This window comes from Tachysurus vachellii, chromosome 1 (genome assembly GCF_030014155.1).
Source record: "Tachysurus vachellii isolate PV-2020 chromosome 1, HZAU_Pvac_v1, whole genome shotgun sequence".
Classification (NCBI taxonomy): domain Eukaryota; kingdom Metazoa; phylum Chordata; class Actinopteri; order Siluriformes; family Bagridae; genus Tachysurus; species Tachysurus vachellii.
The window spans coordinates 24,498,987-24,781,129 of NC_083460.1; the positions used below are offsets into that span (position 1 = coordinate 24,498,987).

The 282,143-nt window shown below is 38.7% G+C and overlaps 22 protein-coding genes across 40 annotated transcripts in view; 13 read left to right on the plus strand and 9 right to left on the minus strand.

The window, feature by feature from the left end:
- Window positions 1–295: 295 nt before the first annotated feature.
- elavl1b (ELAV like RNA binding protein 1b) lies at window positions 296–7,639 on the plus strand. 3 transcript variants are annotated; one of them, XM_060878879.1, is made up of 8 exons: window positions 296–407; window positions 1,870–1,935; window positions 2,825–2,893; window positions 3,153–3,366; window positions 4,052–4,155; window positions 4,994–5,153; window positions 5,239–5,464; window positions 6,033–7,639. In XM_060878879.1, the coding sequence occupies exons 2-8, from the start codon at window positions 1,900–1,902 to the stop codon at window positions 6,355–6,357; spliced, it is 1,134 nt and encodes a 377-aa protein (XP_060734862.1). In that variant the 5' UTR covers window positions 296–407; window positions 1,870–1,899; the 3' UTR covers window positions 6,358–7,639. The 3 variants fall into 3 exon arrangements, with proteins under 3 accessions (XP_060734862.1, XP_060734876.1, XP_060734872.1); XM_060878893.1 differs by having other exon boundaries at window positions 4,994–5,147; XM_060878889.1 differs by having other exon boundaries at window positions 311–394.
- A 1,872-nt stretch (window positions 7,640–9,511) lies between these two features.
- Window positions 9,512–18,509, minus strand: slc1a8a (solute carrier family 1 member 8a). The gene is made up of 11 exons (XM_060878894.1): window positions 18,297–18,509; window positions 17,217–17,296; window positions 16,909–17,124; window positions 15,926–15,968; window positions 15,573–15,780; window positions 15,383–15,482; window positions 14,272–14,505; window positions 13,596–13,790; window positions 11,832–11,966; window positions 9,961–10,057; window positions 9,512–9,767 (listed from the first exon to the last, which is right to left on the minus strand). Exons 1-11 carry the CDS (start codon window positions 18,426–18,428, stop codon window positions 9,603–9,605), a joined length of 1,605 nt encoding a protein of 534 aa, XP_060734877.1. The 5' UTR covers window positions 18,429–18,509; the 3' UTR covers window positions 9,512–9,602.
- A 1,414-nt stretch (window positions 18,510–19,923) lies between these two features.
- On the minus strand, window positions 19,924–36,419 carry LOC132851874 (zinc transporter ZIP3-like). Its single transcript, XM_060878895.1, has 3 exons — window positions 36,336–36,419; window positions 35,654–35,963; window positions 19,924–22,941 (listed from the first exon to the last, which is right to left on the minus strand). Exons 2-3 carry the CDS (start codon window positions 35,858–35,860, stop codon window positions 22,201–22,203), a joined length of 948 nt encoding a protein of 315 aa, XP_060734878.1. The 5' UTR covers window positions 35,861–35,963; window positions 36,336–36,419; the 3' UTR covers window positions 19,924–22,200.
- Window positions 36,420–37,295: 876 nt separating this feature from the next.
- sgta (small glutamine rich tetratricopeptide repeat co-chaperone alpha) lies at window positions 37,296–43,567 on the minus strand. 3 transcript variants are annotated; one of them, XM_060878898.1, is made up of 12 exons: window positions 43,414–43,567; window positions 42,548–42,689; window positions 42,354–42,457; window positions 41,989–42,079; window positions 41,650–41,749; window positions 41,456–41,560; window positions 40,342–40,480; window positions 40,198–40,251; window positions 39,848–39,885; window positions 39,412–39,507; window positions 39,212–39,303; window positions 37,296–37,986 (listed from the first exon to the last, which is right to left on the minus strand). In XM_060878898.1, the coding sequence occupies exons 2-12, from the start codon at window positions 42,645–42,647 to the stop codon at window positions 37,973–37,975; spliced, it is 933 nt and encodes a 310-aa protein (XP_060734881.1). In that variant the 5' UTR covers window positions 42,648–42,689; window positions 43,414–43,567; the 3' UTR covers window positions 37,296–37,972. The 3 variants fall into 3 exon arrangements, with proteins under 3 accessions (XP_060734881.1, XP_060734879.1, XP_060734880.1); XM_060878896.1 differs by having other exon boundaries at window positions 39,184–39,303; XM_060878897.1 differs by having other exon boundaries at window positions 39,184–39,303; window positions 43,325–43,455.
- Window positions 43,568–44,986: 1,419 nt separating this feature from the next.
- thop1 (thimet oligopeptidase 1) lies at window positions 44,987–51,731 on the plus strand. Its single transcript, XM_060878907.1, has 13 exons — window positions 44,987–45,139; window positions 45,947–46,153; window positions 46,972–47,120; window positions 47,291–47,398; window positions 47,518–47,620; window positions 47,739–47,899; window positions 48,381–48,516; window positions 48,904–49,270; window positions 50,157–50,358; window positions 50,457–50,643; window positions 50,761–50,889; window positions 50,999–51,135; window positions 51,223–51,731. Exons 1-13 carry the CDS (start codon window positions 45,127–45,129, stop codon window positions 51,382–51,384), a joined length of 2,061 nt encoding a protein of 686 aa, XP_060734890.1. The 5' UTR covers window positions 44,987–45,126; the 3' UTR covers window positions 51,385–51,731.
- A 1,182-nt stretch (window positions 51,732–52,913) lies between these two features.
- On the plus strand, window positions 52,914–66,036 carry nwd1 (NACHT and WD repeat domain containing 1). Its single transcript, XM_060878915.1, has 19 exons — window positions 52,914–53,500; window positions 53,929–54,014; window positions 54,508–54,624; window positions 54,720–55,074; window positions 55,165–56,422; window positions 56,501–56,704; window positions 56,811–56,970; window positions 57,054–57,171; window positions 57,251–57,415; window positions 58,624–58,821; window positions 59,036–59,158; window positions 59,238–59,440; window positions 59,568–59,828; window positions 60,910–61,000; window positions 61,113–61,261; window positions 61,419–61,692; window positions 63,362–63,915; window positions 64,028–64,133; window positions 65,051–66,036. Exons 1-19 carry the CDS (start codon window positions 53,383–53,385, stop codon window positions 65,353–65,355), a joined length of 4,845 nt encoding a protein of 1,614 aa, XP_060734898.1. The 5' UTR covers window positions 52,914–53,382; the 3' UTR covers window positions 65,356–66,036.
- On the minus strand, window positions 65,454–69,704 carry zgc:113223 (uncharacterized protein LOC541424 homolog). Of its 2 annotated transcripts, none has more exons than XM_060878926.1 (8): window positions 69,532–69,704; window positions 69,300–69,357; window positions 69,092–69,216; window positions 67,931–68,005; window positions 67,751–67,846; window positions 67,454–67,582; window positions 66,268–66,429; window positions 65,454–65,816 (listed from the first exon to the last, which is right to left on the minus strand). In XM_060878926.1, the coding sequence occupies exons 1-8, from the start codon at window positions 69,586–69,588 to the stop codon at window positions 65,640–65,642; spliced, it is 879 nt and encodes a 292-aa protein (XP_060734909.1). In that variant the 5' UTR covers window positions 69,589–69,704; the 3' UTR covers window positions 65,454–65,639. The 2 variants fall into 2 exon arrangements, with proteins under 2 accessions (XP_060734909.1, XP_060734915.1); XM_060878932.1 differs by having other exon boundaries at window positions 65,454–65,838; window positions 69,532–69,701.
- Window positions 69,705–72,783: 3,079 nt separating this feature from the next.
- On the plus strand, window positions 72,784–75,504 carry reep6 (receptor accessory protein 6). The gene is made up of 7 exons (XM_060878945.1): window positions 72,784–73,098; window positions 73,820–73,913; window positions 74,044–74,182; window positions 74,325–74,493; window positions 74,681–74,754; window positions 74,917–74,940; window positions 75,026–75,504. The coding sequence occupies exons 1-6, from the start codon at window positions 72,957–72,959 to the stop codon at window positions 74,935–74,937; spliced, it is 639 nt and encodes a 212-aa protein (XP_060734928.1). The 5' UTR covers window positions 72,784–72,956; the 3' UTR covers window positions 74,938–74,940; window positions 75,026–75,504.
- A 429-nt stretch (window positions 75,505–75,933) lies between these two features.
- Window positions 75,934–78,560, plus strand: c1h19orf25 (chromosome 1 C19orf25 homolog). 2 transcript variants are annotated; one of them, XM_060878957.1, is made up of 2 exons: window positions 75,934–76,196; window positions 77,879–78,560. In XM_060878957.1, the coding sequence occupies exons 1-2, from the start codon at window positions 76,055–76,057 to the stop codon at window positions 78,055–78,057; spliced, it is 321 nt and encodes a 106-aa protein (XP_060734940.1). In that variant the 5' UTR covers window positions 75,934–76,054; the 3' UTR covers window positions 78,058–78,560. The 2 variants fall into 2 exon arrangements, with proteins under 2 accessions (XP_060734940.1, XP_060734948.1); XM_060878965.1 differs by having other exon boundaries at window positions 75,935–76,196; window positions 77,882–78,560.
- Window positions 78,561–79,030: 470 nt separating this feature from the next.
- Window positions 79,031–102,911, minus strand: apc2 (APC regulator of WNT signaling pathway 2). The gene is made up of 15 exons (XM_060878970.1): window positions 102,804–102,911; window positions 94,280–94,438; window positions 91,519–91,609; window positions 91,035–91,311; window positions 90,294–90,402; window positions 90,028–90,141; window positions 89,808–89,903; window positions 88,200–88,292; window positions 87,524–87,905; window positions 87,320–87,418; window positions 86,953–87,092; window positions 86,793–86,870; window positions 86,581–86,697; window positions 86,271–86,485; window positions 79,031–86,180 (listed from the first exon to the last, which is right to left on the minus strand). The coding sequence occupies exons 2-15, from the start codon at window positions 94,421–94,423 to the stop codon at window positions 80,588–80,590; spliced, it is 7,548 nt and encodes a 2,515-aa protein (XP_060734953.1). The 5' UTR covers window positions 94,424–94,438; window positions 102,804–102,911; the 3' UTR covers window positions 79,031–80,587.
- Window positions 102,912–118,718: 15,807 nt separating this feature from the next.
- rbms1a (RNA binding motif, single stranded interacting protein 1a) lies at window positions 118,719–140,074 on the plus strand. Of its 3 annotated transcripts, XM_060878977.1 has the most exons (15): window positions 118,736–118,809; window positions 118,967–119,045; window positions 123,410–123,588; window positions 127,620–127,678; window positions 128,994–129,085; window positions 132,002–132,159; window positions 132,335–132,414; window positions 132,516–132,631; window positions 132,906–132,955; window positions 134,330–134,417; window positions 135,010–135,060; window positions 135,622–135,732; window positions 135,823–135,903; window positions 137,161–137,239; window positions 137,367–140,074. In XM_060878977.1, exons 2-14 carry the CDS (start codon window positions 118,992–118,994, stop codon window positions 137,233–137,235), a joined length of 1,194 nt encoding a protein of 397 aa, XP_060734960.1. In that variant the 5' UTR covers window positions 118,736–118,809; window positions 118,967–118,991; the 3' UTR covers window positions 137,236–137,239; window positions 137,367–140,074. The 3 variants fall into 3 exon arrangements, with proteins under 3 accessions (XP_060734968.1, XP_060734976.1, XP_060734960.1); XM_060878985.1 differs by having other exon boundaries at window positions 118,719–119,045; window positions 132,516–132,622; XM_060878993.1 differs by lacking the exon at window positions 118,967–119,045 and having other exon boundaries at window positions 118,720–118,809.
- A 5,835-nt stretch (window positions 140,075–145,909) lies between these two features.
- On the plus strand, window positions 145,910–162,248 carry itgb6 (integrin, beta 6). Its single transcript, XM_060879007.1, has 17 exons — window positions 145,910–146,198; window positions 148,503–148,572; window positions 149,059–149,138; window positions 150,025–150,223; window positions 150,708–150,954; window positions 151,109–151,274; window positions 151,375–151,536; window positions 151,669–151,764; window positions 152,063–152,152; window positions 152,934–153,068; window positions 153,321–153,586; window positions 153,672–153,823; window positions 155,871–156,093; window positions 156,768–156,862; window positions 159,505–159,618; window positions 160,561–160,727; window positions 160,835–162,248. The coding sequence occupies exons 2-17, from the start codon at window positions 148,518–148,520 to the stop codon at window positions 160,922–160,924; spliced, it is 2,337 nt and encodes a 778-aa protein (XP_060734990.1). The 5' UTR covers window positions 145,910–146,198; window positions 148,503–148,517; the 3' UTR covers window positions 160,925–162,248.
- A 237-nt stretch (window positions 162,249–162,485) lies between these two features.
- Window positions 162,486–186,001, plus strand: pla2r1 (phospholipase A2 receptor 1). Of its 3 annotated transcripts, XM_060879030.1 has the most exons (30): window positions 162,487–162,791; window positions 164,978–165,358; window positions 167,012–167,185; window positions 167,815–167,979; window positions 168,087–168,200; window positions 168,971–169,123; window positions 169,777–169,965; window positions 170,219–170,376; window positions 171,427–171,537; window positions 173,198–173,310; window positions 173,393–173,562; window positions 173,669–173,880; window positions 174,630–174,775; window positions 174,941–175,025; window positions 175,479–175,614; window positions 176,280–176,315; window positions 176,693–176,853; window positions 178,120–178,184; window positions 178,854–178,948; window positions 179,027–179,163; window positions 179,740–179,857; window positions 179,958–180,091; window positions 180,185–180,320; window positions 180,419–180,657; window positions 180,724–180,910; window positions 182,461–182,592; window positions 182,742–182,864; window positions 183,152–183,328; window positions 183,665–183,694; window positions 184,170–186,001. In XM_060879030.1, the coding sequence occupies exons 1-30, from the start codon at window positions 162,659–162,661 to the stop codon at window positions 184,376–184,378; spliced, it is 4,419 nt and encodes a 1,472-aa protein (XP_060735013.1). In that variant the 5' UTR covers window positions 162,487–162,658; the 3' UTR covers window positions 184,379–186,001. The 3 variants fall into 3 exon arrangements, 2 of the variants coding, with proteins under 2 accessions (XP_060735013.1, XP_060735024.1); XR_009649092.1 differs by lacking the exons at window positions 183,665–183,694; window positions 184,170–186,001 and having other exon boundaries at window positions 162,486–162,791; window positions 182,461–182,674; window positions 183,152–183,289; XM_060879041.1 differs by lacking the exons at window positions 162,487–162,791; window positions 164,978–165,358; window positions 167,012–167,185 and having other exon boundaries at window positions 167,848–167,979; window positions 168,091–168,200.
- Window positions 186,002–186,320: 319 nt separating this feature from the next.
- On the plus strand, window positions 186,321–208,807 carry ly75 (lymphocyte antigen 75). The gene is made up of 35 exons (XM_060879018.1): window positions 186,321–186,540; window positions 188,214–188,582; window positions 189,982–190,155; window positions 190,822–190,977; window positions 191,377–191,490; window positions 191,925–192,056; window positions 192,147–192,347; window positions 193,196–193,350; window positions 194,296–194,403; window positions 194,507–194,595; window positions 194,721–194,890; window positions 195,561–195,766; window positions 195,843–195,985; window positions 196,619–196,700; window positions 196,814–196,885; window positions 199,990–200,110; window positions 200,286–200,321; window positions 201,333–201,502; window positions 201,591–201,652; window positions 201,726–201,802; window positions 201,886–202,022; window positions 202,106–202,211; window positions 202,378–202,520; window positions 202,614–202,743; window positions 202,830–203,053; window positions 203,190–203,349; window positions 203,824–203,985; window positions 204,338–204,460; window positions 204,551–204,736; window positions 204,822–205,045; window positions 205,373–205,550; window positions 205,693–205,851; window positions 206,376–206,498; window positions 206,618–206,779; window positions 207,368–208,807. Exons 1-35 carry the CDS (start codon window positions 186,441–186,443, stop codon window positions 207,541–207,543), a joined length of 5,130 nt encoding a protein of 1,709 aa, XP_060735001.1. The 5' UTR covers window positions 186,321–186,440; the 3' UTR covers window positions 207,544–208,807.
- A 1,484-nt stretch (window positions 208,808–210,291) lies between these two features.
- On the plus strand, window positions 210,292–233,898 carry myom2a (myomesin 2a). 6 transcript variants are annotated; one of them, XM_060879052.1, is made up of 39 exons: window positions 210,292–210,429; window positions 212,722–212,829; window positions 213,982–214,074; window positions 214,630–214,765; window positions 214,939–215,093; window positions 215,391–215,483; window positions 217,700–217,788; window positions 217,892–217,933; window positions 218,560–218,724; window positions 218,858–219,019; window positions 219,371–219,512; window positions 219,599–219,792; window positions 221,055–221,111; window positions 222,117–222,244; window positions 222,568–222,751; window positions 223,014–223,031; window positions 224,441–224,615; window positions 224,700–224,821; window positions 225,064–225,081; window positions 225,871–226,058; window positions 226,447–226,573; window positions 227,621–227,799; window positions 228,456–228,570; window positions 228,708–228,867; window positions 228,965–229,071; window positions 229,159–229,203; window positions 229,317–229,453; window positions 229,615–229,759; window positions 229,843–229,902; window positions 230,778–230,845; window positions 231,053–231,166; window positions 231,273–231,360; window positions 231,445–231,483; window positions 231,682–231,787; window positions 232,030–232,193; window positions 232,356–232,392; window positions 232,485–232,507; window positions 232,681–232,736; window positions 232,901–233,898. In XM_060879052.1, exons 2-39 carry the CDS (start codon window positions 212,732–212,734, stop codon window positions 233,420–233,422), a joined length of 4,551 nt encoding a protein of 1,516 aa, XP_060735035.1. In that variant the 5' UTR covers window positions 210,292–210,429; window positions 212,722–212,731; the 3' UTR covers window positions 233,423–233,898. The 6 variants fall into 6 exon arrangements, with proteins under 6 accessions (XP_060735035.1, XP_060735052.1, XP_060735069.1 ...); XM_060879069.1 differs by lacking the exon at window positions 223,014–223,031; XM_060879086.1 differs by lacking the exon at window positions 212,722–212,829.
- Window positions 233,899–234,468: 570 nt separating this feature from the next.
- Window positions 234,469–236,660, minus strand: lgsn (lengsin, lens protein with glutamine synthetase domain). The gene is made up of 3 exons (XM_060864366.1): window positions 236,042–236,660; window positions 235,738–235,907; window positions 234,469–235,653 (listed from the first exon to the last, which is right to left on the minus strand). The coding sequence occupies exons 1-3, from the start codon at window positions 236,658–236,660 to the stop codon at window positions 234,469–234,471; spliced, it is 1,974 nt and encodes a 657-aa protein (XP_060720349.1).
- A 4,725-nt stretch (window positions 236,661–241,385) lies between these two features.
- ptp4a1 (protein tyrosine phosphatase 4A1) lies at window positions 241,386–245,637 on the plus strand. Its single transcript, XM_060879104.1, has 5 exons — window positions 241,386–241,519; window positions 241,762–241,854; window positions 241,944–242,074; window positions 243,863–243,937; window positions 244,729–245,637. The coding sequence occupies exons 1-5, from the start codon at window positions 241,415–241,417 to the stop codon at window positions 244,844–244,846; spliced, it is 522 nt and encodes a 173-aa protein (XP_060735087.1). The 5' UTR covers window positions 241,386–241,414; the 3' UTR covers window positions 244,847–245,637.
- Window positions 245,638–245,820: 183 nt separating this feature from the next.
- col9a1a (collagen, type IX, alpha 1a) lies at window positions 245,821–257,125 on the minus strand. Its single transcript, XM_060879126.1, has 32 exons — window positions 256,853–257,125; window positions 256,283–256,348; window positions 256,015–256,053; window positions 255,856–255,918; window positions 254,158–254,211; window positions 254,010–254,045; window positions 253,816–253,839; window positions 253,642–253,695; window positions 253,503–253,556; window positions 253,377–253,409; window positions 253,130–253,186; window positions 252,965–253,018; window positions 252,689–252,742; window positions 252,525–252,578; window positions 252,383–252,436; window positions 252,039–252,092; window positions 251,774–251,827; window positions 251,622–251,675; window positions 251,424–251,477; window positions 251,112–251,156; window positions 250,866–250,919; window positions 250,702–250,755; window positions 250,541–250,594; window positions 249,648–249,719; window positions 249,272–249,307; window positions 249,128–249,172; window positions 248,999–249,031; window positions 248,743–248,889; window positions 248,469–248,523; window positions 248,170–248,358; window positions 247,907–247,984; window positions 245,821–246,593 (listed from the first exon to the last, which is right to left on the minus strand). The coding sequence occupies exons 1-32, from the start codon at window positions 256,925–256,927 to the stop codon at window positions 246,391–246,393; spliced, it is 2,052 nt and encodes a 683-aa protein (XP_060735109.1). The 5' UTR covers window positions 256,928–257,125; the 3' UTR covers window positions 245,821–246,390.
- A 231-nt stretch (window positions 257,126–257,356) lies between these two features.
- Window positions 257,357–263,641, plus strand: hyls1 (HYLS1 centriolar and ciliogenesis associated). 2 transcript variants are annotated; one of them, XM_060879137.1, is made up of 12 exons: window positions 257,357–257,491; window positions 257,931–258,049; window positions 258,473–258,589; window positions 258,687–258,760; window positions 259,322–259,563; window positions 259,849–259,904; window positions 262,129–262,295; window positions 262,433–262,478; window positions 262,771–262,834; window positions 262,933–263,014; window positions 263,097–263,123; window positions 263,208–263,641. In XM_060879137.1, exons 2-12 carry the CDS (start codon window positions 257,950–257,952, stop codon window positions 263,337–263,339), a joined length of 1,107 nt encoding a protein of 368 aa, XP_060735120.1. In that variant the 5' UTR covers window positions 257,357–257,491; window positions 257,931–257,949; the 3' UTR covers window positions 263,340–263,641. The 2 variants fall into 2 exon arrangements, with proteins under 2 accessions (XP_060735120.1, XP_060735129.1); XM_060879146.1 differs by having other exon boundaries at window positions 257,408–257,491; window positions 257,947–258,049.
- Window positions 263,457–266,676, minus strand: mrpl4 (mitochondrial ribosomal protein L4). The gene is made up of 9 exons (XM_060879157.1): window positions 266,516–266,676; window positions 266,245–266,326; window positions 265,548–265,716; window positions 265,354–265,405; window positions 264,989–265,106; window positions 264,751–264,857; window positions 263,925–264,034; window positions 263,760–263,833; window positions 263,457–263,637 (listed from the first exon to the last, which is right to left on the minus strand). Exons 1-9 carry the CDS (start codon window positions 266,561–266,563, stop codon window positions 263,492–263,494), a joined length of 906 nt encoding a protein of 301 aa, XP_060735140.1. The 5' UTR covers window positions 266,564–266,676; the 3' UTR covers window positions 263,457–263,491.
- Window positions 266,677–267,212: 536 nt separating this feature from the next.
- On the minus strand, window positions 267,213–269,976 carry c1h6orf120 (chromosome 1 C6orf120 homolog). 2 transcript variants are annotated; one of them, XM_060879177.1, is made up of 3 exons: window positions 269,830–269,893; window positions 268,480–268,543; window positions 267,213–268,279 (listed from the first exon to the last, which is right to left on the minus strand). In XM_060879177.1, exon 3 carries the CDS (start codon window positions 268,238–268,240, stop codon window positions 267,680–267,682), a length of 561 nt encoding a protein of 186 aa, XP_060735160.1. In that variant the 5' UTR covers window positions 268,241–268,279; window positions 268,480–268,543; window positions 269,830–269,893; the 3' UTR covers window positions 267,213–267,679. The 2 variants fall into 2 exon arrangements, with proteins under 2 accessions (XP_060735160.1, XP_060735150.1); XM_060879167.1 differs by lacking the exon at window positions 268,480–268,543 and having other exon boundaries at window positions 269,830–269,976.
- Window positions 269,977–279,551: 9,575 nt separating this feature from the next.
- ctdspl3 (CTD (carboxy-terminal domain, RNA polymerase II, polypeptide A) small phosphatase like 3) overlaps window positions 279,552–282,143 on the plus strand; it is a 4,490-nt gene continuing 1,898 nt past the window's right edge. Inside the window, exons 1-5 of one of the 2 annotated variants that reach the window (XM_060864380.1) lie at window positions 279,552–279,854; window positions 281,189–281,306; window positions 281,426–281,542; window positions 281,713–281,821; window positions 281,985–282,102. In XM_060864380.1, the coding sequence (XP_060720363.1) occupies window positions 279,720–279,854; window positions 281,189–281,306; window positions 281,426–281,542; window positions 281,713–281,821; window positions 281,985–282,102 (597 nt within the window). In that variant the 5' untranslated portion in view covers window positions 279,552–279,719. The remainder of the gene's footprint in view (window positions 279,855–281,188; window positions 281,307–281,425; window positions 281,543–281,712; window positions 281,822–281,984; window positions 282,103–282,143) is intronic. The other variant, XM_060864388.1, reaches the window with a different exon arrangement.

Genomic DNA, 282,143 nt, shown 5'->3' on the forward strand with positions numbered 1-282,143 from the left:
AACACTGTTGATTTCTATAGTTTTAGCCCATGCAGTATAATGTATTATACTCTGATATATTGCAGCACTACCATGTTATTTTACATGGCCGAACATGGCGCTGAGATACCATGAGAAATCTACAGCCATGGCAGAGTCCCAAATAACGTTCTAGGTTATATATAGGTTTCCTACATAGCGTTTAAACAAACGGTTCTCTTTCTATATAGTGTGCACTCTGTGTCCAATAGGCAGCTATTTGGGTTGGGCCTATTCGAAGTGGGCGGGGCGAGTCGCACAGACCTCTTCACCACATCCGGTACAGGCGCTTCGGTATTGTTCAGTCAGCGCGAGGACATTCATTCGGTCGTGTTACTGCAATATACGCTTGTTCTAAAGTTAGCAGTGCTTAACGGTGAGGAAATAAGGTATCGTGTTTAGTATTATTATTATTATTATTATTATTATTATTGTTACTATAGATGTATATTTGGTACTTAAGCGAAAACGTTCGAGTCTTTGTCAGGGCGCGCGCAGAGGATGAGCTAGCACGTGAGGCCCGGTGTCTGTTTAGCTAACTGAAGCTAAACGCTAAGGATTTACGTTTAAATGTTAGCTAACGAACGTGAATGAAAGCTGCTGGTGTTGCTCAGGGTTACAGTTTTGAAATCTGTTCTTTTATTTGCTCTCTGTGAATGTTGTTTGTGTGTGTGTGTGTGCGCGCGCGCTTTTGAAGGAGATTAGCATTCGATATGCACGTTGCTCTCGGGGATGCTAGCTGTGGTGGCTAAATGTAGCTAGCCGAATAACATCTAGCTGTCTGAACGTTGCTCACACAAAGTTTTTTTTTTTTAAGTGCTGTATTATTAAAAACTAAAAAGAAAACAAATAGTGCTAGTAGTTGCTAAAGACTAGTTAACGAGCTTTTGTTAGCAAAAAGTGTGCTAGTTTTTTTATGCTAGCTAGCTAACATTTATGTACCAGGCTAACGCCGGGTACGTGCTTATTTATGTTTAATATATATTTGTTTTTACAACTAAATTCAGTTTATAAATTTGTAACTTGTTAAGGCTAGTGTTTATGGTAGCAGTGTTGTTTTTTTTGTTTTTGTTTTTTTTTTATAGATTTTTTTACATTTTAGATTTCCCTCTTATATTGCTTACGTATATCTTACGTTTTCAGAATCAGAAGGATTTTTATTGCAAAGTTTGCGTGAACATTCAGGGAATTTGTCATTTGCAACACGGGCAATAAATAACTAAATAAAAATACACGTGTGTAATTGCAAATAGACAAAAAAAAGTACGAAAAAAAGAAATAATTAATTAAAAAAATAAATAAACTATATGGGATGTAAATTGTATGCAGGTATGTACTAGGATGGAGGTTATATCAATTAAATATAAGATTATTGCACATTTTTATTGCGTAATGTGGGAAATATAACTTTATGAGGTAGATGTGGTAGCCTAGTGGTTAAGGTGGCTGGAAGGTCATGAGTTCGAATCCCAGGTCCACCAGGCTGCCATTGCTGGGCCCCTGAGTAAGGCCCTTAACCGTTAATTGCTCAGTTGTATAAACTGAAATAAACTTTAAGTCACTCTGGATAAAGGTGTCTGATAAATGCTGTAAATGTAGTAGATTGCCAAGGGGAAGAAACTTCCTGTGCCCCATTTTTCTGGTGTTTGGGGCTCGATATCATCCGCTTGGTTTGAGGGAGCCGGAGTGATTTTCTGAGCTCTTTTCCTTACTCTGGATATACACAGTTCTTGAAGGTTGTGCAAGGGGACACCAGTAGTCCTTTCGGGGAAGATTCTTTTCTGTTTCATTGTGTGTATTTACAAGAGTTTATTTGAAATTTTTAATGATTTGGTTTCTCTCTGTTTTCAGGTTCGTGATTTGGTTGTGTTTGGTTTACACATGGCTGTAAGAAGGGGACACATAAGATACCTGAAGGTAAGTAATATCTCACCAGATCCCCAGAAACAATTTTTTGTACACTGAATCTTAATTGTATCTGCATCTCAAATAGCACTGTTATTAGGTGCACTATATAGGCCATCCCTTATGTAGTGAGCATATATAATGATGTGATATTTTTTTTTTCATTAAATGACTTAAAAACATGCAAGCCAATAGCAATGAATGTTTTAAAAAAAAACCATCAGGACAGAGCTGTCTCCTGGCAATAGATAAACATGACACACTTCCTTCAAAAAAATCTACCAGTTAACACGTGATAGACAATGATGAGGACTATTGTTTTTTTTTATTATACACTGAGCATGCTTGCTGTAGTCCCATTCAATGTGTGATTGTTCCTGGAGCCCCTGCAGGTCTAGTTTCATGCTCCCATGATTCTATTGAACCCCTGTGCCTTTGTTCTTCTTGCATCATCACGAATGCATGTAGAGAACACAGCATGATTCAAATTTTTTTGGTTTTGGGTGTTTGTGTTTATTAGTTTGGCACTATAACATGCAGTAAGGTTTTTTGCGCCATGCTCCACAAATGTAAAAGGTAGGTGGTGGCTGATGAATTGTTCTTAGCAAAAGATGGGCTCCAGTCAGCAATTGTTTGTTTATAAAGTGAATCTATATTGTAGGTGACCTGGCTTCGAGTGTAGGCACAAGTTGTTCATAATAAACTGTTAAGTAGCTATGTTTATTATGAATAACTTGTGCCTACACTCAATGCCAGGTAACCTACAATATAGATTTATGTAATAGTGCCAAAATAATAAAAACAAACACCCAGTCTCTTGGTGTGGATCAAGAGGTCTGGGCATATTTATTTATTTAGTGTGCACATGTTTTATTTATTTACATCATTTTTATTACTGTAGGTTTGTGAGGTGCAGAGCCAAGGTAATGACAGAGATTTGCAGCAGCTTGGCAAGGGAGCCAGCATGAAGGTAAGTGCACTGGTGAATAAACTTCAACCACAGTTTAGCTTTCAAGCCCTTTCCCATATGTACACTCATAACACCTGAGGTCACATTAATGTGTCTGTGAGCACACACACGAGAGGGAGAAGTGCTGCCTGTGTATTCTGTGTTCTGGTTGCCCAAGCACAAGTGCTGCAGAACCAACACTTTAATTATTATTTTATACAATACAACAGTGTTGATGTTGATTAAACTGCATTTTGAATGGCTGATTTGTGTCTCCTAGACTCCTGAAGGGCTTTCTCCTTCATTTTTTGAGCAGGACGCCTACAGCCTTCCTAATGGTTTTGAAAGCCACTTAGGAGACGAGCCAAAAGATGCTAAAACTAACCTGATAGTCAATTACTTGCCACAGAACATGTCGCAGGATGAGCTGCGTAGTCTGTTCAGCAGCATCGGTGAGGTGGAGTCTGCCAAACTTATTCGGGACAAAATGGGAGGTAAGGATTGCAAAATGGTCTAGTAGAACTGCTTCTCTTATTGATTTTCTTCCCTCTGCACCAAATGTTTAAGACTAACCTTGCCAATGAGCGTGTTTCTATATTTCATGTTGTAAACAACTTGTTTTAAATGTACTCTTTTCTTTTAACTTTTAAATGAACCAATTTTTCACATTTTGCTTTAACCGAAGGAGTCTGGAAGCATTTAATGTAAAGTTGTCCATTTGGGTCACCTGTATGCCTTTTTGTGTATATGGTATGGTTTCTTAGTATTTTTATTTATTCATTCCTTTCGATGTGTTTTTTTTTTTTTTTTAATTTTTATGGCTAACCATAAATAAGGTAAAATCTGTAATTTAAGATTTTTCTTTTGAGTTGATGTGAATTGATGTGGAATTTTTGTTTTTAATTTGAAAATGTAAAACAACTGGCTTGTGTTTATTTTAACTTATTGAAGCTGTTTCTTATTTTTCTTGTGTGATGCACCTTTTTAATTTTTTTAAACTATAATGTAACCGTTTCATTTGAGGTTTACTAATTATGAAAGTCATGTACATTTTTTTTCTACTGCATTGTAACCTTTGTTTTGTTTTGTGTTTTCCTTTCTGAAAACTGATTCAGTCTGCAGGATGTGGACAATCGTTTGTTGTTTTTATTTTGTTTTTTCCTTTTTTTTTTTCTCTAGGCCACAGTTTAGGGTACGGATTTGTTAACTATATTAACCCTAGTGATGCAGAAAGGGCAATCAGTACTCTCAATGGGCTGAGACTACAGTCTAAAACTATCAAGGTAACGTGCAAAGCGCTGTTCTTGTATCCATGTGTAAACTGATAGATATGACTTGTTCTTCCAGTAGTTTGCTAGGCAGTAAAGGAAAAATCCCAATACTGTCCAGTGTGTTTCTCAGTAAGAAATACACTTTTACAGAGGTATAAGTACTTTTTTTTTGGTTTGTTTGCTTGTTTTGCTTCGTTTATGCTTTCTCTGCCTGCTATGTTTTTACTTGTCAGCTTTTTCAGTTTATCAGGCTTTGACCCCTATGATTTTGACAATTGGCTTTCCTTATCGATCTGGCATAGTTTTCTTTTCGGTACAGGATTATACTGAAGTTTTTTGACTTTATTTTTTCCCCCCTCAGTCTTAAGAATGATGTTTTGCCTCCAACACTTGAATACATGTGGGATTATTTTTTTTAATGATTTTCATTATTTATTTTTAAAAGATTTTGTTTAGGTGAGGGAGGCTGGAGTGGTCATTTGCTTGAGTATGACATTGTGCCGAACCAAAGTCCTGCACATCAATCCCTGTTGACTTTATTTTACTTTTTCGCCCCTTGGAAGGGATTGTTTGATGTGGAAATTGTCCCTTTTTTCAATTTGAATTTTTTTTTTTGTTTTTTATTTATTTATTTATATTTAGACCTAGTATGTAACGCTGTCATCCATGGGAAAATTTGTCATTTTTTTCCTCCTTAATCTTGTAAAAACAACTGTGATTATATTTAATTTATTGGGATGGTTGTTGCCTCTGATTGACTTTTGATGCTTTGTTGCATTTCTATAAGCAGTCAATACTATTGATTTTTGCATGTTTGAGTTTCTTAAATATTTTTTTCTCCCTTTATTAGGTCTCTTATGCCAGGCCAAGCTCTGACTCAATTAAAGATGCCAATCTTTACATTAGTGGCTTGCCCAAGACCATGACCCAGAAAGATGTGGAAGACTTATTTACCCAGTATGGACGCATCATAAACTCAAGGGTGCTGGTAGATCAGGCTTCAGGTAAAGGCATGTGTCTGAATTAGTTAATGCTTCTAACTACTTTTTGCTACTTTCTTTTTTCCTTAACATCATATAACACCTCCCATTCCAGGCTTGTCACGTGGAGTCGCCTTCATTCGCTTTGACAGGAGAATTGAAGCAGAAGATGCCATTAAAGGTCTGAATGGTCAGAAGCCCCCTGGAGCATCTGAGCCCATCACAGTGAAGTTTGCAGCAAATCCCAACCAGGCAAAGAACTCGCAGCTGCTGTCCCAGTTCTATCACACACAGTCTAGGCGCTTTGGAGGCCCTGTTCATCACCAGACCCAGAGGTTCAGGTCAGTGTCCAATCCTGAAGTAGAGGTGTGTGACAATTCCCACAATTCATCTTTTATTGAAGATGAATCTCTCACCTAATACACTGCCATGGTAATTATCCACACTTCTATGTGTGTTACGATTTTAAAAAGTGACAGTTCACACATGCATTTTATTGGCATGTCAAAGGACACTGGTCACAATTTTCTGAACTGATCTGTTGCCCTCTTGTAATAAGTAAAGACATGAGGGACCTGATGACAGCACCGTATTTTATACTTTCGCTTTTATTTCACACCTGTAAATGTGTACATACAATTTTGTTTAGACTGTAGGTCATTCTGTTACACTGTGGAGCTTCTGTCATTAAAAGAAATTCCTCGCTTGTGAAAACATGCCTGGCAATAAAGCTGATTCTGATACCAACAGTCCAGTCACCTTATTAACAATTAACAATTAACATTTGGTAATATAAACTTTGAGACAAGTTAGTGATATGGATGAAAAAAACTAGCTTTTAATTCATGAGTTCTCATGGTACATTAAACACTTTCCCCTCAGTGTTGTCTAACTTTCGTGTTTCTCTAGGTTCTCACCAATGAGTGTAGACCACATGAGTAGTGTCTCTAGCATGAATGTATCCGGGAGCTCGACCCCTGGCTGGTGCATCTTCATTTACAATCTGGGTCAAGATTGCGACGAAGGCCTTCTGTGGCAGATGTTCGGCCCCTTCGGCGCAGTCACCAACGTCAAAGTCATCCGCGACTTCAACACCAACAAATGCAGAGGTTTTGGTTTCGTCACAATGACCAATTACGAAGAGGCGGCCATGGCCATCGCCAGCCTCAACGGATACCGTCTGGGAGACAAGGTCCTCCAGGTCTCCTTCAAGACCAGCAAGTCTCACAAATAAAAGGACAGAAAGTATTGCTTTTGGAACTTGTATACTTGTCTCTTTCCTCCTATGTCCATGTTTGTTTGAGTAAAAATTATTAATGTACCTTTGTTAAAATAAATAGGTTAGTAGTAGTATTGCTGTTTATTAATCTGGAATTGAACGAATTGGCTCAAAAGAGTGGGCTACATGGCCTAAAAGTTTTATCTTCATATGTTTAATATTTTTTGTAGTGTTTCTCACTGTTTGATTTACTATCTGATGCCATAAAGCATCGAACCATAAGTAAATGTTACATAGGGTCATATTACAGTGTCATCGCAGCACTAGTTTTGTCTTATTGTGTAGCATTTACCATGGTTGAATGTTTGTTGTGGGCGGGTTATTTCCTCGAGTCAGTCTGACAATTTTGGCCGATGGAACCAGATGCTGATGGTCAGTGTCACATCTCTGTGGCTCTACGTAAACCTAATTCTACCATTTTCACTTCTGGATTCGATCAATTTGCTTTGCTATATGGCTGGTTTTAGAACCCTACAGAGTGCAGCCCTTATTGTATAGACCTTGTAAATATTCCACCCACATATCCCCCATGTAATCTATCGGATCGGTCGTGATTTAAGTTTAAGGACCAAAGCAGCTGGAGAGTACGCATCATTGTGCTGATTTATGCAATTGTGTTTGAACCCTTTTGCTGTATAAATAAGTTTGTATTCTTTTGCAGCTACTATTTAAGTTTTGCAAGTTTTTTTTTAAACCACAAACAAACTTTTCTGCATCAACCCCTTTTCTCAATTGTTAGGCAACTCTCCTACATCCTACATGGTGGAATTGGTCGTTATTTCGTTTTAATTGTATGACGGGTCGTTGTCCTCACACAAGCTGTCAGAAATTGGCATTTGGTGAAGAAAAAGCTGTTCTTTGATCTGAGTAAAATATTCATTGGTTTGTTTTTGTTTTCCTACGTGGTCTGTAATGTAGTCTTCAATTTCTTTAACTTACACACTGTATATAAATATTTGACATGCTTGGTGTGAGATTTAGTATAATGAATAACTGAATATAAACAGAATATTAAACATTTATTGACTTTTTTTTGATTGGTTTATGCTCACCCTAGAGTCGTGTAAAATTTCTTTTTTTCCCATTATATGCATGTTCATTTGATGTTACTTAGCTGTAGCCTTGACATCATGCAGCGTACGTGTTTCACATTTGTCTACTTCATCAGAAGTATGCTCTGAGCTCTTGTAGTATCTTTTTATGTATTTACCAATAAACACCATTGTTTTCTTGTAAATTCCCTTTTTTTTATGCAATACTTTACAGTATTTAATTCCACTATTGAATGGCTAAAGTGCTAGTGATGTATTTCAGGAAGCTAAACAAGTCTCTCATTATTTAATTAGACATAAACTCATGTTCAGTTTGATTAAATCTGCAGCTAATCTTGTTGACAAAAAACACTTGTTGAGTTGTTAAACTACTGAAAAATGGAATTATTGCACATTATGGAAATAAAGTAATAGATTTCTTTAAATCTAAAAAATTCTCAGAGGATGTTTACATACTGCACATGCAAGCATCTGGAAAGATTATGCTCTTGTTTTAACCATAAAATGACCAGTACATAAAAGAGAACGGTTGTCTTGACCTCTGGACAATCACAAAGGCTCAGTGTGGCCAAAAGCCTGCAGACATACCAGCTCTTTTTGACTGACTTCTAAAAGGACGTGTCTGAGAAGTGACAGTGCTGCCGGTTTTAGGCAAACGAATGCATTCCTAGTACAGATCTAGACTCCTCTGTACACTCACCGTCCACTTTTCTTTTAGGAATACCTAAACATTCATGCAATTATTAAACCAGACAATCATGAGGCATCAATAAGATGCATAAAATCATTCAGAAAAAGGTCAACTTATTTAAAACTGGAAAAAGCTTTCTATCTATTTTCATCTTGAGAATGAAAATTACAGTGCCATTGAACTTCAGTGACGCAATTTTATTCCTGGGATGTTCAGGACCTGGACAAAAATGATGGTACCGTTAACTGATGGTACAGCGACTTCTGTAACAATGAATGAGACTTGTGCGCCTGTCCACAGGTATTTTGGCCCAGGCCTTGTGAGCAAACTGCTCCAGCTCTCTGAGGATGCCTTCCCCAGACTGCATGTTTCAGCTCTTTCCACAGATGTTCAATAGGATTTAGATCAGGCTTATAGAAGGCCACTACAGAATAGTCCAGTGTTTTGTTCTTAGCCATTCTTGGATGTTTTTAACTGTGTGTTTTGGGTCTTTATCCTGTTGGTGGACCCATGACCTGCGACTGAGACCAGACGTTCTGATATTCGGCAGCACATTACGCTCCAGAATGACTTGATAGTCTTGAAATTTGATTGTACAATGCACAGATTCAAGACTCCGTGTGCCAGATGTAGCGAAGCAGCCCCAGAACATAACTGAACCTCCTCCATGTTTCACAGTAGGTCCAGAGTTCTTTTCTTTGTATGCTTCATTTTTGCATCTGTGAACATAGAGCTCCAGTTTTGTCTCATATGTCCAAGTGGAGTCCTACTCAGTCGTCTTCCATTAAGCCCACTTTGGACTTCTCTACTTAGCTTTCTGTGGTCCATGTTCAGTGTGGTTCACGCCACGACACCAACCAGCACAGTGACGACTTTTTACCCTTTAAATAAGCAGACTGACTGTGATCCTAATTACAGGACATGCTTTAGTTGAACATGTCCCTATGGTCAAATTATTTTTTAATTTTTTCTATGGGTACCATTATTTTTGTCCAGACCAGTTTCATTAGTTTGTTTGTCTTGAACCATTCAAAAGCAATGTCTGATATTCATTAGTCAATTTTCAGTACATTTTTATTTTTTTTAGTTATTTCACAGACCATTGTGGGTTTTTCTTTCTGTGATGGAAGGGTACCAACAATTCTGTCCACGTGTGTAGCTCTTAGACTTTACAAAGTGGTAAAAGACAAAATGTAGTCAGACTTTTAGTCTGTTTTAAGGCAATACATCTTTGTCTAACTGCTGATATGAACGACTCTCTCATAACGTGCAATGCCAGCATTTATAGAGTAGGGCCTTTTGTTCTTTTCATGCAACATTACTTTTCTTTCTTTCTTTCTTTTTTAAATCAACACAATCTGGAATAATTCTTGAACATTTGTTCTGTTAACTACCAGCAGAGTCACAAAGGTAGTGACTTGTCTCTAAAATGTTATGGCTGTAAGGCACTTGCGAGGTTAAACTTGACAGATGTTATAGTAGATAGTGGGTCGCTCAATAACCGTGTCTCCAACCACCTCGTACATGCAGTCTTTTCCTGCAAGCAGCGGCACGTCAGCCAAATGAACATCGTCCATGTTTTGGCTGTGATTCCTATTCTGGCGTGATCCACTGGCTGACCCCTGGGAGGGACAGATTAATGTCAAAAGCAGCTATTTGTCTTATGAGTTGTTTTTTTTATATGTAGCATTAATTTGGTAGCAACATAAATATTAAATGTCAATATATGACACTGTTTAAATGTGATTTAATCTAATCTAATCTTATCTGCAGTCCTATATATGATGTATAGACTGCAAGCTGGTTTGTCCTTACCCGTTTATCAGGGGCAAATTTTTTCCGACACAAGTGGCCGATGATTCCAGCTGCCAGGGAGTCTCCTAGTACGTTAATCATTGTCCGAAAACGGTCCCTTCGAAAGGAAAAAGTAAGAACAGATAAGACAGATAAAACACTCCAGTCCATGCCTCAAGCATATACATACTTTTACCGACTCTTGACTGTTTTCTGCATTAGGAATAAAACACAATGGAGAATGCTGTTAGAGGAACATAATCAATCATACAGTTGTTTGATGCCAAAAGGAGTTACTTTTACTTCAACACTGACCACAGCAATTTACTAACACTTCCATTCATCTTCAGTAGTTGCTTTATACTAGTTGGACTCGTGGTGGATCTAAAGCAGTCCATCTCAAATAGTGGGGCGCGCCTATTGTGCTCCTGAGTTAATGTTGCTGATCAATTAGAATTTATTATTATTTATTGATTATATTACATTTTATTTTTCAGTATCAAATGGTCCAAAAATGTTTACAGTTTAAATAAGGATTGCAATTTTTTTTTTATTTCAGGCAAATTGATGCACTTTAAGTCTTTTCTGTTACAGACTAAAATGTTAATCTTTCTAAAAGTTATTCTTTGTTGTAAGTTGATCTATATTTCTTTCATTTTTCTTTTTTGTTTTCTTTAACGTTCATAAGGATACAATGTTATGCAGAGGTGTACTTATAATAATTTTATAGACAAATCATACTATTTACAGTCGCGGTGGAGAGTGTGTGTGTGTGGGGGGGGGTGTTTACTTCTTCCTAGGGGAGGCGTAACAAAAAAACAAACCACACAACCTTTAACACTTTTTCATTGTAACTTTGAACAATGTTTTAAACTCATGGTATCTTAAATGTGTAACCTAGTGAACCAGCATTAATGTATCCAGTGTATCCAGAGATTTAAGCACTTATGTACGTCGCTCTGGATAAGGGCGTGTGCCAAATGCTGTAAATGTAAATGAAACAGAAAATAATTGACGCACTGGTCTACTGTAGAGCCTACTTTATCTAACACTTTCAATCACAGGAAGCTGAAAGTTACCATTTTTATGAATTAATTATTGAACGAAACATGAATCCATTCATCCAGCCTATCCACATATCAATTTACACACTGAGTTCAATTTAGTGATGCTGATAACGCAGCACAAAAGCCATGAAGAACGGGGAGAACATGCAATCTTTATGCACACAGAGTTGAGGCATACCCAGGTGTGTGAGGCAGCTATACTGACTGTTATATTTCCTACTCTGTAACACAAGTTCCAGTTATCGCTTGCTGTATAACAGCTAGAATCAGCCATTTACTAGTTCGTAAGATAAAAAAGCACGTCAATAATTAAAGAAAAAGGAAAACACTCTGTTCCCAAGACTTTAGTGTGGCAGAAAACTTCTGCTGACACTGAAGATTTCTTCCCGAAACACTCCATAAACTCCTGAGAGAAAACTTTATCGCTGATCCCTGGTTTTCAAGATGTTGTTAATATAGAAACAATGAACGTCTTAAAACGAGCATGTTGGTATAAACCTCGTAGCTGGAACTATTTAATAAATTGACTCAATCTTCTTTTGACCAATCAGAGTCAAGCATTTAACAGCTCTGTGGTAGAAATTATACGAGATCGTATTCTGTATACATGATCATTAAACAATGAAGAAAAATATTAAAGTATTAGAAACAATACAATTTACAACAAAAACAATTTGATTTTGTTTCTTATTTTTGTTGTCCATCGTTTAAGGTATATTGCATGTTTAAAGAACTTCCTAAAAAACAGCACTTTTTTTGACATTATTGAAATTTTCATTATATAAATTGACAACACTAGGGATATAGAAGTTATGTTCAACTTGCAGAATCCAGTCGATGGCTACAATCAGCGTGACGTCATCCGGTGGCAATCCTACAGATGTCAGCACTATCACCATGGTTACAAGGCCAGCCTGAGGGATCCCTGCAGCACCGATGCTTGCAGCCGTGGCTGTTATGCTGTCCGGTACAGAGAAGAATGTCAGTAAAAACATCCTGTGCCGAGCTGACAGTTACTTTTAAGGAGAGATTTTTTTAGTGGAAATTTTCATCTAGTGAATGTCTAGTGAATTTGCTTCATATGGTGTGAAGTATGGATTATTTTTACCAGCTAATTTTGTGAACAAGGCACAAGTAGATTCGATCTAATCAAACAGTGTAAATGAAACACCACATGTACAAGGCAGCCGAGAGTAAATTAGACGTGCATAATTTTAATGAGCTTCCTGCTGAAAATTCCAGCATTGTGTCAGCTGCCAAAATACAAGCTGGGCTGAGTAACTGGTAGTCTGTTTTTTTGCCAGCTGGTAAGGGCTGCGAGGAAGGAAATCGCTTCTGAATTACTGCTACGAATGAGACACTGTGGAAAGGTTTTACAGAAAGAAGCACAACAATGAAGCAACTAAAAAATCTCAGACTTTTATTGATCAGTTGATTCAGCTAATTAGGAAGATGGAGAAAATCTTCTCCAGCTGGAAAAAAACACACTAGCAGCTGAAGCAGCTTGTAGCAGATCAGGCCATGAGTTTTAATCACCTACTGTATACACACACACACTCACTCACTCACTCACACACACACACACACACACACACACACACACACACACACACACACACACACACATACACACACACACCTTGCTGAGTAGAAAATTTTTAAATGTTTGACTATGGAAGAATATAAGTTGTCAACCCAATGCTTCAATCGTACTATTTTGATATATGCCTACTATTTAGTGCCGTACCCTAAAAAAATGACATTTTAGCAAATTATATCTTGAATTTGTTAAAAAATTATCTAACTATTAACTATTTCTTTGTTATAAGATTATAATAATCCACATATAAGACTTTTACTGCTATTTCTAGACATACTTAACTATTTCAGATCTTTATGTTTTCTTGTTCTGTTGCTAGATTGTTATGCTTCTTTCTAGAAATTAGTGCTTAAAATTAGCCAACTAATCTGCTAAGAGTAGAAGAAAATTTAAAGCTTAATTCATAATAATCTTACATTTGGTCTATCGCATAATCCTATAATAAAGGCAGTGGATCGTTTGGACGATATTTAAGATAATTTAACTTGCTAAGATTTTTTGCAGTATAGTATGTGCTATTGGATCTAGCAAGATGCAGTATGTGGCTGTCATGGCAACCTGAAAAGTCCCAGCTATGTTTAATCTCCATTCACTTCTAAAGACTTCACATTTACTGGTGGAAAAAGCCCAATCTAAAAGCATAAGAGTTCTTTAGTTGTCTCTCTGGAAGAATTCTTAAACATTTCTGTGCAGCAGTGTTTCGTTAACACGTAAACGTGACTTAAAACGTGTTAAAGTAACGTTTGAGTTCCTGTTTGCTTTATTGGAAATCCGTGTGATGCTATAGGCAAAGGTCACACATGTGCAAGTCACAAGTAAGTCTCAAGTCATGAATGTCAAGTCAAAGTCAAGTCGAGTCTTTTTTTAATATTTGTCAAGCAAGTCTCAAGTCTCAAATTTTCAACTTAAGTCTGACTCGAGTCAAATCATATGACTCAAGTCCCCCATCTCTGGCTATAGGCCACCAAACAATGCGGCAGTATGTTTACCTTATTGTCACCATCTGTCCAAAATCCAGCTCATACTCGTTGACCTGAGCGATGAAGATGGCTGCCACCGCTTCGTAGAGAGCAGTGCCGTCCATGTTGATGGTGGCTCCCACGGGCAAGACAAAGCGTGCAATCTGTCTTTCTACGTGACAGTTCTCCAGTAAGCACTTCATAGTAATGGGCAGCGTGGCAGAACTGGAGAGAATTATATTACACAAAGCCAAGAAATGACATAATTCTCTAAAATTAAACTTCAGGTGGAAAAACAAGCTATTTAAATTGTAAATTTGTTTTTCGATTCACATTAAGGTTGTAATGGTTCTAATATAACTTGAGATTATTTTGATCTAAAAAACTGTATATCCTGCACTTGCTACTATTGCACTCTGGTTAGACCTAAACTGCATTTCATCACCTTGTACTTGTACACGTGTAATGACAATAAAGTTGAATCTAATCTAATCTAATCTAATCTAATCTCTTATACATACACAACTTTCATGAGGGTGATTCCCAAGCATACTAAAAGTATTGTTTCTTTTTTTTTTTCATTTCTATTACTATTATTGCTAATAAACCAGATGATAACCAGATGGTTCTTTAAAATTTGGCTTTTTGAGACATTGATCAATAGTGGATATAATATAACAGGTAATTATTTAATGCTCTTTCTAACCTTGAGGATGTAGCTAAGGCAATGACCATAGCTTGCAGCAATCCTCTGATGTAAATGAAGGGGTTTTTGCGTGTTAAGAGGAAATAAAATAGCGGAAGAAGAATGAAGCCATGGATAAACAATCCAGTCAGAACGGTCACTGCATACCAACCCAGCTTCCTCCCCAGAGTGGAGGGCTCACTCATGTCCAGGATCTTCGCAGCCACCAGAAAGATGATGCCGAAGGGAAAATACCTTCCAAAGAAAATGAGACAAACCAAGAGCAGGGCCTGAGCTAGTGACCAGATGCTCAGCTGGGGAGTTCAAATCTCTGAACACTTCATGATCCATTCATCCATTTCCAGTACACAGGGTCACAGTGAAACCTGGAATCTATCCAAGGAGATCGGGGACACCCTGGACAGGGTGACAACCCATCACAGAGCACAATCACACACACTCGCCCACTCATGCACACACTACGTATAATTGTTCGATGCCAGTCAACCTTTAACACATGTCTTTGGACAGGGGGAGGAAACCAGAGCACCCAGAGGAAAATCCCTGAAGCACAAGGAGAACATACAAACTCTGCACACACAGGGAGAAAGCCGGGAATCAAACCCACAACCTTGAGGAAAACGTGCGAGGAAAACATGCTAAGCACTAAGCCACTTATCGATATGCCTTCTTTTACTCCATCGTCGAATGTTATTTCTTTCAACAAAGGACATGGACATACCTTAGCAGGTTAAAATATCTAGAATGTAGTCAAATTTAAATTTACAGAAAAACAAATATATGATTATTACACCTACTTTTACACATAAATATTTTATTATTTTTTAAGCTTTAAATGTTCTTGTTCTATTGGCAGATTAGTTCGTTCACTTCAAGAATTGATTTCTTAAAAATAATTGTCAATAAAATAAGAAAATTTAAAGCTAAAAAATCAATAAAAAATTATAATAGAAATGTATTCTGTTTTTCATACAATTTTTTATAGATATATAATTTTTTTTCATTATTTACCAATATTTGCAATTATAATAAGTAGTGGATATGATATAATCACATCCTAAGTATCTTTATTAAGTATTTTTTGTGCCATTTTTTGCTGCTTATCTCTTACCACACCGCTGCATTGATGATCTTCATGACACACTCATTGATACACTGGCAGACGTTGACTAAAGGTGCACCACGCTCACCCATTTTGCCAAGCAGGAGTCCTGAAAGCATGCGAGTGTTCGTTTTTCAATCTGCTTCCCTCATAGACACTTGTGTTGACTTAGAATTTTTGTGTCAGTTACATGTCTCACCCATAGTGGCTGAGAAGATGACGATCCCCAGCACGTTCATTTGGTGGCTGCTTCCAGGATACACCTTGTAGTGAATATCAGGAGGTGGTGTCAGGTCAAGTAACACATGGTGACCATCCGGATGATCGTCGTGTGGCATCAAGTAAACCAAGTTGTGCTGCTCGATGCTGTCTTGTGTTTTAAGAAGAGGAATAAGTTCTGTCTTGTACTGCAAAATAACAAAGACGGAAAGGCCTGCAATTGGAGCAATAGTAAAAAGTACTGGCTTTTTTAGAACATTGTAAGGGTGAGCATTACTTCAGCCTAAAAGACTTTGAAATAGATTGTGTAGACAAAAAGGTAGACTCGCTCACCTGCTGAAATGTGGCCTCTATGAGATTTGAAGGAATCATGTTTCTAAAGGAACAGAAATAAACACAAATCAGCTTTTAATGTAAATGGAAAGAACATGTCTTAAAGTTAGTTCAAACCCACAAACACACACACAATTAAAGCAAAGAAGTTATTAACAGCATACTGGCATAAGTTAAGCATCAAGCCTCCAGTGATCATCGTTTATTTAGGTTGCGTCTCATTCAGCTCCCATAGCACATTCATTTCCAATAAGGGAACATAGTGAGCATCGATGGATTTTGCAGTACATGGATTTTTGCAGTGTATTGTGGGATTTTCTTAGTAAGCAAACATTCCAGTGCACTGAAAAGATTTCGCGATCGAAAGAGAGACAACCCTTAAAATGGCCGACTCCCTGATCAGCGCTGAACACTTTACAGATTACTAAAAATAACCCAACTAACCCTCTGCTTTAATCGGATTGTGTAGGAAAGAATGCCATGGACTCCACAGATTTAGATGAACACCAGAAACGAGATGAAAAGACATCAGGAGACAAACTGCTAGAAGATTTTTAACCTAATGTCAACTGAAACCATGTGCAAATCAAATGTTCTCTGAGTTCTGAATTCAGACTTCTCACAGGCTCTACAGAAGGCCCTCCGGAGGAACCCTTAAAGGTTCTATGTGGAAAACTACAACAGAGTGTTTTCCTGGCATGTATGGTCATAGCCTAGAACACTTATTTATCCATTAAATAACCTTTGAAATTGCAGATTTAAGCAGTCAGTGTTGCAGTTAATCTCAAAGGTGTTGACTGGGGATGAGGTCAGGGCACTTTGCAGGACACTCAAGTTCTTGTGCTCCAACCTAGAAAAACAATGTCTTTATCGAGCTTGCTTTGTGCACAAGAGCACTGTCATGCCGGAACAGGTTGTGCTTCATAATTCCAGTGTAATGCTACAACATATAAAGACATTCTAGACAATTTTGTGCTTCAAACCTGACGAGGTCGAGCAGAGCGTCTGCTGAGGTCATCACCGGACCTCCTCCCAGCCTGTTGCTCTCCATGTCTGTCGCAAAGCCCGGTTTGATGATCACCACCAGTACAATGCCAACCACCACGGCAATGAAAGTGGTCCACAGGTAATAGGTCACAGTGAGTAAGCCCATATGACAACACGCCTTGGATTCCATCGATGACAGGCCTGACATTAAACTGAACACAGGATCGGTTTCAAATTCAAATGTACAATGTAAGATGATGATTAGTTTAACAGCAGTTCTGATTTGATATCTTTTGATGGTTACCTTGAGGTGATCAGGGGCAGAATGAGCATTTTTAGCATACGCATCAGCAGTTCACCAGGGAACGAGAGGTAAATCTTTGCCTTAAAAAACAAAGACATTTTGATTTCACATCGATTTCACATCAACAGTGACTGATTGATTGAAATGAATGTATTGCAGATGCATTTTAGAGAAAGTTTACAGATGTTTACTTTACTTCAGAGTTTATATTACAGCTCTGTTAATTACTCAATTCTGATTGGCCAAAGTGTTGATTCATTCATTCAACTAGGACCAGGGTTTATATTAATCCACTCATTATTATTTCTATACTTGTATCGTGGAACATAACATATACAGCTTTTTTTCATCTGTGTGTAATTATTGATGTATTAAAGGGTGGGTTTTTTTGTAAATTATTTAACATTTTTAGATGAAAGAAAGAAGAAAAAAAGAAAGTAATGAGGGAATAGTTGTTTACAATTGCTTCCACATGCAGTAATGACAGAAAATACTTTACAATTTCAGTTTATAGACCGTTTTACAGATGATTCTCTGATACCACAAATCTGTTAAATGCTTGATTCTGATTGGACAGAAGGTTTTGATTGATTTTATTAGGGTTTATTAATATTATTAATGCGTTTATTCTAATACATGACTTTTTTCTACAGCAGCCCATAGTGGAAACAAAACATGTGTAATATATAATGTAGTAAATGTTTCTTAAACATTTTTGGATTGTTGAAGCTGCATTTTTTGTCTTATTAAGTTCAAGAAACCTTTTTTGAGGGAACAAATGTTTCCAGTGTTATATGTAAATGATAACAGGAACAAGAACGTCTTGCATGGACGTTCTATAATATTAATCCTAACTAGAAATGGATCAAATTTATTACTTGTGGATCAAACATCATACATCATATATATATGTATGATAAACAAGTTGCAAAAGCTCCATTCCACAATAAATCAGTCAGCACTGAGTGTAGTATAACTTTTATAACTATAAAGACCTTATTTATCTCATTCATAGTGAACGTCTAGTAAAAATAATAGTTATATGACTGGACGATTAATGAGGTGAATTTCTTGCCGTACCTGTGAGGAGAGTTCACATCCCCTGAGCGTGTAGCCAAGGATGCATCCTGTAAACACACCGAGCACGGATAGAGTCAGCAGTCCATTTCGTTTCATATAGTCCCTGATGTATGTGGTGAAGACACAGCGCATCAAGTTCTTTCCACAGTCCAGTCTGGTTTTCCTCGAGCCGATGGGGGAGAAGAAGCGGTGCTCAGAGCGAGCATCCTCAGGGATCAGGAACTCCTCCATGCTGTAGTGCTGTGATGCTGTAAGAAAGCCTCTCTACTACAGGATTAGACAAACGTAGCTCCATACAGCTGAGAGAACACAGTCTTCTTATGGAGCTAAGAGGATTTCAGCTCACTGATTGTAATCTATCACCTGCCATGCCACGACATTTGCTTGGTAGTCTTGTCAAACCCTAAGAGTCAGCTAGCATTTGATTGTGGGGAAGTCTGAGTGTGCTCAGGAGTCCAGTCTCTCTGAAAATTACTTGAACTTTTCAGTTACTGATTGTTATCATTATTATACGTGCAAACAATTATCATTATGGTGAAATAATGGCATAAGATTTGTACGGCTCGTAAGATTTCTTCACAAATAGGTAACTACTGATCTAGTATTCTTATTTATCATTTTCCAGATTGGTTGAGCATTTTATTGAAACTTTGTTCCACATAGAAGGTATGAAAAAGTTACAATTCATTGACAATTCACAATTATCTCAGTGACCAGGAAAGAAGCTGAGCCTGATGAACCTCTTGGGTGACCTTGGGACCTCAAACCTGGCCAGAGTTAACACACATCTCTGCTGTAAAACACGACTCAAATCACATTTTTAGATGGCACTATTATGGTGAGCCACATCAGCAGCATCCTCAAAATGATGGGGTTCGGCATATTCTGCACTCACCACTAAACTTGTAAATCTTGGTACTGTCAGCGGTGAACCCTGTGAAAGATCTCTAGCCATTGTGATGATGGAAACCAACAATTGTTGTAAGATTGTTGTTTAATTAGAAGCACATTTTCACAGACACTACGCATAACTGAAAATCAGCAACAAATCATTTGTAGGTCAGAGCAACAATTCCAGTGTGTCAAATAATTAAACACAATAGACATGCAGTAAAAGTTTTGTTAGTTGTGTTTCTCCTTATTCCTACATGATCATTCTAGCAACAACAATGGTATATGTGTTCATTTTAAAAAATCTCTGGGATGATCGATCAGCAAAAATGTCTGGGGTAGCTAAACGTCAATCAACGAACCAATCAATAAACCAACCACACAGCCAAGCAATCAATGAACCAACCAATCAATATTTGTCCAGTGATATAGCTTTATAATGTAAGTGATAAGAACTAACCACTTTTACAAATGCTCCTCATTAAACGTAATTACAAACAGATTAATTGATTGTCTTTTTTTTAAATAAATACAAAAGTCTAGTTGGTGGTAAACTGCTAAGAGTGTGTTAGGCTTCATCACACCCCCACATCCTTGATGCTTTTTCTCCAACAGGATGTGACCTGTTTTATTCAGGTCTTTAAAAATTATATGCGTTTTATTCTTTACACAACATTCCCATCTATGCTATTACAAACTAGTAAACTGTTAAAAACAACCACAAACACACACCAACTCATCATCAAATATGTTTTATTACGACAACAAAAACATACAGGAATTCAAACAGATCATTAGATGAAGTGTAGAAAATAGTTGAATTATGATCAAGTGTCTTGTAAAGTAGACATCTTAGAAATAGACTTACGTACATACATTTAATTTCCAGTGACAAACCTACCACCAGCATTCCAGCCATGTGCTTTAGCTACATGAAGCAACTTCGGGCTTTTTGAGAGTTCATAATGTTAATAACACTTCGTTTGTTATGCTGCTGAAACGTCCTTTTTTATTTTCCTTCTTTTGGCTGCTCCCTGTTCTGGGTCGGAAACAGCAGATCGCATGGTCCGCATATTAGAGTTGGCACAGGTTTTACACCGGATGTCCTTCCTGACGTAACCTTCCCATTTTTATCCAGCACTGAGATTTAACTCTTCAGTGGCTCCCTGCCCAGGAAATGAACCGGAGCCTGACCCTGGACCACCTGCAGACTATCAGGAACAATGTACAATCAAAAGTTTGGACAAATGGCAAAATGGCCAACAAATGACCTGTTACAGTATATACCTGCCTAAAATGTAGTACAGAAGTGAAGCCACTAGAGGCAGCAGCAGAACTGCTACAACTGCACCACCTATCGAGCTGTACACAAAACTGTTTTCAGGCCCAAAATTATTTGATTACAGAAAAAGCAGTTTGAATGATTTCAGTGAACAACATACAGGACTCTAGGTTAGCTTAGTGGGACTCTCAGCTCTCAGAGGTAACAACACTGATGAGATGGAACCAAATTCCTTGTGTGTGTGTGTATATGTCAACACACTTGTCAAACCTGATTCTGGGATGCATAAAAACATTAAAAATGAAAGCGACTGAGAAGCTCTTAGCTAGTGTATTATATTTCATGAAAGGGCCATGATGGTTTTTTTAAATGCTTCAACTTTAAGATTTAATTTATCTTTTCTAGACCCGAATCCTCATTTGTAACTTTACATTGGTTATTGTTATATTATTATGGAATCATCATTGGATTGGTCCTAGAGGAGACAGCAGAGTCAGTAGAGTATTTTAAGTTGTTCCTGACAGTTCAGTTGAAATAAACAGAAATGTTCAATAGTTTTGTTACAGCCATTCACATTTACAAGCCTTATATGAAATAATATTTTTAGAGAGGTTTGATTTAAAACCCTTAAATAATTCAGTAAAAAAAAATACAACAGAACATTTCCCTTTAGAAAGGCTCATCATCTAATAAACCGTTTTTTGTGAAGGTACAAGAAAATATTGCATTTATCAAGTGAAATGAAAACAGGAGCAGAAATAAAATCACTTCTAATATTAACTTAAATACACAAATAATCTGCAGGTCGATGGACACGACCTCAAACCGAAACAGTTTCATTTATAAATATAAGACCACAACCACAAAGATGTACAAACAAATCAAATATAAAAATAGCAGGTAACTTGTGCAGCAGTGTGGGGTTTTTTTTCTATAGCATTGTGTCTAGTCTTTAAGGGTGAATGTCAATGGCGCAAATCCAAAAATTCATTATCACAGTTGTTAAATGTATTATTTGTTTCTTACGGTATATATTACTCATGTTATCGTATAGTCAAATACGACAGATGACTGTTTGAATGAGTATAATCAAGCAGATATATACAACATATCAACTTAGACCTAACGTGATTTGTTTAATGAACTGTAAGGAATAAAATCCTTTATGGTTCGAATAAATGCTACAAATTTATTCCAGAATTTTAAATATGAAGTCAAATGTTTCACCAATTTTAAACAAATAGCCTAATACTCGAACAGTGGATCTATTCAGAAACGTCATTGGTCCTGTCAAGACAGATTTAAGTTAAACACGTCCCTGGCTGCAAAACCTTTAAGATCCCTGCTGTAGCCTGTAAGGTTATATGTAGAGCTCAACACCCAGGATGCACAGAGAATAAGTCTCTCCAAAGCTACATTTTAAATCAAGTACAAAAACAAGAAGTATGTGTCGAATATTTATCACAAAGTCGTCCAGCATCGAATAAATCAGTAAGATCTAAACGTTTATGATCTGCAGTAGCACCGGTCCAACAATGCTGACAGTAATAAATCATTTCACTGTAATGAAAATGCTTTTCTGCATCTAATATGCAACTGGATCTGTATAGCCAGTATACGACTTCATGGGCATAGAAACAAGTCAGAGACAAAGTCAGGAAAATCTGGCCCTGTGGTTATGGTAGTCAGTCGAGTTACTGATCATTCACTAGGATTATTCGCTGAGATCTATCACCACTTGATAAAGACTAGACCTGCCAGTACACCATACCCTAAGACGAGGAAAAGCACTTTCAGCAACCGGTCGTGTTTGTCCTCCAGCTCTCGGGAAAGAATTTCAAAGAAAGTAATAAAAAGAAATGTGCCTGCTGCCAGGCCTTGGAGCACCACAGAAATAATACTTCCTGCCAGGTTCTGGGCGCTCTCGATACCCATTCCTAGACCAATGCCTATGGGGATCATGAGGCTGACTGTAATGGCTAGCTTGCTGGCATCCTGAAGCTGTAGTCCTGCTTTAGTCACACTAACCCCTAAAGCTATGGCTGCGAGGGTCTCGTGGATAGCCACCCCGAGAAAAAGGCTTCCTAATTTAGCTCCATCTTCCTGAAGCCCAAGGGCAAGGCCTTCGAAGACCGAGTGAGCAGAGAGGGCGAGGACGAGGCTTGCAAGCCGCAGCGGTCCTGCTCGTGTTAGTTCTGCTGGGTTGAAATGGCTGTGGTGATGAGAGTGGTGATGAGAGTGACGATGCGAGCTCCGTGCTGGAGCAATGAACGGCGTGTCATACTCCGAGTCGCTGCCTGCCTCCGAGCCGCCGGCGTTAAACGTCTCAAGGTCGATGAAGGACGGCTTCTCCTTCCTGAAAGTCAGCACAGCCTGCTCGACGAACACGGTAAGGAAAAAGCCGAGCATCATCACGGTCTCGGCCAGGGGGTAGTCGGTGCTGATATTCATCAGTTTTAGAATCTGATCCATCTGAAAACAGAACATTATTAAGATGGGATAAAGTTTCCAGACACATGGTAATTAAGTGACATTTCACACACAATATGGCCAAATGAAACGTTCTGCTTATTTTTCCTCCCCCTCCTGAAGAAGCCGCACGCACTTTAAATCATTTCAGCTCGCACACGTTCATTTGTATGTTCCTGTTAAAGGTGCTTTCTCTGAAATTTTTGAGCTTCTTAATTTTCTTCTTTTCCTAATGAGCCAAATATTTCTAAAATGTGTCATTTGCCATGTCTGCTGCTGATGTCACTAAAACTACTGAGGTAAGAGTGCAGTAAATATAGTAAATATAAATAACTTTTCAGTGATATTTATAAAGAATAATAGATCATTTTATTTCCAAACTCAAAGACTTATTTGGTGTATATAATTCTATTAATCATCATCCAGGATGAATAATTCAATTCAATTCAAATGTATTTGTATAGCGCTTTTAAAAATGGACATTGTCTCAAAGCAGCTTTACAGAACATGAGAAAACTAATACAAGAAATATTTTATTAATATTAGACTTATATTTAAATGTGTTTGTATTTATCCCCAATGAACAAGCCTGAGGTACCTGAGGTGAGGAAAAACTCCAATAGATGGAAGAGGAAGAAACCTTGAAAGGAACCAGACTCAAAAGTGAACCTCATCCTCATTTGGGTGACACCGGAGGGTGTGATTATAAATACAGTCTGACAAATGTGTATTGATTGGAGTTTTTGTCCTCAAACCACATGTAGTTGGCATCTCCTCTCATAATGTCTGAATGCTTCATGAGTGCAACTGGTACATCTCTACAATACACACCAGCCTTGTACAAAATAATGATAACATGCTTCCTACACGATATTACATTGCTCAGGTATCCAGTTGTAAAAGCACCACGTTAGAGAGCAAAGGGTTAATGTTGTGGATACATTGTGGCTTGTACAGGGTTGGAGCTGTGAGTCACAAAGCGATAACGTTGCTCCCTTATTTTGTGTGTATTTTGTGTGCGAAACACTTATTCGGTTTCCTCTGTGGAAGTAAAACTCGTCACCTTTTAAGAAAAAACACATGAAAATACATGAAAGAGTTCATGGGGTAAAAATGTGACAGAAATTGAGTTTTGTTTTCTGCTTCTGTTTTTTTTTCCCACATAAATATTGAAATTATATAACAACGTACAATTATAACAAGTATCACTGTAATTATGTACTAATTCTATAACAAATTATAGAATTAAGAAAATTATGGTTTGCGTCTCATAATTGACACAGTAGCTAATATTTGTGACATTTTAGAATTATGACTTAACATCTGCATGACCTGACATTTCATCATTCCTACTTAATATCTCGAAAATCTCTCATTTATGACTTTGTATCTCATAATTATGACTTACTATCTCATTCACCGGCTTGGTGTCTCATAATTATGAGACAATGCATGGAATTCTACAGAATCCAGTGATGCACTTTTGGGATGGAGAAGTGGAGATTTAAGGCATGGACCAGAATCTCACAACACCTTGTGGACTCCATGCAATGAAGAGCGGAGTTTGATCTCAGATTACTCTGATGTTGCTAATAAAGTAGCTTGTAAGCATGTGATCCTAGTTAAATCCTAGTCCCAGTTAAATCCCAGTCCCAGGTTGTAATGCATATGTGGACGTTTGTGGGATGCTTGTGGTTAAGGTGTTGGACTACGGACCGGAAGGTCAAGGGTCAAGAGTGTTATCAAAGGGACTGGCACATCTGGATCTTTCAAGCTGACCAAAGTTAAGAAGCAGACCAAAGTTAAGAAGCCCGCAAAGAAATCTGTGCCCAAAGTGAAACAGGCGGCCGCCAAAAAGCCTACTGCGGCTAAGAAGCCCAAGAAGATGAAGAAGCCCGTCGCTGCCACCAAAAGCCCCAAGAAGGCCAAAAAGCCGGCGACCCTGGTTTGGTGCAGCAAAAAAACAGGACAGGAACAGACTGTAACAGTTTTTACGCACAGTAAAAACAGCAGAAAAAATAATCAGTGCCCCCCTGCCCACTCCCCAGAACCAGAAACCGGGCAGGAAAAATCACCACTAACCCTTCGAACCCTGGACATAACCTCTTTCAGCTCCTCCCTTCTCGCAGGCGCTACAGAACTTTTTACTAAAACTGCCAGACACAGGAACAGTTTCTTTCCCCAGGCCCCTTATCACCCTGATCAACAACTCACCATAATTATATTCACTGTTTCTTATCTACTGTATAAGTACTGCATTATCAGGACTATCAGTCATCACATCATCTGTATATATTACACACACACTACTGCTGCTATATATTGTACAAAATTCTGTAAGAAATTACAGAAATTGCACCCAAATTCCACTCCAAGATACACATCTAAAAGAGCTCATTCCTAAAAAGGTTTAAGTATCATAAGGTAATACGTTTAGGACTCTAAACGTATAAAGTTGATTCAATTATAAATATGGGAACGGCAGCAGGACATTAAGCTTCACCACGAACAAAGGGTCTATGTGACTGCGATTACCATTTAAAGTGACCACTTGGTTGATAACAACTGTAACAATACCAAGCCAAGGTCTACGTGGCCGCGATTACCATTTAAAGTGACCACTTGGTTGATAACAACTGTAACAATACCAAGACAAGGTGTACGTGACCATGATTAACATTTAAAGACAATCAGCTAGACAACAAGGTGTAGCCCAGCCATTTGGGAGACATTCAATTCTTACACTCAACACACATTCAAAGCGGAACTTCATTTAAATTACCAAAAGGGAAAACTGTATATAATGCTTGAGCAGGATTTGCTCTGGGTTCTGATTGACTCCGATGAACCCAAAGTACGTCAGGTATTTTGTCACTGCTATGCTGGAATAAACTTCTTGTTCTTCATTAAGATCTTCAACATCATCGTCTTATTTTTACACTACGCATTTTTTATTTCTTACATTGGCGAGCCACCCAGCGAGGATTCCAAAAAAAAAAAAAAAGTGGGGAAAGGTAAGAAAAGCGATATTTTCTTCTTTTACGCTGTTTTTGATTCAGGGAACCCCCTCGTTTAAAAAAACCTAGAAAAGAAATGTTTTAGTGTAGAATTGAACATAGAGTAGAGTTTACTGATCATAAGCAGGAGGAGTTATTATTATTCTTAAGCCTATTCTGTACATTTCTGTGTAAGATTCTAACGGAACTGAATTAACCCGACGCAGTGTGGTGACAGAGTTGTATGTGAATCGTTGTTTCTAAAGTAACTGAAGCAAAGTGCTTAAGCTGATAGGTTTCTAAAGGAACTGAAACTTGTTGTGTGGTTGTTATAATTCTGTTAAGATTCTAAAGTAACTGAATCAGCCCGACGCAGTGTGGCAGTTGAATTATAGCTAAAAGTGTTTCTAAAGTAACTGAAACAGTGATAGTGTAAAGAGCCCGACGCCCTGCGGCTCTGTAGAGTTTAAAGCAATAACCCGAGGTAGTGTGGTGTTGTCTCTCAGACTGTAACAGTGTTTTAAACTTACGTTTTAAGTCCATGTACTGTGGTTAAATAAACGGTTAGGTTTTAACGCAAAGAAACCCGACGTACTGTGGTTTTGTCCGACGTACTGTGACAGTGTTAAACTAACGTTTTAAGTCCAAAAGTGCTGTGGCTAAGACTGTTTTAAAATATAACAAATAAAACCCGACGTACTGTGGTTTTGTCCAACGTACTGTGACTATGTTACATTTTAAACTGTTTGTGAGTTTGTGAGTGTTACTGTTTGCGAGTGAAAGTGTTTGTGAGGGTTATTGTTTGTGAGTGTTAGAGTGAGTGTTTGTGAGTGGTACTGTTTGTGAGTTGTGAGTGTTAAGTGTTACTATAGTTGAACTCAAGGCCAGACGGAGTGTGACTGTGTCCGAAGCAGTGAGACTTTTTGAGTTCAAAAGCCCGAAGTATTGTGGCTGTTTTGTTCATTTGCGTCCGAAGTACTGGAGCTGTGAATAAATAGATTAACGGTTAACTAGACAACCTGTAGTCACAGAAACTGTGTAAAGTTTAAAGACTAAGATTTAAAGAAAGCTGTGAGTTTGTAAAAATGGAACAGCTAATTGTTAAGTACATCGCTAAACACGGTTCTCAGGGAATGTTTGATGGAATAGAGAACATTGTTGATAAACCGTATGAGTGGGCTATTTCTAAGTTTGAAAATGATCCCAAAATGCCCAAGAACAAAAAAGGAAAAATTGCCAATGCACTGCAAGCAGTTCTTGCATCGTATAAGGTCACTAGAAAGGCTTTAAATACATTAAAGGCTGAAAACGAGCAACTGCAATCTAGACTAGATGATGGGATAATCTCTAAAAGAGATTACCAGACTAGTGAGATAATCTGGAAGGAAGACAAGATTAGGATGCAGAGTGAGCTTGCACGTCTTAAAACTAACAACAGCATGCTTAGTTCATCTGTGGAAAAATTGTTCAAAGATTTAGAAGAAGCAAAGTCTGCTTGTCAATTTTTGATAAAAAACGGCACAACTGAACCGATCAGCAGTAAGACATCTGTATGTGGCATGTGGAGTAATCAAGTTCCTGAAATGTTAGACAGTGATGAGAACTCAGAAAGAGATTCTCAGTCAGTCAGGAGTCAATACTCTGGCTGTACAGTTAAGTTCCCCATGGCTCCAGTTCACTTGACTACAACTATGCGTGCTAATGAAGGAGCGGAGGAACCAATGACGTCTACTATGGTCAGAGGGTTTAGTCCCAATGAGCTCGAAGCTGTGATTAAAAGTATTGGTAAATTTGACCCTGCCAAACAAGATCCACTAGATTTTCTTAAAGTCCTGGAGCAATATGCAGACATTTACAAATTCACAGATGGTGATGCGTGTGTGTTGTTGATTATGTGTTTGCCTGACACTTTGTCTGGAGCATTAAATCAGAAAGTCAAAACTAAGACCGCCAATAAGTTAGAGAGGAAACAGGCCCTGCTTGAAGTCCTAGGAGTGACGTCCATTAACTGGGATAAAATATCTGATGTACACATGAGGAAAGGAGAGCATCCAGTGGCATTTTCGGAGCGATTATTGGAGGCATTCAAAACTTTCAGTGGTAATCCTGACATCACTCAGGATGATGCCAGTTTTAAATCTGCTTTGCTGAGCAAATGTGATACACCCACCCGTTCTGCTGTGACAATGTTTGTAACCCACTTATCTGAATTTAAGGATATCATTGAAAAAATGACCCAGTTTTACAACAATAACACAAATGCAAAGAAATCTCATGCTGTATCAGTGGTAGGTGTTAGGAAGCCCTATCAGAATAATGGTCGCAGGGTTTCCTGGAAAAATGAGAACTACTCTGTTGTTGATAAAGAGGAAAGACCACCTCCTTTCAACCCTGATAACCACACAGGGTGTTACTCATGTGGCCAAGAAGGACATACCTCAAGGGAATGTAAATATTCCCTTCAGAGAACAAGCTCCAAAGTTGATCTGCATCAATTACAAGCCACAGTAAACCGGCTAAGCAAAGAGAATGAGGAACTGCGTTTTCGTATGGAAAAACAAAACTCTCAAACCAAATCTTCTTCAGCATAGGATTCCCAGGCCTCCATAACACATGTAGCACCCCTGTTGAGAGACAGACACGGTAGACCAATTGTAAACGTTGCTGTTGGAGGCCGAAGCAATGATTGGTTAGTGGACTCTGGTGCTTCATTAACAATTCTTCATTCAGATAATCCCCCACAGAATGGTAAAAACACACTGACACTAGAAGGTTTTGATGGAACGATCTCTCTAGCATCACAAACGGATAAAATGTCATTTCGAATAGGCAAAGATGAATTTAAACACAAAGCATGGCTAAGTAGAACTGGTGATGGTCACAGTATTTTAGGCTCTGACATTATGACTGAGCGTGGTTATGTTATTGATTATGGCAATAATTGTATCTGGCGTAACCCTCAGAGGGAAGACAAGGTTGTGGAAATTTCAGATGTGCATGCGGTACATGCAATCAGAAAGTCAGAAGATTATGATTTAGAGACGTTGTTATCGGTTGATGATCCTGAGTTATCAGATGTTTTAAATCAAAACAGAGGTGTTTTTGCAAGATCAAAACATGATTGTGGCCGAATTGATACAAGTGTGATGGAAGTGGAGATTCAAGGAAGTGACCCACCCTCCCTTAGGCAGTACAATTATCCTGAGGAGGCGAACCCATGTATACAGCGTACTGTGGATTCTCTACTAGCACAAGGTGTTATTAGACCTTGCTTTTCTCCATCATTAGCCCCAATCTGGCCTGTTCGCAAACCAGATAATTCCTGGAGATTATGTATAGACTACCGGGAGCTGAATAAATGCACTCAGACTTGTGCACCTGTAGTGGCCTCCACGCCGGATGTGTTAGCATCTCTCTTACCAGAGGCTAGTTATTACTCAGCTCTTGATGTGTCTAATGGGTTTTGGTCTATTCCATTACACCCAGAGTGTCAATACAAGTTTGCATTTAAGTTCAAAAACACGCAATACACATGGAATGTTCTCCCCCAAGGTTTTGTAAACTCTCCTACTCTCTTTCACCAGTGCTTGGCTAAGATTCTTGAACGGTTTTCTAAACCTGAATGTTTGGTTCAGTACGTGGATGACATGTTGTTACAGACGGCCACCAGGGAAGAACATCTCACATTGCTGGCAGAATTGCTTCAAATACTGAGAGAGGCAGGACTCAAATTGAATCCAAAAAAAGCTCAGTTACTTAAACCAGAAGTCACTTATCTAGGCATCAAGATAAGCAAAGGGGGGCGTACCCCTGACCCACACAAGGTAGAGACAATTCAGAGACTTCCGGTACCAGTATCAGTGACAGCTTTAAGGTCATTTCTAGGCATAGTAGGATTTTGTCGAGAATTCATTGAGGGCTTTGCGGACATTGCAAGGCCTCTGAACACCCTACTGTCAGGGAATAAGAAGAAGAAGGATTCCTTGACTTGGGGGCCTGAACATCAGACAGCATTTGAAACATTGAAAACAGCATTAATTGATGCTCCAGCTTTACGTAACCCTGATAGAACACAACCGTTTATTTTACAAACTGCTGCAACAGAGGAGGCAATTTCAGCTGTTCTCCTTCAAGAAGTGCAGGGAACATTGCGGCCCATTGCTTATGCGTCTCGAGTACTTTCCCCAGTGGAAAAAACTTTTGATTTGTGTACCCGACACCTTCTGTCTGTTCACTGGGCAATGTCACATTTTGAGTACATATATGGTTTCAATCACGTCACCCTACATACCCCACATACACCACTGCAACTTCTTCTCAATGGAAAGGTTAAGGGAGTGTCTAGTGCTAGACTAGGCAGGTGGACATTAGATTTAGGATCTAAGAATTTGACAACTGTGTACAAACCCCACTCAATGCTACCCCGAACACTCTTGTATGAAGGTACGCCACACACTTGTGAAAATGAACACACTCGGTCTCCTGGGAGTGTTTTTGAAGTAAGGGCTATTGAAGGAGCTGTGGATGTGTATGTTGATGGTTCTAGATACTGGCGAGATGGGCAATACCATACTGGTTTTGCCATTCATTCTGATAGAGGAGATTTCCTGTACAAATGTCCGGCTCAGTTTTCAGCACAGAAAGCAGAAGTAACAGCGGTACTACAGGTATTAAATGTTATCCCTGATTCAGACTTGAATATCTATTCAGATTCGGCATTTGTTGTTAATTCCCTTACAGAGTATTTGCCAATTTGGCAGAAAAGGGGTTTTACTAGTGCGGATGGTCAACCTTTGGTGCATTGTGGCCCTATTCAAGCTTTGTGGTCAGTTGCAAAGAATAGTACCCAAAGGATTGCAGTGTTGAAAGTCAAAGCCCACCAAAAGAAAGGGACAGACAAGCACGGTGATGGAAATTTGTTGGTTGATGAGCTAGCAAAGAAGGCTGCTGTGGAAGGAACAACAGTTTCAGATATCACAGTACAAGACGTAATTGCAACCATTAACATTAGAGACCCAGTTGATCTGAAAAGAGCTCAACAATGTGACCCATTAATAACAGAAGCAATCAGAATCAAGAAAAATGAACAAAGGATTGTGGTTGGCCCATTTGCCCAGTATGATACACATTTGCTGGTACATGATGACATTCTGTTGTATAAATGTAAAGACACTCCAGTGTGGGTTCCACCTACAGGATTGCGGACTGATATTTTGTATCATATCCACAATCAGGGGGGACACTTAGGTGTAACAAAAGTGAACGACAGGATAGGAAATATGTTCTGGTGGCCAGGAATGGATAAGGATGTGAAAGATTACTGTGCAAATTGTTTAACATGTGCTCAAATTAACCCATCATCGGTTAAAAAGAAGGGCTCTTTAAGACCGACATGCCTTGCTGAAGGCCCATGGACAAATCTCCAGATTGATTATATTGGTCCTCTACCTGCAGCAAAAGGTGGATATAGGTATATTCTAGTGGTTATTGACACATTTAGCAAATGGATTGAGGCATTTCCTATCAAGTCTGACACAGCATCTAACACTGCACGAGTACTGTGGGAGCAAATTTACTGTAGATTTGGCCTCCCTCTGAGTCTGGAAAGTGATAGAGGTACCCATTTCACTGGGAAAATTCATACGGATCTTGCCAAACTGCTTGGAATAAAGCATCGGCTTCATATAGCACACCACCCACAATCCTCAGGAGGAGTAGAGAGATCAAACCGAACACTGAAAACAGCTCTGAAGAAAATGGTGTTGGAAAACGGCCCCAATTGGGCTCAGAACCTTCCAAGCATATTAATGTCAGTAAGAGGAGTCGTCCACAAAAGCACAGGTTATAGTCCCCATGAGTTGATGACAGGAAGAAAAATGAGACTACCTGAACACCTTTTCTTTGAAATCCCCAAACCAATGATTGAAGGGTGGACATCCGAGACATTTTTAAAGAATCTGTGTTGCTCTTTACCTGCCATGTGTAACCAAGCTGCACAGCAGATTGGACTCAGTCAAAGATACAACAAGATGTATTATGATCAGGATGTACACAATCATAAATTTGAGCTTGGTGATGTAGTCATGGTAAAGAACTATCATCATGAGGGTCCCTGGACCGCTAACTGGGCAGGACCATACACAGTGATTGACAAATGTGGAGATACCGTCTACAAAGTCTGTCATAAAACTAAAAACCGACAACCAGTGAAGAAATGGTTTCACATTGATCAACTGAAACCATACAAAGGTGCAGATGGCACTCTTACAGAGCCATTGCCAACAAAAAGTTAAAACTGAATATCGTATTAGGACCAAGTTAAGAAAATGTGTCCTATACTGTGAAAAAGGGGGGAGGGGCATTGTTTTTTTGTACATTGTTTTGTGTGTGCTTGGTTTTTCAGAATTTCCTGACTAAAAGGAAAAAATGTGGCGATGGGTCCAAGCAGTGGTCCTTCCGATGATGATAATGACGCAAGAGTGTCCCGACCTGCAACCAGCTCCTACTTCTGGCGTGATGACGAGACCATATCCAGGGGTGCTGATCAACAACCTCCAGTGGATCCACGTTCCAGTACTCGCCAATCTAACTGCGTGGTCTCCAGATTTGGATGAGCGATGCCGGGGAGAGAGTGTAACAGAAATGTACAAAGATCTTCTGACAACGGCCTTCCTGAGATACCACGGCGCTGTAGCTACCAGCTCATCCACAGAGCAGATGCTGGAAGAACATCCAAAAGAACACATGGAGGATAGCTCTTCTAGACGAAAGTTGTTAGGATTTGTTGACAGTATGCTTGGAGCCACTGGAACGGGTTTGGGTATATCCAATTGGATAAGTGCTCAGGAACTTAGACAAAATGAACTCAAACTAAAAGCTCTCATCGGACAGCAGGTTCTGCAAACAGATGCTTACCTGCAAGAGGGACTAAGCGAAGAAAGGGAAACTGTCCAGGAGGTACACACTATTGCATCCGCACTCTCCATCATAGCTCAACATACAAAAAAGGCATTCAATACTATGCAGAAACAGTTATACTGCTCACAGTTTGCCTCCATTAAGCATCAGGAAATCACCCAAATTCTGAATGAAGTATTGGCCGGAAAGGTCCCGCCTACTCTCTTCACTGAGGAAGTCTTTATGAAGTGGTTTGGACTGAAAGACTGTTTTAACTCTACCTCGGATAATTTAAAGACTTTTATGGATAAATTGGGTAAATGCAAATTGCCTATCCCATACAGTTACATCATCCAAATGGCCAGGATTTCTTCTCATCCTATTCCTGCTGGATTTTATAGCCCTTTGGATTATGGTCCTTTAATGGAAGGTATACACTTGCCATTCACTCGCCGTGGAGGTGAACCATCAAAATCCACCAACAGAGTTCCACCCATTCAGATCTTGAGGTGGTGGAATGAGACTGTGATCAATAAACCTAAGGACACTTCTTGGGCCTGCTCGGCTGGTAATAGTTTTGAAAGATTTGGTTGTTTTATGAGACAAATGTATGCTATGCTTTTGACTATTTCTGTCCCAGTTTTTCAAAAAGAGCAAATGTTTGAAAGGATCCTGAGTGTGGACAATCTGGGAATATTACAGGAAAATGTGTTAAAGGAGAGAAGGAATCTACCCAGATTTATCACACAGTTACCATCAGGAGAATGGCGAGGATTGAACACAGAGTGTTGTGACAAAACTCCATTTGGGTTTATTTGTGAATGTGACGCCTTGGAAAAACAACCATTATGTGGGGCACCCCAAACTAATTATGAGACTTGTGAAATCCATCTAACGCATGTTCACAATAATTTTACAAGAGTAATAGTTTCAAACAGGAAAACATGTGTCACCACAACTCTCAATCACTTTTCTGTCTTTGTTAATGATAACCAGACACTTTGTCAGATTAACGACACCTCATTTTGTATAACACCAGATACAGCTTGGTCAATAGGAAAGTATTACTTCCCATATGTGAATATTACCCAACAAACACTATCACTGAATCCAGAGGAACAACTAGGTTTTGTGGAAGATATCCCCGAATTTGATTTTGAGTTACCAAAGTTGGATAATATGCTAATGTCACTAATGCAGAGAAAAGACGACCATATTGTTAAAGCTCAACAAGGTCTTGTGGGAAAAGATAATGTTTTGACTAAACAAATGCATGGTGGTGATTTGGTTATTGCCTATTCTGATCTGATTTGGGATGTAACTTTCAAAACTGCTGTGTGTGTATGCATCTTTCTCATTCTTTGTCAATGCATGATGTTAGGTTGTATGTGTACCATATTGAAACGACAGATTGCAGATAATTCAATGATCAATGTGGGACGTTCCCGTTGGCTGTGATGGTTTCTGAATGTCTCTGCTCCAAACCCAAGTAATATTTTACATAGAACCAAATTTTAAGAAGAAAACCTTGATAAGTTTGCCTTATGGAATGGAGCTAAAACCAGTGTGCGTGAGGTGAAGTTTCTATGACGGGTAAGATTCTCTGAGGGCCGAAGGGGAACAACCTAAGGCAGGGCTTCACCGACACTGGGCACCTGCCCAAAATGGGAGGTGTGATCTGTATTAAGGAAGTGATGTGATGCTTCAGGGCCAAAAGCATCAAAGGGGGGACTGTAAGAAATTACAGAAATTGCACCCAAATTCCACTCCAAGATACACATCTAAAAGAGCTCATTCCTAAAAAGGTTTAAGTATCATAAGGTAATACGTTTAGGACTCTAAACGTATAAAGTTGATTCAATTATAAATATGGGAACGGCAGCAGGACATTAAGCTTCACCACGAACAAAGGGTCTATGTGACTGCGATTACCATTTAAAGTGACCACTTGGTTGATAACAACTGTAACAATACCAAGCCAAGGTCTACGTGGCCGCGATTACCATTTAAAGTGACCACTTGGTTGATAACAACTGTAACAATACCAAGACAAGGTGTACGTGACCATGATTAACATTTAAAGACAATCAGCTAGACAACAAGGTGTAGCCCAGCCATTTGGGAGACATTCAATTCTTACACTCAACACACATTCAAAGCGGAACTTCATTTAAATTACCAAAAGGGAAAACTGTATATAATGCTTGAGCAGGATTTGCTCTGGGTTCTGATTGACTCCGATGAACCCAAAGTACGTCAGGTATTTTGTCACTGCTATGCTGGAATAAACTTCTTGTTCTTCATTAAGATCTTCAACATCATCGTCTTATTTTTACACTACGCATTTTTTATTTCTTACAATTCATAATATTGCACAATATTGTTATTTGCACTCCCAAACTTTATGTACATAACTGATCAGTCATATTCTATATTCATATTTAACACTCATTCTGTCTATATTGTATCTCATCTGCATTGTATTGTATAGTATAGTGTTATTTATGTCTGTACTGAGAGTCACAAACAGCTGTAACCAAATTCCTTGTGTGTGTCAACACAATTGGCCAATAAACCTGATTCTGATTATGATGTGGTAATCTGTTGGACTACCAATTGGAAGGTTGTGAGTTCGATTCCTATGTCCACCAAGCTGCCACTGCTGGGCCCCTGAGCAAGGCCCTTAACCCTCAATTGTATAAAAATGAGATAAAATGTAAGTCGCTCTGGATAAGTGTGTCTACTAAATGTAAAGTAGTTTAGTTAAACGTCTAGCTTGTTAATAAACTAAAGAGTTGTATATGAGGCTCTATAACACTCACCTTGTCTCTGACAGCAGGCAGAAGGGCATTAAAGCAGGTGGCCAGAAACACACCACCTCCAAAAGAGTTGCTGAAGGAAACTGCCCTCCTGTAGCGCACAGCCTTGTCCAGGTCCGACTGCATCACTCTCACAGGGATGAGAATTCCCCCCAGCATCAGGACAAACATGCCCAAAAGGCACAGGATTTTAGCTACAACCATCTCCATGTTTCTGATTCTAATAGTAGGTTTATCAGGAAAACTGCAGCATGGCTTAACCAAAAACAGCCTCCTTTATCTCCATCAGACTCGAACACTATCCCTGATTGATCTGGAATAAACAGGAGTTACAGTTAATTCTGACCGTCATTATTTGTTTTTACTCTCAACTGATACAATGCAGAGCAGGCTAAGCACTGTGCTAGTCAAGAACATTGCTAGCAAAAATCAGTCCTATTTACGTGCTGACTTTAGCATTAATGCTAATTCGGTTTTCAGTTTTGTTGAAATATCTTATGTGCTAATTATTAAACTAAGAATCTGTCAGAATTCCTTGATATTGTTGATACAATCCTGGCTAGCTAGTAAGTGCTAAGAGCTATACGAGCTAACGCATTTTAAGCTGCCTACAAATCTAAAATCTGGTACCAAGATGGATTTAAACCGAATAAGGTTAAGATGATAAACGTCTCCTTGTTGTTACCTGCATTTTCCTGCTTACTTCCGTTTGTACAAGAACCTGTCCGGTTTCTATTCGCTGGTGTGGCTGAATGTCAAATAGCTCCCTGCTCCCTATGTAGGCGCCCTAAACGAGTCTAACCCTATTCTGTAAAGTGGAATAACAATAATACTGTGCTCGTGTCTTCATAAGGGAACATTTGAAGACTTTAGCAGGAAGGAATTAATGTGAAGTCTCTTATGAACTCAGACAGAAAGACTCTAAACTGTTAGATCTTCAGGAGCTCTTGGTTGCACAAAATTACACTTGACTACAAACTGTTGTAGAAAGGACATTATTTAATTTACATTATTTTTTGTCACCCAAATGATGATGGATTCCCTTCTGAACCTTCTTCCTCATATCAGGGAGTTTCTTTCCTTCTTACCGTCACCTCAGGCTTACTCATTGGGGGATACACAATAGAGATAAATAGTAATTTAATTTGAAACTGTTCCATTTTTATTTTGTTTCCTTTCCAAACCTTCTTCCTCATATCATTTCAGGGAGTTTTTCCTTACCGTCAGCTCAGGCTTGCTCGTTTGCGATACATTCATTCATTCATCTTCTACCGCTTATCCGAACTACCTCTGGTCACAGGGAGCCTGTGCCTATCTCAGGCGTCATCGGGCATCAAGGCAGGATACACCCTGGACGGAGTGCCAACCCATCGCAGGGCACACACACACACACTCTCATTCACACACTACGGACAATTTTCCAGAGATGCCAATCAACCTACCATGCATGTCTTTGGACTGGGGGAGGAAACCGGAGTACCCGGAGGAAACCCCCGAGGCACGGGGAGAACATACAAACTCCACACACACACAAGGTGGAGGCGGGAATCGAACCCCGACCCTTGGAGGTGTGAGGCGAACGTGCTAACCACTAAGCCACCGTGCCCCCTTTGTTTGCGATACATGTTAGAGATAAATAGTAAAATAATTGTAAACTTTACCATTTTTATTCTGTTTCTTTGCTTCTGTAAAGATGTTTTGAGACAATGTCAATTGTTAATACAAATAAACTGAATTGAATTAATACTTCCATGTACTCCCTGTCTGTCCCAACATCCCATCCTGTTATAGTAGTTTGCCATGAACAATAAATGGAAAAAAAAAATTACAGCATGACCTTTGGCAAAACCTTCTGCAGCACATTCAACATTCCTTTTGATCACAACAGTCATATCCTACTTGAAATGTGACATTTAATTTCCATATCAATAGTGTACATATCTTTTACAAACTCTTCTTCTCACATAAAGACAGCTTGTTACTGCAGGACGGAAATCGTCGTGTTGATCCGGTCCACGATGCACTGACTCTTTTATGATGACTCCATTAGCATGTATTGGTTACACAGAAATGATAATAATAATCCAGGGTGATGTTTTTTGTACATCTATACAGTTTTCTTTTAGCAACTAGGTGGCCAAATACAACCTAAGAATTTTGGCTACATTGGTTTCTTCAAAGACAGGCAATGCAGGGAGGACAACAGCTGCACACGCATGCTCTCCATGTGATGTCGAATTGGTTTAGTCCCTGGAGTTGTAAATACAATAGATCTTAAAAAGATAGAAAGAAAAAGCGAGCCAGCCTTCTCTGTGTTCCTCATTATGACTCTTCATCTATAGTGGAGAAGAGAAAAAAAAAAGAAGTATAAAATATTATCATGGAGGGTGTTTTTGGACTAAAATTAGAAAGTGTAAAAGTGAATAAACAGTCAAAAGTGAATAATCATATGTATGCTTGTATAACAAATGCATTGTAATAATTATGTAATATTTCTACATCTATTTCCTTTACAAAATATAAGATGTAATACTTTAGTCATTATTTCCTCCTCCACTCTGTCGAGTGCTGTAGTGCAGGAAAATGGCTGACCTGTGGATTATGACTTGAATAGATGTTTCAGATTGGCCAAAAGTTATTAGGAACATTAACCATTTACACTTACCTAGTTACCAATCCATTTTCTATGTTCTGTAAATAATAAACAAACAGAGCCTGAGTCCCATCCCTTATGGTCTTTATAATTTGATAGTATGGTGGAGGTCATATTCTAGCTCTGGGTATTTGTGCTGCTTCAAGCTACAGTGCTGTATTTTCAACAGTCAGGATAGCGATTAGTATTCAGTTTGCTCTTCAAATTAGCAGTCACAGACATGCTCGAAATATTTCACTGATGAGATGTTCTTTTTAGGCTTAAAGGCCTTTCCCTTTTCCTCTGAATACTTTCCTCATTCCAAAACTCTAATGCAAGCTAATCTTTGTCTAATCCGCCAGTTGTTCCAGAGCACTACTTAAACTGCCCTGCCCTAGCCCTGTTTCCTAAATCACCTTGTAAACATTGCTAGGACACACTGCATCAAGCCAAGAAGCTAAATTTGGCTGAATTTTCGAGCAGCACAATGATCCAAAACATACGTCCAAATCCACACAAAAATGATTTGATCACTTAATCAAGCCTGATGTCTGCAAACCTAAACACAAATCAAAACCTGCAGTATAAGCTGAAAAAGTAGGACCATGGAGTATGTGGAGAGATTGTCTATTGAGAAATTTCAGATTCATTGCTCTTTATTTTCCAATATTGCATCATTAAGCATTTTAGAAGACTCAGTGCTGTTGTACTAAAATACTACCTTATTTTATCATTTTTCTTCAAATAAATTTTATTAAATGTTAGTAGCCAGCTAATTAACCACATACAGATTTTTTTTGGTAAAAATTTTCACCAAAAGTGCCAATATTTATGGAGCTGTTTATATGCACTAGTCCCTCAATAAAAAGAGAGCACTTAATCAGAAATGAGAAATTCTAACCGCTTCAAGTGTCATTGTTCTTCATTACTTGCACTAGGGGGGCGGCTCCGGATTTGACTCCTTAACTGCTCAATGAGCTCAGGGTTCTGCTGCTGCATTTGCTGTGCAAACTGCTGGCCACTGTGCAGAAAAAAAAGAAACATTTTTTTTAAATATAAAAGCCCCATCTTACCCTACATGAGCAATAGAATTTGTTAGAAAAATAGAGGCAAGGCATGCAATCCTTACGCTTGAATAAGGCCTGATATGTCGTTTGGTGGTCCGGGGGTTGGAGCTGCAGTGCTACCCATAGGTGCGTAACCTCCAGTCATCATCCCTGACACCCTTGAAGAGATCACCATTGAGCAACATTAGAAAAATCTAAATGTAAATATTATTCTGATGTAAACACACACTATTGTGGTTATGAATGGTGCTATTATTAGTCGAGTCAAGAAGCTTTTATTATCATTTTAACCATATCTAAAACTCACTAAGTACTGTGTCAGCTATATGTAGTAGAAATGAAAAAGGCTTATTGACTTGACATTAATAATATCACCAATCATAACTGCAATATTGTAATCTATTCCAGCTTTACTTAAATGGCTGTTCTGCTATACTGCTAATGATGAGCATGTTTGCTAGTCAGTGGCACACAAACATAAATAAAAATCATACTCACAGTTGTTGTACTTGTGGGTTATTCATCAGATTAGAAGCCTGAAAAACAAAACATCATCAGTAATGCTATCAACTCCCTCTAAAGCTGATATACACTACATGGCCAAATGTTTTGTAGACGCCTGCCCGTCACACTGATATGTGGTCTTGCCCATACTGTTGCCACAATCAACACTTCTGGTATGAACTGGAAAACAATCTGCATCCCATACACACTAACAAGAATTCCAAAAAGATGAGATAATTACACTAGCAACATGGGACTAAATATGGAATATGGTGTTTAAAAGCATACGAGGGTGACTGTCAGGTGTCCACAAACTTTTACCTATATGAGGCAAGAAAACCCACCATGCTCATGAAACCTGGATTACTGAGCAAACCAGCAAGGTCAACACCACCTGTCTGCAACAGAGAAAATGTACAAGACAGTGAATTGAACCGTCCATTCCATTTCCCAGCAAGCGATTGTATTCAGAGGTTATAAGAACTCACTGGGCTTGGAGTTTCTTTCATTTTTTGCTCAGCAATTTTCAAATTTGTTTTGTACATTTCATTCTCAGGGTCCAGTTCCAGGGCTTTCTTGTAGTAGCCCACAGCCTCGTTATGTTTGTTCAAACTGGAAAGTGCCAGCCTGATTATGAGAAGAAAGCGTAACAGATCTTATTACTTTAATATCACATTATACAAGGCTTCAGTTCAGTTGACACACAGCTCCAGAACCATTTAAAAGCGTAGCATAGGTAAAATAAGTAAAAGGTAAAATAGTCCTGTACACAAAGAAATAGAACACTGAAACTACCCTTAAACAATGGGATATTTTGAAAATATTTTTTTACTCTTTAAACACAATTGGCCTCATTTATGCTACAAGACTAGAATAAATGTATGTATAAGGTTGAGCTTTGGTGTTTTTCTCGGTGACATAAAATGTTAATTAGCGGTGAGAGGAACGCAGGAGTGAGCATGGGAAACCTTCCCAACATTATGAGATTTAGCACTCGCGAAACATCTCCAAATACATCAGTTTGAGAAAGATTATCGAGTTTAAGTTTTGTCTCGCTTCTACCATTTTGCTACTAATATATGAAACTAACATTATTATTACAGGAAGGCTGGAGGATAAAACTATTTAGGTTGATGATAACCTCAGAATAGGTGGAAAATGCACATGTATGGCAGAGCTCACAATTTAAATCGTAATTAATTCATCATTACCACAAAATGCTTACTGACTGATGTTGGATTTCTTTCATTATACAAGGAATGACATAAATAAAAGCAGGCAATTAAATAAAATAATTTATGCAGAAAGAGCAAGAACGAGAGAGAGAGAGAGAGAGAGAGAGAGAGAGAGAGAGAGAGAGAGCGCTAACTATCCAGGACATTAAAAATGTTATTATTATTCTAATGCTACTTAAAGGTTAACTGACATAAGTGCATTACAAGCATATCTGAATTGCTTTAATAATGCTCCAGAACATGATGATAAACATGTAGTTTAATAAAGACATGATTTGCATTATCTTTGGCAAGAGCTAAAATGCAAATAAAATTCAAAAATAAAAAAAGTGTGACCTAACAAGCCAGTTATATCTTATTGTCTTACCCCATTCGTCCATATGCTTTACTGTAGTTTGGATCAATTCCGATTGCACGCTCACAATCTTGAACTGCTCCAGCATAGTTACCAAGTTTGCTGTATGCAGCAGCTCTACAGACCGCAAAACAAGCACAAGGCTTTAAATACAGAACATAATTCGAATCCTACTGATACTGGTTTGAAGAAACTTGAGGCATTACCTGTTGCAATAGTAAACTGCATTCTGTGGGTTAATCTGAATGGCTTTTGAGTAGAATTCCACCGCCGCACTGAAGTTTTCCACCTTCATTTGCTCATTACCTATATGAAATGTATTATTTAATTATTAGCAGTAACCAGAATTGTACTAAATAGTGTAGTATAGTTTTTTTTCTTATCTGGTAACTGCTTCTTCCCAAGCACAAGACCTTTATCCAACACACCAGTAAACCTATTCACCTATTACAAAGCCTTTACTACTCTTTAATATTTTTCAGTTAAGTATAGAAATAAACAACACTAAGGAAAATCTAGTAGGACACCAGATGTAATATCCATACCATCACTTTTCAGTTGTTCTGCTTCTGCTAGCTGATCCTCTGTAGGTGAACTGGTGGCTGAAGTGACTTTAACCTGAGGCGTATCTGCTACCTGAAAAATAACATTTAGAAGTGTAAATAAATTAACTATAAATTAACTTCAACAAATTGAATTTCTAAGACGACTCTGTGTAAGCTAAATGGCCAAAGGTTTGTGGATGCCTGATGAAATCACACTCTTGTGTGCTTGCTGAACATCCATTCCAGATGAAGTGCTCAGCTGTGCGGATTTGCCCTTTTTGACCATAAAAGTGGTTGCACTGGCATTAGCTTATGAGTGTAATGGACATGTGTCCACAGGCTTTTAGCCAAATAGCATAAATTACCTTGACATTTGCTGCTGCAAATAATTCTGGCAATGTCTCACAAACTGCTAAACTCTGGTCCTCGGTTGAGACACCAAATGCAGTCTCCAGACACTGTATGGCAACTGGAAAGCAGTTTCAGGAGCAATTACACATCAACGTTACAACCTTAATCTAAAAAAAAAAAATAAACGTAAGCCTCTTCCAAGGTGTACCTTCTAAACTTTCTTGGGCATCTGATGACAAGCCCCCAGACGTTAGCTGGTCGTGGAGGAACTGGATAATGGAGTAAGCAAGACGCTTTGTGTCTGTCATTGTTGGTTGGCTATTAGGACCTATCCAGGTATTTATAGAAAACTGAAAAGCAAAGAAAGAACAAATGAAGACATAATGTAATCAAAAGAAATGTAATAAATCCATTATGGCAATCTTGAACTATAAAACTCAAGCTGCAATTACAAATGATTTTGCCCTGACAGAGCTGTTGACAGCTGCCTGTGATCTACATGACAAAGTCTTCATATCAATAAGTGTAAACATACAGCTACCAAGACGTGGCTCATCTCCTAGATAAATAACAAATGACACAAAGCCTGGATTGCATTTAATGTACGTTTAAATGTACAGGAACGCAAACAACTGCTGCTGCTTATTCGCATGAGCTGACCTCACACATGGAATGTTCTAGTAAACAAAGCTAGTTTCGATTGAGCTGTGGGGCCGAATACAATGCTAGGTTTCTATACGAGCTAAAAGCTACAAGTAGAAGGATTCGTTCATTTATCTAAAAGTCAGCGTACGGAATCAGAAGAACGCTGCTAGCGTTATTTAGCTAGCAAACCTGCTACAGCAGCAGCAGCTCCATGTCAGGTAACTAGCATCGTTGCTAGCCGGCTAGCAGACCTTTATCTCCGTTGCTAGCCACCAAAAAAAACAGAGATTATTAGCATTTATAACAACAGGCGTCATAAGAAAGTGTGAACATAACGTACGCAGAGCTGTTAGCAGTAAATGACACGTCTGAGAGCTTAGTGCGGGTTTATAAACAACTACTTTACACAACAACGACTGCACTACTTACTAACGTCCCACTGCACGAGCGCCTCTCCGCTGGTTCACTGAGTGATTCGCGAGCTGGCCCTGTCGCACGAAGCCCCGCCCACTTTAGTGAAACGTCATCACGCTGACCTGCCTTTCTTCCTCTTCCTTGATCAGCGCCTCAGACAACAGATCGGTGTATAAATCGCCACCTCTTGGTAAGGAGTGTGCATAAGAACGTTTTCTACAAGAAAAATCATGGACATTCATAAGGAGTCGGTTCACCCTTAGGAGAAGGAGTCGGTTCACAAGTCGGTTTTCTCCTAAACCATGTTGGGTTTAGGAGATCAGGGATGAGGTCAGAGTTCCAGCTCGAGTCGGTTCACGAGTCGGTTCTCTCAGGGATGAGGTCAGAGTTCCAGCTCATCACAAAAATGTTCAGTGGGGTTGAGGTCAGGGTTCTGTGCAGAAAATTAAGAACAGGGATACCATGGTCCTTAAACCAGGTACTGGTAACTTTGGCACTGTGTGCAGGTGCCAGGTCCTGTTGGAAAATGAAATCTGCATCTCCATAAAGTTTGTCAGCAGCAGGAAGCATGTGCCAAAGCTACCAGTACTTGGTTTAAGGACCATGGTATCCCTGTTCTTAATTGACCAGCAAACTCGCCTGACCTTAACCCCATAAAAAATCTATGGTGTATTGTGAAGAGGAAGATACAATATGCCAGACCTAACAATGCAGAAGAGCTGAAGGCCACTATCAGAGCAACGTGGGCTCTCATAACACCTGAGCAGTGCCACAGACTGATCGACTCCATGCCACGCCGCATTGCTGCAGTAATTCAGGCAAAAGGAGCCCCAACTAAGTATTGAGTGCTGTACATGCTCATACTTTTCAGTTGGCCCAGATTTCTAAAAATCCTTTCTTTGTATTGGTCTTAAGTAATATTCTAATTTTCTGAGATACTGAATTTGGGATTTTCCTTAGGTTGTCAGTTATAATCATCAAAATTAAAAGAAATAAACATTTGAAATATATCAGTCTGTATGTAATGAATGAGTATAATATACAAGCTTCACTTTTTGAATGAAATTAGTGAAATAAATCAACTTTTTGATGATAATCTAATTATTTGACCAGCACCTGTATATACTGAGAAATAAACAATAGGTCTATACTTTACTTGCAACATTATCAAAGCGATTACTAGCACACCATGCAAACTGTTCACTTTATACAGCAGGCTCCCTACAGAAGGGTCCTTCTCATCCTGGACATCACTTTGGACACTCTGGACATTGCTACTTTACTGCAGTTATGGTTTTGTTTTGTTTTTCACTGCTCAAAATTGTAAGTAAATTGCACTTTAAGGACTGCTTTAATTTTGCTGTACTCAGTATAATAATAATAATAATAATAATAATAATAATAATAATAATAATCTTGAATCTTTACATCTTCGTTGCATTCACACTAGTTGATTCTGATATAAGATCATAGATCTTATAATCTGCAAAGAAAATGACAAATATGTCTTTACGTCCTACGTGAGCACACAATATAAACTGTGAAACATATGATTGCATAATGCTAATAGTGCTCCATGATACACAGACGCTCTATGGGAATATTGACGTATGTTTGGTCCAATCAGAGCGCAGGATGACGGATGGGCGGGGATTGACTCTGTATTGAACTTTAGCACGCTGATAGTGAAGCAACTCGGGGTGTTTTAGCTTATAAACCGTATGAATAATGGCACCTACAGGTGAGTAACTCGGCTGCTGTTTTCATTATACGCCTTGTGTGATGTGAATGATAGAAATAGGTTGGTGAGGTGTGAATCAACACGATAACAACTAGCAAAGTGCTCAGCCGGCGTTACTCAATGCAGTTATTTCACCTGCTACCGAGTTAGCCAGCGGCTAGTTAGCTTAGCATAAGCATCAGCTTGGTGTAGTACATTACTACAGCTGCTGAGGGAACCGGGGATTTGTTCGTACATTTTAAACGTACTTCCAGTAGTTTGTAAAAACATCTCACTCTATCACTTCATAATATCTACCTTCAAGATCTCGAATATGTTAGTATTAATAATAAACGCTGCTGATTGAGTCGTTAGCAAAGGGCCATGTATCAAAGCTAGTCCTTGATATTGTCCATTCAGACTGAATTTCATACTGATATCTATTTAGTATTATTCCATTCTACAGTATCTGCTCCTTATATTATAGTATTTCAAGCATTTAACACAGCAGTTAAAATTTGAATAGTTTTTATTTTCTAAGGTAAATTTTATTAAAATGATTGATTGATGATAGGTTTCAGAGTGAAAATAGTCATTAAATTATCAACAAAAAATTCTCACATGTAGTGATATTTTTGCTATATGTTATTCCTTTGTTATTACAATAGTATTAATTAAATAGAGGAAAAAGTGAACAGCTCCTACCAAGTCCAGTCAACACACAGCAAATAATATCTGCACTGCATTATTGTTAAGTATTATCTAGTTCATTTCTATTGAACGTGATTGTCAGTTTTTACATTAAAATGAAACAATGTTGTTGTTCAGGCCAAGTAGAATTTGGTGACGGTGACCGAGTCTGTGCGGTAAATCGACTACGCTGGGATCTTAAACCAGATCAGATTCATCAGCTTACAGATGAGCTCATTGTCAACACCAAGAAAGTGTACGACATTGTCGGGGCTTTGGACCTGGCCAGTGTCAGTTATGAGAACACGCTGAAGGCCCTTGCTGATGTAGAGGTGGAGTACACAGGTAATCGTTTAGCTTTTATCAGTGTAACCACTACTCTTTTTATACATTTTTGTTTTTGTATATACTGTATATTATATTATGTCTTTATTCTTTTTATATATTTTTTCTGCTGTAACAGAGAAATAAAGGAATATCTTATCTGATCTTTATTACACTTTATTGTCATCATAAAGAGCTTCTGTGCACTTTTACACTCGTGTATAAGCAAAGACAAATGTGCAATGCGTCTAGACATAAACTTCACTAAATCTGTTCGTGACTATGTTCTCAATGAAGCATTCGAACTTGTTTTCAAGACTGAAAGGCCACTTTGAGCTTGATTGAAAACAAAGTTGTATATCGGATTTTTCAGTCACTATTGTAGTAAAAAGGAAAAAAGGCTGATTCATCAGGAGAGCTGAATGCAAAGCTATACACTGTTCAGCACTTTTTACATAAAGACTGGCTAACTGAGCCACTCAGCAATGCTTTGTGACGTCGCTTATTATAAAAGCAGAGGCACAATTTAAAGTGTAAATTGTTCAATTTCAAACAGATTGCAGCATAATTACAATACTTGCTTTTAATTGCAAATTTATAACTAATCACTCAACCACTGTAGAAGTGCAGTGAAGATTTAGAGAAATTAAAACTACTGTTCTAAATAAACTTGTTGGGAAGCTTGACCTGAGCCTTCAGTAGTTTTTCCAAGAGATATATAAAAATGCTTTCTGATCTAATTTGTCTATTTTAATTTCAAACGTTAAACGTCAAAACTTCAAACACGAGACATTAAAACCCACTCGCTCGTTTCTGCATCTTTTTTTTTCCATCCAAAGTCCAGCGGAACATGTTGGATTTCCCTCAGCATGTGTCTTCCTGTAAAGACGTGCGCACGGCCAGCACAGAGGCTGACAAGAAGCTCTCTGATTTTGATGTAGAGATGAGCATGAGGGAGGACGTGTACCAGAGGATTGTAGCTCTTCAGGTTGGTTCTCTGAGACTCTGCTGCTGTACTAATCCAAAAAATTAGAGAAATGTAGAATTTTTTTCCTCCTAGTAAAAAAAAAAACCAACAACTTATCATAGAATACAAATCTTTGCCCTTAAATGATATATTCTTTTCATTTAGTTACACATGAAACCTTATTTTCTCAGGAGAAGCTACAGGGTGAGAGTCTTACCCCCGAGGCTAAGAGATACATGGAAAGACTCATCACACTGGGAAATCGAAATGGACTTCATCTTCCTAAGGAGACACAAGAGGTCTGATTTCACAACAGTCACATCATTCTCTAAATACGTTTCTTAACACTTAATCGAGACGTAAAAGAAACCCGACAGAGCCAATGTATCGCCTGAAGAGCTTCTATTCCGTGTAACAGGAGATCAAGAAGATCAAGAAGAAACTGAGCACCATGTGTATTGATTTCAACAAGCATTTGAACGAGGACACCACTAATCTCTGTTTCACCCGGGAGGAGCTGGGTGAGTATGAAGCTTTGTGACGGTGATGATGACAACTTTCTTGTCTCTGTTTACTCGCCTACTGTTGCACCTGATCCTCGTAACAAGCTTTTAACCTTCTTAACGGTCTTTATCCTAGGTGGCCTTCCTGAAGATTTCCTCAACTCTTTAGAGAAGGATAAGACAGGAAAGCTAAAACTCACCCTCAAATACCCTCACTACTTTCCCACCATGAAGAAATGCTACGTTCCAGAGACACGCAGGAAACTAGAGGAAGCTTTCAATTCTCGGTGTAAAGAGGTTGGAATTCGGTTACTTTGCTACTCATCAGTGGTTCAAAATTATTAACAAAACGTTTCACGTTGAAGAGAGAGCCATAAAATCGATGGCTTATTAAAATTCTTCCTTATTAAAATATTTTTGATGCTACACAAAAACAAAAGTCAAAATGGTGACATGAAAATCCTGTTATATTGTATACACATACTGTGTGTGTGTGTGTGTGTGTGTTTTGGAAATATGTATACATGTAATCTATAAACCTGCCACCACTCCACGCTTTGGAGGACATTAAGTTACTTTCTTGGCAACATACAGAGTTTGCAAGTGATTCAAGCCCCGGAGTTCTATTAAAGCTTTAGAATATTGTGTTGAATTTAAAATTTCTTAAATCATACTTGTGTTTTTTCAGCGGTACACTGATCGCCTAACAGTTTTACAGAAAATGAAAAAAAAAACCCAAAAAGAAACAATTTAGCTTTAATGTGCACTTTGTTCACAGGAGAATTCGTCTATCCTGAAAGAGCTTGTGGAGTTGCGCTCTCAGAAAAGCGCTTTGCTGGGCTTTAGCACTCATGCTGACTTTGTGCTGGAAATGAATATGTCCAAATCTTCCAAGAAGGTCGCTACATTTCTCGGTAGGGAACAAGCACAATTAATTTAATTTGAAACTGTGGTTGTATTTCTGGCTTCCTCAGTTAATGTGCAGGATTTCAACCTTGGCATCACATCCAAAGCACCTGAGTTACATAACACCATGGTGTCAGGATTTTCATCCTCCTTCTTATTACATGCATATTGTGATAGCAAATACCAATACAATGTCCAGGTTTTCCATTTAGTATTTAAAGGATACTTTAAATACTCAAGTGAACAATGAACAGTACATGAACTTATTTACAATCTAAAATAAATTTTACATGTTAATTCTAAAGGACAACTGTGCAATACATTTGTTTTTGTTGCACCGATTCTGAAAGCTTGAATATATTTTGAAGCCTTAACTGTCTCTATCCTCGCTCCAGAGGAGCTGGCCCGTAAGCTGAAGCCGCTGGGCGAGGAAGAGCGTGCAGTCATGGTAAAGCTGAAGGAGAAGGACTGTGAGAAGAGGAAGTTGCCCCACAGCAATGAGCTTCATGCCTGGGACATGCGCTACTACATGACTCAGGTGGAGGAGACTCAATACGCTGTGGACCAGAACCAGCTGAAAGAGTATTTCCCCATGGAGGTGGTGACCCGTGGGCTTCTCGACATCTACCAGGAACTGCTGAACCTCTCCTTCCAGCAGGTCGAGGGCGCCCCCGTGTGGCACGATGATGTCACTCTGTATTGCGTTAAGGATCGCACCACTGGTCAGGTAGTGGGCCAGTTCTACCTAGACCTTTTCCCCAGGTATGAATAAAATGCTAAATCTTGAAATGCTAAAGTGCTTAGATCTGGACTTACAGTATGTTTGTCATGCAGTCTACCTCAGAAAGGGCAGGTCTGGCTTTAATCAGTTTAATTTAGTCTCCACCAATCAACCTGCAGATACGAGTAAAGACCACCTACAATATGTGCAATATATTAAACTTGCTTTAGGCTGTAACTAAACCATTTTTACTTTTTCACAGGGAATAGCTGATACACTGACTAAATCACAAGTATGTGTAGTGGCCTGAAAACTACTATACACTACTATATGATTTTCTGCAGATTGCCATTATCTGATCACAAACTGAACCTATCAGGCTTATGGCCATTTTGCTATGGCACATAGCCAGCCAACCACTTCAGCAAAGCATTATGCCCACTGGATCAGGAAATCACTTAGCTAGCAAGGTTGTAGACATATTTAGCCATTTTTATCTCTTCCTGACTCGTACATTTGATCTACTGCTGGCTTTTTACCCATCATGATCACTGCAGGAATATAGCCAAGCAAAAAAAACTGCATCATTTTGATAAGACAAATTTATGATAATGTAGCGAAAAAGCTTTTTTTTGAAAACCTCAAATCCTTTTTTTGTGTGTGTGTGTTTTGAATATTTGCCAGAATTTAGTTTAAAGCGGTAATAAAAGGCATTTCCCAAAGCATCACACAAACTTATACTGGAATTTTTTGCTTTTAAGAAATGTACATTTTATGTGCGTATTTTATAATAATGCCATTTTTGGCTTTCATTATTAATTCAAATCCAACTGAATTGATGTTGCTGTTTATTTTTATTATTCAGTGTGATAATTGATCCATGGCCGCTTAATTGAATGAATAACCAGTTGTTCCTTCCTTCCTCAGAGAGGGAAAGTATGGGCATGCTGCCTGCTTTGGCTTGCAGCCTGGTTGCCTGCTGCCTGACGGCACGAGGCAGATGGCCGTGGCAGCCATGGTGGCCAATTTCAGCAAACCAACTGCTGATGCTCCCTCCCTTCTGCAGCACGATGAAGTGGAGACCTACTTCCATGAGTTCGGCCATGTCATGCACCAGCTCTGTGCACAGGTTTTATTCAAGTCTAATCTATCCGTTTTATTGCGATTATTCACTCGTGAACATTTAGTTCAAAAACAAAAATCCTGAATGTTCCACTGTGCCTCCAGTCAGAGTTTGCTATGTTCAGCGGAACTCATGTGGAAAGGGATTTTGTGGAGGCTCCTTCTCAGATGCTGGAGAACTGGGTGTGGGAAAAGGAGCCATTACAGCGAATGTCCAAACATTATAAGATGGGAACTCCAATCCCAGAGGAACTTCTCGATAAACTGATGAAGTCCAGGCTTGCCAATGCCGGTAAAATATCATCTCCTGAACTTAGACTGACCTAAAGCCTTCCTTTTGGGCTAGTTTTTTTATTTACAGACATTTACAACCCATCCATACAATCTGAAATTCTCTGTATCTCTTAAGGTCTGTTCAACCTGAGGCAGATAGTGCTAGCAAAAGTTGATCAAGCCCTCCACACAAAAGTGGGACTGGATCCAGCAGAGGAGTATGCAAAGCTGTGTCAGGAAATCCTGGGAATTCCAGCCTCACCAGGTGAACCCTTTAATACCACATGCATTTGTGAAGAAAAGTTATTTTTGTCTTTCAGCTAAATTTTACCACAGTGAGAGACACGTTTAAGACCTGGCCTATTTCTCATCAGGTACAAACATGCCAGCCACATTTGGCCACCTAGCAGGTGGATATGATGCCCAGTATTATGGTTATCTCTGGAGCGAGGTCTTCTCCATGGACATGTTCTACGCTCGCTTTAAGCAGGAAGGCATCATGAACCCTAAGGTCAGTGAAACTCGGTGTAATAGCAACCTAGTAAACAAATAAATCTGGTGCAAATACAAACAATGACACGATTGCTCTGACTTTCAGGTGGGTCTAGACTATAGGAATTGTATTCTGAAGCCTGGAGGTTCAGAGGATGCGACCGACATGCTGAAGAAGTTCTTGGGTAGAGAGCCCAAACAAGATGCATTCCTCTTGAGCAAAGGGCTGTCTGTGGAGCTGGAGCCAGGCACACCTTGTGCTTGTTGACAAGTTCCTACTACAATAGTGCTGGCAGGGCCTCTCAAAAACAATAATAAACACACGGGCAATGCATGTGTGTTTACTGATGTACTCTTGATTTATCAGAATCGCTATCCTGAATTTTTATTTTAATCATCACAGGCACATCTCAAACACCGTTACTGCTTTTTGGATTAAAACTTGTCTATTCTTTCTTGTATTCTGGTGCAAAGGAAGAAAGGAAAAAGTTATTCAAAAAGATCTAACAAACTCTGGTCACAAGTTCCTTCATAATGAAAGATAACACAAAAAATCTGTTTAATTAATATTACTTGCTATCATAAAAAACAAATAAACACCTGTCACCAGTGTAATGTGTTCTCCTGAACGTTATTAGCTAGGGCTGGGAATCTATGCCCACTGGGATTCAATGTGTTTTCATCCAGTGTGCCATGGTGTAATTATTAAAGTAAATCTCAGTATATTTTAAACACAATTGCATATTGTTGGGAGTTTTCATCACCAATGAAGTTATGCAAATGACATTGGGAACAGTGGCTTAGTGGCTGCATATTCCCTTGTGCCTCAGGGATTGGGGGTCTGATTCCTGCCTCTGTCCTGTGTACCCATGCCTCAGGGATACTTCTGGGTACAACCCCATACCGGACTCCAAAAACATGCATTGTATGTTGATTGGCAGCTCAGCAATGTGAATGGTTGAGTGTGTGCGTTTGGGCCCTATGGTATGTTGGCACCCCATCCATGGTGCACCAAATCCGCTGGGATAGACTCTAGGCAGCCTGTGATCCTGTGTAGAATAAACAGTACAGTAAATATCTGAAAGTTTTTCATCAGTAGCTTCCTTTGTATTGGAAAAATATTTTAAGGGTATTTGAGGCACTACACTTCACATCATATTAGAAATTTCTTTAAGAACAATAACGGACATGCGTGTATTGAACAAGTGCAAAGTCAAACAAAAACAATTAGCATCTAAACAGAAGCTGAAATCACGTTAAGACACTGATGTCATAACGGTCAGTTGATCTAACAACAAAATGTTGCAAAAGATTTCACCATAGTTGTGTTAAATATGTGCAATAAAATTTCATGCTCAATTTTTTTAACTTGCTATACGACGCCCTCGAAAACAAACCAAAGTCTCTTGACTGCTTCCCTCGGGATTACAACCTTCTTTGAGTGGGAAACAAACATTGCACATGGTATATGGTCACAGTTAATTGAAGCAATGGGTGTGTTGGTGCATGATGGAGCAGATGGGTGCTTCCTTGATATTTTTTCTTTTGCAGTTAAAGTAATTCAATAAAGTCAATGGATTCAATGGTATGTTATTGGGAAACCAACCAGCGGCGAGTTCCTCAGGAACTTTAGTGAAAAGATGATTGTTCATTGGTAAAGTATAGACCTTTCTATTAGATTCTTTACTTGTTATAAATGAGTTTAACATTTTAATAAGTAATTACTTCAAATTAATGTCACACAGGTGTAAAAGGAAATGGCTGAATGACATTAGGGCAATGCTATTTGTACACTCACACTCAATAATTCTTTAGCACCAAATTATTTTTTAAGACACTGTCTGCATTGTAAATGCAACAGTTTGTGCTAAATTGATGTTTAGCAAATCTAAGCTACAGCAGGTAATTATGTGTGAACACCAGCTGCTACATATCCCCTGTGTGCCATCACCAAGCCAGTGAGACGTGGAAAACAAAAGTTCCTCCTGGCATACCTGATCTCTGTGGATGAAATGACGAAGAGCACAAACACTAGTTGATGAGCAGTACTCATCAGACGGTAATCCAGGTTGCTTGGATTTTCCCTACACGAGGGAACGGAGCTTAACATTTGGACAAGTGCTGCTTTAAATTTAGGTCTCAGGGTTAGACATGCTACAGCAGTGTTGGGACTCACTCAGGACTCAGTTGATGTAGTGGAGTCTTGCTATAAGCAGCTCATGGACTAAAGTTTGGAAGAAGAAGATTGTAGGGTGTGAAGTGAAGGATGGACGTGATGGAGCTGAGGGAGGCTCTGGGAGTCGAGGCGCTGCGTGGACTCGACCCAGACTGTCTGGAGTCTTCATCCAACGTGGTGCGAGTGTTCCTCAGCTCAACGATCTCAGGTTTGGGTTTCAGTGGTGCGATCCTGTTTTAAACAGTGGCTGGTAATTTTATAAAAGTGCCTATAAAAGCTTATTTCTTATCTGTTAAATTTCTTTTGGGTTGTTGAACTACTCATTTTTACTATACAAATGCATACTATACTATAGAAATAAATAAATAATCTTAACTGCATTTTTTTAAGTATCGTTCTTTTGAAACTTTTTAAACTGGTAATTTACCATATGTATGTAATGCCTGTAGATCACAATCATCAACAGAAGATTTTTTCAATCATAAGCTAATATTTTGTTGCAGTCATTTTAGTTTTTGTTATAGATCATGGCTTTAAGTCCACCCTTGCAATTAAAAAAAAAAAGGTCTAAGACAATTTTCATTTGTTATTGTGCTTTACTCTGATTTCTGTGAATATTACACTTCTTTTCCTCAGATCTGAACACTGAACGAAATGCCTTTTGGGAAAAAGCCTATCCTGAGCTACAAAGTTACTGTCACAGTCTTGGCTTGATCTTTGAGGTTTGTACTGAAAATTGAGTGATCTGATGCATGGTGATGTTAGAACATTGCAGGTTTTCTATTGGAAACTATGAACCTATTGTAAACTTTTCTTAGAAGGTAAGAAGATCAAACAAAATTAAATACCAGAATCTTTCTGGTGATTTTCCTTGTGATTTCCTGAATATAAAAATGAACACGATTTAATGACTTAAAAAGATCTGACCTTTTGTACAAACTTGATTGATATCTAAAAATTTGCAAACGGAACATTTCCTTTATTTGTTTTAAAATGTTTGGTATTTTATAACTTTCTGTCTTTTCCAGTTAATAATGATAATAATAAGATTTTTGTACCTTCATTATGGCCTCAGATTTTTGGACCACCTTGTATGTTGTATTGTCCATAATGTAATAAAAAGAGAACTGTTTTATTCGTCATGTCTTTGCATCTCGAGATATCATGAAATTTAATTCCTCAATCTGCTATTTTTACTGTCTGAATCTGAACTAGGTTGTAGATTTCCGGTGGGGTTTGTGTGATGCGATGACCGTTGATCACCTAACCACAGAGCTGTGTCTTCAGGAGATACAATCATGTCAGAAAGTGTCATCTGGACCTAGTTTTATTGTAAGTTTGGTAATTCAACTGTATCTTTACTTATAAATTTCTGGCTTCTAGTTACCAAGCAGCTGAATTGCCGTTTATTTGTTTTCTAATCTCAGGCTTTGGTTGGCAGTCAGTATGGACACAGACCCATTCCACGCCTCATATCAGAGACTGAGTTTGAGTTACTGCTCTCTAAACTTTCCCAGGACCAAGAAGGCTTAACAATAGTTAAGAAATGGTTTGTCAAAGACAATAACTCTGTACCTGCTAAATATGTCCTTCAACCAATCACCACACATTATCATCATTATAATAATACAGCACCTGAGGCTAGACCACAGCATGATGCTGACATTTTGTCTTGGAATCTCACTGAAGCTCGGTTAGTGCAGCTGTTATGTAGTGCAGCGCTGCAAGCCGAGCAGAACGGAGACTTCGGTGCAGAGCAGAAGCACAAATTCTTCAAGTCACGTGAGAAAAGGTTTTGTCAGTTATAAGCAACACTAACACTCATGTTGGTCGCAATACATTTAAATGAATTTGCTTTTGCTATGTCCACAGTGACCGAATGGGAGATGGACCAGAGTGTTCTCTCAACTCAAGAGCAGGGCAAAGCTTCACCTGTCATCTTTGTCAGAGAACTACCTCATTTGAAGAAAAGCGAAAGCCATAAGCATGCAAAGTTTTTGGATGTCACAGCTGATGGGCTCCTAGACACTGAAGCTCAGGAACTTTTGAGCAATCTCAAACAGCGTATCACCAGTGCCGGTTCAAGTCACTTCACCTTAGAGCTTAGTAAAAATGCTATGGAGGTGAATCGTAAGGAACACAAGGAGTATCTGGAGGTATTCTGTAAACAGATTGTATGTCAGATAAAAGAGAGAATTGTCAAGCAATCTGCATTACCAATAAATCCACAGTGGCTGTGGATTCAACAGGAGCTTTTTCATCATGCAAAGCTAAGTAAAGACAAGTGTGCAATTTTTACTGGTAGAGATGGTCTACTGACAAAGCTCTGCCTAATGATGTGGGAGTCAACAAACATACACCATTCACCTCTTGTCATCTATGGGCCTCCAGGAATTGGTAAGACTACTTTGCTTTGTAAACTTGCTCAGGAGATGCGTACTGTTCTAGATCCACAAGCTGTGGTTGTTCTCCGGCTGCTTGGAACATCTCCCATCAGCACAGATGTAGACTCTGTCCTAAAGGGAATTTGCTTACAGGTTTGTGGAGCTTTGGGACTGGCAACTCCCAGACCACAGATTGCAAACACACATGAGAAATTGGTGAGGTTCTTCCATGCCATGCTACAGAAAGTGTCTGAAGATGGAGAAACATTAGTTCTCATTTTGGACTCATTGGATAACCTATCCCGGGCTAATAATGCTCATAAATTGTGCTGGATACCTAAAGAAATTCCTCCTAATGTACATTTAATATTGTCTACAGAGTACGACGGGTTTCCTATGAAGAGATTGAAAGCTCTAATTGGTAATGATAAATGTTTCTTTGATGTAGAACCACTGAATTGTGATCAAGTGCAGGACATCATTAACACCTGTGTCAACGTTGCTGGAAGAAGACTTACGTCCGAGCAAACAGAACAAATCAATGGCAGCTTCCAAAAAAGCGGAAGTCTTTTGCATCTGAAGCTAATGGTGGACATGGCAAAGCAGTGGACATCCTACACCTCTATCTCTGATATTCACCTTGGCAGCTCGGTGCAGGAAGTAATCTCATTGTTTCTTCAGACACTGGAAAAAAAACATGGCGAGAAGCTTGTCTGCCATGCTCTGGGCTATATCACCTTATCAAGGTTGGTTATTAATAAAATTAGAATGCTTTTCAGTACCTTTTGGTAAAATCTTTGATAAATAAAATAATGTCTTTACAGATGTGGCTTGTCGGAAGCGGAACTACGTGGTATCTTATCGGTAGATAATGATGTCCTGGCAGAGGTCTACCGGAACCGGCTTCCCCCGAGCCACACACTCATATGCTTTCCTCCTCTTCTTTGGGCACGTCTCAGACATGACCTAAAAGATCACCTAGTAGAGCGTTGGGAAAACGGCATTATTGTGTTAGAGTTCTCAACAAGGTAAGGTGTCATTTTTATATGGTTATAACTTCCCAGATGAAGTTAACCTGTGATTTCATTGTGAAAGTCATAAAATGTTGAGTATACTAAATGCCATCCTCTATAGACAGTTTACTGACGTTGTGAAGGCAAAGTATCTTTCTGTGGAGCACCGAGTTCAAATGCACAGCGTTCTCAGTGAATACTTCTCAGGTCAGTGGAGCCAGGGCCAGCTCAAACCCATACTTCTGTCATCACTGAGTACTCAACTGAATGCTGACAGAAAGGTACTCATCATTGCATTATAAGTTCATGTAAAGCATGCCAATAAAAACTGCATTAAAGACGGTCAGCACTTTGTTTCTTCAAGGTGCCGCATCAGCCCCTGTGGTATTCTGAAGGAGTTGCCAATCTCAGAATGCTGCATGAACTGCCATATCATCTTATACACGCAGGCAAATGGGAGGAACTGCGTGACTCGCTGCTAGGTTGGCCTTTTTCACAACTTACATTTATGTCATAAGTCATAATTATATATGTATTTCTTATCTGTCATATGTGTTGCAGGCAATTTGGACTGGTTGCATTGTAAGATTGTCAGCTGCGGTGTGGCCAGCGTAATCCAGGACCTGTCACTTTGTGTTGACGTCATAGACTGTCCTGAGATCCAGCTGCTCAGGGACTGCTTTATACTTCTGAAGCCTACCTTAGATTTCATTGATGGACACACAGGTGAGTACTGATCTGGTTTGTAGTGATGGTTCTGTTAATGGAAGGAATGAAACATGATGGTGAAAGATGTGATAATTTAGAAAATATGATGTGATACAAACCCAACACGAAGCAAACCTTAAGCTAATAATTCACTTCTATTTTATTTGTGTAGCATTGTTAGCCAAGTACATTGTCACAAAGCAGATATAGAAAATCAGGATACAAATTGCACATTTTAAATTTATCCCTAATGAGCAAGACAGAGTCAATGGAAAAGTAATACTCAATGAGATGATATTAGGAAGAAACCTTGAGCGGAACCAGACTCAAAAGGGGACCCATCCTCATCTGGGTGACACGGGATAGTTCGATTATATGGCCAAAAACTGCAGTTATGTAACCAGAAAATACGATCTAGTTTTAACAAAGTCTATCTGCTGAAGTTATTAATTGTTCACTGATGGAGATAAGATCTGTAGTAATTGCAGTCCAAAGCCATTTTCATGGTTTCTTCCACAGTGAACACATGTAAGTCCAGGCTGTCCAAGATACTTGAGAAATATCTTGAAAATTCTTAATAAGTATTAACCAATAATAATAAATGTGAATACATTTCAATCATTTCCATTTCAAATTCAAATTTATTTGTATAGCGCTTTTAACAATGGACATTGTCTCAGAGCAGCTTTACAGAACAAAAGAAACATAATACATAATTGGGACACATCTATACCATTTTTAGTACGAATTTTTGGTACTCGCTGGTGCCGATACCGGTACCTTTGTGAATAACTTACTTAGCATTAAGCCTTCAGGGCATTTATAGAACATTTTATTCAGCTTTGTTTATGTTGGTTGGTGTTCTGTGCTACTAGCTATGAAGTCCTGATACTGATTTTAATGTTAAAACTTTTAGCATGTATGTGACTAACCTGAGTCTGGTGTAGACCTGAACTGAACCTGTCTAAATGCACCCTCATTGCTTGCTCCATACTGTTGTCCATCATGGACTCTTTTAGAGATATTACTTAGATGCATAAGATATTACTCAGTGTGGCAAAGTAAACTGGTATATCCAAAAGTATGAGCAAATGAGCATACTAAAAGATTGATACTAATTTCGAAGCTTTTTACTACAATTATATGCTAGTCATTACTGTTCATTTAATATCGAACCTACAAAGATTTATTATGCTACAAACTAACCTAAAATGATCTTTTTAAAGACTCATCACTTTTATTCACTGAGATTACTGCCAGACTTCAGGCTCTGGCTCCACTGTACCCTTCGCTGATTGGATGCTTATGCTCCCAGTGCAACGATTGGTTTGCAACCTGTGCAGATCCTGTGCTTGTGCCCAAGAGTAGCTTCTTACAACCTCCTGGAGGGCCTTTAATACACACCCTCAGTGGTTCTGCACAAGGTATGTAACATACAGTACTTTTTTTTTTTAAATCAGCCAATTTATACTTTGGGTTTGATTGATATATTTGCTATGCACTCTAAATTACTTCTGTAACTATAATCACTGGCTTAAAATGATTCTTAGGACTGACAGAAATGACGTTTGTGAGTATAATTGATAACTCATTGCCTACACCACTCTGATTGCTTTCTTTTCTCTCTCTTTTCCAAAGGAATTACTGTAGTAGACATTTATATGGAGAGAGAGTTACTGATAGCAGGTTCAGTGGATGGAGAGTTGATTGCATGGGATCTAAAGTTTCTTGAGATGCTGTACGCATTTGAAGGACACAAAGGTTAGTTCACTCTCATGTTGTGACCTAAAACAAGTACAAATATGACTTTATGTGGTAATTATACACTTTCTCTGTACAGGTGCAGTGCAGTCAGTGAAGCTTTTAAGTAAAGGTGATCACTGCTTGTCCACTGGTCTTGATGGGTCTCTAAAGAAATGGAGTCTCCTCACTGGGAAACAGCTCTTCTGTATTCCTGCTGTAGTCTCAGTACAGCCTTGGCCTTCTGAACAGATCCTTGTGCTTGAGCCTAAAGCAATGGTGCTGTCCAACACACGGGGACAAGTGCGACATCTTTCCATAAAACTTCTAACCTTTTAAAACAGAGAACCCTAGTTTAGTTGATAGAATAGAATGTTATTTCTTTATAAACACATTTACTCATTCAGACCTCCGTCACTGTTGTGTCTAGGTCAAATCGTGGCATTTGAACACTGGAGAACTTCGTTATGAAGTTGATGTAAAAGGAGAATGTTCGATCCTTGGTGCACTGGGGGAGGATGTAGCAGTCATGTCCAGTGATGGCCAAGTCTGGATCTTTGATTCTGACACTGGTCTAGAAAAATCCTACTATAAGCTCACTTGCCCTCAGGGTCTCACTGTATCCAGTGTGCTTTCACTACACAGACATGGAAAACTTCTCATTGCATCTCAGGAGTGCTCATTGAATATGGTAAAATTCTAACTTGGACTCTTTCTCACAAATTAGTTTGTTTGCCTTGTTGAATTAGTGTCACACTAAATGTTGTAATAATGTACTTCATTATTTGGCTAGAAATATGATGATGATGATGATGATGACGTTGACGATGATGATGGCAAAAATAAACAACAGTAAGGGTGAACAAAGCAAAGCAGTGTATAACACAAGTACAGAGCTGGTCTGAATAAGCAAATTATTACCTGAAAAGTGACGTATTAACTGCTCTGTCTACAGGCAGTCATTTTCCATCTAGTTTAGTAGCATGTATCTCAAGAAATGCAATATGCAGTCAATACACATAATGCATTAAAGCAAAATAATAAATCAAACTTAAATCTAAACAAACTAAACATATCAATGATACATATGACATGAAAAAATTATTCATAGCCTAGGAATAATTCCTTGGGAGGAAAATATTTTTGGAGCTTTTTTACTAAATCAGATTCTCTTAAACAAGATGCATTAAAAATCTCAACACTGGTTCAAAGCCATTTATTAAAATGATATTTTTTAGCTTCCTGTCACAATTCAGCCATAGTGATTTCCAATGTGGGGGCACGGTGGCTTAGTGGTTAGCACGTTCGCCTCACACCTCCAGGGTCGGGGTTCGATTCCCGCCTCCACCTTGTGTGTGTGGAGTTTGCATGTTCTCCCCGTGCCTCGGGGGTTTCCTCCGGGTACTCCGGTTTCCTCCCCCGGTCCAAAGACATGCATGGTAGGTTGATTGGCATCTCTGGAAAATTGTCCCTAGTGTGTGATTGCGTGAGTGAATGAGTGTGTGTGTGTGCCCTGCGATGGGTTGGCACTCCGTCCAGGGTGTATCCTGCCTTGATGCCCGATGACGCCTGAGATAGGCACAGGCTCCCCGTGACCCGAGGTAGTTCGGATAAGCGGTAGAAGATGAATGAATGAATGATTTCCAATGTGGTTTGATTTCCCAAACTGCAGCACACATGCACAATCTCCCTTACTGTGAAGTCCTAATTTTGCAACCTTTTCTCCATTGTACTTCATGCTTTGACACCTCCCTGGTGACATTTATCTCTAGGTCTCAGCCAGTAATTCACTATGTGATGTTGAACTTCCTGCACCTGTTTCATTTATGTGCACTTCAGAAGATGAAAGTGTGCTCTTTGCAGGTATATATATACAGCATAATACCCTAAACACAATCTTTATTGACCCTTGAGATAAAGATAAAAGAGAGAGTGTGTAGACTACTATTCTTAATCCTCATCCTCTTGTACAAAGGCTGTGAGAGAACACTGGTTGTGCTGCATGTCAATCCAGACTCGGTGCACAATTCCCAGGAGCTCCAACATGAAGCCACCGTCTTATCAGCTTTTTCATTCAGCCAAGGAAGTAAAGTCGTTACTGGATCTCAGGATCAAATCATACGGGTCAGTTTTGCGCAGATGGCACAGCTGCAATGATTTTTTTTAAGGTTATCACCATATTTTGTGTTTATTCAGAGCAATAAGACAGAAACAAATAAATGATAGCATTTAATGGATTATTTAAATGAACGCTGTGTTGTTATGCATTTGTCAACTGAAGGTTTGGGGTTTAGTCACTGGACACCTCCTCGACTCCTTCAGTGGTATGGGGTCTTCTGTCACCTTCGTGTCCGTGTACAACAATACAATCATCTCAGCTTCAACCAGGTCTGGCCACCTCAAAATGTGGAAGCTAGACTATGATCCCAAACACAAAGTCCAGACATGTATTCCAGCCAACTGCCCGAGGGTGGTAATATCCAAAGACGGTAACACGGTACATTTCATCAGAGAAGAAGATCGAGCCAAAGTGTTCAAGTGGAACTGTTCTGAAGGTGAACCACCCTGATTTTTCATATTTATAATTGTAGCAGCAGTTTTCGAATAGAAGTATGTAGCAGTCATTCAACGGCATTCATATCAGCACCAAAATACTTGATAATTCTTACCGCTGGGGACATTATTTTTATTTAATAATATAAATGTTACACAGATTATTGCAGAGTTATTGATGAATAATATATACATAATTATAATATACATAATTAGCAAGAGTGTAGCTATAGGCTAACCAGTATTAACATTTTATGCCAAATTAGCTCCTTCCAATACAATTGCTAGATGTAAAATGGACTGTTTATAACAAACATGTTGTTTTTAAACGGCAAGTTGCACATACTCAAGGTGCAACTTGCTTATATGCAACTTGCTCCTGTTTGGCCAGAGTTGAAAAAGGTTGTGTCCAGGGAGTGAGGAGTCCCTAGTGCTTTTTCCTGCCTGTTTCCTTGTTCTTGTGGAGTCTAAGACATGGAGAGTGTGTAAGGGAGCACCAGAATATTTCTGTTTTTTACTGTTTGCTGCAATCTGTACCTGTCCTGTTTTGTGGCTCTTCCAAACCAGACAGTGATGGATATGCACAGGACAGATTCAATGACTGCAGTGTAGAACTGTACAACAGCTCCTGTAGCAGACCATACTTCAGAACATACCATAGCTCAGTTGGCACAGAACGTACATCCTCTGCTGAGCTTTTCAGGTCTTGAGATATAGTAGTTCTCAGAAACTTGAAGGTCTCTACATATGACACAATGTTATTGGATATTATGAGGGGGAGTAGTGTTGAACGGGTTCTTTTAAAGTACACTGTCATCTTCACAGCTTTGAGAGTGTTCAGCACCACATTGTTCTAACTGCACCATTGTACCAGCCGCTCCACCTCCTGCCGATATGCAGACTTATTGCCATCTTGGATGAGTCCAGTGAGTGTAGTGTCATCTGCAAACTTCAGGAGTTTAACAGCTGGGCCATTGGAGGTGTAGTTATTAGTATAAAAATGAATTGCAGTTGGGAGAGAACACATCCCTTGGGAGCACCAGTGTTGACCGTCTGTATATTGGCTGAAATCTGCCCAGCTTCAGCTGTTGTTTCCTACCTGTCAGGAAGCTGGTGATCCACTGACAGATAGCAGGGGTACTATAATATCTGTACTAGATTGAGGAGCACCTGTGCAGTCAAGGGGTTGCAGAATGTAGTGCAGCCCCATGTTGACTGCATCATTAATATGTAATGTGTTAGTCACTAATTGTTAGTCTAGATATTAGTTAACTAGGTAATTAAGGACTAACTTTGAATATTTTAATTACCTCTATAAGCAGAAGCAAGACAGCAGAAAAGCAAACTAAATCCAATCAATTAGCATTAATTTCTTACCAGTATTTTCAGGTCCATTTTTCCTCATCTGCCCCTACCCTAGATAGATATGAACGTTTTTTGATCTGTCAAGAGATCTAATGATTTGTTTTTAAAATTATGGGGCTCTCTGTGGGATGTGGGCCTTAAGCACCTACTTATACCACTTATGTCATATATCCCTGTATACTGTGAAGGTGTCTTTAAGTGTGATGAGTTTTTTTTGGTTGTTGTTTTTTTTAACTTGTCCTCTCCTACAAGAACACACACAAACACGCACACACGTTAAACTGAAACTACTTACTTGCTTCTCAGGTATGTCTTCTGATACACTGGATGCATCTGCAGAGGTGTGTTGCATGGAACTGGCACAACAGAAGCAGCTTCTCTTCTGCGGACTCTGCACTGGTACTGTACTCATCTACCCTTTAGACTTTCCCCAAGAGACCCTGTGCCTTCCTCCTCCAGAGAGCCTGCCTGCTGTGCGCAGCATGGCCATCAGTCCCAGAGAAGATAAGATTGCCGTGGCCTACGAGGACACGGTGGGCTTGTTTGAAATCACGGCAAGGTGCAGCTTCCCATGTATCGAGGGCCCAATCCATAACTATTCTCTCTCCTTACTCCACTCGTCTGTATCAGCCATGGCTTTGCTGCCTGACTGTAGACTCCTGTATGGCACTTTTGGAGGGGAGGTGGCAATCTATGACTTCAAGAGCGGCACTGCAGCAGAGCTGGATCACCATGGGTCCGCTATCACCTGCATAGCACTGAGTAATTGGGACAAACACGCTCTGGTAGGATCTGAGGACTGTGTACAAAAGCTTTGGAATTTGAGTCCTGTGCTGCTGGACCATACCATGGAGTACAAGGTGGTAAAACAATCCCAGATATTCATACTAAAGATTATTCTGTACCTGCTTTCAGGTACATTTGATTTACACATCATTTGTGTATAACTGATAATGTTTGTGTCTTACTCAGGGTTTCTACTTCGAGGGCATTCTGTGTGCGGCTTTCTCTGTAAACGATAAGTACGTGTTCACTGGTTCTCGGGACAAAACCATCAAAGTCTGGGACGTGTTTTCAGGTCAGTATTGTTCATGTGTCATGTTTAGATAGGATACAGTGCATAAAGTTCAGCTGTAAATAGTGCAAGTGTGGGGGTAATCTATAAATGCACATTATAGATCAATAGAAAAGGTAACTGTGTACCGGAGAAGTAAAACATACAAATATATCACTGTACATGAATATATTTTAAGTATTAATCACTCAATGTTTTCATTAATGTACTAAAAATCATTTACTAGCAGCAGAGTGAATTTACTGTAAATATAACTATTATGTAAACTAAAATCTAATCCACTCTCTAAAATGAGTGGACTCTCTAAAATGAGAATCTAATCCACTCTCTTAAATCTAAAATGACTTACAGATGAGACTGTATAAGGGAGCAACTGAAGTGTCTTGCTCATTATTCTGTACTAAAAGATACATTTCTGAGGTTTTCTCTTAACCTAAGCTTTATGGTACAATCTTGTAAAATAATAAAACAGCATATTGCTGTACAACTGAGGCTTTAAATTTACAGCAATTCTGACCTTTTAAATGAATGAGTCACTGAACTTGACAAGTGTATACCGGTCACTTCCATGAGCTGAGTTGTTGTGTTGTGGCAGCGAAAGCCTTTGCAACTCCAAAGCATTACAGACTCAGACATGAGCAAATAGCTTGATTCATCAAGGGATGCTGAGAAATCTGACTAAACCCCCAAAAGTAATCCTGAGATGGAACAGAAGAAACAATGAACAAAAACTTTTAAATCTTGTTCTTCCCCAATTTGACACAATTGACTGACTCACACTTGCATTGAAAGCCGAATTAAAATAGTCAGGGGGTGAATCAAAGTGAATATTTTTGCTGTTTAGTCACAAATGAATGTGATTTTTTTATAGTCTGCACGTGCTCTGCAAAATTTTATAGTCACTTTATTTGTTGTTCCAGGATCTCTTTTATACATTCAGTACGTTTATGCTGCAGTCATCAAAATTACACCCAACAAGGACGGGTTTGTAGCCATTTCACAGCTTGGCTCTTTCATCAAGGAGGGCTTCCATTGTCCAAACACACTGACTCAAGGCTACAACCCGCTCCGTAACTTCAGAGCTCACTATCGTGTTACTTCAAGGGAGAAGAGTCTAGAAGCTCCTCACTCTGTCATTACAGGGATTCACACTTACAATCCGGCTCAGTTCAACTTCGTAAGCATACTCAAGACAAAACAATCCAACACATGTGTCATTCTATGAGAAACCAGAAAAATGGGGTTTTGTTAGTGGAGCAGTTTTCATTTTAGTGGTCAGTAGTCTTTCAGTTCTGTAAAACAAAATATCAAAGACACAAACACTGAGTATTGAAAATGTGTTTAATTGATGTTTAAAAAGCATGTTATAATCTCCAATCTTTTCTTTTCTTACAAAATGAACATTAATCCCAACATTCATATATTAACACTGTATGTTTCACAAGTTTAATCACAGCCTAAATATTTAATAAGCATCTTCTACTTGAAGAGAGTGCACAGTAGAGGTTCTTATATATGTCTGTGCATGCTTGTGTGTGCTATTTCAGATGTACTGCGTATATATAATGAAACGATTATACCAGGAATATGTTTAGGTATTTGGCAAGAGTTGAAATCACGTCTGCTTCGGTACGGAATTTGTGTCCTTTTCCTTTTCCTCTTCCTCGATTTGTCTGAGCTGAACAGCTGCCAATGAGATCATACATATCTAAAAGACAATATATTTATTAGAAACAAGATTTTATTCTGATGATTTATAATAATCAGGATTTTTATGCTGTTTGTTTCTAATTAAATGTACGATACAAATCTTATATTGTATAGCAGGCATCAGACTGAAAAAGCCCACAATGTTGATGTGTTTATGAATTATTTCCTGATCTGATTAAAGCAGTTGTTACAATGACTTATTCGTATACTATTTTTATACAGATGATTATACACATGCTGCTCTTTGCTTTTTGCTCTTGGGCTGCAATGATAAAAGCATACAAGTCACTACAGGTTTTCCCACTGGGAACGAAGTGCCTTAGGGCATTGTACAATAGTCTTTCAGTACGTTTGTTATGTAGATGAGTCAACTTTAATACCATTTTAGTAACATGGAAAATAAAAAATGTTGAAAGACACATCTCACCTCGAGGCAGAGCAAGCCAACGCTGATCCCTCCAACCAACAACAGGTTCTGCTTCCCCCACTGCACTATTATCTTCAGGCAGCCATTGATATAAATGCGTTCCTTTATGTAGGATTCATCCGTTCCCTGAGTTTTGTAACCACACATGGAATTGAACACAGTCTGTAAAGAAAATCATACAGTACCTAATAAACACCAAACTTCAGACATTAACAATGACGCATTTTCTTAAGATTCACTAGAAAAAGTACGTAGATCTTTCTTTGACTGTGATGCACCGAGTAAGACTCTCACCCAAGATATCCATCCATCCAATTTCTCTACCATTTATCTTACACATGGTCAGGGGAAGTCTATCCCAAAGGACACTAGGCACATGGCAGGGGACTTTCTACCAACAGTAGAGCAAGGCAACATTATGCACAACTTAGAAATCAGCATACAGCATATCTATGGACTGGTGTAGAAAACCCCATACCCACAGGAGAGGAATCAAACCCTCAACCCCAGAAACACAAAGTAAACTTGCTAACCACTAGTTGGTGCAGAATGCTGCAGCAAGGCAATTGAAAGGAACGTGTAAGCATGATCATACTTCTCTTATACTAGCCTCTCTTCATAGAAATCTTCCAGTGAGTTTCAGGATTGATTTTAAAGTTTTAGTGTTTGGTTATAAATTCTTGTACGGTCTGTCCCCAACTTATCATTCTGACTTTATTAAACTGTATGTTCCAACAAGGTCCCTTAGGTCTGCAGATAACTTGCTCTTGGTTGTCCCTAGAGCAAGGAGGAAACATAGGGGTGATCGAGCATTTGCAGTTGCTGCTCCTAAGCTCTGGAATTCATTGCCATTGTCAGTGAGGCTGGCCCTAACTTTGTCTGTCTTTAAATCTTGTCTTAAAACATATTTGTATTTGTCATTTAACACAGTTTTGTCATTTAACACAGATGTGTGTGTGTGTGTGTGTGGTCTTTTTCTTTGTGTTGTTTTACTTTTATATGTCTGGATGTACAGCACTTTGGTCAACTTCAGTTGTGTAAATGTGCTTTAGAACTGAACTGGAGTAAACTGGACCGGACCGGACTGAACCATCACGCCTGTAGTTTGCATATATGGCCATGTGAAATATCTATTACTGATGAACTAAGATGGCTAAAAATATCTGATCTGTGTTTGGTGTATTACCTCATTCCGCTGTCGTACACAGCAGGAAAAAGGCACACCACAGGCTTCTAGACTGGGGTTATTCACAGAGCAGTTGAAATATGCGTTCTGAGACCAGTCTGAGTAATAATTCACTCCACAACACAGGAACTGAAGTGGGACAAAGAAAGATATATCAGTTATATTCCAGTACAACATGACAAATTTCATGTGCATCCTGGACACTGTACATTCACATTTCACTCATTTATTTGATCCCAAACTCAAAGCCTTGTTCATATACTTAAATGAAAAAATATTTTAAAAAATTGTTTTTACCTTTTTCTGCACAAAGTCAATTGCATTTTCTAAATCCATGTCCTCTCGATATAATACAGTGGCTTTCTTCATGAACAATTCTGTCCTCTCGAGAACCTTGGAAAGGGTTAGAGACAAACTGGTTAAAGGATCATTTAAATCAGTGGATTAGTGATTAGTCTGTTAGATTGGACTGTGTACCATGTCTGAGAAGAGAAAGCCCAGAACTGCAGCAGTGATTTGCAGGATCAAGATGACCGTTAAAATTCCTAAAAACTGAAAACAAACATTTTTTTTTTAAAAAATCAAACATTACAATTTTTTTATTTTTTTTGCTTTTTAAATTCTTTTTAATTCAGATCAACAAATCAAACTGATTTATGATCTATTTAGTTATAAGCAGGTGAAACACTCCATTAAGGTCAAAGAACAGGACATGCAATCTGGTCCATTAAAAATACACGTTTATGAGCATTCAGGAATTCAGCATTTTTTTATTTTTTTTTTGGCACAATTAAGCAGAAATCACTAAAACCTAAATACACACTACACCGAACAAGTATACAAGAGCATATTAACTCTGTCAGATGCACTTAGACAACGCCCTACTTATACACATCTAGTCCAATACTGCCACCTGCTGGCAAAGTTGTGTAACCTACAGAACTTTGTACATTGGCATCAAAATGATCTATATTTAATTTTTCAGTATTAAAAGCATGAAGATTTTTATGCTGAATGTATGTGTGCAGATTAGAGGTGTAACCCAATGACAAACATCAGTTCCTGTATTTAATTCTATTAATAATTACTATTATGTAATTAGTTCTATTATGAAAATATCTGAAAATATATATAAATTACAGCCTAATTTAAACCACAGAAACCCTGCCCAGGCAGTTACTACAGATGAATAAATGAAAGTTGTAAATGTGTCATGTAGCACTGCCTACATTCCTATGTATGGTCTTTTTTTGTTTCCCATATGTGTGCTGTGTGCTCAACAGTAGTCTCATCATGTTGCCTGGAAAACCTTTCTAGTGAGCTTTCTTCTAAAAGTGCACCTCCTATTTCCATTTCCATTCAGTGTTTGCATTTCTGAGCAATGTATTTATATTCGGGTTGAATACATTAAAGATCACATATTTACATGAAGACACAGCTAAACTTACAATCAAAACCAAAAGAGTACCATAAAAACCAACACCACAAAGATTTTCTATTTGATGATAGTATATTTAATAAGCACCTATGAATTCTTTAAAATATGTCAAAATTAAATACATGAATTGAAATTCAACACATAATAAAAAACATGTGCAGTACATTGCTAATCGATCAAGTATATTGCAACCTTATTACCATTTTCAGCAGTATGGCACTATCTCGCAGTGCTCCGAAACACCCAAAGAATGTTATGATGAATGTGAGGGATCCTACAGAGATCAACAGAAGAGCCGGATCTGTTGCCAAAGTATCCACAACATCTGTAAAAGATGCTATTTTCTGTAAGCTTAGATGCAACAATACCAAATATTCGTAGCAGGTTGAATAAAAGGAAATTCAGTACCGTTTTCCTTGGCTACTTTAGCATAGATGCCAACAGCAATCATAACCCAACTGGCAACCTTGAAGAAAAATTTTGTTTTATTTTACTTAGAATTTCTAGAACATTTTTTTTGTCGAACTATTAGATAGAACACAGAATATCTCATTATTGCTCTTGCTTTCATGACAATTCTGTGAAAGAATTCTGTCCACAGAATATATAACACACCACAGATATTATAATTATGACTTACCCAGAATAGGTAGCAGCATATGAACAAAATGTACTTAGAAGCTTTGCAAGCTGCCATTACTGATAATTACATTTGTCTCCTGGTATTTTTAAAAGAAAAGAAAAGAAAAAGACATTTGTGTGTAGCGTAACATAGCTCTTGAGTTCCTTGTTTTTTCACAACAGGCATGTAATGACTTGTTCCAAATAGCTGGCTGGCTTTATGAATCCACCTGTAACCTGAGCTGTACTTCATAAATATTTTTTCCACATGAATAAAATATCATCTTTCAAAATAAGCTGATATAATTAGCAAAATTACAGGTGGATACATTTATGCAAAGCTTACATGAAATACAGAAGAGTGGACCTACATACACTGCAATCCCACAGCAGACTACATACTGATTCTTTCTGTTCCATATTGTCCACTCCTGCTCAAGTGTGTCCTGGTCCTATCTACAGTACTTGTGGGATCTATCTTCATTCATAATCACTCCAGATGCTTTAAAATGCTGGATGCTTCCCCAGTGAATTATGTTAGAAAACCACTGGAAGCACTGATGCAAAGAATCACCATAAATAAATATTCCAGTAAAAAAAGCTTTGTAATTGGAACAGTGGGCAAAAAAAGCATGCAATAATTAAATAGTAAATAGTTACTAACAGATTTTCCAACATTCTAAATAATTGCATGATGCCAACACCTTTTATACAGACTACTATCTAACATTACCTACTTGGAAAGCTAGTTCATTAGAAAGTCACAACCAAGTTGGTTTAAAGAAAATAGAGTGTACAAATGACCAAGGACTAACTTGAACTCTTAAATCCTCTTAATCATGTTGATTTAAATGAGAGGACCACACCCAAAAGGGAAGCCATCATCTTTAGTGTGAACTGAACATTAATTAGGAGCTAAATTTCAAGTTAAAATAATCACATTGATTTATATAGTTTATGATTAAATGTCTATTTACATAAATGTTTATTTGTTCCTATCTCGTTTGGTTCTGAGGCATTCTGAGAATCAAACTGAATTGTGAGAATATTATTGTATTAGTTATAGTGAAAGTTTTACTTTTAATGGTTTAGGCAGTCTGCTGGTTATTCTGAGATAAAGTAAGACAGAATATGAAATTATTAACTATTGCATGCTTTTTTCCAGTGTTCCAATCACAAAGCTTTGTTCTACTTTTGTTACTAGTTGGTGATTCATTGCTTCTCTAACATAATTTGTAAAGATTGCTTAAATGTATAAATTGTGTGTGTGTGTGTGTGTGTGTGTGTGTGTGTATATATATGTATATATATGCATACATATATATACATATACATATACATATATGCATACATACATACATACATACATACATATATACATATACATATACATACACATACACATACATACACATACATACACATATATATACACACACACACACACACACACACACACACATATATATATATAATGTGTGTGTATGTATAGTGGTGATTAGTATATGACACTTGATTTATGAGCTTGTTTTTGTACAAGGCATCCTCCAAACCCAGCACTATGTTCACCTCCACAGTTGCAACATCTGATTTTTGCATCTTTGTCACATTTCCATATTCATGTTCCCCTCCACATCTAGCACATCTTATCTTTCCTTTGCATTGCCCTGCAGCATGTCCTATTCTTTGGCATTTGAAGCATCGCATTGGGGTTAGGATATACTCCCTAAAATCATAGCTCAAATACCCCCATTTTGATTTTCTTGGACATAAGCTTTTCAAATTCAAGGAGAACTGCTAAGCTATCCATTTTAAGCCCTTTCCTTATGATTTGTAGTCTAGTCGCTTTCATCACTTTCCCACCTTTAACTTCTTGCAAAATTTCTTACATTGACAAAGGTACATCATAAATAACACCTCTACACTTTGCTGCATTTCCTGGGATGTGAACACTGATTCTTTCCTCATTTAATGTTTCTGCATGCAGGATCTTATCTCTTGGTTGTTTGTCTTTTGCAAATACAAGTAACCTCCTGTTGTTTAGATACTAAGCATACCTAATTTTCCCCATTTCTTTTTCAATAGCTTTTGTCAGTTTTACCGGGTGAACGTGAACTCCTTCTCTTTTGAATGTTAACATCACTTTCCATTCCGTTTCTTCATCCTCCTTTCTCACGCTTGTCTTTACAGTCTTAGTTTTATGGTTTGTTTCACTAGTCTCCAAGCCTAATGTAGAGCTTCCAGAACTATTACTCCTATCATTCCTCTTCCGTGATACCTCCTGCCAGTGCATACCTTCACTATCACCATACTCTTGATCAGTTTTTTGTCTACTTCACGCCATCAGTCAGGTCTTATTTAAGTGATTTTTTGATTGCTACCTGGTGTGGCAGTAATCAGGCCTGGGTGTGTCTAAAGAAATTAAACGCAGGTGTGATAAACCACAGTTATGTATTAAGGGGGGGCAAACACTTTTTCACACAGGGCCATGTGGGTTTGGTTTTTGTTTTGCCTTAATAATAAAAACCTTCATTTAAAAACTGCATGTTGTGTTTACTTGTGTTATCTTTGACTAATATTTAAAATTGTTTGATGATCTGAAGGGGGGGCACGGTGGTTTAGTGGTTAGCACGTTCGCCTCACACCTTGTGTGTGTGGAGTTTGCATGTTCTCCCCGTGCCTCAGGGGTTTCCTCCGGGTACTCCGGTTTCCTCCTCCGGTCCAAAGACATGCAAGGTAGGTTGATTGGCATCTCTGGAAAAATTGTCCCGTGCGCGTGCGCCCTGCGATGGGTTGGCACTCCGTCCAGGGTGTATCCTGCCTTGATGCCCGATGACGCCTGAGATAGGCACAGGCTCCCCGTGACCCGAGGTAGTTCGGATAAGTGGTAGAAGATGAATGATGGTCTGAAACTTAGTGTGACAAACGTGCAAAAAAATTTTTTTTAAAATAAATCAGGAAGGGGCCAACACTTCACTGTGTGTTGCAAGTCACTCTGGAAATATATATATATATACAGTGGTGTGAAAAAGTGTTTACCCCTTCCTGATTTTTATTATTTATTTTTTTTTGCACGTTTGTCACATTTATGAAACTAATGTTTCAGATCATCAAATAAAACATATATAAATACTATAACACTTGTAAGTTTTATGATTAAATGCTGTTTGGTTAGAGTGGTTTTCGGCAATGTACATGTGCTTAAAAATATCTTGAAGACTTATTGTCACTGAAATGAAACATGTTCCGCATCAATCTGGCAACCCAGGTGTCAGTCAGGTGTGTCGCATAAAGCGGATTAAGTGGATGAAAGTCAGGTCTTGTCCAGTCAGCAAAGCCCCGCTTGTTACCTGTAGCTTGTTTACATTTAATTCATATTCATACGTTTCACTGTTGACCTAAACAGAGGAAGTCATTATCAATGGTGTTTGACGACACATTTACATGACACAGGTCACTATGTTTACCTGTTTTTCGAAGCTAAAACAGCGCGTCGATACTTTTCTGAACGAGAAGAACTTTGTAACTGATTTCCTCAACAAAGTCGAAGAAAAGACGGGAATTAAGAAGCGTTTACTTGTGATAGGTAAGATGGTGGTTTATCTGAACTCATGTATCACCCTTTAACTATTATATATATAGAGAGAGATAATCCTGTTAAGAGACGGATCTACTAATTAACACGGATCTGCTGTGGCTGTTTGTTTACAGTACAGTGCAAAAGTTTGCATCCCCCGGGACAGAAGGATGATAATATAACTATTTATAGTAAAACAAAAAAGTACACAGATGTTGCTTCATTATTACAAGAGATAAAACTGTGTATGTCATATTCATAGTGGAAAAAAATACACACAAGTTTGTCAAGACAAGGCATCTTGATATCTGTAATATGTATCTGTAATATGTCTGTCTTTACTTCTTCTTACTGCTTGTTTTCTATAAGCCTCTTGTTGCCATCATATATATAAAATACACACACATATGGCAGCCACAAAAAAAAAGGCCGCAAGCAATCATGCATTTATCTTCAGTTTTGAGAAGGATCTGGAGCTTATACTGAGAACAATGGGTGCAAGGCAGGAGAACTCTTGGAGAGTCTTCGTGGAAGGCCGACCCATCAAATGACATCAGCACACACACCCTCGGAAACTGGCATTAAACCGAAATGAAATGTTTGTGTGTGTGTATGTGTGTATATATATAAGGTTATACACTCACTAAGCAGTTTATTACAAACACCTGACCATCTAATTTCAAAATGAACTATAGCTTTGCTTACTGTGCCGTATCCTTTGTGTTCATAGGAACTGCCACTGCAACAGGACTGTATTTACTGTTTGGATATGGAGCTTCTCTGATCTGCAACTTGATTGGCTTTGTTTACCCTGCATACTATTCGTAGGTGTTTTTAACTTTTACGGCCTGTATAGTTTTATTTTACTTAATGATGAAAAATTGAAAATCATTAATAGCTGATTTGGAGCTGATAGCGTCATGCTTTGCTGCTTTATGTTCCTTTGGATTTTAGCATTAAGGCTATTGAGAGTACAAACAAAGACGATGACACACAGTGGCTAACTTACTGGGTGGTGTATGGAGTCTTCGGTGTGGGGGAATTCTTCTCAGACATCTTTCTGTCCTGGTGTCCTTTCTACTATCTGTGCAAAGTAGGTGTATTACACATGCAGGAATGGGTTTCATTCAGTAATGAGAAATCTTTTAAAATGATGTATTATTTAATGTAAATAAATTTTTTTTTTTTTTGTAATTTAAACTTAATCTGTTTATCTTGTCCCTCGTTGTTTTCAGTGTTTGTTCTTGCTATGGTGCATGGCTCCAGTACCCTGGAACGGCTCTCAGGTGTTGTATAGGCGTCTGGTGCGACCACTGTTCCTCAAACATGAAGCCACTGTAGACAGCATGGTTTGTGATCTGAGTGGGAAGGCCATAACAACTGCAGAATCTGTCACGAGAGAGGGTATGAGGAGGATTTTTGCTCTGTTCCTCCTAGAATGACATAGTGTTGAATCTTTTAGAGGTTTTAGTGTGATAGATGGATGGATAGATGCTGATTTTGTGAATATAAACACCCATAATATAGTAATACATTTTATAGCAAATTAACGTTGCTTTTTATCCCCCATTCTATCCTATGCTTATATCAGTTCTGCAGACTCTGGTGAGAAGCAGGACTATTCACCCAGTTGAATCAGCTGCCAAAGAGCTTCCTGGCCCATCTGTATGTAAAACGGCTCCATGCCCCAGTATCATTATTATTGTTCTTACATAAATACAAAGCCTATGTCTAATCAAAATGCCTCACATGTTCTTTTTGCTTTTCTGTATACGTTATTCCTTTTCCCTCTCATTAACCTCTCTTTCCTTTTGCATGCCTGTACAGAATGAACCCAAGGTGGACTGAACTGTAAGTGCTCAAGCATTTTATAACCTTTCTCAGCACTTTCTCAGATGGTTTTGTCTAACTAGTACATCTTGCATTTGTTCTGCAGTCACTCAGGCTTCTACTTCCAAAGTCACAGGACAGCAAGGGATGAAATCAGTTGGACAACGATGCTTGAATCACCTTGAAGTAGTGTCATTTTAATCTTAACTGCTAATCTGATAAAAATGTATAGTCAAATGGCATTGGGTAAACTGCTCACAAGTTTGGTTCTCAGGTCACTGATTGTCCTGTGTGGGTTTCCTGTGGTGTGTTCTGGTTTTCTCAAACCACAACCCTTAATGGTTACGAATGAATGAATGAATGAATGAATGAATGACTGCTAGTAGATGTTTCTTCACCGTTTTTGTTCATTTTAATTCATTGATATGTCAGTTTATTTAGATGTTTTTTAACTAATCTGTTAGCCTTGGTAATACTTGGAAATATTATGTATTATTCTAATCATTTATTGTAATTCTTGATGTTTTGAACAACACAGCATTTATGTGCCGTCTCTAATCAATCAATAAATTTGATCTCTCTCTCTCTCCCTCTCTCATGACTTGACATGAATTAAATTAAACTTTGGACACAGGAATACAGAGTCAAAAAACACCTACTTCCTAAAATCTACATTTTTACATTAGAAATGTGTTGTATAACTTCTATGTAAATAACAACAGAACTATCACCTTTCTCATTTTTTATTTATAAAGATTAAAGAATCACAAGAGTTAATATTAAAGTAGGTGGACAACATTTTAATGTCTGTTTCAACTGACATATTTTGCTTTATACATTTAAAGGGACTAATTTTAAGTCTGAGCAAATGACCAATCACAGCGTGGAGCAGAGCTTGTCTATGATAGTGGACGTGTTCGCTCCCACACACTAGATGGCGTAGCGCTCGATGAACAACTGGCTTGGGAAGTGTGAAGAAGAAGTGCAACACACTGACGCGTCACATGGTTTGTGATCAGATCACGTGGTAAATGATTAAGTATCTTAAATGAGCTGAGCTTTCTCGTGTATTTCCGTTGCTTTTAGTGGAGCCACTGCAGAGTTAGCTGATACTGTATCATTGAAAGTGAGTGACATGAACATGGGATCCAAAGGAAAAAAGAAAATGGTTCTGCCAACTCGACCTGACCTGCCAGCAGTGGAACAGATCATAGAGGACATAAACCGAGCTGAGCCCAATGATCCGGTCTTCAGGTTTTTACAAACACCTACTGAAGGTAAAGTCAGAAGTCTAAAGCACTGGATCCCACCTTAGATCCTGAAGAACCGCATGTCCTGCTCATGTTGGTGTTTGGTTCCCAGGCTGCTAACACAACTGAGTCGACTAATTATAAGCCTTGTGTGTTGGAACAGTGTGGGAAGAAGTGCAGGACAGATAGTTCTCCAGAATCAGAATCAGGATTATTTGCCAAGTGTGTTGACACACACAAGGAATTTGGTTCCAGCTGTTTGTGACTCTCAGTACAGACATAAATAACACTATACTATACAATCTATACAATACAATGCAGACGAGATGCAGATAAGATACAATATAGACAGAATGAGTATTAAATATGAATATAGAATATGACTGATCGGTTATGTACATAAAGTGTGGGAAGTGCAAATAACAATATTGTGCCTTATTTTGTACAATATACAGCAGCAGTACTGTGTGTAATATATACAGATGATGTGATGACTAACAGTCCTGATAATGCAGTACTTATAGATATGAAGCCGTGAATATAATTATGCTGAGTTGTTGATCAGGGTGATAAGGGGCCTGGGGAAAGAAACTGTTCCTGTGTCTGGCAGTTTTAGTAAGTTCTGTAGCGCCTGCCAGAAGGAGCTGAAAGAGATTGGGTCCAGGGTGCGAAGGGTCAGTAGTAATTTTTCCTCCAGGACCAAGGGTTAGGATCCTCAGTAACCCAAGAAGCTTGTGAACTTACTGAAGCTTAGTTGCCATTTCCTCAACAGACTAGATGATGTGTAAGGAATAAAACTGCGCCGATTTTGGGGAAATATTGAATAATAAGCAGGTCTAATTAAATAACAACAGGTTGTACTTTTTAACAGCTTATAGTTACATGTAATAATGTGGAGCACATCATAATTAACAGCTATAAAGAGCCATTCTACAAAAACACTGCAGTTTGTCATGTTACAGAGAATCCAGAAAGACTGTAATAAAGTGCTGAGACTGGAGACTACTTAGGATCACAACATTTTGTTTATGAGCACACACAATATCCTGTGCACAACTATGTGAAAGACCGTGTATGTGATTTATTTATTTTTTTTTTAAAGAGGAACATTGTGTAAAACTAAATGTTATGGTTAGGGCACTTTTAGTGATGGGAGAATCGTTGATATTATATTGTGATCAGTTTGCTCAGACTTACTAGGTCTCTTGGGATACATCTTAAATTGGATTTGTGGATGCTTACGTGATGTTATTTTACAGTTAAGGTTTCTGATGCAGTCTTTCACATGCCAACACAGTCATTAATGCTGCAGTTTCTAGTTTGATTGTCTTATACATGGATCAGATCTGCACCTGTGTAGAAGAGTAGTTTTCTTAATAAAATTAATAAATCATTATATCTTAAGAGAAGCACATTTTAATTTACATTTATCTCCTCTGTTTCACATTGATATATTGTGCTTAGGATGAGATGAGACTATTACTGGACAACTAGCAGTTGAAGCTGGATGATTGTGTTAAAACTGTGATTTCCAACCCAAAGCAAAGTAAAAATATTTTTACTTGGCTGATTTGTAAACCTGTTTACCAAATACAGTGAAAAATGTGAAAGTGCTTTGAAGTCTCCATCGATGAATACATAGATGACTTAATAACTCAGTAACAGTCTTAACTTACATTTCCTCTAATGTAATTTTCCATATTTTAAAGCAGGATCACATAGCAACGAAGAAGTGGAGGTCCACTACTTGCAAAGCCGACACTACCTGGAGCTGAACGAGAGGCTACAGGAGGCTCGTATTGAACTAACACGGAGAAGAGATGAACTCAGGACTGTGGGGGAGTCTTTAGAACAAAGTGTGGCTGCGGTGAAGGGCACAGCACTCTGACTGGTCTTCATGTGCACCTGGGGACTTCGTATTTCTTGGTATTGACTTAGTATATGGAATGGCTAATATGGGGACTTTGGAAGCATTTCAGTGCCTGAATCATTACATGTTATTAATTTGCATGTAAATGCATCCTCCATGGATCATAAGAGATTTCCATTAACTTTACAAGGTCCAAAGGCAACTTTGAAAAGAATAAAGTTGAAGGGAACTGTTCATGTTGTGAGGATTCAATACGGGAAGACCATTGTGTAGGTAAACCAACAAGATGCTCTTTGCTCCTCATTTGCTCTTTGCACCGTCATTTCCCCAATAAATTCCGTTATTCTTTTTGGTATAACTGCTCAGTCATGCCGTGTCTTAACAGTATATTGGTATTATCTTTACTGTATAAACCCTGGCCAACAAAATTAATTGTACCATGCATGTACAATATGATAGATATAACAATATCAAGTCACAAGGTATCAATCAGGAGTAATAAAGTGCATTAATTTTGTTCACATCATGACTTGTACTACAAAGGTTCATAGAAGAATTCATTATATTAGATCTGTATATAAAATATATCTATATAATATCTATATATTTAAAAAAACAACCGTTGACACTTTTTCATTGTAACTTTGAACACTGTTTTAAACTCATGGTATCTTAAGTATGTAACCTAGTGAGCCAGCATTAATGTATCCAATGTTAGAGATTTAGGCACTTATGTACGTCGCTCTGAATAAGGGCGTCTGCCAAATGCTGTAAAGGTAAATATATAAACACATTTACATACATGGGCAATTGAACTGGGTGGATGAAAAGAAAAAGAGAAATGAAAAAAAAAATTCACACTGAAGTTTAATGTGAACATTTATTATGGAAATCAACCATTTGTCACTGTATAATACCGTTGGTCTCAAATACATTCAGAGTTTAAGGTTTGGCAAAGTAGCTGAACAATCCAGTGTACAACAGTGCTTGGTGATGGTTGTAAAGATTTAGCTTCAAATGAGTATAATCAAGAACACCAAATATTACGTTCTGCTGATGCTTACTTAAATGCATTTCCACATGAAAAAGTTTCACTTATGGACCTGTGCTTCATTTCTTTACCTTTACTGAATGAGAAATAAAGGAACATTTATTCATAACAGTTGTTGCAGAATTACAATTAGGATTTACCTTGTTCTTTCTTTCTAACTTGAGTTTACTGGGCACTCAAAACTGAATTTGTGTGAATGACTGCAGTCTAAACAACACTGAAACAGCGTTCCAAGGATTTTGCAGCGATTGGTTATGCGAGGCATATAAATGACTTCAATAGGTTTACGGCTGCAATACTGATTCGACAGCCTGATGTGGTTAAATGTAGAGAAAAAAATACTATATATTTCTGTTCAATTTTTCAAAGCCCATTTTTAGTTGATCAGCCCATCACAGATTTATCTGACTGCTTTCTGTTGCTCTTACACTTGTTTTGCGGTGATTTTAGCAATTGCTTTTGAATTTACTAGCAACATCACTTATACTGTCAGATGATCAGAGAGGTTTTACATTGTTCTTCTTGAGTATTCCCCCAAATCACATTAGATTTTTCTTGCTTTTGATGACAGAAGCATACCTGATCATACAAAAAACTGACATTACCAAAGCACTCAACAAGCAGATACACTGTACAACCACCTAAGTGTATTACATATAATTGCCAAACAGTTTAACATGTATTAGAGATGTGTGATTATTTCCCTCCATAATTTCCTGTGTTTTATTTTACTCAGAGGATAGACTGTTCAACATTAATAACATAGATATGTGCACTAAGCGACTATTAAGCATGCTTGCAGTAGTGCTGCAGGGTACTTTTTGCTTACTGGGAAGCATTAGAGAGACATTGTTTGCAGGTATATACAACAGCATCACTAATTTCCAACATTATGCTCTTGGGCTGCTAAGTTGGGCTGATCTACCACAAATATATTTATCTGCAATAATAAAAGTGAAGGCTGGGGGCTTTTGGTGATATTGTGGAGCAATGACATGCAAGAAATAACTGTACTTGTTATACATGGTTGTGTTTTGTCTCTTGCACTGTAACAGTCTGTTCAGGTTTCATGTGGAACACTTTTTTTTAATGAATGAGTCTCTTGCATTGGATGATTTGCATATTATTCTTCATGAATATGGAGCTGTCTACTGTGGTCCATAAAGTAGAGTATGTATTTTGTGATTAGGATTTCCAAAAGAACAAGCAATGGTTCATATATGTAACTACAAAAATGTCCAAAAAAAAAAACGGTCAGCTTTGTGTCTATGGTAAGTTCCATACATAGCTTAAATCCAGTGTGGTTTGATGAACGTTTCTACTGTTTATGCTAATTTGTCTACTCCCAACTTCCAGTGATAAAAATACAAAACCCATGAATACAATGTTTGTCAAAAGCAACACCCGAGGTAAATAGATAATGTTGCTCAGTAAACCACCTGAGTTTTTGTAGCATCAGGAACAAGTCAATCTTGCAACAGTGACAGAATCTGGGAACTACGATTCAAGTTTTTCACCTGACTTCTCAGAGATTGTTGTTGCTTGGCTCTGTGTTTCTTGAGAGCAGTAGACCATAGGGCTGGGGACATAGTTAAATGGAGTTACTCTAGCAGACTTGCTGGGAGCACTCTGTCGGAAGGGACCTATGACCCCACTATGACTGCTATCCACAGATTGAAAGGTTGAGGTGGAAGCTGTGCTGTAGTTTTTGAGGGATCCGTCAGAATCTCCATCTTGCAGGTTATTCCCAGATGCCAGGCTGATTCTTCTGAGAATCGCCATCTTAGCTACTTCTTCTGAAATCATAGAACCATTTTCAATTGTAGGTGACGTGCTTGAATTGGTTTTGTTGGTTGATAAGTCCTCTGTTTGAACTATTGCATCACTTGTCTTGCGTGAAATAAGGGTAATTGTTGGCAATTTTCCTGGCATTGGCGGTGGCATTGGTTTGTGCCCTTCAGGAGAAGGCACCAGAGGAAGTGCAGTAGGTGGTAGAGTGCTCTTTAATATCTGGGGAATATCTTCATCACGGATTCTCCTCCAGGTGACTTTATTGTTAGTATTCCGTGATACTCTATTCTGCCTCTGTTTTGTATCCTTCTCACTTTTGGCCCTGACACTTGAGTCGGAAGATGACGAGCGCAGTGAGGAGCGGCTGGTCACACGACTTAAGATATTTATACTGGGGGAGGAAGAATACCTTTTGAATGTATCCTCTCTTGTTGCCCTTACAGTCGGCTCACGTACAGGTCTCTGTGGCATCCTGCTGGGACTTTCTGAACTTGTTCTCCTGGCTGGACGTTTCACTATGAAGTTTGTGTCACTGGAGTTTGCTCTTGGTAGAGCCACAGTCTTTTTGAGTAGGCCATGTTCCTGGGCATTTCTTGGCCCTTCGGGTCCCTGCATTCTTCTTGGACCTTGCACGGTTGGCTTCAGTTCTTGGCAGCGAGAAGAACATAAGAAAACTGCTGGGGCTCCTGGACAAGTTCTTCGAGGCGAGACATGACTGGATGTAGGAACAGAACGTGAGCAAGGAGCATTCTGTCTTGATTCTTTGATAAAAGTAAGTTGCCTACGGAAACCATTGTGATCTGATTCCCCACTGCTTGAATGAACAGAGGTCATGCGAACTAAATCCAGTCGATTGGCTGGTGAAATTCTCTTCCCTGACAACTGACTATTTTGTCTACTAATGTTAGTAAGCTGGTTGTTTACTAATGGTGAAATTGATCTTGACTGATTAGATGAATTCTGCATGAATGGTATTCTGACAGGAGATTTCTGTGTTTTGCTGTCAGCAGATCTTGTATTTTGATTGGATATAGAGGGGCCTCTTTTTTTGTCTGGTGGACTGTCTGGATCTGAGTTCACTGTTTTCTGATTTTGTTTAACGGTTTGGGTAGAGGGGGTAATTTTTTTCTGAGGTTGCCTTGAAGGAGTTGAACTTTGAGACGATCCTGATGAGGAACTCTTTGGAATCCTGGCTGGAGGAGTTGAACTTCTCTTGGGTAATGAGAACTGAGTAGAGTCACTAAGGTGCCCCAACCTATGAAGGCTTCTGGACCGGTGTTGAGCTAGGGAAGGGTTTTTTGGGCCATCAGATTTTGGCGTCACCTTCTTTGGTGGTGGCCGCTGTGAAAGTGTTTTCTCTTTCTTGGGAGTGTATATCACAGTTCTGCCTCTGAAAACTACAGGGAAGTTTGGTACTGGTTTACGTGGGGCAAAATCAAGTGGCTTATTTGCCTTTTTGTTTTCTTTGACCACCCTCTTACTGATGTCAGGCTTTGGGGTAAAGCTGGATCCAGATATAAATGAAAGAACAGAGTCTGATTCTGATGATGGTTCCTGGGACTTTGAAGCTTGCAACTTTGTGATTATTGTATTTGCACCCTCCTGTATTGCCCTCCATTCAACACTGTTGAGATCTGAATCTTTATCAGATGCCGTTTCCTCACTGTCCAGATCATCATCAGGATCCCAGTGCCCAGTATCCTTATGAGCAGTTTTCTGTTTTTGTTTAGCCTCTGCTTTCCTTTTTCTGGTGGATTGCTTTTTCTTTTGCTTTGGCATAGCAGACGTTATGCATTTTAACAAAAGATCATCTTCTGAGTCCAGGCTGACAGAACTTGGAGAAGTGTTGTCTTCATAGTTATTTTGGCCTTGCATGGATTTTAGAGTACACTGACCTGTGCTGGACATTGCATTGTATTTATTTCTCATCTTAACATGCTGAGTTTTCCCCTGTTCCTCAAACATCTCTACATCACTCAAAGAGCTGAGAGATGAGCTGAGAGAGTAGCATGGGGGTGCTTCTTCCATAATGAGATTTTGCTTGATTCTCTGAAACCCATGTCTCTGGAAATTGTCCACACGACCTTTTGTATTAGCATAGTGGAGACCTGTGTTATTTTTGTTTAAATTATTAACTTGTTTCTGTCTACTTCTTGTCATCGCCCCATCACTGTTAGTCTTATCGTTATCATGGAAGCAGTACATTGCTTCTTTTTTTGCTGCTGGATGACGCATGGATTGAAATGTTGTATTTTCTTGTGCTTTACTTCTAGAGTATGATTTCTGACTTTGGTAGACCTCTTTACTTTGCTTTCTGTTTGGAAGCGCTATATGGGGCATACTTTGTGATAGACTCTGTCCCTGCTTTTGTATTTGTCTGACTGGGGACTGGCTTTGGAATCTTTGCTGGGTCATCTTTGCTGCCATTTCCTTACTTTGCATAAGCAGTCTCTGGGTAGGGGTCATATGTTTAATGGTTTTGCTCATTTGGTTTGTTACTATTTCAGACTGACTAGCCGTTTTAGATGATTTATGGAAATGAGAAAATAAACGTAGCTCTTCAATTCTTTTTGCTTCTGTGTCAATAAGCTCCTGAGTCTCTTTATTTCTGGTACGCCAATCTCTTGATCCTTTCACTTTGATGGGGTACTGTAGAGTCTCATCACTTAAGGAAGTGGTGCTTGAGAAATAAACAGGAGTACCTTCAGCAGAGTCAGTGTATGAGGAATCATCATGATGAATATCTTTTGATGACATTCCAACCTTCTGCCCAGAACGCAACTGATTGTTATTATTCTGGAGCACCATGTACACTGGTAACTGCACAGATCTTTGAGCTTGGGTGCTAAGTACTTGACTTGAGAGTGTAGACATTAAAGCAGGTCTTACTTTCTTAAACCTTGAAGGCATAGCTGAATTGATGCATTCTTTGAGAATTTCAATGTCATCATCTGAGTTCCCCTCACTGTATTGATCTTGATCCATACAAGATGGATAATCGGCAAGATTCCTCTTACCAGTGTATACTGGCTCACTCTCTTGCTGATTTAATAAAGGAGTAAGTTTAAGCTCTACATCTTTTTGTACATAGTGCTCATGCAGAGGAAGGGCACTAAGACTAGATGCACAAGAAAAGTTCTCTAATGGTTTTTCAACAGTAAAGTAGATCATTGTGTCTAGGTCTTGGGGCAAGTTAAACCTTTCCTTCAGGTCAGCAATTTCCATAAACTTACGCAAGCCATTTTCCCACTGGCCTCCAGTACCAGTGATATTTTGCTGCTCAACCCCATTTGCTTCAGCACAGCATGGAGTCTTACTGCGACTTGGTGGCATGGTTTGCCCTGGGCTGTCTGGGAGATCACTTGGACTCACAGTTCCACTGATCATTTCACTACAGGGATCACTTTGTATAGAACTGGCAATTGATGGAGATTCAAAGCTACCCAGTGAACTTACAGAGCTACAACGACTCATCACAAGTGGAGTTTCATGAAGGTAATTCTCAGAGGAACTGGAAGGAGTCCTGTCCTCATGTATGACTGCTGATGCTTCCCTAAGAAATGTCTGTTCATGTTTCATTGGAATTTCAATTGGATCAGAAGTAATGCTAGTAGTGGAGCAAGTTTTCTGGTCAGTCATAAGCAGTTGACTATCACTCAGATCCTCTAGTGTTTCATCTTCTTCTTCTTCTTCTTCCTTCTTAATTAAATCCCCATCTTCCACCTCTATAATTTCAAGAGATGAGTCACTCTCTAAATCATTTTCACTTTGTCCCTCAAGGTCTCCATCACCAGAAGACAGAGAGGACAGAGAGCTACAACGTGAGAAGCAGATTGGTGTATTTTCCACTGAGTACTTCTGTGGTGTCTCTAGTTGACCTATTGGGCTTCTTGAAGAGCACATAGGAGAGAACTTGCAAATATTTTCTCCATTTGTTGCAGTGGGAACCCATGCTTGTTTTTTCACTGTCTGGGATGCCTGAACATCGAGAGTACCAAGCATGGCATTGTGGGTTAGTGGAACATGTTGATAGGAGGGGGAGAGCTTAATCGTAGGTATACTGGCATCAGAAGATACTCTGGTTGATACAGTTGCTGGTGTCAATATAAGAGTTTCTTGGCCCTTTTCTTCTTCTGTGTTACAGTCAGGCAATTTTAAATCTTTTGCCATATCAGAATCTCTCTCTGGAATCTCATTCTGACATAATAATTTGGATAAAGTTGCACCACTATTCAGCAATTCCTTGTGAGCTATCTTGAGCTCAAGCTTGTTTGGACGTCTTTGTTCTGCTGGCCTTATGAAACTTTGAATCTGATCACTACTACCATAACAGCCATCACTATTGCTTCCACTGTTAAGGCTGTCATTGGACAAACTGGAGTTCACTGTTTTTAGCCGTAACAGAGCATGGGCTTTGCTTAGATGATCTTTGTGTGAGAACGAATTATCAGAAAAATAGCAGGGGGAACACAGCTTAGCTCGGGCCTCATGGAGATCATCAGGCCCATAATTCCAATCTGCAAAATGATCCTCAGAACTGAGACTAAAGCTATCCTCTGAGGATGTGTGCATGGTAATATCTTCCACTAGCTTATCAATTTTAGCCACAGTGTTGGTGATCTTCTTTGCTAATTTGTCAGCTGCCATGGTCATTTCATCATCAGGAGGTTGTGTCTTTTTGTCTTCTGTTTGCAATGACTTCATATCTCTCTCAGGTTCTCCCTCCCTCCTGCACGGCTGAGTCTGAAGGAAGTTTGAGTTATTCAAAAACATTGAGAGCATGGAAAATGTTCCTGTTTCTATGCTACTCGAAACATTTGGGGCCTCATCATCATCAAAACATCCAGAATCTGAAGCATAGTCCTTGGCCAAGCTTTCAATATGTCGGAGGGGCTTGTTAATGTTCATATGCCTAGGGCTTTGCTTCTCGATAGAATCAAATGTTTCTGCCAAGTGCTTTGCATCTAGCTCAGCCTCCAGTGCTTTCTGCTTTCTCATATAGAGAGAAGGCATGCAGGACCCTGGCGATATAACAGCAGTATCTTTATATTTGAGTGGCCGGTTGGTGAGAAGGTTTCTCAGAGCTGCAGCACTTCCCATGGCTATCATCTTGTGTTTGGAATGAATAAGATTACGTAGCATGCTAACAGCTCCTAGGTCCCACAGTAATTCCTGGTCCTTTGGACTTCGGGCAGACAGATTCCAAAGGGTTCCACATGCATTGCTGACGATTGTTAAACTGTGTGATCGCAGGTGCTGTAACAAAGTCTGCAGGCAGTTGTTATCCCTGAGGACTTGTCTTGTTAACAGAAAAAGGAAAACTATTAGTTGCAATTCAAACAGAATATAACATTAGTTTACCAAACAAAACTGCAGTTAAAAGTAGTACCTGTAATCATCACGAGTAGCAATAAGACTGGATACATTACGTAGGATACCGCCACCACTTTCAATAATTGCCAGGGAGTTAGTCTGACACTGGTAGGTAAGTGTACTAACCAAAAATCCTAGAGCACCATCAACAGTGCAAATTGCCATCTTATTTTCAGTGCTATGTGCTGATAAATTCCATAAAGCACTTAACACACTTTTAAGGGTGGATTCCTGTGCAGAGACATAAAGCAGAAACTTTAAGGAACAGTAGCATGCAAACAATGTAACTGTTACTTGTCATTATCCATTAAAACTTGTATTTTTACCTTTGTAGCCTGAAGGGCACAAGACATTAGTGCTGATACACTGCCAACATCACGAAGGGCTCTCTTACTGGTGATATCAGCACGCCATGAAAGGTTCCTAAGAATACTGGAGACCACCTATAGGAAACAAAATACAGCACCTTTCCTAAGCCCAAATGAATAAAACATGCAGACTAAATGAAATTGGAATTTCAAATGAACATTTTATGTACCTGATGTAACTCCTCGCTATCAGATGCCAGTTGGGCAACTATGGCTTGAAGACAGCTTTTCTTAGAGCAAAGTGTGGCCTGAAATTAAATAAAAATATAAGATCAATAAAAAGAGTCATGATATTATATTTGCTTTAATCTCTATAATGTTTTAATTTACCTTATTTACAACATCTCCATAGGTAAGGTTTGTGAGTGCCATTCCAGCATATCTTCTCAGAGCCATATTCATAGGTTCATTTTGCATACCATACAGTTCCTGTTCCAACTGCATAAGCTCTGCAATAGCCTGAAGTCCACCTGAAACAGACAATCTCAATATGAACTTTCTGCAGAGAATACAGTAAGTTCTTTACTCAGACTAGGTACCTGTACACTTGCCAAATTCAAATCCGAACATGCAACACAAATGCTAGTCTATAAAAAGACTATAGATTATAGACTATATAAATTCTTGAATGTTATTAATTGCTAAATTAATATATTGTGATAATAAATATAGATTGATGTTAAATTATTCTAATTACCAAGTTCATTCATGGCCTTTCGATAGTCCTCCTCAAAGGAAAGTTTCATTATGGCACAAACTGCCTGGCAAAGCTGGGGATCTAGGGGCTCTGGGATATCTGCGTAATTCAAATGAAGACATGCATTTGTCAGCATAACAGACATAACAACATCTTGAGTAAACATTATGCCTTAATTAAGTTAGACTAATTAGCTATACTTACCTATGGTCTTTGTACCACTAGGAGACGGAGTTCCTAGGTGGTTCTCAATCCAATCCCAGCCATTCTCGCAGTGTGAGCGTATCTGCTCCAGCACATGCAGTACCCTCATCTCACGCCGTGCTTGGCCCTCATCAGGCTGTGAGTACACAATGTTGTGCAGAGCAGCACTAGCCCGGGATCGAGCCTCTCGGCTGCAGCCCGCTGCTTCAGGAGTCTTTCCGGTGCTTACATCATGCAGTATTTGCACAAGTAAGGGGACACAGCCAGACTTGCGCATAGCAATGCAGCTTTCCTGTGAGCTGGACATGGCTAACAAGACACGCGACATCTCCTCTCGATCTCTAGAGGCTAGCATAGACAACAGCCAGAACATCATCTCCACCTACAGTGTGCAGAACAGCATATTCAGTGCTACAATGCCATATTCTTACTGATATGGCTAAAATTGCTGAGCAAATTTGCATAATTTATATATTTCTCAAACGTCCCGTGGCCACAGTATATGCTCTCTAGCATTTTACAGTGATTAAAGCTATGGGTTTTAGGAATGTAATTGATTCACACTAAATCAGTATGAAGTATTGATTACAACTGATTTATACTGAGACACCATCTCAGTAGTAGTATCAGTATTAATTGAATGATTTATAAACAGTTAAACACATTGTTGTCATACTTTGTTCCCGGCTTCTCCAGATGCCTCCATAGTGCTATTGCTTGCTCCATTTTCCATTTCAGGCACTGATGCTTTGGAAAGACTGTCAACATTCTGAAAAAAATACAAAATAAATAAAGAATAGATTTAAAGCATTGTAGGTACATTGTAGGCATTTAACACTTGTAATTTATACTGTTTGAAATAAAGTCTAAGAATACAAGATACATAAAAACCCATTGCATTCTGTGGCTATATTAAAAGGTTTTAACTGTAAAATTTGCATATGGCAACCATGGCAAGTCCTCCGACAGACAAGGCAGCACATTCACCCTTTCATCCTCAAGCCAATCACTATGGCAACCTTCGCAGTGCCATGGGATGAGGAAGCACGTGATCCTTTGAGGTCTACCCAGATTTATGTGCATTTTACACTGAATACCCTCAAAACAATCAGGTTTTTGTGTAATGAAAGAAAGGAAATATGTACTGGATGTATGTACTGTATTAGGTAGTTTTCTTGTCTTGAAAAAAAAAAAGATGCTTTATTTACCCATATGTTTGATATCTTGATTATTTTTGCATATATTTCTTAATGTCACATGTGGGGGAAGGTAGTCTATTTTTATGCAATATTCTGATTATAAGTGGTGTAAGTAGTAATAATAATAATCAAATATATTGTTAACCATATGGTGGACTTTTCCAAATGGCCACAGGGCTGAGAGCTAATATTTTTTTAGCATGTAGGAAGGATTTCTTTTAGCTAAATCTTTAAATAAATACACACTGTAGCCTTGGGATGTTATTCTCTATGTGACAGAGCTCTAGCAGAGTCCCCTCTTTGAAAGCATGGTTTCACAATAACACAATACTAACACAATCCTCACAGAGCTAAGATATAATTATAATTCTGCTATTTGAATATTTGTGCTGTATTGATTAACCAATGCTGATGGGGTCTGGATTTGGTCTTGCAGCTATAGATTTATTCAGTTACTTCTTTATGAAATGCATCAATCAGTATTTAACAGAAAACTACAAATGAATGTCTTTTGCACAGCTAGGCTACTTGTGCTTTTGTCCTTATGTTTATTATTTTTGCATAGTTTGGTGTTTCGATTGCTTTTTTATCATCTATAGATTTTTTAGAAAATAATATAAAAAAACTGTCTCTTTGTCTGCTTCAGTTTCATGCAATAAATTATTGAATTAATTGATTCATTCATTCATTTTCGGTAATTACTTTTTTTTCCCTTATATATCCTGATCAGGGTCCATGGTGCATCATGGGAATACTGTTTGTAAGGATGAAATACATTCATGATGAGATGGCAGTCATTCAGAGGAACCAAAACATAAACATTAATCCTATAATTTCATTTTTCATTCACTTTATATAAAATCGCTCATCCTTGAGACTGTCTTAATAAAATCATATACTGTATATAGAATTGTTCTCTGGTTTATTAGAAGGCTAAAAAAAACAATGCATTATGCAAACTTGTAAATAAAGTGTATATTTACCAAATACTCCAACAAATAACAGTTATAAAAAGCAGTGATTTTATTACACGCCATACTTAGACAGGTGTTAAATGGATACTCTGCTGGGGTTAAGAAGCTTACTTGAGTCTCTGACTGGCCAATCTTCTCTGAAGAACAGCAAGAGCCTTGTGCCTCCTGTAGCTCCTTATCCAGCTGCTCAAGACGAGTCACACGGATCTGCAGGGACATAGGGATCCATGAAACTTTTTTTTAAACTACTATATCATCCACAGAAGAACATTTTACAAGTCACAGATGCTTCATTTGTTGTAAATAAAATAGATTTTTAAATTCTATTCACCTGTGTTCTCTGGACAATTTCATCACTGGTCCCAAAACGTTCCTCCATGACTGAGCGCAGTTGCTGGACCTCAAATTCTAACTGCTGGCGAATAAGGTCCATTTGTATGGAGAACTGAGACACAGGAAAGGAAATTTAAGATACAATAAGCCTTGTGCATTCTTCATTGCTCTGTATGAATGTTGATGCTGGACAGTCGTTTCATCAAAACACAGATAAACACATTAAAAACAATGGTGTAGAACATATCTTTGCTTGTATCTTACTGTGTCAATTCGAGGCAGCTCTGCCAGCCTCTGTGAAAGCCCCTGCAGCTGAGAATAATACCTTCGGCGCTCTTTCTCCTCTTTCTCAATTTCATTCAGCAGCATGGTCCTTTAAATATGCCATAAAGTTAGACAAATATTAATAAAAGTTAAAATAAATATTCAAATGATACTGAATATTCCATGACCACTTTATTAAAAACACTTGTTTATTAAAAACACTAATTGTTGATCTAATTATCCCAGTTATAACCAATCATGTGGCAGCAGCACAGAAATCAGGCAGATACAGATCAATAGCTTCAGTTAGAGTTTCCAATAAACATTACAACAGTGGTTAAAAAAAACAAAAAAAAAACATTTACCTTTCTAATTTAGAAGCAGGGTTAAGAAACCCTGCATGTTGTGTAAAAAGTAGTTAAAAAGTTCACCATTTCCTCTATTTTAATTGTGACAAGTGTTTTATATGCAAAGAAGAAGAAGGTTAATCCAGGATATAAGAATGTACAGTGTGTAAGGTCAGATTATGAATTGCCAGGATTCATTTATTGGTAAAGAACGAGCAGTGTGAAACGTCAAACAAGATAACCCAGGATATTTGAAAGACCCTGGGTTATTTCAATATTTTACAGAATACGACTACACAGGATAAGAGAATCAGCATTAGAAGTAGCACCATAGAAAATGGAGAACTGATTTGACAGAAGATAAGTATACTAGGGTTTATTATGCAAATATTGCCTCTCTTTGCGTAGCTCCTCCAGATGTTGGGCAGTTACTCGGCCCTCTGCTGCCATGGCTGGGTGGTGGTGTGTGGGGTGCACGGCCGTACCCTCACCAGACACAGCGGAGCACTGGTGAGATGATGAGCCTAGAGAGCTCCTTGACCTGCTGGATGACTGGAGTTGAATTCTGTCATCCCCATCATTCATTTGATTGGTCATGGTCTCTGAGAATGCGCGCAGGTTGTGCGGCTGGTACTTGAGCTCATAATAATTGGTCAGGTCCATATGCAGCTCTGTGAACAGATTTCAAACAACTCATTAATTAATCATATTTATGTTATTTCCTGGCACTGATTCTCTACTGGATCTTCAGTCTACATTCCTATTGGAAAAGGTTTATTGAATCATTGGGTTTCAAAAGTAATTCATCTGCAATTTAATCTTGAAAGCTATACTAATGTTCATATAATGAACCAGAAAATGCTAAAGGTTTCTGTTACCTTTCAGCTGGTCAAGCACATCTGCTCTCCCTGAAGAGGCGAGAGTGCTGGCTTCCTGCTCCAGTTTGCCTTGCAGATGCTTGAGAACCTCCTAAAATGGCAAGAAATTTGCCCAGTTATTATCTGCATTCAATGGTTTATCAAAATAAAAAAAAGCCTGATATGGCTCCATTGTAGTTTGACAATACATTTGATCATCAAAAAATGAAACTACTTCAAATATCCATTGAAGAAGACACTTTCTTCTCTGTAGCCTCTGCATGTGTGATATTCATGTGGCTTCCTGCTTTATCTAAAGATTGAATCAACTGACCTTCACGATAAAAGCTTAGCAGGGATTATCCAGCTGTGCTCAGCATCTGGGCACGTGCCACAGAAAGGAATCATGGGATTGGAAGCCTAATCAAAATATCATGTAAACCCAATATAGTGTTTGCTCTTGATTTAAGGTCTGCTATTTAAACGTTAGTTCATGGTTTCTGTTAAAATATTAGATCCCAAACAGGTCTGGAAATCTTTTCATATTCTGAGAAGCAGAATGTTAATGCATAAGGTTCAGAACAATTTCATAAATAAATACTCCATGTCTGTCAGGTTCAGGTTTAATAGAAAGTAATCAGAATGAAATCTGATAAGTATCCCAAAACAAAGGCAAAGTGTAAGTGCACGCAGTATATCTATGATGCACATAACCGTTTCTGTTACAAAATATATTGCAAAAATTAGGAGATGTAAATGGTTATTATGGGGTTGATTATGTCTGTAGTTTAGAAAAGGTTGAGAAAAAAATGTCCCTTTTCCAATGCATATATTTTATAGGGGTTAGTTTTAGGGCTTTTGTTTGGTTTTTGTAATGGAGTCAGACTGGTAAAACCTGGCAAACACACCTGCTATATTCATCTAGTACATCAAATCTAATATATACATCTAAAACATTTTAAATGGAGCTCTTAGGCTGTATGATAGATAACTGTATGTTGTCAACTTTCAACTGCATTTTACAGGGTTTGACCGTATTTCCTCAATTGTACGTCACTTTTAATAAAATCATCTGGATAATGAATAAACATAAATGTAAATGTACACTAGAAATCACTAGCTAGCAGCCGATATACGGTTTAACATCTATGGTTACTGGCTGCTCCTGCTGTTGTATCCTTTAGCCTGGCTTTTATATATTAGAAAAACAAATCTAGCACATAGCAATATTGCTGAAATAAATTCCACCCTTTTTGCTACAGGTTACCCGAAGACATTTCACATCAAACCAGGATGGTATTACGGCTTCAAAATAAGCATCCACCGAGGCTTTGTGGCTTCGTTTGAATTGCATTTTACTACTTATACTTTTCTTTCTAAATCTAAAATCTAATCATATAATCTGTAAATCTAAATCTAATCTAAAGCCAAAATCTATATGAGTCCAGTATTCTGAAGGTTAGATGTTTTGAGCTTGTGACTGACAAACCTTATATGCGACTACGCACGCCTTCTGGTTTCAACCGGTTTTGAAGTCTGCACTTTCCCATTAACTTCTCGTCATTTTATCATTACGTTCTTCTGGGCCTCAGATTTTGTGTGTAATATGTTTATGAACCGGAGGCCTGAACGTAGAATCATAATGAGTTCTTTAGAAGTGATTTTTATTTTATTTTAATGCAAAGTCTCCCAGCACAGCTTAGAACTGGATGATAGTTAAGCAGGATCCATCTGACTAATGCTTTAGAGTAGACATTTTAATGGACTTCTGAACATTGAAGGCAGGGAGATGTAAGCTGCCTTAATTATTGTATGATGCGATGTTTTACTAAAAAAGGACCAACACTATAAATATGACTTTATGAATTTTATGCACTTGTGTTCATTTCACTAATAACTGTAAAATCTTGTCATTAATATTTTCTTGTAACAAAAGGAAATAACTGAAAGCATCAGAATGACTGATGACAGCTGTTTTCTGTCTAGTTCTTTAAATGTTATGTAGATCGCATAAAATGATGTTAAGATATTGGGTAAAGGTCAGAGGTTGGAGTAAGTCACACATGTGCAAGTCACAAGTAAGTCTCAAGTCATGAATGTCAAGTCAAAGTCAAGTCGAGTCTTTTTTTAATATTTGTCAAGCAAGTCTCAAGTCTCAAATTTGCGACTTAAGTCTGACTCGAGTCAAGTCATATGACTGAAGTCCCCCATCTCTGGTAAAGGGTGTTTAAAATGTATTATTAAATCGAAGAAGATTTATAAAAACAACATGAGGAAGTAGTACGTAATAATGAGTAATAAGAAGTAAAGGTAAAATGGGACTCTTACTGGAATCCAACATGAAGCTTTAGAGTAAAGACGAAAACTTCATGCACCACATTACAACCAAAACCCAGGGTCCATAGTGTGGTTATGTTGGATTATCTAATGCTTTCGGTCTTTTGCTGCCAGCATATATACTGTACAGAAAAATACTAGATATTCTGTGAGTTAAGAATATTTTGTACTCAGGTTGTGAAAATTGGCCACGACCCATTAGTGTCTCCAGACATTTTAGGGAAAGTAGGTCACTGCTAAAGCAATACAGACAATTGTCAATTTCCACTTCTTACTAATCTCTGAAATGTAATCAGTAAGCAACACAAAATTCATTTGGGCCTAATTTGTTCTTCCATCTTGTTCTGTTGACTAGATTGTATTCTTATTTGGGGGGGATTTGGGGATACACATAAATGATTACACATATATTTGGTGAATGGATTCCTCTAAAGTTGCTGCTCACCTTCATATCAGAGGTCTCATTTTCCAGCTTGGACAAGTGGTGTGAGTTGTCCTCCAGCTCGCGGCGCAGGTGCGAGTTCTCCTTGCGGAGATCCTCCACCTGCCGCACCAGCTGGTCATAGGAGGCCACTGAGTTGGACATCATTACAGAATGGGGTCTCTGGAACACGTTAAAGGCAAGTCATTAATAGTGGCACAAGCACTCAAAAACAATTTAGGACATTTAACACTCGGCTCATGGTGGATTTTAGAGCTGTAAAGGCGAAAGTCCAGTTAATGATTACAGACTTTCTATTTTTTGCTCAGTTTTCTCAAAAGTTTAGTATTGGACACTAACAAAAACACAGATACCTCCAAGACCATGATGATATTAAAATAGGTGTTCCATTTATCCAGACTACAATAAAAAAAAAATGTGTGCAGCTTCAACTAGTAAACTACTCATAGTGCCAAACATCATGCTGTAGACAATAATGACAGAAAATCCAGATGTAGATTCAGAAACCAACCCACCATGAGAACTATGAGAGAAACCCATCCTTTTTTTGGCTGACCACCCATAGTAGGGTTATAAATTATTATAGTATAGAATGAATGGTATAACTCGTAAGAGTACTCAGTGTATTGGAAGGCCATTCAGTATGGCCATATAGTGAATGTAAGTCTTTATGATTACAGCAGGTCTTAGAAGGTACAATTATACAGCATCCAGGTGAGCTTACAAATTTGTAGATATAACCTATTAAAAAAGAATGAAATGTATTAAAGTTAACATAGAGCCCATGTTTCAATCTATGAAACTAATTTACATTATTACATTGGCAGGGCCTTGATAAGTGAATTGGACTTTTGAATTGGATAACAGAATTGGAAATGTACATAAAAACGAAATAGAATTTTTCACTTTTCACCTTAAAGCTACTATGATTTGGTGATAAGATTTTACTCATCGCACACTATTTCAGTCCGTATGTTTACCGTATGTTCCACACATAAGATGTGTTGCATTGTTCTCGTTGTACTGAGTTCACTGTTTGTTCAGCTCCTATTTATTGTCTCATACATATGTATTACATATTGTCTGGTGATTCACTGTTGTCACTTTAAATAACACATTGCACCAACACATAAAGTCAGCTTGGTATTGTTTTGGAAAGAATAACAGAATAATGCGTCTGTCCATCGTTTTTTATTGTTTCAGTCATGTTGATCCAAAGCAGTGCCACGGCAGAAAATCAGTGATCGTAGATTAACACATTTCCCTACAAAATTAATATTTATAGTTCATTTGCAGTCCCTGTTCTTTTGTCTTTCTATTATTCTCTCTATTATTGTAGCGCATGCTCGTTTCTCCATGCAGAGCTCAAGAATCGGGCTTTGTTGTGCAGTGTTGTATCTCGGCACTGCCGCGATGGGGGAGGTGGGCTTCAGCCTCACGGAGATTTCTGTAACAGCTTGCACAAATCATCCAGGGGAAGCATCTATGGTACAACAAAACAGCACCATAAAGGCTAGAAAATGAGCACAGTGTTTAGGATGTTTTCAAATCCCAGGATATTTCATTTATATTTTGTTGTAGTGCAATAAATATTTTTAAAGGAATATGTTTTATACAGCAATTTCAAAAGTGAATCAAATCCTTGCAACCAGAATCTATTTAAAAATATCAATAGTTCAATCAGTATTTTCTGAGCCTTTTTTGAGTATATCAACTAAAGAAGGTTGTTCTTGTTCCTTGTGTATCAATGTTGGTAAGAAAATGGCTTACTTATGTAAAGACAATTCATGAAAATGAATCGATGAGTAGCTCAGGCATGCTGATCAATACTACATTCCAGATTGGTGTGAACGGTAAAGTCGGGGGCTTTGTTTCCGTCGCATGAACTCATTTCATGTTATCCAAACAGCCACTATCAACCGCTCACAGTGTGAATTTATCAGAGCTGAACACGTGTTAATACAAATGGCCATTTGGCACATCTTTATAATTGCTATGTATCAAGTCGATCGAGTCATGCGGTATTTCATGGCATCTCTAATAGATAGAAACGGAAAGCAGGAAATAAATATGAGAATCTTAATTAGCTCTTGGCTATGTCTGAATTTGTATTATGCCAAACTGCATACACTGGAAATGGGGGGTTACGCTTTCGTCTTTCTCTTTCTTCCGACTGTGCATCATCTGTGGCAAAGCTGCCTGAATAATCTAACCCAAAATCTTGTCCCTTAGGGGAAATAATTCAGATGAAGCCCAGCATTGGTGAGCTGCCAATGAGGTGTTGCCATTCACAGTGTTTCCATAGTAACACCAAATCCATGTTCTAATTTGCCAAAAAACAGCTGATACGGTTTTCCATCTGTGAGGTACAGATTCTTAGGTGACACCTACAAGGTGTACTGAAAACTAAGCTAAATCTCGGCTACTTTTGATCAAACAACTGACGTTCCTATTCTAATTCTAACATTTCTATTATGAATGAATGACAGATTGGGAAGTTTGTGAAATAGATAACAATGACAGCAATGGTAAAGACACAGGAATTTAATGTCTATAAAAAAATCTATAGTGGTCTGCATATCCACACTACATGCATGCTGATTATACAACGTCTGCCCTTTGGGCTGTTCTGGGTTGATGTGAGTTGCACAACAAGCACTGTTAATGTTGTCCATATAGGACATCACAACTAATCTGAATTAGCGTAGTATTATGGTCTGGATTCTGACTCATGAGAAACTTCATCATACAGAAGATAAAATATATTAAAATTGTAACACGTTATTGTACGGTATGTATAATATCATATACATATATGGGGTGATACGTATATGGGGTTTTAGCATTTGATTTACAATGGCCTCACAAATAAGCAATACATTTCATCAATAAGATTAGGCTTATTATTAATTCATTTTAGTAAACTGAATAAACACGGCACACCCCATTTTTATGTTTTGCTGTTGATATTAGCTCTATTCTTCTTCCTCACCATCTATGAGTCTTCCTCTATAGGCTTCATTGTTTTACACCCAAAGTGAGTCTCTAATAAACCACTCATTTTCGGTCCTATTAGGTCTGAGACTGAGTGGTTAATTATTATTATTATTATTATTATTATTATTATTATTATTATTATTATTATTTGGGCTGTTTAATTTAACAAAGATTAAATTAAAACATATTAGAAAACTCCAAGTCTATAAACACATCCACCTAAATGTCCGGAACACACTGATAACCACTCAGAAAGTCCAATAAACCAAGCAGCTTTATCTCAACCTTGCTTGGAGCAGTAACAAAGATTAAAAATTAAACAATGATTGAATGGAAAGAATTAACACAGAACAATCATTTCTCAAATGCCAAAGCAGGAAAGTAATAAAAACTAAATGGTGACGTGTTTTCAAGAGCCTTATTTCTGATATTGGCTGCTTAACTAGGCCAGAAGCAGCAGGAGGGAGAACAAAGAAGATGGAGGGGAGGATGATCCCTCCATCGCCCCTTCCCTCCCTCCATTACTGCATCTCCCTGAGACCGTCTGGTTACTAAGGAAACGGCACCTATGATGGGGCGGCGCTGAGCCTGAGAATTTCAACTCGAACAGCTTTAACACCAACAATAGCACTCGTGGTACTGTGTTAATGAGAAAAGGCTCAAGGTTAAATCAATTAATTACATTAAATACTGTGATAAAAATATTTCGATTGTATTTTTAGCCGATCCTTTTGGAAATCTGCTAGTAACAATATCCATCCATCAATCCATTTTCTGTAGCACTTATCCTACAGAGTCACAAGGAGGAACCTGGAGAAAGTGGGCGACACCCTAAATGGAGTTTTAACACATTACAAAGCATAATCACACACACACACACACACACACACACACACACACGTACACACACACACGTACACACACACCTACACACACAATTTAGAGATACCAATAAGCCTAGAACACGTGTTTGGACTGTAGGAAACCTCTAAAGCACATGGAGAACATTCAAATTCCACATACACAGGGTGGAGGAAGGAACTGAAACTCTAACCCAAGAGGTGTGAGGCAGACATATAAAAATAACTATATTATGTGTTTCTCTGCTCTATATAAGAAAGTCACATCTTTTCTTATTACTCCAACATTTGAAATAATGTCAAAAATATTCATACATCTTTAAACAACGCACTACATTGATCACAGCTTGATTAATTTGTAATAGGATAATACGGTTTGTTTTGGCAGGATAAGAGACACTGGTTAAATACAAGCAATTCAGAAGAGAAAAATCTTCGCACTATCCCACAGCAGTACAAAGAGCTGAACATTCTGGAACATTATTGAGATGTGTCCTGACTCTGACAGGTTTGCACGGGCAAAGAATTGCTAGTGGACAAGTGCAGCGAGACTGCGTTTTCATCTGAAGCTTGGTTATGGTCATTCTATTACTCAGTGGACCGAGAGCCATGAGTTACGCTGCTATGAGTCATCAAAATTTCATCTCCAATGCATGTTGGAGGCGTTTAGTATTTAATATGCAAGGCTGAATTCTTAATACTTACAAGTTATGACAAATAGATTTAATAAAAGTTTTTTTACGGATTTAACTCTGAGAACGTGGGGGTAGAGTTATAGGTGGCTTTGGGTTCGCACTAAATTCTTTGAGGTAGGAATTGCTTGATAGCAAGGAAACAGGGAGATGGGCTATTTTGGAAAATTTGTCACTAATGGAGAAATTTATTAGGTGGGAATTCATAGGTTGTTATCTATGAAGAAACTGGTACTGTAGTAGGCTTTCTCTCCTAATTCTTTTATTTCATTTAACTCCTGATCCTTTTCTTGCCATCTCACAACAGTGAGCTAACTGACTTTACCTCATCAGTACCTTAGGAAATTAGGGTTGAATGAATAAAGCCAAACGGTTAACTAGGATTCACAGGAAGACAGAAAACAGTCAACATAAAGATATATATGCTAATGTAGATATCAGATTATTGAGTTATCTCTCCCCTGTCAATCACAGCAACACAAACCAATCATGGGTGTCTGTTAGCTTTTGTATGCAGAAGAGGGTAGACAGCACATAAATAAAAGTGCTAAAGTACAGTTATCTTTCTTCACAAATCCCCAAGAACACACATGCTAACCTTCACCCTCCCCAGACAAAATTAATGGAGTTCTACTAAAATGTTACAATACCATACGCTCTGAAAAGCTCTAGACTGATTTCATGACATGCCAAAAACTGGTCTGTTATCTTACTGTGAATTTTCATCTTCATTAGTGATGAACATGTTTTGTTTAGCAAATGTCACAGCTTGGAATGAATCACTGAAGTCCAGTATGTCAGAAAACCAGCATCATGTGGTCATTTCATTTCTTATTTTAAGAATACACGCATATAGGAAAAAAACGAGTTCTTCAATAAGCTACCCCAGGGAATGAAAATAACCAAACGTTTTCTTCCTAACAGATAACTGCAGTATTATATGAGTGACATTAGGCGGCCATAAATCCAAACACCCAGGTAAAAAAAGACTATGTTTATGGTTAAATGAAGTATGCTATTAGATTAAGATACCGTGGGCAATTTCATTTTAAATGAATAAGCAATGTCGGAGCAGTTCTTAGAATCTAGAATTTTTGTTGAGTCATTGGATTGGTTTAGCTACAACCTAAGATGTTCTTATTGTATGTAAAACACATTTTATTTGGATCACACTACATAGCCAAATCGTCCAATTTCAGATTCAGTCCCCACTTTTCTGTTATATTATATCTTTTGGGAAGGATTTCCACTAGATGTTGGAGCAAATCTGTGGGGATTTTATGTTCATTCAGCTACAAGAGTATTAGTGAGATCTGGGGTGCAGTCAGAGTTCCAGTTCATCCCAACGTTTTCATTAGGGTTGAGGTCAGGGCTCTGTGGAATTGGTTTGGACTCCATTTGCAATGAAGGGAAAGTGTAATGCAACAGCACACAAAAACATTCTAGACAATTGTATTTTTCCACCATTGTGGCAACAGTTTGGTGAAGAACCACATATGGCTGGTCAGGTGTCCACATACATTTGGCCATTTTTAAAAAAAAATTCTGTCAGACTACTACTGTAAATAAAAAACGAACTCAAACATCCTAATTACTAATCCTGCATGCCCAGGGTGGATAGGGAATTGATTTGACCACCCCTGACATTACATAAAAGAGAATACTTGTGTGTAGCCTTTTTGAGACTCAGTGTGTGTTTGACTCATGCATGCTGATCTGCCCTCTGTGCACTGGCATACAATTTCAGATGCAATAACATGTAGGAGCATGAATACTGTCTACTGAATGGACCTTGTCTGTATTTTCTCTTCATTCTCTCTAATACAGATAGTCTTCTAAAATATATTATTCGGGATATATTTTAAATATATTGTATGTAGATTGTCTCAAATTTACCCAGATGTCGAGGACAAATGTGACAGATGTTCTAACTCACAATGTCACCTGAGTCACGTTTTTTTTTTTCTGTCCACGATTATATAATTATCGGTTGGGTCATTTCAGAACGATGTCCACTATTCTGGGAGTACATTTGCAACCCTGCCTATTGATTGCTATATTTGGACTTCCAGATGAAGCATCTCAGTTAAAGTCTATGCAAAAAGAAGTTATTAGCTTTACATCATCGTTGGCCAGACGTCGCCTTCTTCTTCAGTGGAAGTCCTCTGTCCTACCATCTCACTCACAATGGCTAAAGGATACAGCGTTTTTTTATAAAGCTTGAGAAAATGTAATATACGATAAGAGATAATACCTCCAGGTTTTTTCATTAATGGCAACCGTATATTTCATATTTCATAGGCCTTCAGGTTTTGCCGGATTAGGTTTTCTTTTCTTTTGTACATTTAAAATGACTTGTATTTGATCATTAAAAAGGGCCAGTACCCTGGGTGGGCGGGTGGGTATAATAAATACTTATAGTGTAATAAATAATTCCTTTCCGTTATTGTTATTATTGTTATTGTTGTAATCCTTTTACTTTACTCCTTTTTCATGTAAAACCAAAATCTAATTCTGTATTGTTATTTGACTTTGTTTTCAAAAAAAAAAAAAATAAATCCATGGATCCATGACAGCATTGAACAAAACCAGAAAAGCAAATAAAAGGGAAATAATAAAACTCGTTGAATTATATATTTTAATTGCTGTAAGTACATCAGCAAACAGACTGACATCTTATTTTGGCAAATGAATTTATATTATCTTCATATTTATGAGGATATAATCATGTAACCTTCTCACCGAACGATGTCTTGGTTGTACTCTCAAGCTGATGTGTTGTTTTTGGGGTTTTTTTAGTTATTGTTGGGGTTTTTTTGTCACTTCACTAAAATTCTTAACAAGTTAAAAGTGCTGAGAACAAAGTGAAAGCTGTTTACTGATTTAAAGATAAACTGATGTTCTGCATAATAAAAAGGTTCTAACATCATAGCCAGGGTGTTATCCAGGGGTGCTGTAATTCAGATTTTCTTGGTTTATCTGGAAAATTCTCAACAAATTTTATTTTCTGCTCACTATTTTACCAATTATCTTACCGCCAGCAAAGCAGACGACACAAGGAATCGGCTAGGGTGAAAAATCAGGTGAAAACAAAACAAATGAACACAACCAGCTGGTTTATAACAACAAAAAACGACTGTTGATAGTGACAAGTGGTCAAGTCTTTTGCTCTTTTCTAGTCCTTGAATATAAAATATATTTATGCAAACAGAACCAAAGGTCATATGTGCATTCTGACAAACTACTATTAAAATTGCGTCAGAGAACCAATCTTGCTCTTTATATCCTTATTTATTAGATAATTATAAATGTATTATAGTGCACTCATTTAAAAACTGTTTGAAAATGATTTTATTGCCACTTTGTCTCTGAGGGGGAAAATGCAGAAATTGTTAATCACAAGCAATCATTTTCTGCCTCGTCCTTTTGTCTTTTAATTTTCTGATACAGTGCTATAGTGCGGTTGCCATTTACTGCAAAATCGAACATTTCAGTCCATGACTGTACTCCTGGCTCATGTTCAACCTTTTTTTTTGTTGAAAACACAACAATCTTACCATAATTCATGTGATTTTGATACATACATATCCCAATACATGGGAATGATCAGGTAGAGAAGCCACATGACTTCCCTGTCGACCTTGCGACGTTAAGAAAAAAGACACCAACGCATCACGTTTAAGATTTTATATCCTAGCTTACTAAATCATGCATTGTACACTACGCAAACCAGTCCAGCTTTTTTATGATTTCTGATATCCGTTGGGTGTATGTTTAGTGAGAATGAGGCACAAATCCCACGAGCGCCTCACGCGCTTTCATCCTCATAAATATTCTCCTCAGGACCGCGCTCCCTTGCATCGACACAAAACGGGCCATTCATGGTCGACAAAGCCTTCCTCTGACCACAAGCATATATATTTACCAGCCTGTACAGCTATCAGATTCAAATAAAATAATATATCCGTCGAATCTTACCTCATTTTGGAGCAGTTAGTGATGACGGGTGTGGACACGCTCGAGCGCGGTTTGTGAGGGGAACGTTGCTGTGCGCGCGCTGCTGCTGCTCTGATGTCACAGTTTCTCTCTGTCTTTCTCCCTCTCCCGCTTTCTCTCTCTCTCTCTCTCTCTCTCTCTCTCTCTCTCTCTCTCTCTCTCTCTCTCTCTCTCTCTCTCTCTCTCATACAGACACGCTCACACATATACACTTTCTCTCTCTCTCTCTCTCTCTCTCTCTCTTCGTGGAGGCATGTTTAGGCCACTAGTCAGTATACTACGCCCTTAATCATTTTTATTATTGAAGCCTATAATAAAACCTTCATAATTATAGAATTATTAATATAATAAATAGCCTGCCTATCTACAATATATTACACCCACTGTTCACTTTATTAGGAATACCTGTACACCTGTACGTTTATGCATTGATGAAATCATGTTGCAGCCCAATGCATAACATCATGCAGATACAGGTCAAAAGCTCCGGATAAGGTTTACCTCAAAGATCAGAAGAAAAACTGTGTTTAACTGACTCTAACTGTGTTGTAAATTTCAAAATTGGAAACTTTACGGGAATTTATGGAAATTTACAGGAATTTATGGGAATTTATGGGAATTATTTGGAAATATAGGGAAATGTATATAAACTATATCATATACAAACATAAATAAACATTTTGTTTGGTCATAAGCAGACATGCATGCAAGGTAATACAAATTTAAAAAATGACATCTTGACTGTAAGATTGAATTGTAAGTAGAGCTTTAACTGATTCTTTCATTGAGTAACACAAAAGCTTGTAGTAGGGGGCACGGTGGCTTAGTGGCTAGCACGTTCGCCTCACACCTCCAGGGTCGGGGTTCGATTCCCCTTGTGTGTGTGTGGAGTTTGCATGTTCTCCCCGTGCCTCGGGGGTTTCCTCCGGGTACTCCGGTTTCCTCCCCCAGTCCAAAGACATGCATGGTAGGTTGATTGGCATCTCTGGAAAATTGTCCCTAGTGTGTGATTGTGTGATTGCGTGAGTGAATGAGTGTGTGTGTGTGTGTGTGTGTGTGTGCGCCCTGCGATGGGTTGGCACTCCGTCCAGGGTGAATCCTGCCTTGATGCCCAATGACGCCTGAGATAGGCACAGGCTCCCTGTGACCCGAAGTAGTTCGGATAAGCTGTAGAAGATGAATGAATGAATGCTTGTAGTAAACATAATAAACTTAATAATTGTAATAAACATATTTCCCTATGATTGCTGTAAAATGAAAGCATCCCCCACCCTTGCCCTTCTAAAAAAAGTCCCAATCAAAATGTAAAATGAAGCATTTTTTCTCAAGCTTATTAGGTCTCTGCTTCTGAAAAATTCTAAAAAAAATTTTTTTTATTTCAGTGAGTGTGTGGGGGAGGGTCATCAAATTAGTTGTTAACACTCCTAATTTACTGCTTAATAAGAGTTAGTAAGGTACAGTAGTTATTAAGTTTAGGTATTGGGTACCATTAAGAATGTAGAATAAGGTAATGCAGAATAAGGCATTAACACGTGCTTAATAAGTACTAATAAATAGCCAATATTATATTAATATTCATGCTAATAAGCAACTAGTTAAATGACCCTAAAATAAAGTGTTACAAGTACATGCAGGGGGTGTGGCCTCAATGGCCCTCCAGTAAGCAGTGTGCTGTGTGCAAGTGACCGAGTAATGCAGGGTACAAATTCAACTTAAATTGCCTTAAATCTTATTGTTTTAAACAAAATTATGCTGCAAGATTTTTTTAACTACATTTAAGTTCCTTGATATAGGCAACTCTGCATTTTTTAAAATTCCCAGTTTATTTCCATATATTCCCGTTAATTCCAATATATATTCCCGTTAATTCCCATGGAAAGTTTCCAGCCTTGAAAATTCCCGGAATTTTACAACCCTAGTTACAGTGCACTGTCTGTGTACCCCGTGTACTATAGTGAGTGTTACAGTGCAGTGTGTTATAGTTTGTGCTATAGTGTGTTACAATGTGGTGTGTGTTATGGTGTGTGTTACAGTGTGTGTTTCAGTGGCGTGTGTGTTGTAGTGTGAGTTGCAGTGTGTGTTACAGCATGGGTTTCAGTGCACTGTCCGTGAATCCTGTGTGCTATAGTGAGTGTTACAGTGCAGAGTTATAGTTTGTGCTATAGTGTGTTACAGTGTGGTGTGTGTTACACTGTGGGATTCAGTGGAGTGTAAGTTATTGTTTGTAATATTGTGTTTAATGGTGTAGTCTGTTATTGTTTGTGTTACAGTGCAGTGTTATGGTGTGTGAAGTAGTGTTAGAGTGTACTGTATGTTACTATGTGTTACAGTGTAGTTTGATATGTACTGTGAGTTACAGTGTAATGTTGTTACAATGCAATGTGTATTGTAGTATGTAGGAGGCCATTTAACATGTATTTTGTTGATTGAGTGTGCGCCCTCTATAGGTGAAAGTGCATAATGTTTATATTATTATAAATAATCATTGTGTAATATATTATTGTTTTTTATTATTATTATTATTATTATTATTATTATTATTATTATTATTATTATTATTATGTTTCTTACAGTGCAGTGTTTGTTGTAGTGTGTGTTATAGTGTGTGTTACAGTGGTTATAGTGTGTGTTACAGTGCACAGTATGTCAAGTCAAGTAAAGTCAAGTCAAGTCAAGAAGCTTTTATTGTCATTTCAACCATATATAGCTGACGCAGTACACAGTGAAATGAGACAACATTTCTCTAGGACTATGCTATATAAAACAACACAGAGCTACAAAAAAACAACACAGAGCTACATAGAACAACACAGAGCAAAGGACTGACAGTAAGTTGTCCTAGACATAAAGTGCAAGTGTGCAACCTGGTGCAAACAGTGCAAGACAAAAGACAGTGCAGACAGACAAGACAATAAGGTACAGTATAGAGTTGTAAATTTTGTTCAAAATAAGGTTCTAAACATATACAGTATACACTTTATTAGAGTAGCAATGGGGTGAGGTATTGAAATTTGCAAAGAACAATTATAACATATAACAGAGAACAAATATGTGCAGTGTTGGTTGCAGTATGTTATCATGTGTGTTACATTGCAGTGTGTGTTACAGCATGTGTAGTGTTGTAGTATGTTATTATGTGTGCTACAGTGCAGTGTGTGTTACAGTATATGCAGTGTTTGTCGTAATATGATATTGTGTGTGCTACAGTGTATTGTGTGTTATAGTGTGTGTTACAGTACGTGCAGTGTGTGTAATAGTGTGTGTAATGGTGTAGTGTGTGTTACAGTGCAGTGTGTGTTACAGTATGTTCAGTGTATATGCAGTGTTTGTCGTTATATGATATCAAGAACACCTAGCTGGTCTTAGTAATAGTAATACTAGTAGATGTCATAGTAGTTATTTATTTAGTCATTTAATTGTTTTAAAAGAGATACACGCCCCTCTTATAAAGTGGGTTGGGAAAAACAAGCTAAAGCACATAGACATTTCGTGGATTCTCTAGATAAGATAGATGGTGGATACATTAGATAGAAAAGAGATGGTGGGCACATTAAATAGACAAAATAGATGGTGGGTAGATTAGATAGATGGTGGGCACATTATATAGATAAGATAGATGGTGGGTAGATTAAATAGATAAGATAGATGGTGGGTAGATTAAATAGATAAGATAGATGGTGGGTAGCTTAGATAGATGGTGGGTAGAGTAGATAGATGGTGGGTAAATTAGATAGATAAGCTAGATGGTAGGCACATTAAGTAGACCAAATAGATGGTGGGTACAGTAGATTAGATAGATAAGATAGATGGTGGGTAGAGTAGATAGATGGTGGGCACATTAGATAGATAAGATAGATGGTGGGTAAATTAGATAGATAAGATAGATGGTTTGTAGATTAGATAGATGGTGGGTAGCTTAGATAGATAAGATAGTTAATATAGTAATAGATAAGATACTGCTCAGACACAAATGTCATTTTTAACTGTTTATTTATCTTTTTTATTATATTATATATGATATTTTTTTATCCTAAAATGTTGCAACAATGCAGTGCTCCTATTTGATATTACAGACACCAGATGGCGCTATTAAAACGCCCGTGACTCAACTCCTGCCCCATGAAAGAGAAAGGGTTTCATTTTAGAAGAAATCACATGGTACAAAAAAACTTTACGAGTTTCTATTAATATCACTGTGAGCAAATTACTCAAAACAACTAAATGTCTGTTCAGGAAATCTGTTTGGAAGCTATTTTGCATTTGTAGTAAAGAGCTACATCCATTTTTATCCTCAAGCACACGTTATCCTGGTTAACTTTATACTGGGTTTAGTTATAACATTTTGTTTTGCAGCATGTTATCTACACAAATATGAAAGTATTAGATAAACATTCCTTTTAGGCCCTCAAAAGGAATTTTTATGGGTGGTGAGGCCCCTGAGCTAATTATCCTCTGTAGGGTTCCAGACCCTTGGAAGGGGTCAGGCGTGACCTGAGGGCAGAGGTGGCCTCCTACCTCCATAAAAAGGATAAGCTTTCTAGAGCCATCAATGACTCTGTGTTTCTTTCTTCTTCATGTAATGGTGTGTATATAGGAAGTCTTCTCTTTAGTTATCATTTCACATATTCTTTACATGTCTGAGCAACAGAGTAGGTTAGATAGATAAAAGCTGGGGAAAAAATGCATCCAGGCCTGCCTATAATTTTTCCAAAACATTTGACAAAATGTGTTACGGTCTGGCAAGATCAACAATTTTGACATAAATCTAAAAGATGTGCTTGGTTTAAAAACAAGACAGCTTAACACCCAGTGAACATGATATCCATGGTGAAGCATGGTGGCGGCAGCATCATGCTATGCTTTGAATCATGGATAGCTTGTAATACATGAAGTAATAAGGCTTTAGCGCAAACAGATTCCTAAATAAGTGACCCACCAAGGAGAACTGGAATAATCCCTATTAACCTAGACTTGATCCATATTTAAATTATGTGTTGATTTGAGGTTTGTGGTGGATTTGGCGCATTTGGTGTAGAAGCACTCCTAGGTTCCCTGGCTAATCTACTCCACAGCTTATATTTTCAAACACTACAAGTAACTAAGCAACTAAGGGATGACTGTTTCTTGGTAGGGTCAGTGAGCCTGCCTCTTACAGTATACGCAGCTCGAATTCTTTCCTCTACTACAGGAAGTGGTAAAGTGGGAGGTGTAGGATGGCTTCCTGTGGAAATAGATCCCACAGCATATTGAATCAGACAGAGCACATCTCACAGGCCTTCTCTCTTCCTGTCAGTAGATAATGAGAAAATTTATCAAGCCATTAAAGGTGCAAGGTGTATATAAAAAACCATAACAAACCATGGTGAGGTCCAGCATTACATACTACTCTAGTTTTCTTGAACAGAAAGCGTAATCAGAATGTCCATGCGTCATGCGTCTGACAAATACTGAGCTGAAATGTTCTGGAAACAGATGGTTTTAGAGCACAAAGTCTTATTCATACTAATGTTAGTAATACAAAAACTAGCATTATGGAAACTGTAGTGTGGAAACTCAAAATGCTGCTGTAATGTCTTTAACAACTTAAAGTCCTGACATATGAACGTTCTAAAAACTAAAACAACTTTTAGAAATATGTTGCCTGAGTTTATACACTTTTATTAAGATGTATAAGGTCGGTTAGTATTTACTATTATTGCTATCAGTAGTAATACAGTTCAGTGTGTTTTATTTTGTATTGATGGAAAGATTTTTTTTTAGAAAGAGCAGCGCTGCTGTCATCACCTCTTTCCATTCTCATTTGTCAGAAACTTAATCTGCTGCAAAACAGAGATACTGTATGCACTGCCAACAGTCTTTCACTGGGGAAAGTAATGCTTCAAGAGTCAAAACTTCATCTGTGGGCCTCCTCTAGTCCTAGGCAAGCTGGACATCAGTGTAGTTAATGTTACCAGTGTTCCTTGGTTCAGATTTCTGCAAGACTACTCCATCTGGTTTTCGATCTAAGGCTGCTCAGATTTTGGCTTGTCACATAGCTGTGATGCAGTGCACAGGGAAATATGCAGCTGTCCTGAGCTGTAAACAAATACTAATTGACAGTGTTTGGAAGGGTGTATAGTGTGAGATAGAGAGGTAATGTAAAGGTTGTGTAAAAACAGACTTCCTTTCTGGTATGTCAGTAATGTGTAATCACCTCCAAACCACCCTCCACCCGATCCCCAACCCCTGCTGTTCCCTGCTCCCTTTCACTCATGCGTAACCCTCTGCTCTTGATTCCCCCTGGAGCGGTTTTAGTGGGTGGAATCCCTGTAGATCCTCACGTCTGCACCCTCTGACCACCCAGTCCACTCCGAGAGCATGGGATCTGATTTCAACTCCTCTAGATAAGCTTAACAATGCTCGGAGCAGCTCTAAACACACTCTGATCCATTCCGCGATCGAGGCCGACTCTCTGCGGCATGCATTAGACGCTCTAGATATCCGATTACACTATTACACTATCCTGAAGGGCCTTCAGCTTACAAATGGCTGGAAGTGTGCTGCATGACACAAATAGACTAAGTGGCCTAGTGGGCTAGTGATGCTGATCAATTAACGACAAGGTCATAAAAAATAAAATTGTGAAAAAAAAAAAGATTTTATATTAAGAAGATGGTATGCTGTCTGGATTGTCAAACATCCAGGAAAACAAATTCAGTCAGTTTCTGAGAATGTCTGTGTGTGTGTGTGTGTGTGTGTGTGTGTGTGTGTGTGTGTGTGTGTGTGTGTGTGTGTGTGTGTGTTTGAGTGTGTGTTTGTGCATGTGTGTGTGTCAGTGTCTGTGTGTGTGTATTAGAGGGCTGTGAGTATTCCAGGAATGCAGTAAGCAAAAAGCATGGCTCAGATTGCAGAAAGGAAACCACAGAAAAAAAAGCCAGTGAGGAAATAGACACAGTGACCTCCCCCTCTCCAATCTCGTTTTCTTCCTAATCTGAACAGCCAGGGAGGAAACCGGTCCTTGTTTACGGCTAAGCCTGTGGTACAAAAGAAAAGAGGGGGCAAAGACCCGAACAGATGTCAGTGAAATTATAAAGCACAATAGCGAAAACACACAAAAAAGAAAATGGACCAACAAGCATCTAAATAAAAATGAATATTTAGATAACATAAATCTAAGACATAAAGTATATAAATAAGAGAGCAATGATGTGTTCACATGAACCAATCTAAAGCAAGGAACACAGGCAACAGGTAGGAATAGCTATTGGAAACAATGTAAAAAAGCATCAAGGCTACAGAAATGTACAAGAAAAAAAACACATTTGAATAAACACATTATATCTTTCTTTGGACACATTTATACTAGCAGAAAATAATGTGAAATGCTGTGGGTGAAGGCTTAAATGCAGACTTAGCACATTTATTTGGGGTGTATTTATGTGGTCTAACAGTCCTCTTTCATTAAATATTTTACTACAGATTGAACATTAAAGTATGTGGTGGTCCGATGTCATTATCCTCCCAAAGTTGCTTTGTTCCCAGGAATGAAAGCAATTGTTGTGGACAAAAATACTTGATTATGTGGCTTGTCTTGAAATTTCAATTGGTATTTTAATTGGTGAAACTGCAAGCAAAGGAGTCTTCTAGCAGTGAAGACAAATAGGTACCTACTTTCTGTTATAGCTGTACTCATGTCTGATACGCATTAATTTAACAGGGCTTTAGCTGAATGCATATTGTGATGATGTTACTTGAGATGCCTGGCCCCAAATCTGCTGAAAAATAATTGACTTTCTGTGATAAGAAAATTGCAAAATTATGCAGGAAACAGAACACATCATAGAAGGAAGTACAGAAGCTATAAACAGTTGTTCCCTCTCCACCTTCTCTTTTTTCTTGGTTAATAAGACAAAAATGCCCTCAGCTGTTACCAAAAAAACAGAAGTTCCCTGGTCTTGGCAGACTCCCATGGCAGAAAACATACTGATTACTTCTTCCTGACATAAAGCATCACCTTGATAACAATTCCGAATTCTGAACTATTACACTATATACTGTCAGAGTCGAGGTGTTACAGGAAATTAAAATCGATTTAAGACACTCATGAGAATATTCTGATTGCATGCATGATCTTATTGGCCAGGTGATTTCAAGTAAGCGTATCTAAATCCCATTGACGGAGCATAACCATTTTGCATGCGACAAGTTTTCATAATGCTTCTATAAAGAAAAACGGTTTCTGGGTCAGGAAAATACCCAGCAGGGATTTTCAGGATTTTCTGTGTAAATAGGATAAGCTGCACACACAATTTGTGGAAATAATACTACCGGATTCAAGCACGTAAAAGTCAGCTTGGGGTTTTTATGCAATTCAGCTGAAGATATAAAATATTCAAGCTCTTTCCTTGCATGCTTTTCCGAGAGTTAATAATGCAATCACCTTCATACTGTCTTTAGAAACAGTAACCGTGTATGCTGTTTTCTTGAGTCTTTGGTTGTCTATCCATCCATGTTTCCTGGGTCCTGGAGTCTATTAAAGGCGACTTGGCGCACAAGGCAGGGGACACCCAAGACTGGGTGTCAATCCGTCAGTCTTTGGACTGGAGGAGGAAACTGAAGAAACACCTGAAGTACGAGGAGCACATGGAAACTCAACACACACACACACACACACACACACACACACACACACACAGGGCGGCATCTGGAATCAAACCCCCAACCGTGGAGGTGCGAGGCAAAGATGCTAACCTCTAAAATCCGCCATATTGAGGATTTATCAAATCTTTTAATACTGTGTTGCTGCCTGATCCACATCCTTTCCAGATTTGCATCATGCCATCGCAGCATTTTATTAATCGGACACTCTACCATATTTGTGCTATTTTATATTACACTGCATTTAAGAAAACGTTACAGATTCAAAGATAACATTTTCAAAATTTAATAATGGTTGAAGAGGCGGTGTCTGAGAGTATCATCTATCAATATTTATAGCTGTAGCAAGTGAGTAATCTGCAAATGATGATGGTGGATTATTGAGTGGTTCGTGGTTGTGAAATGACTCACGAATGGTCCGGGATGGAGGCTGGAGATGTGATGCAATTGCTTTCAATTTCACAAACATGATTCTTAATTTCTGTTCAAACACTGATGTATTTTATATACAAATGCCTCTCCAAAATGGTCCATTTTAGCAAGAAAAGAGATTTGGAATGCTATTTGCTTCACCCACTGATGAATGTTATCATTATAACAAGTAGTAGTAGGAACGCCTACTGGCCACTTCATAGTGACGTGATGTGACGTGACATACGGCTAAGTATGGTGACCCATACTCAGAATTTGTTCTCTGCGTTTAACCCATCCAAAGTGCACACACACAGCAGTGAACACACACACATCGTGAACACACACCCGGAGCAGTGGGCAGCCATTTATGCTGCGGCGCCCGGGGAGCAGTTGGGGGGTTCGGTGCCTTGCTAAAGGGCACCTCAGTCGTGGCCGGCCCGAGACTCGAACCCACAATCTTGGGAGTCAGACTCTCTAACCATTAGGCCACGACTTCCCCCCGTACAGCGACAGAAGATCTGCAGTGATAAAATCAGAGTACTGTAGGGTGATTTGCTCATGTCTGACACCTTCTTTACTGCCACATCTCTGTAATGTTCAGGGTTTTTCTTCCAGCGGAAAAAAAGCCGCCTTTAAATTCAAGGTCCATCCTGAATTGGTGCATAGGCACTGCTTCATGACCCATGCTTGGTTCCACAGTAAGCAAAATACTGATGTTTCCTATGCAGACTTTTTTCTTATTATCATTATTTTAGCACGTAAAACAGGTCAATGATATAAATGCTTCAGAAAAAATGATGGAGAAAAATACATCACCAAGCATCTTTGATATGCATTTATTTTTAGCATAATTTATCGTTCCTGTCTTGCTTTCCTTGTGCCCTCAGAAAGGAAATGAGAAAATGAAAAGAAGAAGTGAAATGAAAGAAATTCAAAGTGCTCTCAAAGTGATCTTGAAATATTAGCTATGTTGCGATGTAGCTATGTAGCTATATTAGCTATATATTGAATGAATGAATAAATGATCATTTTTTGTTTTGTTTCACTTTTCTTTTAAATTTACTTGTCTTGTTCACAGCAGCAATCCCTGGGTATCTCTGAGTATATTTAGTGACATAATACACAATATCTGAGTCACTGCATACCTTACGTTTATAAAGCCATCTTTTCGATGTAATATATGCAGGTCATTTAAAATCCCTTTATTTAAAACATGCATGTTAGCAAAGAAAAGGCTGAGGTGGATGTGTATAAGTCTGAAATCCATAAGTGACCCAATCCCCTTGTGCCTCCTGGGACTGTTACTGAGCATCCCATCTATAATTCAGCAGTGAGATGATGTCTGCATTCAACAGCCCAAGGCTTCCGGTAAAAATATAGCATGACATTCTGGCCCACGATGATGATACAGTCGTATTTCATCTCAACGTGTAGTCAGTCAGCTAATAGTCAAGGCCAGTGCTTTTGGATTTTTTATTAAAAATGACTTCAAACCAATGTGGTTTGAAGTCCACATTTTGGGCAGAGTATTTTTTTTTTTCATTTATTTACTTTATTTATAAGTGCAGTTTGCATTTTCAATATCTCATATAAAGTGTCAGAGTGCAAAGAGTGTAAAAAAAATGTTTGTCATTAGAAATGCTCACTGCTCCTTGTCATCAATAATGAAGTTTAGACTACTGATAGTGGGCACTTTAGAAGGTGAAGCTTGGAGTAGGCTTCAGGGCTGAGATGCCAGGCACTGATCAGTCATTAAGACTAATACATATTTAATGTCATGGCCAAAAAGCAGCCAAGACTTTAAATCAATAGTCTACTAGACTGCCATATCCAGGGTTGAGTATCTCAGAGCTGTTATACACACTGTGACTTTATACTGCTGTATAATATACATATGCTTTATGAATTATATATATTTTTATTTTGTGCAGTATATCGGAATCTGGCTATGCTGAGATTTACCTGACCTGTCATATGGCAAAATTTGCCTGAATGAATAATTAAAGATATATTAAGCACACTATTAAGGTTAGAGAGATCCAGTATACAGTTTTATCTGTCTTTGATAAATGTGTGTACAACTAGACAGTATGGATTGAGCCATTTGATCTGACGTGAAGACGGTTCAGTGCAATGTTCTTCAGTGCAATGCTTTATAGCACACGTGAAACCTGATCCTGACCCCTTCTGCTCTCCAGACCTGCCCGATCTATCATGATGCCCTACTTCTGGTTGGACTTCTCATCAACTGAAGGCCGCTTGCTGCTGCTGAGGATGAACCACATTGACATTCTGGAGATACATGAGATTGCTACGGAAACCATGACGGTGATTTGCAGTTTTTTGCTCAAGTCTCCATCGATGAACAGCTAATAATTTCAACAAGACAAATTTCATGTTAAAACTAGAATGAATTTCCTTGTTACATAATTGCACTTTTTGACCACGGTTATAGAAGGATATGTAAATAAAGTCGGTTCATGATAATCCATCTGTTTAAATTGAATTGAATTAAACTGAATCTGTTTATTAGTAATGACTATACCATGAATAAGAACCAGAATGAATTGTAAATAAGGACACGATTGTCAGGATTCAAGCAAATATACTATATGTACTGATGGTTTACAGTTTATTTTAAAGCCTTTATGATATTTATCTTGAAATATTACAATTTACAACCTATTGGTTAAGCAATGCAAGAAACGTGTTAAGAACAATGATGTCTAAATAGGATATGCACATGTTGTATAGTCGGCGTGTGAATAATAGCTGTGTTTGTACTGGAGGCCTGACCTTTAGCGGTGTGCCATTGATTTTAATTGTGCCCTGGCAGCTCAGATTTGTGGCTCTTTTTTAGTGAGAGAAAGGAAAGCACGTGCTCTGTGGCCCGGTCTATTTGTACGAAGAGCCAGATGCTCTTTCTGCATACAATGTGACCCTAAGAGAACAAGGGTCCTTTAAATAGCCTATTATCAAATGTAGGGTCAGGGAAGAAAAGAGTTTTTTCCCTCTGTGTGTGTGTGTTTGTGTATGAGTGTGTGTGTGAGTGTGAGAACTGTGCAAACATAGCATACATGTTCTCAAAGCATTCCTCTATGGAATGGAACAGGGCTTGAAACCACAGAGCGATTACACAAACACGGCAGCTGAGACTCGGCGGACGTACTGTTTACAGGCAGAGTTTGCAATGTTGCTCAGCAACGGCTTCAGCTCAGACAGACAGACTCTGGACTGCGCTGCTGTTTTCCTCCATTCTATTCTCTTCCCTTCTGTGTGTATGTCTGCAGCTCTCGGAGAAAGTGTGTGTGCGTGTGTGTTCTTTGGGTAGGAGGGAGACTGGAATGAATGCTAAAAGCCGTGACCTTTGCACAGGAAGTGACTGGACACCCACAGGGAGGTGGGTGTGTTTGTGCAACTGCCAATCGTGAATGATGTATGAGATTACACTTTAGATTTTACTCACCTTCTGGATGTCGTGATTTCAGACAATGTGAATCAATCAAAAGGAGAGCAATAATGCATAGTGGTTACAAAGGGGGTGCGATGTGTCTGTATTTAGCATGTTATTCACTCCACTTCATTCACACGTGTTAAAAAAACAAAAGTGGTGCAAGGAAGCATGACCCATAAGTGCAAAGCCAGCAGCTTCATTCAGACCTTTACAAAGAGAAGGCCATCATGCTTTCTGTTCCTGCTGCCTGACTTTCACCAAATGACCTCCCTCTCTGCTGAATCGGATCCCTCGCTCTTTCACCTCGCCCTCCCCTGTCCTCCCTCTCCATCTCTGTTTCTGTGTCCTACACAGCATTCCCGCTTGTTGACCTATTGACGTTGCACCTTTATTTAGATAGACTCAGGGTCTTCATTCCGGATTGACCTCTTGTATTCACTGCAACATCTATAGACCCACCACAGCTAGGAGCTTTATGCTAAGTGGACAGTTGGTTAATGTTGCAGATATTGTAGTAGAAATGATCAAGAGTCACCTTGCTACAAAACCAACCTTGTATTTACAGTATATACCACAAAAGTGCTCTTGAGTCTAATTGGTCAAACACTCACTCACTCACTCTCTCTCTCATTTCCTACCGCTTATCCGAATTGGTCAAACAATGTGGATTAATTTTCTATATCATTAGTGCCAGCTATAATTGAAACTTAATTATAATTTTCCTTCGGCTGTTCCCTGTTCAGGGCCGCTACAGCGGATCCACATATTTGAGTTTGGCACAGGTTTTATTCCGGATGCCCTTCCTGATGCAAACCTCCCATTTTATCCGGGCTTGGGACCGGCACTGAGAGTTAACCCCTCAGCGGCAGGATTTGTTCCCTGCATTATAATAGATATAATTCAAATCGAAGGAAAATGTATAATCTATAAATGATAGGGCAAAGCTTTCTGTTTTGGTTTGTATTATTTAACAGTCTCCAGCGAATCTCCAGCCTCCACTGATACATGTTGGATTTTGTCAGTACCAAGCTACGGTTTTGTGCTATCAACTTTAGGAGAAAGCAAGGACACATATAAGTACAAGAACAAACCCAGTGGATTGAATTTCTCAACATTAAAAATCACCATAGATGTTCCTGTAAATGGCTGCTGTTTTACTGAATCCAATCCAATTATGATGAAATGCCCTCGCTGATACATTGTTATGTTGTGTTTAATAACAGTGCTGTGGTGGTGGTGGTGGTTAATGCCATTTGTAGTTTGTGGTTGACACCAAGATTGCAGGAGCTTTCTGGTTTTAGGGTCTACAGCTTTCTGGGTTTTAGGGTTAACATCTACAGCTTTGATCTGTTCATGGTGAGTTGTAGCGGCTTTACAAAATCATTCAGCACCTAAGCAGTTCTGAAAGCTAAAGAAACCGTAGCTCTGTCTTTCTTGCACACACGTGTATGTTTATGTCCTGACACAAATTCAACCTGCTAACTGTTAAAGACATTACCCACAGTCTATACAGAATGATCAGCGTGTTGAAAAAAGTATGAAATCATGAAAGCCTATACATATTTATATGTTCGTATGAAATTCTCAGGTAACAAAACCCAGATACAGATTTTAATGCGGTACAGTTTAGTTTTAGTTAATCACATAAAAATTATGAATGAATATGGGATAATGTGAGCTCAGTGACTGTAATTGTGACATGGCTATTGGTGCCTGATAGGCTGGTTTAAATATTTCCGTGTAAGAAATATTTGGATACTCCAGTGATTAGCTGTTTTTCCAGTGGAAATGCCTTGTTGATGAGAGAGACAAGAGGAGACTGGCCAGACTGATTTAATCAGACAGGAAGGCTGCAGTAACTCAAATATCCACTCTTTACAACTGTGCTGAGCAGGAAAAAAAACATCTAAGTGCACACAACACATTGAACCTTGTGGTGGATGGGAAACACTAACATAAAGCCACATTGGGTTTCACTTCTGTCAGCCAAGAACATGAATCTGAGGCTATAGTGGGCATGAAACTGGACAGATTGGAAAAGCATTGCCTTGTAGATCAAAGCCCAAACCTGGGGGAGGATAAATACTTTCTAGAGAGCTTTTAATTGGATGAATACAAGACTAGTACATGAGAAAGCTTTAAATATAATTCTTAAACATTTTTCCAGAAGTGACAAGCAATAAAAACTTCAAAAATATCTTCAAAAGCAAGCAGATTATTTTACAGCATTTAGAAGATGGCATAATACAGAATGACTATCATTTATACAACTAAACAGTAGAGGGTTAAGGCCTTTGCTCAAGGGACCAGCATTAGCAGATTGGGGATGCTGAGATTTGAATTCACAACCTTTCACTCAGATGCCCAGTGTCTTAACCACTGAACGACCTTGACCTGACAAGATCATATTGGTGTACTTAACACATTTTCACAGTATTTTGTTTTCCCAGACCAGTGAACTGGATCCCAATATTCTTGAAAATGGAGGTCTGGGGTTTGCTGAGGTGTGCAAGCTATCTAAAAAAAAACCCAAGCACAGAGATCAGCTTAGTTATTAATTTACAGAACAGCGTATACGAAAGTGACGTGAAAGTGACCTGTGCGGTAGATCCACAGTTTGACAATGAATTATTCTGAGACATCAAACCTGCAGTTTCTAGCCCCTTCCCCAAACAAGCCCAGAATCAGTCCTGGAAACTGGAGTATTTAGACCAAGTGTGAAAACACCTTGACACAGGTAAATAAAGTTTAGAGCACAGTGTGTGATGACAAAGTGTTTATTTCAGCCAAGAACGGTTTCTGTTCAAACCTCAAACGCATAGAGAGATAGTTCATGTTCCTCCAGCCTGTATTAGGTGTGACCATGATTACAGCAGTGGATTATCCTATGAATAGGTTGATAAGGCTCATGGCAAGCATGGGTGGTGTCATCTACCTTGTTAAATGTCTACAAGTCATAGACGTATGATCATAGTTACGGGCTCTTTAAAAATAAAACAATACATAAAAGATGTTAAACTTAATCTCATTTCAAGCAACAATTCCCACGTGACGCCTCGGGATAGGACTGTCCCAGTGGCCTAGGGCGCATTTCTATGGCTGCATTGTAGACGGGATCTGATGGTCCGGTTGTGGAATGTGTGGTATGCATGCCGGAGACAACCAAGAGCTCGGCGTAGGGTTGAAGCAACCGATTATCCATTTATAAAAAGCGTGTATGCTGTTTTTAGTAGTCACTCTGTGCTCTGGATGAATTCAATACGTAGTTAATGACGTCTTTCTTCGCAGATAGATATTCTTACTTATAAAACACGGAGGTTAGATGATTTCTAGGCGTTGAAGCAACCCCCGTAGTCTGAGTGACGAATGGATCGTTCCACAGTAGGTGGGTCTTTCCTGCGGGCAACAGAACGAAGATCAATGAACCAGGCGATTTACCGAAACTGGTTGGACGGGCTGAGGTGGGAATAAACCATCGACACGGTAATATTGTTTTTGTTTGAGACGTCAAACCTCTAAATACCGTTTTTTTTTCGGGAGCGACCGACACCAGAAGAGTGCGATGTGGAAAAATTACAGTTGTACTGTAGCCTAATAGACCAGTGATTCGTTTTGTACGGACATATTCTGTTATTCACAGCTGAATCGAGAACGAAGGAATATTAATGATGATCTTTGCAAACACCGCCAATCCAGTGAGGACACCTTATCGAAAGCAGGTTGGTTAAAAAAATAAATAAACTAGATTTAGCAAAAATGATTCACATAATAATAGTACAAAATGAATCGATTCAGGGCGATAAACATGTCCAGAAGACTATTAGGTCACATGTGAAGGCAATTATTAATTAATTCATTACATTTGACTTTTTTTTACGGTAAAAAAAAAAAAATCCGGGTTTTGTTATTTCTCTCCTCTTTTGAATCACGAATGATCAGACTTCAGTTCAGTGAATCGTGAATCGACACCGGAATGAATCTCTATTCGACTCAGCTCTTTTAACCCGTATTGGTTAGTATTAAATTATTCAACACGACTGAGTGAAATAAGCTTCTGATGCAATATGAAATGCGTCAATCCGGTGCTAGTGCTGGGATTAGTCATGAAATTAAGATTATAAAGAGAAACCAGTGTCTAATGAACGATTTATCAAACGATAGCGATGTGTGTTTTTTTTTTCTTCTTCAAACAAATTCTCTCTTACGTGCTTAATGAATGTGACTGACGGTCATTTTAAGGGTTTGATTCGCTAATAGTTTTAACATGAAGCTGTTAATGAGGAGTGAGGCACGAGACGGGGGGGGGGGGTGTAGTGTGGGGGGAGGAGGGGGGCTTTAAGGATGTGACTGGGAGAGTTTCCCATGGCAACTTGTGTCAAGAGAGTCCTGGATGTACTCATGAATATTCATGAGTGTGTACAGTATGTTACAAAAGTTGGGCGTGGTCTGGATAAGGGGAAAGCTATCAGAGGGCAAGAGTTCATACTGAATATGTTTTGTATGAATTGTCTCTTTTGATCTATACTTGTACAACATTATGCCATTTAACCTTCTAGATCTATCAGTCTGTCTATCTGTCTATCTGTCTGTCTATCTCTATATCTATCTGTCTATCTATATCTATCTATCTATCTATCTATCTATCTATCTATCTATCTATCTATCTATCTATCTATCTATCTATCTATGTATCTGTCTGTTTGTCTATGTATCTGTCTGTTTGTCTATTTATCTGTCTGTCTGTCTGTCTGTCTGTCTGTCTGTCTGTCTGTCTATCTATCTATCTTATCTGTCTGTTTGTCCTATCTATCTATCTATCTATCTATCTATCTATCTATCTATCTATCTATCTATCTATATATCTATCTGTCTGCCTGTCTGTCTGTCTGTCTGTCTGTCTGTCTATTTATCAGTTGTTAGTCATGAAATCCCCTTCAGAAATTTTCCGCCATGCTTATGGAGGTTTGACTGGAAGCTTAATGCAGTGTTGTTCTCAAGCTCTAAATGCAATGAGATACACACAAACACAAATGCCTCCACACCTCTACACAGACATTTGCATATGTTCTCACATAGCTCAGCTCAGCTCAGATTAGTGGCAGCAGAGGTTAGCAGGACTCCAAGATTTCACAGTTTATCAGAACCATATGGTGCAGGATGACTGCAGTGCATAGCACGGGACCCAAGGGACACCACCAACGCTTGAAAGATGGCCCGGAAATTGAATCCGATCTTTTGCTCTCTGCTTTCCTACGTGCCTCCTCCCAATAACCCCCTTCCCCTCTCTCTGTCTATTTCTACTTCATTTCACAGACTTTCCTGTATGTACTGTATAATACATCACTTCTCATGAACAGACATTTGAATTGAGGCTTCACATACGATGCATTCGCCTTGGGCCAATATAATTTAAGGGAAAATGAGAACTATTCTGGCACTGTTTAAAACGAGTTCACTGCTGGAGGAGCTTTTCAAAGTAATAGCATTCCCTTTGCAAAATGGTACCTTATGTTAGAGTCCACTCAGTGCCTCACTGTGTTCCTCAGCAGTCTTTGGAGGCCTCCATGTGTTCCCTTGCTCCTTTCATGTCGAGTTGAAACACATAGCTCTACGTGCATACCTTGACCTCTTCAGCTTGATCAAATGACAGGAATAATGAGCTTTGGGCTGCATGTCCAGGCTCACCTGAGCATGCACATGTGTGGGGTTACGAGTGTGTGAGTCACTCAACCAGAAGTGGGTCAGTGTGTCAGGGAACAGGAGGACACACACCCCTGTTGTGATGTTGTAAGGAAGCTGTTTTTTTTTTTTTTTTTTTTTTTTTCTTTTTTCTTTTATGAACTGCGGTCCAACCACACACAACCAAGAGAATGTGTGCAGGCGGAGTTCAACATCACTTCACAACTGTAATTCACACCACTGGGCTTTTCAGTCACTTTATTATGTTTTTGTTCCCTAAACGCCAGTCTTGTGGTGTTTTATAGGCAGCCATTTTATGCGCGCCGAGAGGGACGAGCAGAACGAGAGCTGTTTTAATGAACGAGCTAGAAACAGGAAGTGATTCACTGATGTCAGACGTAGTCACTATACTCTGTGGTGAGGGTGAGGCCCTTGCTTCCTGTATTCCTGTGCTCAGCCTTGCCACGTGACCCTTCCAAAAATATATAATAACAAATAAAAAAATAAACACATTTTAAAAACCTCTTTCCTCATTTTTTTTGTTCACACAAGCTGTTAGTCATCCTGTCTAGTGTCTAGTGTGAATGAATTTACTGGTCAGGGGAGATGTTTCTGTTATGACTCAACTCTGCTGTGAAGTCAGGTTATAAAACTCCTTTGTAGTTTAGATATTTTATCCAGCGGTTTGGGTTGTGGTTTGATCATCAGGCACATACCGACGAAAAGCTGATTCATTTCCTATGATTTTTCCATGCATACCGTATTAAAACATATCCAGAGCTTTTATTGTAGCTTGTTACCTAACTATCCTGATTTTCTCACATGTTACTAGACCAAGAGTCTTGGAATAGATCAAATTGAAACTTCTAATGTATTTTGGTTTGTTTGTGTTTTTAAGAGGTTTCATTTTATTTTAAAACACTTCCTGTAGCTCTCCTCCAGATCGTGCAATACATATTCATTCTAAAAGAAAATGGTGATTTTTATAAAGAACAGAAATCGTCCCTAATCTTCTCGAGTTCACAGAGTTGTTCCAAATGTTACAGCAATTAGAAAGAAAGGAATTATTCATTCATTCATTCATTTTCTACCACTTATCCAAACTATCTCAGGCGTCATCGGGCATCGAGACAGGATACACCCTGGACGGGAGTGCCAACCCATCGCAGGGCACACACACTCTCATTCACTCACGCAATCACACACTACAGAGAATTTTCCATGCATGTCTTTGGACTGGGGGAGGAAACCGGAGTACTTGGAGGAAACCCCCGAGGCACGGGGAGAACATGCAAACTCCACACACACAGGGTGGAGGCAGGAATCGAACCCCCAACCCTGGAGGTGTGAGGCGAACGTGCTAACCACTAAGCCACCGTGCCCCCCAAGAAAGGACCGTGCTCCCTAAAAATACGTCAGAATTCTATGTGTATGTGTAATTCATTTGATTTCATACTAATTATGTTGTAGGCTTTGTAAGATTTTAACCATTTGAACCATCTTGTCATATTATTGAGTTTTATTAAAGTGTGTTATTTAGTGACCGGAGTGAAACGAACGGGAAAAGCATGTAGTTAGGAGTAAGAGAACTGGACCTGTTTAACCTCGGTATCTTCTATAACTGTGTTGTATGTGGATTTTATGAATTTGCAACCACGTGATCATATCGGGAAGGTTCTTTTGGTGATATTGGCACGGATCTGATTGCCATAAAGCTTGGCTGAAGAGATAGCAGTACAGCAGTACAGCGTAAAACAGTAGAAGCTGTGATAAATGATTTGCATCCTTTCATATGCAGCTCAAATAATCTAATATACCATAGAGGGATAAATAGAGGGAAGTCTCCAGAATTCAGTGCAGAGAAATATCATCCCGCGTTCTGCTATGCTGCTTTAAGTGGTAGATTGGACAGATATAGGCGCTCAGGCAGGTACATGTGCTTTTGTGTACAGAGCAGAGGATCTGTGGTTACTGATTAGATGGTAGGGAGCTGTAGATGTGGGTAAACGATGGGTCTACAATCAAACATGCTACCCAGCACCACACAAGCATAAAGGACACCACGGTCATGTGATTTGCCTGTTTCGACAAGCAGCTGCATGGCTGTGATGCCAAGGTGATGCTCATGTACAGTACACTCGTTTCAGACCAGCGCACTTGAGAGATTTTCGGTCGCACAGAGCTGTGTTTGGGTTGCTTTTTTTTTTCTCATCAGGATTGAAGGGATGAGTGAACATTCATAATGTGAGATTTCAAAGAACTTTTCAGAAGATAAACTTGTTATACTATTAGAAATCTCAATATCAAACTTGTATCGGATCCAATTTAATATCTTGGCTGATGATATTTAATAAAAGCATGATCATTTCATTTGCTCTTCAACTGTTTTTATTTGCAACCTTAGCCTCCTGTTGCTCCGCCCACTCTTCCAATGGCTCCGCCCAGCCCAAGCACCAATAGCAGCACGAATAACAGCAGCAACAGCAGCACAACCGGATGGGAGCAGCTCAGCAAAACCAACCTTTATATCCGCGGCCTGCCCCCATCCACCACAGACCACGACCTTGTCAAACTCTGTCAGCCGTGAGTACACACACACACACACACACACACACACATCTGTCTTGTTATCTCTGTGAGGACATTCCATTGAGAGAATTGTTAATACAGCTAGTTAATAATAAGCCTAAACATAAATCCAACCCTAACCTTAATCTCAATAACCAAATTTTTTTTTATTTTTTTGGGATGTAGTAGCCTAGTGGTTAAGGTGTTGGACTACTGACCAGAGGGTCATGAGTTCAAATCCCAGGTCCACCAAGCCGCCGCTGCTGGGCCCCTGAGCAAGGCCCTTAACCACTTAGTTGCTCATTTGTATAAATTGAAGGAAAAAAAAGTCACTCTGTCTGTTAAATGCCAGAAATGTAAATGTAGTAAACCCCTGCACACACAGACACACACTTTCGGGAAGGAATTGTACAGATCACAGCTTATTTTAAGTATTAAATTTCAAGTTTTAAAGTAATGTTATATAAAGACAAACAAAACCGGCAGTAAACCAGTGAGAAACACGTAGCTGCTTCAGGGAGAATCTGTGAAATCACAAGCTTTCATAGTTTTCCTTTTCCTGTGTACTATGGATATGTTGTTCATAAGCAGAAATGTTTGAATTTTTTTCTTTATTATACATTATGTACTACTATGTACTATTATATATTACAGACCTGTTTATAAAGCATATAAACATACGTATATATTAATAGTAATTATATTGTGTGGGTTCCCCTTCTACCCCCCCAAAAAGAGCCTACATGGAACAGACTTGTCTGTCCAGCTTAATCAGATTGTGATCTGGGAAATTTGGAGGCCAAGTCAACACCTTGAACACTGATGTGTATTGTAGGTGCTACACAGCCCCATAAACATGAACTTTTCAGCAATTTGTGCAACACTAGCTCTTCTGTAGGAGCCGTGGGAGCACGTGACCCTGTCGTTAGTTCGCCGGTCGTTCTTCCTTGGACCATTTTGGTAGGTACTAATCCCTGCATACTGGGAACATCCCACAAGACCTACTGTTTTAGAGATGCTCTGATCCAGTCGTCTAGATGTCACAATTTGGCTCTTTTCAAAGTCACTCAGATCCTTAGGCTTGCCCATTTTTCCTGCTTTCTGCACCTCAACTTCCAGAACTGACTGTTCACTTACAGGTGCTGTTGGAACAAAATAATCAGTGTTCTTGACTTCACCTGTCAGTGGTGTTAATGTTATGGCTGATCAGTAGACGGACGGACGGACGGGGAGATAGATAGATAGATAGATAGATGGATAGATAGATAGATAGTTAGAACTTTATTGTCAAGTGCAAATAGTAGAAGAAATTCTCTATCTATCTGTCTGTCTGTCTGTCTGTCTATCTATATCTATATACAGTACATATAACCTTTCCATCTCTCTCTCGCTCTTCCTCTCTTTGTCACTGTTTATAAATCTCTTGCCGACTGTTTCTTCCTCACTCACCATCCTTTCTGTTTCAACTAACCTCTCTCATTCCTTCATTCCATCTCTCTCTCTCTCTCTCTCTCTCTCTCTCTTTCTATCTCTATCTCATCACGAGTGCCTCACATGAGCACAGGCTGAAGCATGTAACCCAAGGCAACATCTATTTGTGTGACAACTTCCCGTCTTCTTCCTTCTCATGCGAAGAACGCAGGCATGAGTCAGCAATTGTTTAACAAAATATTCAAAAAATGAAAGAAAACGGGTCTGTTCCTAGTAAAGAAAAAAGAGAGAGTAGCTCTGTGATTTCTCTACAGGCTGTGCTGAAAAACAGTTTTGCAGAATTCCATGCTGGGATTCCTGCAGCATTAAAAGCCCAGATGTTTTGTGTTTGTCAACGGTTAGTTCAGCCTGGTTACGATTGCACAAGCAGACACACATAAGACCATATTTTTGTTTAATGTGTAACATAAATGTTGTACCCTGACGCAGTATTGATCTGTGTGTGTGTGTGTGTGTGTGTGTGTGCTTGTGTGTGTGTGCTAAATATCATGGTGAAACATCATGTGCGGTGCATTATATAATTATAAAATATAAAACTGGAAACATACAAAAACATGTAAGTACACAAGTAAATATAAAATATAGGCTCTGTTCTTTAATGTTTTTTCTTTGCTGTTAACACCACATTCAGTGGATTCATTTCCACTAACTACACCCCCCCAAGTATGTTATTCCTCATATACTATTATAATATTTTTATTTATTGCTTTTTGATGCTTGAACAAGGACAATTAATGTTAGGTTTACTGAAACTAAAAAAAATAAATAAAAAATTCCAACTGCTCTGTTCATGTTGGTGCTTTTACAAGAGATGGAGTCTGCAATTAGAGGAAATTGATGCCTGGTATTGATATTTAGCATTTTGTTGACCTTTTTACCCCATAAATCCTTGTGCTGCAGCGTGTGTGTGCAGGGGGGGTAGTGGTTGTGGGGTTGATGGGGGGAGAGAGTGAGAGAGAGGGAGAGAGAGAGAGAGAGAGAGAGAGAGAGAGAGAGAGAAAGAGTGTGTGGGGGGGAGGGGGAGAGAGAGAGTGTGTGTGTGTGTGTGTGTGTGTGTGAAGTCCGGACATTCCCGTCATGAGTTAATTTATCTCCGGCTGCTCTCAGGAGTCCAGGCATCGCCATGGTAATTCCAGAAATTGATTTTTAAGTGTCAGCTAGGGAAGACTCATAATCTTCTCGACATGTGTAAGGTTTGGAGCTTTGTTAAGGTCAAAGGTGTGTTTAATGTTTTAAACCGTGTCTTATCACATTACATTAGAGTTGGCCTTGTATGTCGTTTGTTTGTTCATTTTTGTTTGTTAGCTTTTGACGGTGTAGCTATAAGAGAGATGGCCGTATAGCAGAATAAACACTTCTGTCTTTTCTGTTTTTGGCAAATGCCAAAGTTTCTAGCCAGTTTGATTTACTATGACGTGCTCCAGGCAGACACATGCCATCGTAGTGAGCAGGAAATGAGGGCCTTTTCCCCCTACCCCAGAAGGAAGGGGTCAAGGCCAAGGTCGGGTGGGCCTCCATGCTGGAGAATCATGTGATCTACATGTGAAATCCTATTGGTTCCCTCCCCCCATATCTCACATTTCACTTCACAGGGTTTGCCAAGGAATGCTGTTTATGAACGCTGTTTATGCAGCATACCAAATCAGACCTTTATTCAATTTAACCTTACGGAAATTTGACTTGTTCTGCAGTTTCTCGCAGAGATGTGATACGTCTCGAGAAAAACAGACCGGTTTCTGGGTTCTGGATCATTCCTCAAACTCTCAAGGGCATTTGCTTCAATTTCTCAAAAAACTCAAAAAAGTGAAATTGTTGACTCTTTCCACAGGAGTCAAATGAGCAGAATTCCTGTTTAAAAAGCAGACATGATTTCAACCCTTTTTTTTCCCCCAAAAACAAGATTCATGGACAAGAAAGAGCAAGTATGCATCAGATTTTGCAGAAACAAAGACGGAAGTGAAACCTTCTCCATTCTTCGTCCAAACCATAGGCGCTTGTCTCAGGGGTGTTGAGAAACACACTCGGCCATGCCTGCTCTCATTCATCATGCCTCGCTCACTGCCTGATGATGGAGAACACACGCACACACACACACACACACACACACACACACACACATACACACGCAGCCTGAGGCTACGGTCAGCACTGGGACTGTGGAAGGACTTCCTCTGAACTATATGCAGTAATCACAGGCTGTGTTCCATCAGCACCAACATCTCAGTCTCTTTTCGTCACGTAAATGCTGCACGCTCTTCGTTTGAGCTTATGCTCTCTGCATTTCTCACACAAAGCTTTCTTTGTCTCTGCGTCGTACACCTTTTAACAAGCTCAGGGACTCGGCAGTTCCTGTGTGTGAGTGTGTGTGTGTGTGTGTGTGTTTGTGTGCCATTTAGCTTAGCTCACACATTCCTTTTTCTTCATGCCATGTATGACATGTGTAGACAGACTGTCTGTCAGCAGGATGCATTTATCCTCTCTCTCACTCTCTCTCTCTCTCTCTCTCTCTCTCTCTCTCTCTCTCTCTCTCTCAATCTCTCGCTCTGTCTCTGCAGGTATGGAAAGATTGTCTCCACAAAAGCCATCCTGGACAAGACCACAAACAAATGCAAAGGTTTGCCAGATCATATTGTCTTTCCTACTAGGGCTTCATGATAGTGGATATAATGAAAGGATTTCTGTGCTTATGATCATTAGAATTAGGAACAAAACAGTTTTATAGCATGTCATAACACGCTATAAGAAAAACGGCTTTAGGTGCAGGTTTATTTAACCCTTTAAAACATCAGGCAGAAACTAGACAAGTCTAAAGCAGGGGAAAAAAAGAAGGTTGCACAATGTTGGAGCAAGTCTTCACAAAGTGACACTGAGTGTGCCGTGTTTATGCGATCAAATCTGTGGCGTAGCTGAGAATTTATTTTAGGGAATGAGGGTGAGGGGAAAAAAGTTAAATAAGGTCACCATTTAATGCCATATAACAAGTTAGATTAATGAATTTAGTGTGAAACATTTAAGCACTGGGTGGTTAGAACGTTCACCTTGCATCTCCAGGCTTGGGGGTTGAAATCGCGCTTCCAGCCCGTGTGTGTGTTTGGAATTTACATTCTCTTCCTGTGCTTCAGGGCTTTCCTCCAGGTACTCCAGTTTCCTACACCAGTGCAGAGACATCTTTTGTAGGCTGATTGACGTGTCTAAATTTTGAACTGTGTGTGTGTGTTTGAATTGCTGCAGTGGTTTGCCACTCCTGACTTCCTCTGGTATATACTTTATGCATCGTGCGCCCCTGTGTAGGATCAGCGCTACAGGAAATGAATGGATGGATAGATTAAGCGTATTGTTTTGGGGCAATTCTGGTACTCAGAATTTCATAATCCGAGTTTAATGTATATCTTAATTACACTTCTGTATCAAAAATCACACTGATATCCCTAATCACAGAAGAGGGTTAGGTGGAAAGCAGCTTTCGGACAGAAATGGGGGAAAATACATGACGCTTACCTGTCAATCCAGATATCAGTTTCTCAACATAGCAGCTGGTAGCTTATAAAATGTGACTAAAGAAAGGAAGGAATGCATTTATTTATTTATGTATTTGACCTTTGGGGTTTTTTCAATAAGGAGGAATCATAATAATGAGTGAAGATAATGAAGATTATTGTAATGCAGTTACATGTTATTTGAAACCTACAGGATATTATGAGATAAACTATCACAAGGATTTATTCGTCATCCAGAGACGTTAACTGGAGATGATTGGAATAAATTGTTTTTTATTCCCTCAATCGTTTAAATAGGAAAATATAAATGTTAATATGCATATAACATTAGTCTGTTATTCCAGTAAGCTTTGAGTCTTCTTTAGCATGCATTATTTTCTAACATGTTTTAGTTCATTAGTGTGTGAATAATGCGACGTGTCTTTTCTTCAGGTTACGGCTTTGTGGATTTTGATAGTCCAGTGTCAGCTCAGAAAGCTGTGGCAGCGCTAAAGAACAACGGAGTTCAAGCTCAGATGGCCAAGGTAGGATCTCCTTCTTCTAGGCTTGTTTCTGTACCTCTGTGTCCGTGGATTTGCTTGAACGTCAGGGAGTAAACACGCTGACTATTGCGCAGGCGTCTGCGATCGTACGTACATCTTCTACGCTAGGGGGCAGTGTCTCATAAACCTAGCCTGATTTGGACAGAAATGGACAAAGCGAAAAGGATCGAAAGTGTTTTTTTGCTGTAGAAATAGTAAATGAAAGATAGCACAGAGGCAAATTTGTTTTGCAAAGTGCTAAAGGAAAATACGAGCCTTGTGTAATCAATTATTAAACAGGCAAATTTGCACCGAAAGCATTTCACAAGTCCCTGCTGAAGCCATTTCGTCATGAAGTATTGAAGAGCTCAAATCTGAAATTCCACCAAACAAGGAATTGCGGGTCTATCTATCTATCTAGAGAAAGAGGGGGGGAGAGGGAGAGAGCGGGAGGGAGAGGGAAAGAGAGGGAGGGAGGGAGAGGGAAAGAGAGGGAGAGAGGGAGGAGAAGCGGTGCTGCTGTGCGTCAACCAGTCAGGCGATTGCTGATAGGTCGGTGTGGAGGTGTGTTCAGTTGCATAACAAGAAAGAAGTATTTCATTCTGCTGTGGATTTTTTTCTTTCAGCATTTTAGGAGTAACAAAAATTGTAAACATAAATTTCCCAAAATATACCTTATGTGTAAACCAAATTGTATACAATAAAAGAATAAAGAATAGAATTATCTCCTATCTCTCACTTGTCTCGTTGTTTATTTATAGCTGTCTGGATGTGAGAGTTGTATACACAGGAAATACTCTATTTACAAACCACAGGCTAAGTGAAAACAGGACTAGTATTTTTTTTCTCACCATGTTCAATAAGTGCAAGGCAGAAAGTACAGGATACAGCATGAGAAAATTCTTTTACTGCATCCAATTTCTTAATCACATTTAAAATCTATTTTGAACAACGTTACTCTGAAACGCTTTAATTGTTTCATGCTGGAACACCTCCACACCGACCAATCAGCACTGACCTCACTGGTTGATGCACAGCAGCACTGCTTTCTAGAGGACAGTGTGAGTCTGCCTCTCTCTCTCTCTCTCTCCCTCTCTCTCCTTCTCTCACTCACTCGTTCTCTCTCACTCCCTCTCTCTCACTCTCTCTCTTCCTCTCTCTCTCGCCCTCTCTCCCACTCGCTCGCTCCCTCTCTCTCTCTTCCTCTGTCTCTCCCTCTCTCTCCCTCTCCCTCTCTCTCTTGTTCTTCCTCTCTCTCCCCCTCTCTTTCACTCTTTCTCTTCCTCTCTCTCTCTCTCTCGTTCTCTCTCTCTCTTGTTCTCTCTCTCTCTCTCCCTCTCTCTCACTCTCTCTCTTCCTCTCTCTCTCACCCTCTCTCCCACTCGCTCTCTCTCTCTCTCTCTCTCTCTCTCTCTCTCTCTCTCTCTCTCTCTCTCTCTCTCTGCGTGTGTATCACATGTCCTCCTCGCCCGGACGCTCTTATATTTATTTATTTATTAAAACCTAAGATTTAAATGTGAACGTACATGTCCTTCATCTCTTTCCGGCTCTAGCTCTGCTGAGTCTCATTCACTGTCCCCTATGTTAATGGTGGTTGTATGTGCACATATATACGTGTGTATATAGCAAAAGCCTTTTTTTTACTGCATTGACCTCTTCCCACTGCTTCAGCATGTTCAATTATTAATCGCATCTCCTCAACTAGCTTTTATTATCTCTTATAGTGCACTGATCAGCTACTTTCACATCTACTTTTTTTGCTCATGCTCTCATTTGTGACTCAATACATTTGTTTGATTCCCATTACTTTTTTTTGTAATCTACTTGCCTCCAAATGAGGAGGTTCCAGAGTCAGCCAAAGGCCATATGTTAATCCGAGCTCATCACCATGGCTACGACCTCTTACTAACTAGAGGGTTATTGTGGATAATAAATCCAGGGCGCCCTTATAAACCAAATTGCTTCGTGGAGAAAGAATGTCAGATTTGCCTTAGGCACGCTGTAGCTCAAATTATGCCTGACATGTTGTTCTTGGAATGCAGAATGCACCATTTTTCAGACAGTGAAGAAGATTTGAGCGTAACGAAAATGTACGGTGATTCTCTTGAGGGCCTCTTAGCCATGCTAGTCTAATTGTCTCCAAATAATAGAAGTAGAAATAGAAATTATCTCTTGCGGGTTTTGTAACCTCTTAAGCTGTGCGTTAATTCCTTTCTCACGATTGGCTCAGTGGTCAGCGTCCGTTGTGTGCGCTTTGCAATGCTTTTACTGTATACATTCTCTCAGCTCTAGCCAGATTATCCATTCTCTGCTAATTTTTCTCTTCATGTGTCCACCTACTGATTTTCTTTATTATTATTGTTGTTATTGGCACCATTCTCCCCATTTTGTGTAAGTCCACAGTTAAAGTTTGAGGTGAACATAACTCAAGCACTTTATCTTGCTGTCTCAATATTTCATCCATCCATCTGTTTTCTATAATGATTATTTTACACAGGGGCACAGGGAGCCTGTATCATACCCCAGCGGACTCCCCATTTATAGACAGGGTTCCAACAAGTCACAGGGCAAAATTAAGCACATAAAGATTTAGAATTTAGACCCATAATAAACAAAGGAATCACAGGGACAACCTTCAAAGTCTACACACACAGGTTGGTGGTGGGACTCGAATCCCCAACCTTGGGTAATAATATTGTTTTTGTGCACAAAAATGGCCCACAATCAGATCGGCATCTCTTTTTGTTAAAGAATTGAGAAACCGTGATCCTGTTACAACAACAGGGATTTAGTGAGATCATAGCAAGGTATCTTTGTTGAATTCAATAGCATCACAAGTTGCACTTTAACGCTTTGTAAGAAGCATTGTAGCTTTTTAACAGCTTTTGTAATCGTGCTACTCTGATATTTGTGTTACAGCAACAGGAACAGGATCCGACCAACCTGTACCTGTCCAACCTGCCAGTCTCCATGGACGAGCAGGAGCTGGAGAACCTCCTCAAGCCCTTCGGACAGGTCATCTCCACTCGCATCCTCAGAGACGCACACGGCGTGAGCCGAGGCGTAGGCTTCGCAAGGTCAGTGTGCACATGTGTGTACATGTGTTTTTGTTCACCATCTGGATCGTTATGAATCACCGTGTTCAGGTTCAGTCATGTATGTATTTAAACCAGGACACTGCCAGCTGTTTTGTTCATTGTACTCTGTTCATATTTTTTCCTTTTTCTCTTTCTCTCTGTGTGTTTGTCTCAGAATGGAGTCTACGGAGAAGTGCGATGCCGTGATCTCTCACTTTAACGGGAAGTTCATTAAGTCCGCGTCTGGAATGCTGGGTAATTAAAAAAATATCTCTTTGTCGCTGTCGATCTGATCGGTTACCAAGTGTTAGAAACCTCAGGGTAGCTGTTGGTAAGTGTGTGGAATATGTTTTCAGGTGCGTCTGAGCCCCTGCTCTGTAAATTTGCTGATGGAGGACAGAAGAAGCGACTGAGTCAGACTAAATACGTCCCCAACGGACGAAACTGGACACGGGACGCCGAGGTGAGACTAGTAAGTCAGTCTCCTGTGCACTTTAATGTGTGTGTGTGTGTGTGTTTTCATGGATCCTACTAATTAACACATTTGCTTTTTAGATTTAATAAAACCCTTAAGTTGTACTGTCATCTGAGGACTTTGTAACAAACATGATTGCAATTTTAAATCCTATCGAGATTAAAAAAGTCTAAAAACACAAGCGGCTCTGCTCTCTGGAATCTGTGAATTTTGCTTCTACATGCTATCATGCTTCTACAAATCAAATGCATTTGATTTTTTTTTCTTTCAGAGCGGGATAACATTGACCTATGACCCCAATGCTGCTGCGCTCCAAAATGGGTAAGAAGTGACAGATCATATCATTAAAGCTAGAGAAGGTTGAGAAGTCTTTCAGGAAGGAAAACTTCTTCTTTGTTATGTTTAAAATGAGCTTCCTGTTTCCACTGGGCTGCTTTCAGAGTTTAGCTTGCGTAGTAATACTAAAAATAACCGCGGAGTTGCGTATGCGTCAGAGGCGTGTCTCCATTACTACAGGTGATTCTGACCTGAATTTAAGAGCATCTTCTTCTACCACCTGAAGTCAAGAACACTATTAATTCTAGTGCCATCGTCTGACACTTTAATATTGTGTAACCATAATATTTAATATTGAATATTGTTTTTAGTTCAATAGTCTACTTCATTTGAACTTCTATTCGAAGATTTGAAGAATGCTCGCCTTTTTTCACATATATACACGTTAGTATATATTTTTTTGGTTTTTAATTGTCTCGTGTTTTTACACTTGACACAAAAGGAAACCTTTACAAGTCCACATTTTCTCTCCTATCTCAACAGTTATCTCAAGATAATGGAAAAAAAACCCACATATTAAGCGTTTTCTATGACAAGGCTGTCCGACCTTAGCCGGGAAGCGCAGGAGTGGGTGGGGTTTACAATCCGATCACGCAGAAGACACACCTGAGTCTATTAAAGATAGAGATCGACTAATAAAACAGGAAACAGGCGTGGTCTTTGGAATGTAACTTTCATACCAATGCTATGTGTGACGCGATGAATAAAACATACTTTATCCGAACTACCAGAAGTATGTGAATACTTGTAGGAAAGAATCTCTGTTCCGGAAACTTCTCCACTTCTCTGTAAATACGGTCAGGCGGCGTGGGTGGAAAAAACTGATCAGAAATTTTGTCACAAGAAAATTCCGGCCGCCTTACAGGCTACAAACTGTGAGGACATTTGCGTAACCTGAAAGAGGGTACTAGAAAAAAATCATCAGCACACATGCAACCCGATTCTGAATACACTTTACTTTCCACCCATAATAAGTCCCTGACTCTATGCTCACTACATAGGGTGTACTTAGTGGCAGTGTAGATCCTAAATAGTGCACACTTCATGCCCAACAGAATAAAATGTGTGTGCCACAAAGTACCACAGGAGTTTACACCTTTCCTTACATGGAGTTTAGGAAATGTGATTTAAAATGACTTTGTTAGTTTAGCACAGGAATGATCCGTCCAGTTCACTACACACGAAGGTCACAGCTGTGCAAATATTTTCACTCAGGTTTCACTGCTAGTAATAAATTCTTTACTCTGTGTCTGGGTGGTAAATGTGGTTCAGCTTGTTGTACATAATTGAAATTGGATTATGTAATTACTTGGTACACAATGGGGAGTCAATAAGTGTCATAATCTGTAACACATTCAGGTACTACACCCCTCACTACAGCATGGGAAACAGGATAATGACCCAGACTGCTGTGTCTCCCTACATCTCACCTGTCTCCACTTACCAGGTATAACCTCTCTCTCTTTCTATGTCTCTCTTTCTCTCCCTCCTTCTCTCTCTCCTTTCTCTCTGTCTCTCTCTCACTCTCCCCCCACCCTCTCTCCCTGCTTTCTCTGTCTTTCTCTCCCTCTCTCTCTCCCTGCTCTCTCTCTCTCTCACCCTCACTCTCTCCTTTCACTCTCTCTTCTTTCTTTGTCTTTCTCCATGTCTTTCTCTCTCACCCTTGCTCTCCTCTCTCTCTCTCTCTCTCTCTCTCTCTCTCTCTCTCTCTCTCTCTCTCTCTCTCTCTCTCTCTCCATCCCCCCCCTCTCTTTTTCTCTTCATTTTGCACATTTTTGCCATTGTTTGGGAGCCTGGTTAATAACCACTACAGTGTTTTATTTTTATAACTGAGTGGTAGCACCATGATGTGTATGATAATAAATAGACTCAGTAGCCATTGTGTTTACACCTGGAGATTCTCCGGTGATGAGGAGGACAGCAGCTGTGTCAATGTAGTTAAGATAAGTTGTGCTGAGTTGCTAGCTTTCATACAGCACCTGCCCTTAACTTTGTGTGTGTGTGTGTGTGTGTGTGTGTGTGTGGGTGCATACTTACAGGTTCAGAGTCCCTCCTGGATGACACATCAGCCTTATATTATGCAGCATCCGGTAAGAGAGAACACACATTTGTTAATTTCTTTCTCTTCTACCATACAGCTTTTGTCTGCACAAAATGAGTTCTATAAAATGAAATGCTGCTTGTGGGGCGACGTCCTGAGGGTGACATGACAACAAGGTAGTGTTTGTGTCCTGACCACCGTTTAAAAAGATGAAAACAGAAATACTGCTAATGAACATTGTGATCTTGAACAGTACGATCAGTGGTTAATGTGTTCAAAGCCAGAAACAGGTGGAATAACAATTTAAATCTTTTAGAGGTGTTAATTTGAACATTAGGAGAACTCTTTCATCAGTCAGGCCACTTACATGAATTTCATGATTATTATTAAACATGACGTCAATAAATTTCATCTGCAGCACATTATCTGCAATCTCCCACATCTGATTATGTAAAGAAGTGTGTGTGAGAGAGAGATGAGGATGAGATGAGGATCTCGTTCTCTCTGTCTCACACTCTGTCTCACACTCTGTTTCTCTGCTTTCGCTTCCTTTCTCTCCATTTTGAGTTCAGCAAATCGCTCTGATGTGCCGTTTCTTCTCTCTCTTCAGGGAGCTGTTCTGTCGCCCTCTATGGAGCATCCCATGTCTCTGCAGCCGTCCTCCATGTTGACTCCTCTGACCCAGCAGATGGGCCACCTCTCCTTAGGCGGCACTGCCACGGTAATCTCCAAACGAACAACATCAGCTAATACCTGTTTAGAGATGCCTTTTATTCTTATGTAATCATTATTCGCAATTTTTTTTCTTCAGTTTATTCCGGCAAATACACCTATGCAAGGAGCATATATTCCTCAGTATGCTCATATCCAACCCGCTGCCATCGCCACTGAGGTACGTCCTGTTCTACACTACAGTGTACAGGATAAAACACAAAAGAAAATCAGTCTTGACATTTTCCAATAAAGTTTTGTTGGCCATTAAATTCAATTTGAATTTAAATGCATTAATTAATTAAAGAAAATTATTTTTTAAAAATGTTTATAAATCAATATTTTCATGGAGATAGGGAAAGACTTGTGTTTGCTTGTACAGTAGAGTCATTGTTTACTGCTTTGTCCTTGTGTCAAAATCATGGGTTGTCCCAAGAGTCACTGGTGACACGATGCACCATTTTTACATGAGGAAGTTACAGCACTGCAAGTTCATTACAGCACAGTGACATTTTCTTCTTTTTTCCGTATTTCCCATCTTAGGAAGTTGGGGTCAGAGCTCAGGGTCAGGTATGATACAGTGCCACCGGAGCAGAGAGGGTTAAATGCCTTGCTCAGGGGCCTAAGAGTAACAGCTTTGCATTTCTGGGGCTTGAACCCCTGACCTTCCCTTCAGTAGCCAAGACGAGGGTCACATTTACAGTTGTTAGTTTCTAACACGGCATTGAAGATGTTTAGACAGATGTTTTCATAATCCCAGGTAAAAAGGCGTGCTAACCCCACTTGTATATTACAAGTGTGAAATGTTCCTTTGCCCGGAATTACAAGACTGGGTTTAGATCGATGGTAACCTGGGGTGTGAAATGTTCCTCTGCCAGGGATTAAATGGCGATGTATAGAACGCCAGTAAAGGTTTAAGGTCAGTGTGAAAAACACAATTTAATGGTGTGGAGCTTACATGAGACAAGTTAATTTCTGACATTGCCTACATTATAGCGTTATAACAGCTAAAAACTGCATTATCACCATCCTCTCTTTTCCACTCTTCCTTGTAGTTAATACGACAAAACAAATCTGTCATCAAGGAACTCAGAAAGCACAATGTCTTCTGTCCTGTGTGAGGAAACTTACTGACTGTTAGCACAGTGTCAGAGTCGTACTGTTACAGAAAACGAATCAACAGCTTGATATAAGGTTCAGTCTGATTTTAGAACGGTCTGGTAAAAGACATTCAGTTTATCCAGTGCATCCAGAAGATGTTTAGGTCTGTCAGGTTTCATTGTAGCTGAGGCGTGAACATCATGTGTCACAGTAAGCCATCTGTCGACGAGTAACACACGACACGAGTCTCTCGCTATAACACATCCTGTGTATGTTGTATTATGCATTATTCATCAGTGTATTATCTTCTGATTTATGAGACTTGTTTGCGTCTTAGGATCCCAGCGTGCAGCCGCAGGATGTGAACTCCAGTGATCCTTCCACCTACCCATTCCAACCTAACAAGCAATAAAAGGGTAATTCATCTAAAATGCACAGTGCTCTAGTGATATTGTGTGAATTTTGTAATTACGGTGCTTATAGATTTGGGATGTCTTTTACTTGTCATGTAACATCAACGCTGGCTGATTTCTTCTTTTCCAGGTGAGGAGTTTGGAGGCGGAGTCAAAAGAGGGCTGCTATAATTTACAGGCTAATCTTCCTTGTCGAGGAAGTGACACATCACAGAGGAAAAGACACCTTTTTTTGCACAGGTTCCAAAAAGAAAATAAGAAAACAACAAAAAAAAATAAACAGGAAAAGTCCACGGTTTAATCAACTCCGACAACCTCAAAGACCCGCAGCAGGTGCATCAGCAACCAAAACAATGCAACTCATTACAGGAAGACAGACAGACAGACATGGGAGAGAAGTAGACGTTTTATTTTGCTAACGAAATGGAAACAAGACGAACGCTTATTTTTTACCAAGGACTTCGGCACAGACCAAAGTCTGTGGACACTGGACTCCAAAAAAAAAAAAAAATGCAGTGTGCTAGTACCTTTAGATGCATGAGAGGACTTTTTAGTATGGTTTTTAGTGTGTTTTTACTGACCGTTTATCACACACACATATAGACACACACTTAAACACACAAGAAAAGAACATTTGCTGTGGTAGTAGCAACGAGGAGGTTTCTTTTTTTGCTTTTGTCTTCCGCACTTTGCCTTCTTGGTCCGTAGTAACAGTAATTTGCCTTGTAAATACAGTAGAGCGGGGTTTTAGATGAAAACGCTCGACGGCTGTTGTTGCTCTTCTCTCCTGTCTGTCAAAGCGGATAATTCACATGCTTTACTCGAGGCTGTTCTTTACACAATGCAGGTTGTGTAACGTGTGTGTGTGTGTGTGTGGTTCTCACGGGAAAGACGAAATCTGCTGTCCTCTGCCTTCTTTTTTCAGTCAAACTTGATGTGGTAGTTGTAGTTGAAGCTGTTGTTAGTTTGGGAGGGGCGATTACAGTAGGCGGGGTGGGGGGGGAGGGGGGGATGGAATTTAGGGGCTTGGCTCGATGGGCGGAGAACGGAGTATAGATTATAGGGGACGTGCTCGACCTTGGGAAGATACACCGTTCGTTATTAGTAATAGTTTTTCAGAGAGCAGATTATGACGCTTTTTTTTATTTCAATGGCAGTTTTTTCCTTTTATGTTTGAACACAGTGTGTAGAAATTTCTTGTAATGAGAGGCAGAAGTGCAATGTTTCTTTAGCTAGAAAGCAAGAGTTGTACAGAACAAGAGTTAAAAAAAAAAAGAGAGAGAGAGAGAGAGAGAGAGAGAGAGATCCATTTTTATAACAAAATCAATCATTGGGAGGTAAATCCCGGATTTTTTTTTTTTTTTTTTTTTTTTTTTTTTTTTTTGCGATTTTTTTTTTATTCCGCAGTTATCCCTCCAGTTCATGGCAATATTAAGGGCTGCAGCTGTCAATCAGAAACGGATATAATATGCAGTGACTTCAGAATCGAGTTCGAAATGCATTCATTCTGTTTAAAAAAAAAAAAAAAAACAGCGTGTGAGGGTTTCGTAGTGAAAGGGACAAACTTTCGGGGAAGCTTTTAGATGTACAATTTAAAAACGAGTCCTGCAGAGAAAAGAATTAAGGCAATAAAAAATATATAAAGAAAGGCAATTAAGATACTTTCCACCAAAGACCATCAAAATGTTCCCATCAGTATGGACTAAAGCAAAAGGAGCAGGTGTAAGCTAGATCTATGTGGATATTTGGAAATTGTGCCTTTTTTGCCAACTCGGTTTTGATTAAGTTTATATTTACTTATATCCTCAGACATGAAGTATCTGGAAATAAGAAGAAATACACGAAAATAATCAAAGGCTAATGATGCAGATTCAAAAGAGACTTTGGTCTTTAATATTGATAATTCAACAGAGTCACGTTTGTCGTTTTGTTTCGTTTCGTTTTGTTTTGAATTTTTTTTGCAGCTGTTTTCTTTTGATGTCCAGGTCAGCTTGGCCGTCGATCTACCTCAGAGTTGTATCTGTCGTCTGATTGGTCAGGTTTGCAGGTCTATCCTGCCCAATCAGGAGGAAAAACACCAGCTCTGGAGCTGGGATCATACAGGACTTTGCATTTTAACACATCTGTTCATCCACTTCTTCAAAGGAAACATTTGTGGGGTTTTGTTTTTGTTTGTTCTTTTTTTTTTTTCCCTTTTTTTTTGTATTTTGATGTTCTGCATTTAGCCGTCTGGAGAGCTCCTAAAAAAAAAAAAAAAAAAGTAAAAAATTAAAAAAAAAAAAAAAAGTAGGCCTCTTTGTTTTGAAAAAGCTGTGGCGGTTGAGAAAAGCCTATGTGACTGCTTTGAAAAAATATTTTTACGACTGTGTTTGATAAAAAGACGAATCATGTTCTGTATCCAAACAGATCACAAGCTCTACCAGGTCGCTGCAGTCTCGCTCAGTTTACCGAGGCTTAGTTCAAGCAACCAAAGCAACACATTATGAGAAGTATCTAGATGAGGGAAATTTTTTTTCAGTTTCTCCTGGCACAATCTTTCATGTCAATACAGTGGTTAAAGGGAAAAATGTTCATGAAGCAAAGAAATGCTACATAGGTTTCACAGAAACAGTGACACTTTTTTTTTAATATCGCTTCATTGTACACGCCACACTTTTGTCAGTGGTAGCTTGTACATCCAACAATAACAACCACAAAACCTGCTCCTGTGTTTTGTTTCTATTCTACAACCTGTCAATTATTATTATTATTTTTTTTATTTAAACGCTTTTTATCTTTTATTTCTATGATGAATTCCTCTGTGAAAAACTTTTGAATTAAAGACAGAGCTCAAACCTGCCCAGAATTTCTGCTTTTCGCTGTTTTAACTGCCAGACGTGTTTTATGTAAAAGATGAAATCAGAGATGGCTTTGATTTTTTTCTTCCAAAACCTGATACTGATACTGAAACCTTGAGTATCTGGTCTTGTCTTATCAACCTAAAGATCTAAAGGGTGATAAACTCCAACCTTCACAGAAATATCATTTTTAAAAATTCCTGTTTCAAGTATCTTATTGTAATTCTACTTTTATTATAAATAATGGATTGTTATTGGAAAGATAAAAAATTACATATTTTGCTTAAAAATTAAGAGAATTTTTTCTTTTAACCATTTCATTCGTACTTAATAATAATTCCTGGAACAAAAAGTTTTAAACATCAAAATCATTTCTTAAAGATCGAACAACAGCACAAAAATCTTTTTTTTCTTTATTTAAAAAAAAAAAATACATTGGAATATCCAGTTGAATTCCCATATAGACAAGTATATCTTATAGAAATACCTCCAAACTATGAATTTAATTTGAATCCAGTACATTTTTCTCCATTCACGGGAGTTTTTGACGGGGGAAATATTGTTAATACAAAACAATAACAAATCCCAAAAATTCAATCGTCTCATTATATTTAAGCATTTACAGATTCAGAAATCCAAAGAAAATCAGATGAAATTTATACCCGAGTTATTGGATTGTATATTTTCAGCTGTGGTGTTGTTGTGTGTTTGTGTCAATGAGCAATGTAGTTTATTCATGGGAACAGTGTATAATACAAGAAAAACATTCACGTTCCTTGGCTGGGATTAGAGCTCCATGTGAAAAAGTATGGAATGCATATGCGTAGTGCAAGAATAAAAAAAATCCTACATTTGTGCAGAGAGAGAGAGAGAGAATGTGCATGGATAATGTGGGTTTATTAATCCATCACAGCTGCCATCATCGTCTGTGTGCTCTCCATCTTCTCTAAGCATATGGCCACGAGCGCCTACTGCTGTGCAGGACACATTTTTAATAGCTTTCTTCATCACAGTTACTCTCAAGAGCTCATAATCATGAGGAGAAACCAGACTTTTACCAGCAGGTGGTGCTCTATTGTTGGTTTACGAGTCACTGATATTACACAAGGAACAATCTTTTGACCCCCAGCTATAAGGACAATGTTGATACCTGATCTGAGGTTTGTTTTAAGGAGTGTATGTGGTGTAAGATTTTCTCTGCAGCTAGTGGATCCTCGTCTCTGCACCGCAGTGCAGTGTTGTTAAAGCCGCCTTTGTAATAGCAGCCTGCAGGGGTTTAGCTACAAATCCACAAGCTTAAGAAAAGCTGATGCCAGAGACTGGCAGGCACCATGTGTATATACTGTGTGTGTGTATAGATATACATATGTGCCTTGTACAGTGTGTGTGTGTGTGTGTGTGTGCTTGTACAGTATGTGTGTGTGGATATAAATATGTGTGCATGTACAGTGTGTGTGTGTTTGTGTATACAGTAGATATACATATGTATGCATGTACAGTATGTGTGTGTGAGTGTGCGAAATATTCCTAGCTCAAAAATGTGGGCTTGTGCTGTGTGTGTATGTATACAGTGTGTGTGTATGCATGTGTGTGTATAGATATACATATGTGTGCATGTACAGTATGTGTCTGTGTATAGATATACATATTTGTGCATGTGCAGTGTGTGTGTGCGTGTCTGTGTGTGTGTATATATATGTTTGTGCATGTACAGTGTGTGTGTACGTGTGTGTATAGATGTGTATAGATGTATATATACACATGCACACACTGCAGTACAGTGTACAGTGTGTGTATGTATAGATATACATATGTGTGGATGTACAGTGTGTGTGTGTGTGTGTGTATAGATATACATATGTGTGCATGTACTGTATGTGTCTGTGAATGTGTGCGTGTGTATGAGTGTGCGTCCCTCAGAGATATTCCTAGCTCAAAAATGTGGGCTTGTGCTGTGTGTGTGTGTGTATGTGAGTATCTGTGTGTGTCCTCAGGGATCTCACTAATTTCCTACTTGAAAAAAACGGGCTTGTGCATACACGTGTCTCGGTTACTCATTTGTCACAGACCCCAGACACACATATGACAGGAACCTAAATATATCTGAAAATATAATATGCACTGTATAAGTTTTCACAAAATACATTTTATATTTAACCAAACTACTTCAGAATAGATATCTATTTAAAAATTACTAAATAAATAAACAGTAAATAAACCTAGGTATGTTCGGTGACCAATCTTTCAATTTCAATTCAATTCCATTTATTTGTATAGCGCTTTTAACAATTCCCATTATCTCAAAGCAGCTTTACAGAAGTATGGAAACAGAAGAGAGAGAAGAAAGAAAGAAATATATAATAATAATAATAATAATAATAATAAGAAGAAGAAGAAGAAGAAGAAGAAGAAAAACAAGGATAAAAATAAATAAACGAATATATACAATTAAAGTTTAAAATTCATTTAAAATAATTAACTTCAAATTTAAAATACTCTATATCTATCCCTATCCCTAATCAGCAAGCCGGCGGCAAGAAAAATCTCCCTGAATAATCTTTCCTTCCTTGTTTTTTCTTCCTTATCTGTAGCTAACAGGTAACTGCTGTTTGTTTTGTAAAAGAATTTCTCTGTGAATAAATACCAGTTTTCCTTTATGTGATTTCTTTATGTACTGGAATCTACACTACTGCAATCGATATTTACATATCTATATACAGTATATAAATATACAGTATAATGTTATACAGCATCCGACAATATTTGATTGGCTTAGTCGTTTGCACCTTTGCCTCACACCTCTACCTTGAGTGCTTAGAGTTTGCATGTTCTCTCTGGGGGGTTTCCCATCGGGTGTTCCGGTTTTCTCCCCCAGTCCAAATACATGAGCTGATTGGCATTTCTAAATTGTCTGTTAGTGTGTGTATAGTATGTGATTGTGTCTTGTGATGGATTGCCACCCTGTCCAGTGTGTCCCAAGTCCACTGGGATAGACTCCAGGCTCCACATGACCCTACGTGGGGTAATGTACAGTATAGCCTGGAGTTCATCCCAGGGATGGAAAATAAACAGAGATATCTTAGAAAAAACATAAACACAATAAGTGTCACAAAACCTGCAATGTTAACAGGTGTGTGTGTGTGTGTGTGTGTGTGTGCCAGGGGATTTGGGTGTGTGGGTGACATTCTAAGTCTCCTGTCGTAATGGAAAATCTGTCAGTATGAAACTGACTGTTACTTACAGTGGAGATTCTTTATATAAGGCATTAACAATTCACCATCAAATATCACATTATATAAATATTACAATCTATATTGTTTTTTATTTTGTTTATTATTTCATGTAGATATTGTAGAGACTCCCTGTGTAAGTTACCATTATACAAATGATACCATATTAGAAAGAAACTGTATGTTAATATAAATGTCACACTAAACTCATGTCATACCTGCTGTTTTAGGAAAGTAATTAAACCACTCTGAGTCAATCAGATTCAACAGCACCGTAGTAGTAGTAAGCCATTTTGTGCCTCGCAATTTATTTATATGTTTAACACAGCTGGGAATCTTGGAATCTTAATTTACGCTTTATTTGAAACACTATACCAATACTGACCTCACTTTGTTCTTAAAGCAGCCTCATTTCTTGTGGCATCGATTCCACAAAGTTTCTGGTCCATGTTGACATGATTACATCACGTGATTAAATGCTGTAGATTTTTCAGGTGAACTTTCTTGCTGTGAGTCTCCCGTTCTAGCACATCCCAATAGTCCTCTACTGGATTCAGATCACTGAGTGGGAAGAAAACTGAACTTAGTGTCATGTTCAAGAAACCAGTTTGAGACGACTTGATGCACCTGGCACATGATGTGACATGGTGAATTATCATGCATGTCAATCTGCAGGCATTGCAAATTACCGTCACTTTGAGCTAATCGCTTATTTCCTCAAAAAATAACAGTTTCAGATTGCAAACCTTATTGTCTTGTGCCTACAGATGTTTAAATATCTGTATAATGAAATTCTTATTCTACAAGTTATACACTCCTACCTGGATACAGTGGAAAAATGATATAGATAACTCTTACATATTATAAAATGAGCACAACACACAATATGCTGTTTGTTTGTATGTTTGGTTTTTAATGCACACTAAGCAACTGAAAATGCTAGAAAACAATGTATGCCATCAAAAAGTGACATATTGCACATACACCACACTAAATTAGTTTTCTAAAGTTTTCTTAGCAAGTAAAAAATAATCAACTTCTTAAACATTGTAAACATCGCATGCAGTCAAAAAGTGATGTTGTGGGTGATATTGCAAGGACAGTCAAAGTCTGATATCAGTTCTGTCTATGATGCAGCATTGTAAATGTCAGTCATGAGCGAAGCATAAACCTAGACAAAAAAACCCTTCCTTCACTTAATATCATTTCAGGTTTTTTAACAAATGAGTGAACAAAAAGGCATTTTTTTCCTGATGTAGCTGTTACATATCAATATAATTTTCATGTTACTACAATAATATACTAATGTGTAATGAGTTGGAGAATTTACCCTCTTTTACTCCTTTATTTAAATATGTTGATCTGTGAATTATATATATATATTAAATATATTAAATAAAGGTCCGGATAAGTGACTGAAAGGTGATAATGCTTAACTTTCATGCTTCACCTTTAAATATTAGTTGCATATTTTTTTTGTTTAGTCTTTTTATTAATTTTTTTTTTTTTTTTTTTTTTTTGGGGGGGGGGGTGGTGATGAGTGAGTGAGTTGTTGTATTTAAGTAATTGAACTTCATAGATGTTAAACTCAAATCTTTATGTTATAGTTTAAGGTAATCAGTTGCTCATAACTCATAACTGATTGGAGTGAAGGTAATTCATCAGGTTCTACAGTGTGCAGCTTCAGCACACACTGATCTGGAGCTTCTGATTGTTAGATATCAACTTCTCACATCTCTGAAGTTCCATTTCTCTAAAGCTTCACAGCTGATGGGACACATGGTATATTCCCCTGTGGGAGGGTGAAGGTTAGGTATGTGAGATAGATTTCTGCATGTGGTATGTACCAGAGCAAATTTAAACCTTCTCATTACAAGCTCATGTTACAGATGTCCCCAAGACATATAATGATCAAATGTGGCTGAATTCATTTGAGCTAATTTTATTGCACTTTTGTGGTGTTTGAAGGATTTCCAAAGCTTCTGAAACCTGGTTAAATGTGAAAGTGGTTAAGCCAGTCACCTACGTACCATGTTGACATATAGATCACCTGATTGTGCATGTGCGTGTGTGTGGTTAGCTGTGTAGGTGTCACGTCAGACAATCACAGTACCCGAATATATCCTCTTCTCTCTTTAGCATGCATCTTTTCCTCTTTCTCTCTGCATCCATTTCATTCACGTAACATCTATCTGTCTCTTCCTCTCTGGCTCTGTATTTCACATTTCATCCACTGGCGCTGTCAGTCCTGAACAGCATGTTCAAAGGAATCAGTGCGATACACTTAAGCAGACAACTCACAATTGAAACCATGCACACACACATACACACCCATGCATTTTAACCATAAGAGACCAGACATTGGTCTAAAAAAACACCTGACTTGTACGTTCCATTAGAATCAGTTCTGCTTTTACCCAGACAGCCTAAACCACCAGCCTACGTTCCCTGAGAAAGACATACGAGAAAGACACACACACACCTCTCACACACTCACTGTCATTCCAATGACCTCCCTCTCTCAATAATGAAAGTAGCTTTTGAATGTGTGAGTGCATGTAGATAGACAGTTGCTGCTGTCATTTAAGGCTCTGAATTCTGTGTGTGTGTGTGTGTGTGTGAGAGAGAGAGAGAGAGAGTGTGTGTCTGTGTGTGCGCTCATGCTTGTGAGTAGGGGAGAGAGAGAGAAAGAGAGAGAGAAGCGTCATGCTCCATAAAGCTGCTCTGATACTCCAAGTTTAGTGTTACTCCAACACATACTGTTTTCTGGAAGGACATTCACACGCTGCACGTGACGGCTTCTCATTCGTCGATCCAGACTCCACTGTTTTCAGTGCATAATCACGGATCCAGTTTGCAGCCTGGACACTATGGTAGCCGAAGAGGCTCCCAGAGGTACGTAACCCTTAGAGGGATCATGACACTTAATTATATTTGATCAAATTAGAGGCCCATGTCATGCCATTTGTTGGATTTTGAAATGAGTTCATAGAGTATGATTTTTTTTTGAGAAGAAAGGATTGAGGCATGGAGAAGAGAATGGAGGAGAGACTAAAGGGGAGGATAAAAATTTGAAAGAGTAGAGGAAAGATGAAAGGAAAGGAAAAGATGGAAGAAATTAAAAAAATATTATAAATTATTAAAGGCTGCTTATATGTGCAATCTGGTAGCTTTATGATGCGTTTCACACACTGTAGTTCTTTTCCTATTTAATATTTTGTGTCGTAGTCTTTCATAAAATGAAAAATAGCGCATCAGAGGATTCCGGGTCAATCTCTATTAGCACTCGGTGTGTGTTTCCTACTTCTAATGTTAATCATTAAAGTTTTTGTCATTCTTTGGAATTAAAGCAACAATGAGCTGCTATCAAATTCTAGAAACTTGTCATGTTAAATATTAATGTTGCTTTATCTTTATTGGACTGGAGCTCAGTCTCAGACAAGCACGCTGATTCACGGCTGCCCCGGTCAGGTGTGGCTCAGAGTCACACACACCTGTTCTCATCCATACAGAATGGAATGTGCCTTAGTCAGCTTTGGAGAAAAGCCCCTCCAACCAAACTGTATCACATCAGCAAACATTGGAAATGTTGCATAGTTTGCGATAATGCTGTAAATTCCCAGTATATATTTCTGGTAGCGTGCTTTTCCAGACTTCAGTAAACCTTGTATCACCTTGACTAAATTCACTCTTGACCGATGAGGTGAGTTTATACCATGAGATGAACCGACTTTCAGTGAGTTTATACCATGCATTCAAATAATCTGTATGCAATAAGAATGATATCTCAGTCAGATCAAAAAAGGGTTTGCTGTTGATATGAAATAATTCAATAAATAGGAACAAATAGCCTTGTAAACTCTTAAATCTGACTATTTTAATCTGATTAAAAAAACTCACTGTGGTAATCATGTTTATTTACATCTTCCATCTTAGATTCTAGTGTTAAAGGTCATTAGGTCAGTCAGACAACAGGCCGGCCCAATCTCAATACAGATGAACGTTTGAACAAATGGATGGAAATGGTAAACAATTCATTACAATTACACATGTAACCAAAAACTGGACAAATCAATATTCATGAATAATTTTAATAAACATCAACTGACAATAGATAAGGAGTTCTGAGGTTGACATGGGTCTAAAGTAGGCTTTTGAAGGTCATTGCCTGAGGATCATCTGAGCTTCACCTGTGTGCAAAACATCTGTTTGCTGCTTCGGTATATCTTATAGTAGCTCTGCAGGTGAACCTGAACATGTTATGCATTACATCAGCCTTTACTCATCACACTTTCATATACTAGTTGAGACTAGTGTGACAGTAAAACTTTACTATAACCTTAAAACAAATTACTATAACTTTAACTCTTAACTCTTCATAGCATGAGACCAACCACATTCAATTCCTAGGTCTCAGGTTTCTGAAGATAAGGAAGTGAGAATTCATGCAGGTTTCCCAGACGTAAATTCCCAAGCTACTTTGCCAGCTACAGAAATTACAGCTAAATATAAAAAAAAAATAAAAAAAATCATGTAATGAGATAGCAATCATTATTATTACTACTAATGATGTTGTAATCAATGTTCATTGAATAACATGCTACTATAAACATGAGCAAATGTTTATTTCTTTTTATGAATATAAGTTTATTTCAGGGTTTTAAAAAAACACGCACACTATATATGTTTAATTAACAATAAAAACAACAACAATAACAACAACAACAATAATAATTATACCAACAACAGAAACTTCAACAAGAAAAACAATAATAAATACCCCCCCCCCCCCCACACACACACACACACACACACACACGCACAACTACTAATCATTATACTGTTATTACTGATTATTGTTTGTAATCGTTTGTAATCGATTATATTTATTATTATTTATTTTGTTTTATAACCTCATGTAAAATTATTTTACAATTTAATTTTTTTAATTTTGGGGGTTTTTTTTTTTGTCGCGCTCGAGCTTTTTATCTCTTTCTCGCGCTGTCTCACCTGGGCGGAAGTGCGGCCAGGTAACAAACAGATCCTGCCCACATTATACTTCCCTCCAGGTGAGACAGAAGTACCTGCGTATTCCAGCGTCATCCACTTCACCCACTTAGCCTAGCTTTTCCTATAACCTGGTTAATTCCTTCACAAAACGATAAGAACTCGACTTGTCACCATTTCTCACCTATACAGCAACCTTGAGGACTAATGGGGATTGTTTTACTGATCCTTTTTCTTCACTACTGGCTTAGTGCAGTAGAAGGTAAGACACTTTATCTTGTTTGATTAACTGTAAAGTACAAGCTTTGCATTGTAGATGAGCTGTTTTGGTGTTTAACCATTGAATTACCCCTTCATCTTCATCCCATTGCTTTATTATTGCCGGTCTTGCTAATGTTTTGTCATCACACACAGCGCGTGCCAGAGCATAGAAATAAACACAGCCCTGAATTTAAGGGAAAAAACTTTTTATCTTTTTATGTGCAAGATTATAATCTGATTATTATCAATTCTAGATTATGATATCTGAATTATAATTCAGATATCTGTTTTTAAGAATATAATGCTGGATTCGTCCCAGCAGTTTTATTTGTTTTTTTTTTGTCAGTATCAAAGACATTGTATAGTGCATGAATTTGAAGGGCAATGAAAGGGTTCATTTGATCAGTCTGGGTAGAGAAAGTTGAGTTTCGTGACAGAAATGAACCGCAGTGCCACAGTTTTTTGTTTGTGCAACTCTGGTGTTCAGGCAGCTGTGGGGCGGAAGGCGCGCGGACGTGCGGCGAGTGCGTGCAGCTGGGGCCGCAGTGCGCGTGGTGCTCTCTACAGGTACGCGCACTGCACCTCTGGTTTACTGCTATTTCTGTAATAGACTTTAAACACAGCATCATCGATTTAAGGAGTACCACCTCCTTTAGTTTAAAATAAATAAATAAATAAATAATCACCATTGTGAAGTGTCACATAAAGAATTTTGTTCAACTAAAAGCCATTCCTTTAAATAACTTTGTATATATAGATTATTATTATTATTATTATTATTATTATTATTATTATTATTATTATTGTTGTTGTTGTTGTTGTTGTTATTATCGTTGTTGTTATTGTTGTTGTTGTTGCTGTTATTATTATTATTATTATTATTATTATTATTATTATTATTATTATAACATTTATTGTCATATGCACAGTGAGGTTTGAGGTTTCCCTGTACAATGAATTTCTTTCTTTGCTGTGTGCAGTGAATGCAAGACTCATGCAACACAAACATGCATACACACAAACATAATAAATAAACCTAGGCTGCAGGAATAGAAATAAAGACTACTAGAAATATGCACTATGTACATCTATACATGGAAATGTAGATGTATGTGCATAGTAGTAGAGTAACGTGCAAACTGAGTGCAACTGCATGATAAAAGTAGTAATGTTAACAGTTTGATTACAAATAAGCAATGGTGATAATAGCAGCAGTAACATTAACACATATACATTGATAATAATGCTAACAATAACATTAACAAATGTGCAGACTGAGATGAAACAATTCAGTCCATCTATTATATATAGAAGATTATTTAAGATATTTCACACTAATGTTTTAATTTCATGGGTGATATTAAGGCCTGTTTTTGTCAAAAAATGAAAAATGGAATACAATGAACTGATGTTTGTGCAGCAATGCAATTACATAATTTTTACTTGTCAACAGAATTTCACAGATTCTTTAGTGGTGAGCGAGCGCTGCGGTACGCGTGAGGACCTTCTCCTACAGGGATGTCCGCAAGAGTTCATGCAGTTCCCAGTGAACACTATGGAGCTTCTGGCTGACAGGCCGTTAGGGAAAAGTGCAGGCTCCACTAATGTGTCCTACATTTCACCACAGAGGATGACACTCAGACTTCGGCCAGGTGAATTTACAAAAAATGCAGATTTAAACAGTTCTGAACCCATTAAAAGAAAAATATACACATTAATATATAGGCCACCATGTACAAGCATTATGGCTTACCGGCAACTCGTCATAGTAGATACATGCATGTTTTTGCGAGGTGGGTGTAAAGCAAAGATTTCAGAGGAACCCATGCAGACAACAATCCAAGTTTAGGATCAAATTGGCAACCATGGAGCTTTGAGTATAATTTTTCTTCCTTTAGAAGCTAAGAGGAAGTCTAGACTTAGCATTTTATATAATAATAAATACAAAGACATTTAGTAAACACTTTCACTGTTTGGACACAAAATGAGCAGTTATTAAGATAATATGTTTTTAGCATTATCTACTTTATATACTAAATGAAAATCATTATATCTCAGGCTTTGGCAAAAGAAGCATAAGAACCTGCTTTAAGAGTTTTAGTATGTGAAGTTTCCGTTTCTCCCTTTCTACACCAGGAGCCCAAGTGAACTTTCAAGTAAAAGTACAACAATCAGAAGACCATCCAGTTGATATCTATTATCTTATGGACCTCTCAGCTTCGATGACTGATGATCTGCAAAGCATCATAAACCTGGGGTCGACTCTTTCCAAAGAAATGGCAAGCCTCACAAGTAATTTTCGATTGGGATTTGGTTCGTTTGTGGAGAAGCCAGTTCTGCCATACATTAAAATTACTCCAGAGGAGCTGGCGAACCCCTGCAGGTAATTGTTCCTATAGCTTATTAACTGCTTATTAAGCTGATTGTTTCATTTTACAATAACTATGTTTTATAGAACCACCTTGATTCTATGCAATATGCACCCGATGAAGATTAAAAAGAATATTTCATTAGTATGGCATTATTTTGTTCTACAGAAGTGTAGATAATGTCTGCCTGCCCACATTCGGATACAAACATGTCCTTCCTTTGACAAGCAGTACGGACCAGTTTAAAAAAATCGTTTCTGAACAACGCGTCTCAGCAAACAATGACATTCCAGAGTGCGGCTTTGATGCCATCATGCAGGCAGCAGTGTGTGGGGTGAGGCATTTTTTAATCCCACACATGCACTGGACACACTGGGCCTTTGCTCTTCTAAAAGGAATCTTTTTTGTGTCTAATAAAAACATACTTCCGATAGGATAAGATTGGGTGGCGGAATGATTCCATGCGCTTGCTGGTTTTTGCAAGTGATGCAGATTCTCATTTTGGGATGGACAGCAAAATGGCTGGCATCGTCATTCCTAATGATGGACAATGCCACCTTGACAGCAACAATGAGTATTCCATGGCAGACCACTTGGTAAGGTGAAGCCTATATTCACCTAAACTGTCAACGTGAAAATTGATGATGATAATATATAAACACAATAAAATATATAACATTTACTTCTTATTCAGACATTACATGGTTATGATTCTTTGTCCTGCTTAGGAGTATCCAACTTTAGGACAGCTTATAGACAAGCTGGTGGAAAACAACATCCTCCTCCTATTCGCAGTGACAGAAAATCAGAGACAAACCTACGAGGTGAGATCAAGATCAGGTTTTTTGTGTTTACAACGAAGCACACAGCGCAGAGGTAAAAGGTTGTCTATCCTGAGGATAAGTTCCATGTATCACTGAAGATTATATACATGTTGCGTTTGTATGCCTTATTAAGTCTTGTTTTCGACATGCTCAAACAAGATCACATCATTGATGAGAAAAAATTCTTTCTTTCTAAGCTGTCTTATGCTTACTTTAGGTATCTAGATACCTACCTTCTTCATTCCACAATAAAGTGATTGTTTTTATGTGGATTTTTTGTTTGCCCATTTTGAAACAGAGCTATGCAAATCTAATTCCTGGCGCAACTGTGGGTGTGTTGGAAAATGATTCCCGGAACATTCTTGAACTGATCTTGACTGCATATAAGGTACAGTAGCTCTTTGTATTTGGCTAGATACCTTTCTTAACTGTGTTGCAACAGGTTAGGGGTATCAGGGTAAAAGGTTGTAACACTCAGTTAATAAGCAAGGTATTCAAACTCGCAGTCTCAGTCTGGTGTGTTAGAAATCTTAGTAGTCGTGTTGACTTCCAGAACCACAATACTGCAATAGAAAACTTGTTGTTAATACAATGTGCAAAGGGAACTCGAGTCATGAAGCACTTGGACTTGAATGAATATATTTTTTCATATAGGTGAATGTGGGTGCATTCATTATTCAGGTGCTCACTGGTTTTTCCATCTTTCGTGCTTCTTCTCTTTCCTTCTATTTGTCTGAGTCTTAACGTTCACAGAGCATGTCTGCACTTGTCTTCTCTAGGCTGTTTGATCTTAAAATTTTTGTTCCTTCATCCCCCACTCCCTCATTCCTTCTTCCTCTCTAATAACTTGCTTCATCCCATCTGTTAGGACCCTGACTCATTATTGAGACCGGGTGTCCTGTCTTTGTGTCTGTGTCTATAACAGTGTCACACTTTATTGTCACTTGAATAAATAAAGGTCTAGGGGAGAGTGTGGCTTTTCTGCATCTCTTTCCTACTAAGTGGGGCTTTTCAACAGCATTTATTGTGTTTATGTGACTTTTTCATCCTGTACCTGTATATACATATGCATATATACATATAAAGGACAGATTAGCTGTTTTAATTTTTAATTCAAATAATACATTTTGGATTCCTGGTGTGAGGTGTCTGGTGTGTTGGATTTTTAGGAGTTGAGGTCCGAGATTGAGATGGAGGTTCTGGGGGACACTGAAAATCTCCAGATTTCCTTCACAGCTTTCTGTCCAGATGGTACAGTCCATCCTGGGCTTAAACACTGCTCAAATGTCAAAGTTGGAGACACAGTGAGTTCTCAGTTATTTCTATATCAGACTAAATAGAAGTGTAACACAACAGAAAAATAATTCTCCTCCATCTGTCATTAGTGAATGTTAATTTGGGGAAATGAAGACCTTAATTGTCCTTGAGTAGTCAAGGAGTATTAGAATATGCTGTAGTGGGAGAAGCGCAGAAAGTTTTGCTTAACATTTTATATCTAATCAGACAAGCAGGCATTCTGTTTCTGTGAACATAAAGGAAAAATATTCCCCTCTCAGGTGTTTTTTAATGTGACGGTGGAGCTGGACAGCTGCCTGGACGCTCCACATCATTTCTCACTGCGGCCCGTGGGTTTCCAGGACACACTGGAGGTGGAACTGGAGCCACTGTGTTTGTGTGATTGCCAGAGGACCCCTGAGCTGAACAGCACACACTGCAATGCAGGACGAGGAGCTCTGGAGTGTGGTACTTGTATATGTGACCCTGGGTTCGTAGGCCCCAGGTGTGAGTGTGCAGAGGAAAAAGGTCAAGTCATTGACTGCAGGTGAGAAGGGTCACCGATAGATAACCTGTTACTGCTGGTACATTTACCACATACATTCACTTAATGAATTGTGATACTTGTACAGGGCCCACGATGGTGCAGAAGTGTGCAGCGGCCAGGGCGAGTGCTTTTGCGGCCAGTGTGTGTGCAACCCATCCAGCTTCGGGCTCCTGTATGGAAAATATTGCGAGTGCGACAACTTCTCCTGCCTCCGATTCAGAGGGAAGCTGTGTGGAGGTCAGTAACAGGAGCAATGGAAAAAAAAAACAGAGAGATTCAACAGAAAGCACAATATACCAGAGTGTGTAGGGAGGAGTCTATGTGATCTCTCACTCGACAGAACGTTAATGAAACAAAAACACCCTGGTAATTACATGCAGTCTTAACACCCACATTAATGTTTTATGCAGGGAGTTAAGGATACATTTAGCTCAGCGTCCCAGTTCTGCCAAGCAGCTGGCAGAGAGTGTTGATTATTCAGTAGCACAGACTGTATCAGGATCTGTATATTTACAATATAGAAAGAATGCTAGCAGGAAGATTCTTCGTTCTTGAATCTGTCCAGTTGAGTTCACGTCATCACTAAGCATGTATATGAAAGCGTAGAGAGCTGATTAGAGTTTTGAATGTTAGAGATAGAGCGAGGTGCCCTGATACCCCTTTATATAAGGAAGGATCCTTATATAAGGATGGTCACACTCTGCAATAAAAAATTGCCAAAGATCAATTTATAGCAACTTGTAAGACATGTATGTTTGTAACACAGATTTTATTTGGTCACAAAGTGAAGTTTGACATTTCTATTATGATGACTAGCACATAAATAGAATATTATTAAATTGCTTTATTAAATGCATGAAAGTATCATAGTTTATATTATTTAAGTCATTCACAGAGTTTCTTCCTAAGGGTGCATAATACAGGAAAGTGTCAATAAAATATATTCATTCTGCTCAAGTACTTGATACAACACGTCTTTTTTACCTTCTTAATAATTAAGTTTGCACAATAAGAAATTGTCTTAAAACTATGACTGACTTTCTTATTAATACAGATGATCATTTACACCTCTGATGAAAATCTGTACTCTTTTCCTCTTCCTGTTTTATATTCACAGTATATTTTAAACAGCTTAAATGAATGGCTTTAATCTACATTTTCTTTTCGGTTCAGTTTTTGTTACGCTTCCGAGAGTCTCCTAACGACTATCAAGAGAAATAAGCACAAATCTCATTTCCGTATTATTTCCTCCCCCTGATTTGCACATCACGTTTCACACTACTCCTTTTGCCTAAATCACCTTCAACTGTGACTGCACTCTAATAACTGCACACGTAGTTTATCACGTTGTGGACTTAATAGTATTACGTTAAACATTTCCATTTTTATTAAAAATAAGCAACTTTTGACACAATAATCCAAGCAATATTAAGTCATTTGTATAAATTTAATGACCTCATCAAATGGCCTCATATATATATTTCATTATGAGATATATCATGAAATGTATACTGTATATTTAAATGACGTATGGTATACATTTGCCTCAACACATTGTAGTGTCTAACCCCTTCTAACACCTGAAACCTATTATATTCTGCTATTTCAGCTAAAGTGAAATAGTGGTCAGTCCAAATACGAATATAATTATCTGCTGGAAAAAAAGGAAATGATGTAGGAAGTAAAAGACGCACCTGTATCTCATAATGTTTACTTTTACTTTGTGCCAACTTTATCTAGATGGACTTTGACCTGCAAGTACAAAACAAGAAGACAGAGCTAGGGTCAGTTTGTAGTAATACTTATTACTTGTGGCGCTCATGCTAGACTTTTGCCTTGCTGTTTTCTTAATTCTTTTGGTGGTAATTTATTTTCTTCTCTCTCCTTGCTAGACTTTTTTTTTGTAATGCCACACAATGGTAATCGAGGTCAAGAAACATGCAACATAACTTTTTTTTTAAATTTATTTACTTAAACAATTCCTTGTTAGTGAATCTTTGAATTAAATCTCTTCTAAGGTTGTAACCTTAAAAGGATAAGGTGACTCATATAGCAGGTTGTATTATACAGAAGAGGGGCAATGGTTTCAGGATTATATTACAGGAATGCAATTTAAGTGAATCAGACATCCTGTAAAAGCACAAAAAGAATCAGTATGAGTAACTGGACGTAATAACAAACCTGTAGAAGTTACAACCTTGAGTAATTTATAAGTAACAATGTGGATATATTTCAAAACCATAGCAATAAATCTGTACCTGTGTTTGTGTGTGTTTGTGCTCAGGTCATGGAGAGTGCGACTGTGGTGAGTGTGTGTGTCATGAGGGATGGACAGGCGAATATTGCAACTGCAGCACAAGCACACACACCTGTGAGTCAGCGGATGGGACAGTCTGCAGCGGCCGTGGAAAGTGTGTATGTGGGAAGTGCGAGTGTTCTGTTCCCGGAGCTTCAGGGGATAAGTGTGAGAAGTGCGCTACATGTGGAGATGTCTGTAGCTCAACCAGGTATATACACCTATTTTTTTTTTACATAGAAAAACACTGTACTTCAAGAAAGCAAATATATTTGTCTATCTCTCATTATGTGTTTATGAATGTATACATGCATACTGTATACACTCACCAGCCAATTTATTAGGAACAAGCGTTCCTAAAAAACATTCTTTACAATCGTGCTGAGCTAGAGCATCTCAGAGCACATCAGCGAATCTAGCAGATGGGCTACAACAACATAAGGGCACAGGTTCACCTAAATTGGACAGCTGAAGACTGGAAAAATATCATGCAATATTAATGATATACATGGTCAAAGTCACTGAATTTAGTCCTTGTTTCTCACACATGCATTTGATTTGAACATTAACTGAATGTTTTGTCCTGTATATTTTTTGTACTACTGGCTATTAAATACACACAATTGAACAACATACAGTATCTGTGTGTACTGTATGTTTCAGTCTCATGTTCCATTTGATCAGAAACAAGGTGAAAACACATCATACAAAGGGGGGCTCCTTTCCCCTTTCTTAAAGTCCAGCAATGTTAGAAAGGGGCAAAGAATAAGACAGGAAGATGCGTTCACACAAGAAAAGTGTCCGAATGTTTCTTCATTCAACAAACACTAAAACAATCTTTCTCTTGAGATAAATCTGGCGTGCATGTGTGTGTGTCTATCATAGGTCTTGTGTGGAGTGTTACCTGAAAACTGATGAACCCTCCGAAGAGTGTGCCTATAAGTGTAACACTGTTCATACCACTGTCACCAATTCTACAGGTCAGTGTACAACGGCTTTTCGTTTCATCTTTTTATCATTTCATACAACATCTATTCCTACTCCTAAATAGTAATCTTTTTATTCTGTTTTTTAAATTTGTACATATCTTTGAAATATAATTCAAAGGTTTACTTGCACAGGATTTCAGGATTCAAAGGTTTACTTGCACACAATTTCTCACTATAACTGTGCAACGAGCTATTTATAACACATAACACACGTGACAAACTTGACGTAAAACGAACTCCATGAACTGCACTGTTCTTTGTGGAAGTCACAATAGCTAACTTGATATGAATAGAGGTTAAAAAAAAACACTGTGACAGTTTTCTGAGTTTTTCCAGATATCATTTAAGTTACACACAGATACACATGCTATAAATTAGACCTTTTGACACTTAACAAAGATGTACAAGCCACTCATGCTATTGAGCTTTTGTTGGGCCTCAGTGAATACAAGCCCATCAAGTGTCTTGACAAGAACAGGCCGTTATAAGAGCCCTCAGTCTGTAGCAGAAAACACAGTGTGTGAAGCTGTATCAGTAGTTTCCAACTGAGACATATATTGCAGAGACACAAAACACTGCCAGTCATCTGGGGGGGACTTCACTGGAAGTCTGAAAAGTTGAGAACTCTTTCCTCTTACCATGAAACTGATGACCTAATGCATGTCAATAAAGTATTCTATTGTATCTATTTAAATATATTAATGTCCTGAGTGATACTGTATATATATATATATATATATATATATATATATATATATATATATATATATATAACAAATATTAGCGGTTATATAATATAATGGTTTTAAATGGGGGGGGGGGGCACGGTGGCTTAGTGGTTAGCACGTTCGCCTCACACCTCCAGGGTTGGGGGTTCGATTCCCGCCTCCGCCTTGTGTGTGTGGAGTTTGCATGTTCTCCCCGTGCCTCTGGGGTTTCCTCCGGTTACTCCGGTTTCCTCCACCGGTCCAAAGACATGCATGGTAGGTTGATTGGCATCTCTGGAGAAATTGTCCGTAGTGTGTGATTGCGTGAGTGAAGGAGAGTGTGTGTGTGCCCTGTGATGGGTTGGCACTCCATCCAGGGTGTATCCTGCCTTGATGCCTGGTGACGCCAGAGATACGCACAAGGCACAGGCTCCCCGTGATCCGAGGTAGTTCGGATAAGCGGTAGAAAATGAGTGAGAGAGAGTGAGAGGGTTTTAAATGGTTAAAGAGCACAATGTTCATTGATAAATTAAGAATTGTAATTGTTGGAAAATTGCTGTGGTGAAAAATCAAATATAAGTCATCCCTGGAAAATAACTTGCTTGTAAGAGGCACATGCAAATCCCACTGTCCTAACATTGAATATTTTCCTATCATAAAACGTCTGTCACAGTTTATTCCTTACATAAATTACAGCATGTTCCTACAAGTTGATCAGCTGAACTTTGGTGAACTCTGGTCTCTATGTATACATAGTGGAGCTTGCCTCAGTTGTAACATTTGATAATTAACATCAATATTAATATTAGCATCAGAATTTTAATTATGGTCTTAGTTCAAAATGGTCTTATTTGGTTTATTATTACTAAAAGAAAAGTGTTTTTTGTTAGTTATTACTGGTATATAAATGATGCAATACCTTGTTTGTTCATGTAAAATAATGCATTAAATAATGTCATGACTTAATACGCATACCATAATACATTATATTGCCAAATGCTTTTGGAGGTCTGCCTTAATGACAACCCATTCTTAATCCATTGGGTTTAATATGGAGTTGTCCCTCTCTTTGCAGCTATAACAGCTTCAACTCGGGACAACTTGGGAAGGCTTTTCACAAGGTTTAGGAGTGTGTTTTTGGGAATGTTTGACCATTTATCTAGAAGCGCATTTGTGAGGTCAGGCACTGATGTTAGACGAGAAGGCCTGGCTTGCAGTCTCCGCGCTAATTCATCCCAAAGGTGTTCTGTCGGGTTGAGGTCAGGACTCGGTGCAGACCAATTTGCTTCCTCCAAACCAAACTTGCTCATCCATGTCTTTATGGACCTTGCTTTGTGCACTGGTGTGCAGTCATGTTGGAAAAGGAAGGGGCCATCCTCAAACTGTTCCCACATAGTTGGGAGCATGAAATTGTCTAAAATGTCTTGGTAAGCTGAAGCATTAAGAGTTCATTTCACTGGAACTTAGGGGCCAAGCCCAACCCCTGAAAAACAACACCACACCATAATCCTCCCCCCACCAAAGGTTACACGGCACAATGCAGTTAGGCAATACTCTTCTCCTGGCAACCGCCAAACCCAGACGCATCCATCGGTTTGCCAGACAGAGAAGCGTGATTCATCACTCCAGAGGACACCTTTCCACTGCTCTAGAGTCCAGTGGCGGTGTGTTTTACACCACTGCATCTGACGCATTGCATTGAAATTGGTGATGTAAGGCTGGGATGCAGCTGCTCAGCCATGGAATCCCATACCATGAAGCTCTTTACGCACATTGAGCTAATCTGAAAACCACACAAAGTTTGGAGGTGTGTAGCTATTGACTCTGCAGAAAGTTGCAGAGTTAATAGCTATAGCCTGTTTGCTTTGTCTTATGTTTGTCTTTTGTAATTAATAACTCACAAACACAATGTTTTTCTTCTTTTAGACATAGATGAGAGCCACGCAGTGTTGTGTGCTCTCCGAAGTGAGAACGAATGTCTGATCTCCTTCACATTAGTCGGTGGTGAAAAAGGCAGCACTGTGTACAAGCTCAGGCTTGGTAAGCATCCTCTCATCTCATTTGCTCACCCTATCATTACCATTACCATTTCCATTTGGCAGCTGCTTTAAGCCAAGCTTACTAAATAAGAAGCAGAAGTGAATCTGGGCATACAGATTTTAAAGAAGTTGACATTGAAACAAATGTGGCAAAACTTCCCACCAGAAACCAGTGCACTGATATTTGTCGGAAGAACTGAATAAGCCTCACGTAAGCCTCACTGAATAAGCCTCAACTGAACTAACCACACGTGAACACACTAACTCAGAAACACAGAGAAAACTAAGCTTTTGTAACTAAGTGTTGCAGTAGGTGCTAGCAGTAGTCATAAAACTGTCCATACATTAAAGAAGGCAGAGCAAGGAACTTTATTAATGTTATTAACAAATTATAACAACACCAGGATATACACTCACCGTCCACTTTAATCATGTGATCATCATTTAATCATCAGAATAGGGAAAAGAATGCTTTTGGTATCAGATGGGCTAGTTTGAGTATTTGAGAAGCTGCAGATGTCCTGGAAACTTCAAACACAACAGTTTTTAAAGTTTATACAGAATGGTGCAATAAACAAGTTCTGTTGGTGGAAACTCTGGAAATAAAAAAGGTTGTTGATAAGAGAGGTCGATTGGTTCAAGCTGATAGGAAATAATCACTTTTAACCACAGTGGTGAGCAGAAAAGCTGTTTTTGTTTTGCAGCATTCTGTGTAAACTCTTTTTACTAGGAAAAAATCCCAGGAGATGGTTTATGATTGCATAAATGAACAAGTATACAGGAAGTCCTAATAAAGTGACCAGTGAGTGTGCACATCCATAATTGGAGAAACTGCAGAGGGTGTCATTTACAATAAGCCAGTTAAATATAATAAAAATATAATAATAAAAATATGCTCATATGGGTCACTGTTAAAAAGTGTGCTTGTGTGTATGTCTTGCAGATTGCCCTAAGCCTCTAAATATCGCCATGATCGCTCTGGGTGTTTGTATGTCTGTACTCACTATTGGCATTATACTTGCGGTGGTTTGGAAGCTTTTTATATATGTCCACGACCAAAAGGAGGTTGCTAAGTTTGAGGCAGAGAGAACAAAAGCAAAATGGCAATCGGTAAGTAATTCATGATTTATTTTGAAATGTTGGAACGAAAATGTCTTATTTCTAATAAATTGTATTTACTCATTTATTCTTTAACATTTGCATATTTTCCTTTGCAGGGCACAAACCCTCTTTTCCGAAGCTCAACATCGACATTTAAGAATGTAGCATATAAACATACAGTTAGACAGAGAGATGTTATCTGCTGACAAGTCTAAAGGACAAAGTAACATAATCTACTGACTGTAAATTATTTTTCATCGTGTGGTGTGTTCCTATGTGTAAATATATGTGTGACTTTGTTTTTTGTTTTTTTTTGGAGTATTTTTTCAGAGCCATGCTATGGGAAATATTTTATACTGTTAATATATTTGCTGCTAAATGAAGTCAGCAAATGAGAATTGTTAACGAACTTTGATAAAAAAAAAAAATTAAAAAAAAACTGAGTGAAGTAGATGTATAAACAATGTATATTTTCATTTTTGGGGAAAAATATTTAAATTTATTGATTATTACTCAGTGGAATCAGCTGAAATTGCACACTCTAGAGTTCTTTTTAAAAGTTTTTTCTTTTTATTGCTCGAAGCAATACTTTTGCCCTGTGTGTGCAGAGTTTGTGTATTCTCCCTTTGGGGGTTTCCTCTAGGTACTCTGGTTAGGTACCCCATCAGCCCAAAGACATGAGTTATAGGCTGACTGGCATCTCTAAATTGTCCATAGTGTGTGAATTAGTATGTTAGGTTCCCCATGACCCTGTGTAGGATAAGCAGAAATAGAATGGATAGATGGATGGATGGATGGATGGATGGGTGGGTGTATTTTAGAGGCTAGTGTATATTTCATGAGTTTGTGTTATAAACTTATCGAAAGAAATAGGAGACAAGATAAAAAGTGAAAAACAAAAACATTTTTTGATGGGTCGTCTAACTAAAAAACTTTTTTTGTGGTTTTAAGTATTGAAATGTTTAAATGTAGAGGATGTCATGACTACTGCATGTAAATGTTGACTCATTGTTTTAGCTGGAAGTTTACACAAAGTTTAGGTTTGCGTAAATAGTTGTTCAAAGTGGGCTGAATAGTACGCAATCTTGGACGATTACGTTTACCATTTTGGGTTTAAAGTTTAAGGTTTGCAGATATAAACATCTTTGTAACATCATCATCTGTCATTGTAATCAAAGGTGTTGATACTTTGATTATATGCTAATGCTAACTACTGTAAGTCATAACACTGGACATATCGGGTTAGCATTCACCTACAAGACTTTCAGATTGTTATGTTGTGGTTTGTGAGTGTGTGTCTGTGAGTGTGTGTGTCTGTGAGAGTGTGTCAGGGTGTGTGTGTGTCTGTGTGTCTCTGAGTGTGTGTGTCTGTGAGAGTGTTTCTGTGTGTGTCTCTGAGTGTGTGTGTCTTTGTGTGTATGTTGCCTATATGATACACTGAGGCTGATACACTGAGGCAGAACCATGTGCTGTTTTAATGTCCTAAGTTAAATTTTCAACCTCAAATAAAGTTGTATTTTTGCTGGCAAAGCTCTTTTCGCACTCTTATTCATATATATTATATTAACTCTTATCCATATACTTTATATTAACAATAAAAGACAAACGCTTTAATGCATCTTAGACTAGTGTTTAAAAAAACTAGTGTTTTAAAATTCAGTGTCAGATTATTTCTGAGCCACGAGCGCGTGACAGACCGGAACCCGCCCAGAACCGGTCCGAGCCCGCGGGGGAACCTATAGGGCCCCTGTCTGTCTCTCTCTCTGCCTGTCTGTCTGCCTGTCTGTCTGCCTGCCTGCGGAGACACTGACGTAGGGAAACAAAAAAAAAAGTTGCGGAAAATTGCGAAAAAGAGGAGAAAAATCCCAGCTGCATGCAGGAAGACCTGAGCCAGGAATGAGCTCTTATTTCTCGCCGGAACTTTTCATCCAGCTGTGGAAATGCGACGTCTAACTTTTCACACACTAGTTTGCTTGAAGGCTTTTGCTTTGCTTCTTCTCACTAGTTCTAATCGCACTGCTGCTTACACACAACATGAAGTCATGCAGCAAAGTCAACTTTCCGAACAATACAGTAAGTCTGTTCTTCACATTAAACCGAGTTATTGTATGTATACAGATTTATATATCATCCGCGGATTTATACAGATTTATATATCATCCGCGGCTACATTGTTTATGGTCGTTGTTACGTTAAAGTTTTGTCTCTTTTAGCTGTGGTCTGCAAAATATATTAAACAACCTCGTCTTATTACAAACAATTATATATATATATATATATATATATATATATATATATATATATATATATATATATATATATATATATATATACTGAATGGAGCTTAATCATAGATATGATAAGCCTTAATATAAGATCTGTCTGTTTTTAAACACTTCGATGTTAATCCAATCTGATAGGATGTGGCAGATCACGTGACGTTTGAATGATGTTTGCTGCCTATAGGTCAGATCAGTTTTAGCTTTAGCTTGATGACGGCGCTGGATTTGACTGCAGTAAGGAATAAAATGTTTGCAGCCCTTAAAGCAGCGTTTGTTATTTTAAATAACATTAAATTAAGGACAGTTTGCATGTTCTCCCCGTGCCTCGGGGGTTTCCTCCGGGTACTCCGGTTTCCTCCCCCAGTCCAAAGACATGCATGGTAGGTTGATTGGCATCTCTGGAAAATTGTCCCTAGTGTGTGATTGTGTGAGTGAATGAGAGTGTGTGTGTGCCCTGCGATGGGTTGGCACTCCGTCCAGGGTGTATCCTGCCTTGATGCCCAATGACGCCTGAGATGACCCGTGCTGGCTCCCCGTGTAGTTAGGTAGTTCGGATAAGCGGTAGAAAATGAATGAATGAATAAATTAAGGACAGATAAATGAAGTGTGTGAGACACTGGACTCTGGCCTTCAGAAATGAAAGTCTCAGTGGACTTCTGGAGCTCACCCAGTATTTCAACTGCTTTCACATGTGGTCTCTGGTCTCTCAGTGGGAGGCACACACAGAACCTGCTGTCTCTCTCTCTCTCTCTCTCTCTCTCTCTCTCTCTCTCTCTCTCTCTCTCTCTCTGTCTCTGTCTCTCTCTCTCTCTCTACTAGTTCTATTCATTCAGTCCAGTTTACTTCAAAAGAAAAATAAAACTAACAGAGCAGAAAATACACTTTACAAATAGGAACTATCAATGCAAAGTGTGTGTGTGTGTGTGTGTGTGTGTGTGTGTGTGTGTGTGTGTGTTTCTAAGCTTCAGATTCTCAGTACAGATCACACTTTAATGATCTAATGTATAATGAGTGGCAGACACGCGTGCACACACACACACACACACCTTTCTCTAACTATGCTTGTGAAGACCTGATGGACTTCTACTGTTGCAGCTTAACCTTAACCTCAACAACAATAACAAAAAATGAAAAAAAAAAAAAAAGTGAAAACTCTTTAGGTGTGTTTTCACTTGAAACAATTCTGAAAGCTTCCTCAGGGAGACAAACGTCCTCTTAAAGGTTAAAACAGGTCTTGACATGAGCTGCTGTGCTTATTTCCTTCCAGGAATGTGCATGATTTCACTTTTGATGAGTCACCATATACAGAGAACTCAAAACACAGGCTGGAGCTCACTGAGGAAGTAAACATGATTCACATTTATTAGCTGGCTTTGGCTGTTTGAGACACTGAATTCCCCTTCACCCCAAAAACATTTCCTGAATTACATGAATGTAAAGAATGCAATTTAGTGGTCATAAGTAAAGTCAATCCCAAGTATGTTGCCTTTGGGCTTGTCTCAATGACCCAGACTACCAGAAAAAACATTCAACCAGAAACTTTCCTGTGGTCATTTCTGCAGGCTTTTACATTCGGCCAGGGCTCCTGTTTGAAGAAGTTTTTTTTTGTTGCCAGATGAGGTATTCGGTTTCATTTTCATGTCATTGTACGAAACAGACCCTCACCCTCAGATAGATTAGAGAACCCTGAAATATTAGGTGATGTGAAATAGGATCTAGTGGTGCTGTCTTTTTGTCTCTGAAAGATATAATCAGTCCTGTACATTAGCTGTCTTCTACAAATGTCTCTCATTCTCCACTAAGACTTCTCCTTAGGGGCAATGGGATATCAGTGTTACTTGCACTTATGTTGCTACAACTGGCACCCACTGGCTCTTTCTGGATAATATTCAACACCCCTGTACTAGACATTCTCTCATGTTTTTGTCACATTTTTTGTAAGTAACTAATATGTTGTATGTGTATGTTTCATGACAGATAAAGGTGTATTCCTTTTGGAGAGTGTTTTCTTGCATCGCTGTCTCTCTGCCAACTCTTCGGGCATCTCCCTGGTCAGCTGCGATCAGCCAAATGCTGGCTTGCGTTGGAAGTGGGTTTCTCGCCATCGCCTCTTTAACCTGGGGACCAGCAAGTGCCTGGGCATCAACTCTACGAACCAGCAGTCCGAAGTGGGATTGTTTGAATGCGACGTTCTCTTACACCCCATGTGGTGGCGTTGTCACGGCCACGTGTTGTATGGAACCACCCAGAAGAAACTAGTGGTGATGGGTTCGCGGGTGACAGTAAATAGATCCAGCCTGCATGAGTGGAGGATCTATGGGGAGCTTGGAGAGGCACCCTGTACTTACCCTTACGAAGGCAAATTGAGTTATCAATAATTTAATATGGTGATGCGTATACAACTTGCACGAGCTTATATCTCATATATTTATATGAAACAGAATATTAATTAAGCAAAAAGTCTGGGTTTGGACAAAATGATATATTTTCTTGGCCCAAAAAGTTGCATATAGTCGCTGTCAGGTGGAATCCTCGTATCTACAAAACCGTTATTTTTCAGGAAATTAAAAAAAACGCCGTACCTTATCTGCAGTGCACAGGGTTTAGTCCGCGTTGCAGTGGATTGTCTTGCGCTAAATTCCTGTCCTCAGACGAGCACCAGAACTAGCAGGGGTCAAGATTTTTTTTTCTTTTTTTTTGAAGACATTTACCTCAGAAGATGTGTTGATTCATTGCGACTCTTCTTGAGGAGAAATATGCTGCGAAGCTCTCCCGCGGAGTGAGGAAGAGGTGGACAGTTGAAGTGTCCAATTGAGTTATGAGATTTGCGCTCAAGCTATTTTCAAGACTTTATATTGGTTAATAACTTGTAAAAATAACAGACCCACGTGGGGACTGACCAATAGCATCGATATATGAAAAAATATGAAATTGACAAAATTTGGACATACGAGGTTTCCGCCCGACAGCGACGATATATGAACATAAAAGAACATTCATACTTCTGTTGCTCAAATCCATTTCACTACAAGTGTAAAAGTAAACAGACATACACTCACCGGCCAATTTAATAGGAATACCTGTTCACATGCTTATTTATACTGTAATAAACCAAGCCAATCATGTGGAAGCAGCGCAATGCCTAAATTCATGCAGATCCAGATCAAGAGCTTTGGCTAATGTTCACATCAAACATCAGAACAAGGAAATTGTATGATCTCTGGTGTTGGTGCCATATGGGCTATTTTGAGTATTTAACTGACTGCCGATCTTCTGGGATTTTCACACACAACAGTCTAGAGTTTAGACAGAATGGTGCAAAAAAACAAAAACATATTGTGATTGACAGATCTGTGGGTGAAAACACCTTGTTAATGAGAGAGGTCAGAAGAAAATGGCCGAATAGTCACTCTTTACAACTGTGATGAGCAGAAAAGACTCTCATGCATAAACACAATGAACCCTGAGGTGGATGAGCTACAACAGCAGAAGACCTATCCTGTTGGACACGTTTCTGAGGCTATCAAGGGCAGATTAAGAGAGATTAAAGTCACAGAGCACACACCTTTTCCCCATTTTAATGTTTGACATGATTTATTTGTGAACATCATTCTTCGAATGTGTCAAATTTCTATCTTGTAAGAGTAACATAAGCAGTTTCATTTAACAGAACGATTTTATCGCATTTTACAGTGTTGCTTCTTGGCAAAAAAAAAAGGCATAAATTTGGTTTCAAATGGTTCCTTAGTGTTCCCTCAATGGCATACAACATTGCATACTATAACAATGGAGTTATAAAACACTTGAGATTGCAGTATGGTAAGATAAAACAGATCACATGGTTTATATTCATGTGAATTGTTAGATTTCATCTCAAAAAATCCCAAACTGATCAGTGCACTCAGGTAGTGTACAAGTAATATGTATGTTCTTCTGAACAGTGTTCATTAATACAGTATGTTGGAGCCTTTTTTTTTTTTTTTTTTCTCAGTTGTGTTTTTGTGTGTGTAGAAATCCATACTTTGTTCGGGAATGCCCAGGGATCGCCCTGCGCCCTGCCTTTCCAGTACAGTGGGAAGTGGTACTGGGACTGCACCACCGAAGGCAGAGAGGATCAGCATCTCTGGTGTTCCACCACCAGCAGCTATGACCAGGACCAGAAGTGGGGATTCTGCCCAACTGAAGGTACACATCTAGACATGACACATGTTTGTCATCAGTTTGGCGACTTGGATATTAGCATGACCTTAAGAGTTTTTGTAATATCTTCTGTTAAGATGTTCAGTGTTGTATTAAAGACAGTATATATATTTCTTAAAAAATTTTTGTCTCTACATCCACAATATGTATTACATTTTATTTATCATAGCTATATATCATAACAGTTTACTTACACAATCATTGGTGTGATTTCTATACAGAGTGGTACAGTTTTATATTTAATAGACAGTTGTCTTTATATATTTAAAATTAATAAACAAAAAAACATGGCTATTATTGTTATTTTATTAACAGTTAGTATATATAGTGTCTAGCTTTAAGGCTTAATTTTTATGTATTAAGAAAAAATATATGTCATTCACAGGCTTTACTATTTTATATTCTCAAATAATATTTTCTTTAGCATTTCATATTTTAGACCTGAATGCTTTAAACATTAGAAGATTTCTCTTCTTTTCTTGCAATTTTAAGTAAAAAAAAAATTTAAAGAATGGGTTCATTTAATTTAAATAAGGCATTGTTCAGAAAAGACATCATCAAATCATGTTTTTTTTTTTTTTTCATTCATTTTCTGTGCCTTGTCTATTGCACAGCGCCTGGTTGTGATCCGCTGTGGGAGATGAGCGTTGAACTGAAAGCATGTTATCAGTTTAACTTGTACTCTCTCCTCACCTGGAGCCAAGCACTCACCTCCTGTCAATCACAGGGAGCCAGTCTCGTGTCTATCACTCACACTGCAGAGCACAACTACATCCGAGGTGTGTGCACACACAAGCACGCATGCGCACGCACACACCCCTACACTCTTTATGTTTATGAGTTAATGTATCTGCAGCCAGAATGACTACAACAAATCTCTCCACAGAAAGGCTTGCAGACATGGGTGTGATAGTCTGGACTGGGTTAAACCACTTAGCTCACGACGGGGGGTGGCAGTGGTCAGATGGATCTCCTTTTGCTCTGCTTCAGTATACTTCAGGTTTGAGCAAATACAGTAGTACTTCCCTGTTTTTCTGTACATTCCTGTACATCTTTATTGTTGTTATAGTAGCCATGAATTTTGGATGTAGTGATTTGCTTCAAAAACAATTCTGTATTACTATCGAGTCAGCTTTATTTTTTAGTTGAGTTTGACACTTTTTTCCAGCATGACCATTCTTCTTTTAAAAAAGAACCAGTAAATGTTATATCCTTAATGTATGTGCAGTTAAAATGAATGTCAGAATGAATTTTTTAAAGTACGACTGCTTGACAGAGTATTCAGACAGACTACTTAATCCATTACTCTGGCTGAATCTGTTGGATTTTGAGAGCACTTTGAAGCACTATAAATATGTTTTGTTATAGCTTATGTAGTTCACATATATAGTGAATAGGAAGCCATTTGAAACACGGAGTATGTCTGCATTATTTCTGTGTGTAGAGGAGTTATTGTGACCTATTTAACAGAATATAATATAATATGAGGAGCATCATGGACTCCTGGCCACAGATAGCTAAGGATTTGAACTCACAATCCCCTTAAGATAGGTTGAGCATGTTGCACCACACAGGATCCCTGAAAGAAATCCTAGATATCCTGTATTGCTGAAGTGTATCTATTAAAAACATTCGTGCAGCAGTGCATCTAAAAAAATTGCTATTTACCAGTCACTAGCTGTAATTAATTATGTAGATACTGGATGACCTAAATGATTGTCCACACTATAATTCACATCACCCTCTTTCCACTTTTCCTTTTGTGGCCAGACATGACATCACTCGTGGTGGGGCAGAACCATCTGTGTGGAGCGTTTAACTCAGCACTGGAGACAGGGCAATGGCAGAGCTTGTCCTGTAATTCTGCTTTGTCTTACATCTGCAAGAAAACCCCCAATGTCAGCAGGAGAGCTGAACCTATTGGTAACAAAACACATTAATCCATTTATCCATCTATCCATCCATTCATATAACTAAAGACATCAGATACATCTATACATCCAATCAGATTCATCCATCCATCAGTTCATCTAACCATGCTCATCAAATTCCTCAATCAATCTATCCAACCATTCATCCATCCATCCAACCATTCTCATCAGGCCCTTTTATCTATCCATTCAGCAATTCAATTAAACATCTATCAATCCCACATTAGATCTGTCCATCTACATTAGAGCCATACACATCAGATTCATCTAGAAATCCAATAATCCATCTATCTATCTGTCAATTTAAACAGATATGCATTCATCCATTAATTATTCTATCCATCCAAACATCAGATCCATCTATCCATCAATATATCTATCCAATCATTTAGCCATCCATCTACCCATGTGTGTGAACTGTTAGTATGGTTTAATAGTGTAGTTTCAATGATTTATCGCAATTTTTAAAGGAAATTTCCAACAATCCTAAGCATTGCCATAAATGAAAAAAGCTCAGTATGAGTGATAGAATGCATCCTTTTTTCTCCATGGTGATCTGGGTGTGAATATTCTACTGGGTTTAACAGCTGTGGCCCACCTGCAGACAATTTCTGTAAGACAGAAAGGTTTATATTTTAATTTCAGATAACTGGCAGTATAAAAGTACGGTGTGTCCAGATGGTTGGATTGATCACAATGGTTTCTGTTATCGCTATGTGGATGAGAAGGCGAGCTGGGACAACTCCTCTAACACCTGCAAGGCTCTCGGAGCACAACTGACCAGCATCCACACCCTCTCTGAGCAGGAGCTACTGCAAGCGCTGCTTATTAACGGTTATCATGAATGTTTTATATTCTTTTTCTATACAGAATAGAGTTACTATTTCAGCCATTGTTTATGTTTATATGATAATAAAGCTGTAAAGATTACTTTTATCATCTGACTATAAAAGTAATGAAGTAAGAGTTGCTCAAGTGTGCTTGCATATAACTGAAAAGTTAAGTTCACATCACATATATTTTTTAGAGTTCTTAATAAATACACAAGTGTTTAATAACCCGTCTTTATTTTCTGTTCGGGTTCTAGCCTCTTATCCAAAGGTGTGGATTGGTTTATATATGGAGGCTGGTTCTCCAACTGTTGAGTGGTCAGATGGCTCGCCTCTTACTCTTACATCCTGGCAACGTCAGCAGCCTTCCCCTCGCCACAAGGAAAAACACGTGTGTGTTGCTGCAGACAGGAAGGTGAGATCTGCTTTCAAATAATTTCATGTACATTGGATTCATAAACACCAGATTCTATACATCTAGTAATCCACATTAGATCCATTTATTTATTCATCCAGTATACTCACACATATCAGATTCATCTATATATCCAGTAATCCCCATCAGATCCATCTATCCAAACAGTTTCTATCCAACTGTTTATCCATCCGTCCATCCATACACTCATCCATTCATCAATGCATCCAGTAATCTACATAAGATCCTTCCATTTATTTATCCATACATCTATTTATACATCAATTATCCATTCATCCAGCTGTACATTCATACACATCAGAGCCATCTATACAGTATTTTCTAATCCCCATTAGATTCATCTACCCATCCAGCTAAGCATCCATCCATTCAACCTTATATTTATCTTTGTATTCATCCATCCATCAATCCTTCCAAACATATATTTAACTATATATTCAACCATCCATCCATCTATCCATCCATTATTCTTTCCATCCATCCGTGCATTCATCTTTCCATCCATCCAGTTATCAATGGCAGACAAATTAAATGTTTAAATACGATCCATCTGACCATTTAAGTATCTTTATTATTGAATACACGGATAGACAGGTCCTGATGATATCATAAACTAGTGCAAGTGACTCTATGAAGCACTGCCCGGTAATGGTTAAAATGATTACTGGATCTAGTTTAGTTAATACTGAAATCAGTAATTCAGTTAGTTGGTCAAATAATTTTATTCTCATTTTTAAGCATCATATTTTAAAGCATCAGTGACACAGTGGAAACCTGTATCTTTTCAAAAGTGTAGATCTCTGAATCAAAATGAGACTTCCCTTTTTTGTTCACACTACTTGTCTATATTGTATATGATGTAAATGATTCATATTAATACAGTGTTCTTGCCTTGCTAAAATCACACACATTAACATTTATTATTTTTAATGAAGTGATTATGATTATTAGGTGCTATTATAAATTAGGTGCTATTATAACCTTAGCATTTGTCTTTATTTATTTTTTTATTTGCACTGTGTACTATAGAACGGGAACTGGGAGGTAGAGGAGTGTGAGAAGATGTATCCAGCAGTTTGTCGTACTGTTGGCCTTGTACCCCTACACCCAACAGGAGAATGGGAAGAAGGATGCCCAGAGGTAGACAAAAGCAGCTGTATTTTGCATCCTGCATGAGTACATACAGTTTTGTGACACACACTTTCTTGCTCAAAGTTGGATCAAGGAAAAAAGTTATCAGAGCTCTGTTATCTTTGTATCTGTAGTCTGCATTATAGATACCTCAGAACATCATTTAAGCCTTAGCAGCACAATATTCATCACAGTTCTCTTACATTTTAAAGATTTCTGAATGACATCACCGTCTCACACTAGCTCAGGTTACAGCTTTGTGGAGTTATGCATGTTCTCCCCATTTCCTCATGGCAAAAAGAGCCAGGAGATGGCTTGGCTGTGATAAATCGGTCCTGTGTGTGAACAAGAGTATGAATATGTGTGCAGTGTACTCTGTGATAGACTGGCATCCTATTCAGGGAGGTTTCTGTCTCATACACACTGAATTCAGGATGGACTCCAGCTCCACTGCAACCCTGAGCAAAAACACTTCTGAGGATGAATGAATAAATGACTGAAAAAATGACTGCATCCAGATATAGCAACAAAAAAAAAATCAAGCAAGGCATTTACAGAGGCCTCAGTAATCTGGTAATGGAGCAAAAAACAGGAGATCTACATGAACCAATGCATGACTGGATGTAGGTCATATTACATAAAAGCAGCGCTGCTAATGTAATTTTTGTGCATGTTTTTTTAACATGTATTTCTGATGACTTTTATCATTTTGGAAGTTTCTTTCTTTGATATGATGGCAGATTAAACCGAAAGCTGTCATTTTCAAGGTTTAATGTCTAAACACCTCTTGGGCAGCTTTTGTCTGTTTTGCTAATCACATGGACACTTGCAAATGTGGGGTGGGAGTGTCTCCAGATCCAGCATAAAGCAGAAAAACAATAGTCTGATTGAATAGCTGACATGCGTCAGCCTGAACGTTAACTAGGCAAGGATTTGGCCTTGTGACAGAGATTGTTGGAGAATGACAAACTGACATGGGTGCCAACATGCCCTGAGACAAAAGAAGACAGAGTCTGGTTCCAGACAGAAATATACAAAGGCTTACACATATACACTTGCACATATGCTGGCAGAAATTAATTTACATGCAGGCTTGTACAGTGACCAGTGATGTGCACACACTCAAATACACACATGCTAAAATCATCATTTGAGGGGTATAAAAGAATGAAATGGTGGCAGATGGTTTCAGATCATTTCAGGGTAGTTTATGTTACACACCGTATGTTCAAGTGTGTGTGTGTGTGTATGTGTGTGTGTGTGCGTGTGTGTATGCCCTTTGCCTGTAAGAAGTGGGTCAGTGCAATCAGGGCCAAATGAAGAGCAGTTGTGGAAACAAAGTCAGGCAGCTTAATGAAATTTGACCTCTTCTACTAACCGCTAAATCAGAGCTCAGCCCTAAAAGCTACGCATTTCTCATTTTAACTTAGTTGGCTCACACCAGATGGATACTGTCAGGGGCCATCGTGTCATGTGCATGACTAAGATACTAAGAAAATGAACATGTTTCTCAATTTGATTAGATTATTTCAGTATTTTCAGATTAGATTATTAATGCACAAACTATGTCAGATTGTGCACTAGTGATGGGAGTCAACAGATACTGCATCATTCTTATTACTAAAATTATAAAAAGGTCTAAATTGGCACTCTGTCTTTGTAATTAAAGGAATGGAAGCGGAAAGGAAACTCCTGCTACACGATTGTAGATCATGAGCAGACTTTCGTGGATGCAGCAAAGGGATACTACTGTAAATCCTCTCTTGTCACTATCGAGGACAGGTATGTATTCATTCTTTTAGAAAAGCCGTACCTGCACAGCACATCATTTCCCAAAGCGGTGCATCTTTTATCTTTACCACAGGTTCGAGCAAGCATTTCTCAACAGCCTGATCAGTGCAAGGAACACTTCTGCATCCCAGTTTTACTGGACAGCTCTCCAGGACCAGAACAGGACCGGAGATTATCTCTGGTTGTTGCAGAACGGTTCCACAACACCTCTTACTTACACCAACTGGAATCGCCACCAACCCTGTGAGTCAGAGACTTTGTCATTAATCCTGATGCTTAAATTGATTTGCTTAGATTGATGTTAGGGGTAATATTACAATATATTATATAATGTATATATGTTTTGTAGTAGTGACCGGAGGAGGCTGTGTGGCAATGAACGGAGGGCAACGTCTTGGGCACTGGGAGGTGAAGAACTGCAATTCTTTTAAAGCCTTAGCGGTGTGCAAGCAGACTGTGAGCAGTTACCATGATGTCCTCATTCCCTTAACACATGTAGACCACATTGCACCCTGTAATGACGGATGGGAGAGTCATCCCGGCCTGCAGCACTGCTACAAGGTTTGCTTGAATGAATGAATGAATGAATGAATGAATTCTGGGGCATGGAAGCCTTTATTATCGCCACATGTACATTACAGCACAGTGTAATACTTTTCTTCGTATATATCCCAACTGAGGAGGTTTTGGTCGGTACACAGGTAGGGGGGAGGGGGGGGGGGTGGTTAAGGGCCTTGTTCAAGAACCCAACAGTGGCAGCTTGGAACCACGACCTTTCGGTCAACATCCCAAACCTTAACCATTTTAGCCACCACTGCCCCACATGAGATGCTTTCTAGTGTCAGGAAACACATCGCCATACAGGAAACCTGACACAGATGGAAATCTGAATCCTGTAACATAATTAGTAACCATAAAAAGTCCCTCTAGGTTTTCCAGAATGTTTTGTTTGTGATTGTTCCAGTTTTTGTCGAACGTTTTTCAACATTTAGGAGGGTTTTTTTTTTTTTTTTACAAAAAACTACTTTAATTGGTAGTTTTTAATTAAGAATTCTTCCTCTTTCGATGAGAACTGTATTCATTTTCGACACGTGACACAAAGTGGTGCTTTGGACAAACTTGTGTTGTGATGAAATAAACCACTAAAATTTTGTGAAATCCCAACAGAGGAAAACATATGGCTCACGCTGAAAGCCCACAGTATGTGTTTGTGAGTGTGTGTGCGAAGTTAGATGTACTTTCTGGGTTTATGTTGCTGTTGTGTTTGCTGAAACATCTTAACTTTTGTTTGCTCATCTTGGGCCTCTCAGGTCTTCCACAACGAGAAGATCTTGATGCGTCGCTCGTGGTCTGAAGCAGAGTTTTTCTGCCGCGCTCTCGGCGCAGACCTTGCCAGCTTTCACTATTACAACGACCAGGTGTTTGTCAAACAGCTCCTGACTAAGATGTTTGACAGGTTGGTTCACACAGTGATATAAGGCATTTCAGACTGTATCACAGTTTGTTTAGATATTGTTGTGTAATTACTTTTGAAAATAACTCTGTTATAAATCTCTGTTCTTATACAGAGTTTGTTTGAGAAGTTCTGCTTCCTCTCACTCGCTCTTTCTGTCTCCTCCAGTACAGAGGGTCGTTGGTTCTGGGTTGGCTTCACTAAAAGTGATCCACAGTCTGCTGGAGCCTGGGAGTGGTCTGATGGCACACCGGTGAGGAGAGGGAGGGAGGGAGAGAGAGAGAGAGAGAGAGAGAGAGAGAGAGAGAGAGAGATGGATACATGAATGCCTTAGACAGATGAAAGCTGAATTATATATTGTGTTGATTATATTTTTTTTGCCATTTATCGTTTACTCCAACTTATAATTCGTGCATTAGCCTCATATAGGCCAAAAAAAGATTTTTGTAAAATAGTTCTGTTTCTACCTGACCTACTAAGGGGCAATATATTCAAAAAAAGTTTCTATCTCTAAAATAAATGATGATAACAAACCCATTTATGATCTATGAGATGTCCAATGTGATTGTTTATAAGCATGTAAGGAATGTAAGGAATGTAATGTTACACAGAGGGAAAAACAACCGATTGAAAATGCCAGATAAGTCGATTTCAGAACTCCAGTGTGCTAGAAAAAAGATTTAAATATCTAATGTTCGTCTTGCAGGTGGTGAAATCCTTCATAGACGACAAAAACGAGGATTTGAGCACACATAATTGTGCAGTGTACAGCGATCTAACCAACACTCTCACACCCCGACCCTGTAACGCCAAACACGAATGGATCTGCAAGATGCCCAGAGGTGGGTCTCCCTTTGTCCATACATGGCTGTGTGTATACATGCGTGTTTGTATGCATGTTACACAGAGTTTTTCTAGTGAGTTTCTCAGATTTCATTTTTTAATTCTGTCTCACATGAGGCTGGAAACAAATGATTCGCTCTGGCGACCCCTAAAGGGAAAAGCCGAAAGTAGAAGAAGATGGTATAATTGCATGAGGAGTTGCTTTTGGGGCTATGATGGATTACAGTACGATGACTTGCATTAGCTTGCCATGGCGTAGTAGTTTAGTAGCACATTTGCTTCACACTTCCAGGGGTTCGATTCCCACCTACCCTGTGTGTGTGGAGAACTCCCTGTGTTTCATAGGTTTCCTTTGGCTACTCTGGCTTTGTCTCTAAATTATGTTTCTGTGTGTGTGTGTGTGTGTGTGTGTGTGTGTGTGTGTGTATTGTGCTCTGCGATAAAATAGCACTCTGTCATGGTGTCCCCTGCTTTATTCCCAAAGTCCCCTTGGATTAACTACATCCCTGTATAAGATAAGCACTAAAGGAGATGTATGTATGTATGTATGTATGTATGTATGTATGTATGTATGTATGTATGGATGGATGGATGGATGGATGGATGGATGGAAGGATGGAAGGAATTGCATGACTAACATTCCCATGTTTTCTTTTGTTTGTAGGAGTGGAGTTAACAAAGCCTTATTGGTACAACAATCGTAAGTAAACCAGCAGTACAAATGAGCTTTACTCCTCAATATAGGCCGAATAAGGAAACTTTAGCAATACCATTGCCGACTTAAAGAAGATAAAAATCAGAAAAAGGTTAGAAGATAATAAAGTCATTTTCAACTTAGATAAACAACTGGATCACCAATAGACATCACAGCTCTCATACATCTATCTGTGTGTCATAATTGCGTCAAGGTTTGCAACTTGATGTATGGATCTTTTGTGATTTTTCCAAAGAGCATATTGCGAAACTTCAGTATAGATTAAAATATTAATTGAATCTGACCAGTGATTTATTGCCCAGGCCTTTTTGCTAACAATGTGATGGAAAATGAGATTGTTAACACGGTATCTACATCTGTAGAGAACGAGCCGTGGGTTTTCTACCGTGGTGCCGAGTACTACTTGGTCAGCCAGCCATTCCCTTGGGAGTTGGTGTTGTTCGCCTGTAAGATGATGGGAGCAGACTTGCTGTCCTTACACTCCAAAGAGGAAATGGTGTTTGTCAGAGAACGCATGAAGAAAGTAGGTTAACACACTTGCACACACATACTGTACCAGAATGGAATATATTTCTTTTTCCAGGTAGAAAGAATGAAATGAATAGTGTACGGAGTCTCCTAAACGTCTCCATACATATAGCAAAATGGTACATTATTTATAAAATATCCTCTACATAATAGATGTAAATTATATGTAAACACACAAGAGATTTTTTCACACTGCATCTGCACTTAATCTTCATTCTAATGCACGCATGTAACCCCGAGTTGATGTCTCACACTTATAATTTAAAAGCAGGGTAACCATGGCTTTTTACCAAGGGTTCTGAAACGCTGCTCTGAATCTGGGTTTGTTTTATGTAGCGTTAACTTCACATTGTGGTGTCAAACCTGTACAGTGTAAAAGGATGTGGCCTTGTGAAGCCTTGCTACAATGTGAAGACTAGATGATTAGCAACAAACATACAATCAGAAACTGAACAGAACATGCCTTATATCATGAGAAATCCAGTAGCAACACTGCTCAATAGCGTCCGTATGCAAAACACAAAACATTACAGTCTTTGCCTTAACGAGGGGGAAATTGCCAACACTGAAAAATGAGCAGAAATCAACTTGTCATCTACACAACAAACTTAAAAAAAAAATGTAAAATATACCAGTAGATACAATACCTGCTTGGTTCCAGAAAGGCAGACCTGTTCTTTGTTCCCTCACTGATGTGAAAGCAGACGTTATAACGACAAGATGTTAAGACTTTATACGTCAGATTATGAAGAGCCAGGATTCATTGATAACCCCCGGTAAAATATGAGCAGTTGACCTATGAAAGGTCAAACACGATAACCCGGGATTCCATTTACCCACAGTTTACAAACTATGCAAACCTCTATGGCGTCGACTCTCCAAACTTTGGCTTCCAGTTTGGCTGACAGTGTGGTGTGTGTTTGTATTATACTCGCCCCTGGAAAAACACAAGTCTATCACAACCTAGTGGCAGCTTTATGATCCAGCCCTGAGAATGGTCTCAGTACGTTCTTCTTTCAACAGCATTCTTAACAGCAATATATATATAACTTGACCTTGTGCTAATAAGTCCTCATTTCCCCTATGTATGGAGACTTTTGGGACACCATGTAGGATATGGATAGAGAATTTAAAGCGCTCACACCTTCAGGGTGATGTGAAGACAGGACGGTGTTTCTAAGCTGGAACAGAGATGGCTGTGGAAGGGCCATTTCTGTTTCTTCTGCTTCACTCTATTTATTTTTTGCTCTGTCTGTTTTAGGCTGCTTACAATACTACTGAATGGTGGATTGGTCTGTCAGCTAACAGCGCACATGAAGGCTTCAGGTGATTTTTTTGCCTCTTTAAAAAAACATTTTTGCCTTTTTATGGAGAAAGACATCTGTGTTTATTAGAATGTACGGTGTGTACAGTGTTTTTGAAGCTAATCCTTATCCTCCTCCACTTTAGAACGTCTATGGCTATAGGGGAGAGAGGGAAATTCCTTAAATATAGCCATCCTGAGCACTGTTTTATACAGTACACAGTTTAAAACAGTGCTACTTCATACACTGTGCATATAAATAAACTACAATTAAAGAACTAAGCCTAAAAAAGAACCAATCGAAATAAGAAGAAATAAGAAAAATATTGTATATGATGTGCAATATAACATGTAGTAACAGTACAGAAAGCAAACATTACAAAATGTGATGTATGAAATGTGCAGGTGAGTTACATGTAGTAACAGTAAAAGTGCTGTGCGCAGACTGTCAGTCAAGTAAACAAGACTTTATGGAGTCATAAGGGATCTGTATAGTGGACATGTTTGTACTGAGGAGGCTAATGGACTGATGAAAGAAGTTCTTCCTAAGCCTCTTGGTTTTAGCCATCAGACTGCTGAAGCACTCGCCTGATTACAGCTGGTTGAACTGATAGTTACCGGGGTTGGTGGAGACTTTGCTGATTTTAACATGTCTATTTGTATTCTTCTGATCGTGTGTGTGTGTCTTCTAGTTGGACCGATGGAACAGCCCTAGATTATGAGAACTGGAAAAGTGGAATGCCTTCTAGACAACCTGGACAAAACTGCATCTCTATGTCTCTGACTGGTGAGCAGCAGCGAAATCTTCTCAAACACTCTCAGCGCTCCTCACAATCTCACTATAAACAACCGGTATTCTTTGCAGGGGCATGGTCAACAGCTCGGTGTGTGGATCCTCACAGTTACGTGTGTAAGCGCAGGACCGTGTCTGTGGTGGAGACACCAAGGGAGCCTCACTTTATCGGCGCCTGCCCAGAAAACTGGTTCTACTTCGGCCACAAGGTGAAACATACGGATAGACATGCACCGATTACTTAAAGTGCTGTACTAGAGCCATGAGCAGGGCTTAGTTTAACCGTTTTTACCAGTACATTGGTGACGTATTGGACATTTTCGATCAGTATAAACAAGTGACTTATTTTATCACCTCAATTCTGAGATAAAATTTTTCCCTTTTGGATAACCTGGTTGACGATAACGGATTTACATTTTAGATGCTTATGAACAAGCACTTTAGGCATCTCAAGAAGCAGAAATGGGTTTAATTTAACACCAGTGTTTTTGATGCTGATTTTTCAACTGTTTCCTATAACGATATTTAAATCACATCCATATCCAAGATGTAACATTAAGGGCGCTCAGCTCAAGACATAGTGTGTAGGAACATAGTTTTCATTAACAACACAATCAGGAAATGGAATGCAAACACCCCACAAGGTTAGTGAAATTTCACCAAATGTTTCCTTACGCTTCATTCAGTTTGTCTTACTAAACTGTTAACTTTTGCACAGCAGCTGAGATTCTTGTTTATTATTTGCTAGTGAGGTTTCTTATGTACTTCTTTGGTTTGATCTCCAGTGTCTGTTGCTGCATCTCCCATCCCGACCGGAGGAGGGGAAGAGCTGGACGGATGCTCAGTCCATCTGCTCTAGCTTCCAAGGCATGCTGGTTTCAATCGAGGATGAGATCGAGCAAGGTAAAAACTCTTGCAATCACTGAACCTAAACTCACAATGATGCACAACAATGGCATAGAACCTCTTAACTTTCTTATATATTTGTTAATCTTTGTTGAAGCTTACATCACTATGCTGCTTCATGGCCAATCTAATGGAGTTTGGATTGGCTTAAAGGATGGAGACACCATGAAATGGACCAATGGGAAGCCTGTGATGTACACTAACTGGTCACCTGTAGAGCTGGAGCACTCTGTAAGTGCAGATGTGCTGAAGTCACCAAATGAGTTTGTCGAGATTTGTGTCTGCTGATGCATTTAGTTTGTTTATTGTGTGCATCTACAACAGGAAGAGTGGTTGAGTGACGGGATCGAATCACTGTGCACTGTTCTGTCCAACACTCACAACTTTCATTTTACGGGAAAGTGGTACAAAGAGAAGTGCGCCAACAGAGGCTATGGGTTTGTGTGTCAGAAAACACAAGGCGGGTGTTTTTTTTAGTATCTGTTCTCCTAACTGACATGACTGCAAAAATTTTACATAATGAATCAGTAACTAACTGTCACTCTTTTCCCATCTCAGACAAAACCAAACGCCCCTCCCACTCATACCCTGGACCTGCCTCCCTTGAGTTCTCAGAGTACAAGAACCGAAGTTACCATGTTGTAAATGGCAACATGAGCTGGTACAAAGCACTGACTGCTTGTGTGAAGGAAAATGCAGAGCTAGTTAGTATCACTGACCCATTTCATCAGGCCTACCTCACTGTACTGGTCAACCGACTGGGATACCCACACTGGATCGGACTCCTCAGTCAGGACGTAAGTATAATTCAATTTGTATGTCTGTATTTGTGTGTGAAGACTGACCAAGTCCCCTATCCATAGGATGGTGTAAATTATCGCTGGATTGATGGCAGTAATAATATGTTCACACACTGGGACACGGTGGATGATGATGGGGACAATTCATTTGTGTTGGGAAATTGCGTGTATATGGACATCAGCGGTGGCTGGAGAAGAGCCGACTGTAACATGCCTCTTCCAGGAGCACTGTGCTACGTACCTCCACCCAGTGAGTTCCTTTCCACCTCACTCTCCATATTTTCCTTTACTTTCCATTTCCTTCCCTGTTTTCTTTTATTTTTTTCATTTCTCTTCCCCTTTCTTCACTTCTCTTCCCTTTTCTTTTCTTGTCCTCCATACATACTCACACATCCATGTCTATGCCTTACAGGTGCATCTCACTAGATTAGAATGTTGTGGAAAAGTTCATTTACTTCAGTAATTCAACTCAAATAGTGAAACTTGTCTATTATATAAATTCAATACACACAGACTGAAGTAGTTAAGTATTTGGTTCTTTTATTTGTTATGATTTTGGCCCAGATTTAACAAAAACCCACCAATTCACTATCTCAAAAGATTAGAATACTTCATAAGACCAAAAAAAAAACAATTTTAGTGAATTGTTGGCCTTCTGGAAAGTATGTTCATTTACTGTATATATACTCAATACTTGGTAGGGGCTCCATTTGCTTTAATTGCTGCCTCAATTCAGCATGGCATGGAGGTGATAAGTCTGTGGCACTGCTGAGGTGGTAGGCAAGCCCAGGTTTCTTTGACAGTGGCCTTCAGCTCATCTGCATGTTTTGGTCTCTTGTTTCTTATTTTCTTCTTGACAATACACCATAGATTCTCTATGAGGTTCAGGTCTGGTGAGTTTGCTTGCCAGTCAAGCACACCAACACTATGGTGCTTTTGAACACTGGACTTCAAAAAAAATATCAGCTTCTCCACCCTCCCTAAAGACCTTTGGTTTACAAATGAAATACAAAATTGCTCTCATCTGAAAAGCGGACTTTGGACCACTGGGCAACAGTCTAGTTCTTCTCCTTAGCCCAGCTAAGATGCCTCTGACATCGTCTGTGGTTCAGGAGTGGCTTAACAAGAGAAATACGACAACTGAGGCCAAATTCCTTCACATGTGCCTGACCCCTTGATGCCTTGACCCCAGCCTCAGTCCATTCCTTGTGAAGTTCACCCAAATTCTTGAATCAATTTTGCTTGACAATCCTCTCAATGTTGCGGTTCTCTCGGTTGGTTGTGAATCTTTTTCCTTCCATGCTTTTTCTTTTCTGTTAACATGCTTGGATACAGCACTCTGTGAACAGCCAGCTTCTTTGGCAATGAATGTTTGTGGCTTACCCTCCTTGTGAAGGGTGTCAATGATTGTCCTCTGGACAACTGTCAGATCAGTAGTCTTCCCCATGATTGTGTAGCCTAGTGAACCAAATTGAAAGACCATTTTGATGGCTCAGGAAACCTTTGCAGGTGTTTTGAGTTGATTAGCATGTCACCATATTCAAATTTTTTGAGAACTGTTTGGGTTTTTGTTAAATGTGAGCCAAAATCATCACAATTAAAAGTACCAAAGACTTAAACTACTTTAGTCTGTGTGTACTGAATTTATCTAATATACAAGTTTCACTATTTGAGTTAAATTACTGAAATAAACTTTTCCACGACATTCTAATTTATTGAGATGCACCTGTACATTCCCGTATATTATCTTATTAAAATGACCACCCTGAGCATCTACTCGAATATTATACCCCTTTGCAGAAAGCATTGCATTTTCCTCTGAAGTGGTGTGCTCAGACACATGGGTGAAGTTTCGCGGAAGCTGCTACAATTTCCAGCCCGTTGTGTTAAGAGTGCCTCTAGAGGAAGCCAGAGAACACTGCAGGAGAAAAGGTACCGCAGGCCAAGTGCGCCACGTTGTGTCTCTAGAGGGAACAGTTCCTGTACTCTTCCTCACTGCGACAGACTTGAGCAGGTTTGGTTCAGATGTTGGTTTACTTTGGGTGATTGATTCTGTTCACAACTTTGCACTGTCTCTGTAGACAATGTTACTGACATCCTGACCATCCGAGATGAGGAGGAAACCCGCTTCTTCCTGGAGCAGATGAAAAACTTTTATGATGGCTTTGAGACTGTGTGGCTGGGCATTTATTATAACACAGACAGTAAGAAGGATATTTGTATAAACCTAAATTAAAATAGCATTTTTACATCAATACAGTTTAATTGGCAATGGAATCCATTTTACTATTATAAGGGTCAAAGGAATTTTTTTTTATAATATTATACATGTAACTGTTAAAGTGAATGAACCCCAAGAATACCAGAATAAACCTTTTTTTAACTGTGTAATTTTTAACAGATAACATCATAGACACTGAAGCTATGATAAAAGTGACAGAAAAATGACATAATGAAATAGAGAATAACGAAAATGTTTTTTTTTTTTTAGTGGATGCTTTAACCTGGCTGGACGGCTCAACACTGGAATACACCAACTGGCGCCTGAAGGCTCCGGATGCGAGCGTGATGAACGCAGACACGTGCGTGTCGATGCGGGTATCAGATGCCGTGTGGCTCCTGGCCAGCTGCACAGATAGGCTTGGCTACGTATGCAAAACCCATTCAGGTGCAAACACATTCTCTAGACATCAGACCTCTGCATCTTGTTGCCATTATAAATCTGCTGGGAGGATTTACTTATACAGTTCCTACTTTTGTAAATGACTGGCCATGTTTTATAGGCGTCCACAATTTAGATATGATCTCTGACTCAGATGGAAAATTGGGTTATTTTTTATAGGTTTTGAATATAAAAACTCAGCTTCAGCCTCCAGAGTGATTATGTGCCAGGTTCATAAACATTATGAAATATCAGACTGCTGACTTTATATATTTGGCTTACATATAAAGTTGTGTGACTCATGCCATATTGCTTTCTTTCTTTGTTCTATGACACACTCAGTCCAAGACGTGGAGGTGGAGCCACTGACGGGTAAAAATGTTCTCTCATAATTCACTCGCTTGTCTTGCTCCTCTGCTTTGCTCCCCTTCACCACCCTTCCCTTCCTCTTTAAAACTACTGTATTAGTAATGTGATTATATAAGGGAAATTATATCAGTCATAAGTCTCAGCTGCCATCATATTGATTTCCCTGCACTCTGCTGAACTGTATTTCAGCCAGAGAAGGTTTCAGCTAAAGAAGATAGACTTCCGCTGACGAGAGTCAGAGAGACCTAAATTAGTCTTCCTCTCTTCTCTGATAGATAAACAAGTACAATTGTGAGCTCATGTATATGGATAAAAGGTAGTCAGCATCTACTACAGTGTATTCAGCTAACTTGTGATGATTCAGAAACATTTGTAATTGTTTGACTATAAGCTGTAGCAGCTGGGAATTTGCAGTGACTAATTTGTGAGACAAATATAATGAACGAACAAATAAACGGACGCTATTTTCCTCTTGCAGGTCTGCATCACGGAGTCATTCCAGCCGCAGTCTTAGTGGCCATACTGTTCTTTGCGGTGATGGCTGGATTGCTGTGGTTTGTGTATAAGAGGAACACGCTAAGTTTCCGGAGACTTCCGTCAATCGGCAGCGCCTTTTACAGCTCTCAGGCCACAGACTCCGACGGAAACGTGCTCCTGGCGGACCTAGAGACACACGCGGGGGATTAGCGTGTATCGGACATTTGGGTGGGGTGGATATGTCGAGACTTTTTTTTATATCCACAGGGATAGGAGTAGCTGACCGTTTTATTTTTGGATGCTGTGGTTAAGGATAGATTTAGGTATAGCATAGCAATAATTAACCGCATTAATAATTACATCCTCATATGGGTAGTAAGACAATCGTGTGTGTGTATGTGTGTGTGTGTAAGAGAGACAGTGTGTATGGAAAATTGAGAGAGAGAGAGAGAGATAGATAGATAATTTCCATCAGGGATACTGAGGTCAGGAACACACTTAAATCCTGCATCAAAACTGCATCTCATAAGTTTATTATTTCTCTTTGCTGTGATCCACAGCAGCTGCACTATGTACATTGTAATGCTTTTAAACATTATCATGGAAGATTAGGGAAAAAGGAATGGTGAAATATCCAGAGTTAAACAGTAAGGTTTTCTTGTTTTCTCAGTATCATGGAGACTTTGTGAACACCACTATAGACTGTTAGTACTTATCACCACAAACAGCATCTGCTGGGAAACATTATTTATGCAGAAACTACGACACACATTCATGTGAAGCTCGTTCTCAGAAGGCCAATCATGAAGGCCTTCTTCAGCAGGAAGTTTATTCTAGCTCGGGTTATGACAATAAACAATGCATCATGTAGTCTTTAATAGCTTTGAAATTAGCTATGGAAATACCAAAGCAGCAGCAAAAGCAGAGTTGTTTATTTTGGAGAGACACCACAGCCTTTTGTTATCAGTGTTTGAACATGGTTTCAGTGAGCGTTATTCTTTTGAATTGTGAATCCTGTTTTATCGGAACAAACTGTTGTAGTTTTTTTTTTTTTAAACAAGCACTTTATTTTAATTAAACTCCCCATGCTATGAGACTTTAGAAATCCAGCATTGATCCACACACCCTAAACCTGAACTCCAAATCACAAAACAGCTGTACATTAAAGAGTCAGGCATTGTAGCTGACTAATTCAGAATAACTGACTCGTATTAACACATATTATATATGTTTTTGGAAAATAGTCTTTGCTCCCTTTTTTTTTCCATCTGATTTTTTTTAATACTTTGAAAGTAAATTGTAAAAGGCCAGCTGTGCTGAGCTGGATTTAATGTGTATCTTAAAGCTGTAGTCAGTGTTGTTGTTTTAACATTTCCCACTTAGCATCTTTGCTTCTGTGTCTGATAAAGATTCCTGCATCAAATCATGTGTATGAAAATATTTTGTGATCTCTAGAAACCAGCCTTGGTATCGATCTCAAGACGGTCAAGCTTACACTTTGTGCACTGTTAACGGGGTTAATATTATTTTTCTGGTTGATGTGACATGACTTTTTTTGCCACATGGAATAAAACAGCTGTACAGTATTGAATCACGGTTTACAGTTTTACAGCCATGTTTGTTTTTGTTTGTAATGAAGTAATAAGAATAGTTTTGAATAGCTGCATGAAGCTGCCACAAGTTCCCTTCACTCTTATTCTTAATGTATTTTTATCTGTTGAATCTCTTGTGTAAAATCAGAAGCTTGTACATTCAGTTTTAACCTGTGGGATAAAACAGATTTTTTTTTTTGTCTTTTTTTGTCTGTTGAAATAAAGGAAATGTCTTATTTAATTCCTGCCCTCCTTTTTTTATTTGAAGATCTACAAATAGTTTGTGGAGAAAAAGGAACAAGACCAATGTGAGCTTGACTTCAGGCAGATGTTTAATAAACTTATTTTCAACATCAATGATCAGTTACTTTTTATTTCTATTTGTGTGCTTGTTTTAATCTCTTTAGAAAATGAGATATTATTTAGTTTAAAAAAAAAAAAAAAGTAGAAATATAATGGGCGGGGCTTTCTCTGTTTTGTGACGTATTTGACAGTTGTCCAATCGCGATGCGGCATTTCAGAAGCTAATAACACTAAACAGAATGGTTTATAGCTGCAAGTCATTGGGAGGGGAAGTTCGCCTATGTTGACTTTGACATACTCTGTGAACATACCGGTGGAGCTGTCAGTGTTCGGAAAGTAACGAATGACTTCAGGCAGCAGTGTTTTCCTATGTAACCATGGACTGGGTTGGGCACAGGGTGCTTTGTGCGATATTGTGCCTACTTTTTGGAGAAAGCGCGGTTCACTTTGGAAGTTGCGCCCCGACTGTGAGCACTGGTAAGACCGCATTCCTGCTCGAGGCTGGTCAGACTTTCAAGCACAATATCATCACATATGCTCTTTATTTATGGGTCTATTTCATATCAGTGTTAAGTGAGAAACCTGGTGTTTGTTACTATCTGAAAGCGGCGACATAAACACAGTGTTATTGGCTTCATTTGCCTTTAAACGGACGTCCGTCTTGCTAGTTGTTTAGCTGTGTAACTAGGAAGTCTATTAAAATCTATTACATTAGTTTCTTCTTCTATATATATATATAAAACAGATATATAATACAGATGTGTTCAGTACTTTCAGTTGTTTGTATGTTTAGATTAAACACATCAGCCAAAATCACACTGCACACAATAGTAACGTTGCTCTGTACTACAGTGTATATACAGTATGTATGTGTATATACCTATATTTACATATATACAAATATATATATATATATATATATATATATATATATATATATATATATATATATATACTGTAGTACAACTATTTAGTACGTGTTGTATGCAGGCTCTTTTTAAAACCTATGGTGTAATGTATTTTACTGCTTTCCAGCATGTCTCAAAGAGAAAATGTCACAAAAATTGTTTTTACTTTCTGTATTTTATGTGAAAATATATTTGAACAGCTTTAATCCTTAATAAAGGGAAACATAATCTTTACAAACCCTGCCTTTTTATAATGGTGCTTGGTCTCCACCCAAAAGCTACAAGGCCTGTAATACTCACTCCTGTTTTTCTGCAAGGCAAAATTTGCTTTCAAAACGAAAGTGTTTACAAGAAGGTTATTGCCAAGAGGACGCAATCTTGTACATGTGTGTGTTGACTGAGACACGCTTCAGTTAGAGGTAGTCAACCCTATTGTGGCTTTTGAATTAGATTTTCTTTGATTAAATGCAAATTAAATACAGGTTAATTTTAAGATCTTAAGGTGCGATAGTTAAACAGAGCTCTTAGAGACGGAGATTTGGTTACAGATGTAAAATTTTCACTCTCTGAGGTCACAGCTTTGAAGAAAGAAGTAACGTTTCCTTCTTGCTTTGATATGGTATAAAGTAAGTCCTGTCACCGGAGATGGAGCCTTTATTCTTTAAAGCACATTGATTTTTTTTTTCCATTCACATTTTGCAGTCTGTTAAAAAGCTGGGGTCAGAGTGCAGGGTCAGTCATGTGACTGAGCCCCTGAAGAAAAGAGGGTTGAGGGGGTGTTGATCAAGGGTAGTGCTGAGGCTTGACACTTCATCTACCCTAGAGCCCTCTCCATTGAGACATTTCTGCCCTGGAGGGTCACGTGCGACCTCACAGCTCCAGGGTCCCTAGTTATATTTCCAGGCTCAGTGTACTCCCTGTGTCTATGTTTACATTATCCACGTCGTGTCCCTCTGGGTTTTCTCTGCGTTTTCTAATTTCTTCTCCCTTCCAAAAATATTCCACTAGGTAATGACTTTTAAGTAAAGACATGGGAACTAAACATGGGAATGTGTGTGTGATTGACCGGTGTCCCATACAGAGTATATACTCTCAGCCAGCGTTCCAGAGAGCCACTGTAAATTAGCAAATGAAATGTTCAGGCAAATGTATGGAATGGAATCAGCTCTTTAGGATCGTAACAGTATGATAACAATATAGCTTGATGATATTTTCTCTCTCTCTGTCTCTGTTGTTCCACAGATAACAGCATTTTCTCTATCCAGCATGAAGGCACAGGTAAATGCTTCCTGATTCAGGAAGGCTCTCTGACACTGGGAAACTGTTCATCAGTGACGGCCCAGTCATGGATGTGGGGTTTGGGACATCGTCTCTTCCACACCGGTTTATCCGCCTGCCTGGGATTGGACATTCTTACCAAAACGCTGTCTCTCACCAGCTGTTACAACAACACCATGTTGGAATGGCGCTGCTATGAGGGATATATTATCACCACCTTTCAGATGAAGCTAAGTGTCAATGCCAGCGGTTCTGTGACAGCCAAACGGAACACATCTGATTCCTGGATAAGAGGAGGCACTACAGAGAACATCTGTGAACAGCCGTACCGAAGTAAGAGACGCCAATGCCCAAAAAAGCTCAATTTTAATCACAATTATACAATTACACTGTTTAGATACATTCTTACAAAAGACAAACAGTTTTCAAAAAATATTGGCATCCATAAAGTTAATATTTCTGGGGAAAATAACAGCATGGATTTTATTTCTGTAATAAAGGTTGGAGACACTAATTGAGGAAGCTTGGTGCACTTTTCCCTTGTTTCGGTTCTTGTTTTTGTTGTTTGGTGATATGATTTGGCAAGAACAAAGCTCAGAGGTTTTCTGCCAGAGGAGGAAACAGGTTTTGGTCTGAAATATCTTCTGGAAATTAGCTTAAATTAATGAGACTAAAAATCTTTAGCAGCCAAAAAACAGCCCTTTTCAGAGCCCTTTTTTGCACCCAACATGCGGATTGTACGCATGACCATAACATTTGAATTTGTTTTCATCTAACCACAACTCTAATGCCGATTATAAAGTCATGATGAAGTTTCACTGCAGTATTGTGTAAGATGCCGCCAGGAAGGGCGTCTTTCTAGTATCGCTTTTAACAGCAGATTGTTTTTTTTTTTTTAAATTAACCCTCAGCATAACCGTGCAATTCTGAACCTGTGATCTTTCCATCCAGTTCACTTTTCTTTGTTTATATGTATAGCACAATTAACAATTTCACCAAGTTGATTTACACAAATATATACATTTTAAGTTTTTAAATCAGTTTATCAATAATGAGCACGTTAGTGGTGACGGTGGTGAGGAAAAAACTCCCTGAGACGGTATGAAGAGAAACTTTGATGGGAACCAGACTCAAAAGGGAACATCGTCATCTGGGTGACATCTGGGCTCCTATTTTTACACTGTTCTGATAATTACTCATTTAACGTGTAAATGATTTAGTTTTTTTTAATAAATTTAAATTTACTTTAAAATTCTGGTTGTTTTAGATCATGTTTAGATCATGTATGAGGTGTTTATCAGATAATCAAACCACTACAGTCAAAGTGTTATTTACTGCAGTTATGATGTGTCACATAAAGGTTTTTCAGTTTCTGTGGACTTTTTTGGGGGCATTCTTTTTATCTTTCCCATAAGTATATCACGATGTGGTACAAGTGGCAAGGATCTATTTTCACTTTCGCTTCTTTCAAAATTAACAGAAAACTTTACTTTGATCTGCTTGAATTGTTTGATTGTTTTTGTGGGTTTTGCTCACTTCTGGGAATGACAGCTGCTTGTCTTGCGGTGAATGTTTGGTTCTAAATGTAGCCTTGTTGGTGTTTTAGACGATCACCGTGTTTAACAAACAAAAAAAAAGATGGGTTAGAGAACCAGTTTGAACAGTTATTATACATGCGCATAGAGTTCACTTTCTCTTTAGGAGTTAAACCTGTGTGTGTCTGTGTTCCCAGCCATTCACACTAGCGCTGGTAACTCGAACGGTGCCCCCTGCACCTTCCCCTTCTTATACAATAACTCCTGGCACCACAGCTGCCTCCGTCCTGATGCCTTGCACTCTCTCGCCTGGTGTTCCACAACTGAGAACTATGACAAGGATCTTAAGTGGGGAAACTGTCTGCAGTATGGTGAGCATCCATCCTTCCTTCTTTATCTATTGTGTGTGTGTGTGTGTGTGTGTGTAGATTCTGAAGAGTTAATGATGTTATATTTTTATTTATTTATTTTATTGTTCAAAATTATTTTGAAAGCATGCCAGTAAGCAGGAATATTAGTAATCCTACAATGCTCACTGTTGCTCATTTCTCATTGGCTGGTGAGGATGCGTTAATTCCTAAAATCGGGAGACCTCTATAGAAGCTCCTTAAATCAGTGCTCATTGTATGAAGTGTAGTGACATATAAAAATAACAAACCCAGTGAGCTGCATGATGGTGCAGATAATAGATTTCTGCCCCATGCTACACTCACACATACAGTGACGAAGCAACCAGAGAATAATCATTTTCCCTGTGAGCTTTTGGCGATTTTAGTGATGTGAAAAGTTATACTGAAGTTAGACCTTCATTTCGTGTGATACGATGCAGAATTTTATATCCACATAACCTGTGTAATATATTTGAAGAGGTGAGATAATCAAGTAATAGCAGCAGTCCAATTTAAAGCATTAAATCAAAGAAGGAAGCTCTGTACTGTATATAAAACACACTACACAATGAGAAAATACAAGCTCTAACCCCCTCTCTCTTTCTTTTTTTTCCACTCTATGATTTCATGTTACAATGTCTGGCTCAGAGGAGGGCTGTGGTGCATTATGGGATGACCCCTACAACGGTCAGTGTTACCAGGTGGTTTCAACAGCGATGGCTTCTTGGCACGAGGCACGGGATGCCTGCCGTAGTCAGGGCGGAGATTTGCTCAGCGTGTCCAGTTCTCAAGAGCTGCAGAACTGTAAATATGATTATACACAAACAAACCATTGGAAATTTGTCCATTTTTTTTAAGATTTCGTTTTACAATAGTGCAATGTGTCAGGATAAAAAAGGGGGGGTAGTGAAAATAGAATTTCATATCACAATACATGTGTCACTGTGTGGTTGTGTGTGTAACGATTACAATTTGAACTCCATTCAAATTTAGACTTCATTATTTCTAATTTATTTGTAATTTGTATATTTCTCTTAATTTTTCCCATAAAAATGAAGCTAGACTTTATTCTCTTGTAGTGGCAGAAGTAGTTCTCTGATTGACTAACTCATTGACTAGTATAAAGTTACTCAAGGATGCTTTTGTTCATATTAATCCATTCTGATTGCCACCGAAATAACTCATGTATTTCTGCACCCAAAGTAAAAACAAAAGATTTCCCGGAGCAGTTGTGGATCGGGCTGAACCAGCTGGACTGGGCACAGGGGTGGCAGTGGTCAGATGCATCACCTCTAGTTTACTTCCCATGGGAAGAAGGTATGACAACTGGTTATGTTTGAACACACAGTGTAGGGTTAAGCTGTGTAACACAGCAGTCATTCAGATTATGTTTAAAAATATACTCTACAGTATCTGCCATTGTTCTGGCTAGAGATGGGTCAGTCCTACCATCTCTGTGTAGCGCAAGTGCGTTATTCTCTGGCCTAAAGACAATAGTCCTTTGTTGTCAACAGGGTCACAGCTGATTGTGTGTGTATGTGTGTGTGCGCACATCAGTTTGAACAAATATGCAGCTTGAATAGGACATTTATCCAATTATGCCAATGCATTTCGAGAAGTGGTGGGAGGAACATCTGTCTGCCTGAGACATTTTCATTGTCCATGGTTAATAAAGGCTGCATATGTTCTCGTCCTCTGATTAGCTATGATCACAGCTTAGTTTTGTTATGAATAAACTGTCATGTTTTCAGTCCAGCACACTTGGATGACACCAGAGTGTGGGGTGATGCTCGCCAATCTGCACTTTGGTGGGGAGTCATGTGAGAAGAAGCTGCCGTATATCTGTGAGAAAAAAGATAGCAGCAACCAGACAGAGAGTACAGGTGGGGCAAGAAACGATTCAACCACAGTGTTACATTGTCAAAAGATTTGCTATTTATGGAAGATATTTGTGTTTGTATCTCTGTCTGTAGATAAACAGGTATACAAGGTCACACAGTGTGAGACTGGATGGTTCCCATGGCAGGGTTTTTGCTATAATCTTTATGGAACCCAGCTGGGGGAAAAGAGGAACTACTCAGAGGCACAGCAAGTGTGTGTGGAGAACGGAGCTCAGCTTGCCAGCATCCACAGTCTCGAGGAAATGCATGTGCTCACCATGCATTTTACAGGAAGTAGGCATCAATTCTATGAAGATCATTCCCCAATGTGCTGACATGGCAGGCACTAAATTCCAGGGGTTTCGTTACCACAACGTAAAGTTGGCGTGTTTCCGGAGGTCTTGGAAAAACGGCTTCTTTTAAAAAAAAAAAAAAAAAAAACAACAGCATACTACGAAGGACAAAACAGTCATACAGGTTGATTTATTTTAGAAAACAAATAAACAACCAAAAACTACGGTTTAGGTTTAGGGTTAGGTTTAGGGTTAGATTATCAAATAGGCCACGCCTACCCGATAACGCAATATCTGTTACGCTGAAATAAGTGCCTGCCATACTGATATACCAACAAGCTACAGGTTTTATATTTTAGCAGAACAGCAAAAGAAATAATAATAATAATGTGACAATAAAAAGGAACAATTGGTTTAGAAACTGGCTTATTAATCAAAACACATTTAAAAAAAAAACAGGACTTTAGAAATGCAGTTTATTTCAACACCTCTGTGGTAAATGCCAAAAATCCCCCAACCGAGAAAGTCATTTTTTAGTATTTATCACATTGCTGTAATAAGCTCAAAGGGGCTTCAAGTGGGTGCTGAACCAAAAATAAAAATCAAATTAGCACAGCAGTGTGTAATGCAGCGTAGCCCAAACTAGACAGTGAGTTTATCTGTTTATCAGTACATCTGTTCATTTTCTAGCAGTTGTGAACGATCAGACAGACGGTAGTCTGGTGACTATAAAGTACCTGTGAAACCTGAGCAACAAATACATAAGACTCCAAGACTGCAAATCATATCATAATCATATCATAATATGAGAACGAGAAGGAACCTGACTGATGTATTTGTGTTCTCCAGAGGCTCTGAACCCGTGGATAGGTTTAAAAGTCGAGAGCGACACAGAACTCTTTAAGTGGGAAGACGGAACGGAAGCGTCATTTACCTACTGGGCACGTAATCAACCAGCAGTGCTGAAGCCCAACACCACAAACTGTGTGGTCCTCTCCGATTTGGTATGTGGTTCTAGTGTAAATAATATTTAGTGTTTGCATTTCTATAATTGTACATAAGCTACACACACACACACACACACACACACACACACACACTCAATTTTTATGAGAACATAAAGTCCATTTCAGATAAACTACTAGTTGAAATGTCTTGGTGTACCACTACACAGTTTTTCTCCACCATGTTATAGCCTTGCTATAATTAATCATTCAAACTGAAAGTTGACCTAATTTCCCTCTTACTCAGGCACAGAGATAAAATGCAGAGCAATGTTTCTTTTTACTATGAAACTAGGGTTGAAAAAAACAAAAAGCTGCACATCAGTATGTTAGTTGTGAGACCTGGGGTTTTTACACACAACAGTCTTTAGAGTTTACACAAAATAGAGCGAAAGAAACAAAAAACACCCTGAGGGACCTATAGGCTCTTGATCCGATGTATTGTGCATTCTAGGATGCTTTTTAGTGCACCGCAGTTGTAAATAATGATTATATGAGTTACTATATCTTTTCTGGCAGCTTAAATTGATCTGATCATGTGTGTGTGCACAAGTATGTGTGTGCGCGAGTGTGTGTGTGAGTGTTGTAATAAGCTTATAATAAAGCAGATATGTGATTTATTAAACCTATTCATATGCATTTGTCCTGATCTTAAGCTTGTTCTTGTGGTACATTTTTTTAATTTTGTATTATTAATTCTAATTATTAAAAGTATTGTATATGTATAGATATAGTTAAAGACTTTTGTAATGTTTAAATACATTTAAACATTTAGACTGAATAATCTATTTGATTTATAGTGATCTACTTCTAAAAAAAATTTGCCCATATTTATGTTACAAATAAAAGTCCTAATTTTAATACAGGATTTGTTGCAGTCTGTGTTCATAACGTCATATTTTAAAAATACAGTACTAATCATTTTTTCATCTTCCACCCTCTCAGATACATTCTTGGTCTGTAGATTCTTGCACTGCACTGAAGTCCTTTCTGTGTAAGAAAACCGGCAAGGTGAATGAGAGCGCAACAGAAAATAGCTGCCCACAAGACGGGGTAAGGCCTTGTTTTGCACTTTGCTCCTATGTATTGTTTTTGAAGATCTAAGAAGCGTCACCAAAGATAACATGTAAACTCCTTTCTCTGTCATCGTCCACAGGATTGGAGAAGGTATAAAAATTCGTGTTATAAACTTGACACTCGGAAAGTCTCTTATAAGAACAGCTGCAAAATCATCGTTAATGACAGGTAATTGTTCAGCTAGGTGTGAAATAATTTGATGTCATCTCTTAAACAGTTCAATAAAATGTCTGTATATATTTCTCACTCTCTCATGCACATACACATACACACACATTCTCTTCCTTGTTTAGATTTGAGCAGGCTTTCATTAACAGTCTGCTGAAGGAGCATGTAAGCAGTGAGCATCAGTATTTCTGGACTGGGCTTCAGGACACTAAAGGCACAGGAGAGTTCCAGTGGTTCAGTCAGGATGGACAAGCAAGCAAAATCTCATATACTAATTGGAAATGGGGAGAACCAGGTTGAGTACACGTTAAAGGAGCTTTATGTGTTTTGTAGAGCATTTGATGAAATTTTGTGATGAAAGTATTGATAATGACCTACCCTAAAACTGACCCCATCCCCTTCGGTTAAAACTACATATGTAAGCCACTCAGAACCCCGGGGTAAGACGAGACCTTCTAATTTAGACTCAGCACTCAGTAACTTTTCATAATGAAACTTACAAGCTCATCATGTTCTGCTCTGATTAGCATATGCTCACACACACACATTTTTTTAGTTAGTGTTATTTCACACAAATGTTTCTATCTTCAATGTAAATGAGGATATTAAACCACTTTCTTCTCACTGAGATGCCCCAAGTGCTTGTTCATAAGCATCTAAAATTTGAAAGTGTTTATCTTCAACCGCTGAAATTCTGTGTAAAGTTATATACAGAAGAAAAAACACATGCATCCTGACTCATTTTATATCAGACTTGTGTGACGATAAAATCATTCATTTGTTGACACCGATTGAAAAATCGACGGCTTTCAGTTCACAAGCAGAGTGGAACATTAGTGTACCGGCAAAAAGGGTTAAACTGTATACTAACAACTAAAAGCTACTGTATATTGTTTATGGATAATTTGTGTACTTCTGAGCATATAGAGATTGGCAGCTATGATGTGTGTGTGTGTGTGTTACAGTGAAAATAGGCGGCTGTGCGGTGATGTCGACGAGCCCAATGGGTCAGTGGTCGGTTGAAAACTGCACTGAGTTTAAAGCTGGTAGTATCTGTAAGAGTCCCATTGCTTCTGAACCTCCCACCCCAACATCACCAGCAGACCCTAACCCCAATGCCACCTGCCCTCAAGGATGGGTTTCCCGAATTGGAATGAAGTATTGTTACAAGGTGTGTGTCTCTCTCTCTCTCTGCACCTTTGTGAGAATCGCACATCAGTTACGTCATGCTGTTTGTGCACATGTAGGTGTTCAACGAGGAGCGAGTGAGTCGTAAGCGCTCGTGGGAGGAGGCCGAGCAGTTTTGCGAAGCGCTTGGAGCTCATCTACCCAGTTTCACTGAGCATGAGGAGATGAATTTCCTCCATGACATTATGAGAGACTCTGTTAGGTAAATATACAATCACACAAAACACAGACATCTGGGCTTGTGTTCAGTAAGTCTCTCTGATTAGAAAACTAAACATAAATGCTTTTGGTGGTATACATTTGAGTTAAGAAAGTGTGTAGACCTCTTCACTTTTTACACACTTTTTTTAAATTGTGTTATAGACTCTATTCTAGAGAGTGGTGATTAACATGAAAGTACCAGAAATTTTTAGAATTTGTAGTTTTTCAGAAGTATTTGCCTTCCTAGGGCCAATATATTCATAGAAAACTTTAAAAAATAACAAAAATGTTCAGACATATTTTCACACAAACCCAGTTCTGCTCTCTGTAATGCCCCAAGTGTTTGTTCATAATCAGCTAAAATTTCACACTGTTCAACCACATCTTCAACCACTAAAATTCTGTGTACTGTAACAAAGGAAAAAACAAATGTCTCACACTGAAAGCCAGCAGCGCCCTGACACATTTCATATCATATCGTATGGGGATGAGGGATGTGGTAGATCAGTGGTTAAGGTGTTCGAATACTGAAATAAAAATGTAAGTCACTCTGGATAAGAGTGTCTGCTAAATGCTGTAAATGTAAATATCATTTCATATGACATGCCTGATGTAAATGTTTTATGTTGTACAGTGATGATCGCTACTTCTGGGTTGGCTTAAATCGGCGAAATCCCAACAACGACAACCGATGGGAGTGGAGCGACGGGCAGCCTGTGAGTTACTAATAACACTAATAACTGCTTTCTGAATAGAATTTTTAACTAGTAGTCATGTAGTGCTTTCTATTCTGACAGTCTATGACCTGTCTCAACTGCTCTGTTTTCAGGTGTCCATGAAGATCTTTCCAGAAGAGTTCCATGAAGATGATGAGTATAACCGAGACTGCACTGCATTTAAGGTGAATTAAATCTAATAAATCTAAGAAGTATAGTACATCAGAACATTAGTATAGATGAGCAGAGACAACTGAGCTTAACCCCGGGTTATCATCGTTCTGAACTTGTCATTTAGAAGCAAGATTGGCACTGCTCTGTACCTTCGGGTTATAAAATGCAGTGTTAACTCCACGTTTCACTGCCATGGTGAAATGATACGGTGTCAAAAACAGCTCTGTCTCATCAGTAGTCAAAACACTGAACGTCACAGAAGTGCATGCCTTCGTATAGTAAACTTAAACAACTATGTGACAAACTTAAAATGGACCAAAAAAGATTAGAAAGGTGTGAATGGTAACAACCTGATTCTTACTGTATCTGTCTTGACACTGATAACAACAGTCAGCCTCCTATTTTTTCTTTCTTTCTTGAAAGTAAGAAAAACTTGCTTGTCATGTTCTAAAGAAACTGAATAAGCAGAATAGTAGTGTCAGTAATCTTTAATTATCCAGGATAAAAACTCATTGAGATATTCATTTTATTCCTTTATTTATTTTAAACCTTCGGCTGCTTCCTGGTCGGGGTCGCCACAGCGGATCACGTGGGCTTCATATTAGATTTGGCACAGGTTTTATGCCGGATGTCCTTCCTGACTTCCATTTTTATCCAGGCTTGGGACCGGCACTGAACGTTAACTCTTCGGTAGCTGGGTTAGCTCCCTGCCTGGGAATTGAACCCGGGCCACGGCAATGAGAGCGGATGATCCTGCCGCTGGACCAACGGGGCTCTAAAAACTCATCTAGATAAAATCTCTTTTATAAGAGTGACCTGGCCTAGAAGGCAGCAAAATACACAACAAAATGTAAAGCCACAGCAACAATAAATACAACATAAAAATAGCATTAAAATACCTACACACGTGGACAAAATTGTTGGTACCCTTCGGTCAATGAAAGAAGAACTCACAATGGTCACAGAAAAAACTTTAATCTGACAAAAGTAATAATAAATAAAAATTCTATGAATGTTAACCAGTGAAAGTCAGACATTGCTTTTCAACCATGCTTCAACAGAATTATTTAAAAAAATAAACTCATGGAACAGGCCTAGACAAAAATGATGGTACCCCTAGAAAAGACTGAAAATAATGTGACCAAAGGGACATGTTAATTCAAGGTGTGTCCACTAATTAGCATCACAGGTGTCTACAAACTTGTAATCAGTCAGTGGGCCTATATATAGTGCTCCAGGTCGTCACTGTGTTGTCTGGTAACATGGTGTGTACCACACTCAACATGGACCAGAGGAAGCGAAGGAAAGAGTTGTCTCAGGAGATTAGAAAGAAAATTATAGACAAGCATGATAAAGGTAAAGGCTATAAGACCATCTCCAAGCAGCTAGATGTTCCTGAGACTACAGTTGCACATATTATTCAGAAAGTTAAGATCCATGGGACTGTAGCCAACCTCCCTGGACGTGGCCGCAGGAGGAAAATTGATGACAAATCAAAGAGACGGATAATCCGAATGGTAACAAAAGGGCCCAGAAAGACTTCTAAAGAGATCCAAGGTGAACTTCATGCTCAAGGAACATCAGTGTCAGATCACACCATCCGTCGTTGTTTGAGCCAAAGTGGACTACATGGGAGACGACCAAGGAGGACACCATTGTTGAAAACAAATCATAAAAAAGCTAGACTGGAATATGCCAAACTACATGTTGACAAGCCACGAAGCTTCAGGGAGAACGTCCTATGAACAGAGGAGACAAAAATTGAACTTTTTGCCAAGGCACATCATGTTCACAGATGGAAAAATGAAGCATATCAAGAAAAGAACACTGTTCCTACTGTGAAACATGGAGGAGGCTCTGTTATGTTCTGGGGCTGCTTTGCTGCATCTGGCACAGGGTGTCTTGAATCTGTGCAGGGTACAATGTAATCTGAAGACTATCAAGGGATTCTAGAGAGAAATGTGCTGGCCAGTGTCAGAAAGCTTGGTCTCAGTCGCAGGTCATGGGTCTTGCAACAGGACAATGACCCAAAACACTCAAGAATGACTAAGAGGAAAACATTGGACTATTCTAAAGTGGCCTTCTATGAGCCCTGACCTCAATCCTATTGAGCATCTTTGGAAGGAGCTGAAACATGCCGTCTGGAAAAGACACCCTTCAAATCGGAAACAACTGGAGAAGTTTGCTCATGAGGAGTGGGCCAAAATACCTGCTGAGAGGTGCAGAAGTCTCATTGACAGTTACAGGAATCGTCTGATTGCAGTGATTGCCTCAAAAGGTTGTGCAACAAAATATTAAGTTAGGGGTACCATCATTTTTGTCTAGGCCTGTTCAGTTTTTTTTTTTTTTTTTTTTAAATAATTCCATTGAAACATGGTTGAAAAGCAATGTCTGACTTTCATTGGTTAACATTTCATAGGATTTATTTATTCTTTTATTACTTTTGTCAGATTAAAGTTTTTTCTGTGACCATTGTGAGTTTTTCTTTCATTGACCGAAGGGTACCAACAATTTTGTCCACTTGTGTGTATATAATAATATACAATCAAATGTCACAGAAATATCTATTCTTCCAGTGGTACATCCATAAATTCCACCATTGAAGGAAGGCAGTCAGTTTTGAAATGTCCGTGTAAGTTCTTCCACATTGATAAGGCAATGAAGTTAAAATCGTTTTTGCTCAGCTCGGGCCAAAGATCGTAATGCTCATTTTTTGACAGGAATAATAGATGACAAATTAATAAGTAACAATCCACATCTTCATTTATAAATAAAACAGTACCTGTGTAAGAACCATCGTATGTTTGTAGGTGGAAATTTAGCCTTAGTATAAGAGAAGGGTGATGACTTTCATAAACAGACGTCAAAGCTGCTTAATAAACATCTAAATGTCTACTTGCACTTCGTTTATGTGGCGTGTCGACCAATCGTTTGTTACTAGAGAACATTAAGCTTATCAATGCGACCTTGTGATTTCATTTACAGAAAGAAAATGAGTCCAGTCTTTGGACCTATTAGATTAGAGATCTCAGCAGTGCTGGGGGGGAGAAAAAGCACAGTCACTGTCCAGTCCTTGATTATTACACATGCTGTGTGTCTGTGTTTTTCTAACTAGTCACTAAGGAAACGGTACATACTGCTGTTCATATTCCTGACTGCTGAAGGTCCTAATCAGTTTTACCCCCGAGCCTTTCACTGTGATGCTAAGCTGGAGTGGGTGTGTCAGATCCCACGAGGTAAGCCACGCCCAAACATCGAAGGCGTTTACAGTATATTGTACATGTAATTCTGTCACAAGATTCTTGCTCTGTCTAGCAGAGCTGTTTTAAATCTGTTTGGAATCAGATAACAAAATAAACAAACAAATAGCTCGTTCAGATTTAATGAATTGTTTTGTTGTATGTGTTCCAGGACAAACCCCAAAAAATCCTGAATGGTATAATCCAGGTGAAGTTTAACAATTTCTTACTTCTCATGGATCTTGCACTGCTTATGGAAGTATTTTCTGGACAAGTTTTAAAAGTAATTGCAAAGTGTTTTTGTGTATGCATAAATTGTGACCTCTTTCAAATGAAATATAAATCACGTTTTACCAGAACAGGAACGTCTCACTCAATAGAAGTTGCTATATAGCATAGGTTTTGTTTTTCAATGACTTGCACAGAAGGATTCCTGTCAATCAATGCTGGGGGCGGGAGTATACTATGGGGCGTGTTTGTGTTTTAAATTGAAGTCATTCATAGTAGACAACTAAAAGGATCTGTTTCCTCAGTTGGACAATTTCCTCAGTTCCCCTTGAAGTATTTCATGTTAAAATGATCCTTACTTTATTTAAAATTATTTTGTCTGCACTCCAAACTGTACAGTTTACTAATAAAAAATGCATTGCTGATAATTAAGTTAGTTAATAAGTGACCCAGTAAATAATTTTCTTGTTAAACCCCGGAATATTTTTTGAATGTAATATATGGTTTTGTATTTGAAATTTGTTGAGACACTGTTTCATGTATTTTGTCATCACACTCGTGTTAGTAAGTTTTGGACAGATTTGGCTTGATGTATAATTGTTATTATTAGCCCAATAATATTAACCAAAATGTTGTACAAAACAAAATATTATACACAAAACAAAATAATGATATCTTTTTATTTTTATTTTTTATTTTTGTTGAATATCATGTACAGAAAAGTACATATAGCAAAACCAAGGTATATGTATACACTCCTAACATACACTAACCCAAGAAAGTGAATTGCTTTGCCATGTCCAGGTCATAAATCATGGATATTTGTAATGCAATTGAAACAGACTTTCAATTTCAGCTTTTCTGCATATTTTACGTTCATGTAAACAAAAATGCAAATTACTGCTCAATTATCCAGAAAATACTCCCATACATGTTCCTTTGCGGAAGCTGATTTTAGCGTAACGTGTATATTCTTTTCTCTGCACTGCAGACGGACACCATGAGACCTCGGTGTTTATGGATGAACAGGAGTTCTGGTTTGTAAACCAGCCGAGGTTGTCCTTCGAAGAGGCAAGCATGTACTGCAGCAGTAACAATAGCAAACTAGCCACACCTCTGTCTTTCAACACAGCCAGACATCTGCACGAACATCTGTATAAGGTATGGCTACACGTCTCTACAACCTCATGCCCCACACACAGTAAAATATCTGAAGCATCTAGCGTCGGTTGTTTTTCTTGTTTTGAAGCATGCTGGAATGGAGAACTGGTGGGTGGACCTTCGTGAACCTGGTCCTCTTGTTCCCATAAGGTGAATTGTTGAATCCAATGCAGACCAATTTAGAACAGCTGAGATGGTACCGAACTAATCACTGTGTTTTCAGGCTCGCTCGTCTGCACGTCTATCACTCTGTGTTCTTGGGAAGATGCACTTCACTTAGCCCTGGATCCTTCACTCCAGGTACAACAGTAAATATGCCACTTTAGTGTAACCCTTTATTTTTCTCAATTAAAATATCTTCTATTAACACCCATAATGTACAGATTTCCGTATAAGATGTGACACCAGACTGCCTTTTGTGTGCGAGACATTAAACGTCACATCCTCAGAAAATGACACGCCAGAGCACCACCCCTCCGGCAAGCCTTGCGAGCCTGGCACGTTTACCTTCAGAGACAAGGTTTGCCAATGATCTGCTCTGAATCATGGACTCGTTCGACCACTCACAGCTACCGCTTCATATTATGTGTTTGTATTTTACAGTGTTACACAATGACCAAGCCTCAGTTCATGAGTTTCAAATCAGCTAATGAGGTCTGTCAGACTCTGAGGGGAAGTCTCCCGTCCATTCGAGACCAAGCTGAACAGGGTGAGTTTGGAAGAGCAGCTCATCATCATCAAAATAAAATTGGATCAATTTGTTATATGAGCTGGCTATATTGCAAGACACTACAGTACAGTATACAAATCCTGGCAACAAGGTTCTTCCATCATTTTTTTTCTTTTCCATTTTCCATGCTTGATTCTGTCTACAGACTTCATCACCACCCTGCTGCCAGGCAAACCAAAAAAACTTTGGATTGGTTTTAGAGACAGTCAGTGGGTGGACAAGACGCCTGTGAAGTACCACAACTTTAACCCACTGATCCATGGCCAGCTGCGTCTTTTGTATGCCAATGCAAGTGTTGCTCTGTTTCACATTAGATACAATACCAGTAACGGTTACATTAAAAAGAAATGTTGACTATACCCAATTTGTGTTTTTGTGTAGTTGTTTGAGCAGGAAGGCAGGGAGCTGTGTGCCTATATGTTTAATGATCCCCATTCAGACATGCTGGGCACTTGGGACTACACTTCCTGCTCTGATGAACAGAGCGTTGCTATCTGCCAGCATTATGCAGGTCTATATCTATAAATTTGTATGTCTTTTCCCTTTTTATAAACTATGATTCAGTTAGTAAAATGTATTTATTTTTTTATGGTTCAGATAAGCAGGAGGACCCTGTGGTGGAAGAGGGTGAGTTCCAAGCCAACAATAAAACATTTAAGATGGTACTGAAGGAGAGCGTGACCTGGTACGAAGCGCTGGATTTATGTAAGAAGAATGGCATGGACTTGGCTAGCGTGGCTGATGCATACCAACAAGCTGTGCTCACTGTACACGTCAGCAAAGCTCGTTCTCCACTCTGGATCGGACTGTACAGTGAAAATGTAAAAGTCTCCTACTTGTGCATATACACGCATACAAACACTGCACTTCATTGTGGCTGAAAAAGTGGTGAGACATCACTAGGAATGGAAATGGTTCTAATATTTCAGGCTTGTTCTATTGCTGTGTTTTTCCCAGGATGAGCTGTACCAGTGGACAGATCACAGTCACACGGTGTTTAGCCGCTGGGGCCCAGAGGAAGCTGTAGGGCGATGTGTTTATCTGGACATTGATGGTTACTGGAAGGCTACAGAATGTGGGGAAAAGCTAAAAGGGGCTATCTGTCACCTGCCACAAGGTCTGAACATTTCAAATGCTTGCTGTTCTACAGTTAATAGACTTGCAATTGGAGTCAATAAAATGTGCTGAATAATTGGCTTTTGCTAGTTAAGTGGATTTAAGTCAGGAATTGATGCGTTATAGAACGAATCAAATGCGTAAATTATATAGGGGCCATTGTGATTTGGTGGTTAGCATGTTTTTTATCACACCTTCAGGGTTGTGGTTGGATTCCTACCTCAGCCCACTGTGTGGGGTTTCCAGTTGTTCCCATGCTTAGTGGTTTCATGCAGGTACTCTGGTTTCCTCCTCCAGACCAAAGAAATGCATTATAAGATGCTTACCATCATGTCCTGTGATGAGTTGGCACCCCATCCAGGTTTCCCCCATCTTATGTCCCTAGTCCCCTGGGATCAACGCCATGTTTCTAATGACTCTGTGTAGGATAAGCCATATGCATCATCATTTACACTTTTTTTTTTAAATAATCTAGATAACAACAACATGCCTTCAGAAGACACGAAAACATGTCCACACGAGAGCAACGGACCCAACTGGATCCCATTCAAAAACAACTGCTACACGTTTCTGCTGCAGGGAATAAGATGGCAAGACCACGACAACAACAAAGAGCAGCAGACGTGCCGACATCTTGGTACGGGCCAATACTGAGTCAATATTTATTTTCCCAAATGAGCATTTTATTGATATTCACTAACCACTTACACTCAACAACTGACCACCAATACTCTATATTAGATAATGAATCAGCATGTCCATGCTTCTGAGTGGCACAACAGAAAAGCATTTGTCTGTAGTTTGAATCCTGATGATGCCACAGCTATCCGAGGCCAGGAGCCTATAAAGCAAAATTGGCCGTGCTCCCCTAGTGGAAGGGGTATTATTATATTTTCCCCATGTTCTCCATGATCTCTATGGGGAGATTCTGCAGATTGTTTCATTTATGTTAAAGAACTATTAGTGATTTGTGTTTTTTCTGACCTCAGTTGGAAAGGGTGACATTCTGACCATCCGGCATGAGGAGGAGAATGAATTCATTAAGACGCAGCTTCAGCCTTTTAAAGACCTGGCATCGTTTGTGTGGTTGGGGATGTACAGAGACAAAAAAGGTACTTGTCATAATCTTTTCTGCTTTTATCAGGTTCTTAACTCTCAAACAACTTTTATAGATAATTGATTGTACTTTTGTTGTTTTGTAGAGGGGAAACTGAAATGGTATGATGATACCAACATTCAGTATTCCAACTGGAAAAAGGGAAGACCGACAGCCACAAATCCCTTCATGGCTGGTCTCAGTCTGTCTGGAGAATGGTACCTGTTTGAGCAGGAAATCCTTTTTAAACATTTCAAGCAGAGGACCATTGTGGTTTGCAAAATTGAAAATGGTAAGTCATAACTTCAGAACAGTCTGAGTACAAGTCTTCAGACTACCATAGAGCCATTTTCAGAAGCTGTTTATTTCTCTTTAAGATCCCAAAGACGAGTACCGCAAGGAGCCAACTGATGTGACGACTCCAACTGGTTATAGCTTCCGCTTGGTTACGAAGAAGTTAAACTGGTATCAGGCCCTGCAGGAATGCAGCAGTGATGGTGGCCATCTTGTTAGCATTCACAATGAAACATCCAACAGAGATATGGCACTGATTGCTAAACGTGATGGATTTCCTCTCTGGATTGGTCTTTCCAGGTTGGATGTAAGTAAACTGGACTAGTGTTTGCTTTTCATTTTCAGTAGATGGTTGTGTGCGGAGTGTGCTGTGTGAGCTCTCCAAGTGCTTTAGGGGTTTCTTCCCCCAGTCTAATGACATGTACTGTAGGCTGTCTGGAATGTCTAAATAGTCTGTAGTCCAGTGTGAGATTGTACCTTGTGATGGGTTGGTACCCCATACAGTGTGTCTCCTGGAATAGACTCCAGGTTCCCTGTGACTGTGTAGGATAAGCAGTACAGAGGATGATGGATGGATGGATTGAACTTTTCATTTCACATAAGATTTTAACAGTAGTCTTGGATATCCCTTTAGTTCAGTTGGCCTTACGAGTGGTCAGATGGGACGGCGTTGTACTTCCACCCTGAAGGGTTTCTGAGTACAGACTCTGTTTCAGAAGAAAAATGTGTCTACATGGACTCTAAAGGCAGCTGGACTGCAGTCAACTGCTTTGCTGTGATGGAGGGTGCCATTTGCTACAACAGCAAACAAAGTAAAATACACACATACATGCATTATACCGACAGAACTGCTTCTCTTTCTTTAAAATCCATGGCGCTCACTAGATTCTGGTGGCATGAATAAGCAGATGAGTGTATATACCCATATGTATTTTTTTTTATATCTTTTATCAGAGTCTCAGATCGCTGCTCAGTCCAGTGTTAACTGCCCTGAGAGTAATGGAGAGGTTTCATGGATCCAGTATAAAGACAGTTGTTACGCCATTGTCATGACCATGTCCAACTACACGGTTTTCTCCAACGAGCACGCAAAAAATATTTGTAGGGAACTGGGTATGTATTTGCATCTTAAATTCTGGCTTGAAAGGCATTTACAGGAGCTACTCTATGAGTTTTCAGATGAATTGCTAATGTTTGATGCACAGTCACCTGAAAATTTTAGTTCTTCATGATGTTCCTCAGATCCTCATGTGTGGCTCAAACACCCCAAAACTATCATGCCATCTTAATTTTAACAACATATAGTTTGACCAAATTACAAATGCAAATAGCTTCCTGTTCACTATGAGTAACTGTATGTAGTTACTGTGATCATTGGAACGCTATTAATGATTTATAGCTCTTTAACCCTTTTCACCAGTACACTGAGATTCCAGTGAGTCTCAGGTAAAAGATTTTATAAGGGTTAAAGATATATCACTTTTAGGGCACATACTTTTTTGTTTTAAAATATTTTATTGCTCTCGATTGTACTGTCTATATACAATTGTGAATTTCTTCTCATTTAAAATGGAAAAATACTGTCTAAAATGTTACTTTTGTCAGTATCTAATTGTATAACTTTGTGTGATTTCTAGGACCCAACTCTCAGATTTTGACCATTAAGAGTAGGGAAGAGAATGATTTTGTCACACGACACGTTGCTGAAAACCCTCTTGCCACCTCCCGTGTTTGGCTGGGGCTAGGAACAATCTACAAAGGTATACCACCAGTTTAAAAAAGCACTGAAATAGAAAGCACTATTTTATCTATAGTTAATATTGCTTTGAATAAATGTACATTTTCATGTCATTATTTGTTTAAACTGTTAAACTCACAGATAAACCTGCTGAATGGATGGATGGTAGTGAGGTAGACTTCTCCAACTGGGCCCACTTTCAGCCCAACCCTGGCTGTGCTGTCCTGGTGTCCATGAACGGAACATGGAGCACAGTGAGCTGCACCGGAAGCCACAACCGCGTCGTCTGCAAGGCACCTGCCAGTGAGTCGCACGCACTAGGGCTTCTCCCCTTCAGCTGAAAGTTGCATGTTCACATAAACGTTAACAACACTGATTATAATTCATAGAAAGTATCTTATTACAGAACTGGTGAATTCTTAAATCTGAGAAAGGTCCAAAGGTTTTCATTTTTTTTCGGTAACTGTAGCTGTGATCGTGGTAGTGATCAGCATAGATAGTTTCTATGGTGCCCATCCTATGGTGCCGGTGCCCATCCTGTACCAGACCCCATGCCCACCCCGACACCACCCTCCCACTGTCTTCCCACCTCCCCATAGTTGAAACTGTTGATATGATGAATTTGTGAGAAGATAAGAGGCCTTTTTGGGAGGAGACTTCAGTGCTAATACTTTGTAACAGTTAGAGGTGAAGCTGTAGGTTCGCAATAAATAAATAAATGCAATAAATAAAATAAATCTTTTTAACGTACCACTTGTTAGTAATAGATCAGGAACTTGTAAGTATAAGCCATCTTAAACTATTACTACTTAAACATTTTTTATAAAGATTCACCATTATATGCATTATATTTTTTGCCCTGGATTAATCTTCTTTCTTTTCTCATTTCAGAATCACACAGTAGTCCTGTGGCCTTGGTTTTCTTCCTCATCGTGCTGCTTTGTATCTTTGCACTCGTGATCTTCATTGTGTATAAAAGGACACGGCATCGCTACTTCTCTACCGTACGTTACCGGAGGAACTATGATGAAGCAGACAGTGCTAGTATGATTGCAGAGACAGACTGAACATGGTACTGCATGCGGTCAGTGAACAGCAATGAAGCAAAATCAGGTTCCTGTGCCTTTCAGTGTTAGGAGTTGAAAAGTGTATTACACCAATATGAAAACTGATCAGCAGACAACAGCTGCAGGGTTTGTAATTAATATACTAAAGGAATGACAAATGATTTTGTACATATGCGTAAACATGCCGGTTTGTTTTTAGTTAAACTTCCTTAATGACTTTTGTATGTTTGTGTGTTTTAATGAGAAGACTCTCCAACATTCCACATCGATATTCTTTTGTTTGTTTTTGTTTTCTGTGACATCATTGGATTTTAAGCTTGACCTTTCTTTTACGCATTTCTTCTGACCAGTAATTAATTGCACTTTGTGAAAATGCCAAACTGGGATCATTTTAAAGGTTTAATGGCTTTATTATTTCATGTGTTTTTTCTCTTCACTTAAGTAAGCAAGTGTTCTTCCTACAAATTCTTTACACCTGTTCGGTAAAAAATCAAACTACTGTGCCTCCAGTTCAGACGTGCTCTTACTGTTTTAGTGCTGGCTCTGCTTTAATCACTGTTTACTTTAACTCAGTGACTCTGTAAATCTGGCGAACTATTCTATATGACTAAATGTAGGCCACACGTGATTAGGCCCAACTTCAGTTTGCGCATCTAAATACTTATTACAAAAGTGTGTTACATGTGTTTATCATGCACATTGTAACTGTCCACTCACAGCTCACTAGTTGCATGTTACACATAATACAGCTATAATTTTAAATGTCTATTAGGGGTATTTACAGCACCACAAGTCCATAAAATGTCTCATTACACTGTGGAATAAGATGAATGTGTAGGATGCCTTTATATATCTGGCCTAACAGAGTTTACCTCTATTATTCTTTGCACTCAAACTACTGACATGTACTGCACTTTAAATTTGTTTTCTTGTTGAATGCTTACAAATTCAAGCACAACATATGGGTGTTTTTATAAAGATTTTCTTGCGAAAATATGCAGAAATGGCACTCGGACAAGCACAGGGATGGATGTTGTATATGATCTGTAAATATCTTTTAGGCTTTTCGTATCCTTTAATTTCCTTTTAGATGTAATAAACCAAAGAGGCTTCTGAAATCACAAATCTGATGTGATCCTGCTCAGGTGACTTCCAAGTCCAACTGACTTGATTGATATATTAACTAAAATGAATGGCAAATTGTTCTACTTTGAAGTGCTCATTTTGTTAATCAAACTCATTCAATAAAATGCTGTCTCCATGGTCGGATGTGTTGAAGCTTGCTTTCTGTTGTGCTCATACATTTTCAGGATTAGTGGAACAGACAGTGTTTTACCAGATTGCTGAAAATGGTTTTGAATATTTGTGTGCCTATAAACAGGAGAGATTTATTATAGTTCAGCTTTTAACCCCAAGAGGGCGGTACTGACCGATAAATATGACAATGTTAAAAAGTTCTCATTTTAATTTAATTTAGCTTTATAATGAAATTTGTTGCCTTTTTATTATGGGAATAAATCTGATGCCAATGCAACAATAAAAAAAATGTATGTTTAAAAATGAGCATGTACAGTGAACTATTAAATTGCTCGTGCGCATAAATCATTTAATAAACTAAAAGGCAATTATATTGAACTGACGTTTTATAAATTAAGTGATATTTTAAAATTAATTTTGAAATTAAATTTTAATTACCTTTTTATATTTTGATTTATTTAATTAAATTGTTATTAATTTTATAAAAATTTATTTTATAATACAATTTTATTTTATAAAAAAAAATACTTTATAAAAATTACATTTTAACAAAGTTACATTTTCAAATTAATTTTGTTAATCTGCAACAAGTTGTGATGGGTATACCAGGCCTTTTCAGTGAATCAGATTCGGCTCAACTCTATTAGAAGAGTCGACACTTACGGAAAGAGGATATCTAGTAGTTTTTAATCTAAGATAGCTGATAGATTAATAGAATCTTACTGTACCTTACTTTGCATTAAGTTATATAACATCTGCTTAAATAATTGTTAAGGTACAGCTAACTAGTACATTCAGCATCCTTGTATGTTATTGTACCTGCTGTGTCCGAGATTCATTTCCGTTTATACTTATTACTGATAATAAACAAGTTAATAAACAACTCAGATGCTAAGATGTTTCCATGTCGCCGTTGCGATTAAATTAAACTGAAGCACGGGATACAAAAAGTCGGGAATCGGCTCTCAACTAAAAGTGCCGGTTCAATGAGCCGAATCGTTCGCAAGCCGAGCATCACAAATAAATGGTGAAGATATCAGGCGTCGGTTCTGCAACTTCAATCTCGTGGTAAAAATAGTAATTGGCAACTGGTGCAGGAGGGAGGGTGCACAAAAAGAACCCTAAATGGCAAGACGTAGTAAAAAATGCTTTTGGGCAAATTAAACAAGTTCATAAACAAACGATAGACCAATCTGCTAACCGCTATGTCATGTTGATGCCCAAGGTCGAAGCCCACTGACTGAATGTTGGGTAAAAATCAAGAAACACAAATAAAGCTATTTAGTTGAAATGCTTTCAACAAACAGTATAACAGATTCCAGTTTCGGTTTTCTCATTCACAAACACTATTCCATCTAGTATACCTGTATTTTCCACAGTCTCTCTAAGTCTAACATAAACACCTCAGTGACGGTCAGCCATCTTCCAGCGTTTAACCTGCTCCTACATCCTTCTCATCCTTTTGCTAACCGTTACTCAAAGAAACGCTATATATAGTCTGAAGTGTCACCATACATGGGGTGGAAGAGAGAAGCAAAACTTTGTCTGAGTGAGTGGCGGTATTTTGGTCAGCAAGACGCTTCCAAGTCTCTCAGGCCAACCTGACACTCAGCGTTCACTTCTCCAAGGGTGAGTAGACATTTCATCTTATTTTACTATTATTATATCATAAACACTTCACAAACCTTTCACACCTGTTCCGACACCTGTTTCATTCCAATACAAGTGAGAAAAGTGTATTATTTAAAAAATGAACACAGTTACACCAAATGTAACAATGTTTGTATTACGGCAGGCTGTATACCTTAAAAACACACACACACACATTTACCTCCTTGGTATTTAACACGGTATATTATAACACAGATTTATCTGTAAAAATTGTAAATCTTATGTAGCCAAATATAACTTTTTTAGCTACAAAAAGTAAATTAGAGGTGTGTGAGTGAATTTGAAGGTTTGAAGGCATGGAATATTACATGGAATATATATAATTCATATGTTTATATATTTTTAATAATTCTTTACAAATGCTGCTACAATTTTTTTTTAAGCCAAGGACTTTCACATATATATATATATATAATGTTTTTTGTTTTGTTTTAAACTTACTTTGTTCTTGACTTGTTTATATAACTTCATAAGACTAGACTAAACTTTTGCTGATAGAAAACGCTAGCACTTTTAGTACAGAGGAGTTGTCTAATCTGCTGAGACAGCAGTTTTGTTTAATAAAGTTATGCTCAGTGCACAAGCTTTTTAATGAGTTGGAAAATCACTTTTCTTTGGTTCTTTCTGTAGCGTTTAGTTTAGAGGTGTGATGTCTAAATAAGGAATAAAACAAGATGGCACATAAAGCAAAGTTTTTTACTTAAGAAAAACTGCACAAGCAACAATGCGGTTATACTGAACGTTAACACGGCTGTGATTAGCTGCAGCGGTTGTTTATTGAACTTTTCTATACAACTGTTCAAGACATGAATATCGTAATTGACCATATCTGAAAATATATTGTCAAATATACTGTTTAGTTTTGCTCCACACTCACTTAATAGCACTAGCTCACATTACGCTGAAGGGTGCTTCCTATTAAACTTGTCCTCAGTTCATCTGTCCTCGGTTCTTCATCTGATGAGCTTTCAGATTTTAAGTCAAAAATTATATTCCCGAAAAAGTATCTGCTGGTTATGTCACTATCACTGTAGTAACGGCTTCATAAAAGAAAAAGGAATTTTGTTTGGTGAGCACAGATGAATGGAGTAATGCATGCAGTAAAAATCTCAGTGTCTCAAGTGACTGTCATATAGGAAATTATATTACGTCTCAAAGCGCAGCGTATTGTATTTCTCTTATACCTCAACAATTACTTTTCATCATGTTTATAGTTACATTTCTTTTTTGTGGTACATCAATGAAGCAAGTTAGTTCCTGTTATCACTTGCATTATAGCAGCTCTAAACCTATAGCACCAATTAATTTCTCTTAAACTTCATAAACATGTTACAGAGCAGTACTACATACTACTGCTTGATGACTTTCAATGCAGAGCTTTACAGCTGACAGTCACAAATCACTAAAGTCTACCAAATGCTGTGTCCTTACAGAAAGCTTGACCATATAAACAATTACAGATATTTTTTGTGAGTTTATGAGTAGTATCTGCCATCTAATATAATGTGAATTATCTGAAGTACCAAACAGCCAGTTATTTACAGAGCCTCTATTTAAAAAAAAACAAAAAAAAAACAATCAGAATTGGCGTAATTGGTATAAATGTTTTTATAGACTTATAGTGAGGTTACCATTTACTTCCCATAAAATGATTTTCTACAGAAATTCTAAACATCATGATGTACTGGAAAGGTTGGGCGATTTAATATCTATATTGTGATAACTTTTGTCACATTTTGTTTTCATTGAGGATTGCACATATCACTAGTGCTTTTATAGCACAGACTGTTCATCACTGTGGCTTGATTATTGTACCTAATGTTTCATTTTCCCTTCAGTTTGCTGTTAAATAAGTTCTTTAAGAGATTAAGAACATTCTAGTAGACTTTTGTTTGTTCATTTTAAACTTGGCCCAGCTGATTTGCAAGGATGGTGTTAGAAAAAATATCATGCTACATACTTTTCCTTGTGATAAAGCTTTCCATTATCCGGGATAAATATTTTTGTATAATATTTTTGTCATACTACACCATTGTTATACAACATTTTTAGAAACCCAGCTAGAATCTAGAACTACATTTTGCAAATGACTTCTTCTGAGTAACTTGTACTAAGTCTACTGTAAGTTTGGAGCAGGTTGTAGTATACCTTAACTGTACACTTTTAACTTTGTCATTTAACAGCTAATTTTTTAAATCTTGAGCTAATTTTCAGTAGCCTGTGGTATGATTGTTGGGTCTTTGTTTGAAGTTTTCCTGACATGCCTACGAGGGCCATGCCGGTTTATCAGAAAACACAGACACATGTTGGACATCAGTATTCCAGCTCAAAGCATGTTGTCCAGCAGATCTCATCCAGGTATGGGACATCATCTGGATTGGACTGAACGCTGTTATGTGTGCAATCGCAAGTGCACACTTGGTATAGATGGCTTAATAGGCTTACAGCAGTGGCTTTCACTAATGCTGCTTCCCCCTGCACTCTCTTAAGAAGGCTAGAGACTTGCCAAATGACCATAGAGTTGCCAGTTTTTGATGAAAGAATGAAGCTATGAACTATACAGTATAATGCCTGATGCTCTTGAAAAGTTCTTAAAATTAGTGAAAGGAATAATAATGACTTACAACTATTGCTCTTAAAGTGTTTCCAAAAAGTTTCAAATTTGTCTTTGACCAGCTTTATGCTCAAGTTAATTGGTGCCTTGCAAAATCCACGTGCATCACTTTCCAGTAAGAGAATAACATAATGTTAAAACACTTCTAAGAAAATATGACTTATTGATTTCTTAATATAGACTTCAATATCAATTGTGCATAATATTATTCCATTGGCTCAATGTACACTATATGGCCAAATATTTGTAGATACCTGACCATCAATCTCAAATGTGGATCTTCCTCAAACTGTTGCCCCCAAAGAGCCACACAGTTGGTTTTGCATTCTGTAAGCATTTCTCTAGTGGAAGAACTTGAGTGTCCTGCACAGAGCCCTGGAACACAGACTGTACCCCAGACCTCCTACCTGATGCTAATAATTTTCTGGCTAAATGAACCCAAATTCCCACAGCCACAATCCAAAATCTGCTCAAAAGCTTTCCAAGAAGAGTGGGAACCAGCTCCATGTTTGGAATGAGCACATGTGGGTGTGATGTGCCAGGTTTTCCTCACATATTTAGACATATAGTGTATATATGCTTTCAAATCTACTACAATTTAATGTGTTTTTGAGTGTCAGCAGATTATTGTATTTGGGGTTTGGATATATAGGTTAACTGTTCACTTTTTTGACATTGTAGACTTACATTCCACTATATTTAAAAATCCTTTTATAATCCTATCGTCTGTTCAGAAATATATTTCTGTCTGTTCCCAAAACAAAACAAACTTAGTTTCATAAACACATAATGGCAATGAAAAGCTGCTTAAAAGGCCTGCTTATAGCTGTTATTACAGTGCACAGTAAAGTGCATGATTTTCTACTGATTTTTTGATGGTTTGGTTATACGGACAGGAAATCAAGCACCAAGTCAGCGAAGAAGGAGCAGGTTGTGGCCACTGAGGTTATGGCGGAACCAGCCTATACAGTGCCAGCCTTCAGAGAGAGGTGAGACAGTTGGCAGATTACCATTTCCATTCAGGAGGCTATTTTAAGAAGCTTGGAGTGTCAGAAAATACCTGAACCTTAACTGTATGTGTAATTCATTGCTCTTCTGCACTGTAAATTATTTTTTGTATGAATTTGAAAAAAAAACATCCAAATGTTTTATATACTGCAGTTTGTGTTCAGTATGAAAACATATACTGAGTATACTGTATCATTTGTTCAGCTGTGTTCACCTCTTGTACCTAGTCCCCAACTAGTTAATTCTCCCAGTCATATTATGTAGGCCATTGTTCTGTGGATGTTTTTTTCCTCTACAGACCTATGGATTCATTGTATTGTGCTGCAGTATGTGACTTATTATCCTTGAACTTTGTGTCTTTTTGCACTGTTACACATTTCTACAGCTTTTATGTACTCTTGTGTTATATGATGGATCGGATTCTTGTAGAACATCTGTTTGTTCCACTTCATTTGTGCATATGGATAGAATGACAGTAAAAATATATCATACCATCCCAACAGCTCTGTGTGTGTTTGTGTGTGTTTGTCTTATAGGGAACCTGAAGGAATGGAGGAATATCAACGTGTGTCCACTCATCTTGAGAGAAATCTGAAATCCATACAGGAAGACCTACATAAGATTAGGGTGGCCACTCATGAGCAAGTGGTGAATATTGAGATTACAAATGAGGTGAACAGCTTTCCTTTAAAATATAAGATTTAATTAACATAACATTAAGTGTATTTACCAGAGTAGCAGTTCTATGGCACATAAAAACAACATTTTAATTGTGAATGCCCATCCAGGCTTTTGTTAAACTAATGGCAGTTATTTTTAATCAGCTGTTTGTTTTTCTGGAAAAGGTGAGAGCAATGAAGTACATCAGGAAAGAGCTTACTACTGAGATTCCTAAAGCCCCAGAATTCCTGCTGGGACTGAGAGCTCACACCGTGTGGGAGAAGATGCCCGTCAAGCTCTTCTGCACTGTCTCTGGCACCCCCACCCCTATTGTCCAGTGGTGTGTACTTTAATATTGAGCACTGTTTTCTTTTTTGCTTTTTTTTTTGCTTTTTTCATCAGGAAATTTTAAATGATCAGAAAACGTTTCCATTACAGCCCCTTTAAGAGGAAACCTTTTGTCAATGCACTTCTGTATAAATACAATTAAATAAATTCTTTAAAAACATTTATTTATTTTTATTCATTAGGCTCTACTATTCGGATAAGCGGTAGAAAATGAATGAATGAATGAATGAAAGGATCTACTATCTGTGTGGTAGATCTCAGGATCTCAGACTGTCTTGTATATTTGCAGGTATAAGAGTGGTGTTCCCGTTGACCCTCTGAATGCACCTGGAAAATACAAAATCGAAAACAAATACGGAGTTCACAGTCTGATTATTAGCAGGTATGAACTTATCCCAACAATCATATCTTACCAAGTGAAAATATCTTCAAATGTATCCAGTATTTCCTGGTATGCGATTACATTAAACCTATTTAATATTATTAAACCTTTTTACTTAAAATTTACTTCTGCTATTGGCAGACCATTTTGCTTATTTTAGCACAAATTTTTAACGAGAACCCAGACGATCTGGCAATTTGAATAAGTAGTAAGAAATTTATAGCTTGAATTGTGTAAAATGTCTAGAAATTAGTTTCTGTTTAAAACCATGCAAAAGCTTCACAAAACTCACAAACTACAAAAGCCCGGCTAAGAAAAAGGCAGAGCAAGCAAAAACAAGTGAAGTGCATAGATTGTGACTCGCACTTTGCTTTAACCAGAGAGAGTAAATGGCTTCCCTGTCACAGTGAAAGTTTCCTATTTGGTCTCAGATTGGACCTTCCCTCATCTACAAGACACCTCAGCTGTTCGTTCCTTACTGCTGAGCTGTGTGTCATTTAATGCCGGAATGCCTGCCATCTGAGTCCCATCCACTTTAAAGTTACAGTAGTGGGACTCTGCCTGTGTCACCAGTCCAGCCAAAGCCCTTTCAATTTCAAAAAGCTGATTTTTTTCTAAAGAGCCACTGCTCTCAGACTTTTCTTCCGTTTTCAAGTTTCTCAAGTAGTTAGAATTGCTTGGTGACCGATAAAACTTTTCGTTTTTGGTGCTGAGACAGCTGCAAGACTTTAAAATAGGTTTAGCAGACTGAAGGTCACATTTCTTCTTTCTATTCTCACACCCTGGCCTCTCCTTCAAGACCAGCACTGCATTTTTAGATCTCTCTCTCTCTCAAACAGTCCAGTGTGCTCTAGCTATGGGGGGAATCATGTTCTGTACCGTGTTGTATCCTTGCACCTTGGCAACAGTTCATGAACACTGTAGGAGATTATTTAAAAGACGTATAAATTATGGAAGGAATTTCTCCCACCTATTTGATCTTGTACTTTTCAAGGTTGTTGAATAATGGGCTGTGTTGTGTATTGTCAGCTGCCTGTAAAGCAAATAAAACTAGATTTGTAAAGTTTGTCGCGACAAACTTTGATGTTGGCTTTGATGAGGCAAGTATTCGCAAAGGCCGGAGCTTTTTGGAGGCGAGTGGACATAAGGGTCAGTGTTACTTTTGGAGGCAAGTGGACAGAAAGATAGGAGGCAAGTGGAGACGAGCATGTGACATCATTCGAATACTCCTGAGGAAGTTCCCCTCATTGGGCTGAGTGTTTTGATATGTCACATCTTCATGTTGTGCTAATTTTTGATTTTCACGTGACATCACATGACATCATCAGAATACACATGAGGAAGTTCCCCTCATTGTTTTGAGTGTTTTGATGTCACATGTCACAAGTTTTTTGATTTTGCATATATTGGGGGCGGGGCTGCGGCACAACCGGAAGGCCAGTCGGTACACCCATTTAAAACTTTGTTCAGAGTATCACCCTAAAGGAGCTGGCCAAGTTTGGTGTGGATAGTTCAAAAGCTTGCCGAGTTATAAACCTCCAAATTTTATAATGGGAGTCTATGGGAAAAAAGGCCACTTTGAGACCTGGTACCGGAAGTAAATACATTTTTGTCAAAGCTTAAATAGGAAAACAGAATGTTGGCTTCTACAAAGCCAACATAATTAACACTTTGGCATTTTGGAGAATTGTATTTGCTGCCAGCTTTACATTATGTTGTATTGCTGTGGATGCTCCTAAAGATTCCACTTCCCAAAAACTATTGACTGTGGTCAATTCTTTCTCTTACCCTGTTTTCAGCAGATCATTCACCCTTGGTATTTGTGGAAGACTAATGATTTATACAAAATCATCTTCATCTTCATCTATCTTAAAAAGCTGTGGAAATTGGCCATTTATCCGTCTTTGGAGCTCTGTTTCCGCTGCAGAGCTCATCATGATGCAGTTATTCAGATACTGCATATTCAGTGAATTATTTTGTTTACAATTTTTACAATTTAAACCTCTATCTGTAGCCATTTTTGATTTGTTTATTTTGTTACAGACTGATATAAATATGTCTGATTTATAAATATGTCTGATTTCTGATTTTGTGAAAACATCTTTGTCTGACAATCAAAGACTGATATAAAGTTTTGCTCTATATTTGTAATATGATAGCTGTTTGTTTGTAGATTGCTGTGCAATTTTAAAAGGCATGAAATATTTTCCTTTTAGATGCACAATAGCTGATTCTGCTGTGTACAGCGCAGTGGCTACCAACTCCCAGGGCAAGGTTATCTCTAAGGCCACGGTCTGCGTGAGAAGTACGATCTTCTCATCTTTGCCCTCTTTTAACCTCTTGTCCTCATGTCTCTTTTCCTGTGTGTGTATTACTTTTGCCAGCTGGTTTGTTCTTATTTCATGCAGGACCACCTGGGGCTGCAGAGAGCTCTTATCTTCCAGGCCAAGGTGAGAAGCTCTGGCTAACACCCAGATCTTAAGAGCCTGCTTGAGATCATTAGCTACAAATAACATCCTCTGCCATCCTGTGTCCCATTATAAGGTTTAGATAAGTCATGGAAAATATGCTTTGTTTACTATTATAAACAGAACCTGGTAAACAGCTAATGGCTCATCATCTGGGTTTATATCCAATTTATTTAAACGAGGTCCTTTTTAGAAATGCATCAGTACTAATGCTACTATCTGGTATCAATCTGCTTCTGTGCTCATTTACCCATACATATTTAAAAAAAATAATAATAATAATAAATAAACACTCCAATATCAACATACCACACCATGCAATACAATGTGAGGTAAGCCCAGTAAAATGTTACCATACAAAAGTGACCCTTTTGCTGTCCAATTATATAACAGAGTAATGTGTAACATATTTGACTGAAGTAATATAAGCAGGAAATGCAACAAAGATGCAGCACGTGAATTTACTTATGTGCATTAACATGCCTATAGCTAACACCGTGATTATTAACTCATGTTTATGACTTAAACATTTCCTGCATGTTATTTGGCCAGCACTGCACATGAAGAGCTGGAAACTAAATTGGTATTTTATGTTTAATCCACTATAGCACCCTTGACTTCTGATATCCGGCGTAGCAAGCTAGAAGTGACCCTGCTTGATAGGTTTGGAGTGACATTTGGCAGGGAGGGCGAGTCATTGACTCTGGTGGCCAACATGGTGGTGGTGCCTGACCTTCCCAATTTGCCACCAGAGGTTATGTGGTACAGAGATGGTAAGTATGATAAACATGCACAAATATGTTTGTTTTTGTTTTGTTTTTTATTCCTGTGTGCTTGTAAGATAAATACCCCTCGAATTTGTAGTCTGTCTACCTCACGTCACTGGATATGTTTATGCACCTCTAGATACTCTACTGCTGCCATCTAGATGGGCTGAGATGCATGTTGGTGGTGGGGCTGCCAAACTGACTCTTCCTCACCTGAACAAGGATGATGAGGGTCTGTACACTCTGCGCATCTGGACCAAGGATGGAACCACTGAGCACAGCGCCTACCTGTTTGTCAAGGGTTTGTAACAGACATGAGCTTTTTTTGGTCATTTAGCTTAATTAATTTCTAAATAGCACTAGTAGAAGTCCTGTTTTAAAGAGAAAGGGAGCATGTTAAAATTCAAAAAGTCGCTCATACAAAGTAAATCATATCGCTACATGTGCATGATTTAGTCGTCAAAATCTTTTAAAGAAACAGTTATACACTAAGTTGGCTGTTTCTGGGCAAGAAGAATGAAAACATTGTAGGAAAAATAAGAAAATAAAGATCAACTAAGTAGTGATATTGAAAGCATTTGAAGACAGTTTCTTTCTAAACATGTTTTTTGTTTGCGTTTTCATTTGTATATGTGATATTTTGTGTATACAGATGCTGCTCCATCAGTAGCTGGAGCCCCAGGAGCTCCCATGGATGTCACAGTGTCTGATGCCAATAAGGATTATGTCCTCATCTCCTGGAAGCCTCCCAACACCACCAATGAGCCACATATCACCGGATACTTTGTGGACAGGTTAGATTGTGTTTTCATTGGCAGCAAGTTAATATAAGATAATGTATATTATCTCATAATATGGCATTTCTTTTAATTCTCACTAGACGCAAGTCTGGAACTAAGGACTGGACCCAGTGCAACAGCACCCCTGTTAAGTTGTGCAAGTTTCCTGTTCAAGGACTCACTGAGGGTGATTCCTACCACTTTCGGGTCCGGGCTGTGAACAGCGCAGGGATCAGCCTGCCCTCTAGGATGTCCACTGGAGTGACTGCTGCTGATGTGGAAAGTGACGTGGAAGGTAGGGTTTGATGTATTCAGCGGTGCAGCAGGGTTTGGATCATCCCACAATCTACTTGTCAAGTGACATTGTACATTTTTTTTGGATAGGCAAGTAAAGGGGACTTTTATTTGTTTGACCGGACAAGTAGCCTGAAAATGTCAGTAACACAAAAAATAATAATAATAAGTGCCTTTATTTGTGACATAACCTTTGTGATATATTTAGATATAGCAAAGTTAACTGGTTCACTGTATTATACACAGATTATGAACATAGAACAGAGAGGAAAATGACCCCTAGATGGAGTGATGTTTGGTGCTAGCTGTCTACATTCCAATCAGGTTGACAAGTAAATTATCACCTTTTATTTTTAGTTGTATAAACTAACTGATTAACTAGGCTAGACTGTTTCTCAATTCAATTGAGATAGGATAAATGTCATTAATATTGAAACTGTGGCAGTTAGCTACCTACACTGCTTACATACCATTTCTATCCAGTGTAAGTTTACTTTCTTGTTGCTGAGAATTGAGTTTATTGTATGTGTTCTATGTCTTTTAATAATAATAATTTTAGACAACATAGAAACAAAATCTTTGACATGTTGCTTGAGCAGGTAACTCTTACTCGGTTTAAAGCAAATTATCATACAACTAAATAGCTAATATTTTGATATAATTCTATTAATAGCTCACGTTCAGTAGTCAGGGGGATAAGGATCTGTTTTATGACAAATGCAAACACTATCAGCACTGTAGTGCTGCACAAAGGGGGGGGCTAATATAGCACTGGTAGTTGTAGTTTAAGCTCTGGAGCATCCACACCACAATGCACCACAATTGAAATATATAAATAAATAAATCTGGGTAAGTAAACTTTTTAACTTACAAGTGTATGACAATTCATTATACCAAAAGGCAACCACATGACATTGCTTAATGTGAAGCCCTGTATTCATGGTGATAGACAAATACTGGAGCGAAGGAGTGTATGGGCCGCAGACATAAAGTCCATGACAGTTTCCAGCAGAATTGTCTCTAATTAACAGAGGTACGGGTCTTTGGTACCTGTATGCACCGATGATAAAGAGTTAAAAGCACACACAGTTGGATTTTACACTCAAGTGTCACATAACGCTAGTTCACATCATCATTTTATAAGCTGTATTATATTTCTGTGTATATGATTAAATATGTCAGACAATACAAATTTATAGGAATTAGTCTGCTGGACAGATGAAGGTGCAGAAGTGTTACAAGTTATCTTTACTGTCACAACAGTGATTACAATCGAGGGGAAGTATGATATTGCAATTCGACAGGAGGAACTGCAACGAGGTACTTTATGACATGTTAGTGATGTCTACTAACTGATTTCAAAGAAACCCTAATGTCATATTTTCCATACCATATAAAACCTCACTAATATTGTACTTTTTTTCCCCCGACTGAACTGCATGCACATCCATCCATCCCGAGTCTGTTATATCACACCGTCATCTTAATAGCCAGAATCTCATCCATACTGCATAAAGAGCAGTCAGTACCTATGACTCTTCAATCACTGAAGTTAAAAGAATAAAAATACTGCATTATTTTATTAATCATGATCAATTCGACACCATGATGAGGAAATACGTTCTTACTGTCAGATTTAAATTGCAGGCATTGTTTACCTGAAACCATGAGCACTACATGAAGCATTAGAGATAAGAGATTATTCATTCATATCCTGTTTATCAAAGAAGCATTTGAAAAACAGTATTTCATTTATTAAGTAGTCTACTATGTTTCAGATATTGGTAGGTTTTGGCTGGTCTGATGGTTTTGCAATCATTAATTCAGTCCATTGATTCACAATTAACTATTCATTTAAAAAATAAGCCTCAGCTTTACCCGTCATTAACATTCCCCATGAGCCTTGCGTCAGCTAATGGCAAATTTAATCCTCTCGTAAACTGCTTTCCTAAAATTGAGTGCGATCATCTAGCTAATCTCTTTGGTGAGCTTCAAATATTTAAACATCATAAATTATGACACGGTAAATGCTTGGTTGCTTTTGTTTTAATTACCCAATTAGTTATTGATATTTTGAACAGTAAATACCTTTGTATTTATTTAGATGACACAAATTAGGTGACAGTTTCAACAGTGACTAAAATCTCTAGCCCTTCTTTACTTAACATCGTACTTTTATGTATTTAGCAGTTGTTCCCCCGTACAACTGAAAAGTGATCAAAACCAAATATTTACCTTGTCCAATAAGAATTATTGCAACAAAAACAGTAGTAAAAATGTATGACGTTATATTTCCAAATCAATCCCCGATGTGTTCTTATTTAGTGTGTGTTACATTGCCGGAGCCCCCGACAGACGTGCATGCTACTGAAATAAATCAAACATATATTGTTCTGAGTTGGAATCCACCCATTCCTCGTGGACGGGCAACTGTGTGGTACCTCATTGAAAAGGTGTGTGTGTGTGTGAGTAAGTTAGTGTATGAATTTGTGGCTATCTAGATTTCAGTCTGTTGAATGAGGTCTGTAACTTGATTCCTATAAAGTATTAGTCAGTGACATTGAGAAGTGTTCACTTAATGATATGATTCTAGCATTCTCTTTTGAGTAAAGAAATCTTTGACTTCATGTTTGACTTAATAAGTCAGCAGTTCTTGCATATTAATGAACATACTGTACTAATAAGCCTTATAAACCACCAAAACAGCCTGCAGGAATCATTTTCTTTCCCGACCTACTCTTTGCCCACTTTGGCTGACTTTGTACTTGTCCCTCAGTCGGTGGGAGACAGTAACTTGTGGCAGAGAGTCAACACGGGCGTAGAAATACGCTCCCCACGTTGCCCTCTTTACGATCTGGAGGACAGGAAAGCATACCGTTTCCGTGTTATCACAGTCAACAAGTACGGTCCGAGTGAGCCATCAGAGCCCTCAGCTCTCATCCAGAAGGCAGACCTTTATGGTAAGCCGCTTTTCTTTAATCAAAAATGTCGTCCTGGCTAGACATAACAAACCTTTTGAAATTAAAGTCACTTTAATGGGGGATGGTGGAGAAAGCTGTAATATTTGGAAGATATATACTGTACTCTTTCAACATGAAAAAATCCAGGTGTAAAACCCAGCCATGTTTAAACTATTTTCTTTGACCACTGCCAGTCTTTCAGGTGAAATTACACTTCAAAAGCTTCTTTGATAAACTTCTTGTCTCCTGGCATATTTTTCAGGCCACATTCCAAAGATTGGTATGTATGAATCACCATGTTTTTGTTCTGAGTATATAATCTGCACATATTTTCTTTGTTTGTGAAGAGTACAGATGCTCACTATGGTTTTATTATGACTATACCATGTAACCCCCACACCCAATCCCTCCCCCCACCTGAAGCCAGTTTTGCTCTGTGGGAGTTTTGGGCTTTAACGTCACAGATGAAAATCACACGTTGAGACTCAATTTATGTGATTTGCTCATATGCTAATCAACCACTGCTATGACACACATCTAAAAGCCACCCATGATAGAATGGCATAGGATTTTGCAATACTCACTGGACAGCTCCAAATACTGTAGAATAAGGAACAGAAATAGTAAGTTTATTAGTCAGTGCTCATGCTGAAGAACGCTTTTGTTCACAGAATAGATGTGGGCATGTCCAATGACATGACCAAGTTGAGAAAAGTTTAAAAAACTTTATGCAAATGTGGAGTGTCTTTGGTGAAGCGACTACTAACAGGAGTGATGTAGATTCATGGCACAAAACTGCTTCTTGTTCATCTCGTATAATATGATGTAGTTATACACCTGTGAATTTTATATACAAACGCAAAATCTCCCTCCAGAATGTTTTACTTCAGCGGCAAGAAAATGGAATGCTAGTTGATTAATATGGATATAGCAACCAGAAATAGGAAAGCCTACTGACGATATCAGTACAGCGAATTGCCGCGACTAAATCACTCTATGTGTGAACGCAGTGTATTTCTGATCATGCTGATTGATGATGTCAGCAGAATCACTTTATCACAGTTTTATCATTAGCAGAGTTTCATGGTATAATCTGACATGTCTGCTGTAGAGTTTAGCTAACACTTGTTATCATATGGAAAGACAGCTGAAATCATTTACATTTACGGAATTTAGCAGACACCCTTATCCAGCGTGACTTACAATTTCAATTTATTTAACTGAGCAACTGAGGGTTAAGGGCCTTGCTCAGTGGCCCAGCAGTGGCAGCTTGGTGGACCTGGGATTTGAACTCATGACCTTCCAGCACCTTAACCACTAAGCTACCACATCCCTACAAATCCTATGGTCTAAAACTGGCTTAAACTGTAATCTTGTTTGTATTGCTGCTTCACACAAACACAGAGAATGTGCGTTTTTTTCCAAACCGAGAACACCACACAGATATTCACAGTCACAATGTCACAGCTACCTCTACAATCTCCCAAAGTCACCGTGTCAAAGGTTTGCTTTATTATGTTGCTTTTAGCATTTGACTATGTCCAGTATCACTGTTTTCTTTGGAAAGACGGCAAGTCATGTTGCATGGAACAAATAAGAATAGAAATGATAAATGCAGCTTCAGAGACATCCCAATATCAATGCAAAGTGTGTTCTGGGTTTGAATTGTATTTTCTCACTTTTCTACAGGAGTTCCCTCAGCTCCTGGTAAGGTCATAGCTTCAAGAAACACCAAAACATCTGCCTTTGTGCAGTGGGATCCCCCCAAAGAGGGCAGAAACCTCATGGGCTATTATGTGGATTGTTGTGTGGTTGGCTCCAAGGTTTGGGCCCCCTGCAATCACAGGCCCTACAAGCACACCAGGTAATGTCTACATACACCGGTTTGGCTTTCTGTCATGCTTCATTGTTCATTCATGTTAAATGTCTTAAATGTGTTTCTGGACAGGTTCGTGGTCCATGGCCTGACTCCTGGTGATAAGTATATATTCCGTGTCCAGGCAGTAAATGCCTACGGCCTGAGTGATGAGTCTCAGGAGTCCGATCCTCTCTTTATCGATGCTGCCCTTGGTAAGCATACAGTGGCCCATATTCTACTTTTATATTGAAAAGTAAAACAAATTATAGGATTTTTGGTGTCAGTTTGCTATTACATACTATGTGTGTTTTGACACAGATTTTTGCTTAAATCTTATTTAAAAAACACATCAAACTTTACTATGGACTGTAATTATTTGAATGGGAATAGAAGATGAATTTGAATGAGAATTGGAGATGAATGAGCAGAGAATTCTTTCTGTTGTCTCACACAGAGAGAGGAGTGGAATATGGTATGTGAGTTTTATATGCTTTGCTCAGCAGCACAACTAAACTCACTCTCCAGTATATTGTTCACCTTAATAACCACACTTTTTTCTCTCCACTGGCATAATTCAGGATGTTTTTACACTAGGCACGTTTGCTGTGGTCCAAATCTGAGTGCGATTGTTCCTGGTAACTCCGCAGTGTTGGTCTGGTTTCAGAAGCACTTGAGTCTGTTGAACCCCAGGGCATTTGCATTCATCTACCGTCATTATAAATATGCCTGAAAAACCCGAAGCAACTACACCTATATATTTATTATATTTATTAATATTTTGCTGCTATTATGCACAGTAAAGCAACTCACCTCTTCTGTGTCCCACAACGTTCCCCTGCCACTCATGGTACACAGAAACTAACGATGTTATCGGCTAAAGCATATGAGCAGGTTATGTTACTTCCTGAACAGGTGTAGACACGAATCTTGGCAGCATTTCCAGTGCAACTGAACTCACACCACCTTCTACAGGTAGCCCTGGGTTCGATACCATGCTGCGCTTCCCGTTCTGAACCACAGCATTCACATGACAATTTTTTTATGAAAACCATGCTGTTATACTAAACTGCCAGTGTGAAGACCCAACGCACACAGTTTAAGGTGTGGATGTGAATCAAATCCATGCTTGTACCTTGAACTCTATCTGTATAGAAAGATTGAATTAAAATGAAAGAATGAAGCGCATTTGTTCTGGTGCAGGATGTGATCCAGTATTCAGGAAACCGATGCCTGTGCTTAACTAGGTCTGTGTGCTTTTCAGCTGTTCCTTCTGCCCCATACGGCTTCAGTCTGCTCAGCTGTGATGGTGCCTCCATGACCCTGGCCTGGAAACGTCCTAAACACACAGGTGGAAGCAAGATCACATCCTACTACCTGGACAAGCGTGATGCAGACTCTGTGATGTGGAAGGAGGTCAGCTCAAGACCTGTCACTAGCAGGGTTTATAAGGTATGTAGAAAATAAATATGAAAACTATACCCAGTTTGTTTTATTACGATTTTAAGGCAAGCCCAAAAATAAGACGTCACTATAGGAAGATTCTGCAGGAGGTCAACTTGTTATTTATTACCGAGCAGTTTTCAGTATGCTTTGCTTTGATTGGCATCATAAATTGTGAAATACGTTTTGATCGCTGTTTCCTGTCCATTGTTCATTAGTGCACCAACACACACTAGGCTTAGGAGACAAAATATTGCCTTTGTGTCGATACGAACACTCTTTTAACAAATATGAGAAAATAAACATTGCGTAGAAACAATATTCAATACCAGCATGCAATACGATGTGTGATGCATCTCTGAGAACTCAACAAATGCTTCTGTTGACTCAATACAAGGTGGAGAATCTGACCGCTGGAACCTTCTATGAGTTTAAGGTTCAAGCCGCCAATATGGCTGGTGTCGGTCTGCCATCTGACCCCAGTGTGCCATTTGCATGTGAGGCCTGGACCATGCCTGAGCCTGGTGAGTATCTGTGGCCTGTCCAGTCACAATATGTGTGTATGACAGTAATATATTAGTAGATGATTTGAAAATGTATCGTTTTTGTATCAATTGTGTATCGTTATCACTGGTGATGATGAAAAGCAAACATAACATTCTCAGCAGTACACAGCATGGAAAACACAGCAGACCCAAAGTGAGTGCACATAAGCTTTTTATTTGAATTGATGCCCTGAGCGTATGTCAACAACATAAAAGGAAACCTTTTTTTTTTTTTCAAAATACGTAATAGTGCAAATTTCCAACTTGCTTGCTGATTTCTTTTCTCTTCTGCTCTGCTCTGGTGTGTGTGTGATCACATGGTACTGGTGTGCAACAATAGTCAGTATTCTCTTCAGTCATTAGTCTCATCCCCAAACACCTCTTTTCCACCTACAGTGAGTCAGCAACGAGCATCCTACTGAACATAAATTTTTTGAAATAAAAAAAAAATCTTTTCCAATTTTATTTATGGCATTAATTATGTCTGTTATACATTATATATACACTATCCCAATCTTTTTCTATACAGTAAATCACAGTATCTCAGTCTCTGTGTATAACATGGAGAGTTATATACATGCATATTTACTCTTTTTAATTTATGGTATATTGTGAGTTTATTGTGCACCTTTATTCATGTGCTGTTGCTCTAAATATCCCCTTGGATGTTAATAACCTACTCTGTTCTACTCCCAGTGCAGACCCACTTTAAAGCACACTGCATGTTATAATCATTGTTTCTGGCTTTAAGCTCATAGTTTGAAGCAATTCCTCTCTCTCTGAATGTCATCCACATTGCTTCTGATTATATAATTCTAGACATGCATCAATGGCTTCAAGTAAAAAAAATGAAAAGGGTGCATTTAAGTAACATATGTTTTTAAATTTTATGCTTTTTCCTATTTACAGCGTTAACGCTGAGTTTAAGTATAGTTAGCATAATAAAGTTAGCTTTCGCTATGAGAACCCTTGAGAACAGGTTAGTTCCCTCTTTAGATGCTCCTTACACTGTTTCACACCCTTCAGGCCCTGCATACGACATCAGTTTCTGGGAGGTGCGAGATGATTCCATCTTGGTGCAGTGGAAGGCTCCAGTATACACCGGAGCCAGTGCCATCACAGGTTACTTTTTGGAAATGGCCAAGAAAGGATCCTCCAATTTTGTTGCAGTGAATGCTGAGGCTGTGAAACATTGTTACCTGAAGGTACCGTTTGTATATTCTAAGCCATATTCTTAGTTAAGTGCACTTAATAAGAGGATTATAGACTGCAGAATGTCATTTTAGATATACACAATGCCATACAAATAAAAAATTATGTAACTTTAGAGTCAGCGTTTTCATTTGGACGTATATTGGATGGCCTGCTTTTCTGTTATTTTTATTAGTATCTGATATATTAGTATCTGACACATACTAGTGTGGTATCAAAATGCTATTTTATACACTGGCAGCCATTTCATGTAGGTGGATTCCAGCCTCCTGAATTGAGAAATACTTGAGAAAGAATGACTCATGGTTCATTGACTTCACCATATTCCTAATATATGTGCTTAGTTTATTGTAATGCTTATATAAACCTTGCGTTATTCTCCATTGTATGTTATTTGTGTTCTTAGAGCCATAGTTTTGTGAAATTCATGCATTATTCATGCAAATTCAAGCACTAATCTGGCAACCTCACAGGGTGAAGTCTAAACATAGGCCTATATTAACACACTTAAAATGTATTGTTAATTTTAGTGGATATGACCTGTACATGAAACATAAGATGGGATGTATGTTTTTCTTTTTTGGAAAAGTTAGTACTATTGCCTGAATAGTGAAGCTTTTATATTTATGTGCTGCATTTTGTCACGTAGGTGACTGGTCTGGAGACAGGAGCTTCATACGTGTTTAAAGTACTCGCAGTGAATGCCTCGGGTAAAGGAAAGGCCTCAGATGTGTCTGAGGCTGTGTGTGTTAAATCTCTGCCAGGTAACTATGCCTTTAGACTGTTTTAAAGCAAATCCATTCATTCTCTTATTGCTTTTTCTAATAATCAAGATAAAATGTGTCATAATTCATACATGCAGGTAAATGAAATACATTGATTTGTCTTAACTTTTTCTAAGGTACAAAGGAGATTGTATGTGGTGTGGATGAGGAGACTGGAGATGTTTTCTTGTCCTTTGAAGCTTGTGAGACATCTGAGCAGTCCAAGTTTATTTGGTCAAAGTCCTACAAAGAAATCACAGAATCCAAGAGAGTCACTGCCTCGGCCGTCGGAAGAACGTGTGTTGCTTTACACCTTGAATGCTGAAACGTATCATAATAAACATCCAGGTCTTTAAAGATTACTGGATTAACTGTGTAACTGTATTGCCTGCAGCTCCAAACTGACATTTGTAAACCCTGAGAAGGAAGATCTGGGTCTCTATTCTGTGGCTGTGACTGATACAGAAGGAGTGTCTTCCAGTTACACCCTGGAGGAGCAGGGTATGTGAAGGAGGTCTAGTTTAATGCTTTTTCTCATTTCAGATTCCTAAAATGTCCTTATAAACAGATTTATTCTGTCCTTTTTAGAACTCAAAAAAATGCTTGACCTCAGCTACAACATCAGACATCCAAGTTAGTACAGATATGTTTCTGGTTTTCTTTATTAATTTTTTCATTTACACAACCTGTGTAGTTTGTACAGAGGTTTGTTTGAATTGTCTCAACGCTCTCTTTCGGATATTTAGTTGTTCCTCTGAAGACAGAGCTGAGCTATGAAGTTCTTGAGAAGGGTCATGTGCGTTTCTGGATGCAGGCAAAGAAGCTGTCGTCTGCTGCATCCTACAGGTTCATCGTTAATGATAAGGAGATCACTAGTTCTGAGGTACAGAGCATTTCCTGGGCATGACCTCCTCAAGTGTGCTGTTCTCTATAAATGTGTGATGTGTTCAGCCATAAAGGATACTGGGAGTGCCTTCTCAAATGTCGCTATTGTGTGTGTGTGTGTGTGTGTGTGTGTGTGTGTGCGCACGCATGTGAGATCAGGGTCAAAAGATTAGCCACAATGCTTCCACTGGAGTTATTCAGATGGTAATTGAGCACTTCACCAGGGCCAACGAGGGCACATATACTGTTCAGATCACTGACGGAAAAGCCAAGAACCAAAGCTCTCTGGTGCTGGTGGGAGACGGTGAGACATCACATTGTCAAGCTATGGCTGAATTCTTTGTCTCATCAGTTCAAGTGACAATGACTTGGTTTGTTTGGTTTCAGTCTTCAAGGCTGCACTGAAGGAGGCCGATTTTCAGAGAAAAGAACACCTCAGGAAACAAGGTTAGAAATGATGCATACAGTAAACACACTCACTGTGCAATTCATTGTCATGTACCACAACAAACTCCTACTGAGTGTAACTTGATGCAGCATATTTTCACCTTGTATAAGTTCTATAGACAATAGACATATTATAGAAATGGTTCCCCATTAAATGGTTATTTAATCCTGGGTATTACTAATCTGACATTTCACACTGTACAGTATGGGTAACGTACAGTATGGTTAACGATCTTATTTGCATATCAACAACCATAGTTGGATACAACATTATTAAGGACTCTTCACATCACATCACGTCACAAACTGTTTAACCTCCTTCCATCAAGAAGGAGATACAGGAACATACGCACCAGAACCAGCAGGTTCAGGGACAGCTTTTTTCCATCCACCATCACACTACTGAACTCTACACTACACCGTTAGAACACTGTAAACAATACTGTATATAACTTATGTACAATTATACATACAATGTACATATTACATACTGTGTATTTTTTATACTCCTTTAATACACATATTGTGCTTTACATACATCTACACTATTTTATTTATGTGTATCTTATAGCCTTTATATTTATTCACTGTACATATGTTTACATATATATCTATATATAACATGCTGTACATTTGCTACATATTTATACGCACTCATAACGGCTTGTCTCCTGCTTTCGCATTACTGAGAAAACTCGTAAATCCTCCAGTGTCCTTATGCTCCTAGCCATAACAGTGGAAAAGCAGTGGTAACCCTGATTTGGAGCAGGGTTTCATAAACAGGGGTTTAAAAAAAGCAATAAACATCTATTAACCATGGTTAGGCACAGAGTGAGAAGTCCTGCTGAATTTCTGTTTTTATCTCTCTTACTCAGGTCCTCATTTCTCAGAGTACCTGTCTTTCCATGTGGATGATGAGTGCACCGTTATGCTTGTATGCAAGGTAAATAAGATCCCTGATCACTTATCACTTTTATCACAGTATCAGCATATACCAAACTAAAACATTAGCAAACATTATTCACTGTAATATAGCTCTGTTTTTATGTGATTGTTATTTGAAGCCTATAAACACATAAATATATGCCATAAATGTATCCAGTATTCAGAGGATTCGCATCACAAAGATGTTGATGTGATTGTGTTCTAGTTGGCCAATGTAAAGAAAGACACCACGTTCACCTGGTTTAAAGAAGATGAAGAAATCACTCTTGATATCGCACCCAACCCAATGTCTGGATCCTGTGCTCTTCCTATCCCCTTGGTAAAAAAAACAAAAAACATAATTTTTCCCCTAAACGTTATCCAAATATTTGTTGTTTCTAATGTTTTAGCCAAAATATTGAACATAATTTTCATCCATTTTACAGTTTTCCAGAAAAGACCAGGGCATTTACAAAGCTGTATTGAGTGATGATCGTGGAAAAGATACTTCTGTTTATGACATTTCTGGCAAAAGTAACATACGTTAGCCATTTTGATTTACTTATCATTTCTCTCTAATTTTAATTGATAATCTAATCAGCTTTTTTTCCTGTGTAGTATTTGAAGATATCATCAATGCCATTGCCCACATTTCTGGTACGCTGACTGCATTTAAAAGCTTTTTCATTATTTATTTAATTTTTTTTTTAAACAAAGCCATGTGTATTGTGGAAAGTAAAATCAAAAGCCTTTAAGAATGTTTTGTGCTTTATAGAAACAAACTGCTCACTGTATGAGTATGGGGAGTATAAACCTGGGTTTTCTTCTCTTAAATATGGTTCCTGTTTGCTGCAGGCTCGTCTGCCTCTGAAATGATGTTGCAGTGCACACCAGAGGGCATCAGGCTGCAGTGCTATATGAAATACTACACAGAGGAAATGAAGACCAGCTGGTTTCACAAGTACTCACTTTTTTCCTGTTAATCCCTCAGTTTTACCAGGATCCTTTGTACGTGAACATACCTGCATTGAAGTCGCATCTGCATTTATTTTTCTTAACAGATTTAACAGCCAAATTACACTGAGCAAATGAATGATTGTTATTACTTATAAGAGCTATTAAGGCATCGCTCTTATTCACTGCTATCATGCTGCCTGAATTTTAGGATTGTAGTGTTGAGTTTGTCCTTGTTTTGGGTTCTAGGGAAAGTAAAATTGCTTCTTCGGAGAAGATGAGGATCGGAGGCACGTCTGAAATGGCCTGGATGCAGATCTGTGACCCTACTGATAGGGAGAAAGGCCATTACACCATTGAGATTCACGATGGCAAAACTGCCCACACCCGTTCCTTTGACCTCTCTGGACAAGGCAAGACATACATTGTTATTCAGTTACTTTATACCTATTTAAAGGATCCTATTTGCTCGATTTTCATTTCCTCAGTATAAAACCGTTATGGTATTTGATTATCTTTTATTTTGTTCATTTGCCTTGTTATTAATATTGGCTTATTTTTCCTTATCAAAACAGCATACAATGATGCATATGCTGAATTCCAAAGACTCAAGTAAGTGAAAAAGTGATGCACAGCAAAAAGATATATTTTTCTTATCTAATATTTAGTGCTTGTTTTTGCTAACAAGATATGTCTTTTAACAGGGCTGCAGCATTTGCAGAGAAAAGTGAGCAGAACTCAGTGTGACACAACTATTATTATGTAGCAGTTGTACAACTGTACAATATTTCAAATTTATTGCTTTAATATTTTTAGGTTTTACATTTTTATATAACAACTCTGTGAGAAATGCATGTAGCTGAACGCATATGAAAAATAGTCTCCTCTCATCCTCTGTAGACCGTGGCAGAGTCGTGGGTGGACTGCCAGACGTTGTCACCATTATGGAGTATAAGGTAATATGTACTTGAATTTTAATCAGAAGGTAAAACTAATACCAGGTTTAAAGGATTGTCACTTTTGTTATGACTTTGCATTTTATCACTGGCATTATAAAGTACATTTTAAAAAATGTCACACTCAGCACTCACCTTATCCTTTTGACCTCTGAACTTTTCAGACATTGAGTTTGACATGTACAGTGTGGGGTGACCCCAAGCCGGAGGTCACCTGGTTCAAGAACGAACAGGAAGTAGTATCTGATGACCACAACCAGATCAGTTTTGAGAGTGGCAAGTTTGCAAGCCTCACCATTAAATCTGTTACAGTGGATGACTCGGGCAAGTACAGCATTAATGTGCGGAACAAGTATGGCGGTGAGTTTGTGGAGATCACCGTCAGTGTGTACAAGCTGGGTGAGGATATCCCTGAACCCAAGTTGGGACAGATGGCGAAACCTAGCACAGCATCCAAGTCTGTTGCACCACCTTCCTCAAAGCCCCAGACTCCAACATCCATGAAGAGCTCTACCACAGCTCCGTCTGTTAAATCCCCAACCCCAGCTCCACCCCAATCTGTAAAATCCCCCAGCCCAGCTCCAAAATCCCCTGTCCCCACTCCCAAATCCCCCACCCCACCTAGGAGTGCCAAGTCCCCTACTCCACCCAGATTCATGAGGTCCCCAACACCCACCAAGAAGTAAACAAAAGGCTGTTACACAAAAGGCTGCCAGTGGATAATGTAGATGTTGATGTAGCAAAACAAATTTTTGCTATATCAATTAGTGCTTGATAATATTTTAAAATCGCAGATGTGGTATATGAATAAAAAGCCAAAATAAAAGAATATTGACAAGTTAACCTTGTTACTCTTGTCATTTTAATAGAGGTAGTTTATAAATCAGTATAGCCTTTGTTCTGTGTGCATGAGACCCGTCAAACATGGGTTTTGGGTAGATTTTATTAGCTCAAACTAGAACTCAGATATCCAAATCTATCATACCAGAAGTCAAAGAAGTGGTAAAATGTGTTGCATTGAATCCAGAAAGTTAAGCATTATAAAGATAATGAAGTTCAAACCACTGAAATCAGCAAATCTTTCTAAATGGCATCACCAAATAACCATATATTCTTCTGTAGCTGCATTTGTTTTGGCAATAAAATCAGTGATCAACTTCTATCTGTCAGATTTCCAGTTATTTTGCTCTACTTGAGTTTCACAGTTTTGGAACAGAAATCAAGAATCAGCTGTGTTTTATCTCTTATAACAGCAGTGTCTATGACTGTTTGCTTTGCCAATTCAACCTGTCATTTTTCTTTTGTATATATTTTTGTCTTATTGTTCAAGATTAAAAAGGTTAAAGTGTTTAGAAGATTGTCCTTTAAGACAAAACATCTCAAAAACATGTATTTGTAATATCTCATTGAGGGGTGTATTTAACAAAATAAATGCTAGTATAGGTTGTCATTAAGGTAAGAATGTAACTGGGCTTTTTCCCATTTTATATAACATTCACAGTTTTTAAGTAAAATAGATTTTACTACAAGTAATTTATTTTCACCCACTTTTCTAATGTAGGGTAATAAACAGGAAGGCAGTGATAACCCATATACTCTAGGTGGAGATACAAGAGCATCATGACAAAACTACCTTTGCATCACTCCTATACATTTTCATTCCTCAGAGGTGATACATTAAGTTATTATATGCCAGTATAACATTATGGGAAACTGGTTCACCAGAGTAAAATTAGATGAAGTATTCCAGGTTTTTGTCCCTGTCTGTATCAGACTCCTGTGTCTCAATCTCTAAGTGTTTCATAGCAATGAAGTAATGCACAAATGGCTCACCTAAGGCCCCACGAATCACACTATCTTCTTCCAGAGCTACTAAGGCATCCTCCAGTTTAACAGGTATGGCAAAATCTTTTTGCTGTGCTGGGGCTCTGTTAAGAAACTGTTCTGCACAGAGGTTACTCTTGATACCATCCACACCAGCTGCAATGGTAGCTGCCAGGACTATGTAAGGGTTTGCCATTGCTGAGCCAAGCTTATTCTCAATGTGGGGCTCCTGTCCTCTGTGAACCTTCACGTTAAAAGTGCAACTGTTGTCGTTGCAACCACAAGTGGCATAGAACATGCTCTTTGAAATATTGCCTTTGGAAAGCTGAGTGCGGCACCCTAGCCCTGGTGCCATTAGGCAGCTTAAAGCTGGTGAGTGGCGGAGAAGCCCACCAAGCCATTTCTTACCAATATCTGATATCTCACCAGTTCCTGAATGGAAAAGATTTCTTCTGCCATTGGCATCCCAAAGGCTGTGGGCCAGGCAAGCAGAATTATAGATGGTGTCATCAGTAAGAAAGGTAGCAATGTAGTTATACTTCCTAGCCATTTCTTTCACTCCAGTACGAAAGCTGAAGGCATCGTCAGCAGCTTCAATTCCAAATTTAGGCTTGAAGCAGATCTCTGTCTGTCCTGGTCCACTGGCAGATGCAAAGCTATCCACACTGATGCCCATGTGGTACATCCCTCTCACCAGTTGCTGTAAGAAAGGCATGTCATGATTACTCAATAAAGTAGAGGCAGGGAAAAATATGGCCTTGGGGTCCATCCTGTCTGGCACTCTAAAGATGCAGCATTCATAAATGAAAGAAGAATGGATGGAGAGTCCTAAGGCTTGTAGCTGGTCAAGCATCAGTTTAGCAATAAGGCGCGGAGATGTGCGCAGAGGGATCCCAGTGATGGTAAAAGGATCACAAATGATACGAGCAGTCTGCACAGCCCAGGGAAGGGCTTGGAATGTGGGGAGATCAGGGATCAAAAGAATATCACTGTTGAAACTGGCAGCAGTTGGATGATCAACCTCATTTTCCTTGGGGCTCAGTGTCAGTTCCAGGTAGTTTCTAGGCATGGGCACACCATAGACCACTTTTTCCTGTAATGCCAATAAAACATAATAATTAACCCCATACATTTTAAAAAAAGGATCATAGCTGAATAAAATCAGATATGTATTTACGTGAAATAAGGAAGCAGGAACTGTTTTAGATCTAGAGACCCCGTGGAGATCAGTGGCTTCAAAGCGAACAAAGCCTATATTCCCATGGTCTATCTGCCGCTTTATGTGTTCAACCTCTGAATAGAAGCTTTGGGATCCATACTGTTCTGTGTGCGGATTCTCTGTGTAATCTATGGAGCATACAAAAATAAATTCAAAAATCAATTCTAAAACCAAATTCTGTTTGTTTTTGTAATATTCATCCCCATGCAACATGCTGGACAGTATAAAAGTAGAGGTACTGTATTTAATACAGGGCACTGACCTGACTTTGAAATCCCGCTGTTGACCAAGTATGTTCTTTCACTGGTAGGTAACTTAAAACTGGTAGGCCTGGTTGTATGCCCACCAGTGTTCGATGAGCCACCAGATTCCCAGCCAGATGAAACTCTGTTTTTTCCTATTCTGATATTCCCTAGAGTGGGCTTGAAGGTTGTGAAGGACTTAGATGGTACATCATCCGGTTTACAGTCAATTCTCTGTCCTGGCATGTGGCAATGACGACCAACAAATTTGAATTCATCTTTCTCTCTTGTATTTAACATGGGGCGCTCTTTCAATAGGCTTTTTAGTTCTTCCACTGTTTGTTTAGAAACATCTGCTTCTCGAGGGAAGTTTTCTGGCTGGCCTTCTCTATTCAATTCACCAGTATGAGGGAGGACCTCAGATTGGGATTCAATGGAGACCTTGGGCCAGCAATGTGGACCGATCGAAATAATTTTGGAGCTGTCAGTGGAGCTTGGAGCAGATAAGTTAGTCAGGACTATGGGCAGATCAATCCTTTTTCTGTCCCACTCTGAAGAGTCTACATGTTTGCCACTCACCCTTACCACCTTTCTTTTGCCATGGCTCATATTGCTTCCATCTATTTGGTCTGAATCCATTAAGCCTGTTTCCTAAATTAATGAGGAAGATTAATAATTGTATGTAGGATATTTGTTTCAAATCTTAAATCTTTTCTTTATCATTTTTTACAATATATATATATATATATAATCACTCACAAATACAATATCCTAGGTACCCGTGCTACTGCAAATATAGACATATAAAATAAAATCTAAACTATTTTTCCAAAGAAATAATTGTACCTTTTCTGTGGAGCTTTTAAAATTTTTCACTTGGTTTTTCGAGCCTTCAATGCCTACAGATTGAAATTTGAGCACCAAGTTGAAACAAGAGTTATGGCTGAGGACATATTTTATAGACAACAGCTACAATGCTGACTGATAGGAACAATCCCATTCTACTCATCATGTGCTCAAAACAAAGTGCTTTACATAATAAATAATCTGTGACTGAACTATCTTGCATGCTTGGCCAAACCCAGACAAATCCAGGCTGTTCACTGGGCTATTGTATAGGTTAAATCCTGCTGTCCAAAACTGCTGTGCAGCAGCTTTTATAGAGGTTACTAAGCATGCTTTATCAAATTTCTAGAAACATGTTACATAAGAGAGAACGGATACAGAAGCTTTGCCTAGTCCATAATGGAGGCTGTATAATGCGTAGCCAATTTCATTGTCTTGTAATTTTTTAATCTTTGTGTAGGGAGATGCCTTGTGATTAAACAATCATTTTATTGTCAAATATTATTAATTTATTCATCTTCCGTCTTTACTTTTTCCTGGTCAGGTTTGCATTGAGTTCAAGCATTTATTGAAAGGCACCATGCACACATACACTCACACCTTCATTCACACCTAGGTCATCTTTCTGCAAATTTTTTGGTAGAGGGAAGAAACCAGAGAAATTGTAGGAAAACCATGCAGACATGGTGAAGACATGCAAAACACCAGGAACATAAGCTAGTATCAATCAAGGGAGCTAGGAGCATCAGAATAGCTACCCACTGCAACACCTTGTGGTACATGGCATACATAATTACCTGTCACCATCAGACATCTCACTGTATTGTATTGTGATGGTACTCCTTAATCAATGCAAACTAGATTTGTAAAGTTCGTCATGACAAACTATGATGTTGGCTTGTCAGAGCAAGTATTCCCAATGCTGGTATACTATGGGTGCCAATACTTTTTGAGGCGAGCGAATACGAGCATGTGACGTCGCTGAATACCCATGAAGCTATTACCCTCGTTGTGCTGAGTGTTTTGCTTTGATATATCACATGTCCGTTTTGTGGTATATTTTTATTTTGGGGGTGGGGCTGCATGTGACGTCATGTGACGCCATCCGAATACCCATGAGAAGGTTCCCCTCATTGTTCTGATTGTTTTGATATGTCACATGTTGATGTTGTGGAAAGTTTTTTGATTTTGCATATATTGGAGGTGGGGCTGCAGGAAAACCTAAAGGCCAGTCGGTACACCAATTTAAAACTTTGTCCAGAGTATCACCCTAAAGAAGCTGGCCAAGTTTGGTTAAATAGCTCGGAAGCTTGCTGAATTATAAACCTCTAAAATTTATAATGGGTGTCTATGGCAAATAAGGCCAATTTGAGACCTGGTACTGTGAGTACCGAAACCCACGACAAACAAACTTTAGACCAGGGTCTACAACATATCTGATTTTGGTGCATGTGGCTTGAAAGCCCTGGGAGTAGCAATTAATAATTCTTTGTCTAAGAAAAATAAGCAAAACAGAATATTGGCTTCTATAAGCCAACAAAACTAGAACTTCCAACCATCTTCCTGGGGGCATTAGAACCGCTACCCTTACACAATGCTTTGAACTACATTAGCAAACTTATTACCAACTCCTTCAACATTCTGGTTCCTCTTCCCACACATCCTCAGTCCACAGTCTTGGGACATCACCCATCTAAGTAAAGGGAAGTGAGTTATCTATAGAACCAGGACTGAGGGTGGAGCAGCTATGTAAGGAGGTTAAGGGATTTTCGGATTGTCCTTTATCCTGACTGTACAGGGCTTTGAAATTGCCTAATAATTCCTTTTGTATGTTTGGAATTTCTATTAATGTGTAAAGCATCTCTGAATAAATTCATCTTCTGTGACAGGAAAGGTGTAAAAGACAGTAGTGAGAGCAGTGATGCTGTATGGTTCAAATACTGTAGCAGTGAGGAAAAGGAATGAGGCCAAGATGGAGGTAACAGAGATGAGGATGTTGAGGTTCTCTTTAGGAGTGATGAGGATGGACAGGATTAGGAACAAGCACATAAGCTCAGGTTGGCTGCTTTATTGACAAGGACAGAGAGGCTAGATAGAGATGGTTTGGACATGTGCAGTGGAGGGAGATGGTTATATTGGTAGAAGGATGTTGGAGATGAAGCTGCCAGGTACGAGGTCTAGAGAAAGACCAAAGAGGAGATATATGGATGTGTTAAAAAGAGGACCTGAAGTTATTTGGTTCAAGAGTAGAGGATTGAGAGGATAGAGTTAGGTGGGAACAGATGATTCGCTGTGGTGACCCCTAATGGGAAAAGCTAAAAGAAGAAAGATATATATGTATGTATGTATATGTGAAGATATATATACCAAAATATCACTTTGTGTTTGGGGAAAGGCCCACATCTGGATGTGACAGTAAGGTGGCCACATACCTTTGGGCTTTGGATGTATGTCATACATGGGACATGGAATACAGTTTTTTTTAATGCACCAACTTAAAATTATATTTATATTAATTATTTTTATTATATATATATATATATATATATATATATATATATATATATATATATATATATATATATATATATATATGTATAGCCATATTTTTTAACTGCAATGCTGACTTTTTCCATTCCTATGACTTTACATGAATTTTCCTCAGACGTTAAAGGACCCTATTATTTTGTATTCTGTTCGTGGCAACATTCTGATCATTAATGAAGTGTTTCGGACGTGACCAAAAAATCCAAAGAATCCATGAACTGTAATGAAGAAGTGTTTACTGTGTAGTGAAAAGGCACTGATGACTGTTCTGCTGATGACGCTGGCGGTGACCTGCTTTTCTCGTGACGCGCGTTCTGTTGTCAGGGCGCGGTTGCTGCAGGCTGCTTGATCCGCTCACTTCGACACGACGCTGCTGCCGCGACTGTATGGTGGAAACACACTTCAGTCATTTTACCTCTTTCTACGGACCGGCTTTATGGTTAAGCTACAATCTTCAATGAGTAAGCATATTCCAGTAAGTAAAATACATTTTTAAAACTCCAATCACGCCTGTTTGTTTTTAGATTTAATAAAATTGATTCCAAAACGAGGTCATTGTCCTAGCCTCGGTGCTAACTAGCTAGCCCGGCTTATCCTTTGTATTGACATGAACACGCGAATGGTTTTCTACAAATTGTCCATCATGTATACTTTTCTTAACAATTAGGAAGTGTATTTTATCGGGGTGAATATTTTAGATTTAAATTATATTCCTTACCTGCTTGCCTTGTTAGCCTATCTGCTACCTGGTTAGCTTTATGCTTTAGCTAAGTAGCTAGATTGTGATTGTGTCTTAACTTGAGATGTTTGTTAAATGTCAAGAGGACAAGGCGGTTTATCTCTTTATTTAAGGTATTTAAATGCGGTTACAGTTTACGTTAAGGATTTATTTAAGTTTATTAAATCTTATATAAATGCATAGACATTAGCGTTGGGCCCCGGGTTTGTAGGCTAGCCAGCTTTTTTTTTTGCCGCATTCACATTATCTGTCTCAGCTGCTAACCAGCGAATTCTTCACGAGTCTGTTTCTTCGTGCTCTCTAACTAACTAACTAACTAACTAACCGTGGCCTTTGTGAAGTCTTTTGGTTAGCCTAAAGCTGAGCTGACTACATTTTAAAACCTAAAGATAATTTCAGAAACCTCTAGGTAGTTAGAAATGTTACATGTTTGATGTTGGGTAGAAGATCAAGTGAAGAAACAAACCTCAAGATGGATTGGTATAAATATAAATAAATCGATGTGTTAGCAAACATGACAAGCCCACACACAACACTACAGTTTCATGCAGAAAAATCTCAAAAGGAATCTGAATATTTTCTTAAGAATCAACTTGTTTGCAATGTGACAGTATTTCAGAAACTCTATCTTTCCTACTAGCTGAGCAAAAATCCTCTACAAGTTTGGCTTTTGTTTTAGTAGTCACATGTTTTCACAAACGCATATTGTGTTGACTTATAGAGAATATCGGAACAGTTGACATACACCACCACCTTATTTCTTTACCTCTGTCTGATTTATCCGTCTCTCTGCTTTGTGCCATTACAGCAGTTCTGTGGTGTATTGGGTCACACATTTATGGAGTTTCTGAAGGGCAGTGGAGACTACTGCCAGGCCCAGCACGGCGTATATGCAGACAAGTGAACGGCGAGCTTTGCTACCTCACTGGAAGAGAGACTTGTGTGATTGCTTTAACGTTGGCGGGAACAGACACGGAGAGCGGGGCGTCCACAGCAGTCAGACCAGTCTGGATGGGTTAAAAAAATCTCCAGAAGTGCACTGCCCTCGTTGGCCCTCTGTTTCCTTGTTCACCCGAGGACCAGCCCTTTTTTTGTTTTCTTTAATTTATAGATTTTTTTCATCAGTCAGTTATTTTTCTTTCTATTTGATTTTTTCCCCACCCCTTCTCCTGATTTTCTGCAGATTATACTTATTTTAAGGGGGATTGGTGAAGATTCCTTCCATTTTTGTATATTTGTCAGTTTTTTTTCATTGTCAGCAATGGCTCGTATGAATAGACCTGCCCCTGTGGAGATCACATATAAAAACATGAGGTTCCTCATCACCCACAATCCTACCAATGCCACCCTAAACAAATTCATTGAGGTGAGCCTTTTTAAGCACTTTGCAAATTTGATAAATTTTTTTTTTTTAATTTTTTTGGTTTAGGTTACCCTTAACTGCTTAGTCAAAAGCCACAATTTATCATATTCAATTCATATTTAAAGTTACCTGTTAGAAGATTATAGAGAATCGCTGAGTTGTGAGCCTATTTGCTTATTAAATCTGTGTTTATTTTTTCCCCTGCAACTTAATCGTTCTTCATTCACACACTGGTTCTTTTTCAGGAACTAAAGAAGTATGGTGTGACAACAGTTGTTAGAGTGTGCGAGGCGACGTATGATGCCAACTTGGTCGCAAAAGAGGGCATTCAGGTCCTGGTAAGTTATTTTATGTTACTGCTTCAAATGAAATATGAATGCAGCGGAAATATTCCGGCACTTAACTTTTTTCCTTATAATATATGCAGGATTGGCCGTTTGATGATGGAGCTCCTCCTTCTAACCAGATTGTTGACGATTGGTTGAATCTGCTGAGGATTAAGTTTAGGGAGGAGCCAGGCTGCTGCATAGCTGTTCACTGTGTAGCTGGCCTTGGAAGGTAATATTTTGTATTAAATGATATGGTTGTTAGCGTCATTTGACAATCATTGAACAACATGCTGATCTTAAACAGAAACTTACAGGCTAGAATGAAACCAGTGATTGTATAATATATTGGGGACTTGCAATGTTTCTAAGTTGAATGGATTTTTGTTTGGTGTGATGTGTAGGTGAATTACAAGGATGCTGCTAGGTAGGCTGTTTGCTGTTTGCTGTGTTTGTCTATGCAAGGTAAATACAACTGAAATACTGAGACGCTAAACCAAGATAAAATAGTTCTTGTGATCACATTTCTTCTGTCATATTTTTGCTAGGAAGTTAATGAGTGAACATGTTGATCACAGTGAGCATGCTGTCACTGTCACAGACAAGTTGGACTTCTCATTTGAAAAATCCTGATTCATGACAGATCACATAATGGCTGGTGTTTCACAGATTGAATCAAGCTGTCAGTTACAGGAGAAATGTGAAACTTGTTAACAGCAGCGAAGCAGGAAGCTAGGGTTACTGAAATGGCAGATTTTAGTGTTCTAGAAGAGGTAGGTGAAGTTTCTTTTCAGAAGTCAAGTGGGGGCGTAACAAGAAGAGGAACTCGGCATAGTCATCCTGCATGTTACAGGTGTGATGCAAAGTAGACTGAGTTTGTGGGTATGAGCAGATGTGCATAGAAGCAGAATTATTCACACACTCGCTTCCTTTCTGTATATCCAGGAGATTTATAATGGATATTTGCTCAATGACATATCGGAGTCAAAGCATCCAAATCTGTCAAGTTGTCAAATGTTTGTTAAATACACTGAGTTCTGTCTCACTTTAAAACCTCCTGCTTAGGTGTTTGTTGACTTGTTGGGCTCTGTCTCAGATCCAGACATTCTGACTTTACATTCAAAACAATTTAATAATTCAGAAAATCCTGAACACTTTTGATAGGTTTGCTAGGATACATGAAGCTAATAGGAAATCTGGTTAGTAATAACCGTACACAATAGTACAGACGTAAAAGATTTGAGTTAATAAGGGAACAGATTCCTGTTCTTGCCAGGTATGGTAGGGTGATGATGAAATGCACATACATTCATATTGTTACAGCACACCTGGACATTTGTGTAAAATGACTACAAGCCGACTGCAACTCTAGTCTGTACATATGAATTAATGTACATAATACTGCCTTATGAATCACTAAAGAGAAAGTTATTGTTCCACTTGCACAGGTGCCACATAATATTCAGTGGAATGCGCATTGCACATGCAAATGTCCACATTGCCGTATTTAGCGATGGGTGCAGCACCAAATCGAGTTTGAGAGCCCATGGTCAGATGCAAATGTATTTAAACTTTGCTCAGGGAACTTGTCATGCTGCAGCATGCAAACACATTGTAATTGTGTGCTTCCAACTTTGTGGCAACAATTTGCGAAATGCCTACCTTTAGTTGTGGTCAGATGTCCATAGACTTGGCCATGTAGTGTATAACAGGAGTCTAAAAAGGTCAGAAAAGACAAAATAAGCAATAGAACTTTTTATATTCACATCACATCAGCTAATGTTTAGCAAGCGTATGAAGAGCTAAATTACTGAAGTAGCTTTTATTTGCTTGGATTGTTTTGATATAGTTTACCATTTTTGCTGAGTTCTTAAATCACAATTTATTGTTTACAAAGTTAAAGACAGATTTATTCCTTTTTATGTTTAGCTTGGAGTATGTTAATTCTAGCCTCTTCACAAAGCATCAACTGTAACATCTTGTATTGTTCTGTTTTTCTTTCTTTACACCCCACCCTCAGAGCTCCAGTCCTTGTTGCCCTCGCTCTGATTGAGTGTGGTATGAAGTATGAAGATGCTGTCCAGTTCATTCGACAGTAAGTGCTTTTACACTAAAGTACCATGGTACCATGTTGCTCACTGTTTTTTTGTTTAGTTTTTTCTCTCTACCATTTTGTGTAAAACATAGAGACTGTATATGAAAATCCCAGGAGATCAGCAGTTATAAAAATACTCAAATCAGCCCGTCTGGCAACAGCAATCATGCCACATTAACTGACGCTGCTGGTCCGTATGCACGGCTTGGCTTTATGCTTTTCACTGCTGCTACGCAATTGGCTGAATAAATAATTGCATGAATCTGTTCTGTAGGTGTCCAGTTTTTTATTGTATATTTTATATATTTTGTGTACTGCCGAGGGTTTAAATCCTGTACTTTGAGGTGGTGTCTCTATAGGTCAAATTTGATTGTCCGGTACATCACACACCTCATTTTATTGCTCCATGGTCCAGATTCTCACATACCCACAGGAGTGCTTTCAGTGGTGGACACGTGTCAGAGTGGTCCCTCTGTTTCTCAGCAAGCTCTCATTCACTGTGTTTTGACCCCTTTTATAATAGCCAGCATGAACTTGTCCAGCAAATTTTGCTCATCTAGACGTCACTTCCCATGCACGTCAGTGTACAAGGAACTGACTGTTCACTTACTGTCTAATAGATCCCACCCCTTACCAGGAGCCATTGTAACAAGTCAAATCAGTGTTATTCACTTTACCTTGTTTTAATGTTATTTCTTGAATGTGTAAGAGAGAGAGAAATAAAAACTCAGTTTTGATCTTCATGAAGTTTCTGTCATATCAGTTCAATACTGTGTCTGTTTCATTCTCAGAAAGCGTCGGGGAGCATTTAATAGCAAGCAGCTCTTCTACCTGGAGAAATATCGCCCAAAGATGCGTCTCCGCTTCAAAGATTCAAACGGTCACCGCAACAACTGCTGCATCCAGTAGAGCTTTTCCTGCAGCCCTGCTGGAAACCTTTAATCCATATATTTCTGTAATGTGTACAGTTATTACTCAGAATTGATGAACATGTGAAAATACCGAAAAGATTAAAAAAAATAAATAAATCAATTTTACTTGTGATTATCCCCATGTGTGTTGATTTTACAGTGTGGCCTCATTTGACAAGGTGAGTGCTTATTGTATGATCATGTGAAAATTTAACATCTTTTGATTCCAGCCATCAACTTGTATAAACATTTTGTAAAGCTGTTACAGGAGTGCCCTCTGCCAAACAGTATTGTTTTTTTTTTGTTTTGTTTTTTTTTAACAACTATATGACAGCATAGGTATCATTTAATCTTATTGTTTTTGAAGATCTTAAAATGCCTTAGTAAATTGAAAAGGAGGTTGTTTTATGGGCATTTGTGAAAACAGCTACACACAGAAAATCATGAATTACAAAAAAAAATGTAGAATTGTGTGTATGTGGAAGGTATGGGATCTAGTTTGTGTTGTTTATCTAAACTTCGTTTACTAATTACTGCCATGTCGATAGTGTTTTTTGTTTTGTGTTTTGGCTTCAAACTGGACCTCTGCGATATTTTGTATGCCTTTTTATTTGATGTGCGTAACTTAAAAATACTTGGATACTTGATTTATGTACGGTATTTGAAACGTGTACTATTAGATTGGCTATTTATACTATCACTGGGTATGTGTTTTAGTATAGTGAGAAAAGTTGTAACTGTTGACTGATGAGAGAAGACGTAAAATAAAGGAATAAACTGAGGACACGAGAGGTCTGCACGTCGCACGTGAATCTGTCCATTAATATGCATCCTTCATATACAAAAACATGCACAGCTTTATCAAAACCATTTATTTACCCATTTTCACAAATGTAGGTGTGACATTGAACCTTTTCGAAAATAAATAATACCACTGAAAATTTCACACATTGAATGTAACTAGTAAGACTATACTGTCATTGGGTAATAAGATTAACACTTAATTACATGGAATTGAACAAAGTGAATGTTTAAAATGATTTACACTGATTTAGGAATACTTCTTTAATTCTGAAAAAGTGACAAGCCAATTTGAGGTAATGATAAACTGTATTTACATTATGTACTTGTGTATAAACATTTAGCCTTTTTAAATGTGACTATACATAAAGATTTAGTACATTTCACAATTTGTTTGGTTACTCTTTAAAAACTAAAGGAGTGCATTGTATACTTCAGCCAGGAAAACATCTGCCCTGGATGTATTATGTAAGTTTTTCTTTTTCTGATCTTTAAAAAAAGTATTAATTCACGACTTTTACAGGAAGTCCATTTCTGCACGATGGAATACATTTAAACCTTTTAAAAAAAAAAATGTAAAGCTCTTCCAAATATTTCAAGGCTAAAAATCTTTAAGGAAAATGCTCATTGCAATCACACTGTACTTGCAGGAAAAGTACCACACTGGACATCCTTCAAAATAAACTGTTTGGCGAAGGGTCTCCCTATTGTTAGTCTCTGAGCTTCAGTTCTGCAGCCACTTTAAAGGCTGTCTGGTCCCTTCATGCTGTACTCTTTGAGAGGTTCTGGTGGTACTTGGCTGAGGATACACTGTGATGCCTCACAGTATCCGTTCAGACCCGGAGTCCCAGGAGATCCAGGAATGCCGGGAATTCCGGGCACACCTCGCGGCCCTTTCATACCATCACGTCCATTGTTGCCATATGCAGGCTGCCCGGGTTCACCTGTGAAATTACAAAAGCACATACAGGTGTGTGTGTGTGAACACTATTGACAAAAAAACAGATGATGCACCTCAGTGGGTGCATCATGGACAATGTATTGTTGTAGTCCGATTCTAACAACACATCCCTGTTTTTGCCCCAACTGTTTAACAATATAAACAATGTTTAGGAAAATAATAAACAATTCCTTCATTCGCTTTTTAATATTCAGTGTGTGTTCATGTTATTGCATCATGAGGCTCATGTGGCAGGGAATTATATCACTTATGTTTACAGTCAACAAATATTTGAAACACTTTTTAACCAGTCATTTTCTCTGACATAGCTCCGGAGTTCATGCTGGTCAGAATCCAAAATCCCAGGTTTATTTATATATTAACATGTTTGTTGTGAGGTCTTAATGAGCCTTAATCATCTGTGCTTTGTTGCAGCCTGGAAACGTCCAGCTACAGGAATGTCACTGCAGCTTTCATTGCAGAAGACATTGTGCATTATGGTTTTTATCGAGAGGGATGGAGGGAGGGAGTCCAATTCAATAAAGAAAAATACTGTTATGAGATGTTTATATCTTCTATTACGTAACAGCTACTAACTTTTTTCACAGATGTTCCACAACATGAAATTGAACACTAAATGGAATATATATAATGTATCCGTCACTGAATTAATTATTCATTCATTCATCTTCTACCGCTTATCCGAACTACCTCGGGTCACGGGGATCCTGCGGGGATCTCAGGCGTCATCGGGCATCAAGGCAGGATACACCCTGGACGGAGTGCCAACCCATCGCAGGGCACACACACACACACTCTCATTCACTCACACAATCCCACACTAGGGATGATTTTCCAGAGATGCCAATCAACCTACCATGCATGTCTTTGGACCGGGGGAGGAAACCGGAGTACCCGGAGGAAACCCCCGAGGCACGGGGAGAACATGCAAACTCCACACACAAGGTGGAGGCGGGAATCGAACCCCGACCCTGGAGGTGTGAGGCGAACGTGCTAACCATTAAGCCACCGTGCCCCCCACTGAATTAATTAATTAATTAAAAATTAATTAAAAGCACTGCTGTTATACCAAATAAATCCATTATGGACTATTTCTTTATAACAGCATACTCTGTAGTGTTTCATTTTTTGCTTATGTCACCTGATGGCAGCGTGGCAGTAGCACGCAGCGGCCAATTCGGACCCGGACCCTAACCCTAACCCTGGTTAACGTCATGGTTGAAATGACAATAAAAGCTTCTTGACTTTACTTGACTTATAACTACAGTATATTGGCTAAGTAGGTTATTAACTCACCTGGAAGACCTGGTGGCCCAGGAATGCCTTTAGGCCCTTGTAGGGTAGGCCCTCGGTCTCCTCTGTCTCCTGTGTCACCTTTATTACACAATTATACACATAAGGTATCTGTAATTTTTCTATTATTGCTTTTGTTTGAGGTTTGAACATTATAACATGCCACAGATATACTTGTTAGATTAAAACAATCCTATGACAACATTATAGAAAACCACCTCATCATCATCTCCTCGATTCAAAGCCAAAGCAATTTCATCTTGTACCTTTTGGTCCTTTTACTCCAATAAGTCCAGGAGGTCCTTTAAGGCCAGGCAACCCTCTTGCTCCAGTGTGCCCTGGGAAACCGTTCTCTCCAGGTGAGCCAGTGGGACCAGGAAGTCCGGGAGGACCTGGCAACCCGACAATGCCAGACTCTGGCCTTGTCAGGCTTGCTGCAAGCTGAGCGAGCTGCTCTGTGATAGAACAGGTTTGAAGCTTTAGTCAAACTTCAGCTGGAAATATGTTATCTGGCTGATCAAATAAATCACATCATTTGCTTAGATTTTATATATTAAACACGGACCTTGCATAACCCTCATGCAGACCGCCTTGATTTGTTCATCTGTTGGTCCTTTACCCTGAAAGGCAGTACGCCAATAATAATCATTTCATTACAGGGACAAATCTCAGCCTGTTGTGTAACTGCACAACCACTTGATCGGCAAAATGTTGATGGTTAAGAGGATTTAAGAGGAAAAATGCTAGCTCTTATACTTCCCATAATAATCGGGTTTCCAATTAATTAAATTAATTAAGTTAATTAAACTGCCTGGATATGTTAAGAATAAAGAGCATACTGGTCGTCCTTGAGTTCCAGGTAAACCACGTTCTCCTCGATCTCCCTGCATGCCTCTGGGTCCGGGCTGACCTGGTTCACCTTCAACCCCATGCTGCCCACGCATTCCTTCTGGACCTTTGTTTCCTGCATCACCTGTTTTTCCCAGCTGAACATAAGGAAGTGACATGTCATGTACTGATCTAACAACTGATGTTAACACTAAAAGAATTTTAATATTCTGAGATTGGACTTAACACTATTGAGGTCACACTCACCGAACCTTTCTCTCCAGGTTCCCCTTGATCACCCTGCAGGAAAGAGAAGGTTCAAAGGTTACTGTCTGTCTTCTACTGTCTCTATTCTCTAGCCACAAATAATTTAAATAAAAATTCAGAGTTACGCACTAGGTCCCCTTTTTCTCCTGGTGTGCCCTCCTCACCGGGTGCTCCCTAAACACAAACAGTGTTTCAGATTAGGATACTGCATATAAACATAGAAATGATGGGTTTTAAAGCTACATCCTAAACTGACAGATAGTGCAGGTTTACCTGCTCGCCTTTTGGCCCAGTAATACCAACTGCACCCTGATAACAATCAGAAAAAAATTTTAGTCAGTCGTGTCATATGTCCAAAAGATTTTCCAAGATTTCCAAGATACATGTGTCAACGTGCTTGATACGAGGAAATTGTTTTAAAAAAATTATCCTTTATGAATAAATAAAAAATTGGACTATTTTGCAGAAGTTACACTTCAGAACATTACCACCTCAACCCTGATCAGTTTCCTATAACAACCTACCCGGTAGTGATTTATTCCTTATTTTAGTTAGCACAATAAACATAAACATTGTAAAGGTGTATAAAATAAAATTGAAAAAAAAATACTTTTTTATACTGCTACTTTTTTGGAATCCTTTCCATTACCTTGTCACCTTTCTGACCATGAAAACCACTTTCACCTGGAACGCCAGGTAGACCGAGATTCCCTTTAGGACCCTGCATACACACAAGTGTACACACACAGTTTTACACTGAATCATTTATACATGGTGACTTACAAACCACAAAATATAAAAAAAGACATGGCTTTGTAAGCAGTGCTGCTGTACTGTGGGTGTCGCTTGCTGTGTGTGGATGTGGGTCCTGATCGCCTGATGCCCTTAGCCAGGCTGCTTTAAGGAATTCCTGCTGAACAGAGGGTTCTTTCAGACCCCCGTTTTACCCCGAATATCCTCTTACCAAAGAAAATAACTCTGAGCACAGCAGCTTCAATAACATCTCTGTATTCATGGCTCTTTCGCAGCACTGATCGCTGTCACACCGAGTCTTTGTATTAAAAAAATCACATTTGAATTGTAAACTGGACATGACCTCTAAAATCTCGAAAATATGGACAAGGTCTGGGATTGTTAAACACTTCGTCTGTGTAATAAGACAATGCGATGGGCAATGCAGTTTTTTCAGCTTTTTTCATATTTTTTGCATACAACAATTAAAACTACATTTGGACGTATAGAAAATATGTATAAATAATACTTGGGTTCCAGTCCATTCCTTTCCATCTGTATCTTCTCCTTCCTCTCTCGTTCTTATTCTTGTCTTTGTTGCTGTTATGGCTTTTTCATCACTGATAGTCTTTCAATCCTTTCATTCCTTATTCCTATTGGTGCTCCTTGTTATTTCCTCCCTCTTTATTGCTCTTTTATTCCAACATTACAACAGCTTTATCACTACTGAAAGGTGATAATTAATGTATCCATTCCATTGTATTGTGACATTGCTCATTATCTATTTGCCTAGAGATACTAGATACATACCCTTAGACCTGGCTGTCCCTGAGGCCCATCTGGACCCCTCACCCCTCTTTCACCCTAGAGAATCAGAGAGAGGAAGACGACAGGAGCATAGACGTTACATTATTCGAGTAATATTTCTGTGTCTGCTGTTTGCAGTGATATAGAAGTGGAGGCATACTCACTGGCCCACCTCTTGATCCTACAGGTCCTACTTCTCCCTGTTCTCCACGTTCACCCTGAAATCAATCGACCAGGCTTCACTTAGCAGGTGCAGAAACATCTACTAGATCAATAAATCATTTTTCAACCCTTCTGTTCACAGAAATGCACAGCATAAGACTCTTACTTGTTTTCCGTTGTTCCCAATTGGACCTGCCACGCCTGGATTACCAGAGTTTCCCTACAGTACACCAGAGATCATAAAGCTGCTCATTTCAGACATAAAACTTTGGTACAATTTAGTACTCAGATGTATGATGAGCTTGTCCACGATGTATTATTATAGTAAGCTTTATCAATGTCATATCTACATGTATAGTAAATTGTTATTACTCCTATAGATTGAGCCATGGGGACAATTATGAATGCCTACCTTTGGCCCCCTTTCACCATTCGCTCCAGGGATGCCTGGCAAACCCTAAAGGAAATACAGACATCAGCCACTGGTATTGTATTCAAATGAATGCTTGTTATTTTATCATTCTAGTTCTGTTCAAACTGATGTCAGGGTTGTCGAGGATCCAGAGCCTATGGCACCATACTGGCAAGACTTTGAGGTGTGAGGAGAACCTGAAGGAACCACTGGAGTTGTGAAGCAGCAGCACCACCACCCCACTGTGCCACCATGCCGTCTGTTCAAACTGTTCTTAAGCTTTGACATGAAGGTTCAAAAGGTCATACTTACGGGCAGGCCTTGAAGGCCAGCTTCACCAGGAGGGCCTACTTTGCCAGGGATACCCTGAAAACAGCAACAGGGAAATAGTTTATTAACAACTCTGGTAACTAAATACAAACCCACTTACCAAATTTGCAGAGCAAATAAAGTTAATTAGAGTTTATATTTACGATTGTGTTAGAATTTTTTAGTTAGAATTGATTTTACCTTAACTGCTGGTAATCCAGGGATACCGTCACGACCCTCAATTCCAGGCAAACCCTTTGGGAAAGAAACCAGGAACCAACTTCTCACTACACATGTTTTGAGATTTGTTTATTTTATAATTGAAACATTAATATTAATGAATCAGGACTTACAGCTTCTCCTTTAGGTCCAGGTAATCCTAAAATGCCTCGAAATCCCAGAGATCCCTGAGATGATACAAATCACATTGTTTATAATAAACCACATCAAAAGTCTAGCACTGTATTCTTTGATTATGCTATAAAGAAGTGGCATGAGTTAAAAAGGTAATACACTTTACCTAATCCTATATAGATCTTGTTTGTCTTATACTTTGATGCCTCTACAAGACAATGTATTGAATTTAAATTTTGTTCACTGGATTTAAAGTTTACTCACTGGAGCTCCTCTTGGTCCAATCTCACCCACTTTTCCTCTTTGTCCTCGATCACCCTAAAGAGATATTAATTTTTCTGTGAAATTTTCTAAATAAACTCTTTAAACAACACAAGCCTTAAATTAACAGCGGAATCAGATTATGTTCTAAATGACTAAATTATTAATTTTCTGGAACCCTTCACATTACACTTAAGACTTCTGCAGATTTTAATATTTCACTGTCAGTTCCTACAATGACTCAGAAAAGTATGTAGGTTTGGAAACGTGGTTATCATGATGTCATCACAAGCACAGGCAGGGTGGTTAGTACAGAAAAACAACTTGATATGGATTCGGACACTTACAGGAGCTCCTTGAATGCCCTGAGGACCCACATTACCATCTACCCCACGAGAGCCCTGTTTGAGGAAGTTTTGCAGATATTTTAGTGTAAAGCAGCCACCTATTAAAACATTTCATTACAAAGCTTTGAATAGTCATCTTTACCCTGTCACCTTTAGAACCCATTAAACCAGTGATCCCTCTTAGTCCCTGTGGACCCTAAAATTGCAACACACATGACACAAAGTGGTTAAATAAACAAAGATAGTAAATGAGGACAGTAAGTTTAATACTTAATAACATGTTTTCTTAAAAATATGTCATGTTACAATTTTTCCTTGTGTTCCAGTTTCTCCAGAGGGGCCTTGTTCTCCTTCTTCACCCTAAGAGAAAAGATAAGCAATGGTACTTTTAAATTCAAAAACAAATCTACACATAATTTACAAAATGTCTACACTTTTAAACAACTCAAACATTTTCTACACTTTTAGCTTAACACTGGCCCGAATGCAAAACTTCCATTTAAAAATACTGAATTATGGCTAACATCAAACCAGGAATCCTGTCAAATATAAAGGAAACTATTTTATAGTTATAAATACTACCTTATGTCCTTGTCTTCCTGGTTCTCCAGATTCACCTTTGATACCTTTGTGGCCCTGTGCGGCCAAAGAACAATATCAGAATCAAGTGTCTCTATTTAGTAAACAAAACCATTAGCCTAGTTTCAGCATTAAAATGTATCATGTTTTAGTTGAAGTTCAACTCGCCTTCATTCCTGGCTGTCCACTATAGCCGGACAGTCCACGTGTGCAAGAATTTAGACACTGAAAAACAAGTCATTGCCACATGACAAACAGTCCTTTTCCATACAAACACACTTTTCCATTATCGAATCAATCAGTAAAGATGGATATAACTCTAAATATCACTCACATGAACATCATCAAGACAAACATAATGATCTGTAATTTTATAACATCAGTAAGACATAGGTATCAGATAGCAATGTCTTACCAAAGCTTCACCACTCCAAACACCTGGGGGGCCCTAAAAAGTGTCCAACAAAGAAAATCATTCTCATACGTGGGTTCCAGTGCAGTATGAAAATGTATATATACGAACAAATTTAGCCAGACTTACTCTCTGTCCTGCAGGTCCTGGAAAACCAACAGGTCCTCTCAAGCCACGGCTTCCCTGTGATGCATCACACACAGAATTAAAATATCACTCTTTAGTCAGACTTGGTGGTAACATAAGAAATGTTTAATAGGCAACATACTGGAGGTCCAGCTTTGCCCAGTTCTCCTGGCAACCCATCCTCTCCATCTGCACCCTTCCATGGAAACATGCAAATCATGGGAAAGATGATCATTAAAAGCAAAACAAAACAAAAATCATAAGGTGACTGCAAGATATAAATAACGAAAGTCATAAGTCATAAGAATAAACTTACAGCTTCTCCATCCTCCCCAACCCCCTAGAGTATGAAGAGAAACCACAATGCTGAACCAGTACAGACACAACTAAATACACACATACAGTATAAACATTCAAGAAAAGAAAAAAAACATAATTTGCAATTGTGTACAGCTTTTCCACTGATAGGTGAACTCTTTTAAAACATTGTGTTGAATTTCATTTACTTACAGTATTTCCTCTAGGTCCAGGATCACCGGTTTCACCCTAACATCCAATAATTATGACATAATTTAGAATGGGTCCATATTTTCCAAAAAATTGATTTAAATACATTCCATAAGACTTTTTTTTTTTGCTTTCATCACATGCAACTTACTTTTGGTCCAATGAACCCAACTGGTCCAGGATCTCCAACAGGTCCAGCTAAACCCTGATTGAATAATGGAATGTTTAATATGAAATCTATACAAAAAGTATATATTATTCTATATTATAATGCTATTACTTGACAAGCATTACACTACTCAGGATGAAGACAAGATAACTGTTTAATGCTAGAATAGAAAATGTATGTGTTTATATGAAAGAGGAATAAAATCAGGATTCATTCTGGGATTTTAAGAGGTTAAAATAATATTTTCTCATATAAGGCAGTGTTAAGAGTGTAGCTAACAGGAACACAGGAAGTGAGAGTCCAATGCTGCATTCAGACTCCAACAGTTAACCTAGATGCTGCTTGACAGATGTAGGAGGTGTCGTATATCAGTTATTTGCAATTCTGTGTTTTTGTGCTTGTTTTAATGCATCATCTCCACTGCAACAAGGAACTATATTACATCTAATACACTATATTACATATATTACATCTTATTGATCTAACATGATATATACAAACTGCTTGAAATGCCCATCTGCAGACTTGCTCACCCCTCCCACTCCTTTAATATAGTTTATTATTATTATTATTATTATTATTAACTGTTAATTACCATGGAACTAAATTCTATAGGCTGGTACTAAAGGAGGACACATTTGCAAAGATGGCAAATAATGTTATTGTCATGACCGCTCTTTAAAGCTCATATGATTGAAGCTATCCTGTCCTTACATGGCTACAGGGTATGTAAAACAAACATACATAGATAAATGTTAATAAATAAAATAAACCTTAGATCAAATGCAGAATATAGAACAATTTCTAAACATTACTTAGCTAGCTTATTAGCCTAGGTTTCCAATTTAGGTTTCCAAAATCTGAAGTCTGCAAGCAAAATAAATATTTAATATCGAGATGTCAAAGGTCGGATGTCTGAGTGATGCCAAAAAAATTTCTATGATTCTATGCAAAACAGGTTTTGCAACTGCTGTGTATTTAACTCCACCCCACTGCCACTTCAGTATATAATGAACAAAGCAAATTTCAGCACTATAGGAACTGGGCACAAAAACCTAAAATACACTACTTTAAAATGTGTCTCTTTTCCTACACGACAATCAATATAGTGATAGTTTATCTAGTTTGAATAGTTGATCTAGTTTGCTACCTTTGTGACACATCATGCATTAGTATGATTATATCCAAAAAATCTAAAGCAATGTCATTTTTTACATTATTACTCTCAATTTCCTAGTTAATAGTAAGCATCATGGCCAGCATGGACAGCATACAGGAGCCATTTTGTCTCGTCTCATTTAGCATAGGGCACCATTCCATCCGAATCAGTGGCAGTCCAGCCACAGCCTTCTTTCTTACACACAAAAAGGCTTCTGTCTGCGTAAAGCCCATATGGGGTTCACTCACTCACTCCCACTCGCTCTCCCTCTCTCCTAGCTCTTTCCTTTTACTCTCTTCATCTAAATGGGCAAATTGATGTCCACCATGTTTTTTCAACTTTCAAGAGCATTTTCTCCCCCTATTTCCCTTGAGGCTGAGGTAAACTAAAGAAATCTCTGTGCTCTACAGAGCATCTGTGTCCTGCCACTAGAGATATTGCTCAGACATGAAGAGCTTTCATCACCGTTATTACCCAGTGTTAAAAGCAATGCAGAAAAGAATGTGAATAATAAGACCTACGTCTGCTCCTGGATTTCCTGGTAGTCCATTAGATCCGTTTTTTCCATCGTCTCCATCTTGGCCCTACAATATAAAAAGAATAAAGTATTAAATGTTATAATGTAAACATGGCAGCAAGGCAGGCTTTTGACTTCAACTACGACTTGATCGACTACTTACGGGAGGACCATTCGGACCAGGGCCTGTGCCCCTCTCTCCCTAAAAACAGGCAAACAAACAAACAAACAAACAAAAATAAATAAATAAATAAATAAATAAATAAATAAATAAATAAATAAATAAAGTGTTCACATCAATGGCACATCACAGACAAATATGTCTCACTTGTGATGATCTCTTTTGATAATTTCTGAAAATGAACAACTTCATAAATAATGGTTTGAATAAAAGAGGAGATGTTGAAGAAAATGTCCAGAGTAGGACTTACATCAATGCCATCGATACCAGGAAAACCTGGAGGGCCGGGTGGCCCCCTGGGACCAACTGAGGCCCTCTATAACAAAAACACACACACAAACACACACATTACTGATTCATCATTTAGTAGTTAACCTAAAAATATGAAAGTTTTATCTTGTGAGTTTTCGAAAAAATGGTGTCTTCAAAGCATATTTGATCCATAACCATCATGTTTTACACAAATTCTCTTTGATACAACAATCCTAAGTGCAGATCAGGTTATTATTTTAATATTACAGATCTTCACTGCTGTAATAAAACTCTGCTGAAGTCACCTATCAGCCAGACAGTGATATAAAACGAGATAAAGGAGCTAACGAGATAAATTATATAACGAGATAAATGAGATAACGAAATAAAGGAGATTATCTTGTGAATATAATTAAGCTATAGTTAATTGCTTATGAAACACTGTGTTTAGTTCAGTATGGTCCATTAAGTCAATGACAGAAGAACATTATTCAATTTCAGTGAATTAATTTCCATCAGATTAGAGACAACAATAGTTTTCAGTAAGATGACCATGAGTTTAACTTACCTGAGCTGAACAGATGAGAAATATTTGAAGTAAAATCACCAGTAAAGATGTCCACAGAGTCCTGGCGTATGCCATGGTCTCCTTGATGACTGCAAAAAGTCCTTTTTTGGGGGTTCACGCTTTTTCTGTCAATATTTCTCAACTGAATCACCCCACCGTGCGCCGAGATGCTGGAGCCGCTATTAAAAATTCATGTTTATTCATGAGGACGTACTCAGCGACGAAACGCGATTGGTGAACGCTCGAACAGTCTGTGGGAAAGGGGGCGGAGTCAGAGCTTCAGCTGATACCTGTGGCTAAAGACAGCGGTAATCATAATAAAGTTTAGCATGTCGGTACAACTTGTGTTTACAATTAATATTCTTAGCATTTTTCTAAGCATTTTGTATACTGATTAAACGATTGATTTAAAAAAAAAAACAACAATAATAATAACAGTAATCAACTTTCTGTTGTGGTGTAATAGTCCACCTGTGGCGGTGATGCTCGGTGTGTCCCCAGTCCTGTAGGTGACGCTGTTTCCAGAAACTAGTTTTCTATCTTGGCTGTGGTTTGAAAGAAGGGCGTCATTTTCAAAGCTTTTTGTAACTGCCTTGCTGTTGTCTTGACGCTGGAGGAAACAGATTGCTGGACTAAAAGGTAATAATAATGGTCCCGTTTTTGTGTGGTTTTAAATAACAAAAAAAAAGGACAGATTGTTTGTTTTATTAAGAGATGTAAACACCAAAGTAGCTCATCAAAACAAGGTAAAATCTAGCTAATTATGTCGGTGTTGTTGTTAGCTTTAGCATCCGTTCTATATATTATGCAGAATGGAACACTTTGGTAAATAAGGACAAAAACTAATACTTCATTATCACAGCAAAACATTCCAAATATGAATCTTTTTACTGAAATATTGGTAATAATATTTGATTTCCAGAACAGTGGGTATAGACTGGGGACGTTTAACTTGCTATATCATTTGTTAAACCTGTTTGTATAAAGACATACACTATAAGTTAGGTATCTACAACACTGCATTATTCTAATGTTTATTCCTACGATTGTTTCCTTTCTATGATTTTTTTTTTTAAAGTTATATACCTTCATAGGTTATGGAAAATCTGGACTTTTCGGAGGAAGAAATCCAGGAACAATTAGCTGTGCTTGGATTTGGCAACATAACAAAACAAAGGCTGCGTGAATTCAAACGAGGTGAATGTTAATGTTTATTTCTTTAGAATGAAAATATCATGATGTGTGAATCTGGGAATGGTGGAAGCAAAAAGTCACCTTTAACTACTCCCATGTGCCAAGGAGGGGAATTTTCTTTCTTCTGTTTCTGTTTATCTATCTGAAGAGAGACTGGATACTGATTGACATATCGAAAGCTATATTCTTGTATATTCTGAAAGCTCCTATTATTCCATTTTACCTGCTATTACAAAAGAGACTGGTTACGTAATCGTGATCCTTGTGTGTTTAGGTGACATGCACAATTGAGGGCCCTTCTAGCTATGTGATTATATGTCAAAATGGTATCATCTTGAAGTATATGATAATGTTACTCTTATGGGTAAGACTGTGTGATGTGTGTCTATCCTATTCATAGTCCATCTTATCATTACATAATAACAGATCTTGACTTGCTGATTTATCATGAAAAGTCCAAGAGCAGCACTTCGGCTGAGTGGAGTTCCCCAAAGTCTCACAGCAGTTCATGCAAGAGTCCACCAGCATTTATTAAAGAGAAAGGTTGGTGTTTACATCTCTAAAAAAAACTCAGTGAAGTTGATGCCTTTCATGTTGCTGCATATCACAGACTTTTTAATTTTTTTTTTTGTATATTTAGTCCAGGTACCCAGTGCTGCTTCCAAGTACAACTCTATTTACTCTGGTAATGGGACAGCAGATCAGCACAGACAGGTATGTGCTTACTAAAGGGCTGTTTAATGCAAACACTGTCACCATATCCCCTGAAACTCAAAAGCAATGAGCTAATTGGCATATAAATGCTGATGCTGCCTGGAAGCCTCACTATCTTATGTTGTGTTTATATATTAGATTTAGCTAACAGTAGTTGTGCTGATATCCAATTCCTTGGCAGAATCTGACTTCCCTTTGTGTGCTTTTGTGATGTACTATAATATATAGAGTCTCATTTGCAGTGTTAGTAGGCTCATGTCATAATGCATGTGAAGAGCAAATCGCAAAGAAATTCAGAACAAAGCTAAATAGCTATCGGCTCTGGATAATTCAGTTTTATATCTTTTTTTTTTTTTTAGCAGGTTAACACAAAATACAAATAATTTTAAAATCAATTATGCCTCTGAACTTACCCCTAAAAAAATGGTTACTTGTATGTTTTCTGCCAAAAAAGTCTTTATGTGCACATACATAGATGAATTCACAATACCCAGAGTACATGTTGAATACACCAAATGATAAAATATTTCTTAACTCTACTGCTTTATGATTATGTTCTAGGTTCTGACCTCAACATTTCTTGATGAAAACTGTGACATTGTGAACCTGGGGCCTGGTGACTCTTACATAAGGCACTCGGTGGCTCCTAGATGCATCAGACCCACTACAGCTCCTAGCAAGCTTGAGGTCGAGGATGCGTCCTGTGACATTTACCATTCAGTCCTGGGTGCCAGTGAACCCATGAGGCGACAGCAAGACATTCACATGAACATAAAACCAGCTCTGAAGAGAAAAGTGCTTAGGTAAGTCTTCCGGGCTCTGAAGACAATAGAGCGAGAGTGCATTTGAATTTAAATAGTTCAAGTATTATGAATTCTATATCTGGGAGTGTTTATTTACGTGCCAAAAATTCAGCTCTCTTTGTATACTATCCACATGCGTGCAAAAGTTAGCACATCCTTAATATATAAAGTACATTTAATTACAGTGAACACTGTTTCAGATTAGGCCTAGACAGTGAGAGGCATTGTGAAATGTTTTGTGTGAGGGACTTTTAAGCTAAATCATTCAGATCTTTTTCCTTCTAGGAAGCGTAGGGGACATTCTCAGGTGTGTGACGAGTCTACGTACAGTGAAGACTCTGGTAAGTTTAGCAGTGTTTAGAACTACTTGTGGTGTGTGTTTGTGTCTGTATTAGTGTGTACTCTGTGAATGTCATGTAGTCTTGCCACCACCATGTGGTGCCATAGATCTAGAATCTCTTCAATATGGAGATCTTGGGTATCAGCGCTAATCTTCTTACAGTCACTCCACCTCTTTATCAGCAGTCTGCCAGAGCTCAGTGTATGGGCTGATATTCTACTTGAATTCAGTAGAAGGGAAACCTCAGAATGTATAAAGCTTACTTGGAAAGTACATATGAACAGGACAGTGAATCTCTGTCCTCCTCTTTCTGGACTGACCAGGAAAGTGAAGATCTGGGAGAGTGTTGTGTAAACAATGGCAGGATTGAGACAGAGCTTGGAATCGACAAGCCGGACGTTAACAAAGAAGACAACCGGTGTGTGAAAGACGACAGTGTAAATGAGCAGACTGGAGAAAAGCTGAATGACCTCATAAAGAAAGGTGATGCGCAATATTATGTTAAGGAGCAAAGTAAACACCAGGACTCTGGGAAACTGACCGGTGAACAGGTGAGTCAGCATAATGAATGCAGTGTGAAAACCCCAGGAAAAGAAAATGTGGAGAAGAGAAAAATTTGTAAATCAGGAACTAAAGCTGAGAAGAGTGAAGATTATATCAAGGATGGTTGTGCTGGAGAAGAAAGGTCTGACAGTCAACACCTGATGACTGAGAACTTATGTGCTGAATTTGAGGAGGCTGGAAATGAAGAAGCTCAGAGTAAAGAGGAAGAATGTGATGCTGACAAAGAAGTGAATGAAAACAGCAAGGGAGGACAAAGCAAATGTTTTGTTCATGACAAGAACGTGAGTTTGGGGGAGGAGTCTGAAAGCATTGATCTGGAGAGCGATGAGGAAATCGAGTATTTTGTCAGCGAGTTGAGCCAGGGTGTAATAAAGCGTGATGAACTAGAAGGCGAAAAACTTGAGAGAGATGATAAATGGAAAACATTTTTCATGTACCAAGATGACGAGAGCAAACCGGTGAGGAATGACGGACACACATGCTCAGAAGGAGGACGGACGTATAAGATTGAGCAATACCCCAATTTACTCCCATTTATGGCTGAGCAACATTCAGAGAATGCAGTATTGTTAAATGTAGAAAGCACTAATGAAGCTGACCAAAAGTACACCAAGCACAGAGAAAACAGCTCTGCTGAGCAAATTTTGAAGTACAGTCCTGATCCACATGAAACTGGAGGGTATGATGAGGATTACCATGGTAGCATGAGCAGCCTTACAGCAAGCAATTTAACTTCTGGTTATGGAACCTATAAAGCAGACTCACCTAAAGATGACCTGGATGTTAGAAATGATTGCAGTCTGTTTGAATTGGAGTTAGACCCTGAATACCCTCAAGATGACTCCAATCTGTCCTGGTATCAAGACTGGCTTTCTTCAGACGTGGCTGAGCAACAAAGTCCTCCAGTGTCCCTAAACAGAGGTGACTGGACCCCTTTTGATTCCCTTATTCCCAATGATAGCTCTGTGTATAATGGCACTGACATTGTTCAATGCACAACACATGAGAACAAATTGAGATCTATTGCTCTTTGCTCTGAGGATTCCCAAAGAATTCCTCTTTTTGCAGAAAGCATTGATCTTCCTGCTAGCGAAGAGAAAGCCACATCTAACGTTTATCACCAGGTAACTGGCGCAAACAACCAAAATGTGGCATTTAACAGCGAAGACCAGAAAGACCTTGAAACATTTCCTATCTGCAGCAATGATGCATTTGATACAAGATTTAATAAATATATGACAACAATTCAAGATCATAGGACTGAAGATGGACATGCAAAGGAAGGTTTCAGGACAACAAAGCAAGTGAAGTCACAGCTTTTTAGACGTAGGTAACTTTTCTGAACTTAACCGTCAACTTCTTTTAGGATTGGTTGAGCTTCAGTTAATCAAGATCTTCATAAATGTATAACAGTTTCAGTCACAGTCATGCTCTAATAATTTCTTATTGCTGAAGTATCTGCCTTCCACCTTGTGACCAGTTGATGTGGTTATATCAATATTATTCAGGCCTCTGCCCTGTACTGAAGAACCTTCAATTAGAGCGAAATTTTTGGGGGCCATAAAATTAAGTCTGTTCTATTCTAAAGTATTAGGACTGGTTTAATTGCATCTGCGATTAACCCTTTCTCTCTCTCTCACACACACACACACTCACTGTAGAGCCAGTAAGTGAGCTGGAAGAGCGCTTAGCACAACTACATGTGTCTGTTCCGCACCAGCGACATGAACAGTACTCTGAAAGTGAGGAGACAACCAGCTACAGTGACAGACACAGCTCCACATCAGACGAACTCCCCAGTGCTTTTCAGGTCTACCTCAAAGGCATGGTCAGTACAGTTACCCACTATCAAATCATCCTGCAACATCAAGGTTGATTATGCCACGGTTCTGGATTGATGGTGCAATTTTACCAGTTTTGTCACACTGTTGGTGATAAATCCTCTTACTTTGTTGTATTTATTAGACAAGATCGCGCAGTGAGAATGACCTCAGACCTCGTCCCAAATCCTGTAAGTTTTTAATTTACTCTAAAATCCTCTCTAATAAGTTTGAGTCTGTAATTGATTTAAATTGTACAGTAAATCTGAATAAAACATTTCAATAAGTAAACCAATTAAGTGAAGATGGTTGCAAAAATACTTTGTATTTCATGTACTGTTTGTAATGTTTATTTATTTGTAGTATTATATATTTGTGTGTATACTGTGTATATTACACAGTTTATAAGTATTTTAAAACTAATTACCTGTTAAATTCACTTATTGTTTTAGCCTAATATAATTATTAACAATTGTGTCTTAGTTATTCGCCCACTTATGGATCACCCACACACAAGGAACCTGAAAAAAACAGATCCTGTTGCAAAGTACGTTTTTTTTTTTTAAACATCTTTACTATTTATGTTTCCAGGTGTTTTAGCATCTATTGGTCTTATGGTTTTAAAAAAATCCTCTTTCCACTCAGGTATTTCCAGTACAAGCAGGATTGGGAGATGTTTAAGGCCCCTGGAGAGAAACGCAGAAATGAGCTACACTGGGCCATCAGGGTACTCACATTTATATAGCTGTTTATAGTATGTATAAAAATAAATGAGTCTGTGATCATGTGACTTTCTTTCTAATCTCCAGGAACAACTCTCTTATCAGCCTCCACCTGTGAGTTCATATTTCTATGACAGAATTGCTGTTATTATCCACCTCCAAAATGTGGATTTGTAAAAATAACTTTTTGTTTTACAGCCAAAGCCTCAGAGAACATATGTCCCAAATACATACGTGGTGCCTACAGAGAAGAAGCGTTCTGCTTTACGATGGGAAATACGACACGATTTAGCAAACGGCACCATTCCTACAAAAGTAACCTACATGTAGCGTTTCTTAAGCGAATGTCTTTAACGTGCATGCCACATATATTGTGACGGTATTTATTTATTAATGCATGTTTCCTCTGTCCTGTGAGTGGAATGATAAAATTAATGACACACAGTGTTTATGAAATAAATGTGTTTTTAATAGACTGAAGTTCATGGCATGTCACTATAGGGCAGTTTGAAAGGGTAGAGCGGTGTGAAGCGAGAGTCGTGCCACAGCAACTTCTTTTCTAGAAACTTCACAGCCTCCAGCGTGAGGACCAGACTTTCGTGTTTCAACATGCTGTGAATGTTCAGGCCTGTTGGAGAAATTTGAGAAAACTGATTAAAAGTTCATTGTCAAATGACAATAGGAGAACAACAACAACTGAATTTGTAACCTTTTGCAAAAGGAACACAAAAGGAAGCATCCTCAACTTACCTATGGCTGGAATGATATTTATAGTCTTCAAGTTTGCTGTGGCCTGTAGAATGTTGGGAGAGAAGTCCTCTCCTCTGAATAAGGTTTAAAAAAAATCATTTGTGAAAGGGACTGAGAAATGGTGCATAGAATGTTGCATAAATGCATTATGTGAAATATACTCACACATCCACAATCAGGAGCGAATCCCCCCACTGCCTGTGTTTCACCAGTTCCTCTAGATACTGTGGGTCTGGAGTAGGAATCTCCAAAGTGTCAATAACATGAAGGTAATCCTAGGAGGAGGATAATGTTAATGCTAACACGCACACAGCACATTTCTGGCTGTGTATGATTGTCTGGACTATTAAACAATTTTACACTCTGAACTAGTCTGGTTTTTAATTATAGTCTCAGATACTACACACATTATATATATATATATACACACACACACACATATACATACACACACTGTGTGTGTCTAGATAGAGAGAGAGAGATGTATAGATTAACATTGGACATTGTTACAAAGCTTCTTTACAAAACCGAGGATATAAATTTAAACATATTGCTAATTATCAAGCCAAAGGTGATGGTGGTAAGGAAACCTTCCCTGAGATGACACGAGGAAGACACTTAAAGGGGACCCTGATTTAGAGGGAACTAGTCCTCATCTGAGTGACACCAGTCAGTGTGATTACAAATAATTTCCCTTTAATAACTGTGTTATGAACAAAAATGTAATTGGAAAACCTTGAGCTTTTAACCGGTTTCTAACTAATACCATTTAAAAGTATCTTGAGGCATTGGAAATTTAAAATTTTCTCTAAACCACTCTGCATTCATGGCTGTCCTAAATTTCAGTTTTAAACTTTCATTTTTAATATTTAACATTCTATAGTATAGTCTATGTGTCTGTCGTGTGGGTGTGGGGGTTGGGGGTGCATGATATTTCACTGGTTTTCCTCTTAACCAGAAATAATGTAATGATCAGACTATTGTCACTTACCTGTACAAGTTTAGCAGTCAATGCGATTTTCAGTCCTTGTACACGCACCTTCATAGGCAGCATGTAATAAAAACTGGTTGGTCCTCTTGGACCATGAGATACTCCACCTAACAAGAAATGACCCTTTTTTAATTGCATTTCATATTGGTTATAAACAATGAGACAATTATATAACGCTACTAGACTGTATTTATGATTCTGTATCTGTGAAGCCATATCTATTAAAGTTTTTTCTGACCTCCTTTCCATAACGGGGAGCGAATGCTTCCATGCCGAGCTCGTCCGCTTCCCTTCTGTTTCCAGGGCTTTCTGCCTCCTCCTCTGACCTCAGCCCTGCTCTTCACACTGGCAGAGCTCTACAGATTATAATCAGAAACATATGATTGCATTCATTACTGCTGCAATAATGCTACTGCATGATGAACAAATAACAGACTCTGTAAATGTCTTCTGTCTAAAGGAGGACTATAAGATAGTTATCGGTCTGAATGCACATATGGTGTCATATAAAGGCCGATGATTTTATTGACCAGGAAATTCATTCATAGACAGTACAAAACTGGAGAGCTTAATACTAAATGACATACATTTATGGCTACTTACAATTCTTTTGAAATTCCTCTGCCAGACCTCCACTTCATGGAGTATGTCGAGCCTTGCTCATAAAATTAAAGAGAAAACAAAAAGTTTAATCTCCATCTTCCCAATGTTACTATATTATTGGGCCTGTTGTATGCGTTATAACATTAGCTGATGGCTGCATTTTATATTAATATTTTATCAGTGCAGTAAATTACCTGACCGGCACAGAAAACACATCAGGATGAAGATCAACAACCCCCAACGGCTCGCTGTCATAACTTCCTAAAGAGTGCAGCCATGTCTGAACAGGTGCGAGATGAGCTGGAATATCATCATCACATCTTCGCAGGACTTGAAGATCAGAACCGGTGGGGAGGATTGCCTCTAAAATCAGCAGATTCAAGCAGTTATAGTTCCTGATGTGCAGTAAAACTTGCATGAATTGACAATGATTTGTAAAATTTGACTTCACATTTTTTGTACAGATGTGTGAATGTGTTGCACCATATTTATTGCTGCAGCTGTAACAAACGTGTGTGTTGCAAACATGAATTTATTAAGCTGCAGTTTGTAGAATAGGATTTGTTCACCTGCAAACAAAATTTTGTGTACCTCAAACTTGCTGAGGATCCACGTGTGACTTATTTTTACAACTACAAATACCACACTAGCAGGTGCTCGGCTGTTTTGCACGAATAACACCTTCATACTGTAACATCCCTTGTTTCATCAAAACTGATGTCCTGATGTCCTTGTTACACCAGTTAGATATCCCACAAGCTTCATGGGTAAGACTTTATAACCAGTTTTAACCCAATACAAAGCTTTTTACACACGTAAAAAGCGTCAGTTGCACAAGATAGATACTAAAATAACAGAGTACATGTTCGGTGTAATGTCTGAGAATCTTACTTTGTTTCGGAGCCCTTATTAGATTTGATGGGAGACGTAAATTTGACGGAAGAAAACTTTCTCCGGATAAAGAGGAAATCAGCTGGTTTGGGGGGAAAGCAAAGCCGTCAGCTGTAAAGCTAATACAGTGTTGGTGTAGTAATAGTAATAGCATGTTATCCAAGACAAATAGACAAAAGTGAAGTCAGTCAGCTACAATGTTTTGTGCTAGCTTAGCTAACGTTATTAGCTTCATGCTAGGGTAATTAGCGTTATGAACACATTTACTTACCCGTGTAGAGATGCCCCTGGTACACAGTGTCAAAGTAACACGAAACATAATTTCTGGCCAAGTAAAGACGACCAAACAAACTCTAATCAACACCACATTGTACTGTCAAAGCGTCTGTTAGAAGGTCGTACGGCGGGTGACGTCGCAGACATATGACGTAATGGCATGAACACGTCTCTCCATTAGAGGAGCTATTAAAGATTATGCAGAAATCAAACCGTAAAGTTGCACTAAAGTTGTCTCTAATTATATCATTTTATATCTCTTTTTTTTTAATTTCCCTTTTACTAGTATTCTCATTTTTACTGTTTAGTTTTATGTATTAATAAAGTATTTCTTGGTTATTTTTCCATTCTGTTGTGTTTTGGATATAGATTCTATCTGTTCAGTTGAACCTTCCAAGAAAAGTAGGACATTTTTTGTTTCTCACTGATTTATGACCGTATATGCAATTTTGTTGTATTCAGATTTTAGGAATTTATGTTATACATATATGTATAATTGTATTATTATGCATTATATTACATATAACACATCATTAAATGCATACACTGATTATTTATCTGCAAATACAGTGACTACTAATAAATATTCTCACCGTGATGGCCTGGAAAACTAGTCATTTCTGAAATTCTTACATATTATTTACTTTAATTTGCTAGTTACAACAACAGAAACCTGACTTATAAAGAGATAGTGCAGTGTGCACAAGTGACTTACTTTATTTGAAAATGTTACAAACTTTATGGTTGCATCATATCACGCCTCTCCATTTCTGAAGGAAAGGACGAAAGGCACAGTTGTTATTCTTTCCAAAAGCTGATTTGGGTGATTGCATAGGGCTCAGAACCTCAGCAGATTCAAACAATCATTACTACATTAGTAATGCAACTGAAAATGAATTACAGTCAAAAATATGAACCTCATTTCACTTACATTGACAGTAAAACTGCCATTTGCACGTGATCAAGGGGAAAACATGAGTACAGACTGTATGTTCTGTTTGTTATGATAATTAAGACTCCAGGATTTAAGTCTAGGATCAACATTTAACCTGGTACCAAAAGAGAAAAAAAAATCCCTCCAGTGCTTTTTATTTTGGCCACATATATTTCAATGCTCTTTTCTAAGAAGCTAATCCTAATGCCAAAATCACATCAATAATCAAAACAAAATTTCAAGTATTATCTTCAGGATCCCAATGAGAATGGTCCACAGGATGGGCTCTTCTTCCTCAAATTCCTCTCCGTTACCCGGCTGTGGGTATTTGGGCTGTTCGTGATTCTGCTCTGGAGAATAAGAGTCCTTTAGAAACAGGTCTTCGGTTAAAGCGGTCTGATCATAAAACACCCTCATCTCAAACTCGCTCTCCAGGTGAGAGGGATGCCCATAGATCCCGATGCCCACTGGTCTAACAAAGTCGTCTGGAACCACGACCACATCGTGGCCACAGGTGGCCGACTGGAGCTTGTAGGTATCGAAGTCCGGACGCAGAGTCTTGTCGGAGACATAGAGGTCAGCATCACCTTTGAGGCTGAACATGTGAAGGATGATGCGTCCATCATGGTTGAGCCGCAGGTAGCTGTAGTTTCCTGCACCAATGTGGCCTTGAACAACATGAAGCAGAATCCATTCATCAGGCACTAAGAATTCCTCAGAGACCTGGATGGATTCTTGAACCTGATAGAGGAGTACCAACAAAAACGGAATACGGAAACACAGCATGGTCACTGCTGCCAGCCACCAAACATATCTGCAGCTGTCCTGTAAAGACAAGGGAATAAAATTTTTGCACATACAAAAGTGATAAAAGGGCACAAACAGATCTAGTATAGTGATTCAGTATAAAACAACTGTTGTTGCCAACAAGAAGGTTGCAGTAACACAAACAACTACTCTACATTTGTGGTGAGCAGAAAAGCATTTAAAATCACAAAAGGACAACAAATAACAGCAGAACAAACCGGGTTTTACTTATTTCTTGTCAGCCAAGAACAGGAATCTGGGGCATAGGTGAACACCTAAAGACTGGAATAAATAACAGGAGGCTGTTTATTTTTGTTTTGATAGTTTAAGAACATGATTAAAGCCTTTATCCCTAAACACACTCTAGTAACCACAACCTTAAAACTTTGGTAAATTTAGACTTATTTGGTGTCTGGTGTGAAAGAGGCACAGGTTCTTAGGCCAGAGAACGTACCCAACGTAACTCTGTTAATGACATGCTTGTCTAGCAAAAAACTGCAATCAGACTATAAACTGTATGCTGACACTGTTGCAGAGGTTTTGGTCAGGAGGTTTTGGTCAGGAGGTTTAGCCAGACTGTCAAGTTGTCTATCATTAAAAATACAACAGAAGGGCTTTACTGCAAATGCCTTCAATGTCTAAAGCCTATGTTTTTGATTTGTGAAGTAAATGTCCACCCTGAAAAACATTACATATGTTTAAATTAAGATAATTGAGATGTGCTTAGCAAATCTGGTGTTCTGTGAGAAAGTCAAAAGAATCAGTACTATTTAAAAAATAAGAAAAAAAAATCACAAACCAACAATTATGCCAAGTCACTGAAAACGCATTTCCCATGTTTGATGTGAACATTAACTAAAGCTCTTGACTTGTATCTGAGTGATTTTATGCACTGTGCTGCTGTTACCTGACTGAATAACTGCTCACCAGGGCAGTAAAGGTGAACATCATAAAGCGACCACTGAGTGTATATAGTATCATTGTTTCAAGTGTGGGATTTAAAATAATAAATGGAAGAAGATTAACTGTTTTTTATATTATTCTGAGCTTGAGAGATAACAATCCAGTATTCATTTAGGAACTATTATGTGAAGATTAAGTTCACAAAACTTACAGGACTGCTTGCTTACTTATTAAGGGTTTGAATTAAACCCATTACATTCAAAAGACAACTCAAACAGACTAAAAACTATATCAACTCAAAAAAAAAAACTTAGATAACTTTGATAAGAAATTGGTTCCAGTAACATTAGAGCACAAGCTAAATGCACTAACCAGCTTATAACTATGCCACAAAGTCAGAGTACAGAAAATCCTTTACTGTGTTCCAGATAATTCTCCCCAGCATAGTGAACTTAGCTACAAAACAAAACAAAAAGCCTTCCATAGGGCACGCGAAGGCTAGCTATACTGAAGCTAGTTAGCTAGGAGGCTAGCAGTAAGTCTATTCTGACAAGCTCGATATCCGTAAAGAACTGGAATTAGTTTCATAAGCACAACTAGGTTTTACATGAATGAACGTCCTGTTTCAAAATATTGGTTTTGATTACTTAGAACCTAAATCTTACCAGTGCATTGTCAAAAAAATAACCTGCTAACAGCGCTACTGACGTTCTCTCTTCTTCTTCTTCATACCTTTCACAAACCACAGGTGCTTTACTGCCACCTGCCGTCCACCAGGTGTACACCACAATCCTCATCTTAATTAAACAAACCTTTTATCATTTATTATTATTCTCCAAACATGTCTAAGGTGTTTGATATCTAGTGAATAATGCTTATCTTTCTTCGACCTGGTGTTGTCTATAAGAAATGTAAGATGGATGTATTTCCTAGATTGTCCGCTAGAGGGCTGTAGCTCAGAGCAGTGTTGTGTTTAAATGCGCTGCAGCTCTGTACTGCTTTCGCCGGGCGCGGTGGCGCGTGCCTGTAATCCAAGCTGCTGGGAGGCTGAGGCTGGCGGATCGTTTGAGCTCAGGGGTTCTGGGCTGCAGTGCACTATGTCGATCGGGTGTCCGCACTAAGTTCGGTATCGATATGGTGCTCCTGAGGGAACTCGGGCGCACCAGGTCGTCTAAGGAGGGGAGAACCGGCCCAGGTCGGAAACGGAGCAGGTCAAATCCCCCGTGCTGATCAGTAGTGGGATCGCGCCTGTGAATAGACGCTGTAGTGCAGCCTGAGTAATACAGCGGGACTCAGTCTTTTGTTTATTCTACTTTCATCACTACAGCATAATGTCCGTTTAAAATTATACATTCTGTGCACTGCGCCTAAATGCACAAATACCGTCTCATTAACAGAATATAATGATGTTTTCGCTATAGAAAAGTACAACATTCGATTTTATATCATTTTTATTTTCATTTTAAACGATAAAACTCGTTTTTCTCGTCTTAAATTCATTTCATGTATTTTCTGGAAGTGCTGAAACATTGCACTCCACATTGCCTCCTATTGGAGGACGTGAATAATTACAACTTTATATTTCTACAAAAAGAGTCACCACCAGTAGGAGGCGCTGTTTGAACAGAACTTGGCTCTCAACCCAAAAGAGAAAAAAACTACACAATGGAAAATAATTTAGTAATTAAACCACAAGATTAAGTATCTTTGTGATTATTTAGCATTAATGTTGAATGGCTATTTGTAGCATTTACAATAGTGACCAGTTTTTAATTCTCGATAGAGTTGTTTTACACCCCCATAAGACTGTTATTGTCAGTATATATTAAGGTTATAATTACTATTTAGTCAGCAATAAAGCTAGTAGCTACAGACCACATCTGATTGTAGGTTAATGTTGAGTGAGGGAAAGAAGACACGTGGTTAATTATTGTTTGTTTTGCTAAATGAAACTATATAAAGTTTTATAATTGTCTACAGGTTGTGTTATTTGATAATGTGAGTTCTTTCCAGCTTACATGATTTAGTGTGTCAATACAATGTTAATTGTTTTAATACAGTAAACTGGAAGTGTTATAAGTAAGTGTAATACTAAACTACTGCATGCTTTCAAACACAATAATTACTATTACCATTTGCTTTTTTTATTACAAAGGTAATAATGGTGTATAATTCAGAGTTCCATCATTACATAATAATTGGACAGTCAGGACTGGTGACAATTAATGTGATGTTTATATATTAATTTACATTTATTTAAGCCATTATAACTTTATCTGAACAGAGTTTGTTGCAGTGCAGTATATCTCAGCTATGTGGATGTTGTTAGACAATGTGTAAAAGTAAAAATAAACTGAAAACCCTGTACACGACAAAACTAACCTATACATTTATAATGAAGGAAAATATTCAATCTGAAATATAAACGGCATCTCTGTGTTCACGTCATCAAAAAAGAGTCGAGAAGGAACTTGACGTTTTGTGTAGTTCCTAGTTTGTCCGCTAGAGGGCTGTAGCTCAGAGCAGTGTTGTGTTTAAATGCGCTGCAGCTCTGTACTGCTTTCGCCGGGCGCGGTGGCGCGTGCCTGTAATCCAAGCTGCTGGGAGGCTGAGGCTGGCGGATCGTTTGAGCTCAGGGGTTCTGGGCTGCAGTGCACTATGTCGATCGGGTGTCCGCACTAAGTTCGGTATCGATATGGTGCTCCTGAGGGAGCTCGGGCGCACCAGGTCGTCTAAGGAGGGGAGAACCGGCCCAGGTCGGAAACGGAGCAGGTCAAATCCCCCGTGCTGATCAGTAGTGGGATCGCGCCTGTGAATAGACGCTGTAGTGCAGCCTGAGTAATACAGCGGGACTCAGTCTTTTACAATAACCAACTTCAACATATACTGTTCATTCACAGCTATAGATTTCATTACACAAATCTTATATCACTCACACCTCAATCTCTAGAATTGGCTTTGGGGACATTAACCATAAACATAACAAAAAATTATGCATTATTCATCATTTTAAATAATAATCTTGATTTTACCCATAATATTAATCTTATGCCAGTGTTTAACGGTATCTGACGAACACCACTACATTGCCTCCTATCGGAGAATAATTGTAATTGCAACTTTAGATTCCTAAATAAAGCCTTGTACAAACAGGCCAAATACACACTAAATAGGAGATAAGAGTGGCAAAACAATACTACTTTCAAAAGCTGAAAATAAAAATGACAACAACATGGGACCGCACTACATCCTCCAACATCAGGACAAACCAGGGACTTATGAAAGGATCCTGTTTGTGGACTTCAGCTCTGCCTTCAACACCATCATCCCAGGTACCCTCTTGAATAAACTGACACAGCTCTCTGTACCCACCTCCATCTGTCAGTGGATCACCAGCTTCCTGACAGACAGGCAGCAGTGAGTGAGGCTGTAAAAAATCACATCCAACATCCACACCATCAGCACTGGAGCTCCTCAGGGCTGCATTCTCTCCCCACTGCTTTTCTCTCCCTACACAAATGACTGCACCTCTAAACACCCCTCTGTCAAGCTCCTGAAATCTGCAGATGACACTACAGTCGTCAGTCTCAGCCAGGATGAGAAATTTTAAAAATAAAACAGCTTTACATAAAAATAGAGTACATAAGTTAAGAACTAACTGGCTAATCCAATTAATAATAAAAATGTGACGACTAAAAATAAAAGAAAAAACGTGTCTCCATGTGCTAACGTGTATATTCTGAACATGTCTTTCATTTGAGAACGTTTAAATGCTCAGTCAAATCCTACTGAACTGAGAAGGAAAGTGAGGTGTGTGTAGTTCCTAGTTTGTCCGCTAGAGGGCTGTAGCTCAGAGCAGTGTTGTGTTTAAATGCGCTGCAGCTCTGTACTGCTTTCGCCGGGCGCGGTGGCGCGTGCCTGTAATCCAAGCTGCTGGGAGGCTGAGGCTGGCGGATCGTTTGAGCTCAGGGGTTCTGGGCTGCAGTGCACTATGTCGATCGGGTGTCCGCACTAAGTTCGGTATCGATATGGTGCTCCTGAGGGAACTCGGGCGCACCAGGTCGTCTAAGGAGGGGAGAACCGGCCCAGGTCGGAAACGGAGCAGGTCAAATCCCCCGTGCTGGTCAGTAGTGGGATTGCGCCTGTGAATAGACGCTGTAGTGCAGCCTGAGTAATACAGCGGGACTCAATCCTTTATCTCTAGTTTAGAAAAAGTTATTAAACATAGTATACATCACTACTGTCCTTTCAAGTATAAATTTTATTCACGTCACCTTAATATACAAATTACAGCTACAGTGCAGATCACACCTAGTACTCAAGATCATTTAATACATAAATAGGATTGTGTATGGGACATTTCTGCACATGTACTATAGAACATATTTGTGTATTGTCTTTTGTGTGATGCCTTGTATCGTTTATTTGCACTGTCATTTATCCTGCACAGTCTTTTTGTCTTTTCTTGCACTGTCTTCTTGTCTTTTGTCCTGCACTGTTTGCACCAGGTTGCAGATACACTTTATGTGGCTCGGACTAACTTACTTAAGTACCTATAGCGAGGACGTGATGGTCCAGCGGTCAAGGCGCTGGGTTACTGGTCAGAAGGTTAGGGTTCAAGCCCACAAACTGCAAAGGCATCAACATTGGGTAAACCTCACCTGCTTCAGGGGCGCTGCACTATGGCTGACCATGTGCTCTGACCCCAGCCTCATAATAATCTGGAATATTCAAGTGGCTAAAGCTTTGGGTTGTTGATTGAAGGATTGGGGTTCAAGCCCCAGCTGCCACTGCTGGGCCCTTGAGCAAGGCCCTCATCCCTCCCTGCTCCAGGCACTGTATCATAGCTGCCCTCAGTTGGGATATATGAAGAAAAGAATTCCTCTGTGCTGTAATGTACACTGCTCAAAAAAATAAAGGGAACACTTAAACAACACAATGTAACTCCAAGTCAATCACACTTCTGTGAAATCAAACTGCCCACTTAGGAAGCAACACTGATTGACAATCAATTTCACATGCTGTTGTGCAAATGGAATAGACAACAGGTGGAGATTATAGGCAATTAGCAGGACACCCCAATAATTGGTGGTGACCACAGACCACTTCTCAGTTCCTATGCTTTCTGGCTGAAGTTTTTGTCACTTTTGAATGCTGGCGGTGCTTTCACTCTAGTGGTAGCATGAGACCTGTGCTCTTCACAGATGAAAGCAGGTTCACACTGAGCAGATGTGACAGAGTCTGGAGACGCTGTGGAGAACGTTCTGCTGCCTGCAACATCTTTCAGCATGACCGGTTTGGCAGTGGGTCAGTAATGGTGTGGTGTGGTGTGGTGTGGTGTGGCATTTCTTTGGAGGGCTGCACAGCCCTCCATGTGCTCGCCAAAGGTAGCCTGACTGCCATTAGGTACCGAGATGAGATCCTCAGACCCCTTGTGAGACCATATGCCGGTGCGGTTGGCCCTGGGTTCCTCCTAATGCAAGACTATGCTAGACTTCATGTGGCTGGAGTGTGTCAGCAGTTCCTGCAAGACGAAGGCATTGATGCTATGGACTGGCCTGCCTGTTCCCCAGACCTGAATCCAATTGAGCACATCTGGGACATCATGTCTTGCTCCATCCACCAACGACACGTTGCACCACAGAGGGAAGGAAAATTTAACTCTCTTTATTTGAATATATTGTCTTCTGGTAAAGTAGGTTCCTGACTTTCCAGTGTTAATGGTAATAATCCATTCTGCTGTTTGGAAGCACACCTACAGGAGGGTTTTTACATTTTTTTCCAGCTGGTCTGGTTCTGTGTGATTTAGCAGACATCACATACAGTGCTGTAAAATGGAATCTCATTCATATTGACATTTGTTTAATTATGAAAAAGCAGATGAGCAAATTTCAAACACTGTAAGTACCAGCCCTAAAACCTGAACTAAAAATATAGAAAAATAATCAGAACCCCTGTACACGTTATGTTTTGGTGTATCTTATCTATTCATAAGATTTGAACTGTTTTAAATGCGCCGACAAACACTAGGGAAGCGAGAAGGAAAGTGAGGTGTGTGTAGTTCCTAGATTGTCCGCTAGAGGGCTGTAGCTCAGAGCAGTGTTGTGTTTAAATGCGCTGCAGCTCTGTACTGCTCTCGCCGGGCGCGGTGGCGCGTGCCTGTAATCCAAGCTGCTGGGAGGCTGAGGCTGGCGGATCGTTTGAGCTCAGGGGTTCTGGGCTGCAGTGCACTATGTCGATCGGGTGTCCGCACTAAGTTCGGTATCGATATGGTGCTCCTGAGGGAGCTCGGGCGCACCAGGTCGTCTAAGGAGGGGAGAACCGGCCCAGGTCGGAAACGGAGCAGGTCAAATCCCCCGTGCTGATCAGTAGTGGGATCGCGCCTGTGAATAGACGCTGTAGTGCAGCCTGAGTAATACAGCGGGACTCAGTCTTTTGTTTATTCTACTTTCATCACTACAGCATAATGTCCGTTTAAAATTATACATTCTGTGCACTGCGCCTAAATGCACAAATACCGTCTCATTAACAGGATATAATGATGTTTTCGCTATAGAAAAGTACAACATTCGATTTTATATCATTTTTATTTTCATTTTAAACGATAAAACTCGTTTTTCTCGTCTTAAATTCATTCATTCATTCATTCATCTTCTACCGCTTATCCGAACTACCTCGGGTCACGGGGAGCCTGTGCCTATCTCAGGCGTCATTGGGCATCAAGGCAGGATACACCCTGGACGGAGTGCCAACCCATCGCAGGGCACACACACACTCTCATTCACTCACGCAATCACACACTAGGGACAATTTTCCAAAGATGCCAATCAACCTACCATGCATGTCTTTGGACCGGAGGAGGAAACCGGAGTACCCGGAGGAAACCCCCGAGGCACGGGGAGAACATGCAAACTCCACACACACAAGGTGGAGGCGGGAATCCCGACCCTGGAGGTGTGAGGCGAACGTGCTAACCACTAAGCCACCGTGACCCCTCCGTCTTAAATTCATTTCATGTATTTTCTGGAAGTGCTGAAACATTGCACTCCACATTGCCTCCTATTGGAGGACGTGAATAATTACAACTTTATATTTCTACAAAAAGAGTCACCACCAGTAGGAGGCGCTGTTTGAACAGAACTTGGCTCTCAACACAAAAGAGAAAAAAACTACACAATGGAAATTATTTAGTAATTAAACCATAAGATTAAGTATCTTTGTGATTATTTAGCATTAATGTTGAATGGCTATTTGTAGCATTTACAATAGTGACCAGTTTTTAATTCTCGATAGAGTTGTTTTACACCCCCATAAGACTGTTATTGTCAGTATATATTAAGGTTATAATTACTATTTAGTCAGCAATAAAGCTAGTAGCTACAGACCACATCTGATTGTAGGTTAATGTTGAGTGAGGGAAAGAAGACACGTGGTTAATTATTGTTTGTTTTGCTAAATGAAACTATCTAAAGTTTTATAATTGTCTACAGGTTGTGTTATTTGATAATGTGAGTTCTTTCCAACTTACATGATTTAGTGTGTCAATACAATGTTAATTGTTTTAATACAGTAAACTGGAAGTGTTATAAGTAAGTGTAATACTAAACTACTGCATGCTTTCAAACACAATAATTACTATTACCATTTGCTTTTTTTTATTACAAAGGTAATAATGGTGTATAATTCAGAGTTCCATCATTACATAATAATTGGACAGTCAGGACTGGTGACAATTAATGTGATGTTTATATATTAATTTACATTTATTTAAGCCATTATAACTTTATCTGAACAGAGTTTGTTGCAGTGCAGTATATCTCAGCTATGTGGATGTTGTTAGACAATGTGTAAAAGTAAAAATAAACTGAAAACCCTGTACACGACAAAACTAACCTATACATTTATAATGAAGGAAAATATTCAATCTGAAATATAAACGGCATCTCTGTGTTCACGTCATCAAAAAAGAGTCGAGAAGGAACTTGACGTTTTGTGTAGTTCCTAGTTTGTCCGCTAGAGGGCTGTAGCTCAGAGCAGTGTTGTGTTTAAATGCGCTGCAGCTCTGTACTGCTTTCGCCGGGCGCGGTGGCGCGTGCCTGTAATCCAAGCTGCTGGGAGGCTGAGGCTGGCGGATCGTTTGAGCTCAGGGGTTCTGGGCTGCAGTGCACTATGTCGATCGGGTGTCCGCACTAAGTTCGGTATCGATATGGTGCTCCTGAGGGAGCTCGGGCGCACCAGGTCGTCTAAGGAGGGGAGAACCGGCCCAGGTCGGAAACGGAGCAGGTCAAATCCCCCGTGCTGATCAGTAGTGGGATCGCGCCTGTGAATAGACGCTGTAGTGCAGCCTGAGTAATACAGCGGGACTCAGTCTTTTACAATAACCAACTTCAACATATACTGTTCATTCACAGCTATAGATTTCATTACACAAGTCTTATATCACTCACACCTCAATCTCTAGAATTGGCTTTGGGGACATTAACCATAAACATAACAAAAAATTATGCATTATTCATCATTTTAAATAATAATCTTGATTTTACCCATAATATTAATCTTATGCCAGTGTTTAACGGTATCTGACGAACTACATTGCCTCCTATCGGAGAATAATTGTAATTGCAACTTTAGATTCCTAAATAAAGCCTTGTACAAACAGGCCAAATACACACTAAATAGGAGATAAGAGTGGCAAAACAAAACTACTTTCAAAAGCTGAAAAAAAAATGACATCAACATGGGACCGCACTACATCCTCCAACATCAGGACAAACCAGGGACTTATGAGAGGATCCTGTTTGTGGACTTCAGCTCTGCCTTCAACACCATCATCCCAGGTACCCTCTTGAATAAACTGAAACAGCTCTCTGTACCCACCTCCATCTGTCAGTGGATTACCAGCTTCCTGACAGACAGGCAGCAGTGAGTGAGGCCGTAAAAACTCACATCCAACATCCACACCATCAGCACTGGAGATCCTCAGGGCTGCATTCTCTCCCCACTGCTTTTCTCTCCCTACACAAATGACTGCACCTTTAAAGACCCCTCTGTCAAGCTCCTGAAATCTGCAGATGACACTACAGTCATCAGTCTCAGCCAGGATGAAAAATTTTAAAAATAAAACAACTTTACATAAAAATAGAGTACATAAGTTAAGAACTAACTGGCTAATCCAATTAATAATAAAAATGTGACGACTAAAAATAAAAGAAAAAACGTGTCTCCTGCACACGTTATGTGCTAACGTGTATATTCTGAACAAGTCTTTTATTTGAGAACGTTTAAATGCTCAGTCTGCCCTGCGATGGGTTGGCACTCCGTCCAGGGTGTATCCTGCCTTGATGCCCAATGACGCCTGAGATAGGCACAGGCTCCCCGTGACCCGAGGTAGTTCGGATAAGCGGTAGAAGATGAATGAATAAATGCTCAGTCAAATCCTACTGAACCGAGAAGGAAAGTGAGGTGTGTGTAGTTCCTAGTTTGTCCGCTAGAGGGCTGTAGCTCAGAGCAGTGTTGTGTTTAAATGTGCTGCAGCTCTGTCCTGCTTTCGCCGGGCGCGGTGGCGCGTGCCTGTAATCCAAGCTGCTGGGAGGCTGAGGCTGGCGGATCGTTTGAGCTCAGGGGTTCTGGGCTGCAGTGCACTATGTCGATCGGGTGTCCGCACTAAGTTCGGTATCGATATGGTGCTCCTGAGGGAGCTCGGGCGCACCAGGTCGCCTAAGGAGGGGAGAACCGGCCCAGGTCGGAAACGGAGCAGGTCAAATCCCCCGTGCTGATCAGTAGTGGGATCGCGCCTGTGAATAGACGCTGTAGTGCAGCCTGAGTAATACAGCGGGACTCAGTCTTTTACACTAAAGGGTTTGTGGCCGAAAATCCAATTTTCACCAATTTTACACGGTTATGGAACTCAAGAGCAACATGGGAGGGTTATTCATAGTTATATACTAGACATACTAGAGCAAATGATATGATAATAATCCAGTAAAAATAGTAAATACTAAACTAGCTGTAGAGCTGTAAGATTTAAAACTATGGGTGTAGAAGTTAATATTCCTGTCTCAGGCCTGTCTGCTCTACAAACAGGAAGCCTTATTATAAATAAACTGGGATGTCTTTTATAACACACAAGGACTGATACTGTAGTAAAAGTCAGCACGACTGAAATAAATAATAAGTGACTGACATTCAGACACAACATGATTTATTTCATTTAGTTTTTTATTTCACTTATGAACATTGCTTTTCCCAGTTCTTTTATACCATCACTGCTGAACTACTGAGTAGCGTAAGGTTTTCTTGACAACTCTGTAGTAAAAATCAAAACATAACCACATGCTAGAGAAACGTGGACGTAAGCAGCGTGACAGCACGTGATCTTGGCTCCGCCCACCGCACGTCGTTGATTTAAACCGTTAAAGCGGCCTGACTGAAACTATGTGAGGGCGCTTCGGCCTGTGTGGAGAAGTAATAACACTGGAGAAATTTGAAGCTGTTTTCTTTTTATTTTCCGTCTATCGCGCTTTGACTGGGATTTAAACTATCTGAAATAGTGAACATGAGACTTCGGTCGAGAGTTATTTCTCTGGAGAGCCCGTCGTCTCAGACCAGCACCCAGCGCCGCCGTCGTCAGGCGGATTTGAATCGAGAGCCGCTGATGGAGCAGAGTCCGGTTCAGGCTCAGGTGTCTCAGGTGAGCCTTCCGGAAGAGTAAACAAACAACAACAACAACACAGCGTAACACGAACTACCTGTGTGATAAAACAATAGCTTTCTCTAAAATAACATTGACCAGGGTAGCGTCCATTTCTCCTGAGCTTCTCTTATCAGTACTGCTGTGTTTGTTATTGTTCCTAGCTAGGCTAAGCTTGTTTGCTAATTAGCTAACAAACGCCGCTTATAATACACAAATTGCTTACAAAATAACTCAGTGCTACATCTTGGAAGAGCTAGTTTGTGTTATATATGATTCTTTAGCAACAAATTCAAATCAACCTGCACACTAAATAGTTTAACGATGCTAACAATGAAGGCAAACTTCCTCTTAGCTATGTGTAGATCCGGGTCTGTACAGCGTCTGGCATTGTATCTGAACTCAAAAGCTCATTTCTCACACGAGCTGCATAGATAATATTTATTTACATTCACGTAAGATGGTAGAAACGTCTTATTAATCTTGACGTTATTAGTTACACCTACTCTTTCGTGCAGTTATATAATCAGATCAGTGTTTCAGATCAGTAGGATTAGAAAAGGGAGAAAATGTGATCTCAGTGATTTTTGACTGGGTTGGAGTATTTATATTCACACACAAAAGTCTCTAGAGTTCAGAGAATGGTGGAAAACAAAACATCCAGAGAGTGTCAGTTCTGCATAAAGTAACATGTTGATGAGCGAGATCAAGGGCGAATGTTTAGACTGGTGATGAAATTGTGAATTGTGTAATCATGACTTGAATGCCACATTGCATTTGAGTATAGTTGTCCAAGTGCATCCCTTTATAGCCACAATTTACTAGTTTCTAATGGCTTCTTCCAGCATGATAATCTACCCTGTTGCTAAAAAGTCATCTCAAACTGGTTGCATGACCATGAGAATCAAGGGAGACATGGGTAACGAAGAGCTGAAAAAGGTTGGGGACGTAACTGTGTGTTCAGTGAATCTCATCGTTTAGAGATTCTTCACTGGCCTTCCCAGTTACCAGATATAAATACAAATGAACGTCTTTGGTAAGCGGTTCAATGGGGGATTCACAGAATGAAACTGTACCTGAAAAATCTACAGGTGTTGTGTGATGCAATCATGTCAACATAGGCCAGAATCTCAAAGGAATGTTTGCAACATGTTGTGGAATCCATGGCGTGAAAAATTGAGCTTTGAGAGAAAAAGCCCTGCCCAGGCATCTGCAATACTCTGGCCTCAGACTACCATAAAGTGCTCAGTGAGTGTATAGCCATCACTGATGGAAATTGTGTGAAAATAATGACTTCTAATGTTCTTTTCATCTGTATTTGTGCCTGTGTTTAGAATGTCCAGGTTTTAAAGGATTGTTCCAATTTGTATTGCGATACCATCCCAACTGTAGTGAAGCGCACACGCTTAAGACATGGAAGGAAAAGGGTTTTACCACTACATGAGAGTAAAGGTAAAAAAAAAAAAAAAAAAAGCATTCTGGGTTAAATTTTCATCTATATATTTGTAAACTAAAAGTAAAATTCAGCTATGGGGATTGAATTGTGAATTAGATCAATGCTCTTCATTCAGCAGAATCTGACTTTAAGACACCAGTGCGGCATCTCCAGGAAAGGCAGTACTCAGTCAATCCTGCAGCACGTAGCCTTTATTCTCCTGTAGTGCGTTTTGTCTCACCTGTTAAAGACGGTAAGTACCTAAACTGCTGTCACCAGCATGCAACACTAAGTACTAATAAAATATGTACATACAAGAATTTCTTAACATGGAAAATCAGTGAAAAATCTATTGCTTCTTAATCAAAGTTGTATATTAGGCAATGTTGTAGAATATCCACTATTGTTGTTTCTCTTTGATAGATGAAAGGACAAAGCATTGTGCACTCTTCAGCCCTGAGCGGTGTGTCTTCGGATACAGTGCCGTCAGCTCCCTGCCAGAAGATGAGGAGAATGAAAAGGCATTCAGCCCGTAAGTGTCACTTTCGCAGCAAACAGGTTTTCATAGTGCTTGATTGTTTTTAAAGCTTTTCCAGCTTTAATGAATTCTGATCTGTGTTTACAGGTAATTATGATAGCATTGTAAAATACAGCAGTAACTGCTTTTTTCATGCACAAATATTGTTACCCTGCAGATTCACGTTCATCAAAAGCATTCCAAACCAGTCGCAACAATCCAGAGCAGTTTCGACTCTCCGGGACATACCACCAAGGACAAGAAGCACACCTGCAGCCACCATGGTGCTTGATCTGGTGAGCTTTTTTTTACAATATGTCATCTTTCAAAGGCACCT

Excerpts from the sequence above, each read along its gene's own strand:
- elavl1b (XM_060878879.1), top strand. The coding sequence starts at position 1,900 with ATGGCTGTAAGAAGGGGACACATAAGATACCTGAAG. Across the intron at positions 4,156-4,993 it reads TACAGTCTAAAACTATCAAG|GTCTCTTATGCCAGGCCAAG; the intron begins GTAACGTGCAAA and ends TCCCTTTATTAG. Across the intron at positions 5,465-6,032 it reads CACCAGACCCAGAGGTTCAG|GTTCTCACCAATGAGTGTAG; the intron begins GTCAGTGTCCAA and ends GTGTTTCTCTAG.
- slc1a8a (XM_060878894.1), bottom strand. The coding sequence starts at position 18,428 with ATGCGCTGTGTCTTCACCACATACATCAGGGACTATATGAAACGAAAT. Across the intron at positions 15,781-15,925 it reads TAGAGGCCACATTTCAGCAG|TACAAGACAGAACTTATTCC; the intron begins GTGAGCGAGTCT and ends GTTATTTTGCAG. Across the intron at positions 15,483-15,572 it reads CATCTTCTCAGCCACTATGG|GACTCCTGCTTGGCAAAATG; the intron begins GTGAGACATGTA and ends GCATGCTTTCAG.
- LOC132851874 (XM_060878895.1), bottom strand. The coding sequence starts at position 35,860 with ATGGAGATGGTTGTAGCTAAAATCCTGTGCCTTTTGGGCATGTTTGTC. Across the intron at positions 22,942-35,653 it reads TGCCTGCTGTCAGAGACAAG|ATGGATCAGATTCTAAAACT; the intron begins GTGAGTGTTATA and ends TTCTGTTTTCAG.
- sgta (XM_060878896.1), bottom strand. The coding sequence starts at position 42,647 with ATGACAGACACAAAGCGTCTTGCTTACTCCATTATCCAGTTCCTCCAC. Across the intron at positions 41,750-41,988 it reads AGAACAACTGAAAAGTGATG|GTAATGAGCAAATGAAGGTG; the intron begins GTATGGATATTA and ends CATTTCATATAG. Across the intron at positions 41,561-41,649 it reads GCAGTTTACTATTGCAACAG|AGCTGCTGCATACAGCAAAC; the intron begins GTAATGCCTCAA and ends TGCGGTCTGTAG.
- thop1 (XM_060878907.1), top strand. Across the intron at positions 47,121-47,290 it reads AGAGGATTGTAGCTCTTCAG|GAGAAGCTACAGGGTGAGAG; the intron begins GTTGGTTCTCTG and ends TTATTTTCTCAG. Across the intron at positions 50,644-50,760 it reads GTCCAGGCTTGCCAATGCCG|GTCTGTTCAACCTGAGGCAG; the intron begins GTAAAATATCAT and ends GTATCTCTTAAG.
- nwd1 (XM_060878915.1), top strand. The coding sequence starts at position 53,383 with ATGGACGTGATGGAGCTGAGGGAGGCTCTGGGAGTCGAGGCGCTGCGT. Across the intron at positions 58,822-59,035 it reads CCTCAGTGGTTCTGCACAAG|GAATTACTGTAGTAGACATT; the intron begins GTATGTAACATA and ends TCTTTTCCAAAG. Across the intron at positions 61,262-61,418 it reads CTCAGGATCAAATCATACGG|GTTTGGGGTTTAGTCACTGG; the intron begins GTCAGTTTTGCG and ends TGTCAACTGAAG.
- zgc:113223 (XM_060878926.1), bottom strand. The coding sequence starts at position 69,588 with ATGGCAGCTTGCAAAGCTTCTAAGTACATTTTGTTCATATGCTGCTAC. Across the intron at positions 69,358-69,531 it reads TATGCTGCTACCTATTCTGG|GTTGCCAGTTGGGTTATGAT; the intron begins GTAAGTCATAAT and ends TTTTTCTTCAAG. Across the intron at positions 69,217-69,299 it reads TAAAGTAGCCAAGGAAAACG|ATGTTGTGGATACTTTGGCA; the intron begins GTACTGAATTTC and ends CATCTTTTACAG.
- reep6 (XM_060878945.1), top strand. The coding sequence starts at position 72,957 with ATGACACAGGTCACTATGTTTACCTGTTTTTCGAAGCTAAAACAGCGC. Across the intron at positions 74,183-74,324 it reads CTTTCTACTATCTGTGCAAA|TGTTTGTTCTTGCTATGGTG; the intron begins GTAGGTGTATTA and ends CGTTGTTTTCAG. Across the intron at positions 74,755-74,916 it reads AAGAGCTTCCTGGCCCATCT|AATGAACCCAAGGTGGACTG; the intron begins GTATGTAAAACG and ends ATGCCTGTACAG.
- c1h19orf25 (XM_060878957.1), top strand. The coding sequence starts at position 76,055 with ATGAACATGGGATCCAAAGGAAAAAAGAAAATGGTTCTGCCAACTCGA. Across the intron at positions 76,197-77,878 it reads TTTACAAACACCTACTGAAG|CAGGATCACATAGCAACGAA; the intron begins GTAAAGTCAGAA and ends CATATTTTAAAG.
- apc2 (XM_060878970.1), bottom strand. The coding sequence starts at position 94,423 with ATGATGTCCAACTCAGTGGCCTCCTATGACCAGCTGGTGCGGCAGGTG. Across the intron at positions 90,142-90,293 it reads AGCTGCCTCGAATTGACACA|TTCTCCATACAAATGGACCT; the intron begins GTAAGATACAAG and ends CCTGTGTCTCAG. Across the intron at positions 86,698-86,792 it reads ATAGCGAGGAGTTACATCAG|GTGGTCTCCAGTATTCTTAG; the intron begins GTACATAAAATG and ends TGTTTCCTATAG.
- rbms1a (XM_060878977.1), top strand. The coding sequence starts at position 118,992 with ATGATGATCTTTGCAAACACCGCCAATCCAGTGAGGACACCTTATCGA. Across the intron at positions 123,589-127,619 it reads CTTGTCAAACTCTGTCAGCC|GTATGGAAAGATTGTCTCCA; the intron begins GTGAGTACACAC and ends CTGTCTCTGCAG. Across the intron at positions 135,904-137,160 it reads CCGCTGCCATCGCCACTGAG|GATCCCAGCGTGCAGCCGCA; the intron begins GTACGTCCTGTT and ends TTTGCGTCTTAG.
- itgb6 (XM_060879007.1), top strand. The coding sequence starts at position 148,518 with ATGGGGATTGTTTTACTGATCCTTTTTCTTCACTACTGGCTTAGTGCA. Across the intron at positions 156,094-156,767 it reads GATGTCTGTAGCTCAACCAG|GTCTTGTGTGGAGTGTTACC; the intron begins GTATATACACCT and ends TGTCTATCATAG. Across the intron at positions 159,619-160,560 it reads TGTGTACAAGCTCAGGCTTG|ATTGCCCTAAGCCTCTAAAT; the intron begins GTAAGCATCCTC and ends TATGTCTTGCAG.
- pla2r1 (XM_060879030.1), top strand. The coding sequence starts at position 162,659 with ATGCGACGTCTAACTTTTCACACACTAGTTTGCTTGAAGGCTTTTGCT. Across the intron at positions 173,881-174,629 it reads GCCTGCAGCACTGCTACAAG|GTCTTCCACAACGAGAAGAT; the intron begins GTTTGCTTGAAT and ends TGGGCCTCTCAG. Across the intron at positions 176,854-178,119 it reads TCAGAGAACGCATGAAGAAA|GCTGCTTACAATACTACTGA; the intron begins GTAGGTTAACAC and ends TGTCTGTTTTAG.
- ly75 (XM_060879018.1), top strand. The coding sequence starts at position 186,441 with ATGGACTGGGTTGGGCACAGGGTGCTTTGTGCGATATTGTGCCTACTT. Across the intron at positions 202,521-202,613 it reads TGCGTCTTTTGTATGCCAAT|TTGTTTGAGCAGGAAGGCAG; the intron begins GCAAGTGTTGCT and ends GTTTTTGTGTAG. Across the intron at positions 205,046-205,372 it reads TTGGTCTTTCCAGGTTGGAT|TTCAGTTGGCCTTACGAGTG; the intron begins GTAAGTAAACTG and ends ATATCCCTTTAG.
- myom2a (XM_060879052.1), top strand. The coding sequence starts at position 212,732 with ATGCCTACGAGGGCCATGCCGGTTTATCAGAAAACACAGACACATGTT. Across the intron at positions 212,830-213,981 it reads GTCCAGCAGATCTCATCCAG|GAAATCAAGCACCAAGTCAG; the intron begins GTATGGGACATC and ends TTATACGGACAG. Across the intron at positions 231,361-231,444 it reads TTATGACATTTCTGGCAAAA|TATTTGAAGATATCATCAAT; the intron begins GTAACATACGTT and ends TTTCCTGTGTAG.
- lgsn (XM_060864366.1), bottom strand. The coding sequence starts at position 236,660 with ATGGATTCAGACCAAATAGATGGAAGCAATATGAGCCATGGCAAAAGA. Across the intron at positions 235,908-236,041 it reads CAGCGGGATTTCAAAGTCAG|ATTACACAGAGAATCCGCAC; the intron begins GTCAGTGCCCTG and ends TATGCTCCATAG. Across the intron at positions 235,654-235,737 it reads TTCCTGCTTCCTTATTTCAC|GAAAAAGTGGTCTATGGTGT; the intron begins GTAAATACATAT and ends TTGGCATTACAG.
- ptp4a1 (XM_060879104.1), top strand. The coding sequence starts at position 241,415 with ATGGCTCGTATGAATAGACCTGCCCCTGTGGAGATCACATATAAAAAC. Across the intron at positions 242,075-243,862 it reads TGTGTAGCTGGCCTTGGAAG|AGCTCCAGTCCTTGTTGCCC; the intron begins GTAATATTTTGT and ends CCCCACCCTCAG. Across the intron at positions 243,938-244,728 it reads GCTGTCCAGTTCATTCGACA|AAAGCGTCGGGGAGCATTTA; the intron begins GTAAGTGCTTTT and ends TTTCATTCTCAG.
- col9a1a (XM_060879126.1), bottom strand. The coding sequence starts at position 256,927 with ATGGCATACGCCAGGACTCTGTGGACATCTTTACTGGTGATTTTACTT. Across the intron at positions 256,054-256,282 it reads CTGGTATCGATGGCATTGAT|GGAGAGAGGGGCACAGGCCC; the intron begins GTAAGTCCTACT and ends GCCTGTTTTTAG. Across the intron at positions 247,985-248,169 it reads TGGAGTAAAAGGACCAAAAG|GTGACACAGGAGACAGAGGA; the intron begins GTACAAGATGAA and ends TGTGTAATAAAG.
- hyls1 (XM_060879137.1), top strand. The coding sequence starts at position 257,950 with ATGGAAAATCTGGACTTTTCGGAGGAAGAAATCCAGGAACAATTAGCT. Across the intron at positions 262,479-262,770 it reads CAGACCTCGTCCCAAATCCT|TTATTCGCCCACTTATGGAT; the intron begins GTAAGTTTTTAA and ends ATTGTGTCTTAG. Across the intron at positions 262,835-262,932 it reads AAAACAGATCCTGTTGCAAA|GTATTTCCAGTACAAGCAGG; the intron begins GTACGTTTTTTT and ends CTTTCCACTCAG.
- mrpl4 (XM_060879157.1), bottom strand. The coding sequence starts at position 266,563 with ATGTTTCGTGTTACTTTGACACTGTGTACCAGGGGCATCTCTACACGG. Across the intron at positions 266,327-266,515 it reads CCAGGGGCATCTCTACACGG|CTGATTTCCTCTTTATCCGG; the intron begins GTAAGTAAATGT and ends CCCCCAAACCAG. Across the intron at positions 263,638-263,759 it reads AAATATCATTCCAGCCATAG|GCCTGAACATTCACAGCATG; the intron begins GTAAGTTGAGGA and ends TTTCTCCAACAG.
- c1h6orf120 (XM_060879167.1), bottom strand. The coding sequence starts at position 269,961 with ATGAGGATTGTGGTGTACACCTGGTGGACGGCAGGTGGCAGTAAAGCA. Across the intron at positions 268,280-269,829 it reads ATTTTTTTGACAATGCACTG|GACAGCTGCAGATATGTTTG; the intron begins GTAAGATTTAGG and ends TTGTCTTTACAG.